A 288,358-nucleotide genomic window follows, 5' to 3' on the forward strand; every position below is an offset into this window, starting at 1 on the left:
TCAGGAACAGGTGCTAAAAGATAACTGAGTGTTTTCTTTGGGTACATGTTTCAAGGATAAAAAGAGCAGCGTTCAACTCTACGCATGGGCAACAAAACCGAGGCATGAGTTAAAATGTCAAACTGAGTTTTTAAAAAGATCAAAAGTAAAATAGAGGATTCATCCTGGAGTATTTAAAGTGACTCATGGACACTGTGAGCTGCAGGTCTGGAGTAAAAGAGATCCCACCTTGATGTCGCCAAGTGTTCTGTGATTTTGTGATCCAAATCCCCCTTTAGACATCTGAAACATGGCTCATCTCCTCCATCAGATCAGCAGAACAGGTTATGTTGGCCCTGGGGGTGGATTTTTGTTCTCATCAAGTTTCTTATTCCCTGTTTTTTGTCCTGTTGTGGGAGCAGTTGCCAGGTCTCCACTCTCATTCTGTAACTGGAAGCCCTGAGGAGCAGCCTGAGCAGGATCCACTCTATTTCCTTTGCTGAAGTGCTAAGCCAGCCCTGTCCAGCTGCTCTCCTTGCCCTGGTGGGCAGCACAGCCAGGACTGCTGCTGTCCCCACACGGCCTCTGTCAGGGTGATCAGCACACAGAGGATCCACCAAGGAGCAGCCAGGACGGATTCCCTGATGCTGTATTTGGGAGAACACACCTTTACAGAGGAATGTGTGCCAGACCTGCACTGGGGCGTGTGGGCTGATATATGAGTGCACACAGTCATCTTCCTGCTCCTCAAAAGTCCATATTCCACAGTTACCTGTGGAAAAAAACATATAAAGCTGTTCCACAGGACAGAAAAGTTATCTGTTATTGCTCTGACAAGCTCTATATTGAAGACAATGGGAAAAGAACCAGAAATGGCAGAACTAAGACCAGAACTAAGTCCTGTGCAGGGTTTACAGGCCACCAGCTGAGACTGGCAGAGCACAAAGTATTTCCAAAAACACAGGGAAGCTGCCTTTTCATTAGCTTTGGGGGGTAAAGTTCTGAGGCTGCTGTGCCTGGTCAGAAGACTGATCCTGGTTGGCTTCCACCCAGTGAAAACCTTTTATTGTATCTGTGCTATTACCAGAAACAAAACCAGTAAAAAGAATTTTAGGATGTAATTTTTTTTTTCCTGATCTGAGTGTCTTGGGGTTTAATTCTTAACTGCTGTGTGACCCTTGGCATGGTCAAGTCAGCTTTACAAAAGATTTCATGTGTTAAAGAAAATAATGTCTTTGGTGGTTCACAGGAAGGCTTGCAGAATAAAAAAAAACCAAACCAAACCAAAACAAACCACACACAACCCGCACCCCCCCCCCCAAAAAAAAACAAAACCAAAACCCCAACAACAACATTGGACCGCTTATTTCCCTATTTATTTAACTTCTACACATATTTTTAAAAATTCTTCCAACTGTTCAACCATCTCTGTGAGTCTTATTCCCTCTCCCTAATGTAGAAAATCAGTCTGAAAGGCAGAAAAGGCACAATGCAGTCCAAGCTTAACTACAATGTGAAGTTTGCAAGCTGGGACCAAGCTGGGATCAAGCTGGGATCAAGCTGGGATCAAGCTGGCACAAAAGTTGTGGTTGAGTGAGGACTGAGCTGCTCCTGTGGGGTACCTGAGGCATTTTTGAACTTCTAGTCCCTAATAGTTTGCCAAAATGGATGGACTATATCAGCAGAACAAGTTTTCTTCCTAATGTTTGTTATTTTTTTCCCCCTCTCATCCTTCAGAAATGCTGTCAGAATTAACTTTGTTGCTGGTATTTCGGGACGTCTGCATCTGATTCCAGGAGGATTCAGAATGATTGGAAAACACTGAAATGAACAATGAAATGTTATTTTAATGAAAAAGAAGACTCTTGAGTAGAAGTTAGAGTCTTATTTTATTTTATTTTTTCATTAATTTGAACCAAGGTTCTCCCAGCCTTAGATCTCAACCGACATCTTTATCCTAACCAGGAAACCTGTCCCAGTAGATCCCCACTTTAGCAATGCTTCTTACCTAAAATCTGCCCGAAGTGGAGGAAAAGTGATTGCATCTGTTTGGGTTTCCTTTTTCTCAGTCGATTTTGTTTTGCTCTTTTTGTTTACACAGGCTAATGACAAATTAAAGGGATAAACCAAAGGCCTTGCTGGAACAGCTGTAAACTCCAAGCAGGAAGTCATTCAGAGCCTCCAAAAGCTGGCTGTGCAATGCTGGAGGAGTTAATGACCAAGAACCGAATCCTCGGTTGGAGCAGACTGGCAGAGCTGGGTTGAAATCCGTGAGTTCCACTGATTTACAGCAGTTCCGAGTGTGGCCTGAAGTGTCTCGCTGCTCTGCTTTGTTTGCGTTTTGAAGTGATCTCTGCTGGTTCCTTAATGGTTTTGTCTCCTGTTGCTGCATTCGTGGGATGCCAGGAGCAGAGCGGGTCTCCAGCAGGCGCAGATGGCGGAGCACGGAAAAGCGCTCGCTCGGTTTCCTGGGAAAAGCTTTTTCTAAGACCTTCGGAACAGCACCGAGGCTATTCCTATCCCTGCAAAGGTTTCTGTGGGCTGGCAGCTGGTGCTGCCAGAAGATCGGGGATCTGAGGTTCCTCCGTGATCTTCGAAACTTTGAGCCGCTCCGAAATTAAACTTGAGTTTAATTTTGGAGCGGCTCGAAGATAATCTTGTGTTTTAGAGGATGCTTAGATCGCCCTTCTGACACTACAGAGAATCAAATGCTGGAAAAAATAGCCCAGGAAGGTCGTGGAATCGTGAGAGTTCAAAGGCCAGACTGGAGGACATCCTTTGGTGGAGTGGGGTTGACTTGAAACACTATTTGTGTTCTTCTGTGGCACTACAATTCCTAAAACTAAAATTAGCCCAGCTCGAAAGAGTCCTAAATTTACCAAGAAGAAGAGGGAATAAGCAATGAGCTCTTCATTTACTCTTGGGCAGAGGCAGTGCTTTATCAACCAGCCAAACCAAGAGTTTCTCCTGCTGACCACATCACCCCATGTTTACAGCAGCATCTGGATCTCCTCCAGTCTTCTGAGGGAAAAATTGTCAGCAGTGGCAGAAAATGTTTTTTTTAACACTTTTTATAAACGAGTTTTAGAGGAGGACACATGAGCATTCAGCTCTGGTATTGCCTGAAAATTAAAGACTTAAAAATTGGAGGAAACAGCCTTGCTGCAATTAAGCACAGGCAAAATTGCCCACAGTTACTTGCAGCTACTGAACTGGAGGCCACTCTCTGAAAGCCAGGCTATCAGAGGGAGCAGCTACTTCCAATTACATCCTACTGGAGGGGACTTCTAAGCTGCCAAGATTTCATGGAGGAAAGCCATTAAAAAAAACCCCAAAACATGATAAACTTCTCCCCCTGGAAAGAAAAGTAGAAAAAAAAAAACAACCCACAAAAATTGCTTTATTAAAGTCTAAACATTTCTTGGAAACGTTCCAAGTGCACAAATATTTCCATAAGGAAGATTTATGTGATCCAAAGACAAATTTCAAAAAGCAGGAGAGGAAGAGAGACAAACAAATGAACAAACAAAGTGACAGAGGCTGCTTTGGAAAGCGTGTGGTTGGGGAATAGAGCTGGGGTGAGGAGAACAAGGCTGAATCTCCAGAGCCCAGTGAAGGTGAAAATGGGGATCCCTCACCCAAAATAACCCTGGACAATGCTGAAAGGTATCAGCTTTGCTCCATTTTGGATGAAAAATGTAACTATACTCTGTATTTCATCCTTCCTCCCCAGCTAGGAAAAATTATCTGTCTGCTCTGTCTGTTAATTGGATTTGATGATCTCAGAGGTTTTTCCAACCTAAATAATTCTATGATTCTACTCTCATACCCTGTTCTCCAGATAGGGCAGCACCCCAATCTGTGTTATCCGACGTGTCTGGGGTGTCACAGCCCAGCTGTCAGAGAGATGGAATGGATTGCCATGACCTCAGACATCTCCCTTGACATGTAGATAACCAGAGGAACCCAGATATCCTCCCCTCTCCAGGGGGAAGGTGGACTGAGTGCCTTGCTGAAGCCTTTGGGATTTAAAATCTGTCAGATCAGGAGAGTGACTAGCTGAGATGTGGCACCTGGATGCGGAAAAGAGGGCATGCACCTGTAAAAAAACAGGAATTTTTCTTTTTAAAAATTTGCTAATTCAAGGAGGGCAAGAAGACAAAATTCCCAGGGTGTTATGTTGTGGAGCATGGATGGAATTTGCTGGAATTGGGTTCAAAGAGAGCTTTGGTATCAAAAATAGAAGGTCTGCATGGTTATGTTGTAAAAGATGATAGCAAGAAGGGTAGGAAGCAAGGAGCCCATGGGGAGATAAAAGAGAAGTCTTTGCAACAGATTGCTTTGTACAACTTGTTCTGAGTTTTTCCCCCGAATTATTGGTTCACACTGCCCTTAACATTTAGATTTTCATCTGTTTGCTTCTTCTTGTGAGAGGAAAACTATGTTAGGCATCTCATAAATGCTTACATGGAGATGTTTCCCATCTGCTTGCAGATGCACCATGCCTGCTTTCTGCAGGGACCTGGCACTTCTCAACATTTAAATGAAACTGAACCCGCTCCATTTGCTGGATGGGCACAATCCAAGGAGCAAAAATGAACATTTCTCAGCGCTGATGATTCTGTTACAGCGCACCGAGCCCTGAAAATATCTCCAAACATCCGCTGCAGGTTGCTTTCTTGAGGAAGAACCCCTTCAATTAAGGCCGGGAATTAAGACAGACAAAACCATTCAAGACGCACACTCTCATTTCTACTTCGTGCACAAACGGGATTACGACTTCCATTTCCTTGGCCACCTTCCAGCTAGCTCTCCTCCTTCAGTGTGCGACATATCCATCTCCTTCTGGTCATGCAGCAGCACAGAACTTTTCCGTGCACTGTTCAGCGTGGGCTGCCTCCATCCCGGGGCGGTTTCACTCCAGCAGACGGTGGGCAGCCCCTGCCTGCTGCCTTCCCTGGGACTCTGCTCTTTGCTGCCCGGGGTTAGTCACTGCTTTTGGCACGCTCCGAGACGCTCAGATGTGCAGGGCTCTGCTCTACCCTCTCCTCCGCAGGCAACCCAGCCAAAAATCCAGCAGCGCCATCCAAACCCTCCAAAGCTTCCCGGTTTGCTGCTCTCACGGATCTCATCTGTCTCCTTGCCTTTGGATCCGCCTGCCTCGCAGAGGTTTGTGCATTTTGCAGACAGCGTGGGGGCGGAGGGCGGGGGTGGCAGGGAAGATGAAGAGCTCGGTGATATACTGAGTATATAGAACAGTGTATAATGTACTGAGTGATGCAACAGCCAGAGAACTAAGTGGATGCTGCTGCCTTTTGATTTACTGCCTGCAAATGGCTTATCTCCTTCTGAAATACTGTTAATTTAATAGACAAACATCCCAGGATAAAGGCTCGCCAGAGACGCAGCTGATGGGATAAACATCGAGAGATTAAAGACCTGTGGGCAAAGTGTATAATTCTGTTATTAAAATCCCAAAGTGCTCCCTTAAAATTAGACCCTAGTAAAGGAAGAGGAGTGGAAAAACCTATGCTTAAAAGGGGGAGTGATTGTGTTGAGCACTTCAAAATCATTTGCTAAGCAAAGTTAAAAAGGATAATAGCATCAAGCTTGGTCTTCTGCTTGTTTTCCTCCTGCTGTCCCTAACTATCAAAGTGGTATCAAGGAAACATACTTATTAGCCACGTGTTGAGAACATTTTCCAGAGGCAGCCAGAGAGCCATCAGTGACAGCATTTCTATGACCTCCTAATTGCACCCCACACAATGTGTGGCTGTTAGGCCCAGGAGGCAGCTGCATTTGCAAAGTGAGTCCCAAGACATTATTTCCCAGCTCAGGAGCGAGCCTGGCGTGTGAATGGTGCCCTTTAGGGCTCATTTTTGGCGTGATTGCAGCCAGGATCAGGCACACAGCGCACTCGCTGCTGCCCAGGCTCTGGCACAGGTGGTACCACTCTGTGCTGTGCTTTGAGGCCACATAAATGGATTTGTCACCACCAAACTGCGCAGCTGGTTGAAGCTGAGTCCTAGGGATCCCAATCCTCTGGAAAATCCCAGGATGAACAAGTCCAGCCCTTAATTTGTCGTAAAACATCAGCTGCTTTCACCAGATCCCCTAAACAAAGATCCAAAGTGGTTGGCTTGGGGTTCCCCAGCACTGAACTCCCTCTCTGAACGATTCCCGTGACCCCAGAGCACCTCTGCTGATGTGCAGGCCATGGAGTCATTCCTGGACGAGATTCAGTGCCGACCTGGGAGGGGAAACCCTCGAGCAGCTGCAGTGACAACCAGGAGGTGTTGGAGGAGCAGCACCGCAAATCAAGAGAGGTTTTGTCACATCCCTAAAGGGACACTGCTGCTGTGGTGGCCAAGGCACAGAGCCTGAGGGGAGCCAAAGGCGAGGAGAGCCAGAGCACCTGGCTCTGCTCCTGCCCGAGGGCCAGGGGCTCTGGCTGCCGCCCTTGGAGGAGCACCCTGTGGGTACAGGGTGCCAGCAGCTGATGGAGATTGAGCTGCTTGTGGCTCTGGTCAGTGGAGTTGGGTACAGGAGAGCGTTTTGACAGGAGGTGTCTCTGGATACAGCTGCTGCTTAGCTGGGTCCTTACTCTGCAGGAATTGTGAATGCCCTGGTTAAAATTTGGAATTTTTCTTTCAGCACGTATGCAAGGTTTTGAACGTTTTCCCCCCAAAACTCCAATATTTTCCCATGACTTATGATGTTAAAATTCTGAAGCAAATAGCATTTTATAGACCTCTCTTCCCACAATGCACACACTTGTTTGTTTTTGTTGTTTGGGTATTTTGTGTATGATGATTATCATATACAGTAAGGGCAAGAAAAATCTATGAGACTGAAAGAAATCAGATCTCTTATTATCACAATCTAAATGGCTGCCTTCAACTGAAATTTTTACTTAAATCGGTGTTTGTTACTGTAGCACATTTTGATTTTAAGAAATGGGTGTTTTCCAGCAGGAGAACATCCCATCAAGATGCCAGCCACTTCTGTGCTCCATGGAAATGAAGCTTTCTGTGCATTGGCATCCTGTGTTTGATTCCCTGGGTGTGCAATTACTTAGGAGCTCCAACAGAATCGACTTCTTCATGAAACTTGTGAGAACTTAATATTTCTGAGGCTGTAAATCTCTGTATCACATTCGATTACAAGTGGTCGATCAGTACAGAAGTTTATGGGTAGGACTGTGTGGTGGGGTAGATGGATAAAGGAATTCTCACTCCTCTGTACATTCACAGAGCACGATTTTGTTAGGCAATCTGGCCAACAGTGCAACTTCTAAAGGTCAATTCAGCTTTCACTCCACTCAGGGTGAGTTTCATGCAAGGACATTGTGCCAGGACGTTGTGCAAGACACAGCCAGGGCAGGAATCCCTCCAGACTCATCTTTTGGAGCAGCATCAGGAAGAGAACCCCCAGATTAACACTTGCCAGTGACAGATTACTCCGAAATCAACCGATTGTGACAAAATGCACTGTACTCTGCATTAGTCACATACCACTGATAGCAATATTAGAGTCCATAAACATGCTTTTAATAGTCAAATACTCTTTAATGCGTGCCGAGTCTCCCAGTAAGTGGAAATTAAATGGACAATTTAGTGTATCATCTCCATGCACAGGCTCGGGAGCATTTCTCCAGCAGATAAACACTGTCAGCAAAGCTGCTGTTGATCAGAGAACTACAGCTGCCAGATGTTAAAGGTTTTGGTGTTTGAATGTCCTGTCCCAAAGAAAAAGGTTGACATTCGCTACTGTACTTGCTTGTATTCTGGAGTGAGAAGAAAGGAATTCCAGATCTATTCTGAAGGCAAGGAGGGCTGGTGGGTAAAGGAGAGGACCTGAAAGGCCTAAAGATCCCTGTTTCCAGGCCTGGTTTTGGTCAGCAGGCTGGTTCATCTGATCTTTTTTCTCCCATCCTTGTCTTCTGAGCAGCACCTTACACACCTCCACATCTGCAGGATACACCAGCAGCCCACTCAGGTACCAGCCCTGGCAATAAAACCGAATTCCAGCAAGGGGAAAAGCAATGTATTTGACTTTTCTTGGCATGACTCTGTCCATCAGTAGTGGTATCACCCCTCTCACCTCAGGAGAGAAGGTTTCCATGTGTTCGTTCTCATAACTTGTACCAGTCCTGCAAAGAAACACATAAAAAGTAATAAAAATTATTAAATTAATTTGGCATGTGAGACAGAGCACCTGTTAACTCTCTTGTACCACTCTGCATTTGCAGAGGAGGTTGTTAAGAAAACAAATTTGTTTTTTGAATTGTAGACTGAATGAATTTAAACCGGAGTCCTTGAACACAGTCATAGAGCCTGGTTGTGCTTTTTTTGTTTAAAGACCAAGAAAAGAGTCTCTCTTCACAAGAAAGTGTTTTAAGTACAATGAGCTCCCTGCAATTCTGAAGTTCTCTCAGGCTCTAGCACATTGCAAAAATGCTGTTAAATTCACATACTCACACGGTGTTGAAGACAGAATGCTTGGTGTACCTGTTCATATTGAAATAAATCAGGGGGAAAAATTGTAGGTGGGGAAGGAAATGAAAAATAGATCCAGACAAAGTGCCAAGAATGCCCTTGGACAGACTCCATCCGCATCTGGATTCCTGCTTCTGGAGTGGTTGGGATGGACATTTAAAGCTAAATCAAATTAAGGGCCTTTGGCAGGTCTCCCGTATTAATGGAATTTCAGTTCCCAGTCCCTTCCTTTTTTATCTGTGCTGTGATCTCAGTGTATTAGCAAAGCTAGAACTTCCAATGGGAAAAAAAAAATCCGCAAAAGAATTCCTGCAGACACAGTGAGCAAGGCATTCTCCTCTGAGGAGAATATTTACAACCCCAAATCAAAATAACTGACTTGAACCATAAAACTCCCCAACTCAAGCTTCACCTTCAGCCCTGCAAATGCTAAAGGTGGCACATGATGCATTTCCCACTCTTTGACTTTCAGAAAATCCATTTAAGATTCTTTGAATAAATGTCCAAAGAGAGGGCACGGGAGCAACCATTAAATCCTTGTGCACTCTGGTGGCACCTGCACAGGGGGACAATTTTAGCCCAGGCCTTATCAGAGCAGATGATTAAATCCTTCTGATAACCTGCTCTCCAATAAACTCACAAGAGCCTTCCCTCTGTTTGTTCAGACTCTTTTACGCAAATCCTCGGTTTATCCATAAAATCACAATGATGAGCTGGAGTTAAAACAAAAAAATTGAATTTTTGTGCCTCCCTTCTTAATATTTCAGTTTGTCCCTCTGCACAGGCTTGCAGAGGAGCCATAAATCTGGCCTGTCACTGTTATGATTATTAGTGGTTAGACCTGATGAATATTGATATGTGGCAAGCGCTCTTTCGACATTAAATACATTTGCCAATTTTCCTCCTCCAAACTCCACCCGTTAATGCTTCATCCAATATGAATCAATATTGGTTTAATAATTAACATGTTTAAACATTTTTTAATGTATATTTCATGATGAGAAGATCTATGTTTATTTTATGATGATAAAATATTTAGAGCCCAGGGAATTTTACTGTGCTGTCATCGCGGCATTCATCGGGCCCTTTTCACTCTGCCTGAGGGGGCATCTCTGTCTCCTCTCAGCACAGCCCAGGCTGAAATGGTTCCAACTCCTCCTGCAGAAGGGCTGTTTATGGGCTCTGAAGATATCTGAAATATGTGGTGGGGCTGGAAGGGAAGGACAGCAGCGTGGTTGGAGGGACAGCTCCCACCGTCAGCCCCAAAGAGCCATGGAGGAGGACGGGGATCTGACCTGGAGAGACTTGGAACACATTCGGCTTCAAAAGCAGTTCAGATTCCTGGAAAACAGGCTCAAAAGTCAGGAAGGGAAGAGAGAGACTCGCTGCATAAGTGGGCACTCTTCCTCTTGAGAGCAGAGTTCAGCTTCCCAGGGCTGTTTCTGTACTGGGAAAAGCAAAGTTAAAACAAGTTTCCTGAGTGGGAAGCTTTGGTGGGAGTTAAAAACCTCTCTGAATTAGTGGAGGGGTTATTCTTCAGTGCTTGTGGAGCATGCACAGGGTCTTGGAATCCTGACAGAGAAAAAAAGCACCTGTAGGGTGGAAAAGGCTTAAGAAACAGAGATTTTGGGGATTTTGGTTGGCCTAGGAGGGGTCTGGCTCCTCAGATCCCACAGGACCTCACCACCACCTCGTTTTGCAGAGGACAAATGCAAAGAGCACAGGCTGCAGGGCCATGCCAGTGGCATTCAGGGGATGTTTTGACTTTGCACTGGCTCTTACACAAGGGTGAATTCTGCTCCAGCTGCCCAGGATCACCAGGGAATCAGAGATAATGAAGAAAATGGGCTCTGAATTCACTAAAATCTAGGTGAAGGTTTTCTGCAAGACCATGATTAATGCAATAAGGATGATTATGTTTATTTCCATTTATTTGTTCAGAATAATCCAACTGGTCACAGCCCAGTGGCTCCTGATGTTCCCCTCCTGGGCAGCAGAACAGACACCTTGTAGTGCATCAGATCTGATCAGGCAGAGCCCTCTCGCAGATGGGCTGCAGGAGTGCTGCAGCAGGGCTGCTGATTGCAGGAAAACACTTTCCTTGCAAGATTTGCTGTGGAACACGTTTATTCCAGAAATTGATTTAAAAATGAAGGGAAAAAAAAAAAAAAAAAAAGAAGAACGTATCAAAGTCATGATGTCTCCTGGGAAGAGATTTCCCTGTCAAGGTGTGTTTGCTTGATAGCACATCCAGAAGGTAGAAATGTAATGTGGTTTCACACTTTGCTTTTTGAACCCATGTAAACTTCTGGCATTCACAAAAAAAGTAGAGTTTTACAGCTTAGCCATGCATTTTGTGAAGCTGTTAGACACTTCATGGAAGGAAAAAAAAAAAAAAATCCATCAAGGGCATTAAACTGCAAGATAACACCTCTGACTCTGACAGTCCCTGAGCTGCTGAGCACTGGAGGCTAAGAAAGACAGGGAGAGAAATAGTGCCACGTGCTCACCCTGTTTGCACAGCCTTTTCTAATGGAGGCTTTTGGCCAGTATTGAACTTCTAATTCTGGATTAGGTGGATTTTTCCTTTCATCTGACCAAACTTCTTTTATTCTTATGAAATGAAACATGAAACAGAGCTGGAGGAAGGCCAGCTGGGGTGATGCTCCCTAAAATGGTCTTGTTGTGTGATCTGAGCTTAAGAACCTTTCTGAAAAAGACGGAGGAGAAGATGACTGCTTGCACATCCTGTTTGACATCAGGGAACTTCCTGCGAGATTTACAAAATAAATACATTTAAAAGATTAAAAAAAAAATAAAATAGAATACCACCTCAAATCCCTAACAGTTTCCAAACGTTTTATTTAACTTCATTGTGATTATTTTCCACAGCTCTGGTTAGGAGTAGCAATTATACTAATCCTTCTCCTTCAGGTTACTAATCCTAGTAAAGTAACCTGTTGCTTGGAAGATTGTAGGTTGTTAGGGATCTCCCTAAGAATATTTATTCGTGCTTGGGGAGCGCATTCCTAATGCACTGTTCATTTAGGCTGAAACTCACCCCTAGAAGGGAGGCTGTGCTCAAAGCCAAGGTATCACTTAATTCACACTTAAACCCTTCAGATCAGAAGATAATACGAAATCCAATGGAAAACTCCACTTGTGTGATTTGGAGACCTCAGCAGAGAAATCAGTGGGGCTATGGGTGAGAAAGGGAAGATCGCTGGAATTAAAATCACTTCCTCTGAATCTGATGAATCCGAGCCAGCGTGAGAGAGGCGAGACAGAAGATGTCCTCATAGTTATATGAGCTGGGATATTTATGCTCCAGACCTGAGTGCATGGCGTAAATCGGATGAGACAAGTAAATTGCACCCAATGAGCAGTGAAAGCAGGCAGCAGCATCCATGTGGAATCTCAATTTACACCGCAGCTGGGGTCTGGAGGAGCTGCAGTGACAGAGCAGGGCTCTGAACTACTGTCTGCTTTTCCTTCTCTCTTTTTTTCCTCCCAGCTCCAGAGCTGTGGACTGTCAACCACTCGCCCAGGGCCCGCAAATCCCCATCCACATCTGAGGCTGGCTTCCACACCCTGCTAACAGCCTTGGAAAGATTTACACGGGCCGTGCTCTGACATGGCTTGCTGTCATTTCCATGTTAATACTCTGCTGTTCAGCAGCCAGTAACCTTTGTCCTTGTGAAATGCTCCCGTGGCTTTGTCACCGCAGAGTGCCTGGCCCAGCCAAGCAGAGTCACAGCCCAGCACAAATGGTGAGCTCTTCCCCGGCTTTTCCTTTTTAACCTCCTGGCAAAAAAATATAAAAATCTAATTCCGGCCGCTCTGAGCTCTTCACACTTGGCTGAGTTCCTGCTCCTTGCAGACCCCTCCAGCACCTCTTTCCCAGGAGATGTGTGCCCTGCTGCTGGGTTCTCTGGGGATGGAGCCAGGAATGGGCTCGTGGGGATGAGGGCAGACACTGTGGGATGGTCAATCTGCACACTGAGGATGGGGTTTGAGCAACCTGGTCCAGTGGAAAGTGGCCCTGCCCACGGTAGTGGTGTGGGAACGAGATGATCTTTAGGGTCCCTCCCAACCCAAACTGTTGAGTGATTCTGTGGTTCTGTGATTCGTCTCCTCTTACTTTCAGCAGCTCAAGCACAGCTCTCCTCAGCGCAGCCAGCTGTCTGAACTCCCACTGGAACTGGGAAAGAGAAACAACCAATTCCACAGCACAATCCATCTGACTTGCTTTAGACGTCTGCCTCAGAAAGAGATGAATTGAACCCTGGAAGTGACAGGTTCTGCGCTTTGATCACGAGGGGAGGCTCTCCAGCCTGCAGGGACGCAGACCTGCGAGCTCCACATACCTGTACGGAGCCAGAAAAATCCCAGGGCACATTCCCTGGTGTAGCCCAGGGACCCTCCAGCCTGGGGTGTGGAGCAGCAGCCACTGTTGCCCCCTCCCCATCTCCTGCACCCTAAGAAGTGTGAGGTCCCAGCTCACTGTGCCTCATTGCTCTTGACCGCGGTGGTTTGCTGTGACAGATATTCTGATCTGTCCCTGCATAAATCTCTTCTGAAAAGCTGTCAGGACACGTAAGAAAGAAAGATGGAGCTCCTTCTTGCAAAGTGCTGACAGAGAGTTGCCTGTACAACAGCAGGGCTCAGTGCATGAGCCAGCCACTTCTCTTTCCCCACCTCTTCTCCCCTTCCTCATCTCTTCCCGCCCCCAGCTGAAGCACAAGAATGCTTTGTATTTTCACATTTTAGTTCATCAATAAAATGCCTTTTCCCCCCCTTCTTGTCATATTTAAATCATGCTTGATTCAATTCTGTTCCTGGCAGGTGCTTGTTTATTTTCTCAGATCCCTGACTGCAAAGATATTGTTGCTCATGGACATATTTCCAGGGGAGGTTTTATTCAGTGGCAGCAGATGTCTTCCTCTGGAAAGTACTGGTGCAGTTATTGAGGGCAAACTGTCCTTGGCTTAGGAGGTATTTTAGACCAGTTCTCTACACCCTGCTCTTCAAACCTGTCCCCAGCTGGTTCCACTCCCAGATTCTGCTGCAGCTCTTCCCAGCAGTCCCAGGTGACCAGCTCACTGACCCCTTCACCAGAGCTGCCTGGCATCTGACAGCACACTCCTAAAGAAAGAAACAGGAGAAGCACAAAAAGGGACAAAATATTTAAAAAAATATTCTTCCTTGTGAGGGTGCTGAGGCCCTGGCACAGGGTGCCCAGAGCAGCTGTGGCTGCCCCTGGATCCCTGGCAGTGCCCAAGGCCAGGTTGGACACTGGGGCTTGGAGCAGCTTGGGACAGTGGGAGGTGTCCCTGCCATGGCAGGGGCTGGTCCTGGGTGGGATTAAGGTCCCTCCTAACCCAAGCCATTCTATAATTCCATGATTTGATGAAATATATGAACATCGACCACGCACACACAGCGTGGAGACACGCAAGAAGGGGGGAGACATGCACAGAATCACAGAATTATAGAATAATGTACCTGCTAGTACACACACCTACACACACACCGACGTGTAAATGCAGGGAGAGACAGTACATGAGCAACCAGACTGTAATTATTTACTGCCAAGTGATCTGCAAAGATCCACAGCACCCAGAGAGCCTCACCTGTGCAGGCACAAGCTCCTTCCCCTGGAGCTTTGTGCTGTGCACTCTCCAGGAGTGAATGTTCCTGCTCTGCCTCCCAGATCTATCACATTCCAGGGCTTTATCCAGACCACTTCAATGAGGTTTCAAAGGTTTCTGTGCATGTTTCAATCAGTTCAGGCATGTCAGACAAGTAAGTGCTGTGGAGGTACCTGCAAATTACACCATCTGGCTGCTTCAGTGAGCCAGACGAGAGGCAGACTGCGGGCAGAGGGAGAATCCAGACCTTAGTGGAACGAGGGGAACATAAACCCAGCCATTTGCAGAGGAGGAACATTTAAAAATCACTCCAAATAATCCTGCAGTAAAGGTTTACCCATTTTATTAAGCAAATCTAATAAGTGGGACAGAATTTTCTTTGGCATGAACTCAGTTCACTGGAAGATTGTTTCCAGCTTTGAGTTATGCCAGAGAATTTCCTGTTTGGCAGAATCTGCAGATTCCCAGGTCTGGGCCTCTCGGGGTAAGAAATACTTCACGATGGGATGGCAGTGGGCTCAGTTCAACTGATATAAATAGATAACCCCACAGGTAGATAACAGGCAGCTGAGCCTTTTTCCCCCAGACCCATCTAAAAAGTGTATGGGTTAATTTTTGTGCATGAGTCTGCATGAAACAATGACATTTGCAGCTAAAGAATGAGCTGGGCATGCTTTTTGTCTTGTGTAGAGCAGTTCTAGTTCTCATTAAAAATAAACCCCCTCACCTTTGCAAGGTGGCTTTAAATCAGAACTGGAGGATTATTATGGGGGGAAGGGGTATTTTCAGGGGAAAGAAATTATTTTCACACAAAGTAGACTTTTACTTTCAGACAGTTTAAAAAGAGCAGGGGAAAAAAAAAAAAACAACAGTTTCCTGGCAGAAAAATAAAACTAGTTCAGCTGGCTCAGACTGGATTCTCAGACTGGAATGGGTGGATAACACTGACTGGGAACAGGGGTCAGGGTTAGGACTGAGGGACAGGAAGAGCTGGTGTCACCACGTTGCCAATTGTACCCAATCAGGAGGCAGATCAAAGGTTCTCCTCTGTTGTCATGCTGATCCACCCATTCCTGATGCCTTTTTGGACTACCTGAAAACAGAGGCCAGACAAAATTAAGAGAATAGAAAGCAGGTCTATTTATAGAAGAGCCTTCAGGTACATTTCTGGCAGATGAAGCCCCCCAGAGGCTGCACCCAAAATGCATGACTGGTCATGGGTTTGCACACTTTGATAAATTTGGTCCATTTGCATATTGGGGTTAATCTTCCAATTACAGGTTCAGGTAATGAAGTCATTTACCCCAAATTTGCTCCCCCAACTCGCTTTTGTTTACATTTCCTAGGGCCTGAGGCAGTGAGGTGTCCTTGATCCCCAGCCTGGAGAGGAATTGTTGCGTGTGACCAAAATGGGGAAGCAGCAGCTCACACTGTGTGTGGAGTTTGGAGTTCTACACTAAAGAACTGCAGGATTACAAATAGATGAAAAATATAAAAGCTAAAATCTTAAGGCATCATTTCCCTCAGCAGAAAGCTCCTAGTGGGAAGAGCAAGGAGTGGGAATAACAGTGTTTGTTTGTTGAAAGGGAAGCGTGTTCCTGTTGACTTAGCCTCCATTAAATATCTCTCATTATTGCCCAGGGTGAGCTGCTGGCGCTGTCACCCTGCTGCCAGCTGGAAAAGGAAGGGAAGGAAAGCAGGGCAGGAGAGCCTGGGTGTCCATCCCTCTTCCCAAACCTCATCCCTGAGCTTGTCCCGATCTGAAGGAGCGGAGCTGAGCTGGGAGGTGCCGGGAGCCCCGTGGCTGAGCCATAAATCTCACTCAGTCAGAGGAGAAGATTGATGCTCCCAGCCTGGGAACGACGCCCGTGGCATTCGCGCACGCACTCCGACACGCACGCACATTCCCGCCCGGCAAAACCCAGCAGCTCTGCCAGAACCGAGACTGAGGAGAAGGTGCAGTCCCAGGGACAGCTAAATTGCTTTCATGACTTTCCAGCGGCATTTGGAAGACAAATTGGGGGCTTGTGTTTTAAATGTATCCCGAATTTGCATTTTGATTGGCTAACAGGCCACGCAGATTCCGCGGTAAAGTACTGATCTGTCAAAGGCATCTGACAGTTTTCAACAATTGCTGAAATGGCTTTAAAACAGACCTGGGAGAGCTGGGGAGAGGGAAAAAAAAAAAAAATCAAAAATTCTCTGCCTGATGAGTGAGTTCTTTCATCTGCTAAAAGCTCTCCAAGCCCACAAGCCTGAGGCTGACTTTAAATAAAGCAAATGGAGAAGTATCTTCTAGACAGGGAGATGATGAAGCTCTCCAGCAGTTGTTCTCCTTTTCAGTCCCTCTGTCCCTCTCTCTCTTACATCCATTTACCTTTGCTCACTCCCTCCTTCCAGAAAAAGTCCTGTCCAGGCCCGTGCTGGGTGCCCTCGCTTCTCATGGCAGTCAGAGATGAGTCTCACACCCTGCATCTCACGGGACTGAACTTCAGGATGGTCCTGTAACCACAGGGACATGGGATCTTGTCCAGCTGTGAGTGGTGTGGGTAGTTTAAGGTTATTTCTGTAATAATAAAGGGAATTGTCCACTCATGGTATCTTCAAATGAGCCACAGGGGATTTTGCCACTGGGTTGCTGCTCAGACACAACCTGTCTTTGGATCCAGCGAAGAAACGAGATATTTCCTAAGGACACGTCCTAGGGAGGAATGAGCAGCCCTGAAATAGCACTTGGCAGTGAGAGATGGAGTCAGTTACATTTACAAGAATGATGGATACTGAAAACTGGAGTTTCAAGCTACCAAGGCTCCAAAATGTTTCTGATTCCAGAGATTTAAAGATTTCACCCGCTCCTTTATCATGTGAAAGAAGTGAGCTCATCCTTGGGTGCCTTTGAATGGATCAGCCCGCTGACCTCAGCAGAGCCTTTGGGCCATCCCCACACCGAGTGACATAATAATGATGGATAAGCGTCATTTACCATTTTGGGGGAGAGGCAGAGAAAAACATCGATGTTTCCCAGGCCTGTCCCAAACTGTGGAGCCCAGCTCTGCACCGACCTGCCTCCTTTCCCAGAGCAGGGAGCAGCTTCTCAACCCTACAGCACATTCCTGTCCCTGCCCCGCAGCTCAGCCCTAATATCCCAGCACTTGTATCCTTTTGACCTCCTCAGCATTGCACAAGCAGCCCACGAGCCTGTTCCTCCTTCTGCTTCAGCTCAGCTACAGCAGCATCAGCCTTAGGCAAAACTCGGCTGTGAAGAAATGATTTCGCCTTGAGGCTGCAAACCTTTGGAGACAGACGTGTAGGCTCTGCAAACCTCCAAAAGACACATTAACCTGCTTGGTTTGCTTCTGCTTCTCTGAGGGGAGCTGACCTTGGCTGGACAACAGGTGCCCAGCCAGCCTCTCTACCACTCCTCTTTTCAGCAGGGCGGAGAAGGGGGGAAAATGAGATGGAAAAAGTAAAGGCAGTTTAATTAAACAAAATCAAATGCCCCAAGCAGCAGCAAAGAAAAAGAAAAGAATTATTCTTTACTTTCCATCAGCAGGAAGTAGGGGTTCAATAAATATAGAGGATTCCCTGGAAGGCAACTATCATAGCAAATGCTTTTTCTAGGCTTTTATTGCTGAGCAGACATCATATGATATGGACTATCCATTTGGTCAGTTGTCCTGGCTGTGATCCCTCCCAAAATTTTGCCCATCCCCAGCCTGCTGCTGAGGGGGAAATGCTGGAGACACTGCCTTGGTGCTCAGCAGAGCCCACACACTGATGTGTTACCAGCACATTCCAGTTACAATACACAGCCCAGCTCTGTGAGGGCTGCTGTGGGGAAAATGAACCCCATATCTCAGCCAAACCCCACACACTCTTACTCATTTCGGGTGGACTGCACTCCCCCTGCATGGTTCCCAGCACAAATCCTCCTGGGTGCTGCTGTGTGTCGTGAAGTGATGTCTAAAGTCATCATCACACGGTGGCATGTGGAAAGAGGGCTGGCACTGAGCCCGTGTGGGCTGGCAAAGATCAGTGGTGCCCCTGGGTTAGCCATGATGAGGTAGCTGGCTGCAGGACATCCCAGGGTGTGAACTGCAGGCCAGAGGACAGCACACTGTTGGTAGCATGGTGTGATCCCAATGCTGCAGGACTCGGGCCCTCTGTGGTCGTGTGTGTAGTGAACATTCCTTTTGTGCTTGTTCCAGGAGAGATATCCCAGGATAAGGAGATAAAGGAGCCTGGTAGGGGCTCCATCCCAGAGCAGATATCCCTGAAGCAGCTGATTCCAGCCCAGCTCTGCACGATGATGTGTTCCTTTCCCAGCTTGTGTAAGCCTGCCATGAGCAATGGCTGATGAATCTCTGCACCACTTGTCTTTGGGCAAATCACCCCAATCATCCGCTTCTGCACACAGCTCTGGCCTCTCTGCAGCTGTCTGGGCAGCTCTGCCCCTCTCCTTTTCAATCAGCAGTCCTGTTTCCCTTATTCACTCCTTCCTCTGGTGTTCTTTGCCATCTAACCGAGACATAATTAGGAATTTGCTCATCTGTTTAATCCCTAGCTAAGGCCATTGCAGTTGTATTCTTGAGAGAGGAAGGTATTTTTCTCACTGCTTTTCCCCTTTCCCCAGGCTTTCCTCCAGAAGGATTTTCCTTTGACCTCCGCTAATGAAATGATCCAGATCAGTAACTGGGAAAAGCAGCCTCAGGACAAAGTTCAAGCCTTTTTCTTCTCAACAGACTCTCTGTGGCCGTTCCTATTCAGCATTTAACTGGTATTTATTATTAATTTCCCATCTCTGTCAGAGATGGATGACCTTGGGGCTCGTAGATGTTTTCCACTTGGGAGCAAACTGGACATCTCCATGGGTTAAACACAGAGACAAGGAGAAGGTTGGCAGGAGAGGACAATGTGACTCACGTGTACAACTCAACAATTACAACTGGACTGTTCTTTTCTTGTTCTTTCCCCTTCTCCCCCCGTGCCTTGGTATGGTCATTGGTAGCAATTTGTGTCCTGGCATCCTGGACTCCCAGGTTCCACAAATCCATCCATTACCACCACCCCCACCCCAGAAACTTATCCCATCAAATCACCAGCATATAAACTGTATTTCAGATATGTTACATGAGCACTGATTGCAAATCTGAAGACATTTCCATTTTGCCTGAGGCCAAGTTTTTTAATTTAAAAAAAAGAGAGTCCCGTCAAGGGTCTGTGCAAAGGCTCTTTAGATATTCCAACCAGCAGAGTTTATTTAAAAATTCAATAAGGCAATTTTCATGGCAGCAAGGAAATAGAAGCAGTGCTGGTGTCTGCACACCCAGTGAAGAGGAAGAGGCAGCCAGGATTTCATCTCCCCGATCCACTCAAGCCAGTCTTTGCTGCTGCCTCATTCTAACAGCCAAAATCTGAGGAACCCTTCCTACTTGACAATTACATTTTCTCCAACCACAGGACAAGGATTAGGGAGTGAGGAGCAGGAATGGCCTTTTTAGAACAATCCCATTAGCTAACACAGATCAGATGTTATCATACCTGTTTCTGGACTTCACGAGGCTGGACAGAACATACCCTCCTCTCTCAAGGATCCTGGGGTTTCCCCTGAGGCACCTGAGCAGATGGGGAAGGGTCCTTTGTCTGGTGAGGGAGGGTGTTAGCAAGGTCCCAGTGACACAGCCGCTCTCAAGAGCAGAGCTCCACTCACGGTAGAACGTAGCAGAAGACAGAACCCCCAAATGGTGAATTCTTCCCACAGTGACTGCATCCTCCATCCCCTGCGAATGCTGAGAGAGCAAGAAGGAGCTAGCAGCTGCCCCAGCCCAATTCTTGGGTATCTCTGTCTGAGAAACCCCAGATAAAAAGAGTGCAGCACAACTCCCTCCATCAGATAAGAGGAGTGCAGCCCACCACCCTCCCCTCCTGAGCTGGGCCACTTCTTTTGTCTCTCCTACCTACCAGGTTTTTATTGTCTCCTAGCCACATATATGGGAAATAAACCTGCCTGAGACAAAAAAGAAGAGGAAGAATCCTAAACCCCAGCAGAAAGAGAGGGGTTAACTTTGCATAGACATAGCCCTGGGAAGGGGACAGAAGGTAAGCAGGGTGCATATCAGAAGTGGTTACTCTCTGCTTTCTGCAAACCATAAGGGCTCCTTGGGAAGCAGAGACAAAATTGAATTGCTCTTTGTAGACCAGAGGTGAAAAAACATCCTTGGCTGCTCTAGACCAGCACAAAGGCATTTCCTGCTGCCTTATGGCCATTGCTATCTTCCAATCTGTCCTCAGCCAGGGACAGATAACCATGCCGTCCCCTTTCCTTGGCATGACATCAGGACACAGCTAGGCCCAGACTTGGGAGGTTTGGAAGGTTTCCATCTCATGGAGAAAAGGATCAGCCAGGAATCATCAGTACTTAGAGAACAGAGAGTTCTGTCAGCCATCCATTCCCTGGAAACCTCAGCCCCCAGACTCACCCCACCCCAGGGGCAGAGGCACCTCTGTGACTTCCCCCACCTTCAGCATTCAGGTCCCAGCTCCCTGCCAGAGGAGCCAAAGGACTTTCTGAGCCTGCTGCTAAGGAGATCATTAAGGCAAACACATGAACCTTTCCAGTCAGAAGGATGAGGTGGGGTTTTAATTAAGGCAATTATACTCAGCTGGATGGGCTATTTGCAGAGCCATTTAAAGTCTCTAGGAGGGTTTAAAGGCAGTAGTACTGATAGAGCACAGGAAATCTACTGTTTGTGTGGACTGCTGGACTGGGGCTGCCAGCACTGCTGGTGCCCTGCTTGAGGAACCTGAGACTGCATTGAAGAGTCAGATGATGCTTTGCCGGTGGCAAAGTCAAGAATGTCCATTCTAGGGAGGGCACGGCTCTCTCAGGTCAGCAGAGGGAGTTTTCAGAGCGTCAGCACCTTTTTCCTCTCAAAAGAGGACAAAAACTTGTAACTTCAGAAATGTGAGGGCAGTAATTTGTGGGGAGTGGCCAGTATCTTTGTCAGGTGGGCTGGCATTTTGTGTTTGAGTGATTTGGGTTGGGTTTTTTTTTTTTTCCCCTTAAAGTCTTACAGTGCAGTAATTTACAATTTCTATATGAAAAACCATTACAAGTTGAAATTGGGAATTTGGCACTTTGATAGTGTCACACTTCTGACGATTCAAAACTTGTGAATTGTAGAAGGGTCAGAGCTGACCCCAGCCTGCAAGAAGCTGGGATTTTTGATAATCCAACACTTTCATGTACAACCTTCCACGCAAATTTTCCAAACAGCCTTGATTGCATCCACTTAATCCTCTTTTTCACTCTTCCTGACCAAAAATTACACCTATCACCCCTTGCTAGGAGCCTGTGCTGCTCTTCCTTTGTAGCAGCTTTGGGGAGCTCTGGGGGTCCCCCAATGCTCATTCACTTCATTGTTTCCTCCACCTCAGCGAGACACAGCAGATCAATGTGACTTTCACTTCACCCCTTCTCATTTGGTGCTGCCTCTCATTTTGTTCTCCTTTTAATACCATCTTTATTGCCAGGCTGTTCTAATGCTGCTGTTTATTTATGGCTATTACTGAGATGATGCTTTAATTGTCGGATCAGCGCCTCCAGTCCATTTTTTTTGTTGTTTTTTTTTTTTTTTTTTGCTGTGCCGCATGCATGCAGCACACACACACGCACAATTAGGAGCAACAATGGTGCTGTTCCAAATGAACCCTTGTGCAGCTCTTTGTGATTTTACCCCGTCTCGGAAAGGACAGCCTTTGAGTCTGTTTACTGTTCTTTCTGCACTGAGCATTTTGCTTTGTAGATCTGGAAAAAGGAAATTCAATTAGAGGAGTATTCAGGATGGTTTTTATATATATTTTCTACCAATTAGCATTTCATTAAGGCAGTTAAATTGCATTTGCCAGAGACAGACACAACCCATTGCAGAGCATTATTTTAAGATCCCATTTCTTTTTTTTTTTTTTTCCTCTTGCAGGCTGAAAATGAAATCAGGGAATGATTGATTAATTATTAATTCATTACTGGTGATTGGGTTGAAGCTGGTCAGAAGGGGAAAGTGCTAAGACACAATCTTGGTTTATGTCTTCAGATAACTTTGCAGGAGTTACCAGTGGTGGACAGAAGTCCCAAAGCCAAGTGGAGATGCTGGGGTGCCTTGGGTGCTTGGTACCCTCTGTTTTGGAGGACTGCAAAGATCATCCAGCTCCAATCCCCCTGCCATGGGCAGGGAGAAACCTTTCACTGAGAACCTGTGGGTTCTAGTGGGAGGTGTCCCTACCTTTGGCAGGGGGGTTGGTGTTTGGTGATTTTTTAGTTCCATTTCAACCCAGCCCAGTCTGCCATTCTCTGATTTCCTCATCCTGACCTCCCCGCAGGGTGGAGGAGGTTGATAAGCACTGGTGATACCTCATCAGTGTCACTCCAAAAATCTTCTGGGCAAGAACCATCCTCCTGCTTGGCTATTCCCCCTCCTCGTTGTGCCGCAGCTGATCAGGGGGATGAGCAGCTGCTGCTGGTGACAGAGGGCACAGAGCCCACGTGTGGCACAGCCTGCTGGCTCTCCCCAGCTCTCCAGGCTGCACCTTGGCCTGGCTCTAGAAGGTTCAGCTCAGCTTTCCTTTTGATTCCCGCCTGCTCCGAAGGCTCCTCTCCATCACTCCCGCTGTTTGCAGTGTGGCTTTGTCTCTTCATTGCTCTCAAGGTCACCATTGATCAGATTGTGTGCACTTTACATCTGCAGCCTTGGACGGGCAGAGAGAGGAATTGATTGCAGTCAATTCAGCTGCAGATTGAACCGTATTGACTTGTCCCCTATTCACGCAGGCGAGGAGCTTTGGTACCTTTTAATTACCACGGCCCTGCCCTGCATCAGTGGGATGCATGGGGGTGTGAATGGGCATGTGGGGGGATTATAGGGCCTGGAGGAAATCTTCGTAGGGCTGATGCAGGGATATTTTTATGTCAGGACCACAGGAGAACTAGTGCTGGGGAAATCCCAGGGACAGAAAATCGTCCTTCCTCTGCCCACAGTGATTCTTCTGGAGGAGTCTGTTACTGGAAGTGATTTATTTTCCATAGTGGGAGCCAACCATTCCCAAGAGAGGGGCACTGCTGAAGGAACAGCAGCCACAGGTGAGGGTGCTGCTCCTTTGAGCACTCTTGGCCAGGCAGGCAGATGCTCAGCTGGCAGAGGTCACACTGGAGAAACATTTTACCTCCCCTGTCCCTGAGTACAAAGAGGTGCTGCCACAAGCTCCCGCTAATCTCTGGATGAGCCCCTCTCCTCTTGAGCAAAGTTCTTTGCCCAAATCCTGACTCCTCTTGTGCGGGAGGACGAGGTGTTTTGGTGACCTTTGCCTCCGTCCAGGGATCAGAGGAGGCTGGGGGGAGTTCGGCTGGTCCTTGTGGAACACAAGCTGTCCATGATTGATTTCCATGGAGCAGCCCAGGCTCCCCAGCCTGGATTCTGCTGCTAGCTCTGCCCATGGGCTCCAGGCTCTGCACAGTAATTCCCTGCTATCACAGAAAGTGCAGTTGGCATTTCTGAAAGGTGTGGGATTGGCATCTTTAGAAGACTGAAATCCTCTGTTTGTCTGCTGAATTGATGCCAGTAGTACCAGCACTGGGAGTGAGGGAAGAGAAGCGATTCCAGCAGGGCTGGTGAATAACAGCTTTCTTAGCAAATTGAAAAGTAGAAAAAAAAAAATGCAACCAGAACAACAAAATGACTTCTATTTAGGGTCAGGGAAAGTATTGCACTTATTTTTTTTTTTACCATTGGAACTATTTTGAGTAAGACAACAACATTAAAGGGATTGTCAAAAGAGAGTAATTTTCAAACAACGGCTAAAATCAACTTTTTAAAGACAAGTGGAGAAAAGAAAGGGATTTTGTTAATTTTTATTTTTTTACTTCTTGCTTCCCTTTTCCACTGTCTCTACAAAGGGATCAGAAATTCTCTGCAGCGTTCTGATGTGACCAAATGCTTCATTTACTCTCCTCCCTAGGACTGATGTCCAACACACTTTTCCTATCTCCAGGATTAAAGCCCAGACACGGCTCTTTTTGTGAGGATGCTGACCCCAGGCTGGGTTTGTGCAATTCCTGCCCAGTCACGGGAAACTGAACTGCGACAAGCAATTAATTTTTACATGAACTATGAAAACACCATCAGCTGGTGACAAACACAGGCCACAGCTTCCCTCTGAAGCCAGAGTGATGATCTGTAGGACCCTTTCCTAGCCTTCATCGTGAAATCTGGGTTTTGGGGTTTTTCTGCCTGATTGGGTAGGGAGTAGTGTACATTCTGACTTTGTAGGCTCAGATGAAATAGGGAAAGGGGCTTCTCCTTTTCATTTACCTGACAAGGATAACAATCCTTTATTTTAACCTTGCAAGCAGGCAAAGGTACTTAGGTGAGATATTGAACGTGTAAGTATGTGACTGTGGTTTTAGTCCCTGCTTTCCAAATGGTGTTTGTATGGAAGCCATCTCTTGTCTTAACAAAAATCCCAAATCCTCTGGACAAAATATAAATGGGCTCAGCTTTCCAGCTTCCATGCTGCGGAGATGGGATTGTCATTGTTTGCAGACCAAAGCTATCTCTAGACTGTTGTAACCCAAATTTCAGGCTAACAGAGACCAGCTTTCAATCACAAAGCCCTTCCTCCTGCCCTTGCAGAGACCCTTCCTCTCTTCTTTGCAGCGTCCCAAAGGGGAGAAGTGAATTCCAGCAGTTTACAACTCCCAGGGAGAGAGAATGTGCTGTGCTAATCTCCCCCAGTTTCTCGCTGTTGAAATAAATTCTTCCCATGTTAGTAAGGCTCCCCCGAGGCCTCGGCAGAACAGGTGCTCACTTGACCCGAGTGTCACCTGCACCTCATATATCACATCAGCCCCAGGGCGGGGAAAACGCAGCCAAGGCTCCCTCCCCACAGACTCCCAGGGGAGGTCTGGCTCAGCACAACCACAGATGGAGCCCGGGCTGTGTGCTGGGAGCTGCAGGGAACGCTCCTCTCCCGAGAGATGGGGTTTGCATATTGTGCCACTTGGCCGGGCTGCGTGCCGCCTGCCTGCCTCCAGTGATGGATGGCTCCTCAGGATGCTCCAAGGGCTTGCACGAGGCTCCTGGTTGTCCAGTGTGATGTTTGAGGTGAGGCATCGGTACCGAACATCCTTCTACCAGGTGGCTGTGCACTGATTTTTGGAGAAGACCTCTGGATTCTCATGGCGTTAGGCTGCAGAACTGATGCTGCTGGTCCGGGCCATGGAGATGAGCAGCTTCCCGTGGCTTTGGTGAATCAGTGTTTTCTTGTGCAGCTTTCTCAGAAGTGGAAGGAAGTCAAAAACTGCATGCTTCTCTCCCTGGAAATGTCCAAGGCCGGGTTGGACAGGGCTTGGAGTCACCTGGGATGTGGAAGGTGTCCCTGCCCATGGCAGGCAGTGCAATGAGATGAGCTTTAAGGTCCCTTCCAATCCAAACCATTCTGCGATTCTAGTTCAAAAAATTTTCTTCAGGGAGTGTGTTCCTTCCTGCAAAAACTTCCTCTGTCTTGTCCCACGGGAGCTATAAGGTGTAAAAGTAGCCTGGATGATGATGAATCTGGAGAAAAACCACCCAGCAAAGGAAAACCAGGCCTGAGATGTGATTCTGGAGCTGTGGGGGGAATATTGTGATGAAAACTGTGGGGAACATCCTCTGTCCGTGTGGTCCTGGCTGCCCACCACTGGTAACTGGAGCTGGGTTTAAAGAAAAGTAAATCCTGCCTCTTCCACAGAAGTTCTTGGGGACAGAGATGCCATAAAAAGGAGTTAGGGGAGGTTATCTCAGTGTTAATCAACAGGGGAGGGTAGAAGTGAGAGAGATGTAATTTTATCTGGATAATGTCAAGACCCACATTGCATCATTCCTACAGTTTTCCCAAAGTTGCCCAGCCAGGTTGTGTGATGATGGCTGAAAACATAGTTGACATTCCAAGTTTGCTCACTACGACCCAAACTCAGGAGCACACGTACTTAAGGCTCTCATTTTTGTCCATACCTAATTATGCTGCTAATTATTTGGCAGGTAATTAATTATTTTGCTAATTATTTAGACTCTGTATGCAACTGGTCATTCCAAATGATGTACAACATGGGTTGATTTCACACTTCATGCCGTGTTTATCCCAAAGTCAAAAGGGTTTATATTTTTTATTCACGATCAGAGGCACAATAGTGGAACACTTGTTTGACACAAGGATCCTGGGAATTTCAGCTGGAATTTCTAAGGGGCACGCTCTCATTGTGCCCCATTCCAGGCTGTGTGAGGCTGAATGGTCCCGTTTTGCTGAATGCAACGTTGCATGAAAACCTGCATGCGCTTTTTATGAGCCCCTAATTGCAAGTGTTTGTGAGCTGCCATCCAACACGGAAACAGGTTCAGCAGGGCCTTATTGAAGTGACCAATTCTGCCTGGTATTGATCAGCTCGTGAACATTCCCCAGCATCTGTTAGCATGGGAGTCTGGATTGTGATCCTGATGGATTTGCACAGCAAAGATGCTTCAGAAAATTAAAATCTATTCATGGAATACTCTGGCAGCAGCAAAAGGAGTTTATATATGGCTTATAAATTCTTCACTGAGCTCTGAGAATAACTGAGCGCTTGCAGGAAAAAGGATTGGGGATGCTCACACAGGAACATGAGTGAAGAGGAATCACTGCATTTATTTGGGATGAAATGGTGAACATAAGAAGCAGATAAGAAATACACCGGTGCTTTCAAAAGGCTTCAGGATGGTTTTTCTGAGTGGCTGTTGGCAATTTACTTCTCTGCCTCTCTTCCCAAGTCGTGGCTGATGTGGATACTCAATTCAAGGATGGATGTCCAGTGGGGTGGGGGGGAAAAAGGGGAAGGACAGAAAAGGGACGTAGCTTTGGATCTATGCCATGTGATGGTGCACACTGAGGCACTGGAGAAGGGAGCACAGCCGGCTCCAGAGCACGGGTTGAAAAGCTACAGAAAAATAATTTTCCATAACTCTTATTTCATTCCCATTACTAAGGCACAGGAAAAACAACCTCCTCTGTTGTGGAACTAAAAATCTGTGTGTGTTTTTTTCCCTTGGAGCAGCCTTGCAAACTTTTCCTGAGGGCCACCTGTCAGGCTCCTCTCTGGAGCCACCGGAGGCAGGCTCAGTATTGATATTATTTATTTCTCCCATTGCTGTAACCAATTAAACAAAAGCTTACTCAGTCCATAAAGAGCAACAGCCTGGGGAGCGTGGGAGGGAGAGGCATTCCAAACAGGCATTTTATCTCTGACACACACTCCTGGGCAGGGGATTGAAGGTCAACGCATACACATCATCCTGGGCTGATTGCAGTGCTGACAGCCGCTCACTTGGTTTTATGAAATTATCAATTGATCTGTGATTGCGGAATCTAATCAAGGCTTGGAAAATACGGGCGGGTGGAGGAGCCAGTTGGGCTGGATTGTTCTCCTACCTCTGCTTCTGTGGGAGGGGCTCTCCAGGAACCCTGGGACGGGGGTTAATGCACAACCTTTGCTATCAGCTGCCTTCTTTACAGGTCACCTTTTGTGGTGGTTTTCTTTTGCTCACTCGCTACTGAAATGACATAAAACTGTGACCGTATTCACGTGGTGAAGACGCTCACTGGGGTTTGGCTCTGGCTGAAAGGTTTGCATATCACAAAAGAAGTGTCTGGCAACGTTTTGAAGTAATTAAAGATCACTGGATATTGGTAACTCCTATCCCCAAGAAAACAGTGTTTGCTGGAGTCTGATGAGGGAGGCAGAGAGAAGGACGGGACATGAGCAAGGGAAAAATCTAAGAATTTGTATTACTTGACAAAGGACAGAAAGTGCAAGGTTTAACACAAGTCATCCTTACAAAATATGGAAAGAAGGATTTCATCAGTGATGTGCACTGATATAATTCTAAGTGAGTTATTATAAATCTGATAATACCAATTGCTTGCAGAAAAAGACCCATATCCAGGTGCCATATTTAATTATAATTAAATTATAATTTCATCTTCCAGCTACCTACTTTAGGAATCAAGTTCTCATGGCAGGAGAAAAAAAATAGAAAATATCTTTTGTGACCATTCCAAAGGAGCAGAAAATAGAAGTCAAAATATCCTTTTGTAAGTTAACTTTGTATTTTACACAAAACACTTTGCACAGAATACAGAGAAAAAAAAAAGCTGCAGTTTTTTAGTGCTTTAACCTAGCAGAACTGAGCAACGTGTGTGGTATAAATTCATGGGCGTTTTTCCTGGAGCTTTCCCTTCTCAAGGCTGGACAGACCTGCTATATCACCATCCCCTTTTTAGCAGGATATAGTATTTTCTAGCCATCCATACTCTTTTCTAATCTAAATGCACAGAATTTTCCTTTCACCTCCTTTGCTCTACCGAGAGTGCAGCAGTCAGACGTTGGGATCAGCATTGACCAACCATTAATTAAAATAATGGCAAGGATGTTATTTCTACACTTTTGTAAGCATTCCTGCATGCCTCAGCCCTCCAAAGCTGGGGAGCTTGACAGGATCCAGCACTCCAGGTGGGGAGATATTGATATTTTTTCCTGCTCTGAATAACCTTCAGAAGGTAGAAAAAATATCCATTAAAGCCTTTGGAACATTCTCCATGTTTTTATAGCAACCAATGGAATTACTCCAGTGAAACATCAGGGAAAAAAATGCCATTAAGTGCAATAGGAGAGAAATTCAGAATTCTTGCTAAGATCAGGGCTCTGTTGTACCAGAAGATGTTCAGACAGATAAGTAAAGACATATTTGGTCTGAGCAGCTTCGTGTCTGAAAGACAAGAAGAGCTTTTGGAATCTAGAATGTCCTAAAATGAAGAGTCTGTTCTTAAGAGTAACAAAGCAACAATAATGACTGAAGAGTGCAAGAGTTTTACAGTCAATAACAAAGGAATTTGGAGCAGTGGAGTGTGCTGTGCTCTCTCTTTTGCTAAGTAAGACATAGATTGTTTTTTCTGCTGTGTAAGGAGCTATGAACTGACTTTTTTTTTTTTTTTTTAACCTCCAAATGAAGGAAGCAAGAGAACAGCTGTATTTTTTAAATCCTCCCTCTTCATTTCCAGGCCCATGTATCTACTCAGATGGCAGCAGAGAGGTGGGATGGGGTTATCCCTGACTTGGCTGAGGTGGCTCCAGCCAGCACACGCATTTCCTTTCCATGCACCTTTTAAAATGTTTTACTGTTTAATAAAACAAAGTCAAACTGCAAGGGAACAAAATGATTTTCATAAACATTGCTGCGGGCATAGGGGCCCTTTAGATAATAGAACTTTTATCTCTGTTTTTGAATCTTCAACCTGCCCTAAATGCACACAATAACAGTAAGTCATTCCCAACTTGCACATTTCCCAGAATTACTGTATTAAACAACTGTGTTAAACAGGTGGGGAGGGAAGGTATATCTTGTTTTATTACCCCTGCACAGAGGAGCTGATTGGGAGGAGCTGGCCTTGCTGTCAGGGGTGGAAAGGATCTGAGCCTGTGGAGGTCAGCTCGGACACTCATCATTTACACTCAAAGTCACCGTCCTGTGCTCACACAAAACTGCAGGTGCAGGGTGGGAATAAGTGGTGATTTTTGGGGAGCTACAGTGGGGGAAGGGGCTTTTTATTTTAAGGCTAGAGATTTATACTAATAGGCTGCGAGAAAAACTGGGGAGTGCTGGGGATGAGGTTTCACTCTTGCCCAGAAATGCTAAGAGAAATCCTCCTTCAGCAGTCTCTGCACAAACCTGTAGTGTTAGTGACTAAGGTCAGGCTTTGGCTAAAGCTGAAATGGCTCTTTATCATCACAGCTGAGTCACAGAACCGGAGAGCACTGTGTGAGGAGGATGTGTGAGGATGGAGGTGCAGCTGTCCTCAGGGCCCCTCCTTGTCCTGGCCAAGTCCCCTCTGTACGAGGTTGTGTGCAGGGGAAGGGGCTGTGACTGCAGATATGGGTGTGCTCCGGGGGTAAAACATGGACATTCCTCGATGCCAGCCCCTGCTGGGGCTTTGTGCAGGGAGCTGGGACAGAGCCAGGCTGCAGTCCCGCTGCAGCAGAGACCCCACAGGTGACACAAGGACCCAAACTGGAGTCCCAGCCTCTGATCTCCTGCACGTCTCAAGGGGCCAGACTGAAAGTTTCTTTGTTTTCAAAGTAAGTAGAATCCTGTGGTTGAGAAGTGTTATTGAAGCAAAAACTTTCTCTGTGTAATCTTTGGGGTCAAAATATTGATATTTTTAAATAAAATCCCATTCCGTCAGGGAGTACACATCCCTCTCTGTCCTGCAGATATCAGTCTGTGTTTAGAGGTCCTGCTGAGGACGAACATCACATACTGGGAATATTTCCTGCTGCTCTGAGAACTCGTTAGTAAAATTTTGGACAATAATTTTTAATTCTTCCTTTTCCCTTAAAATGTAAAATTTTTGCTAGCAGACCCTCAAAGAAGGAAAGTAAAAAAAAAAAAAAACCCAAAAAAAACCAACCAACAAACAAAAAAGCCCCACCAAAACCAAAAAAAACCACCACTGTCAGAGCTGAGGTGAAGCAAATTGAACAAGCAGCCATCTCCAGGGCCTCTTCCAGGCTCCCTTTTTACAGAAAGCCATGATAGTTAATTCTTCACTTATTTCTGGTGATATGAAGCCACGGGCTTTGAGGTACTATGGACTGAAAACTTCCATTAGAAGAAGGTTGATCCAAGGGTTAGGAAACAGGGGCGATATTTTGAAAGCAGCAGTGGAATTTGCTGTCTGGACACATCTTTTCAATGTTACTTTACAGATAAGTGCCCTCAGTCTGTCAGGTTCTCATCTATAAAAATGATAAGAATATTTCCACCTTATCCTAAATGTGTTAGGAAGTCAATCTACAAGATTGAGGCTTTCTGTCTGCGTGAGCACATATATCTACCTGCAGTGCCTCCTCCCTTTCCACAGAGGCATTACTTCGTCCTTCCAGCAGGTTCCCTGACTGCAAGAGGCACAAGTGTTGGCTTTTCCCTGAACCTTCTTTTTTGATTTGCTGTGCAAAATAACATCCTAAAGATGACCCAAAGCTCTGCCACCAGACATCAGTTCATGGTGCCCTCTCTGGCTGAGGCACTGCCTGGGTGAATCTGACTGTGAATAAGATCAAAGGAGGAGTTTGCCTGTCCACGTTGTCTGGATCAGGTGGTGCACAGTGTACCAATGTGGGTCACACATCCTTTGGCTGTATTTATTAATTATGGTTATCTATTACATCAGAAGTAATATATTATATTTAATACATTAGTTGATTAAAATGTGAGCATTATCTGTGTATTAATGTGATTAATTAATTATCTGACTATTCGTTATCAATGATAATTATTACTTGGATCTGAAGAACAATAATATATTTTGGCCCAAACAAAGGTGCTTTCCTCTTTTATTCTAGAACAAGCTGATATTTATTCCTACATGGAGAACACAAAACCTGAGATAGCAGAACGGGGCTGGGAAAGCGAAAATCTATTCCAGTGATCCGTGGGGCAATTCTGATTAATTCTCTGACAGGTCTTGCTTGAGTTTCCCTTCCTGCTGAAGTAATACAGAAACAACATCTCGTAAGAGTGCAGCTAAATTTATGTTTAATTGCCTCCAGAACAGAGGTGTTTGGAGGTGCACAAAGAAAAGTGTGCATCTCTGCACATTCTGAGAGCCTGGAAGAGGCTGTAATAAGATACTTTGCCCAGTCAGAGGATTTGAAAGCATCTCACCTTCAGCATCAGGGTCAGACCAACCCCATGTCCTACATGGTGCTCCTGTGCCAGCTGAAGGAAACACCTCACCCTGTCACCCAAGGGACCCTCGGGGTGCTGTGGAGATATCAGCAGGCTCACACCATGTTTGGAGTTATCTTTTGCACAATTAACCCCTTATCATGTTGTTGGTGAACGCACCAATCAGGGATTTTGTCTGTGATTAGAAACCCACTCGAAATCAATGGCATTCTTTCCTTTCAGCAAGCAGAATTTGAGTGCAGGAGCTTGTGAGACTGCCCGGGCCGCTCTGGATGAAAGGCACAGCACTGAAATGCAATTCAGAAGAAGTTCCTTCTTCTACGCATTCCTATTTACAGGAATATACGTGCCTCCACCTACTTCAGCACACTGAAAGGAATCTGCTGCAAGAAAAAAGCTTATCAAAGCCCGAGCACATCACAATCAGCCTTCTGTGGAGATGCAAAACCTTACTGAGCAGCAGCAACGCGAATCAAACCCAACAGAGGAAGACAGAGACTCATTAAAAGGATTTATAACAAATCAGTTATCAGACGTTTCAAGAATAAACTTGTTAGAATAAACCTGTTAAAGAAATCCTCAGCAAAGCTAATTAGGTCGGTGTTGCAGGGACACAATGGCTCCCTTCTTCCACACAAGACTTAATGGCAGCATAAGCCTGTTAAAGGCATACACTAAATATACAATAAGCCAGCTATTTATAGGATACCTCAGTCAGTTCATCCTCCAAACCTGACCTACCTACAGATTGGCCCTGGTGAGAGAGCTCTCCTGGGCTCCAAATGCTTATTGAAAACCCAAAACCTCGTTGTTTGTGAGAGAGACATCCAGGGATGTGCCTCTGTTCCCAGACAAAGGGACTGGTGATGGCTGTGGAAGAGCGACATGATTGAGGGGTTTTTGTTTTCCTTTCTCTCCGTGTCGTACTCAAGGCACAGATTAACCAACAGAACCTATTCTCGGAGCGTTAATGACAATATTGATTGAGTATTGGTGAAGCAGCAAGGAAAGAAAGGGGATAAAAATAATTACTTTGCCCCTATAGAGTGGTTTTTGTCAACACATGTAGAGATGGATGATTTGGAGATTAAAGACGTTTAACAGAGGTCTGGCACTGTGTTTTTTTTCAAGTTCTGCCTCTGGTTTTGTGTGAAACAGGTTCTTTCTACATCCCTCTCATGAACAACAGGGTCAGTACAGCTTCCTCTCACCTGTTGCCATACCAAGGTGTGTGAGGCAAACCTTAGAACTTCCCTCAGGATGATCTGCAGAGCCCAGAGAGGCCTTGGTAGAGCATGTTAGAATTCCCTTGGTGGTTTAGTACTGCTGGTATGGAAAACTGCAAACCATGGTGCTCTCAGTTGTACCACTGCCCATAAATACCTCAATACATGGCTGCCTTCGTGCCTTCGTGCTGTGTAGGCAAAAAAACTGCGTGGGCAACTGCAGTGAGGTCAGTCTGGCTTCCAGGTGGAAGTTACACAAGCAGAAATGATCCTGACAAGACTATTAGATCTGTATTTTATGACTTGTGTTACACAGAGGCAAGGAGGAGTGAGGAGGGGTAAAGCGACTCCCTTGGGAATAGGTGTCTGTCAGCAGCAGCAGAGCGAAAAATAGATCCCAGGTGTCCAAGTTGGTCCTGAACATTTCATAAAACAGATCACTCCCTCCAGAGCTGAGCTGGGTGATTTTCCTCAGGAATCCCTGGAAGAGTTAAATGCTGACTGGCTGGGAGGGAATGGGTCTATAACTAACAGGGAAAGAAATGCTTATTCCTGGAGAAGGTGTCACAAGCATAAGAAGAGCTTGAAAACAAGAATTGAGCGCGACAAAAAGAAACACTTGACAGCCACAGCCCTTTCAGTTGCCTTGAGTGTCTGTGAGCAGAATTCACTGCTGGCATCCAAAAAATAGTGTCAGCTGCAGAGACTGAGCCCAGGGTATGAATCTATGGAACAGCACTGGGACACTGGGCGTGACAATGCTCTCGAGGGGACATCGGGGCTGGTGCAGAGCTGCCACAGGAAAATGGGCACCCAGAGGGGAAAACAGAGCAAAATAAGAACCTCTAGGATTCCCCAGATTGAATCTCTAATGTTTAACCCACAGAGAATGAAGTGATTGGTAGGGAAATCTGAAACCTGCTGGTACCAGGGCATGTCTGGGCAGCAGGATTGAGGCAAAGTTCCTCGTCAGGAATATCCCCATTTCCATGGAAAGGCAGCAGCTGAGTTCAGGGCTGCCCAGGGAGAGGTGTGCACACACAGAGTATGTAGCAGTCTTTGCTTTGGGAAGCATCCAAGTAAAATAAATGAACTGGAGTTTTTATGCTCGCTCTTTAACATGCTGCTTGGGAAACAGTGCCGTAAAAGCTGCATCTAAACAGCTGTGTTTCACACAAGGATCTTGGTCCTAGACACCTGGGTAGGGTACACACACCACGGCTCCTTCTTGGTTTACCTGACCGTGTTTCTGTAAATAGATTCCTGATTATTTTGATTTGTCCTTTCCTGCTCTGACCACTAACCAGAATAGCCCGAGGGGCTGTGTTTATGCAGAGTTTTTGTGAAGCACTTTCAACATAGTTCCTGAAAATCGATGGCATCACTTTGTCTTAACCAGATAAAAAGTCCCTATTGTAGGTGAGAAATAATACTGCTCAAGGCGTGTGCTTACTGTGAGGTAACAACAGCTCCACTTCGGGTGCTGGAATGCACCAGCCATCAACCTGGTGACTCACTGCATACCTGAGGCAAAATGCAGTTATCTCACAGCAGCAGCAGGCTCTAGGACATGGCATTCCTCACCGATTCAGATTTTCTCCCAAATAAATAACAAATAATACCCAGCAGTGAAAAAAGTAAAATTTAATTTTTATTCCGCCCCCTATGTTCAATACTTGCCAGGTGTGTTGGTCCAAAGATAATGGTGATGGTCTGTTCTGACCTGGACCTCTGGTGTTGAAAAAAGTGCATTTAGGTTGCATGAATCTGTTGGAACAGGCTGGGCTCCCTGTCCTGGAGATTTGGACCCTTAGGCTTCAGGAAACAGAGATTCCCTGCTGTGTTGTGAGGCAGAGAGCCAGGTGAATTGGCTGGTATTTATAATCCAGGGAGAAAAAGACAAAGCCGCCCCTCCCAGAGGCTGAAAACAGCCTGGACAGTTAGAATGGATCAGATCAATTGAGCAGACACAGAGTGGGATGTGTGCTTGTGGCATGATTTGGATTTCTGTGCTAACATCCAGTGTAGGACCCCAGCACAGCCCTGCTGGACAGGGAAATCAGAGCAGAAGCACTGACCCTCTCATCTCATCACAATTACCTTGGACTCTGGATGACAGTGGCTCTTCTGCAACTCTTTTAGTCAAGCTAAACCCTCTTTTTCTCATGCCTGCTTCATAATATCCACGCCTCTTGCTTTGCCATCTCCTTTGCAGTGAATTTTCTGGGGGCTCCGTGAGATATGAAACAGTTACAAGAACACAGATATGCTGGAGTGAGGAATAAGGAAAAAAAAAAAAAATATCCATGGAATACTCTAGTCCCTGCATTTGACTGCACATGGGTTTCATCTGCCTTTTTTTTTTTTTTTTTTTTTTTTTTTTGAGCGGCCTGAAGTGCCGAGTGATTGCAGAGAGAGGCAGAGTGAGGCTTGAAGCCTTCTGTGCAGCTCATGACGGGCTGGGAGTCACAAGTAGTTCCCTTTTGAAAGTCATAGTCCAAGTTCAGAAGGAAACTAAACCGCAGGTGGTGAATACTGATGACTTGTGCTTGGTCCCACACAATAGCAACAATAGTGAATATGAAAGACTGCTAATAAAGAATATGGATTTGTGCCTAAATGGGAAAATCAGCAGATATAGGTTCATTTACTTGCTCTTCCATGCACCAGAGCAAGCTCTAAAGGAGAGTGTTCAAATCCTCTGTCTTCATCCTTCTAGAATTTAGGAATTCATCTAAGCACTGATTTGCTTCCCTTTAGAGTCAACACAGAGAGAGACAATTTCAGAAGGAAATTCAAGCCATGTCAAAGACACTGTCTAAGATAACAGGAAGATTACCCCTGTAGAGTTAAAATTACCACTTTCTGTTAACTGCAGAGAATGTTTAGACGAATACCTGAAACCAAATGTCTGGCCTGTTCTAATTTCCCACCAATCCAACAGATCAAATCATTAATTTGTATCCTCTAGTCTTGGCCAGGAACTGTCATATCAATGGTAGTCGGGAAACAGTCTTGGGAGCTGGGAAACAACCAATTCCCACTGCTCTTTCTGCCCACTGTGTTTTCCTATATTTGGTTCAGAGTGGTTGCTGCCTTATTTTAAACTTCAATGAAAGACAAATCACTATTACTTCTTTCTCACAAGACATCTGCTAAGAAACAGACCAGCAGGACAAAATACTAAAAAAGCTAATTAGAAAGCTGGATCTCGGGAAATTGAAAATCTCACTCTGCATCCCCAGAAGCTCATGGTGCTGAGCACAAGAGTCCTGAAAGATGAGTGCCCAGGACAGCTAGAGTTTGATTCTGAAGTTATGGCATTTCTGCCTTTGTTAGTTTGAACCTGGAAAAGGATTTATCTAAACAGATATATCTGGGATCTGTTAATTTAGGAACAATGCAAAGATGGGGAAGCACCTATTTGGAAAGATTCTGAGTGAGGTCAGACTTTTTAAGGTGTCTTAGAATTGCACTGAGGATGATGATTCAGTTTAATGCAGGGGAACTAGATATCAGAAATGCCTTTTAGGAAAAAAAAAAAAAACAAACCCCCAAACATTTCCCAGATGCTTCTTCCCACTCTGTTGTGGGAAAAGAAGACAATTTGTCTTGGCCAGGGAACCCAGATTTCCCCTGACACTGTTGAAGACTCAGCTTAAACCTTTAATTCTGCATTTGGGGGTGATGAAAACGGGCTCTGTTTGCTCCTTGCCTCTTGGCCCGATCCTTGAGCCCACTCACAGCCTTCTTGCTGCCATCCATTAGAACAGCCTGGTAGCTGGCCACAGAGCTCTTTGTGTCACCCATCCTGTCCGAGGAACACGGAGACACTCATCCAGGAGTTCAGGGACACCAGCAGCGGATGAATCCGGTTGGTGCATGGGATATCTCTGCAGCCAGCACAAAGCACAGTCTGAGTAAGATCACTGCTTGCTGTGATATTGTTTGCAGAGGAGAAAGAGGAAATACATTTCACAAGAGACTGGGATAACACCAGAATATCAATACAGTGCTCACAAAGCAAGTTTAATCCATTTTTAGCCTGTAATAAACAATGAAGTCTGTGAAACCTCGACAAGAATACATTGTGCATCCTCAAGGAGGACAGCACAACAGGATATGTGGGAAAGAAAAGTTTGCCAGTAGCATGAGAAGAACACAGAGAGGAGTCTGAATATCTTCAGCAGCTCATGGGACTCTGGAGTGAGTTTTGCTGTAGAATCACAAACAGAGATGAGGAATTCGCTGTGTGCAGCGGGCACACACAGCCCCTTTTGCAGGAGCTAATAATGGCACTTTGTGCTGGCCTGTTTGGGGGAGAGTGAGTTTCCCTTATAGCTGCTCATTGGATCCTGTTGTAGGTCTGTGACCAAACATTTGTTGTTAACACACTGACGATTCTGATAATGAACATCTTGCTCAGCAATGAAAAGGGGGAAAAGAAGATTTCGGTGAGATTAGTCATCTTTTGTCTGAGATCCAGCTGGGTATTGCTGTGGGACATGATGAGCACTTACCTTTGTCTCACTTCTTTTGTTTTCTTTTAGTCATCTGCTACTGCTTCAATTTTCACCTTTTTTTTTTTTTTTTTTTTTTTTTTTTTTTCCTCTTGGCCACCAAGTTTTCTTGTTTTTATTTGCCCTTTTCTCTTCCCCCAGATCCCTGGAGTTCGGGCTGGGGGGCAGTGAGGGTGTTGAGCTGAGAGCTGGGGTTAACCCTCACCCACAGCACAGCTGGAACGCACCGTGCAAACCTCTGTCCACCATTGTGACAGCTGCTAAGGATCGACATGGACACTTCTCTGCTTTCCAGGTCTCTCAGTTCTGTGTAATTTCTTCCTAAACTTCTGATAAAGACTCCAAATTACTGTTTCCCCATCCTCATCACTACCATAATTTTTTGTTTGCCCAGTGCATGCAAATTTCTCTCTCTTTTCACCCTGTCTGTTGTTAATTTCTGTTCTCCTTCATATCCTCTCCTGATAGACTGGTTTCTGTTTTCATCACGGGGAAAATATTACAGTTTAAAGAAGTCCAAACATCGCTTTTAAGACATCTGTGGAAAGAAGGGTGAAAAAAGTGAGGATTGGATGTGCTAAAATTTTTAAAAGCTCAAAAAAAAAAAAAAAAATCCTTACTGGAAGAAGAAATAGAAATCCTTGTTCAATGGAGCTTTGCTGATTTGGGGTGAAGATCAAGGCTTTGTTCATTGTAGGGAGAAGGTGAGTTGAAATACTCAAGACTAAAAAGAAGAGACCACTGAAAAGAGAAAGCTACTGAAGTGAAATAATTTTGTTTTTAAAAGCGGCATCCAGAAACCTTATCTTTGACACATAAGAACAGACACATAGCCAAATATGCTGTAACCTGCTTAGGTTTCCAAAGCAGCAAATTAAACCAGTGGACTATGCAGTGAGTGTCCATTCAGATGAGCAAAGCTCACTGAACACAACAATACTGTAAGAGAACATGTTGAATACTCAATGCACCAAATAATCTGCTTTCGATACTGAGACAGTCACAGCTTCAGGAAACGAGGCAGCAAACAGTGTATGTGTGATTTGAGGGGGGAGACAGGGAAAACATTCTGGACAGGAAAATTATAAGCAAAACTACTCTTTTTGTGTTGTGTTATGTTTTCCTCTAATTGTATTTTTTTATTATATTGATAGAAAAATCTTATTTCCCAGCAGGACACCTGCCTCAGGAGTTGGTTGACTTTGACTTTCTGGATGGAGGTGTTACTTCGTAGAGAGATTTTATCACAGAATTAGACAATCATGGAATACCCTGAGTTGGAAGGGACCCACCAGGATCATCCAGTGCAGCTCCTGGCCCTGCACAGACACCTCAACAATCCCACCCTGTCCTTGTGAGCATTGTCCAAGCACTCCTGGAGCTCTGGCAGCCTCGGGGCCGTGCCCATTCCCTGGGGAGCCTGGGAAGTGCCCAGAACCCTCTGGGGGAAGAACCTTTTCCTGATAGCCAACCCTCCACTGACACAACTCCAACCCCTGGGTGATTAAATGTTCCCTGGGTCTGTGAGACCTTTGGGTGCCTGAAGAATATAATCTCACTTGTTTTCTGTCTCTCCCTCTTCCCAGAAATACAAAATATCATTGTGAGTGGTACCAAATCCTGCTAGACTAAATCACAGAAGCCTGCTCAGGTGTAGGGAGGAAGGACACCAGGAACTGTTGCATGGGTTGAGCTGGCAAACCCCGCGTGGCTGCACTGCAGGTTCATGGAGCCTTTGCTTTAATTTCAAACAGCCTCGTGTAGGACACAAGGGTTCCTCTTCTGTTTCTGGTAAATGCCAAGAGCATCAATGAAAAACCACACTGATGATAACCCCAAGCACCATTTATTTGTTTAAACAAGGGGTTTGACCTTGTTTATGTGTTCTGTGTGAGACCCACCCCTGAATTTTCCCTGCCGTGGAGTTTTCTCGGCTGCCTTGCACCAAGAGGATCTGTGAGAATAATTTCAGTATTTATTTCAGCCAGTGTGACAGAATCCAAGGTGGCTCACCAGGAAGTGTGCTTTGTGGCTGAACAGTCACTTGGAAAAGTGATTTGGAAACAGTCACTTGGAAAATCGGGAGATTTGGGTACCCTGTAACTGAGATAAGCTAAGGCTCAGCCCTGTCGGAGCAGCTTGGAGTTTAACAAAACAGCTTCTAATTCTGCTTAGGAAAGATTTGCAGAAGATTTAGCTTAAGACAATGTTCTGTAGCCACAGGGGATGGATGAGAGAAGGACAGAGTGTCCTTGCAGGCCAGAGAAGGGCTTGTCCTTGCAGGAGGGAGGGCGTCTCCCATTGCTCTCCTTGCCCCACATACCCCACACGAGGTCACTGATGTTCTTCCCTCTGTCAGCCCAGCCCAGCCCAGCCCAGCCCGGGGCAGTGTTTGGAAACCTAGAGGTCCCTGTCTGGAATCCTCAGGTCACAGCGTTGTTAAGCTCTCCCCTCCTCTCCTGCTGAGGTTTATCCGGGTGGGTCATGTCCTTGAGTCAGCCCCATCTCCACTGCTCACCCCAGGCCATCCCCAAGCCCAGCGGTGGGATTTTCACCCGGCGGGCACAGACGGGCTGGGAGCGCAGCCGGCTGCCTACAGAGTTAGTTTGGCTCCGTTCTGCTTGGCTCACCTCAGCTCAGCTCGGCCCGGCTCATCCCAGCCCGGCTCAGCTCAGCTCGGCTCAGCTCGGCCCGGCTCATCCCAGCCCGGCTCAGCTCCGCTCAGCTCGGCTCGGCCCGGCTCATCCCAGCCCGGCTCATCCCAGCCCGGCTCAGCTCCGCTCGGCTCGGCTCGGCCCGGCTCATCCCAGCCCGGCTCAGCTCAGCTCAGCTCGGCTCGGCCCGGCTCATCCCAGCCCGGCTCAGCTCAGCTCGGCTCAGCTCGGCCCGGCTCATCCCAGCCCGGCTCAGCTCAGCTCAGCTCGGCTCAGCTCGGCTCGGCTCGGCTCAGCTCAGCTCAGCTCGGCCCGGCTCATCCCAGCCCGGCTCAGCTCATCCCAGCCCGGCTCAGCTCATCCCAGCCCGGCTCAGCTCAGCTCGGCTCAGCTCGGCCCGGCTCAGCCCAGCCCAGCCCGGCTCAGCTCAGCTCAGCTCGGCTCGGCTCGGCTCGGCTCGGCTCAGCTCAGCTCAGCTCAGCTCGGCTCAGCTCAGCCCAGCCCGGCTCAGCTCAGCTCAGCTCAGCTCAGCTCAGCTCAGCTCGGCTCGGCTCAGCTCAGCCCAGCCCGGCTCAGCCCAGCTCAGCTCGGCTCAGCCCAGCCCAGCCCGGCTCAGCTCAGCTCAGCTCAGCTCAGCTCAGCTCAGCTCAGCTCAGCTCAGCTCGGCTCGGCTCAGCTCAGCCCAGCTCGGCTCAGCTCAGCTCAGCCCAGCCCGGCTCAGCTCAGCTCAGCCCAGCCCGGCTCCCCGGCACGGCCGGCGCTGTCCGCGGTGCTGAACCGCGCCCGCCCGGGGATGGGAGCGGCTCGGGCCCGGCCCCGCTCCCTCGGAGAGGTGCGATCCCCTCGGTGGGATCCCCCATCCTGCTCTCCCATCAGCTCCCGGCTCGGCCGAACCAGCCGGGCGCTGTCCGGGCCCGGGAGGAGAAAATCGAAGGCATTGGGGGTGGGGAGGAAAAAAAAAAAAGAAAAAAAAAAAAATTAAACCGATGAGGTCTTCCTGCAATGGCAACCGGCCCCGCTGCAGCCTCCTCCCCAAACCCCCTCGGATCCCCCCTCGGCAGAGAAGTTTCAGCCCCATCCCGCGGCCCTTCCCGCTCTCACCCTCCCTTCCCACGGCCCAGACTCCGTCTGGCCGGAGCTTAAGTCCCTCCTTTTTGGCCCCGGCCCCTCCCCTTCTCTAATTATGTACGAAACACTTCTTAGAATAAAATGGTCAAGCTGAGGCTCCGCCCTGCTCTCCTCTTCCCCATTCATCCTCTCCAGCCCGCTCCAAGCCCCTCCCTCGGTGGCAAGCCCAGCCTCTCGCTTCCCTCCTGGAGCTCTTTTCATTTTTATTTCTAACCCCCTCTCCATTCTCCCTGCTGCCTCTGCTCTTTCCCCCGATGGCTACGAACTGAGCAGCAGAAGAGAGGGGGGGCACAGGAAGGGGGGGAAAAAAAGCAAGAAAAAGGAAGAAGGAGAGAAGCGGATTTTCTTTTTTTCCTATATATATTTTTTTTTATTATTTTTTTTCCTTGCCTCTGCCCTTAATGCCCGCGATCTGGATCAAGGAAGGGGATTTTCTGTCTGAGCATGAAAAGGACTGCTAGAGCCCCAGGATTTTCACGCCTGCAGCATCAGCCCCGCACCCAGTATGCGAGCTGGACAGAGAAGCTCTCCCACAAGTTCCTACCGAGCCGAATAAAAGCCGCGGGCGAGCCGATCTCCGCCACAGAGGGACATTAGCATCAGGTAAGGCGAGCGCTGCGCTGCGGCTGCGGCGCTGCCCCTGCCCGGGGCCGGCTCCCCCGTCCTGCCGCGCGTTGTGTAACGCGGCCGCGGCCCCCCCTGCCTGCACCCCCGCCCTGGGCAGCGCGCAGTCACCGGGGGGATGGACGGACGGGTCCCGCAGCTCCGCTAGCCCTTCTGCCTGCGTGCTGCCGGGCGAGGGGCCGAGGTTCGCGCACTGGGAGCGCTGGTTTTAACTGGGGCGGCCCCAGCGGTGGATGGCCGGAGATTGGGGGTTCAGCCCCGGCTCCGGCGCTGGGGGTGGGAGGCGGCCGGGATCCATCTGTATTCCGGAGTATCCGTCCATCCCGGAGCAGGGGGGGACCGTCCCCAAAGGAGATGGTGTCATCTCCACTTAATCCGCTGCTCCGCTTTCGCAAGTGACAAGCGAATCGCGGAGGAAAAGGAAAGTCTGTCGCCTCGAATCCCACACTGGGCTGATTGCCTCGACTTCCAGCGGGGATGGGAGACGGCGGCAGAGCCGGGGGAGGGTAGGCATGGCGGGGAGCTGCACCCCGCCGTGCTGGAGATGGGCTTCCTCCGCGTTCGTTTCCCCTTTCGGGGCTGCTTGCGAGGCTGGTGTGGAGCATAACTTTGCCTTTTTCCAGTCCTTGGGGAATGGCGGGACGGAGGGCATCTCCGTGCCATTGCATCATCCCCGGGGTCCAGCGCAGCCTGGTCTAGAGCCCCAGAGACGATCTGGGGAGAGGAGGGGGTTTATAGGTGTGTGTGTGTGTGTGTTTTGGCTTTGGAGAGTTCCCCCGTGCTGGTACCTGAGGGTGGGGAAGGGGAGGAGGTGCCACTTCTCGGATGCAGTCTCCTCTTCATGGAGGGAACCCAGCAGCAGAGGAAAGGCTGGCAGAATTGGTGTTTGAATTTAGCCGTGTGACTGACATCTGCACTAGGCAGGACAGCAGGGTCCCTCATGCTTTACTCTGGCTGCTCATCTGGCTGCATAACAATAATTTCTTAATGGCAGGAAATCTGCTTCCCCGGGAGTTGTAGAGAAGTATTTGGGAGACAGCGAGAGGAGGAGGGAGCGAGTAAAGAGGAGATGTGGCTTTGGCGTAAGGAACATGAAGGGTTTTTGCAAAAGGTTCCTTATAAAGGAAGAATATCGATCAGCTTGTGAGTAGCAGACAGCCAGCCCTGGACTCTCCCTCCCACACACCCCAGACAAGCCGCCGTGCTCTCCCTGGAGCATGTACACGCCAAGCACACCCAGCACACGCTGTGGAGCCCAGAGCCCACCCCGTGCTCAGACACAGCCCCTCGGGCTCGCTCTGCCGTGGATGCAAACACCTCTCCAAGCTCTGCGGCCCCGCAGCTCCCGCACGCTCAGCCGCACAGGTGGGATCCACACACCCTGGAACGTGCAGGGATAGCTGCATTGATGCCCTTACTGTGTAAATCCAACCTTCAGAAGTTCATACCAGCACACACATGCTGTCTTCTTTGCAGGGCTCGCAGTAGGTGGTTTGCTCCTCTGGTGTAGCTTTCTCTCTTGTAGTTGGCTCCAGGCATTGATTTGGGGTTTGTCTGACTCCAAAGCCCTTTGCAAGTCAGCAGAAAAGCTTCTACATTTGGTGTGTCTACGTCTGTTTTATGGCTCTTTGCAGATTCCCAGGACTAGGGAATGATTTCACTACTGGAAAGGCAGACGAGCAGCAGACAGGGAAGCAGGGAAATGGCTGGGGGAGCGCTGGCAGTTCCATACTCGTCATTCCTTCTCTGATCACGAGCTGGAGTCTGGGAGTGTGGGAAGAGCTCTGCTGGAGTTACATAGCTTTTTAATGTGTGTGAGTGTGCGTGAGCACTCTCTATGGCTAAAACACATCGACGGCTAAAACCCACAGTGTGAGGCTGCGCTTCTGTCCTACCCTGCTTCAGGGAAAAACCCTCCCATCCTCAGGGGACAGATCCTCCCTTTGCATGCCCCCTTGATCAGGAATGACCGAGTGGGCACAGGGGAGATGATGTCACTGGTGTTAGAGGTGTTTAACACCCCCCTCTGACCTTCCTCCTCTTCCCCTCTTTCCATAGGGCCTAGTGAGGAGACAAGCCTCCAAGAGCAGGAATATAATGAGGCTGACTAAAATCCGTGTTAAAACTTTGGAGAGGAGGAACATACGGTGAATTGGCTGGTTTTAGGTAAAATGTGTCCCAAAAGAAACGGCGTTGAATGTGTCTCTGTTCCCTCCTAACCACCACTGTTTACTACACTGGAAGTATGTGCAAGGCGGATGCTAAACACTACGTGGGAATGGGTCTGCCAGCAGACAATAGTCACTGTTTGTGTGACAGAAATAGTTCAAAGCCAAATCTTCCGGTCTTTGCTCAGGCAGGAGCCCCAGCACCTTCTCCAGGTGCAGTGCTGGGGAGAGCACAGCAGGAACTGACTCCAGAGCCGGGGATCCGCACCCAGCTCCCTGCCCACCTCCAGGAATGGATGTGGATTTCTAGATTTTATCCAGGAATTGGCATTTGAAGCTGATGCAGAGATGTTGAGAAAGCAAGAAAAAATGTTTGGGGAGGGGAGGGTGTGTGGGAAAAATCGAAGAACGTAAATGAGAGTGAAGAACCCCTCTGAGCACCGTGAGGCATGGTGTTCAGAGGTGGGAAAACAGGGACGGACCCCCCGGGAAGGGAACACACCCTGAGCCCCGCTCAGCCCAGTTCAACCCCGCTCAGACCAAGACAGCCCTGCACAGCCCAACTCAGCCCAGCACAGCGCAGTACAGCCCAGCTCAGCCCAGCGCAGCGCAGTACAGCCCAACTCAGCCCAGCACAGCACAGTACAGCCCAGCTCAGCCCAGCCCCGCTCAGCCCCGCTCAGCTCTGCTGTTCCCTGCTCAGCCCCGCTCAGCCCAGCACAGCCCAGCACAGCCCAGCCCAGCACAGCACAGCCCAGCACAGCCCAGTACAGCACAGCCCAGCACAGCACAGCCCAGCACAGCCCAGTACAGCTCCGTTGTTCCCAGCTCAGCCCCGTTCAGCCCCGCTGTTCCCCGCACAGCCCCGCTATTCCCCGCTCAGTCCCGCTCAGCCCTGTTCAGCCCCGCACAGCCCCGCTGTTCCCCGCACAGCCCCACTGTTCCCTGCACAGCCTCACTCAGCCCCGCACAGGCCGGCTGTTCCCCGCACAGCCCTGCACAGCCTCGCTCAGCCCCGCACAGCCCTGCACAGCCTCGCTCAGCCTCGCTCAGCCCCGCTGTTCCCCGCTGTTCCCCGCACAGCCCTGCACAGCCTCGCTCAGCCCCGCTCAGCCCCGCACAGCCCGGCTGTTCCCCGCTGTTCCCCGCTCAGCCCGGCTGTGCCTGCCCGGCGGGCGGGCGGTTCCTCCGGGCCCCAGGAGGGGGCGCTGTGGCTCCACGCAGCACCGGGCGCGGAGCAGCGCGGAGCGGAGCGGGACTGCCCGCACCCCTGCCCGCATCATCGCTGCGCTTCATCCCTGCGCTTCACCCCTTCACTTCATCCCTGCGCTTCATCCCTGAGCTTCATCCCTGCGCTTCATCCCTGCGCTTCATCCCTGCGCTTCATCCCTGCGCTTCATCCCTGAGCTTCATCCCTGCACTCCATCCCTGCACATCATCCCTGCGCTTCATCCCTGTGCTTCATCCCTGCACATCATCCCTTCACTCCATCCCTGCACTTCATCCCTGCACTCCATCCCTGCGCTTCATCCCTGCGCTCCATCCCTGCACTTCATCCCTGCGCTTCATCCCTGAGCTTCATCCCTGCACATCCTCCCTGCCCGCATTCCCCGGCAGCATCCCCTGCCCGTACCCCTGCCCGCATCATCCCTTCCGCTGCATCCCTGCCCGCATCCCTGCTCGCGTCCTCCCTGCCCGCATTCCCCGGCAGCATCCCCTGCCCGCATCCCTGCCCGGATCCCTTCCCGCATCCCTCCCCGCATGCCTTCCCGCATCCTTGCCGGCATCCCCCGCCCCCTCCGCAGCCGCGGATGAGGCGGAGGGGCCGGGGCTGGGCGCTCGGTGCCGGCGGGGCTCTGCTCCTGGAGCCCAGGTGCGGCCGGATGGGTGCGGGCAGCGTCCTCCCGCTACGGAGCCGCGGGGCGAGCGGAGCCTGCGGGGAGCCGGCCCGGTGCGTGCAGGGATCGTTCACCCGGTGATGAAATGCAGCTACTTCTGGGACAGAGCCCAGCAGCTTTTCCGTGCCAGCAAATACTACAGGGGAAGTGAAAAATCGCTTCATGCATTGGAAGTGCAGAGATGAACTTAGTGAGGCAGAATATAAATTACCCGGACCGAGGGAGCTTGTGCCCAGTTGCTTGATTTACACCATCCTGCTTGCAAAAGTATCATGAGATTTTTAACAACCATAAGGACCTTGGCCCATTTCCTTCCAGGCTGCACGGAGCAGCTTTTCAGAAAGGGAGAATATCCACACACACACACACACACACACACACACATATCTGGCTTCTAAACAGATCCAGGGACTGGAGTCTGGTGCTGTGGTTTTCCCTCTTCCCTGGAAGATGGCTGCCAGAGCAGGGAGTTAGGGAATGGTGCTGGGCTGAGTCAGGGCAAAACATCTCCTCCCAGCAATGTGTGGTACTCCAGAGTGTTCTTGGATGCCAGGAAAGGTTTTCCCCTGCTTGCTGTGCCTCTGCATGGCCACGTCCAGCTGATGTGCTGGGCCTGGAGCACGTCTGGCCGGGGCTGCAGCGGGCTTGTGGCTGCAGGTGGGGTGGGAAAGGGAAATGTTATCAAGGAGAGGAACTTGGGGAAGCAAACTGGGTATATCTACTAGGTACGTTTGTCTGGAGAGAGGATGGGCAGGGATGGACCAGACAAATGAGGTGACATTCCCAAGGTTTGGAGTGGGCACAGGGCAGCTATTTCTGGCTTGATGAGCTAAGCTGAGTGGTGCCAGTGAAGGAAAAGTCCTGACTAGTGGGAGGGAGGAACGGGAGAAGGAGCAGAAATCAGAAGAGCAGCTGATTTAGACTGAGCTGAAGGCTACTGAAGGACTTAAGTTTATTTAAGGGATGCTGGATCACATCCCCGGTGGAGGTGGCATAAACTGGGTATATGAACATGTCATTTTGGAAAGAAGACAAGAGTCAGGCCCAGGATTCCCCTGAGCCCGGGCTGGGGAGTTTAACACAACATTTACAGCCCCCTGCTCAGGGAGCTGTTTTCCTGCAGCCCTGAGGCAGGACCTGCAAGCAGCTTCACAGGAGAAAAACGCTTATTTATCTTTGCTATTTGTTCTTCTGGAGTCATGTGTTCTACATCCATTTTCTTGTTGCCTGCACGGTGCAGCTGGCAGAGCCCAGCTCTGCACGGGGCCGCTGCTGTGTCCGCTGCGGCGCTGGCAGAGCGGGACCCGCGGTGGCACCAGGGGTGGTGGCACGTTTCTGGGTGTTGGCATAGCATTCCCCAGGGCTTGAACTCACACATGTGATTCCTGGCTCCTGTTCCAGGAAAAACAACCAGTTGCACTGCTGATGGATCACCTCTCTTCCAGTGGCAATAGGAATAACAGTAAGCCATAGGGGAGTGAATAATCTAGAGAGGGTCACTGGCAGAGGAGGATGGAGTGAATTGCCTCTGCCAGACACAGGCTGTTGTTCACTGATGGAAATGCTGGGCAGAGGGAGGCACTGACGTGCCAGAAGCACCAATGCAGCTTTGCAGCCCCAGAACAATTCTGTTTGTGTGTGTGTTAGCAGTGGGCACCATTCAGGGCAGTGTTTCCATCACAGAGACATCTTCCCTCCCAGAGAGTCACAAATTACAGCAAAGCCAGCTCAGAGCTGACACACCAAGCTTGCAAACCACGCTATGAGAGGTTCCCACACATAAGAGAAGCTCCAGAAAGCCAACAAAACCCCAACAATTTGCTCCAGGACTTTTGGTTGGAAATCAAAAGAGGATACAGGAGTAGAGGGAGCTCTCACTCCCATCTGTTCTCTGTACTCCCAATTTGCAGTAGAGTGGCTTTGGGTCCTGCAGTCTTTTCAAGCCTGGGACCTGTCTCATTGCTATCCTGATAGGAAGTACGTCCTTTACCCTGGTATTTAGAGAAGGTACATCCTGAAGCTTTACGACAGGTCTTCTTACAGCCTGGACCTTTATATCTTTGCATGTTACAGCTGGAATATGTTGTACAGCGAGTTCCTGTGAAAAGCTCGCAGGCTCTTGCTGTAAATCATCGCAGCCTGTCGAAGCCAGGGCTGTTAACTGGCTCTGTGGTGAGTGAGGATCTCTTTCTTAGGCTTTGATTTAGAGTGTGATTTAGAACCTGGCCTGTGCTCTGGACTCCGCTGTGTCCATCATGGTTTTGGATGCAGTTTTGGCCGGAAGTCCTGAGTCGGCACAACCGATCCCATTTAGCCATTTCTTTACCCTGCCCGAGCTGCGTGTGTGGCTGTCAGATACATTGCTAACACTGGAGACCCCTGTGGTAATTTATCCTTGCAGCTCTGCGTGCTGACTTGCTAAGCAGGGTGGAAGACAGGGAGGGTGAGCTTTAAAGCCATCGCTTCGTGCAGGCAGCACGTTCCAGGTGAGGCTGTGGGAAGAAAAATAAAAAAAAAAAACGAGTTTATGGAAAATTACAAAGCATCTAAAACTATCCAGGGAAGAACAAACAGAAATGAGCTGTGACCCCAGGGAGGAGGCTGGGGATTCAGAGCAGGCAGGAGGAGCAGGATGAGCAGGTGTGGATCCTTAGCTGGACTTCTGGGATGAGTGGAGCAGACCCCAGCAGGGCAGGACGCGGGTGCAGGAGCAGCCGGGCTGCTCTTGGCGCCTGGCTGCTCTTCAGGCAGGTACAGATGGTGAGCGGGTGAGCAGAGCCCTCAGACATATGCTGGGGTACAAATGTGGCTCTGGGTCCCTCCTGGCTCAGATCACCTCCCTGCCCAGAGCAGGAATGTTATTCCAGCCATTTCCCACCCTGCTCTGTGCTGAGGGAGGTTTGCAGTAGAAGTCAAAGGTGTGTGTCCAGGGAGCAGCGAGAGCTTAGGAGGGACCAGCTGAGACTGAAGAATCCCTAAGAAATACTGAGAAAGTCAAAGGGAAGAACTAACAAAGACAGCACAGTGTTTGTGCTAAAACTGTGAACAGAGAGAAGAAAGCAGCAACAAGGATCCCTATAACATAGCCTTAAGATGAGCAGCTATTTCTAGAATTGCTTATTGTCATGTTGTCCAAATTCGGAGTTGCTTCTGCAAAACAACTCCAGGCTTTGCTGTTTTATGCTGGAGAATGCTGATAATGTGTTTATCTGCCATTTTCACTCTCCTGGAAGAGAACTGTAGAGTATTTGAGAATGATGGACCCAGTGAATAGATAAATCTGGTCAACCAGTTGGGATTTTCCCACAATATTTACCTAAAGTAACCAAAGAGCGGAAATTTGAGTTGTAGAAATATTTAGATAAAACCCTTTCTGTGCAATTAGAGGTACGTGTGCATCAATCCTTTTATTTGCTTCTTGGGGGAAAGCGCTAAGGTGAGAAGACTGATAGGAACTGGAAGTGTTGCTCAGGGAATTCGCTGGAGGATGAGGGATGAAGGAGAGATATATTTTGCTGATGAAGCTGGATTGGGCCTTGTTAAGCCTGGAAGAAACTGAGAAGTGCTCTAACCACAGCAACAGGACACTAAAGGGATCAGGAAGACATGGATGAGCGCTGTCACTCCTGGGATAACCTTTCAGCTGTGTGGGGATGTGCAAAGTCAGTGGCTGTCTGAGGACTATTTGCAGTGCCAGATGGAATATCCTGTGTGTGACTATTTCTTTATTGATTCCTCTCGTGTTTTGTGTTTTCATAACATGCTGCAGTAATGGACTAAGCTACGAGTCATCTCTGGAAGTATTTTTTGGGGGGAAGGGTTTAGATCTAGTACCACATAATTTCCTTGGGTGTTTCCCAGCTTTCTATGGGAAAGAAAAGGGGTGAATAAGCATATCCCAGTTCTCTGCCCTCTTTGTGACTGGATAGATGGCAAAATCACTCTCGTCTCAAAGGCCCTGCTGCAGCAGGATGTGTCACTGAGTGCTCAGATATTGCTCAAAGTTTCTAAAATACAGATTTTTTTTTCACACCTGGGGTCAATTGTCACCAACCCAGATCAATCAGAACCACAAAGAGCCTGATCCCGCAATTGGAATCACACAGATAAATTTTTAATTACAGCCCCATGGACATAATGAAACTGATTTCCAAGACCAAAGCCTAAGCAACAGCAAATCCACAGACGCGCTGAGTGCAGAGTGAATCATGTTTATGGTCCATCAGTGTTCAGCTTCTTTGTTCCAAAATGCTGGTCAGGAAGGCAGAAGAAATATTCCCCGGGATATTATAAAGACTAACATATCATCAGAGGGAGAATCAATGGAGATTGATGGCAAATTAGATGGACGCTTGAGACATTAAAAGGAAGGATGGAAAATAGAAGTGATATTATAATTGAACCATATTAATACATTTTAAATTGCTTTACAAATATTAACAAGTTAAATAAGAGAAGCCTGGAAATAATAGTTCATCTAGTCTGGGAAACCTGGGAGTGAGGAGGGACACTCGGGTTCGAGTACAAAGGTATATGAAGGTTAAAATGAAAAGTGATCAGAAGTATTTTAACACTTTGATGATAGAAGAACAAGGGGGACACATCAAAATTAAAGGGCAGAACTTTTAAAGCAAATTAAAAGGAAATAGTTCTTTCTTCAGTGCATAGTGAAGGCACACAATTCCCTGCTGCAGGATGTCTCTGAGATGAAAGTCCGGATGGATTTGAACTGTAAAAGGCTACATAACTTTGTAGCAATTAATAGCATTTGCAGCCCTGCAATCTGGGACAATGGTAATCAGGTCTCAGGCTTCAAAGCCAAGGATGACCATCTTCTGGGGTCAGAAAGGACATTTTCTCTGTGCATAAAAAGAACATAATATGGTTGGCCAGGTAATGCGAGTGCCTATGGTCGATCCCGCTGGAAGCTAAGTCAGCAAGAGATTAGCAAATAGCTTCTGTGGGTGCTGGATTAAGGTATTATAAAAAGGTTTTCATCAATGCCAGACAGAGTATCAATCCAGCAATCTCTTCTTCTGTATCAACTCCCACAAAAATGATTTCAGTGATTAGAGCAGATATTGAAGTAGGACATAAAACGGGTGGTTACAGGCGGCAGCAGTGACCCCGAGCTGCACAGCTCCGTTTCCTCTATCAGCACCAGCATCTGAGGGATGGCGCAGAGCTGGGATGAGCCTGGAGTCTCCCAGCTCCAGCTCCTGCAGGGACACAAGCTCCCTGTGCCCTGCCTGGACAGAGGAGGAGGAGAAGAAACAGGGAATGCTGTCACCTCTGCTCAGCACCAGAGGAAATGCAGCACGAGGCTCGGAGGACAATTCAAATCCTGTCAGTAGAAGCATTTCAGTTTGAGATTTTGCCTTGACAGATTTTGAAAGTAGTTGGCAGCAAGGTAGCAGAACATTATAGAAACCAGGAGCTTAAATACTGTCATGGGATATGGAGAACATTTGGAAAGTCAGCCTCCAAGGCGTTTGTAAGATGTCACCTTAAAGGATCTGCCCAAGCTGACCCAGGGAGGCTGTGACAGAGATTAAGTGGGTGCATGAAGCCCTGAGATTTAACAGAGCAGCTTGGTATGAGTGAGAGGGTGGACAGAGATCAGCTATGGAGCTGTGTCCTCTCCCCATATTTCCCCCACAGTCCCATCCCCCTGAGGGCCCCGGGGTGACTCCTCCTGTCTGCACAGTCCTGCCTCCTGCCCAGGGTCACCCAGCATCAGCGTGCTGCTGGGATGGAGGAGGAATGTGCCTTTCCCCATAACTCTCCTCTCCCATCAGCCATCCTCTTCCTCTTGCTGCAGACAGAGGTTGGGTGGAGAAAGAGGCTGGTAAGGACAGACAGGGAAATTCAGCTTCAGCAGGGGACACTTGCCCAGGGCCACTTCTGCAGTGGCCATGAGCATCTCTAGGTGAACAGGGAAGGAGCAGCTCTCCCATGGCCCGGCAATAACGCAGTGCTTCCTGCAGAAAGGTGGGAAGGGAGGGCAGCTGCTGGCTGTGAGGAAAACACATCAGTAGATGGGATAAAGTCCTGACGGCAGTGTGACTGGGAGGAGGGAGCAGGGAGCTGGCTGGTGGGAACACAGAGTTCACTGGTGGGGCAGGTGTCAATGCTCAGACAAATTGCCACATCAGGACAAACAATTCCTTTGTTTCCTGGATGGCAACGAAGAGAGGGATGTGAGTGGCAGGTGCAAATCTGCCGGTGAGGTGTTGTGGAGGTGTGATGATTACTGTGCTCATGGCCTGGGTTGGGAAGGATGGACCAAGGAGTTTTTGTTCTGCAAAATTCACCAGAAAGATGCATGGGGGAAAAAAAAAAAAAAAAAAAAAAAAAAAAAAAAGCTATAAGGTAGGACTGCAATTTACCTGCATTATTGGAAGATTGATTTCTGATGAAAGGAACAGAGAAAGGAGGGGAATAAAATTTTATGGATTGCAAGAATGGGGATCAGAGGTCTAAAATGGCAGCTGTTAGTCGTCTTGAAGGATTGGTTCTAATGGGACTGCAGAAACCAGTGCAAGCTTCTGATTCCCAGCCATCTGCATTTAGAAAGGAGAGGGAGGCCAGCAGGCCGGCCTCGGTGAAATTCTGCTGGATTTCCCCCGAGAATCAGGATTGTCCCTGCATTTCAAGTACCTGAAAGCCTTAAAACACTGACAAGGCTGAAAGGTGAGGTGAGGGTCGAAAGCAAGAACGGCTGACAGGAATAAGTAGATTGTAGTCTAGGCTGGATAATTCAGGGATCTGTAATAAAACTGCCCAGTGACAGATAGTGAATAAAAGACTACAGGTATATTATGGTTTACGGAGCACAGGACAGATGTGTCTCTAAGGAGGATGAGATAAGGAGAGGAAGGCAGCAGCGGAATGTTTTGGGATGCAGCAGCACTGCGTGAATAGAGCAGCACTGGAGCGAGATAGTTCAATCATGGTGCTGTCACTGACATGTTACAGATGACCTTGAGCAGGTCACTTAGGCTGGGAGCTTTGCAGAGGAGCTTTTTAAATGCGTGTGTTTCCATGCACAGGAGCTGAACCCTTTCAGTACACTGGCTCTGAGCCTCCAACTTGCACAGAGGACAGGAACTACCCAGGGGAACTTGGATCCAAGTTTGGCATGAGGAAAAATCTGGATTTTTTTAAAGAATTCAGCAACCCCTGTCCCCAGGAAATACAATCCCCCAAAGACTGGTATTCGGCTGTGCTGGCTCTTTATATTTCCAGTGCTGGGCAAAGGCAGTGCTGGTTTGCCTCTCTCTCCCCTCCAGTAAAATGGCTCCTTCAGAAATCTGGCCTGAATTAATTTCTCTCCTCAGTGCCTAAGATCACTGGCAGAGCTGGCCTTTTACAGGAATAGATAAGGGAAGAACACGCTAATTGCATCTGTTTGCCTCCCTTGCAGACAGAAATGAGGATTTTACATACACAAAACATAAAATGAAGTTTGCAAGTGCACACACACACACACACACAGTGTGTTGTGCTTTAAGGATGCTGAATCAAGGCTGCTGTTTCATATTAATCTTTTTACCAACTTCAGCATTTGCAGTAAATAGCAATTAATGATAAAGCTGCTTGCATTAAAGAGAGGAGCAGAAGAGGCTGATAGATCCTTCCTACCAGTGCGTCCTCCTGCAGCGCTTCTCATTACTTTGTTAACTTTGAAGACAGAGATTTTTCTCTGTGGCTGCACTATGTTTTTTTCCCCTCACTGCTGCTCCTCTGAGGCAGCTCTTCTGTAAAACCTTGACACAGAGTGAAGCGCAGTCCCCAAACCCTCGTGTGTCACAGCACAGGGCCACGCCTTTGATGCTGGGGCATGACCCTCCCTCGGGTGCTGGGGCAGCGGTGGGTGGAAGGGCTGGGGACAAACACACTCTGCTGCTCTGGTCTCCAGACCTCCGTCAGTAACATTTGGACTGGGGGAACAGGAAATCAACAGGAGAGCTAGCTGAGACACGCTCCGGATTTTATTTTTAGGTGTTAAGTTGAAAATTCCAAGCACTTGATTCCCAGCTCAATAATGCAGTATTTTTGTGTTCAGAGACCCAGGATGCATTTTCCGTGCCTCACATGCAGAGTGTTCACGCATGCAGCACGTGCTGGGACAGTGCTGCAGGGGGATTTGTGCTTGCTCGTATTGCCCAACACTGATGTTAGTAAAACAAAATATACCCAGAACCAGGTTACTTTTGAGGGGAAGCTTGTTTCTTTCTGGAGAAACTCCAAGAGCAAACTAATACAGGGAGCTGAGATCTTTGGCTACATGGAAACATCCAGAGACATTTAGATGCTCAATTCCTACACACATACCTAATTTTCTTTAAATTCTCTGAACGCAGGAAGCTGAGCAGGTGCTGCTTTCCTAAATACCTGCAGGACCACGAGTGCTGTGAGCAGGGTCCTGTGGGGTCCTGAAGGCAGGCACAAAACTGGGCACAGACGCTGCTTGAGGAGCAGGATCCCAGGAACAGGCTGTTCCCATCCCTGCGTGCCCGTGTCTCATTCGAGTGCTCTTCAGGGGTTTGAGTCAGGGATGGCTGATGGAGGGAGCTCTGCTGCTTTTTCTTTGGTTGAATGTCACAGGCACTTGGACAACACACGCTCCAATTTTCTGTCGGGGCTTTGTGCCCGTTTGGTTTGTGGTGATTATTTAAAAAAAAAAAAAAAAAAAAAAAAAAAAAAAAAAAAAATTAAAAAAAAAAGAGAGAGAGAGAGAAAGGAGAGCCAGGAGAAGTGAAAAAGAAGAATTCAGAGAAATAGAGGATGAAAAGGGATGGTGTCACTGTCTTAAAATATACCAGCAGCATATGGCAATTTCTAATGGAAAAAGTAAATTCACTCTCAGATTATTTCCTGGGAACTTTTCACTCATTTTTTGATACAGGGCTTTGCTCATCTATTTTTGGTATAAATCTAATTATTTCATTTTAAACTCTCTGATGAATGCAGGTTTAGACTAGAAGACAGCAAAGGACTCTGAAAGTCGTCAGCTTAAGGAACTCACAGCAACTCAGCTTTTCTGCGATCCCTCATGTTGTTACGAAGATCTGGCAGACAGTTATTGAAATTCCTGGTAGGAATAGGTGAATTATGACTTTTTTTTTTTTAGTTCTGGAAGAAAAAATGAAGGGAAAAAATTACTTTTAGGTATTTAAATATAATTAGTCTGGTGGGGGAAGAATGAAAAGATTTTATACTTGAGACTAAAAGGAAAAGAAAATCACTTCACAACTTAAATTTTGCATAAATGAATAATTATTTTTTTCCATAACCACATTATTTCACTTTTGGTCGGTTTTGTTTTTTTTAACATTTCCTTCTAGATCCACTTCGTAAACATCTCATCATAAAGCATTTACGTTAAGAAACAATGCAGTCATGTACTTTGATTATTTTAATTTTTTCCCATCCCACTTTTTGACAGTAACTATCTAATGAATTCCATCTGAATTAATAAACATTGACAGACAATCCCCAAGCACTTTCCTGAGCCTAATTTTAGGACGTGTTAAAAACAACGTCTCGCATCCTTTACTGCCTATGATTGCAGTTTCCTTTATGCTGCACACAGTTAAAGACAATTCCTACCTCAAATAACAGATACTCAAAGGCTCCGGAGTGATGGGAGATAAAAGGAGAAAGTAAAAAGATCTGTCTGAAGTCTAAGTAAATCAGGAGCAGAGCCGTATAGACAGGAGTATGGTCTTGACTCCATTCCCTGCTTTCTCACCAGCCTGGGGATTAATTATAAATCTCTTTCTCACCCATTAGATTTTTCTCGTACTCCTTCTACTCCTGCACTTTCTCATTCACACCTTCAAGTCTTTGCTACTCTTCCTTTAATCCAACTTCCCTGACTCTCCAGTTTTTGCACACTTTCCTCTCTTCTCGTCTGCTCCTCCAGGAGAAGATTGCTAACGAAGTGGCAAGTGTTAATAACATGTCTCGGCTGTGCCTGCTGCCGTGCAGAAAGGAGGAGCAAGGTGGGTGAAGGAAAGCTGCAAAGGAGGAGGAAGGGGATGATCTGAGCTGGTTTCAGACTCTGGAAGAAGGTGCAGGAAGGCAGAGGAAGCCCCTGCAGGCTCAGAAACCTCCTTGGCATGGGAGCAGAGTCTGAGCTCAATGTCTCAGGAGGAGAGCAGCAACATATCTGCAAGGTGGGGCTTGTCTCCTCAGGGACTCAGGGGACAGGCAAAGCCCTCCAGGACTGGGAGATGTGTAAGGAGAAGCAGCAGAGCCCTGCCCCGTGCTGTGACAGGGGCTCAGACGAGACCATCCTGCGCTGGATTGCTGTGGCTGGGTTTGTGCACAGGGACTTGTGGCTCTGGAGTGCCATCAGCTGTGGATGTGCACATTCAGTGACACAGGGGTGACAGAGCTGGCAGGGGTTCCACTGGGGTTCCATCTGCTCTGGGCCACAGGGCCCCACCTGAGCCTGGGATGTCACCGCACCTCCTGCCAGCTTCCTCCAGCCCTGCAGGATCCCCTGGTAGTCGCTGCTGTGTGCTCACGGGGGAAATCTGGGCAGAACCTCTGGGTTTAGGAGACTGAAATGTTTAAGAGGACCCCCTCTGTTTTGGGCTGGCAGCTGCAGCTTCCTGAGGAGCACAGGACAAGCCCACAACAGCTGGTGGGGACAAACTGTGTCGGTCCTATGGGAACAAAGATGTTGTCTAGTCTGCAGGAGGAGGGACAAAACAGAGGTGTAAATTAGAGGGAAGGTTCCTTGAGCTGCTTTGGTCTCAGAATATTATTCCAGGAATAAAATGTCCAAGAATAGCTGTCTGTCATTGTAAACAGTCACATAAGCCATGATAGATAACTTCAGGCTATGTGTTCATGAGAACAGCAGACTCTAAACACTCTTCTTTCTTTGGAAACTCCTTCCCAACACCTTTGATTTTACAGGGATAAGCCAGCTATATTCCTGTTCTGCATTTAATTTAACACTCATACCAAATTATGTATCCAGCCGGCTATTTATTATCTAATTCGATGTCTGCAGTTGAGGAAAGACTATTTATCCTTTCCCACAGCAGTGTCTCTTTCTCTGGCAGCTCTGACTAGCTGCTAGGTGCCCTGGGGAATGTCAAGGCAGAATTTATTAGTCATGACCAGCCATGGAGGTGCTTTTCAGATTTGGATTTGGCCAGCTGATTGCACAGGATCTTTCTGGGAGTCAGGCTGTTGAAGACACAAATGTGATGCTTGCTCTGGATTGCTTTCAAAGTCACTTTGGGAAGCTGCAGGGGCGTGCAGGATCCATCCAGGGTGAGGAATTCTAGCAGTAGAATGCATGCAGGCTGATGGAGGGGAGCTGCTGGCTCCCTTTGGCAGGACACCATGCCAGGGAAACTTTAAAGCACCACTCAGCATGTCCTGTCCTTCCCCCAGCCCGTAAAGGTGTGAATCTCTCAGCATTCCCATGGAAGCCTTGAAGGCATTCATTCTGAACGCCTCCCTTGGAGCAGGAGGAGCTGTGATGGCACCTGGCACTTGCCAAACTGGAAGTCACCCCTCGGCCTGCCCACGAGCCATGGCAGCGCCAGCCAACTGCACAGGTTGTGCTGAAGCTGCAGTGTTTGTTGTACAAATAGCCCTCAGTTCTTCCAGAGCTTCCTGCCTCCCTTTGTAGAGCCTGGCTGAGCATGTGCCCTTCTTCCTGGTCAGTGATTTCCTCCTGGCACTGAGGAAAGGACAAGTGTCCACGCCAATTCCTTGGGATCTGTCAGCAGCCCTCAGAGCCTCTGGTGATGAAGGGCTAACGGTTTGCAGCGTCTGGCATGGATGGGCAATGTCTCCCTGCAGGAGCATTCCTCCTTTCCGAAAGACACTCCACAGTGTAACTTGGAGCAATGAAGCCTTTCCCTCAAGGACTCTTCCAGGGGGTGATTCCGTGCTCAGTTGTTCTGTTGCTGTCGCAGGGATGGGGCTCCAGTACTACAGATGTGCTGGTGACAAAGGGATAAGGTCAACTTTCAAGTAAATCATCCACAGTTTTCAAAATCGATCATCCTCAAACCTCCTTCCCTGCCTTTGACTTGTTCCATTGTTGCCTAACACAGAGACAAATTGAGGCACTTTGCTCCTTCCCCACCCCAGAGATGAGGCCACACGCACAGAAACGTCAGCTGGGATGGGATGGAGCCGTTTGCGGGGCGGGGAGGTGGAAACGTCGGCTTTTAATGGAAGTCTCAGACTCCAGCGGTGCTCACTATTAGCCAAGAGCTGTAATCCATAGTGACAGGCCAGCTGGAGCACGAGGACACTTCCAGGCAGATCTGCATTCAGAGGTGCACTCCCCGCAGCTGCGCGGGGGAATTCAGATTTCCTAGCGTGGAGCCTGGCGCTCCAGGTGTGTCCCATCCAGAGGAAGAGCAGACAGAAAAGCCCCTCTTCCACCGTAAATGAATCTCCAAAAGTTGGGGATGCTTCTTTTTATCACACTGCACGAACACAGCTCTCCCTGGGAGAGGTGGTGAGGACTGAGCCTTCCTTAGGAAGGAGCAGCCCTTATTGGGACTGCCTTTAACGCTGAGGAGAGAGAGGAGAGGGAAGGAGAATGGTCCTGCCTGGCCATGCTCTGCTCTGTCTGCACCACCACCTGCCTCGGGGGCTTCCTGCCTCTCTCCACGGTTAAAATGGGCTCTGTGTCCTCCAACCACCCAGCCTGCCTCCATCTCTGATCAAACCTGTGTCTGCACTGGGCCCCTCGGCGACGTTTTCCTCCCTGAAACAATGGAGTTGCCTTGTTGCAGGCTCAGCTCCGTGGTGCTGCTGTTCTCGCCCTCCCTTTTGCCTCTTGCTTTGCCCTTCTTTTCAATCCACTTTTCCCACCACCTACACAGATGTGGCAGCAGAAATTCACAGGGAGCGATTCCCCTCTGCTACGTGCAGGGGAGCAGAAATGTGGTCTCAGACAAGAAAAAAAAAAAAAAAAAAAAAAAATCAGGTAGACTTCCGAGAAGGAGGTGGAATATATCTTTTAAAAGTCCGTAAGTGGTTTGGAAGACAGAGGTCCCAGGAGGTCAATGGTATTCAGACTTTAAAATCCCTGATGCTCATGAAAACATTGCATACAAGTTCCACTCTGGGAAAATCAGCATTTTCTTCTTCTTCTTCTTTTTTTTTTTTTTTTTTTTCTTTCTTTTCTTTAACAAGTGGAGGAGATGGTTTTCTGGTGTGCAGAGGGGAGAGGAGCTGCACTTTGCTGTCATTGAGCTGCTTGGAAAAGGGACAATTTCCTTGCGAAACTCTTGCCTTTTGATATATGGTTGGTTTTTCTTAAACTTCAATGTGAAGGAGAACCACGGTCCCACAAGGCTCTTATGACCTAAAAATTTAAAAGCAATAATAATTTGAGATCATTGATATCTTCTGTTCCTGTGGTACTGAAGCACTAAGATGCTGTGGGAAATCTTTTGCATTGTATGATAATATATAAAATAAACAGCACCATTATTTTATGCAATGTATAATGGATTCTAAACATATATCAATACAATACACAAAATGTAAAAATGTCAAAACAAATTAATTGAAACAACACGAAAGTAATGTGTTTATTTCCTCAAAATTAAACATTTCAATTTGAGTGAAATGAAGAGAGAAAATCCAAATGATTTGTTTTGACACTTTAAACGTGAAAAAAGTTTGTCAAAATTGACATGTTCCCATGCAACGTTTCGATCTGGAGGGAACTGCGTTTTCCTGCGAAAAACTGTTCTGTCAAAATTTTTTGACCAGCTCTACATACAGTCTTTCTAAACAGACAAGCATCACAGCCAAGACTCTCAAACGCTCCAGGTGGTCCGGAGATGGATTAAGCACAGAGCAGAACAGTCTCAGAGAAGGAAATAAATAAAGCTCACAGCTAGAGGTGGCCTCAAACAGGGTAACAAAGGGCTGCAAATGTTTGAGGTGCTCAGACTTGAGTGGTGTTGAACTTTAATCCCAGAAAGGACTGAATGCCTTCAGTTTTTAAAATTTTTTAGCATCTCTGTGCTGCAGAACTGGTGCACTGATTGGGAGAGGGTGTTTGTGATGCCAGTGCAGATCCTCAATATCCTCTGGGATTTTCTAGTTCTTGGCTTTGGTTGGAGTCTAGCTGGTACCAGCCTTCTGTGCTTGACAGATTAATACTGGTAAGGATGAGATGGCTTTATTTTCCACACATCCTTCTGTCCCAGTGGAAATCCCAGGCTTAGGGCTCAGGGAATAGGTGGAAATGCAGTGCTGCAGATAGATTGGCTCTGGGATTCAGGGCTTCTGAGAACAGCTTTGGGTAGGAGTTCTCCCACCTTCATGATACACAGATTTTAAATCTTCTCATTATATAAATGCAGTTCCAGGTTAATGTGAGTTTCTAATTTAATATGCTGTTCCAAATTAAGAGTTAATATGGTATTTGATTATCTTTTTGCAATGAGATCCAACCCAAGGCTCATTGACTTCAATAGACTTTCCAGGAGAACCTGCAATGGCAGAGCTTGCACACCAGGTTTCTGACTTCTGCTGCAGAAGCTGCCCATGGAATGCTGTTATTTGGGGCTAATACTCATTCTAGCTCACATTTCCAGCCTGAGTTAAGTGCAGTGCATCTAACTTCTCCTCTCTGGGGTGGCAGGGCTGCAGAAGGGGCTGACCCTGGGTGTTTTCAGCCTCAGAGCAGCGCCCTGCATACCTAAAGCAGTGATTTGTGTGGCTTACCTCTAAGTCATCCCCCAGGGAGCTGCAGGGGTGTGGAGCCCCCATCAGGGACCAGCTGTGCTCACCCTGGCCCTACCTGCAGCTTCCAGAGTGCCCTGGCGGGGCTCTGAGACAGCGGCTGCAGGAGCCAGGGGGGCTAAATGCACGGAGAGCTTTATGGCCCCTGCAAATTCCTGATCCACTTATCCGGAGGGATAAGGATGGTGGAGCTGCCCAAGGCTGGAATTTGCATCTGCCAGCTCAGAGTCCCTTTTCTCTGCCCCCTTCAGCTGCCCCTGATGCTCTTGGCTCCATCCAGCTGAGTGGTGGCGAAATAACGGTGCCCAGAGAGAGGAAGCTCCAGTGGTGCTCTTCATCCTGGCAGGCAGGCTGGAATTATCCAAGCAGCAGGAGCTGTACCAAGGGAAGGAATGGCCTGTGGATTTCAACCCCTTCTGCTCCTCCAGTAAGAGTGGAGGAACACTATGACCCGGTCAAAGGCTAAGCTCCTTTTACAGGGAACAAGATAAATGGGAAGATAAACCATTTGCAAGGATTAGGCAACCTCAGCTTCTTTTACTGAAAGAAGCAGTGGTGGTTTGCATTTCCCAAGCCCTGTGGAGTGGGATCACTCCATGTGGGGCTTAGGTGACAAAGTATCTTCCCAGGAATGGACTTCAGAACAGAAATACTGCACAGACTGTCGGCTGTGGGGTATGAGTTGACTTTCTTGGATTGAATCTTACATTATTTCTCTCCAGAGGACGTTGGCATCACTTTTTTTCAGCCTCTCAGCTTACAGGTCCCAATTATTGCAATGGAATGTGTTAGAAAGGCAAGACTGGCACCAGAATGGAACAGTGGTGAAAGCAAAAGCCAGGATTTCTGGACTCTGGCACAGGCCTCATTAAACTGAGCATTCAGATTACTTTTTCCTAATTTTCCAGTAAAAATTGCAGGGAATAGGATGATTTTTGTTCAGTTTATTGTGTCTGGTTCGCAGGTGTTTCTTTTTTCCAAACTTCAAGGAAAGTATTAAATGAATTTAGATATTTCATCTTGTGCATAAATTACAAAATCTATTTCAGCTCAGTCAAAACACACAGCTTAAGAAAACACTTGATTTTGATTTTGAATGTATGTTACTCAACATGTAATGAAAAACAAAACACAATCTTGAACCGATCTCTTCCAAACGGAACACTCGACACATTCTGTTCCAAAGAAAAGCTGACTTTATCAAAACGCCTTTTTCTTCTCCCCCACTTTAAATCCACAAATTTCTACAAAGTGTTTTGCCTCTGATGAATTGGCATTTTCCTGACGTGAAATGAGCAATCCAAAATAATTCTGAGCAGCTCTGTGGCAAGCCCCAGCTAATTCTGGAATAGTAGCATGAAGGTGCGTAGGAAGGGTACTGCGAGGAGAGGTAGCACTGAGCTGAGACGTAAGAGATCTGGGTTGAATTCCTGAAACAGTTACAAAATGATCTGGGACAAGACATTAATCTACCCCGTGTCTCAATTCCCATCCTGCTGAATGGAAAAAAGCAGCGTTTCCCCATCTCCTAAAGCTACTGCAAGGATAAAAATCTATTAATGCTTGTAAGATTACTGGACTTTGATATGAGGTGTATAAATATGGAGGAAGACAGAAGATAGAGCTGCATTTTTGTGTAACTTAGGAAGAAATTATGGGGAATTCGACTAGCTAGGACAACACTTTCATAATAGTAAGAATAATTTCAAGTTCAGGGCAGTGCTTAATAGAAATCACTGCTCAGCACCTGTCTTTTTTTTTTTTTTTTTTTTTTTAATAAGCAGCTCAGAAAAGTGCAATTTATCATTATTATTATTATCATCTATATTCATTCTATCTCTGCCACTTCACAAATGAGAGGAGTTCCTCACAAACATCGACAAAAGCGAGCTCATTATCCAGTCTCCCTATTTTTAACTCTCATTTGTGACAATAGCTATCAGACTCTTGCCAACAGTTGGGCTGCTGGTGTGCTGACACCGCTGCTCCGCGGCCCGCTGAGCGGGATTAGCTCACTGTTCCCTTGCCTTCCCCCATCTGTCCCCGGCCATCTGCTGTCCTTGCTCTCCTAAATAGACTGTGAGCTTTTTGGGGCATGGACCGCCTCGCTGGATGCTCTCCGTGCAGCGCCCACTGTTCCAGTCTGGGATTCAGCAGGATTGGCTTCAGAATCACAGAGCTGTGGAATGTCTTGAGTGGGGAGGGACTCACAAGGATCAGAGCCCAGTTCATGCCCAGGATACCCCACCAATCCCACCCTGGGCATCCCTGGCAGCTCCTGGAGCTCTGGCAGCCTCGGGGCCGTGCCCATTCCCTGGGGAGCCTGGGCAGTGCCCAGCACCTTCTGGATGAGGAACCTCTCCCTGATCTCCAGCCTAATCCTGGCCCAGCTCCAGCTGTTCCCTCCCATCCCATCACTGTTCACAGAGAGAAGAGATCAGTGCCTCCCCTCCCACCTCCCCTTCTGAGGAACATGAATACCACAACTTCTCCTGAGTCCTCTCTTCTCCAGTCTGGACAAACCTCAGCATGTTCTCCTATGGTTTCTCCTCTAGACCTTCACCATCTTCACAACCTTGTGACACTTCACCACAAACCTTTGCATGTGTGTGTGTGCGTGAGCAGAAATTCCTTTTAGTTATTTTCCCAATCTGTGGAGTGCTGTGAGAAGGATTTCCTTTCCACACAGAGCCCAGACCCCAGTGCCTGTGGAGCCTGAATTCAGAGCAGTGACCTCGGCACCTTGGCCAGTAGATTTATGATCAGGGTTTTTGGGGTTTGACTCCCTCTGTCCAGCACCACCTGATGTTGTGACTTGGTGGAGTCACCTGCTACTCTTGCTTGGTTTGAAGCCGCTTCTCATCCTCCTCATCATCACACCAGAGTTTATAATTAGCTGAAGTGTGGGGACAAACGAGCTGAGAGCAGGTACGGAGCTGTTACCATCGCCATTCTCGCCTCCTTACAGGCAGGGAGTAATTGGAGTTTCTGCACAGAAACTGCTCCCTTTAGGCTGCTGGTTGAGCTGCATTAATAAAAGAGGGTTTGTGGGGTGGTTTTGGTTCACTGAATATTCTGACAGGTTGTAAACAAAGTGTTGATAAACCAAAAAGAAGAAAAAAAATCTTTTCTCCTAGAAGTCATTTGGGGTCAAAAGTAATATTTTTATCACTGTTTCATCTTAAGGGGGTGGAAAGAGAAATCAAAAGGAGAAAAAGCTCCAGTAGTTTCAAACAGAGATTTGGAAACCTTTCCCCTTGGAGCTCTCACAACCCAAACACTGACATGTCCCAATCATTATCTTTTTCAGCATCAGCAATTTGGCAAGAGCAAAGTGAATTTGTGGACTCTGTTGGTATTTTTGGAGAAGTTTTTCTCATATTCTCTCCTTGCCTTTACTCACCCAAAAAATATTTCAGCTGATGAATATCCCGCAGGTCTAACCACTCATGCATATTTAAAAACTGGAGTGGTTAAAGAATAATGCAAATTAAGACACTGATCAGAGCAGGATTACTGAGATTTGGGGAGGGATTAGCCAATCACTGCCTGAAATAATGAAATCCCCCTTCCCTAAAGAAATAGCTTAACAACCATTTGGGATTTTACGACGTTGTATGCCACAGTCACCCAGAGAGTCAGAGCCACTGCTGAGTTGCAGCTCCAGCCCTGACTCAGTCAGATATCAGTGTCTGCAGTCTGAGCTATAAAGACATCTAGGTCAGAAGTGCCCAAATTCTTTTTTTCCCGGAGCTCAGGTTTATCCACAGCAGTTCATATGTCTTAAACTCTGACAGATTGGCTTCCCTTTCCATCCACACTGCCTGTATTCCTCTGGCCCTGGCAGAGGAAAGGTGTCCCCAGCTTGGGTTGCTGGGCAGGGTTTCCAAAGGACAAGCAGGGCTGCTCCTGGGTGTCGTCTTGCCAATATTTTCATGGTCCATCTCTCATTTAGGGTCAGGACAGAAATATTACTGCTCCACAAGTTAAATCCTAAAGGTGTGGGGTAGCAAGCAGCTGTCCAGGAGTCTGAGGGCACAAACTCAAAGCAGATATAGCTGAATAAAATCCAGAGTAGCGCATCCCGTACTTAAAATTAAGGGTACACTTAATCTGTTCACTGAAATGAGGTCAGACATTCGTCACTTTCCAGGGTTGAGCTCTAAACTAACATAAGCTGTTTCATCTCTCCCCTGACACTTCAGTCTCTTACTAATTTATCAGCATCCTAAAGCCGTGTGTGAAGTTGCTGAAGAGCAGAAGTGTTTGAGATACAAATAGCAATTGTTAGCCTCTTCCCTCTGGTAAATGGCAGAAGGCAGAAACCTCTCCCAACCTGCCAAGAACCAAATGTGGGACACAAGGAAGAATTATTGGTGCGTGAAGCTTAAAGAGATAGGGGACTCCTTCCTGTGCTGCAAATAATGTGTTCAGCAATTTCTCTTTCCTGCATCTGCATTTCTGATGGAAATAGTTCACAACAACGAGCACGGAAAAACAGAAGGGATGTGTGTGACATCAACTGGGACCTAATAGAAGGGATAAATGAAAGGTACAGGGGTTAGGGGAAAGGGAGAAAATCCCAGGAGGCAGAGGAGTGTTCACAGCAAGCGATGGAGAGCCAGAGCACCTGCATCCTGTCTGCCCACTTACAGCAGGGAGCTGGGGCTGCACAGCCTCCCTTGGATGAAACAGACCTTGCAATATAATTCTGTGCAAAATCTATCACTCTGAGCTCTCCCACTGTATAAAAATTACCTTTTAAGTGGCTAAGTAGACATCCAGCTCTATTCTTTTCTTCTTATTTCAAGAAACAATGGGAGTAACAGCACTTGCCTGCCTTACTAGAGTGCTGAGAGCTTTAATTAATGTCTCTAATTCAATTTGAACTCCTTGGATAAAAGGCACTGCCTTGTGACAGCAAAGGTATTGCCAAAAATAGAATATAATTAACACACAGATATCAATCACAAAGAAATTAAGTGTACATTCAAATACAACTTGCACTTTACAGAAAATACTTGCCTATTTTTCCTCCAAGAATCCTGAAGGCTCATAAGATAGGGAACATTTAATGTTCCAGGCTGAACTGGTATTAGAAAAAGGGCTTCTTAAGCCACCCAACAAACTCCAAGGGGCTTTAAGGGGATCTCCATGTGCTCTGGGGGATGTGCTCCATGCTGGATGGTGCTGGAAAATGACTGTACCATGACTCAGAGTCAGCACATCCAGCATTTTCTTCTCCCACTGCTTGTTTGCTGTGATCTGGAGCCGTGTCCTGGCTCACCCACGGATCATGTTTATTAACAGATGTGATGATTGCATGATGGTGTTTGTTGGCACAAGCCAGAAGGACCCAGCTCTCTCACTGCTCTGCTCCTCCTGGAAATGGGCTTGATGGCCGGATTTTGTTAACTGCTGCACTGCAGAGCTTGCTGAAATGGTTGCCATCCACTGTAGGACAGAAACACCTCCGGAGTCAGGTGGGCAGCAGGTTTGTGTTTTGGGAGGTGCTACAGCCCAATTCTGGCCTCTCCATCAAGTTCATGGTCTAAATGATCACACAAATACCATTGTGACCCCGTGCTGATAATTGGAAAGTGAGGCCAAGGCCCCACGTGTAAGGGCACTTCCCAAGGTCATAGGGGGAGTTTGGTGCAGAGCTGGGTGAAACACTGGGTTCTTGGGTCACAGCTCAGTGTCTGGCTCCCCCAAGTCCTTTTTAGTCCACAGATTGCTTCTGTGCCAGGTTCAGCTCTTAGTTAGCCTTGGGTCTCCCACCCAAGGGCTCTAGACTTGGAGGCATCCCCTCCCTGCTTCTTCCCTGGTTCCTTTTGCCAAATCCACAGAATGTATTTTACATCAGTGGAGCCCCACAAAGACACCTGAAAAATTAATTTCAGATTAGAGCTTGTTAGGAGGTAGATTGAATGCACCTCACAATATTGTCTTAGAAAAAGATAATCCCACTTTACTGAGCTTTATAGGTTCCACGGAGACCAGCCCTGTGGAGTGGATTAATCTTTAATGTGAAACAACATCTCTACAGCAGCTACAGGGGGGAAAAAGATACTACTAAAAAATTAAAGTTGATGGTGTGATAGTAGTCTGGACCCAGTTGTGCTCCACCATCCTCCATTGCCTTGGGCACCGTTCCCTGCTCTCAGAACTGATCCAGGCAGCTTCCAGGCTGGAGATGTGATCATTTCTTCAGTGGTCTCAAGGCATGCTCTCCCCATTTCTTACCTCCTGGATAAGAATTTCACAGCCCCAATCATCCTGACTCCAACTGTTCCCCAAAGGAAAGGAAGAGAGGATGAAGAGTTGTGTGTGGGGAGTTAGGGACTATCTCCTCTCTTTCACAAGCTGATATTTCCCCAATGTATGATATTCACACGTAGGAGGACACACTGGGATTTCTCTGGGGCCCATTTTGTTTGGCTCTTCTCGTATTTCAGTTCTCACTTGTTCTGTGCTGGAAACCGTAGGGGGGCTGTCCCCCACTTGGGTACATAAGAGCTCCTTCCTCTCTCTGCAACAGAAATCCAATAGACAGTGAAATATTTAAAGGAAAACCGATCCAGGCTGGCAGATGAGGGGAATAGCTGTGGGTGACTTTAATGAACAGACAGCCAAGGGAGCTGGGACAACACGTACAGAGCAGCTGAGTGTTATCTGCAAATATGGCAAATATGCTGAGTTTGCTGCTGCTCACCCTGATGGGACAAGAGCAGCCAGGCAGGGAAGGAGCCTGGTTGAGAAGAGTAGAAATACACTTCTGAACTGGAATTTGGAGATCTGAGGGTAAGATGTGGCTGGGAGCATTCCCTGGTAATTACCTTGGGCTCATGAGTGAGTGGAAGCAGGGATTTTCCGTGGCCCACTTGGAAAGTGTTCTGCTGCCCCCAGTGCAGGGCTGGAAACTGCCCTGTTTTGTAGGGAAAGGTGGAACCAGTCTGTGTGTGATGTGAGGGACCAAGCACTGAGAACTGCCCTGGTTAGGGGTGAAACAGGAGTCAGTGGTGAAGGCTGACGTTAAAAACGTGTCTCCAGAGAAGGAACAACCTCCTCAATCGAGGGCTGCAGGTACCACCAGGTTTAATAAGAGTAATATTCCACCCGCAATTAGAAAGAAGTTTATACGAGGCCAGCAGAAAAATCAAACATTGGCTGACTTTCCCATACTTGATTTATTTCTTTTTTTTCCCCCATTTCTTCCTGTAACGCAACAGCTGAGTGTCATCTTTAACCAGACTTACACGGCTCGGTTCTGTCGAGTGCTGCTGAGCTCGCTGCAGCTCCTCCAACACATGCTGTGCACACGTGCAGGCTCCCACACTCTCAGGCGCACAGACCGGGCTCCTGAGCTCCAGCCCACCTGCACAGCAGCCTCACGCACTCACTGCCATGGGATGCAGCCCTGCCCTGCTCCAGGGAAAGCTCCTGGAGCAGAGGAGATGGCCCTGCTGGTCTGTGCTCTGCTGCTCGCCCCAGCCGAGGCTCACACACAGTGCTGTGACACTCGCACACCTCTAGCACAGCTCTCCTGCACTCTTAGCAAAGTCTTTTCTTTCTGGGAATTGCAAACTTTTAGAGTGCTTGTAGAGGACTCAGGCTCAAAAGCAGAAGGTTTTCTGGAGATGTGCAAAGAAGCCTGCCGTGAAACCTCACTGTGGCAAAGCTCTGAGTAGCCTCATTTCTCCTGCTTTAAAAAGTGTCTGCAGCCTCTGTGCACTGTATTTTACAGAAACAGGTGGGCATCACCTGTGCTGAGGACAGCTTGTGCTCCCAGAGTCAAGGAGCCTTAGGATCACTGCCAGCCCACGGTGCTGCCATGCCCTCCACAAAACCCAGGAGGCAGGAGGAGGAACCAGTTGTGAACGTGGACGGGACTTTTTCCAAGCAGCTTCCAGGGGCCAGGAGCACAGCCCAAGAGGCCGAGCTGCTGCAGGTTGTGCTGTGGAAGCAGGAGGGGACCATGCTGGGTGCGGGGTGACAGCTCAGCAGGGCCCTCACCTGCCGCCTGGGGCACGGTGCCAGCAGCCTGGCTGCGCAGGAGGGTGAGCTAGGGGCTGGGAATGGGAGGCAGGAGAGCAGGGCTCTCGTCCAGCTGTATCCATGGCTTGCTGTGTAACCTTTTCCAAGGCACCTTACCCCCTGATTCCCTTCCCACTCATCATATGTCTTGTCACGTGCCTGGAGAGGAGCTGGCTCGGCACAGGGCTGTCCCCAGCCTTGCTTTGCCTCTCTCCCACCGTGGCAGGGAAAGCGTGCCCTGCTGCAGGTGCTGGGAAGGCTCTCCCTCGCTGAATGTGCACGTTCAGAGTGTCACCCTGCAGAGCCTTGATCTTGGCAAGAGCCTCGAGGTCCCACCCTAACAGAAACATCGACAGACCCCATCCCCTGCACCACACACACCTCCCCAGCAGGAAGGCAGGGTGAGGACGTTTTTCTGTGCCAGAGTTTGGCAGGATTTCACAGCTGTGTGTGTGTCTGTGTGCCTGCGTGTCCGCGTGTGCTCGTCGCCAAAGCCTGGGTAATTATTTTGTTTTAGTTCCTTTTTTTGGCAGCACTTGAAAGTAAGAGCTGGGTCTTTATAGATCGCTCAGGTTGCGCAGGGTATGGATTACAGATCATCAGAGAGACATGAAAGCAGAAGACACGTTTCTCTGGCAGAGCATTAAAGGGACAATAAAGGGGTAATTGTAGCCTAGGGTGCAGCCACCCCCTGAGCCCGGCCTTCACTCGCCTTTGCAGCACTGTGCAGAACTTCATGAGGGGAATGATGGAGGAGCTGGGGTGAGGATGTCTCAGGTCAGGGCCTGGTTATTTCAAAGGTGATATATGCTCAGGAGGTTAAAGGCACCACTTAAACACATGAATAAAACACTGCCAAATACTCTAAGCTGCAACACAGGCTAACTGAAGTCTTTTACAACTTGATTTTTTTGTGTCTGTTTTCACCCTGAGAGAAGGTTGTCAAAGGATCAGAGCATTTTTAATCTCTCTTTCTCTCCTTCCTCCCTTTCCTCCCCTCCATTTCTCTTTCTCTCCTTCCTCCTATCCCCTCTGTTTTCCAACAGGACTCCACAGAATGGAGCAAGAATGAGAGGAAAAAGGCAGACAGAAAAGCATGAACTGGAGGCTTGTTGAGTTCCTCTACCTCCTGTTTATATGGGACCATATACTCATACAGCCCTCCCACCAGGACCCAGCTGCTACCAACCAACATGTCTCCAAGGAGTTTGATTGGCTTATTTCAGACAGGGGGCCTTTCCACCACTCACGGAGCTACTTATCCTTTGTGGAAAGACATCGTCAAGGATTTACAACCAGATATAAAATATACAGGTATGTCGTGTTCCCGCGGCTCGGAGCGGTGTTTAGGTGTGGGAGCTCTGCCAGTTCCCCTGGGCTCCGGGCTGGCAGTCAATGGGAGATGCACCATTGTCCCTGTTCCACCTGGAAATGCTGCTTTGGTTCCCCTTGGCCCTCGGCTGGCGATGTAAATTGCTTCAAAGGCTGGGGTGGAGTGCTCTGAGAGCGAGATGAAGGCGCTGCAGTGCCATGGCAATGTGCACAGCGCAGAGAGAGATGAAAAGGAGCTGAGGGGGTGGGTGTTCTTCATTTGTGGTGACAGACAGTTCACAGGCAGGTTCCCAAGCAGCTTTTTGGAATCAATGGAGCTCTGGACAGCCCAAGCCTCTGCACCAAACTGGTACATGTGAGCTGCCAATAGCTGCAGGTTCACATAAAGATGTCACCACGCACGTCAGCGTGACAGTTCTCACACTGCTGTGTAGGAGCCTTGGCTCTGTGCTGCCTGCCACACATCTCTGAGGATTTATCTCTGTGTATAAGTTGGACTTGGCCCCAGAACTGTGATCTTGGTTTAAAAAACTGCGGAGATTTAAAAAAAAAAAAAAAAAAACAACAAACCTACAGAGAATAGGCAGAATTTGGATTTCCTTTTGCCTTCTAGGTTTTTAAGCCTTAGTTGTAGCTTATTTCAAACTCTTCTTGCCAGCTGTGCAACCTAGAACCACACTTTTTCCTCTTCATTTCAATCTGAAAAGCTGGGGTGCTCACATGAACGTCCTATTAAAGCAGCAAGCACTTTGGGATGAAGGGGAATAAGCCAGCAAGTGTCAGGAGATTTGTGCTGAAACCCAAAGAGACTGAAAAACTCTCCCAGCCATGTGTGCATTTACATAATTATATGGCCCTGTTGTGCTTCAGAAAGACACTTGCAAACACAGCCATGCAAAGTGGTGGGCAGGGAAGTGCTGGTGAGCAGCCCATGGCACCGTGCACGTGGAGACGTGGGCATGGGGGAGAAGGAATCACAGGAATCACAGGAATCACAGGAATCACCTGAGTGCAGGGAGTGCTGTCCAATGGGCACGGAGCCAGAGGCAGAGTAACAGAGATGTGAGAGGCATCAGCTCTGTGTGGGGAAGAAAAATGAGTTGTTCTTGTCCTGCAGCCTCCAGGGAGTGCAGCACCCCTCCCCTTGCAGCAGCAAGGGCAGGGTAAAAATATTGTCCTGGCTTGTCCTTTCTGAGACAGCTCAGGGGCAAGAACAGCCCCAAAAACTAAAAGCTGTGCTGTCTTGCTTCCACTGGCACTGTCTGTGCACAGGGCACAGAGAGAATGCCTTTTCCCAAAAGCCTTTTTCCCTGGCCGTGCTCTGCCCGGCTGCCCTGCCTGCCAACACACACAGTGACCCAGCCCGCAGATCCCTGCCCTGCTCCTCGCCCCTGGCACTGGCTCTGCCCTTTGCTAAAGAGCTGTGCAGCCCAGGATGCCACCACGGAGTCTGCAGGGGCTGGGGGGACAGAGCCACGCGATGGATGTGTTCAGACATATCTACGAACTGTCACTGTGGGTCAGGCCACGGATCCATCAAGCCTGGGATCCTGTCTCTGAGCATCACGGAGAAACGGGTCTGGAAGGACCTTGAGAGGTCATTTAATCTGTGCCTCTTCCCCAAGGCAGGCTCAGACATACCTGTGTCACGTCTGACAGAGGTTTGTGGGGAACCTGGAAGGTCTCCTGTGATGGAGGATTCACACCCTGTGCTTTGGCTTTGCCTCCTCCACTTTTACAAAGGAGCCAGAATCTTGTGAAGCCTGTGATTTGTTGTTTTATCTGTCAGGGGTAAGGAAAAAATTCCCCTCTGGTTTGTAGGAAACTGATACAAATTTGAGGTCTTACCTCAGTTCAGGATGAACTTTAGGTATTGGAAGTGGAAAGAGATCTGTTTTCTCTGTTTGTCTGTTTTCTCTGTTTCTGCTGTTGCTAAACCATTTATGAGAGACACGTGGAGCAGGTGGAGAGCACACCACCATTCTTCCAGCATGGGAGAAAAGAGGCATCAGCATTCTGTGCGCATGGGAGGGGTCTGAGAGGGGTCTTGCAGATAATGACCATGCTGGAGAAGTCACCACTCCCAAAAGAAACTGGAGATAAGGCAAAACCCAGTGGGAGTAGTTAGGGAGAGAGTTTAGAGAGGGCTGCAAGGGCATCCAGGGCATCTCGTGGCCAAACACCACACACTGAGCAGGAGGAGGGGGCTGAGTGCTTGGGGAACTCCAGCCATGTGTGTGGGGGTTGGAAACACAGGTCTGGGACAAACCTGCTCCCCCCATGGTGGGCTGAGGAGAAGGGGAAAGCCTCACGTGCCTCAGCAGAGCACATGGAATGATCAGCTGGGAGCCTGGCTGGGTGCTGGAGGGCTGTTTGGTTTTAATATCTGGCCCTGTTGGCAGAACTGGTCACTTAAAAACCGAGCCCATGCGTTTTTGAAGGGATGTCAGGCTCAGTCTGGCTGTGGAGCATTAGTGGAGCCGCAGCCAATTCTCTCAGTTAAGAGCTAGACTGTGCACACGTTCTCCAAAACATTCCGTTTTACTGAGACCCACAGGGGTAAAATCTCATTTTGTGGGCTCCTTAAATTGACTTCGAGAATCTGTAAAGCTGCTGGGATTTTGTCAACTGTTTAATTCCAACATAGGAGCTTCTCTCCTACCAAAAATGCCTCTCAATTGCTCTTTGCACTAGACTAGCCCAAGGGAGGCACATATCCTGCATTAAGGATATCACTCCTTTCCTTAGAAAAGCAGCTGATATGGAGCATGGCAATTTTCTGTGCAATCTTCTCCTTTGGTGCCCCTTTCCTCCCATACTTTTTTAGGTTGGCTGGATTTTGGTTTGTTGCTCTGTCAGGCTGTTGCTTGGGGCACTTGTGATTTTGCAGAGTGAGGTTTGGCCTGAGCCCTGCTCTTCTCCCAGGGCCGATGGCAGCAGATCTCAAACCAGCCACGGCAACCGAGGGTTTGGAGTGGAGGTGAAATCAGGCCAGAGGACTTCATCCTTAATTGAAACACTTTTGGCTGTTTAGTGATTTCCCTGCTGTCCTGCTGTGTGGGAACACGGACCCATCACATTAGGGCCGTGTCATTTACACAGGAAAACCACCAAGGCAGAGACACTGGTGGTGTTAAGAGTGGCATAAGGCAAAATGCAGAATTTTCTCCTTTCTGCAAGTGATGCTAAAAAGGAAGCAACATAAAATCATGGAGGAATCCTCCTTCCATCACTACTGAAGTCCAGAGCTCGTCAGCAGCAAGCACAGAGCCTGTTGCAGTGAGCAGGGCTATTTTATATTCTGCATTAGCAGAATTGCTGTAGAACCTCAGAGCCGATGATATCTTTCATAGGAAGCCAGGATCCAGGTCTGGCATCCTAGCATGGAAAGACAGTTCACTGTTACAACTTCCAAAATCTTCCTCCTTCCATGCATTTCATTTCGGTGGATTTTGGGTCTCCTTCCTGTCAAACTTGGATCACTGCTTTTCCTGGTGCCCTCAGTCAAGGCTCACACCTTGCACGTGGCATTAGGAGGAAGGCAAGCAAAGGGGGAGATGTTTTATATTAAATCATGGACAGTAGGAGTGGATACAATTGCATTAGGGAAGCACATTAGTCAGCATTGATTCATACTAATAAGGCTGGTTTAGGGGGGCCTCTGGCAGGAAAATGCTGCTTTGATCATTATCTGTGCACGCTGGTGCTAATGCAGATAGGATGGCAGATGCTGAGAGTGGTTTGTGGGATGTCTGAATATTCATTATCACCGTCCTTGTTGTTATTCCTAGTCATGAGAGCCTTGGGTGCGAGGTACTGCAGGAAGGCTGGAAAACAGATGAAGCTCAGCTTGGCTTTGGGACTGGGGTCCTGCTCAGACCAGAAAACATCCCCGTTACCACTGAACAGTTAACAGCCTCAGCCCACTGCTTTGAAGTATGTTGTCGTGTTGTCCTTTTTTTTCTCTTCTTCTCTCAGAAGTTATTTAGCTACGAGGCAAAGCGAAAAGAGGGCTGAGCACTGGAATACTCCATGCAAATTGCCAGGCAGAGGCACTGACAGAGGAATTTCCCTGATGATGCTGCTCAGTTGAAGCCATTTCTAGAAAAAACAAAAAACAACAAAACAAAACAAAAAACCAAAACCAGGCAAAACCCCCCATGAAAACAAACAAACAAAAAAAACCCCCAACCCCCCCCAAAAAACAACATCAAAAAATCTTTTCTTAAAAGAAAAACATAAAAGAGGCCTGGCTGTTCAGTGTCAGAGGTGGGAGGCAAAGAAGGGCCTCAGAGGGGCTGCCACTGGCAGTTCTATGGAAAACAGGAGCAGGACACAGTGCCTTGGGAAGAGGAGCCCACAGGTAGAGTGGCAGAGCGTTGACGCAGGCAGGATCTGGATTTTTGCCCCAGGCTGGCGGTGTGGCTGGGGGTGAGCTCATTTCTTCGCGCCTCAATTCCCTCCCCACCGCCCGAGAAGGGGAGATGAGGAGATGGCAGCACTTGCCTGCTCTGCATTGCTGGGCAGACTTAATTAAAAGCTGCAAGATGTTTGGACATAAGGGACAGCAGCAATATAAAATGGATGATCACACGGGGCTGCAAGTGGAATGTGCATGTGCAAGAAGAAATGCGTATTTTCCGTGCGTGGGAGTTTAATTCCATTTTCTGAAATGACAGTGGGGACGGGGAAATCTGCCTCCCTGTGTAAGAGAGCAGGGAAGCCCTGGGGTATAAAAAGGAGATCTGCCCGCATTTTAACTTCTCCTGCAGTGGGACCAGTTAGAGGCTGCCTAATTTCATGAAACCTGCAAATAGAGAATCCTTCTGAGACCTCTGTCAGGTCTGCTTAAAATACACCAGCATTTGTAGGGGAGGTGACACCAAAGCAGCCAGTCCTGCCCTGTCCCTCCCTCTGCAGAGTGACAGGACACGGCCAATTGCTCACATACACTTGGCACAGCAAGGTCCCAGATAGATAAAAAGGAAAAGGAGCTTGTGGGACAGGAAAGGTTGGGAATAACTGGCTGCACGAGCTGGACAGAAATTGGTTGGAATGCTGTCTGGGGAAAAAAAAAGCTGATTTTTTTCCCCCTTGTCCCAAAATGTTTCTTCAGGAGAACAGTGAAGGTCTAGGACAAATCAGTGGAGAGGTGAGAGGTGTCTCCATCCTTGGTGGCTTCCAAGGCTTGGCTGGACAAAGCCTCAGCTGATGTGCTCAAGAGCTGGTCCTGCTTCAAGTGGGAGGTTGGGTTAGGGACCCCCAGGGCCCCATCTAACCAACATTTCCGTTACTTCCCTGTTTCTCCAATTCAGAGTGGACACTAAACTGTGTGCTCATAAAGGGATTTGCGCTGGTGAATGCCTTCAGCCACACTGGAGATTTTTATTTAGTCCTAGCAAACCCACAAATCTCGCTCCCTAAATGTGTCACTCCCTCGGCGAAGAGGAAGAGAAGGATCCTGAAGCCAGGATCTTTGCTGTGCATGTAGCACGGGTTACAACAGACTTAGAAATGCATATGCTGTTCTGCTGCTTGAATTTTCCCTTAGAGGAAAAAAAAAAAAAAAATGAAGGAGGAAAAAAGATTGGTCTCACAAAACTGCCTCACAAAACTTTCAAAGTTTTATGGCACCGCAAATTAAAAAAAAATGAGCCAGATTCTCTGTGACATAAAGAAGTGAAACTGTTGACTTCAAGGTAAATTCACCAATTTATTGGCTGGAGGATGTGTTGCAGCACATGCAGCGCTGCCCCGTGCCCACAGCTGCAGCAGGGTTTGTGCGGCTGCCTGCCCTGGCTGGGAGGACAAGGAGCTTTTGTTATTCCTGAGCAAAAGCAAAACGTGACTCTTACATCAGGCACTGGGCTTGGCCGAGCTGGTTACTGATTGTGAGGGTTTTATGGCTGGTTTTATATCAGAATCACAGATCACAGAATTGTTTTGGCTGGAAAAGACTTCCAAGGTCGAGTTCAGCCTGTGCCCCATCCCCACCTTGTCACCAGCCCAGAGCACTGAGTGCCACATCCAGGAATTCCTTGGACACCTGCAGGGATGGGCACTCCAAACCTCCCTGGGCAGCCCCTGGCAAGGCCTGAGCATCCTTTCCATAAAAAAATTCTTCCTGATGTCCAATCTACACCTCCCCTGGCACAGCTTGAGGTCATTTCCTCTTGTCACTCCTGTCAGGGAGTCAGAGAGAGCAAGAAGGACCCTCCTGAAACTCATTTTCTCCAGGCTAAAATTTTCTCCACCCTACAGAAGTTTGGCTTTTCCTGGCTGGAATTTCCAGGCAGATTTTGTGCAAACCTGTGATTTCAAGAGCTGAGGAACTGACCTGGCAGAAAAGCAGTGTGACAGGTAAAAAACCAACCAACCAACCAACCAACCAAAAAAACCAAAAAAACCCAACCAACCAACCAAATGTAAAACCCTAAAAAAAAAAAAAAAAAAAAAAAAAAAAAAAAAAAAAAAAAAAAAAAAAAAAAAAAAAAAAAAAAAAATTAAAAAAAAAAACCCCAAAAAACAAGGGAAAAAAAAAGTTAATTTTTAACTAGATCACTTTCTGGTCTCATTCAATCTGTGGTCAGGGAATAGCAAAGGGGCAGGATTGTGCAGATGGAGGCAGGAGGGTGACAAAGGGGACTGATGAGGCTGCTGTCTCCACCAGCAAGGTGCACTGAAGTTCTTTTAAAGTGTTTGTGATGTTGTTCTGGTTGTGCTAAGTTCTGGCAGTGACAAAATCTATTAGAGCTGCTTCCATCATCTTTTCAGGCCATTCTTCTCTCCATTCCTCATTGACTGTTTTTGCTGTCTCTTTATTGCATTGAATTTAATCTGCTGGTCACTAGAGCAGTACAAATAATTGATTTTGTGGTTCATTGGTTGTACAGAACAAAAATAACATTAAAAATGGGTTGATATGGAATGGGTGTTTGTTCAACTTTTCAGGAAAAAGAAAAAACTAAAACATTTCATTTCAGGCTCAGTGAAAGTTTTGAGCCTTGCTGTTTATTTTCACTTTATTAATGCAGTGATTTTATTTTTTTTTTTTTCCAATTTTTAAGGTGATAAAGTTCATCTCAAGACAAGAAGTCAAGTAGTGCCACTTCAAAAATGTCAAAAGAGGAACATTTTGATTTTGAGTGCATTGTATTTAGCTGTTTGCTCTTCAGTTTGAATTTGCACAGAGTTTTTATTACCTTGAGTTAGGGAAGGACAGAAAAAAGGAAAAAAAAGAAACAAAAAGGCTGCCTGTCCTTATTCACTCTGTGACTTTGAAATCTTGAAATTCCCTAGGGTCTGGTTTTGATTTTCCCTAAGTTCAGCATCTTAGGATAAAAAAAAACCAACCCAGTAATAATTTCCCCAGCACAGTTGGGAAAAGGAGTGAGAGCCAAGGCGAGCAGCAGGGATGCAGCTGTGCCTGGGAAGGCTCGTGGTGCTTCCCAAAACCGGGCTGGGTGCTGGGGCCCGGCTGCTGTGAGTGACAACTTCACACCGTGGCTGCGCTCACAGATCCTCTCTCGCACACCCTGGCGGGTTTTCAGCCCTGTTCCACTTGAGTGGATGTCTGAGGCATCCAAGAAAGCACCGTGAAGGTTCTTCTCACACAGCATTAAGGTGATGCTTAGCTCAGGTACGAATTGATGGGCACTGCTGGGCCTTTTAATCTTTGCTTGGGATTTTTTGGTCCCGCTGAAGTTCTGCTGACAAGGTTTTCTCATTAGGGTTTTATGTGTTTAAAGGGGACATCAACTCTTTTGTTTTCCAGTCAGAGGCAAGGCTTTTTTAGGAGAGACAGCGCAGCATTGAAGGACAGAGGGAGCTGAGATGAAAGGAGGTTCTTTTCTCCATGTGAGATGAGCAACAGAAATCCATGCAGGCAAAAATACAGACTCTCCCTAGTTTATATTATGCCTGTAAATGAGTGATGTGCATTGGTTTGTAATCAGTAAATACCGTGTAAATAAATGTGTGTAAACCAAAACCTGAAATCCATTTCCATAGTGCATGTAAACAATGAAGCCTCCTAGCGTTGTCTTCAATGTAAACGCTCACCTAAAAATGACATTACCACACGTTTATGCAACTTTACGAAAGCCACGATTTACATTCCTGTCTCAGCATCTCTAAAAGCAGCTGGCAAACAGGAGCCATGCAGCCATGGGCACAAACCGGACAATTCCATCTCGCAGCACCTCCTTCAGCCCCAGCCGTCGTTCTTCACGCGGTGCAGGGGCTGCTGCTGTTACACCCCCCCATAATGCAACGCCCTGCATATGTGCAGCTTCTCACGCATTTGCATAAGCAGAATAAAGGCAGCACTAGGGGCTGGCAGGGAATGGCTGGGGCTGAGCTGTGCAGAGCTTTGTCCTGGGGGGTGTCTGAGCAGGCACTGAGCTTGGCCCTGCCCAGGCTGGAGGAGCAGCTGCTCTGGCTGCCTTTGGGTTCGGATGGTGACGGCTTGGGAACATCCCTGGCAGCTGCAGGGCCGGACAGAAGGACACACCTCTCCTTCTCTCTCATATTCCTGAGTGCAAGAGGAAGGATAAGTGGCAGCAGCCTTTGATATGCCTGGAGCTGCTGAAATATGGGAGCAGAAAATCTGTCCAGGCTCGGGGAAGGGCAGCCGTGCATCCAAAGGCAGCAGCACACGCCCAGAGCACGGGGATGGGTGGAGGCAAAGCAGTTAAGATCAGTTCACACTGTGATAGGGCTCCTGTGGTCAGAACATGCCAGTTCCTCTGGAGAGAAGCACTCCTGTGAGCTGTGTGCCTGGAAAGGCAGATCAGTGCCTGCCCTGCTGATCCGGGGAAGCTCTTATCTGCATTGCCCGAGCGCTAGCACAGATCTCCGGAGCTGCATCTTGCAGCAGGAAAATTCCCCTTCTCCATCCATAATGAAATATTTTGATCCTCCTCCCAGTGAATCCCAGAAGCAGCACAGAAATATTTCAGTCACTGAACCTTTCCAAAGAGATCTGCATCCTGCTGTGCTTGGACAAGGATGTCCACATCCTGTCCCGTTGGAGACCTCCTGCATGGTGGGGGACTGCTCCTCTCCGCATGTCAAGCGGAGGCTGTGCCCAGCAGGGCTGCTCCCAGCATGCTGTGACAGCAATGACTCTGCACATTCATCTCCGATTCCTCCAGAGCAGCAGACTATGGTCCAGTGGCTTGGGAACATATTTTAAAGGCTAACAAGGCAAAGAAAATCTTTCACTCTCTTGATTTAAATTAAAAAAAAAAAAAAAAAATTAGCTGTTTTTTAATTTTTTAAATAATCTTATTAATTCTGTTTTCAAAGCAGGCAGATGCTTATTCCAGCAGAGAAGCTGTTACATTAAAATAAAAAAGTCATCCTGTTAGATAGAATAATTTTGTTCTGACACAAGTAGCACTGGGAGAAGGCATTATAGGTTTATTTATTTATTTATTTCTAGATCCTTCCAATGTTTCCCTTGGGTTCCAGAAAGGATATTTTTCCCCTTCCTTTTTTGCTGACTGCTACCCAGCAGGCTCTGTAAATGGAACAAGACGTGTCCCACCAGGGCAGGCAGAGCCATCCAGGCAGCTTTCCTGGGCTCGGCTGCGGAGGGCAGGTACAGAGCCCAAGGACACAGAGAAACCCTGGGATCAGCTCTGCCTGCAGCAGGGTTTGGGTCAGCCCTTTGTGCCAGGATCTCCTCTGCAGGCAGCAGGATATCAAACATCCCTGTGCACAGCCAGCGCTTCCTTTGTGCCGCTGCCCACGTGTGCCCGGGGCAGGAGCTGACACAGCATCCAGGTGTCCTGGCACAGCCCAGCTTCCCTCAGGAGAGCCCTGGGCAGGTGAGACCTGCTCTGCTGCAAGGTACGGGGATGATGGAGGCAGCATTTTCTTCCAGGGGTGTGCACCAGGGCTCTGTTTGCTGGTGGCCAAGCCTGGGAGCTCTTGTGACCAAACCCATTCCACACCTGCAGCTCTTCACCCTTCCAGCACTGGCGTGGTGGCCACAAAGTATTTACAGGAAGCTGCCATGAGGTTTCCTTCACCGTGGAATTACTTTTTTTTTTCCTGGTCAAATACATCCCATCAAGTGAAAACCATGGAGAGAGGGAGGAGAGGAGGTGGGTAGGGATGGTGTTTACACCCACTCAGCTCTCTGGGCTGAGGCACTGCAGTGCAGGCTGCTGGCAGCTGCTGCCTCCCCCTCCTCCTCCTCCTCTTCCTCCTCCTCTTTCTCCCTCGCTGCCAGACTCCTTGCAGCTGCCTGGCTCTGGAGCCACTGTTCCAAGAGGACGGAGATGCTCCCCGTCCCCACGCTCTGCGGCGTGGGAAAGGCTCTGACCTGCTCCAGCACCTGCCTGAGAGGGAGCTGTGAGGTCTGGCAGTGGCAGCTGCCAGCAGGGCCAGGCTGGGGCTTCCAGAGGGACGGGATCCTCTAAAGGATCTGTGATGCTTCTAAATCAAAGTCCCGCAGACAACACAGAGCACTAAATGCCTGCCTGGGGATCTGCTCCTACAGTCATGTGACGACATCAGAATTTAAGCTTTAATTAAGAGATGAGTGTAGGCAGGGAGGGAAGAGTCTCTAGTCCTTATGGCTACAAAAGAAAGCTTGGAAACATGACCTGAGTGCAACCAACATCTGCTTTAATGTGCAGATGGCTCCCAGCAGAGGGGTGAGCAGCCAGGAGAGGAAGCTGTTCCATCAAATTCTCAATCAGGTCAAGCCAGCCTGTGCTTCTGCTTGCAATGAAAGAGCTTTTTTGGAGACAGAGTCCAGAAAAGCTGTGCTATGATAGAATAAATAGAATTTTGGAAGCCTGGAAAGGCTTGGGTTGGAAGGGACCTTAAAGATCATCCGGTCCAGACACCCTGCTGTGGGCAGGAATGCCACCCATGGGATCAGGTTGTTCAGGGCTGTCCTGCAGCTTTTCAGGGTTTGTCACCACACTGACACAGCCCCAGGTCAGGAAGAACATCTGGAGGTGTGAGAGCTGCCTAACTGAACATGCCAGTGGTGCACAGCACTTTTTAGGCAGCAGCATGGGAATTCTCTGCTCTGGGATTGAGGCAGAGTTCCTTCACCCCGATTGCAGGGATGCCTTTAATGTCCCCTTGTAGCAACACCTGCTGACCCCAAACCCCACGCTGTGCTTTCCCCTGCCATCAGTTTCAGTAAGGGTAGGGCACAACCAGGCATTTTAGAGGCCAGTTAAGGAGAAACCTCTGGGTACTCTCCATCTCCCAGGGATACACAAGGCTTGTCGAAGGAGAACCCCGTTTGGTGGCTGTGCTCTCACCAGGGTCTGGAGGCTCCAAAATGCCTGATATTGCAGCAACCTCTCATTCCCCTGAGGGATTGTCATGGAAAAGCCACTGGAAGCGTTCCCCTGTTACTTACAGCTGGGACCAGTCTCTGCGCTCTGACTCAGTGAAGCGTCCTGACACTTGGAGCTTGTCATTTCTGCAGTAAAAGTGCCTCTTTGCAAGCTGCAAGCACAGGCTTCATGGGCTGGTAGTGACTGGCAGCTCTGCTGGAGCATGGGCTGGGTTTGAGCGCTGATTTGAGATGTGAACGTCACGGAGCACTCGGGGCATTCACGTTGGATGGGGATGCACTGAGCAGTGAGGGGCACTCCCACCCCATGGAAACCTGCTGGTGGAAGAAGCTGTGTTATGTCAGGAGAGCAAAGCTGTTTTATTGCCTGTGCATCCCTGAAAAATTGCTTTCATTATCCATACATCCCTGAAAGGTGTTTTCATTGTCCATGCACCCCCAAAAGGTGTTTTCATAGCCCACGTACCCCCACCCATCCTCACTTTGCTTTCCCTCCCCTTTCTCTCATTCTCTCATCCTTTTCAGCAAAGACAAACCTGCCCAGCGAGTATTCAGCATTAAACATTTCAGTGTTAGCTTCCAGCTCTTGAGTGGAAACCCCAGAAAGAACATTACTTTTATCTCCCCTCCCAATGGCTGGGGCTGTCCCTGGGGAGTGCAGGTGCACAGCCAGGGTTAGGCTAATCAGAGAGCTTGGTACACAGGGAAAAGCGTGTGTTGCATGGGTAAGAGCGAGCAGGAAATATAGAAATAAGAAGTTTTTTAGCTTGGTCTCTGATTAAAGTGGGATGAATAGTCCCACACTCCTTGTTCTCCTTGTTTTCCTTCCCCTGTTTTCCTCCCCTTCTCCCCCATTCATGTGCAGACTGTGAGAGTGTCAGATTCCCCCCTCCCACCCATAAAAGACTCCTCTCTGTTCCTTGGGAGTATTTGATATTTGGAGTCTGTGCTGTACTGTTCAGCCGTGAGTGTTGCCAAGTCACATGATGAACTGTATCTCAAGACTATTTAATGTCTCTTCAAAGCCCACACTTTCAGAGTCCTGTGATTATGTAAATGTCTCAACTCAATTTTTAAAGTAAGTTTACGGCCCTCATAATTGCAGAGCAAAACTTGATAATACGACTCCTACATACTCAGAAAGCAGAAGGCAAAAAAATAAAAAGAAGGAAAAAAAAACCCCCTAAAGTTTATCAGATTTTAAAAGTCTCATGAATTTTAAAACCAATCTCTTAATTCTTTTTTTGAGCTTGACTCATGATTTTCAAACTGTCACCAGTGTGGCTGTAGGGATTGTAAGGCTGGTTTGTTATCTTATTAGGTAACTTACATAAAATATCCAAGCCCGTGGAGACTCAGAGATGGAGTATTGCATTTCAGCTCTCATCTGCAGACAGTGGTGTCTTTTCTTCTGTGGAGTTGCCGAGGATCTTCTCTTAATCCAGGTCTCCAGTCACTACTGCAGCATAAATATTTCCCCAAATTATATTAATGTTAATCATGTGAATGAGAATAGCCATAATATTGATCTTCATAATACTTTGGTTATTAAATTTGAGTTTGAAGGTAGTTTTGTGGTGTGATTCATAACAGCAAATCTCCTCAGCATGCATAAGCAGGGAGAGCAGGCCACAGAGCAATAGCACTGCAAACCCGGAGAGAAATATATTCCAGAATCTTCCATCCTACCACACAATTGCACAGGGAACACACACTTGTGGCTGAGTTAGCAGTGCCACAAGTGAAGTTTTGCTAATTGATGATCTCAGATGAACTGGATTGACCTGAAAGGAGAAAAAAAGCCTTTGAATGTTGAAATGAATAGTTCCAATATTTCTGTGGGTATAGACACTACTCTTTATTGATCACAGAATCACAGATTGCTTTGGGTTGGAAGGGATCTTAAAAAAACAAAACCAAACCAAACCAAACCAAACCAACCCAACAGTTCCACCCCCCTGCCATGGGCAGGGACACCTTCCACTGGCCCAGGCTGCTCCAAGCTCCATCCACCCTGGCCTTGGACACTTGCAGGCACGTGGCATCCCCAGCAACACTCCTGGGGTGTTTGCAGACACAAAAGCAGGGATGCTGGTGTGATAAGATGAAGAGGGATCACTGCTGGTACTTGCCTTCCCCACACTCAGGTTTACTCAGGCTGTGTCATTTGTCTGGGAGCCACTCACACTAAAGGGTGAGGCGGTGCCAGAACAAACAGGGCTCTGCTGGTCACCCAGAAATGGCTCTGTGCGCACAGAACCACTGATGTTTGAGGTGCACACAGCTGCTGAGGGGTCTGCAGCATCTTGCACAGCCAACAGTGGATTAAATGAAATCTGAGAATGCTTCCCTGTGAAATGACTCTGTAATAAGGGACAGAAATTACCAGTTCCTCCAGCACGTTAAAAAAGAGGAACCAAGAGTGTGCAAGAGGCTGAATGCCACTATATAATAAGCTTACAGGATAATTGCCAACTGTACTTGGACTTAATTTTCTCCTGCAGAAGAGTCATAAAAATAAGTTTATTGTTTTCACTCCAGGGAACTGAGATATTTGGATCAGGTCTTTAAAAAAGACAGTACTTTATCTCCCCCTCGAACATATCAGCTCTGTTGGTGACCATCTCCTGCACGATTGTGAGCGAGCATCCGATGGAAAAGATTTTCTATGCACAGTGGCAGTCTGTGAGCTGGCACAGAAGCATCTCAGCTCCCTGTCAAGGTCTCGCTAGTGTTTGCAACACTGAAGTAGGATTTTCACTCGTAGTGGTAGGGATTGTGCACTGAAAGTGGAGCAGAACTGACAAAATTCCACAAGGGTAGAGGACAACAAATAATGAAATGGAAAGGTCTTTGTATTTTAGATGCAATAAAATTGTCTCAGTGAGGTAGAAGAGCATTTTCTCCGCAGTAAAGTTTTGTCAAAATGCTTTATTTTGTTAGCAGTAGAGTGTTTCAGGCTGATGAATGGGTTCAACATATTTTTGATATCCTAGCCTCTCTGGTCACCAGTGACTATGGTGAGAGCGAGAGATCTAAGAAGTGAGCTATTTTGACAAAATTTTGTCTAGTGAAAACACTACAAGCCGTTCCAGATTCTTCCGACGTGGAACAGAGCCAGGATTCTGCAGGCCTGAAAGTAGCTGCTAAAAGGAATCCTCTCCTGGGCAGCTCCAGCCACCGCTGAAGCTGGAGCTCTCCCAAACGTGAGCGATTTAAGCTTTGTCTGGAGACGCAGAGCTGGAGCCCTTACCAATTACAGATGAGTTATCCTCAGGTGCCACGGGGAGAGTGCACGGGGACTGAGGAGTAAAGGATTAGCCAGCGCACACAGAAATACTGAGCAACTCACTGCTACCTCCTATTGTGCTCGTGCCAGTGGAAACCCTTCTCAGAACGGCATATTTTATTCAATTTTTAAGAGCTCTCAATTTTTCATTTAGGAAGGGAAGCTGGAACAGCCTCTGATCCGTAATCAATCAGCCCGCCCTCACAGGAAAGCTCCGAGGAAGAGCTCTTGCTCTTTGGTCCTTTATCTTCTGTGAGAACTCACAGAAATTGTATTTCTGAATGGGATTGAGAGTGAAGGAGAGGGAAAAGCAGAGCCAGGGCAATCCTCGACTAAATCTCACAGACCTCCGTCCTGTAGTAAATATCCTGTAGTAACCAACACTAGGGACAGTATCCCAATCAACATTTCTCCAGTCAGAATGTTTCCAATAGGCTTGGCCCAGACTTATAAAAGGTATTTAAGCACATTGTGTGAGTAAATAGCTGCCTAAGTACCACATTCCTGTAGATTTTAGGGGGCATTACAAAATCAGGAATTTTTAGATAGGATCTGCTGCAATCTGAAATGAGGCCGTCTATAACATAAGACATGAATTTATTCTCCCTGGTAATAAATCACTAGAAATACACAATGATAAAAGGAGTAATAACAGACACGGCTCATCCAGGGATCTCAAAGCTCTCTGCAGCCATTAGAGTTCTTTAGGATAGTGGAGGAAAAGGCTGGGCTTTGTTTGCTTGTTTGGAATGAATAAATTAATCATTAGTAAAATATTATGCAGTTCGTCAGATATATTATTCACTAGCTATTTGTCAAAATAACAACCCAGTCATATATCATCAGAACTAAACATTTATAATATGTGTATATCTAGTCCTGAGATGATTTATTCACACTTACGGTATTTTAGTTTTTGACCAGTTAAAGCCCCATTCCCTTGGAAGTGGAAGGTTGGGAGCTCTTGGTGAACTTGGACCATTTCTTTTTGCTGGGGTTTTGTTCGGGACCTGACAAAAGCAGAATACTGCACCTGGGTTTTCTTTTGGCACTGCCTCAATAGACCAGCCTTAACTCTGATTATCCTAGCCAATGCTAGGTCTACCTCAGGTAGGAAAATCCATCCACTGACTCAAAATCACACCGTGGTGTGAGCCCTCTGTGTCCTTGCAGGACAGTGTCTGACCCCAACACCCATCCCTTCTGAGATATCTCAACCGTTTCGTGTCTCCCCCCATCCCAGCTGCTGCACAAGAGGGTTTAGGGCTCCCAGCCTCCTGCTCCATGTGATAAAATCCCACAATTTCAGAAATACTGGGGGAGAACAGAGCAGTCTTTCACCAGGTCCCTCCCAGCTCCCTCTCCTGTGCCAGTGAGCTGGACTCCTTCCAGGAGTGCCTCAGCGGAGCGGAGCTACGTGACTGACACTCCCCAACTCCCCTTGTCATTCGTGACCAGCATCCCAGAAGGTTGCAGCTCCTTCCAGGCCTTTATTGGAGTCAAACATTGCGGCCTCTCCCCTGGGTTTTATTAGGGAAGCTGCTGCCAAATCACCCAGCTCCCTCCTACTCGATAAAAAATGTTTATAACCCAGTAAATTTTAACATATCAGCAGCTTGTTATGGAGGGAAAAGGTCACCGGGAGAGAAAGGGGAAAAAAAAAAAGTTACCCTTCAATTGGAAATGCTGGCTGGGTACAGATGAAGGAGTCAGCACCAGGAAAATATCTTTTGATATGATAAAGTCTCATAATAGAAAATGTTGCAGCAATACAGGCCTCGTTTCTTCAGATAAATATTTAATATAGATCACTAAAGATTAATCGAGTACAGAAAAGTGTCTCTCCTATGGTTGGTGTAAAGAAAACATCTTCTCGTTAATTTATTATGGAGCCTGAAATGAGAAAAATCCTATGGAGAGAAATGCAGGGTACGGTTTCCATAGAGAAGCAGAGCACCACACCAGAATTTATTTAGTGTGTGGGCAGAAGACTTCCCAGAGCCAGCTGCAGCGTGGCGTTTGCGTGATAAAAAATCCCAGTGTAGGAAGAAGCCTCACAGAGACGCTCGTTGTGTCCTGCTGCTCTGAATCCTGCACATCCCAGAGCTTCCTGAAACGGTGAGACCTGAGGAGCTGTGGGCATTCCAGAGCCGGCAGAAGGACCTGTGCCATGGCAGGTGTGACATCCCAGCTGCTGGCTCGGGAAAGGGCATCCAGGGCTTTTGGAGCAGGGTGGTGTCCCCAGCTCAAGGTGAGCAGAGCAGCCTGGAGCTCCCTGCTTTAGCCAGGATTCCTGATAACCGTGTCACTTGGTGACTGCAAGGTGCTGGGGCATTCCACAGTACTGGGCAGTCAGGAATTTGGGGTGCTGCTGGGGGATTCCCATCTCCCACAGTGCTGGGACATGTCTGCTCCTCTGTGATGGGTAAAGGACAGGAGCCCTCTGCTTTCTCCCACCATCATCCCAAACATTTGGCGGCATTAAATAGGACAGAGACAGAGAATAAATCATAAATAGCAGCAGATACAGTGTGAGGGGGAAAATGAGAGTCACAGGCAAGAGAGGAGAGATAAAAGATCCAATTTCAGCTGAGACTGAAATGGAACAAAGAGTCAATGAGATGGAGAGATACACGGGGGTGGTTCCAGATCGCCAGCTCCACTGACATGGAGCCTCTGGCACCACCAGCATCTTGTGATGAACTTGTGACCTCTTGTTTTTAGCTGGAGTGAGCAGGAAAATCCAGCAGACCTGTCCATGCTCAGGAAATAGAGGAAAGCATATTCCAGAGAGCAGAAACAGCTCTGGAGGGAAGGAGGCTGGAATATTTTTTCACCTCTCCAAAAAGCCCATGTCACCACATCCAGTTGTTTCTCCAGAGGTAAAACTTTCCTTTTCCCCTTGTTCTTTCTCTGTGGACACCTTCCCTGTTTAGGGGACGTTTTTGCCAAGCAGTTGGCAAAATATGAGTCTGCATGTTTAGCTCTCCCCAGCAGCGGGGCCGAGGGGAGGGAGGTTGAATGCCACCAGTCACACCCTCTGTGCACGGCTGGGAGGTGTGCAGGGAATGGAGCTGGGAGATACATGGCAAAGCCATGGCCAGAGGGATGGTCTTACCTCCATTTCTGTGCCATATGCAACTCCTGGGATGTCTTCTTGCTGAACTCTCAGGGCACCATGAAATCCTAAACCTCTGGGACCACTGCTCTCCTTGCGGTCTGCATCTCTCAAGTCCTGACTGCTCCCAGAACTCAGGGAACAACCAAAATCCTAAATAATCATTTTCTCTGGTTCTATCACAGGCTGTTGGACTCCATACAGCAGCTCTAAGCTGGGACTATCTAGGAGAAAGACCAACAGATTTTTAATAGCTTTGGGGACGGTTGTAATCATTCAACATGAAAGTATTCTGCATTTAGAGCATTTATCTGTGCCATGTGGCATGGGTCTGGCCAGGAGAATTGGCACTGCTAATTATTAACAGTTATCCCACCCATCCCACCCCCAGGAGAAGCCATGGCTGACCAAGGGGCTCTTGTTTTGTCCCCTGCAAGCGCCACGACTGCGCTGCAGCTCCGTCCCTGTCACCTTGCTCTCCGGCTCTGCCTGTCGTGCTCCTCACTCCCGCCGCAGCGAGCCACAGATATAATCTATGGAACACAAATATGGTTTTATAATCAGTTTTCTATGCAGCCGGGATAAAATGCCAAACAGAATCAGAAAACAATCAGTCAGCGAAACTCGGCCCCGGCGATGAGCGCAGGCTGGGCACGGTCCAGTGCCCAGGAAGATTGAGGCTTTAAACGCAGGCACCACCTGCCCTTCCAGAGACAGGGATCGGTGGGGCAAGGAGAGACGGGCAGGGGAGGTGGGAACACCCAGCGCATCTCCTGTTGGGAATAAATTACACCAGGAGCAGTACCAGAGCTGCACAAAGCCTCCTCGGTACGGGGTCGCTTCTCCCGGTGTGTGGAGATGGGATTCGGCAGGAGCTGGGCTTTGGCGGGGGCAGAGGAAGGAGCAGGGACAGGCAGGGCTGCTGCAGGGACAGATCTTAGTGAGATGAACGTGCGCTTGTTGTGGAGGCCTCTGGGTGCTGCTCTTGCACAGAGCCGGATAATTCATTCCTCCCACCGTTTGAGGAGCCTCCCTGCCCTCCATTAGGTTCTCAGCTCGGGGATGAGTTTGTATCAGGTTCTGTGCCCTGCCAAAGGATCTGGTGTGTAGGACCCTGTGTCTGTCCTGCTCTGCACACTGCAGGAACTGGGGGAGAGGGAAACGGAAAGGAAGGCTGGGAATCATGAGGAGGGGAAGGAACTGCGACAAAAAGCAGGAGAAAGGAGAAAGCTGGACACCTCAGTGTGAAGTGCCGAAACACATCCCACCAGCTGGAGCATCACTCACTACTCCGGGGGTTTATCCCAGTCCAGAGAGGGCAGAACTGTATCCCAAGGATAATGACCTAGCCCCGGGCAAGGAAGCAGCTGTTCTCCTGTCCCCCTTCCTCCTGGCACTTGCTCAGGCACTGGGGATTGTGAGGTTTTCAGTCAGTAGGAGACGAGGTCAGGACCCGCTCTCTACCAGACTGCAAAGATACGGCTTTTTATTTTCTGTTCCTCCGGTATTTGTAAGGGTTGGGGGATTCACATTAGCTTTTTTCCTGTCTTCTTTAAGCACTCCAGGCTTGAGTCATATAATTGTATAACTCACAACTTCCATTTAAAAAATAAGAATGGGCTGCCTTTTAGGATTGTGGAGGAAAGCCAGAAAATACAAACCTTTAAATCTCAAAACACAGAAGGCAAATAAAAAGCATTGCAGATATTGTTGTTTTGCTCAATAGATAAATATATACATATGCATATGTTTCTGAATTCTGGGGTTCAGTTCATTCTTTGGGAGCAGAGGCTCAGATGTGCAATAGCACATAATCCCTAACTCAGGTGTGTGTGTATCTTGAATTAGGTGCTGATAGTTTAATTTTGCCCAATCCTCCCCTCCTGAAATAGCCACGAGGGGAGGTTTTTCATGGAATGCTGGAATAGTTTGGGTTGGAAGAGCCCTTAAAGATGACCCAGTCCCAATCCTCTGCCACAGGCAGGGACACCTTGGCATCTCTCCTCGGCTTTTCTGCAGCATCTGATGTCCTCAGACTGGATTTTCATCCTCAGAAGGATCCTGTATTTTAACTCAACACAAACCAAGAAGTTTGCCATGAAAGAGAGCAGCACAGGAGAGAGGGGAAGAACCAACCCTCCAGGAGTTCCCACCTGGACTCAGCAAAGGGTTCCCCCACCACTCCTGGGAGATGACAAGTGCCAGGGGTGTGCATCTGATCCCTCACCTTTGGTATGGGCCAGCTCCACCACCCTCCCTGTGGCATCACTCCAGCTCACTCCACTGCTTGCCCATGGCTCCTGTGTCCTCCATAAAGGGCTGGGATTTGGGAATCCATGCAGTGGGGATTTTTAATAGCCATATTTCTGACAGGATGTAGGGAAATGGGCTCAATTTGCACCAGGGGATGTTTTAGGTATTAGGAATTATGGAACAGCAGGCGTTGGAGAGGCTGCTCAGGAAAAGTGATGGAGTTACTGTCCCTGGAAGGGTTCAAAAACTGTGTGGATATGGCACTTAAGGACATGGTTTAATGGTGAATGTGGCCCCACCACATTGCTGGTCGGCTGTTGGACTGGATGATCTTGGAGGTCTTTACCAAATTTAATGACTGAGTGATTCTGGCCCTGTTTCTGTTCTCTGTAGCTGATGTGGGGTTGTGTTTGCACATCATCAGCACCCTGGGTCAGGTGTGGAGGCAGAGAGGAACTGAGCCCTGGGCAGGCAGAACTTCAGCCATGACCCCACCATCTACTTCGGTCCTTGCTGCTGAAATACTTTGTCCTGTCTCTAAACCTGTGTGGATTTTCTTCATGGTTGTGCTATATTCTGGATCTCTTCCTTAGAAAAGTTGTTCGTCTCCTGCTGCTTTAGCTTCTCCATCTACAGCGACACATTTGTTTAAAGGTGCTTTGAGATCCACATATCAAAGTCACAAATAACAGCTAAAGAAAACATGACTCATGACGGGGAAATTGCCAAGCATGTGCCTGAATAACCAAGTGCCTCAGAGCTTCACAAACAGATCCCAGGAAACAAAAGCATTTGCATTCACAAGTCCCTGTTCACTGGCTAGGACAGGACAAAAATAAAGCTTTTTCTTTATGAAGTGTTGCATAAAAAGCATAGTTATCTTTTCATTGCAGGCCACTTTGCAGCATGCAAAGAGATTGCCTTTCTTCATGAGTTTGTGAATTTTTATTTTATTGCAGTCTTTTTATTTCCTCCATCAAAACATGCCTGAGATTGAAATGGCATGACTAGGAATGAAAATTAAATACATCAAAACTGATTTTTGTAGAAATGAGATTTTGGAGCAACCAGGGAATATTCAAGGCTTTCTCACAGCTTGTGTTCAGTTTTTTTGCTAAAGAGGGATGTAGTCTGAGGAAATGGGTCACCTTTTTCCTAGAGAAAATTTCTTCAGTTTTACTGTAATTCTGAAATGTCATAGGCTTTTGGGGACGATTTTTTTCCCCTTTTTTAATCTCGAGTAAAGCCCAAATGCCTCTGATTATGTATGACTCGAATTTTGCTGCAGCTATACTCTGCAGCCTAACTTTTTTTTAGCCCTTAACCTCTTATCTTATGCTATTTGCTAGTAATTTCAGACCCAGTCACCATCTGAATCCTATCCTGAGAGGGGGCATCCTCTGCATACAGCCACTGTGGATATTCCTGCTTGCTGGATGCCACTGCTTGAAGGGCAACCCTTGGCCAGTGGCCTGAGTGGAACAGCACAGCTTGGGGAGCAAAGGGATGTGGAACCCCAGCTCTGAGGGGGAAGGCACAGAACTGAGTGTCCCAAAGAACCCTGAGGAGGAACCGCTGTTTTCTCCTGGAGCAACTTGGAGGAAACAATGTTCCAACACTGTGGAAATTAAATGCAAGGATAAAAGCGGGAGGGAAGTGTGGCTTTGTTTTACTATTTTAACATGGTTTTTGCTCACTTGCTACATCCTGCCTCTGCCACGTGCTCCCTGAAGTTTCCTGCAAGACGCCTTGCAATGGCTGAGATGATGGAGGGTAGGAGTCCTTATCCCACCCCCTGTGCCATTGTGTGGCTGGTGGCCCCCTGTTGGACCTGGGCATGCCTTTGCCAGCAGGCAGTGCTTAGCCTGCCAGTCCTGTTGCATCCCTGCAAGTTGTCCTCCCTGCAGATCCTCCTCGTGCAGCCGGGAGCACACCCTTCCATCCGAAGGGTGGCAGGGAAGGGGCCGGACCCTCCTCGCTTCGCTTCATCTGGACAAAACCCCCCTCAGCTGCCCTGCAGCCAAGGATCCCTGGTGGGAACAGGTGACTTTGCCAACTGGTTGCCTTCAGGCATCCCAGCCACCCACCAGCTCCTGCCTGGAGTGCTCAGTGGTGTCTCCATTAGCTGAGGATGACTCAGGGCCATGGGGTGGGCGACAGGGACGGTTTCCCATCACTGCCTGCTCTGCCCACCAGCCTGGCAGCTGTGCCCAAATGGCTCTGCCAGGATCGCCTGGAGGGCTCAGCTGGGTAGGGGAGGCAGGAGCAGCTTTGTATTTAAACATCATTTTCTGTTCTTTCTGTTCTTTCCCCGCCTCCCTCTTAAATCAGTGAATTTGAGCCTTTGCCAAGTGAGGAGCACAACTGACCAGAGGAGGGGTGATGGCTCCATTTTCTAACAGCAGCTCAAGTTTTGAAACATGGTTGCATGCTGTGTTGGAGGAAATTTGGTGGGTTTTTTTTTCTTTTTTTTGAGAAAAAAGGGCAATCAAGGCTAAATTTCTGATATTACTTTCCCAGTATTGACAAATGCTGTGCTTAAGCTGCCGGCAGTGCAGCAGCCAGGTACCCTTGCCTGCAACGTGAGGAATTAAGGTTCAAGGAGACATTTCTCAGTTTTTTCATCTGAGCAAACTGTGAATCATGATAGGTACAGAGCAAAGTTTGGGGCTGCGGTGTCGCAGGCTGAGGTTATCAGCTTGCTACAGCTAAAATTAGGAAAAAAGCCTGTGGTCCACACACATCTCTATCTTCAGGAAATGAAGCAAGTGCAATTTAATGAAATGATTTGTTCCAAACTGTGTTCTTGTTACAGCCTTTGATTGGTGCCATTGTGCTCCCGGGAGCACTGGCAGGCTCTGAATCCCCACGGTGAATTTTGGGGCAGGGTAGGCACCTCTTGCTGACAGGGTCCATGGGGTAACAAGGGCTCACCAGGACTCAGCCAGCCACCCCTGGGTGATTTATCTGCTCTATAAATTAAACTCTCCCTGCCTGTCTTCCATTGCAAACTTGGTTACAAAAGATTTAAATATTCTCATGTACTACTTAGCCACAAGAGGAGAGACTTCATCAAAGGTGTAATCCTCTAATCTACTGGAGTCCCAATAAACACATCAGTGTGAAAAAGGTCTAATCCGTTGGGTGTTTCTTTGTGGATTTTTTTTTTTTTTTAGGTTAGTTTTGCGTGTTGTGTTTGGTTTTTAGGGTTTGTTTGTTTTGTTTGGCTCTTTCTCTATTTTGTTGGCTTTATTTATAGTTTTTTTTCTTGTTCCTCTTCCCCAAAGCAATTGCTACAGCATGAGACTGTGTGGTTTGGGGCATTTTTTTCCTGTCTATGCCACATGTTCCTATAATTTGTCTCAGCATCCTGTGTCTTGGCTCCCCTTCCAACCTGTGGTTGGCTGATGTCCGCCCTCATCCCCCTGGATTAGGATTGTGTGCAAAGGAGTGTCCAAGAAGGGAATTGAAAAATGTGTGGAGAAGAGAACCTACAATCATGCCAGCTACCCCAGCTTTCCTCAAAAACACCTGAAACTCCTTAAGTGACTCAGATGTTTCCATCCATTGCTTCAAAAGCGCTGTTCTTTGAAAGCTTCTTCTTGACAGCTCCTTGACACTCCAGGATCAGCTTGATTCTGAATTCTGGGTCAAACTTCTAGAAAGAGAAATCCAGGAGAACGTGCTATGAAAAATAATACCTATGTCATTGTGTTGGTAACCAGAGAACTCAAAATGCCTCATTCACAGATGAGATTCTCTAGGCTGTGTCAGGTATTTTAGTGGGAGAACTGTTCCTGCTGCCTGTCCCGTGATTTTTACCCTAATTCACAGTGAAGAACTGGATGTCTCTGTGTTGTCCATCTCAGTGGACCCTGCGACCTGTTGGAACAGCTTCCCCAGTAGTTTTCATGAGTCTGGGTGAGCTTTCAGGGAGAAAACAGCAGCAGAGCAGAAGGTTTGCTGTTATTAATAATGTTTGTTGAGCTGCCACGGCGCGAACAGCACTGGGAGCTCTTGGAGAGATGTCACTCCCGCTTCCAGCAGCTCCCATCAACCTGATGGAAATTGCAGTGGCTCAGAAGTGCCGTCAGCCCAGCGTGGGAAGAGCTGAGATGGTGTTAGCAGCACGGGAACCACTCACCAGCGCGTCTGTGGGGTGGCCAAGGCTGGCGGAGGCTGCTGGTGGGAAGGGTCTCTGCAGCGCTCGAGGTGTGGGATTTTTGCAAGGAAATCTGCACAAATAACGTTGCAGGGAGAGCTGGGGGAGTAAATGTCCACAGGCTGTTTGCACTGGAACTGGTGGGTGAGAGGGAAAGGCGTTGCAGCAGCTGGCTCTGGTGGGATATGGGAGCAGATCCACAGAGGACTGATGAAGGCAGCTGTGTTGAAGAAGTTCAGAAGTTACTGTGTGTTACTGAGGATGCAGAAATCCATGACCTGGAGGTGATCCTAAGCAGGTGAAGGGGTAGAAACCTACTCTGCCGAGTTTTCATGTGTTTGGATTTGAAGCCAGGGTTAAGAATTGCAGCCACATCCTGGCCATGATTGCTTTTAATAATAAACAAAATTAATAATGGTCAAATTTGATGACCTATCTTTTAACTTGTTCTTACCAATGCTGAATCACTCTGCTTTGAGTCTCTAATAATAAATTTATTTCAGCTTTTTTCTAAACAAATGCATCTTTTTGGTGCACAACAATTCCAGGTTGCTTCCAAATGCAATCCTACCGTAAGAGAGAGCACAAGACTTGGAATCACGTTTGTCTGACTGGATTTTAATTCAGTGCTGGAACAACATGTTTACCAAGGGGCTTTCAAGGTCACATGAAATTCCTCTAAATTTGAAATAATTTTATTTCATTTTGATTCTTGCAATTGTCATGTTGTTCTGGACCTCTTTTTTACCTCCCCCCCCAAAAAAAAAAAAACAACAAAAATCAGCCCAATACAAACCAAACAAAACCTTAGAGTTGCCAACTCAACTAAATTAATATATTTAAGAAAATGATTAGAGAGATGAAACCCAAACACTAGAGCAGGCTGAACTGCTTGCCCACAAAAGGGGGAGTGTTTGAGGTTTCAGATCCCTCAGCCAACACCAAGCACACGGCCAAAGGAGAGACCAAGGGGAAAAGCAACACGAGATTCCTCCTTTGTCCTTTGGAGCCAGGTGAAGGAGGAAGCAGTCCAGCAGCATTGCTTAATTTCTGCCACAGGACTCTGCTGAACAATTCAAACTCTGGTTGTTCTCCCCTTGGTTCAGTCCTGTCCAGGTAAACGCCCTTACAGCAATAAAGCTGCTGCAGACAGCACAGCATTTATCAATAGATCAATAGTCAGTTTATTTACCTCATTCACCCGCCAGCTGTCATAAGTGAGCCTGTCTGCTTGCCTGGTTGTTATGCAAAATGCTGGTGGACTTTTAGCTTAAGTGATTTCTTTTTCATAAGCAATTTCTACAATACCCCTCCAAAGTTATTTATTTATTTATTTATTTATGGCAGAGTTTCAGCCTCTGTCTAATTTGGAACTAGTTTAAATCTACAGACTGGGGGTTTTTAAAATAAATTAGGGGGGATGAGTGCCAAACCCTCACAGGAAACTAATTCTTGCGGGTCCTTTGAAAAGCTCAGCTTTGAAGAGTGACTTCTTCACGCTGGCCTAGATAGGGAAGAGGCCAAGCTGCAGAGGAAAGTGCTGAAGGAATATTGCAGTGCTCAGCCTGGGGCTGTCTGGCATTTTGAGGGCACAGACTGGAAATGAAACATCAGTGACCCCACCATAATCGCAGATGCCCCGCACAGGCTCGTAGAAAGCCTGATCTGGCAGAACGAGATAAGCATTACAGTGTTGTCGTGCTCACTCCCTGTCCCTTGGCATTGTTTGAATGCTCCTCACAGGAACCTGGAGGAGCCCTCATCCTGAGGGCTGGAGATAACCAGGACTTTGTGCAGACAGTGGCTGGGACAATCGAGCTGAAAAAAAAAGAAATACAAAGCAAAACAAAACCCCCAAACCAACAGCTCTGTTGTAGGAGCATCTGGAGGGATTCTGGAAGATTTAGGGCTAACACAGAACTTGTTTCTCACCCAGACAAGGCCTAAAATCTGTCTGGTTTTGTTCACACTCATTCTGACAGCTACTAATATTTGTCTGCAGCACACGCAGACATGTCCAAAAATGTCTTTCTTAATGATGTTGAAGTGCTTGAAGGAAAACAGGGGCAGAGACACCAAAATCCCAGGGAACATCCCTCTGACATCAGGGAGTCCTGATGACATCACAGTCAATTATGTGGGCAATATGCCAAGGAGAGGGCATGAAATAATGTTTGTGTCCTGCTGTTACTGAAGAGTGTGTTGGAGGCTCATCACCTTTGGGAGCAGCTGATGACTTTCAAGATAAATTTTATTTAAAAAGAGCCATTGAGCAGAAAGGAGCTGGTGCCCTTGCCCAGCTCCCAGGGAGAGCTGGGGCTGCTCCTGTTTGAGTGTGCACTTGGTGGGACGCTCTGGTTGCCCTGAAGGACTTACATCCAGCACCAGCAGGGGCTGGGCTGTTCTACTTAGGCTTTGTTCTGTGCCTCTCTCCTCCTCTGCTATTAATTTTCCTTTTAAATCTGTGTCTGTCCTGATCATTATTTAATGCATTTAATTTCTTTTTTTGTTTCAAGCAGCAGCCCCCAAGGTCTGTGCTGAACTTGTTTCCTCACTTACATGCTTTGATAGTCTTGGACATTTGGGGAATTTGATTTGCTCTGATGGCCCCTCTCCCTCAGCCCTCCCTGGGTGGAGATGCTCCTGCCCTTGGATCCTGCTGTCCTTTCTGGTGGTGCAGAGTGGGGTCTGCATGCTGTACCTGTTCCAGTCTCTTGACTTTTCCTCCCTCTTCAGTAGTTTTTTTTTCCCCCCGTTTTTCTGTTTCCCTGGAGGGGTCACAGTGCTAATGAGCACTGAGACATTCCTAGTGGCTCCTTGTGACACGCTGGCCTTGATGGGAGCTCATTAATGCAGGCTTGAAGGGGTAGTGTTTTCTCATCCTCAGCCGTATTTAAATAAAGCTAAAGCGTGTCTCCTTGCTGTTGCAGGGAGGAAAGGCTTCAATATGTGCATTTCCCTCCCTGAGGCAGTGCTTCACCCCTCATCCCTCTCACCTCCCTTCCCCCTTTCAGCTCTTAAAGAAGCTCCTCTGTATTTTCTGTACTGCCCAGGAAGGTATTTCCTGGCACACCCCAAATTCCTTCGGGATCTCAGTCCCACCAAGGGCCCCTCTGCCACTACTCAGACCTTGGGTCAGAGTTTCTCCTCATCCCATCCCTGCCTCAGGAATACGGACCCTTCCTCCTCCTTGATAAGAGGTTTCTCATCTTCCCAAAGCCATTCAAAGGTTCCCTGCTGGCAGAAGTCCAGGTCCTTGCTTGACATTTCCCCTGAGGTCAGAAAACTCTGTACCAACCCCAGCTGTCCCATGGGGTGCCCCCTAATCCTGGTCGAGCCTTTGTAACCTCTTCACCTGGCAAAGAAGTGATGCACAGGGCAATGTTCCTCTTTTGGAAATGCCTCGGTGGCTGTAGGCTCACCTCCACAGGTGTCCCAGGTGGTGGCACAGACACTGTGGTGCCGCTGGAGGCTCAGGGAAGTAAGGAGTGAAAGGCAGCCCAGGATGGTTTTGTGAGGAAAGGTTTCAGCGCCCTTTTGCACCCATTATCCACTGATCCAAGGCCTTGGAAAATCCTCCCATGGTTCACAGGTGGGAGGATTCAGCAGTGACAAACAGACAAGAGTACTGTCCACCTCACCCGGCACCCTGAATTCATGTTGGCTGATTTTCTGCTTCTGCAGAAAATGCAATTAAATCTAGAGTTGAAAGCTAATAGAGAACCTGTTCTTGGAGGTGTTTCTTCAGCAGCTTCAGGAGTTTCAGGCTGGAACATTCCCTAAGGCTGGATCTATGCTGTTCCTTGCAAATAGAATTTTATTTTTTTATGACCTCAATATTTCTAAATTATTTCAGTAGCCATACCTATTAATGTTAAGTCTGTTTTCCAAAACTGTACCATAATCTTGGCCTCAGGTGCACCTTGCAGCAGAGGGTTCTGCAGGTTGCATGGAAGATTGTTGGCATTAAAGGTTTGCTTTCCATGTAAAATATTGGAATTCAGCGAGCCACGTTTAAAATGTATTTTTTGGACATTAAAAAGGAAGCTTGACAAGGCCATATCATTTGCTTGGCCATTGAGGTTGGAGCAGATGACCCCACTGGTGTTCTTTTCCCAACTTAACCTTTCTTTGATTCCAATCCCAATGAATCAACAGCACACAAAGATATAAACCAGCCAAATGCTATGTAGAACCTATAAAAAAAGCTTGAAAAATGTCACTAAGTAAATTCAAATAATGCATAACTTAGAGGGAACTGGAGCTGGTTCATGGATATTCTATGAGCAGAAGATAAACATCTAAGTTAGTTGCATAAATTATTCATCATAACATATTTGCTCAGCTTTTCTTGTCAGCTGGGAAAGCCACACTTCCAAGCATAGGCAGAGCAGAGCAGAACTGGGCTTTCACCTCCCTGATGTGCCCTGGGGAGGGGTCAATAACGATTGGGTGGGAAAAGTCTCCTCCACCACCATGCCTTAGATCTGCTCAGGGCTCATCTGCTGCAGGAGTGGGGGCTGGGGTTGGCCCTTGGCAGCAGGAAAGGCTGAAGATATGGCAGCGATTTCTCTGCTTTTGCCTCCTGCCAGTGGTGTCAAAAGGTGATGTTGGAGTTGATGTAAGAAATGAAGCCGCTTTCCCTTTGGACACATTGTTTATCAAAATGTCATTCTCCTTTCCTGCCTCCTCCTGCCTTCACTGCCCATCGCTTCCCAGTTTGCCCTGTCCATCTCCACACCCTGAATGGAGGCACTCCCAGGGTCTGGGATCATGGAATCATGGGATCATGGAGTGGTTTGAGGGAAGGGACCCTAAAGCCCATCTCTTCCCACCCCCTGCCATGGGCAGGGACAGCTTCCACTCTCCCAAGGTGCTCCAAGCCCCAATGTCCAACCTGGCCTTGGACACTGCCAGGGATCCAGGGGCAGCCACAGCTTCCCTGAAGGAGAACAGGGAGCAATACTTGACCAACTCCACATTTCAACTCCATGGGCTTTGCTGCTAAATTATCTATTGCAAAGCAGCAAAACCTAACTCTCTGCACTTTACTGGGAACGTGAAATGTTCCCTCAGCCCTTTCTGAAAACATGCTGGCTCTGGAGCGCTCCGGTCCCTCCTGACTTTATGGATACTGCAGGAAGCAGGAATCTGAATGTGTGCTGGGGTTTTACAGGAAGCAGTAATCGTCTCTTCGGAGAGGAAGCACAGATGGCATTCTTCCTATGCTTGCTAGTTATGATCTTTCTGACGGGAACATGGGCATGGCTGTTTATTATAAAACCTTGCCTGTCTTTGAGCATCCAGCTCTGCCTCTTCCCATGCAGTGCAACTGCTGAAGGGACCATTCCTTCCTCAAAGGGGTTTTCCTTCTGTAGCAGGATCTGGGATTGAAACACTAGTCTGGAACGATTAGACAAACCTCTTTGTAGTGTCAGAGAGAAATTATTTGTCTTCAAAGTTTTATCTATCATTAAAATCAACTTTTACACAACTCTGAGACAACAGAGAATACCCTCTGCTCCATAAAGGCAATACACTGGTGATGTATTTCTTATCTGCAGACACTTGGGAGCCAATGATCTGTTTCAGTCACTCTTTGTGTTAAGAACCTGTTGTATGGGGGGCTTTTTGCCTTTTGACTAAGGTTTTTCTAGAAAACATGGACATTTCTTCAGATTGTAAGGTTTGACACTATTGACTCTTCTAACATACATGAGAGGTGTGTTTTGTTTTGGCGTTTTCACTTGGCTTGTGAAAGCAAGGAACTACAGAGGGGGCATTAACTCAAGTGTAAGTAGGTATTTTGAAGTAAATAGCCGGCACTTTGCTGTTTTGGTGAATGTAACAGCTGTCAGGCAGTGTGGAGTGTTGTGAAGGGGCACAATCAAATAAATACCTGCATAATGACATTAAATCAAATAACCTAACACACACACAGAGTGGACTGGGTATAGAATCAACCTGGGCAGAAAAGATCTGTTTTTTGATCCTGGCTTTGCAGCTGACTCTCCTGAATCTCCCTGTGTGCCAGGGCCTCTGCCAGCCAGGAGGGGTTGTTGTGCTGGGTGGACACCCTGTGATGGGAAGTGCTGCCTCAGGGCCAGGGGTTGCCATTCCTGGTTTGCACTGGGTGTTATGGATTATTCCACACCAGCCACAGCGACAGGTTTGAGCCCAGGATCCTGCTGGGAATGCCAAGTCTGCCTGAAGGTTTCCAGTTGGCCTTTGCTGGGTTGCAGTTTGAGCTGGGTGCCTGCAGAGAGGACCCCTGTCCCAGTTCACTGCTCAGAATTATCCCTGTGCCAGCTAATCACCCAATCCTCAAATTCAACCCCAAATCCTTAATTCTGATCAGTGTTCCCTTAAATTCTTCTTGTTTTCACCAGTCACTGGGCTGGCCTCCTTCTGAAGTTACTTCATTCTCTTGGAAAAGTCTCCTTGGTCCTCATCTTCATTCCACTCGTATCTGCTGAATTCAGCTTGTTCCTTGTTAGCAGCATTAATTTTCTCAAACAAGTTTACTCTTGGTCAGCTCTTGCACGTGAGGGCTTCCTCAGCTTTACCTGCTACTGCTGAGCCACACTGATGCTAAACAAGCATTCCCAGAGAACACCGTTATTAAATTTCTTAAATTAAACACTGGGATAAAGTTAATTTTTTTTCCATAGAGGCTGACATGGGGCTGTGTTTTGGATTTTGCTGGAAGCAGTGCTGATAACACAGGCGTGTTGCTGAGCAGAGTTTACACAGGTCAGGGCTTTTCTGCCTCTCATCCCACCCCAGCAGTGACAAGGTTGGGATGCACAAGGAGCTGCAGGGGGGACAAACCCTGGAGAGCTGACCCCAGCTGACCCCAGGGATATCCCACACCACAGCACATCATGCTCAGCCTGCAGAGCTGAGGAAGGAGGAAAGGGGGATGTGCAGTGAGGAAATTTGTCTTTCTCTGTTCAGTCCTGGAGATGGCTGAACTCCAGACTGTGATGGGAAGTGGGGAATGAATTCTTGTTTTGCTTTGCTTGCCCGTGCAGCTTTTGCTTTATGTGCTAAACTGTTCATCTCAGCTCATGAGTTCTCTCACTTTCACCCTTCTGCCTCTCTTCCTCTCTAGGAGGAGTGAGTGGCTGCATGAAGCTGAGTTGCCACCTGGGATTAAACCACAGCACTTATAATCTAAATAAAATGTTTGTCTTAAGCCAAAGTTACAGGAGAAGGAGAAGGGAAAGTGACAGAAAAGTCTGTGAGCTGATGGTCTGGAAGAAAACTTAAGATAGAGCAGGTGCATTGTAGGAAAATGGGTATAAATAACATCCTCTCCTTTAAGGAAGGCTTTACTCAATATTTTTTGAAAGACATTAATAGGTTTCTCATTTTTCAGGTGCTCAGCTGGTGATGTTTCAGAGGCCTGATTTTTAGATTGCAGGTGTGCAAGCTTTTCTCTAGGCATTTCCCTGTGTCATTTCAAAATGGATACCTGCAATACAGAACTGCTTTTGCAAACATTAACTTTATTTTTTTTTCCCAGTTGCTCTCAGTTTAAAAGCATGGATTTGAGAACCACTTTGGTTTTCTTTTTTTCTTTTTTTCTAAACCATGAACGAAACCTCCGCTTTCATCCTGGACTCTGCTTATACCTGAATCCATCCTTTTACACGGTTTATCTCAAAAATTGTTTTCCAAAATGCTCTTTTGTCGTACTCATGGTGCTGAAAGACGAAAATGTTTGGAGAAAATGTATTTTCTTCAGCTTTGCTTTACGAAAGTGTGCTAGGAAGACTTGTGGGCAGCAGGGATATAGCAATGATCAGTTTGGGCTAGATCTGTCGTCTCTACAATTTGCTGACAAAGACCAGAATTTGCTGATTTTTGGAGAAGTGCAAGACCCCAAAGTGTGGGAGGCTGAAAGGAGCAGCCTGCTTTTGTTTTAGGGAAGAGCAGCTCTCTGACAGGCGCCTCCAATGACTCCAAGGGCGCCTCCTCGCCAGCCTGATCCTTGTAGGGTACGCTTATTGTGCAGTAACGTCTCGATTTTCCTCTTCTCCTCCCCTTCCCCAGTGTGTGTATCCATGTGGGGGTGTCCAACAGGATTGGCCCCTTCCCCACCCTCCTTTCCCCCTCCTGGTGACTCTCCGTGCCCCTCCAGACCGGGAGCCTCACCCGTGTTGTGTTCCTGTGTTGCGGCACAGGGAGTTTGCCCGTTGGAAGGTGAGGAACACAGCCATCGAGAGGAGGGACCTGCTCCACAACCCACTGCCCCTGATGCCCGAGTTCCAGAGGAGCATCCGCCTGCTGGGCAGGAGACCCACCACGCAGCAGTTCATCGACACCATCATCAAAAAGTACGGCACACACCTGCTCATCTCTGCCACCCTGGGAGGTAGGTGGCACCCCGGGCTGGCTGCTGCTGAGGGGGGCTCTGGGGAGCTGGGGAGGGCACAGGGCGGTGCTGGAAATGTGTCCAGTTTGGCACGGAATCCCTGGAGTGAGTCCAGCAGGGGCGAGGGCAGCCGTGAGGGGAGCGGGATGTCTGTTCCGAGGGAGCTGGGGCTGCTCAGCCTCGAGAAGAGATGGCTGAGAGGAGACCTCATTAATGAGTGTAATTATCTGGAGGGGGGTGCCTAGAGTGTGAACCAGGCTCATCTTGGTGGTGCCAGCCACAAGGAGAAGAGGAACGGGCAGAAACGGATGCCCGGGAAGTTCCAGCTGAACGTGAGGGAGAATTTCTTGGGAGCTCTGGAACAGATTGCCCAGAAAGGGTGTGGAGCCTCCCTCAGAAGACATTCCAGAGCCAGCTGGATGCAGTCCTGTGCCCTGTGCTCTGGAGTGACCCTGCTAGAGCAGGGAGGCTGGACCAAATCCCCCGCTGTCGTCCTTTCCAGGGAGGGCACAGGCCAGGCTGCAGCTCCCCCTCCCAGAGCCCGTCTGTGTCCCCAGAGCCTCTGCAAATGCTTGCAGAGTGCGAGGAGGGAGCTGTGGCCCTGTGCTGCCCTGACCACTGTGGAGTCAGGAGAAACACGTCCCTCAGCTGGGCGATTGTCCTGCCAGCCCTGCACCACCGCCCTCAGCTTCGCAACAGAACCCCTTCATCCCTCTTTTCACAGGATGGAAACAAATGCAGGGGGAAAAAAAAAACCCATCCTTTCTTGCTGGAACTGGAGGAATTCTAAAGAGCTCCAGGAAAAGGGGGTTCAAGGAGTTGGGCAGGGAGCGTGAGCAGAGGGGAAGAGATGGCCAGAAGGCTGAATGCATTAACATGGAGCAGACTTCTGGAGAAACAGCGGTTCAGTGAAATTCAAAATGTGTATGCAAGGGCTGCAGAGAGCTCTGTGTGTGCACAGAATGTGTCAGGGATGACATCAGAGACAGCCCTGAAGGGCCACAAACTCCTGAGCAGGCGCTGCTGGTGGTGCTGCAGGAACATTCCGAGTAGCTACTGCTGAGCAGTGGAGGGGTGAAAATCAGCAGCTCCTATTGATATTTACTCCTGGCTCTTTTTCCTCTTCTCTGTTATCTTCACGGTTCTTTTCCCCCTTTGGGGTGTGCCTTTCTTTCATTGAAGTGCTTTTCTTCCAAGAACAACTAACTCTGAGGAGGGTTCTGCAGTGGTAAAGGCTGAGTTTTACTTCAGAATTTGTCGTTGCCTCTTCTAATGTGCCTCACCTCCAGCCTTGTCTCACTGCCGTGTTTGTAGCCAACTTTGAGGAATTTCTGGCCATCTGTCTGTTCCCAGAGCGCTCTGCAGACACTGGGATGAGATTAGATGTGTGCATATGATTCATGCACAGATTAGGTGGCAGGTAAATTGGCACACTTCCCCTGAAGTCAAATAGCCTCTGGTGTGGTGATGTCTTTCAAGGATCCCTGGGCTGCTCTTCCAGTCCCGGCACCCAAACAAGTCCATTCCATCAGCAAGAAATGTGAGAGGAAGGAGGTTTCTAAGCATTGAAGAGCACAAGTGACTGCTTTCTTCAGGCCTTAATGAAGTCTGGGTAAAGATAAACTGCTTTTTTATGGAGGAATTCGCTTTTCAGGACCGTATTTTGCAGCCAAGTAAAGTGAGATTTTTTAAATTTTTTTTTTTCTTTTTTTTTGGTGGGTTTACTTTCTTTTCCATTGACATTCCTCTTATTCTTGCCGCTCACATCCGTGGAAATTCAAACCAAGAAAGACCTTTGATGGTAAAATATATTTTTAATTTTGCCTGGGTGAGGTTGTAAATTATTCACAGGGGCTTGTTTCTTCTCCTGGTTTTACAACACAACAACTTTAAATATGCAGAGACTCGTAATGAGAACTGATATTGGAGGGGAGAGCTGAACGCCCCACCAGCCCCGAGCATGGTAGGGAGAAAAAAGAGGATTTATCTCGGCAATGGCAGTCCCAGGGAAAATGTAGCTGGAGCTGGGCATGCATTATGCACGGAGGATGCGCTCTAATCGCGGTCTGTGGGCTAAACAAGAGCTCTGGGACAGAAAAGCAGACGTGTCCTGGCACTGGGGCTCTCCCAGGACCTGGCGTCTCCTCAGCAGAGCTCCGAGCAGTGCTGCCCTGCATTAGGGTTGTTTGTAGCTCTGGTGTCTGAGGAGGTGGCAGACGAGTGACAAACGCACAGGGAATTGTCTGGCTTTGAGACGCCAGCTGCTGCACGGCGCCCGGGACGGTGGGACACGGAGCAGCACCTGAGCACGGCGATTTTCACACCTGGCCACAGGAGGAACAGCTCTGCTGCCTTCCAACCTACACAGCAGGCAGGTCCCCTGGGAGCCCAGTGAAAACCCAGCTCTGCTCCAATTCTGACAATGGCGCTGGTGCAGGGTCACTTTGAGGCCGTCCAGGCTCTGGGATGGAGTGCACAGAGCTGAGAGCCAATTTTCAGGAAAATCCCTCAAGGAAAAACAACTTTGAACATATCATTTACTTAATAAAGGAGAAATTAAGACTTAATAATGCAGCAAAATTCTGTTAACCTCTCCTGATCCAAGAGCTGCTTTCCCATGTGACCCCTCCGTGGGGATGCTGTGCTTTTCCAGCTCTGCACAGAGCAGAAAATGACAGCAAAAACACAAAAATGGGTTTCCAGCAGCAGTGTCCCTGCTCAGCACCCCGCAATCCTGGGGACAGCTCTGGTCCTTCAGGAAAAAGCAGCATCGTTCATGGACTTCAATTCTCTGTTATTCTGCGTTATTCTCTGGCATGTTTTATGGGGAAATCACTCATCCCCAGTGCCCCAGAGCACAGATTTCTCTTCTCTGCTGTGTTTCTCAGTGCCTGGTTTGTGTTTTGGAGGGACCAAATCCAACAGGAGATGTGGTGATCTGACACCAGTGCTGCTGCCTGATGTGATTCCACCCAGGTTCCTGCCTGCCCTCTGGCCAAGGCATTCCAGCTTCAGCATTCCTCTGGTGAAAATGGACTAGGTTGGAATGAAAAAAAGTCCTGATTTTTGTGCCTTGGCTATTAATATGAGTCATGGTATTTTTCCAGGAAAAGTTGGTTTTTTTCCCAGTTATTGGTGCAATTGGTGGCTGTGAATCACAGCTAAGGGGAGAATTGTCCCAGATCTTCCTTCTCCTGCCACAGCCATACGAAGTGAAGCATCCATTCGCATTTCTCTCTGCTGCATCTCCTTGCAGTTAAATGCTTCTGTTGCAGGAGAGATCCAGAACTTCTGGCTCAAATTTTCCCAATGATCCAGCCTCCTCAGCCGCAAATGAGTCGACTCATGAAAACTGACAAAGTTCCTTCAAATCCCCCTGAAAAAATACAAAGAGATGATCCCTGAAAATGCATTGAGAGTGGTCAGTGCAGTGACCACTGTTCCCCACACTAATCACAGATATTTGATTACCTGTGCCTTGCTGGCTGTTTGTTGTATTCCCCTCTCGTGTCTCATTGGATACAGGGGGTTAAATCCTCTGGAAGATGGATTGACTTTGTTTGTGTGGACAGAGCCCGATGTGGCAGAGCCTTGATCCCTGCCAAGGTCTCCTCACAAGCTCAGCACATAAAAATAGTAATGGTGATAAAGGAAATCAAAGCTGGTTACTTTCCAGGGAAAGGTTTTTTTTTTTTTTGTGAGAGGTAGCAATGGCATTGGTAGAAGGCTAGTCTGTTATTTTGAACAAATTATTAAAGACAAAGTTTTTCATGCCTGACTTCTCCACTTGGGTCCTGCAAAGCTAATTTAAAGATTTCAACTGATCAATTATTTTGATGAAAAGTACCTTCTTTCCACCAAAAAAAAAAAAAAAAAAAAAATTCAATTTTTCATCTCAAAGCCAAAGGCTGAATACTCAACACAACTATTGCTTGAAAAACTGAAATCTAATAAAAATTTGATTTTCAGCCAGAATATTTTCAGTTTGTTTTCAGGCATTTGGCTTTCAGATGAAAGCTGGAAAATTTCCAGGGAAAGTGAGGGGGTGAGCTTACTGGGATTTTGGGTTATTTTTTTCATATATGCAATAAAAGAAATAATTTGGATGCATCAAACTATTTCAGCTAATAAGAATTTTAAAGAAAAGTAACTCCTTGTTCTCTTAAAAAAAAATTATGCAAAGATGATGAAGAGTGAAATGCTTTCTGGCCTCGAAAGTGGTGGTACATACTTTTTGGACCATGCTATCTCTGCCAGAGGCAGTGTATTCATCAGTGGTTCATCTATCAAATCAGAACAAGCACCATTCGTCTCATTAAGAGAGTTATGTAGAAATGGCACATTCCTCCCCCCGTTGTGTCTTCTCTTCATTTACTAAAATCCAAGTTTCATGTGTTAAGGATGACATTCCACCTTTTCAGACCTCTGACAGTGGCAGCCTTATGCTAAGAATGAGCTGGATTTTAACGTGCCTCACCCAGCACAAATTGAAATATTAGGTAAATATTCCTTCTCAGCTTCGTGTCCTTTTCAGATATTTTTCACTACATTCAGGTCTCTGCTGTCATTTATCAGTTCTTAACTGATAAACTCCCAGATTATCTGTGGTTACCATTTCAAACTCACCTGCTTTAGTCCCTTATCTTGTGTGGTATTCTCACTCTCTACTTATATTCCCTGAATGAGACTCTGGGAGAGGAAAGAAGGCAGCAAGGGTGCTTAGTTCAAGTTAACTTCCTTATTTGTTCTTTCCTCTGATTAATTCTCTTTACCCATCCCTTTTCCCCTCCCTTTTTGCAAGGCCACTGGAAGCTGCAGAGGCCCAACTAACATTTGTTTGTGCGCTGTACCTACCCACACACTGTATTCCATCTGCAATCATCATCTAGTCCTGCTAGAAATCAGGTCAGACAGAGACTTGCACCAAGTGGGATCTTCTCCTGTCAGGTGTGCATCGTTCTAGAGGCACTGCCCACAGAGGGAATGTTCCTCCAGGGGGACAGATGGGCTGAGTCCTCTGCAGCAGTTGTGGCAGAGCTCTGCTGCCTAAAAAATGTCCAGAATGTTGTCTGCTCAATTCAGTGCAGCTGCTTTACTTGTCTGGTGGACGTGGCTTTGCTGTCTGAATAGAGGAGGGGGCTCCTGTATATCCCCTGGTGAGGAAGGGTGGATTCCTCCAAGAGTTCTTGAGATGTGGGACTTCTCTTTCTTTCGGTGCAGTGGATGGCACCATTTGCTCCTGTTAAGTTGGCCCTGCTTGGCAGCCTGAAATCTCCTTTTCTCTCTGCTGCAGGAGAGGAGGCCTTGACCATGTACATGGACAAAAGCCGCCTCGACAGAAAGTCAGGAAACGCCACCCAGAGCGTTGAAGCTTTGCACCAGCTCGCCTCCTCCTACTTTGTAGACCGTGATGGCACCATGAGGAGACTCCATGAGATCCAGATCTCTACCGGAGCAATCAAGGTACCACATACTGCCTTAGGAAGAGGAAAAGGATTGTCTGCCTTGTATGGATTCTCTAGGGATTTGGGGCAGGGCTTTGCCAGCCTGATGTCTCCTTTGATCACAAGTTGTTTTGTTCCCAGGGTTAGTTTTTCTCTTATTCGACTGAAGAATTGATTTCCCCAGGGACACTAATGTCTGGAAAGAGGTGGGCAGGCAGCGTGGTGGTTGTGTAGGATAGGAGACTTTCATTCAGTGTGACAGTGACTTCTGGAAGGGACAGAGGGAGCTGAGGACCCAGATCAGTGATGGAGGTTGGAAGGGAAAGGCAGGTCTGTAAAATGAACAACCCTGTCACACCTAGGAGTATTTGTCTCCTGGGGGTGTAAGGCTGCAAAACATCTCTCGGCTGAATTTGCTACAAGAAAAGGTGAAAAACTCAGTGTGGCATTACTGAGGCATCTGGAATGAAACGGACTGAGAGACAGCTTGGGGGTTGCAGCAGGAAGGAAGGGAAGCTGCTCAGAGAATACAAAATAGGGAAAATGGCTCTTCAAAGGCTGCCTTCTCTGAAAGCAATCATCCTGCACTGGGCAGGGATTTTATTGTTGCTCAGTTCACTCCAGGGAAGGTGATGTGGATGGAGCCGTCATTGTTAGCCATTTCTGAAAGGTTTCAGCTCTCGTTATTGTTCTGTGCTGTCTCATGGCTGAGTCTGTTCCCTTCTGGAAATTGTATTGAGATATTGAAACAGTGACAGCAGATAATCACCCATGGTGAATTCCAGAAGGGCAGCTTCCCTCCATGGCTGGAAACCAACAGCAGCAGCACTTCAGGTCATCTGTGCCTGCTTGCACCCTCAGCACAGGGCTGGTGTCCACATCTTTGTGAGAGCACCAGGCATCACTGTGGGCTGGCAGTCCGTCTCTGCTTCTTGCTGTCCAATAAAAGAAGCCAGGGAATAATTCCTCTACAGGCTTCTGAATGTTCTCCAGTAGAGATCCTCTGTGAGAAACATCGATCTGCAGGATCCCATTGCCAAGCCCAGGATAACCTGAGGAACCCTAAAGAAAGCAGCCACACAATTAATTCTGATTTTTCAGCTTGTGACTGCACCAAACATCAGCAGTGTCTGCGCAGGGTGGGGCGTTTTTTCCCAACTGGGGAAGATGTGTTTTGGGTTGTATCAGCTGGTGACAAGGAGCCCTTGAATTAAAAGGTTTTAAAAGCCTGGGGAAGGTGTGGTGCTGCGGACAAAGGGAACATTCTCTCTTTTCACCACCCTCTGTAGGTAACAGAAACTCGGACCGGCCCCCTGGGCTGTAACAGCTACGACAATCTGGACTCTGTGAGTTCTGTCCTTCTGCAAAGCACTGAGAGCAAACTCCACCTGCAAGGTAGGGCCCAGGAACCAGGGAGGGGGTGGAAATGGGAGAGGGGTGCCCTTTTCCTGAGCCTTTCCCCTCTTCTCTTTGCTGTGATTCTGGAAGTTCCCTGAAGCTTCTGGTGGCTTCACATGAGGCTGAGCTGAGCAGAGCCAGGGCTGACCTCAGTGAAGTGTCTGAGTGCCCTCTGCCACTGAATTTTGATGGACTTCTGTGTATGATACACATACCAACATTAAAAAAAAAATGAAAGTGACCTCTTCCATCAGAATTGAAGGAGAATTCTGCCCACGTCTCTCCGTGCCTCCCGATCTGCTGGTTTGTGTAAGAGGTTTGCAGATCAGCTTTCGAGACTCTCTAATGACCATAATCTTTGGGAAAAGTCACAGAGGTTTTATTTGGATGCTAGAAGCCATGGCTTCAGTCCCAAATGGGGAGCGAGTCCAGAAGTCAACAGATAGAGGTCATGGCTGAATTAATAAATAAATACATGCTGGTTAGCAAGAAGTCAACTTCAGTAGAAGGAGGAAATTCACTGGGCATGTAATTTACGAAGGTTATTCCCAAGTTTTTGACAAAATAAGGAAATGTGGGATTTAATTGCTCATTTGCCCAGATGGTTTTATTTCTTGAATCCTTGTACTTGCACAAATTTTAATTTTTCAGATGAATGGGCTACATTACATCTTCTGCTTTGAGTATAATTTGGCAAGTGCTGTTTTAATCTTTGGTTTCACAGAAACTGGGTTTCATTTACCAAGTAATGTTGTGGATATAATATTATTGTTGTTATTATTTGCCTTTAAAAATAATAGGCAGGTTGTTTTCACTATGCTGGTGATTATCCAAATCACTGAGTTCTGGTTCTTACCTAATTAACAATAAGCAGTTTGGGGTTTTTTTTACACCGTGATGATAGCTGCTGGTAGTGAAAACCCAAGGATGACATATGAGATAAGTGGGGGAGCAGCTAAATCAGCAGGCAGCTCGGGTTATAGGCAGACTAGACTAGGGGGTAAATCAATAGACCTCTATTGGTTATCTGATCCTACGAGAGAGGAGATAAACCAAGGGAGGGGAAGGAGGTGGAGGAACAGGGAAAAATTAGGAGAGAGGGGATGAGGCTGTGATCTCTGATGGGAGCAGACAGAGGACCTTGGGGGTCAACCACAGGTGGGATTCATGGAGCTCCATGGCTGAACCCAGTGCAGGGAGAGGCTGGAGCCAAGGCAAAGGAGACAGCGAGGGAAGGGAGGAAGGCAGGAGCTCTTCCTAACAGAACAAAATGACCTTTAAAGCTCCACCTGAGTTTTCTACCTAATCTGGAGTGTGGTTCTTGGGATAATTACCCAGGATCCTTCCTCTGCTCCGAGAAGCCTCATTAGGAATTAGTCACAGGGCTGCAGCAGGTAATGGATCGTGACCAAGTCTCCTCTGATCTGATTAGCTGCTGAGCATGAGCTGCTGACAGAAATCCATGTTCCTGCCTTCGTGTCACTCCAGCTCTGAGCTTGGCTCAATAAAAGAGCAGCTTCTTCGTGACAGGGAGAATCTCTCTGTCTGAACTTGGTGCTGCCCAGCCCTGGGAGCTGGGCTTTCAAAGCTGTGCCTCTCAGGAGAGACAGTGGGTGGAACGTGGCACTGATTGCCCAGCTCTGGTTGATGAAGCGGTGATCAGCCAAAGGTTGGACTTGACGATTTTGGTGGTCTTTTCCAACCTAAGTGATTCTGTGAACCCACGGAGGGTTTGGGTGGGCTGATTTTGGAGGAAGACTGTGCAGGGTGGTTACTGGGACAAAAAAGAATCACTAATTTATAAACCAGTGTCCCTGTGGGCCCAGCATGCATGTCATGCACTGGGGTATATGTGTACATGTATCTACACAATATTTATCACAGAAGGCTCAGAGGGAAGTAGCAGTCAGAAGCCCAGAAATGTGAGGATTGAATTAGAACCTTCAGAAAAACTAAAATACATAACACAGAGGGACTCCCTTTTCCCCAGCTCTCCCTGGAGCAGGATCCCTGTGGTGATGCAGGGTAGGATGCCAGCAGCTCTACAGCAACCTGTTGGGAAAGGGGACTTCGTGCTCCCTGGACAAGTGTCCTGGGCAGAAATTGGAATATTTGACTGAAAAAAGCACAACACTTTGAAAAATTACAGGAAATCCGAATTTCAGAGGCATGTCTTGTTGTATCAATGCTGTTCTTGACAGTATATGTCAATATTGGAGCACAGCACTATTTCAGTGAGGTGCAATCCTTCTGTTCTAAACCGTGCAACAGTAAACAGGAAATGTTGCATATCAGGTCATTTGCCACATCAAATATGGTCATATATTATAGTACTATACACAATGCATGTAACATACAATACTTTTACACCATTAAATAGATTATGTTTCAATATTTTATGTTATATCGTTATATATGTGTAAATACCCTTATACATTATACATATATAACTACATAGAGAGATATATACCTACGTAGTATATATGATAGCATAACATTAGAATTTACATTACAATTACTATCCTTTTTCCAGGATGGGCAGAACAGTAATGGCAAGACAAAACATTTCAGCTTTTCCGTGCAGTGAAATGAGGGAGTATGAAAAAAATACATTTAGAAAGTCAAAAGTGCTTTCAGAGTCAACACGCTCTCACAAAATGCTTCAATGGAACTGCATTTTCAACAGAGAACTCTTCTGTGAAAAATGTTTCAAATAGCTCTAATTTAGAGCTGGGGAAATTTACCTCTTTTAATGCAGGAAGCCTTTTATATACAGTCTAAAGCCAAACATCTCTCTCTAATAGTTTTTCTGGGTGAATTAAGGACATGTTCCCTTGTCAGATACTTCATATTCTGCCTGTAGTTATCTAAGATAAACCTATATCAAATTTGCGCTGCTCTTCATTTTTAAGGAGGAACTCCATGCTTTACAAAGTGGCAGAATTCCTCCTCTGATCAATAATTTACCTTCGATATGAAGATATTCAAGTCAGCAGTAAACTTACCTTGTGCATCTCTTATCAGCTGCTGTCAGGGATGAGCCCATTCCTTGTGCCCCCTGGCTTGGGGGAGGGATTCTCCCTGTGGAAATGGTCCAATATCCCAGTTTTTAAGACCAGCTTGCCCCTCTTCTTGGCTGCTGACATGAGGTTGTTTCATCAGTAGACAACAGTGAAAGACTGAAAATATATATATATATATATATATATATTTTTTTTTTTTTTGAATGTTTGCATTATCCAGATAAATTTTCTTAGAGCACAACACGGCATTTGGGATATTTTATTAGGGCTGTGGCTGGCAGCAGGGCTTTCCCAGCTAGCACAAGCTGCCCACTGGAGCTGTTATATCCCTCGGGATTACGGCTTTCCTGCCTTACAGGTAGCAACTGAACACCCAGAGCAGTGGTCTCAAAAGATTGATGCCACCTGTGCTTTACTGACAGCCATAACAAACTGAATTCCAGCAATATTTATGTTCTGCCTGTGGGATAGGACTACACATGAAAGAGAGGATGCCAGGACTGGGTGAGGCGCTGCTGCTGGCACAGCGCTTGTAAAATCTCTTGCTGGGATCTGATCACAGAGATGCTCAAAGCTAAAGCAGAAAAAGTTCACATGAATCTACCCTTTTCTGGGGATGATGAGAAATCTGTGAATATTTATGTGTGTGTATATATATTAAAAAAAAAGTACTTCTGTAGAAACAGGCACAGCTTTATTTCAGTAACACCGATTTCTTCCACAAGGAAATTCCTGGCTGGAAGATGTGAGTCACATGTAATCCCAACATGATTTGAGAGTCAGGGGGTTGTGTTTGGAGTGTGCTCACTGGTGCTCCAGTGAGTGGCTGGATTTGGGGGTCACTTGTGCAAACAAAGCCCTGAGTGTGTGCTTCTTGTCAAATGCTTCAGGTAACTGCTGGGTTCCAGCAAAACTGCTTTCCTGATGAAGTTAAGTATTTATATAAGTGCTTTGTTGAGTTGGTGCTAAGTGCACAGAGGTCTGATTGCCCCTTAAACATGATATTATTTCTTGTAAGAGGAGGTTTTCCTGGAAATATATATTTTTTTTTCTCAGAAACCACAAATTCTATGGGCAAAAAGCGAGTATCCATGTGAAGCACTGCAGTGTTAAAACATGTTGGGGTTTGGAGATTACAGGGTATTAATGTTTCTGCATCTGCTGGAATGCACTATGTCCCTTACAGTGGGAGGTGCTTTCCCTGAAACTCCAGTTGCTATTTTCACCCCAATTCCCTCCAGGAAAAAATAAAATCAAAATATCCAAAGTCAGGATCATTTGTAGCTGGGCCCAAACAGCTTGTTGTGCTTTATCCAAGTTAAAATTCAAAAAGAAACTATGGAGAACTTGAGAGCCTGAGGTAATTTGATCATATTCAAAGAGCCAGAGCAGGTCGCTCCTCCATGAAGCAGAGTGGAAAATGTATTCCTGGGACTTGGACCATGAATGAAGAGTCAGTGCACATCAAGAAGTCCAGCTCTGCTCTCATGTGGGCTTGAAAGCTCAGTGAGTACAGCTGCCTTGAGGCTCTCCAGTCCTCTTTGTGGATCAGTTCCCTGAGAGCACTGCGCTTTCATTCCACCCTGAAGGAGAGTTTGGGATCCTGGCAGGTGGGACCATCACTAATATCAGTGTGAGGATTTGACAAGGGACCATCCCTCTGCAGTGGTTGTTTCAGATAAATCACAGAATCCCAGATTCTGAGATTGGAAGGGACCTTAAAGGTCATCCTATTCCACCACCCCTCTGCCCTGGACAGGGACATTTTCCACTGTCCCAGGCTGCTCCAAGCCCTGTCCAGCCTGGACTTGGACACTTCCAGGGATCCAGGAGCAGCCACAGCTGCTCTGGGCACCCTGTGCCAGGGCCTCAACACCCTCATAGAGAAGGATTTCTTCCTAATGTTAAATCTAAACCTACTCTTTCAGTTTAAAGTCACTCCCCCTTGTGTCTATCATTATAATCCCTGGAAGAGGCTGAGCTTCAGGACTTCCTGAAGACAGCAGGAAGAAATCTGAGGTTCTGAGAAAAGACCAAAGGGACCTCAGAATGGTGATCCTCTGCAGGCCAGTTTTGAGACGTGCAGCAGGGATGCTGCACTGGTCAGCTCTTAGTGCATTCCTTCCTGTCCCCAACAGCAGTGCAGGAAAGGCAGCAGGAACTGTGCAGAAACAGTCTCTGAATGCCAGGCTGGAAATCCCTCCCTGTGCAAGTGTCACAAATAAATCCCCAGCTGCAGGGGGCTCCAAGCTCAGCCTGCCTGGAGGCTGCCAATGGGGCCAGGCAGAGGGGCAGCTTGCTGCCACCAGGCATGGTGCTCACCCAGAGCAGGGAGAGCAAACAGGGCTCCCAGTGCCCTCCTCAGCCCCCTGAGCCCCCAGCCCTTTCCTTCCAGAGGGACCTCATTAAGGCGGAGGTGCTTGTCCGGATCCAAAAGGAAAAGGGTGATGGGTGTCCGGGGGTCACCACCTGGTGTTTGTCTCTCGTCTGAGGTGAGACAACCCATCAGAGATGGGCCTGCACTCCTGAAAGGGGTCACAACCCTTTTTGCCACTCCTGCACACTCTCATCCTCTGAATTATTGCCCGGTTTCCATTCCACTCCAGCGAGCTGTCAGGCACGGATCTGTTAATTCAGCGCGGCAGAAACACAAACAGATGGGTAATTGACCCATGTGCCTTCATCACACCGGAGTTCAGTGCTGCCCTTCAGGCCACAAACTTCTCTGGCTGCCACTCCAAAGTCCCTGCCCTTTTCCAAGCGGGAAGGACCGCTCGGAGTCACCGTCCTCTGCCTTGTGCACCGCAGACACCGACAGGGGCTGGCAGGCAGGACACGGCGGGTAGAAGCAACCAGCTGTGAGTCCTCAGGGAGGGCTGCAGGGAGCCTGGAGGAGGGCAGGATGGAGAACCACGTACGCTGTGCACTGTCCTTACACCCTCTGGAACCCCAGCAAGGGTGCGCTCGCACTGCTGCCTGCACAGACGGAGGGACACACAAACACTGGCCGTGGAGAAAGGGACAAGGGGATAGATCTCCCCGCTAATGTAAGTCTGCCAAGCAACACTGAAATCATCGGCGCTAAGTCCATTTGCACTTTTATAGGATTTGGCAGGTAGCCCTCCTAGCAGGGAGCAAGCTGTGAAGGCTCAGGTACCCAGCTCCTGTATTTATGCTGTGGGAGCTGGGCACTTAACTCTGCAAGGGTCTTTTATAAACCCCCTCTCGTGTTATTTTCCTTTCTTCTGTTTTCTGTTCGTTCTTATTTTCCCTTTCAGAGTGTATTTTCCTTTCTTCTGTGGTACCAAGCCCATCTGGTGTCTCTCAAAACAGGTCAGAGCAGCACAATGCTCATTGCTTCTGAACCAGGGCTTGTTCAGGAGACAAAAAGCGACACACCTGGGAATAAGGGAGGCTTTGCATTCAGGACCTTTCTACTGTGCTGGGATCTGAGAATGGGATGAGCAGGTGTTGGGGAAGGGGAGGTTTCTTGTCACCCTTCTCCCACAGAGAAGATGGGCTCTGTTCTCAGCTAAATCACTGCTTGCCCTGGAGGGTTGCAGTTTGTACCTTCCTTATTCACAACAGCTTTTAATTCTTCACCATAACTTTCCCAAACTCTTAATGAAACCAGTTTTGAAAAGAGGAACAAATAGCAGAAATGACTTTTTTATTTACTTTTTTTCCCCTCCCATAACCCGGCTGTTCTCTCTGCAGGTCTCCAGATCATCTTCCCTCAATATTTACAAGAGAAGTTTGTCCAGTCTGCCTTGAGTTACATCATGTGCAATGGGGAGGGCGAGTACATCTGCCGGGACAGCCAGTGCGGCTGTCAGTGCTCCGAGGAGTTCCCCCAGTGCAACTGCCCCATCACTGACATCCAGATCATGGAGTACACCCTGGCAAACATGGCCAAGACCTGGACAGAAGCCTATAAAGATCTGGAGAATTCAGGTAACTGAGCAAGACTCACTTTTTCAATTCGTGGCAGGTCGTGTCAGGTAAAAATCTTTTATTCCCTCAGTACAGTGCTCTAATTTGGCTGAAAAATATAGGATATTGAACCCAAACCCAAGATCTTACCCTTGAGGGAGTACCCTTTTCTCATCTATTAAACACACAGATGGGAACACACAGCACATATGGAATTATGCGTACAGGGATATTTTCCATGGAAGTATATGTTTGGTTAAAAATCTGATTTTTTCATACCAAACCTTCTCCAAACCTCTCTTTTAATAGTTCTATGGAGAAACTGCCGCAATATGAATGATGCAGAAATTGCCTTTTAGATTTGCACGAATGCGTTATTCTGCTTTGGTGAAAGCAATTCAGGGGGAGAAGAACACACAGGCCAGGTGACTCCTCCTTCGAGGCAGGGAGAAGGGAAAATGACCCCTCTGTCCTGCAGGGCAATGTCTGCTGCTGGGAACATTTCTCTTTCCCACTTTCTCCCCAGGTGAGGCTGGGGGTGTCAGCAGAGTTTGTTCCGTGTTGATGCTGGTAGTGGGAGTAGTTTACCCATAGTAGGTGTGTTGTACTCACAGGATACACACTCCTGAGGGCTTGAGGTAGGAAAGAGCAACACTTTCAGTGAATGCTATCCTTTAGCAAGTGGCCTGCCCGCCCTGAAACCACACAGGCACCGAGCAGAACCTCATAAGGAACTTGTCCTTGTGCTGACTCTCATCTTTCTGTCCCAACCAGCCACTTTCTGATACATTTTCTTCGATGATTATTGTCACAACTGCCCAGACGTCCATGTCAGGAAGGAAAACTGTGAGAAAAGGACCATCTAGCTCAATTCAAGAAGAATCTTTCATAAGTTTTCTTTCTTTCTTTCTTCATGTTGAAAGTCACCTTAATCCCTTTAAAGGCTGAAATGCAGAAGCCTCTGATGTTTCCTTGAAGGGTTGTTGAGGATTTGCTTCATACTTCAAGACGTGGCCCCTGCTGGTGTTTGTGCTGCTGCACAGACCCTTATGTGCCACTCATGCTGTCACCCTGGTGCTCAGCTGAGCAGCCAGAGTGGGATTAATGGCCTGAGACTAATGACCATCTTGACCAGATCTCCCCACATACCCTGGGGAGCCTCAGGGCTGGGCAGTTCCAGGAGCAGGTCACCAGCTAACGAAGTCAGATGTCTTCTGTGAGCTTCCACGGGATCGTGGATGGGGTGGGTAACACCAGGGCAAAGCAGAAATGTGGATTTCAGGAGCTTTTGCCAGCTCAGTGCCACACAAGTTTACAAGGATTACTGGCAGTGGCTGCCAGCACACCTCTGCCACTGGTTATGCGTCACCAGTTGTTAGTTCTGGCACAGGATCATCACATTAGGTGCTCAAGAGCCACAGGCTGGCTCTCATCAAACCCTTCCCTGGATCTAACCCAGGTACTGAGAAGGTGGGAGCCCTGTGGAGAGGGGAGTTCCAGTCCCACATTCTGTCCTTGCTGCGCTCCAGCCAAGCACAGGCCGGGGTAGATAATTGTATTCAGGCTCCCTCCCCTCGAGATTTGAATGGGGGAAGGTGTTTTTCATTTGCCATGTTAAAGTGACATATTGCAGTGCAATTTCTGCCATATTCCACCCAGGGCTGGAGGCTTCTCAGGGCTAGATGGAGTGATTATCTTTATGTCTAAAGCTGTTGCATCTGATTCATCACTTTGATGCATCATGCGTGAACTTATCCTTTGAGATGGAAGTTGCTATCACAAAAGGCTGCAGTATTAGTGTTTTGCTTCTTTGTTTTAATAAATATTCCCAATAACTAGAGGATTTTCTTCATTATGAACAGCAGAGGAGAAATCTCCGATGACATCTGAAGGCTTTTCCAATAAAGTGGACTGAAAGGCTCAGGAGTGCTCTGAAAGCAAATACCATTTTGCACAGGAAGCTACTGCAAGTCCAAAACATTTGTATTCTGCTTCTGGTCTGTGTTGGATCCTCTGTTAATTTGAAAAAAATCCTGCAGGGCGAATCAAGAGTTGCTGTGATTTGGAATAGTATCTTCAAAGTCAAGGAGGCTGCAGTGAACTGGAGCTGCTTTGAATCAGCTCAGGAGATTTTTAGCCCTGTGCTTCACTGCTTGTGGGTAAATTGAGAAAAAATAACACTGCCTTATTCTTGGCATTTTAGAATGGGTGGTCAAAAAAGTTCTGTGATTGTGGATTAAAACAACCCCAACTTTTAATTAAGTAATTTGGTGGAGTTTTATTTGTTAGCTTGTTTGTTATTCAAGACTACTGCTTTCTGATGTAAATGGGATTTTTTATTTTGCTTTAAACACTGGCAAAAGGGAAAATTGACTCCGTGAAAGAGACGTCTGACCTGACAATTCCCTGTGGTGCGGCTTGTGATGCTGAGTCATTGCCGAGGGACTGCCTCAGGGATGGGGTGACTCGGCAGAAAGAGGGGCCAGGCTGCACCACGGGAGGTGTAGTTCCAGCCATCAGCAAGGTTTGCTGTGCAGAGGAGTGAAACAACAACAAATGCAAACAGGCTTGTTAATTAATGGGAAAATCTCAGGGTGAAGAATGAACTATTCCCAGAAACAGGGAATATCCCCATCCATATCGCTGGTTTCCAGGCAGAGTTTTAAATATAAATAATGAAGACTATGTTGGTTTTAAAGTACCTTTTTTTTTTTTTTTTTTTTTCCTCTCTTCATCACCCTAGTTTTAAACAACCCCGTCCAGCTTTTATTTTGCCAGATTTGCTGCTCATTTGTTTTTCCCCCAACGTTGCACTGCGGTAGCAAAATGTGCACACTGCACCGAAATTCCTGCCTTGCCCGTCTCGATGAAAAATGTAGCACATTCATCATCAGAGGGAAAAGAGCCTGGGCTCCTGCACAAAAAGGCTTTTGAGGAAATTGATTTATAAGGGGCGGGAAGCAAATGCAAGGCTTTTACTGCTGAAAGGTACCCGGAGTAATCAGCATGGTCAACAGAAGCAATTATACGTGAGGGTGGTTTCAGAGGCCCAGGAAAAGCACAGAGCTGGGCTTGGAGAGGAGAAGGGCACTGGAAGCAGCATGAAGAACAGAGTAAAAAACTGAGAGATGACTTAAAAAAAAATCTCTTGGTTATCTTTGGGGGAGAGAGGAGACAAGCAGATGTCCCACGGATGTTGGTAGCGCAGTGATGATGATTATTTTTAGGAGGAGCTCGGTTACAGCATGTGATGAGTAGGATGTGAACATCCATTTACCATCCATGTCAGGATGGGACTGACTAATGTTCAGATAGCCCTTGTTAGGCAGCTAAGCATGAACTGCAAGTTGATGAATAACAGGAAATCTGTTATGCAAATATCTTTAACTTTGTAGTATAGGATGTAAATTGTCTGGTCTGATTTTCTCCACTAATTCTAAGGATTAGTTGTTTTTTATTTCAAAAGATGTCAGCTTGTAGAAGTTCTTTTCCTTCTGAAAATAGGATGAAGGAATTTAAAAAAAAAACCAAAAGCCAAAAAAGGATTGGGAAAGGATCAGAAAAAATGTAGATAATGTAGAGGAAAAGATGGCTGTACTTCTTGTTGACTTGTTTGGGAAGTTTATGGCAGGGTCCTAGTCCAGCCTCCCTCTAGAAGCAGGACCACAGCCAGCTCTAGGTCAGGTCAGCCTTGCTTTTGTCTAGCAGAGTCCAAAATGAGAGATTTTTATACATCTCTGATCATGTTCCAGCACTGCATTGCCTCCAAGTGACAAAGGTTTTCAGTAAATCATTTTAATTTCTCAAGCTGCAAACTGCATATTGCTCCTTGTCATGTAGCAACTGTCTCTCAAAAGAGGAGTTTTGTTCCTATCTGTGAGTACCTTTTGAGCAGCTGCTGCTGTAATTAAATATCCTTGGCCTCCTCTTTACCAAGTGAAGTCAGCTCCCCAGACCTGACTCTGCAGAACTTGTGCTCAGGCCCTGGGGCACCTCGGTGCCCCTCAGCTCTGCCCTCCCAGTCTCTGCTCATCCCTTCTGGGTGGGCGCCCCAGCTGTAGCAGTGCCAAGAAAAGGTGAATATCAACGCCCCCATCCAGCTGGATTCAGCCCAGTTTTTTTTCCAGTTTTTTTCCAGTGAGAACAGGATGTCGACCCACCTCAGCCCCCAGGACCTTCCTCAGCTGATTGTGCCCAACCCCTGACACGTGGGGTTTTTCTCTCCTCGTACAAACCATTGCTCTTGTGGTTATTGCATTTTGTGGAGTTCTTGTTGTCCCATTCATTGCATTTGTCAAGGTCTCACTGTGTCAAATATGGTTTTCTAGCATCCAAAACAGAGTTATTTCCCCCTGAGAAAGTTGGAACCATCTGTTTTTTTCCCACCTGAGGATGTCCCAGCCAGGTAATCAGAGTCTGAGCAAACCACGCTTCTCAGGTAGGAAGGGCTGATCATGAACAGAAACAGTATCAGAATTTCTGATTGTGATGAAAAAAAACCCAAACCCTCAAACAAGCTGTGCATAACAGTGGGGTTTTCTTCATTATCAAACAAAATAAAATGGAAATAAAGTGATCAAAAAGCAACAAACACAACAAACAGCAACATTGAACAATATATTTTTCGATCAATTGGATTTGTTCCCTTTGGCTAAAATTGACACCTTTTGTTCTCATCTGAGTCCTGCAAACTATTTTATTTTATTTTCCTCATTACAAAATGCAACTCATTTAACTTCAAATGGAGTTAAATGAGAGGTAAGAATCAGAATGCTCTTCTTAAAAAATGCGAAAGCAGGACATTTTAACAGCATCCAAACCTTTCCTCTGGGGAATTTTTAAAGCTTTGTTTTTCCCCCTTTCTTTTTAATTACACAGCAAAATGCTTTGCCTTCAACAACAAACAGCACTTCAGGAGCAGCTGAAAAACAATGTAAATGAGGACTCTTAAACTGACAATGATTACAACTCCCAGCTTTTTGTTTATAATCCTTAGACTATAACCTCATGTTCCAGGGAATTTCTCTCTCTTTTTTTTTTTTTTTTTTTTTTTTTTTCCCTCCACCCTGTGCACTTTAACTGTGTTGTTTCACCTCGATATTCACGATAGCGTTGTTTTTTTTCCATGTGGGAGCAGCAACAGCCATGGAATTAGTGGCTTCCTGGGGCAGAGTGACAGAGCAGTGAGTTAATGGACATCACCTTCCCCTGGCAGAGCTGATGGCCTCGTCCTTCACTGCTCCTTCTCCACCCTGCTAATGAAAACCTTTGTAACTCTGTCACAGCCCCGAAACCTCCGTATTCCTCCCCGTTTCTTGTGTGTGTTCCAGATGAGTTTAAATCCTTCATGAAAAGGCTACCTAGCAACCACTTCCTGACCATTGGGAGCATCCACCAGCACTGGGGGAACGACTGGGACCTGCAGAACCGCTACAAGCTGCTGCAGAGCTCGCTGGAAGCCCAGCGCCAGAAGATCCAGCGCACCGCCCGCAAACTCTTTGGCCTCAGTGTCCGGTGTCGGCACAATCCTAACCACCAGCTGCCTAGGGAAAGGTACCTCCATCCTTCCTCGGGCATGGGGCAGCCGGGCTGGGGGCTGCTGGAGCTCAGCTTGGGTTTGGGTCTAATCCCAACAGGCTGTGTTTGGAGCTGGGGTGTGTTGGCACGGGCGTCTGGGGGAAGCGGTAAAACCTGGGAGCGGGTTAAAATTCCTGGAGGTGTAGGTAACTGCTGTCCCATTCCTGACTACACTCACATCCCTCCTGTGCGGTTTTACCCGCCCAGGGGAAGGGCATCACTGACTCATTACGATCTTCAAGAATATGTTTAGTCCGTTCTGCAGGCTAAGCTGCTTTTTTGTGGTTTTCCCTCAAGATCCACAGCCAAGCTTTCAGCCTCCACTTGCTGTCAAAAGAGACTTGTGGAGCACAAGGTGCTTCAGCCCGTTTTTGGATTGTGCTCCTCAATATCTCCAGAGTGAAAGGAGAAGCTTTAGTTTCACTTGGAATACATCACATTTTTGCTGTGAGATGCAGCGTGAACCTGTAAAACCTCACTGAGCAGAAGCCTTGCAAGGTTGTTACAGGTGGAGAGAGCAGATTTTCCATTACTGCTACAGCAACTATTGATATCTAATAATCCCCTCCTGCTGGCTCCTTTCAGCCCTCACCTGTAGCTGAGTTTGCTTCAAGTCATTTTTGGAGACTTGCATTTCTGGATTTTAATAAACATCTCTTGCTGTGTAGTTCTACATTGTCTGGACTGAAGCAGTACTGAAAACCTTGGGGGAAAAAGAAAAAATAAAAAGTGTTTGAGTGCCTTATCTTCCATACTTCTCTTGGAAGGGTCAGGCCAAGTTATTAGTTGAGGAGAAACTGTTTGTCCATTCCCTTCATTACCTAAATATTTGTTTTCAAGACAAACCTGACAGATTGACTACTGTCTACTGCTCTCATCCTGTTCCCTGGCTGCTGAACAGGCTGACTTTTCATTTCATCTCTGTGCAGCTCAGAAAACTCTTCCAGGGCTTAACACCTCTTTAATTACCAAGAAATCTCATGTTTCTAGACAAAGATTTGATGGACTTACTAGGGATGAGGAGAAATAGCTATTAAATGTAAGAGATTATGAAATAAAGTCTTTGGAGAGCTTCCTAAACCTGGCCCATCCCTGCCAAGTGGCTGAGCTGTTCTGACCAGGCTGAGTGCTGGAGGAGCCACAGGCATGTCCAGGGTGGAGTTTTGAGTTGTGCCACAGCAACAACAGCAACAACAAAGTGAAGCAGCAGCAGCGAGGAAATCTCCATCCAACCACATTGCTCCAAAACATTCAGACAAATACGTCTTCAGCATTTATCATCTATTTAAAAAACCCAGCCAAGCAGAAAGGGAGCCTCCAACTACTACAATGAAATGTGGGGGAAGGAGGGTGGAATGGATGATGGCAGATGGGTTTTTAACTGACTGATGTGCTTGATTTGTTTAAGTCAACATCAGCAGGCAAATTATCATTTCTTTTCTTGTTTGTCACTCTGCATCTGCAGCTAGGCAGGGGAGCAGTGTGGTAGGAGCTCTGTAGTGGAAGAGGTGCAACCCATCCTTCTCCTCACAGAGCTGGGAAATACTCTCATTTTCCAATTGTTGCTGTACAGAACGACAGAGGCTTATCAGGCACGCCAGTGGCTTTGAAAGGATGGCATGGTTCTATTAGGAGCAAGCCTCTCTCACTTTAATACACATAATTGTAAGCCTGCATTACACATTCAAAGGCAATGTAAAAAAAAAAAAAAAAAAAGAGATTGCTGTTGATTATCCTCAGGGAAAGGAAGAGGTGGTGTTTCCAAAAGGAAGATAAGAAAGGAAGAGTAGGGATTTTGGCAATTAGGCTGATTCTCCATGACCCTTTGCAATGGCTAAGGAGACAGAAATATCTCTATCTATCTATCTATCTATCTATCTATCTATCTATCTATCTATCTATCTATCTATCTATCCATCTATTTTTCTATCTATCTATCTATCTATCTATCTATCTATCTATCTATCTATTTATCTATATATCTAATCTATAAATCTATAAATATATAAATCCACAAATCTATATATCTATTTTATCTATAGAAATATAGATAAAGATACAGATATATAGAAATATAGATAAATATATAGGTATATAGATATATAGATATGTAGGTACCGATATATTTGGTCTGTAATTCTTTTGTCAAAACCCAGAAAAGCTTGCACGTTTAAAACAGAGGCAAGTCTGTTGGTTTAAAAAGGAGACCACTCCTCAGTTAATAAAACTTCAATGTCAAATGATCACCTGCAGTTTCATTTTAAAGCACTGGATGTAAAATAGAAATAACATCCAATGGAGAGAGGGGTTATACATGTTCTGGCCTTCAGCCAAAATACATCTCACAGCTGCAGAGAATAAAAATAGCATTTTTTACTTCACTGTTCTGTACAGAAAACCCAAAAGTACCCCCAGAGCAGCTAGTGCTGGTTGGAAAGTGAAAAGTGAGTTTGCAAAGGAGATTTTTTAAGTACCTGCCTTTTTTTCCTTGCAAATAAAAAACCCCAAAAATCTGTTTGGCTCCCTGCTCCCAGCATTGCAATGGAACCACATGTCCACTGAGCAGCAGTCAGAAAACGCTGCAAAGCAATTCTCACGCAGAGCTTGGCCTGCATGCTGTATTTATTTTCACTTTAGAATCATGGACTCATTGAGGTTGGAAAAGACCTCCAAGATCATTGAGTCCAACCTGTGCTTGATCCCCATCTTGTCACCCCGACCAGAGCAGTGGTTCCACATCCAGGCGTTCCTTGGACACCTCCAGGGGTGGGGATTCCCACCACCTCCCCAGAGATATTTTAAATGAAAACCAATCGCTGCTCTGGTACTGGTTTTCAGCTGTTAAACAGTGGATCTTTCCAGTATCCCCCTGCTCTGACACCCCTTAGGTGCAATGCCATGAGCCTGAGCCATCAAAGGGGTGTTTTAAAAAGTTACCTCCTGTCAGCTGAAGGGCTTTGGCTGGTCCTGTGTATATTCTTAACCCGTCCCAGTTGCAAGAAAAAATGAGGTAATTTATATCACTTTACTTCTCTCTCACTCTCTCACACTTCCCATTGTCATGTTTGTAGTCGATGCCCAGCTCTGCCCTGGATTCTGCATTTTTATTTAATTACATCCTTTATTGCTGCCATCAGCAGATGGTGGGTAGTCTCCTGTTTCATTTTCTTCTTGGTTTGTTTAGCCCTACTTGTGTTTTTGCTGAAAGCTAAGACATACACACACACACATAACAAAAACCAACCTCCCTTCCATCCTCCACAAAATTCATCTGGGGAACAGGAATTTTACTGGTGCACATTGCAAGATAATCAGCTGAGGCTTCTTTCCCACTTTGTTCTGCTGGCTGTTAGTATAAAGAAGGACAGAACTATCCAGTGATTTTTTTCCTAAGACAGAACACACCCAAAATGGGCAGAATGTGGTCACCTGGCTCTAAATTTTACTGTGTCGACTGCTATGGCAGTCCTCGGCCCAGGAACTCGGGGACATTTTACACCTAAAACCTTTGTAAAGCATCAATCCAGCACTGCACAAATCCAGGTGCATTCGACTGGCTCTCCAAACAGGAAGCACAAGGCTTCAGATGGGTGAAAACATATTTGTATTGCTGAAAAGTGAGCAAAAATTCACCTGTGAGCAGGAGGCAGCCTCAGCCCCCTGGGATGGTTTGGAAATGTTTGTTGCTGTCAGCTTGTGGCTGTGTTTTGCAGCCACACTGTGCTGTGCTGTTCCCTCCCCTCCGAGGCAGAGCTGTCCCAGGAATTAGGAGGAGCCCTGTGCACATTTCCGAGGGACCAGGGCTCTGTCACTGTCTCCCTCTGCAGCAGATATTTATGGAGGTCACTGCCTGGCTCCCAAGCTCCCCAGCCAGCCTTGTCCTTTCTGCCAGCAGAAGAGCTCCTCTTGGCTGGGAACAGGGGACAGGCCCTGGCAGCCCTGTACCACAGGAAAAAAGTGAAAATTGTCTGTTCCCACATCCAACACTTCAGAATTTTTCTTCTAATGCCCTTCCTTTTTTCCTCACCCTGTTTTCCTCTTCTTTTTACTCCTTTTCTTCCTGCTTTTCCTTCCCACCTGTTCTCTTTCAGTTGTTGCTGTTGCAGCTTTTCTCTTTCTCCACCCTGTGTTCTCTTTCTCCACCCTGTGTTCTCTTTCTCCACTCCTTCCCACTGTGTTTCTCTCTCATTTTTCCTTTTACCTGCACATTTTCCTCTCTTTCTTTCCCAACCTTTCTGCTTCTGCTCCTTGATTATTTCTTTCCTTCCAGCGCTTTCCTCTGTTTCACACTCTCATCCCTCCGCTCGCTCCCTCCCCCTAATCATTTTGCTGTTCTTTGCTGCTGTATCATTTAATGCCTTCTTTGATACAGCCTACAGCTTAATGATTATTCGGAGGTCAGGCGATGCAGGTGCCATGAATTTCACTAATCCAGCTCTGAGAGCCTCTGTCCATAATCACTCCTCTCGTTCTACAGGGGCTGAATCCTAATTTGTCATTAGCCAGTCCTCTCACTGCAGCACTACCAAGAACTTTTTGCCCAGAGGAGACAATGAAGTATTCATTAGCCGGGGGGAGGCGGAGGGGAGGGAGCAGCGGCTGCACAGAGGGTTCTGCTGAGAGCTGCTGAGAAAGGAGTCGCTGTGCCCAGCTTTCCTGGGGCAGTGGGAAGGGGGAAAAGGGGGAAAACAAGGCAACATGGCAAGTGGGTTGTGCAAAAAGTGAATGTGGGTTGCAGTGTCATTTTCTAGGAGTCGTTCCAGGGCTGTAGGATGTGGGGTTGAAGGTGCTGATCCAGCAGCTGTGGGAGTGGTGGGGCTCAGGGGTGGGTGAGTGGGGCTGATTTTAAGGGGGAGACTCCAAGAGGCGGATTATTAGCAGCAGTCTTTGGGTTTTTTTTTAAGGAGGAATAGTTTTAGCAGCTTTTTCTCTGAGCATCCTGGCTTCCACCCTCTTTTCTACTGTTCTGAGCTCTGCACCACAGGCAGAGGTTGCTGCTTGCTTTTCCTTGCCCTGTTATGGGTCTGATTTTAGAGGGTAGGGCCACTTGCCAATGACCTGAAGAGCAGTTTTCTCCTGCTAGCCTGGGAGTTCTGCTGCCCTTGTGATGTCTGATCACCCCACAGCCTCTGGCATGGCTTTATCAGCTCCATTCCCATGTCACCGGCACTGCTGGGATCCTTGGCAGGACACAGTGCCTGTCTCAGCTCCTAGTGCAGAGAGAGAGCTCAGATGAGCATTTCTAACTGGTAGAAATTTCTTAGAAGGCTTTTGCTCATCACCAAAGGAGTAAACAGCAGATGAAAGATTCAGTCTAGAAATAGACTGGAACAGCTCCCAGATGCCACGGCAGGGCATCGATGTTCCGACAGCTCTGCCTCAGACACATCCCTGAAAACACTGTAGCTCCAGCAAGATGCCAACCCCGAGTCCCTGTGGGGCCTCAGAGTGCTAATTCTTCCTTCTCCCCACCCGCAGGACGATACAGGAATGGCTTACCCGAGTCCAGTCCCTGCTCTACTGCAACGAGAACGGGTTCTGGGGGACCTTTCTGGAAAGCCAACGGAGCTGCGTTTGCCACGGTGGCACCAGCCTGTGCCAGCGCCCCATCCCCTGCATCATTGGGGGCAACAACAGCTGTGCCATGTGCAGCCTTGCCAACATCTCCCTCTGCGGCTCGTGCAACAAGGGCTATAAGCTTTACCGAGGCCGCTGCGAGCCCCAGAACGTGGACTCGGAGCGGAGCGAGCAGTTCATCAGCTTTGAGACTGACTTGGACTTCCAGGACCTGGAGCTGAAGTACCTGCTGCAGAAGATGGACTCTCGCCTGTACGTGCACACCACTTTCATCAGCAACGAGATCCGCCTGGACACCTTCTTCGACCCGCGGTGGCGCAAGCGCATGTCCCTCACCTTGAAGAGCAACAAGAACCGGATGGACTTCATCCACATGGTGATCGGGATCTCCATGCGCATCTGCCAGATGCGCAACAGCAGCCTGGACCCCATGTTCTTTGTCTACGTCAACCCGTTCAGCGGGAGCCACTCGGAGGGCTGGAACATGCCTTTCGGGGAGTACGGCTACCCGCGCTGGGAGAAAATGCGCCTCCAAAACAGCCAGTGCTACAACTGGACCCTGCTGCTGGGCAACCGGTGGAAAACCTTTTTTGAGACCGTCCACATCTACCTACGCAGCCGGACTCGGCTGCCCTCCCTCCTGCGCAACGAGACTGGCCAAGGGCCCGTGGACCTTTCCGACCCCACCAAGCGCCAGTTCTACATCAAGATCTCAGACGTGCAGGTCTACGGCTACAGCCTGCGCTTCAACGCTGACCTCCTGCGCAGCGCGGTGCAGCAGGTCAACCAGTCCTACACGCAGGGCGGGCAGTTCTACTCCTCCTCCTCCGTCATGCTCTTGCTGCTGGATATTCGGGACCGAATCAACCGCCTGGCGCCTCCGGTGGCCCCGGGGAAGCCCCAGCTGGATCTGTTCTCTTGTATGCTCAAGCACCGCCTGAAGCTCACCAACAGCGAGATCATCCGAGTGAATCACGCCCTGGACCTGTACAACACCGAGATCCTCAAACAGTCCGACCAGATGACAGCCAAACTCTGCTAACCCTGGACTTAGCAATGGACACCTTGGTGATCGATCCTTTTGCTGTATTAAAAAAAAAAATAAAAGAAAAAAAAGAAATAAAACAAACAAACAAACAAAAAAAAGAAAAAAAAGAAAGAGAAAGAGGAAAAAAACGTAAAAAGGAAGAAGGAGAAGTGGGGGGAAAGGAAAGAAAAGGGGAATAATAAGATTTGTAAAATGTAATTAATATACAAAAGAGGAAAAACAAAAAAAGAGGAAATTCTTCATTTGTTGAAAACTAAACCCGTTCTAGCAGCTGTATAAAACTGTCAGGCATGTTTGTTATTTCTATAATCCGTCATAAAAGGGTAACACCGTACTCTCTCTTGACCTTGGGGGTGTTGCTTGCAAGTCCTCAGGGGCAGCAGAGGAAATAAAGGCAGGAGCAGAGAGAGGGGCAAACTTCTGTACTGAACTGTCAAGTTTTCTGCTATGCAGGTGCCAAGACAAAGAAACATACAAAAAAAAAAAAAAATCAAAACAAACAAACAAACAAACAAACAAAGAGTTATATGTAAATGTAAAAGAGCTACCATTATTCCTATAGTGGGAGTAAATGGTTAAAGATAAAAGATATTTCTTCTGTTGAGATTTATGCCAGCTTTATGTTGAGTTATTCCCACAGCCTGTGCTGAGCTTTGCAGGAGGACAGGAGGGGATAGCAGCTCTTGGGGTGTAAAACTGATGCCTCCTTGGTGAGACCACACAGAAAAGGTGGAGGGTGGGTGCAGGGCTCAGGGATCCTCACTTTGGGATTTCCATCTTGGAAGACATTTCACCAGAGGCAGAGGCTCAGCAGATGCTGGGAAAAGGGATGTGTCTGGTTGTTCAGCTTGACCTGCAGTTTGTGCCCTGCACTGGGCTGGTGCTGCTTTCAGTGATGCCAGAGGAGGAGCAGCACCTGTAAATCTTCACTCACTCGTCTTTCAGGCCCTTCTACACGGTCCCTAAAGCAGAGAAAGCCCAAATCATAAAGGCAAAGCTGAGTTTGTCTTTCTGCCTCAGGTGCTGAGTTTGCCAGTAGCACTGGGTAACCCTCATCACCCCTAAAAACTAAAGCACAATGCAAGGGAATACATTTCCAAGGAAACCTGGAGATACTGAAGGGTACATAGGTCATTTTTATCCACTGGGAAAGGAAAAAAAAAAAAATCCTTTTTACTTTCTTATGTTTCTGTGGCTGTGAATAATATCCTTGTCTCACTTACACTTTGTCCACAAAAAAAAAAAAAAAAAAAAAAAAAAAAAAAAAAAAAAAAAAAAAAAAAAAAAAAAAAATCAAATATATGAGAACATTTTATTAAAATAATTAAAATATACGCAAATTTAGTAAAAGGGAGGGGTGGGAGGGAAGAGCACAACAACCAAACCTATCCTGAATTTGCAAGGATAAAGCCAAATTAAAAAGAACTGAGTAATCAAAGAAAGAAAGAAAGAAAAAAAACAACCTAAAATAACCAAAGGGTAGATAAAATCTTTTGGAATGTGTGTGGACATGTGTTTGGATTTAAACTAAAAAATAGGATGTTGAATGGAGTGTGTGAATGAAGGATCAGCTGAGCTGGGTGATGAAGCCTGAACACTGTGGGAGGTGAGTAGTGAGGTGTTTCTCTTAATTTCACTGGGTTTTTTTAGTTGAAGTTGATTGAGAAGTGCTAGTGAGAGACTGGAATTCCTGCCCTCCAGAAAGGGAGAAATAAATATCTGATCCTGATGGCTTCCAGAGCTGGAGGAGCATCCTGTGGAAAACAGGTCTGAGCAAGGGGCACAGTCCTGATCCAAAGACCAAGATTCGGGCTTGGCTCAAGATTTAACGTGTTGATTCAAATGATTGACATGTTTGAGTCAACAAAATAGTCTTGTAGGAGTTTTGACTTTATTTGAAGGCTTTGGCTGCGATTTTGAGAGTAACATCAGTTCTGGAAAGATTTGAATGCATTGAGGTGTTGGTCATGTGACACCAGGGACTTGGGCAATTAAGGCTGGTTTCAGTTTAATTCATATGATTTAGGTTGTTCTCATCCAAATTTCCTGAGAAGGAACTGGATGCCTTCAGGAAAATATACATTCACTGACCTCTCCTGCTGAGCTACCAATTGAGGGCATAAGAGAATCACTTTGGGCAATCAGTTAAACCCCAAAAAGGGGGATTAGTCACAAAAGTCTGTGTATCCAAGAAAGGGTATCGGAAGAAGAGCTGGGTGAATTAAACAGCAAGGACATTTTCAGGGACATTCCTTCAGTAGCAGCTTTTTTCTCCTCCCTTGCATCAAGATCTCTCTCTCCCCTGGTCAGTCCACACAAGAGGCTTCAGGTAGCCCATTTTTCCCAGTGTTTGTTTTTCATTTGCTTGGTCTTTGCTTTGTGTAGCAGAAAATCATATTAGACCTCAGCGTTCCGAGAGTGTTCTTTATAGATGTGACATTTCTGCCTCAGCTTTCCGATAAGAGAACATTTGGCAGCAGTCGTATGCATGGAGGTGAGTTTTAAGCAAATAGTAGAGAGTATTCATGGGAAATGAATGTCAAATTTGTAATTATCAGTAGAAATAATGTTCCTGACAGTTACATCCATCTAAGCAGGGAATAGAAATGTACTGTTTAAATTACATGTATGACCCAAAGAGCTGACACTTGAAAGAGCTATGGTTATAGCTCTAAAAATACTGACTGCTGCTTCTGAGCAGCCTGAGCTGCAGCCTGCATGCAATGACGGGATTTGCTCATGGCTGGGAATAGTGGCCGTGCCAACACGGGGTGAAATTAATTCGATCAATTCTTTCCTTTGAGATAAGAATCCAGGTCTAAAGAGTAGAAGCCAAAGAAGCTGCAATTAAACCTCAGATCTCAGGGGTAACTAGCAGCACATTACCTAAATCTCTCCTGGTGTTTGTGGCACTGGTAGGGATCAAATCAATGGCCCTCATGTATCTTTAATGATGCCTTGGGATGAGCATCCCCCAGCATTTACTGCCTCCAGCAAGGGGGGAAACTCCACGGACCTTAGGAACTGTTTTGGGTGCCAACATAACGTTAAATCCTGGCTGGGCCACCCAGAGCCAAGTGGATGGAGTGGAGCTGAGAGAGGCACGTGGGGTAACACTGCCACTGCAGCTGGGAAAGGGCAAGCTGGAGCGTGAGCAGAGGGAAGGGGTTTTGGCATACACCTGCTGTCAGCATATGGAACTCACCTTGGGAGTGCACCTGGATACGATGGCGCATCAACACCACAAAGTGAAGCCACGTTCCAACATGGCTACATAAAATTTTGTGAAGGAATGCAGCAAAAATATCATGAATAAACTCCCATGTCCTCCAGGGTAGGGAAGATGAAATTATTTGGCAGCTCAACCACCATTTTGGGCTCACTGAGTGAATGGACAAAATCCCAAACAAGCCAATCAAATGTGGATGATTGCTTTTGATGCTAGGAGATAAATTAAACAGGGCACATGCTCTGCTTCTACTGCTCAGTCCCTAAAACCTTCCCCAGGTAAGGAGCAGTCTGTGACAACAAGGTCCAGAAACATCCCCCAGGTTTGGTTTAGGGATTTTGTTCTGCAGGCAATAGGAGATGTGGAGGCATCTGACATCTGTCTCAGCAAGAGAAAGAACTTCAGATCCCCCAGAGATGCCACACCAGTGCTGCAGCGGGGTTAATGGGCTCCTGAGGAAATGATGGTCATAAAAATGTGTTTGACAAGACAATGACTGGAACGGAGAGTAATTAACAGAGCAGAATTGGGTGCGGCTTAGAGAACCCCTTCACCATAAAACCCGACCCACTAACCTGCATGAGCAGTGGGTACTGTGGCAGAGTTTAATGATAAAAGGGATGTTCATGCTGTCAAGTCAGAGTGGCCATTCTCGGACTGTATGAGAACAAAACCCAGCTTCCTTCCCTGGCATGAGAAGGAGTTAGGGAGCAATCCCTCAGATTGTCCAGCTCAGCTAATAGAGAGATGCTCCTGCCAATTCAGGACAGATATTTGTCCCTTGTCATTAAATTAGGGACTACATGAAAGCCGGAGCTTCCAAATAACCCAGAGAAAAAATAAAAGCCAATGCCACGTGTCCCGAAGCCAAAGCATGGAAAAAGCAGCACGTAGGGCAGAATCCTGCTTCCCTTCAGATGCAGAAGAATTCTGGGACCATTTTCCTCCAGTCACATGATAGAAATTCATTGGGAGCTTCCTAAGAAATCTGCTCCTTTTAAATTATTCAAATTTAGACTCACCAGCCGGTGTGGCAGAAAGCAAAAGACGTCAGCAAGGCTTATTAACATGCTGATGGTATGGCTGTGAGTGTGCAGAATGTCCATTTGGATCAGGGCTAAGAGCACAGCGTGAAGTTGCCATGGAAACGTGGGGAGGCCATTAATTAGCTATCACATGGAATCATCAGGAAGAATCTGGACCTCAGCAGCTTTGGGCTCCTCAGAGGCAAAGGGCACAGCCTCAGAGACCCCCCCAGCCCAGTCAGGCCCAGTGACCCCTGCACAGCTCCAAGAACAACCACATTCTGGAGCTGAAATGTCCTCTTGAAGGGAGGAGAAGTAGGTGGACAAGGACGGGGAGGGGGTAACAAGCACAGAAATAAATAAAGGATGGAGAGAATTTCCCCTTTTCCTTGCCCCTTCCCTACCCAGGAAGCCTGGCTGCTCTTGCATAGAAGAACACAAGAGATCTGTTGCTTTTTGAGCTGACAAGGCTTATGCCAGTGACCTCGAAGAAGCTGAGAGCAGCCCAAAGGCCCTGGCAAATCCAGTTAATGGAGTTTGCATCTTCTTGGGTGCAGCTGGGATGAGGGAACTCCAACGCTCCCTAGAGCCATCCTGCTCCCTAAAGCCATCTCAGGCCACGCTAAACCAGGAATCCCTTTCCCCAAAGTGAAACATGGGCAAGTAAGAGAGGCTTCTTGGCCATTTGCCCAGCCTCCCTTCAGAGCCAGAATCCTGTAAGCAAGCTGTGATGGACTTCAGCTGCCACGGATGGGATGTTCTTTTTAGCTCTTTAGCCCACTTGCTAAAACCTGGCTCAGGAGGACATTTGGCAGATGGTGCCTCCTGCACAGGGGTGTAGCAAGATCCCCAGCCTGGCTGCTCAGTCCCAGTGCTGCAGGGGATACTGCCAATCCCCGCTCTGTGATCTCTCTCCTAAAGCACTCTCCTGGAGGACTTTACCCTCCTTGAGAGGAAGAAATGGCACAAGGAGGAGGTGCTGCAAGTCTGAGAGCAGAGGCAGAGGAGGATGGTCTGTGGTGTGCGTTCTGGGGAGGGGCTGAAGGGAGACACGGCAGACAAGGTGTAAGGAGGTCATGGGGGAGACACTTCCATGTTCTTTCTACCTTGGAAGATTTGAAATCATAGATTAACCCTGTTGGAGCCAGTCAGATTACATTTCTTGCCCAAGAATGCACATATCAATTATCTCACCCTCACAATTTTTTTGACTTAATCTAAATCTTCTCCTAATGCCACCAGAATTATTATTCATCAGTGAATTAAATAAATATGGAAATCAGTGAGGATTAAAGTACTATATAAAAGCACTGTGGGACACTTCAGTCCTTCCTCCTGAATTTTTAACTGGAACAAGATGGGTGCTTTGTACAAATACATGGTTAACCAAAGCTTCCTTTAGTGTAACAAGAAAAAAAGGCAAATTATCCAAGTCTCTGCCCCCTGGATATTAAAGACATCTCCAGGAACAGCCCCAGCTACTGTTCCACATCTTTGTGTCCCCATCCTGAGCATTTATCTGTAGATCTGTGCAATCTCCAGGTGGCTCCTGTCCAACTCCAGCACTTGCTTATAAGCCAGAAAGGAAATTTGACCTTGTGTAGAGCCCTTTAAAAAAACAGGCCATGGGTTCCTCCCCAGGAGAACTACAAAAGGTATAGCTGGAAAAAATCACCACAGCAGCAGAATTTGTGGAGGAGTGAGATCTGGTGAGGTGACCCTGAAGAGATACAGGCAGGCACAAAAGAAATGGGAATACTGACCTCAGTGCTCAGGGAGCACTCCTTTCACTCCCCCAGCTCATCTTGTCTCTCATCACCTCCTCATTTCAGTGATGGAGAAAGCCAGCCCATTCGATATTTATACTTATATATATATATGTATAAAACACAACATAATGCAAGCACAGCTTAAAATAATATTTTAATGCTGAAAAAGTCAAATAAATCAGACTGAACCAAAAAACAACAACAAAAAAAGTGCAAAATTAAATGGGAAAAGCACACCAACTCATTTTGTTTATTAGGGATGTTTTTTGCCAGTGATAAATCACTGTGAGATACCTTAATTTTTAACTACTACACAAGAGCTTCCAGTAGAAAACATCCAACTGAATATTTTTGGCTGAAATTTTAGGTATAAAAAAATAGTTTAAAGTCAAGGTTTCTTGACTGACAAATGTGGGAGGGGGTTTTGCTTTTTGAGAATCTGAGTTAGCCCTGTGTTTTATTGCTGTCAGTCATGTTGTCTAGAACATACATTTGTCTAAATAGGAAAGAGAAGTTCAGCAGGGGTGATTTTCCAAGATGCTCACACATCTCCTCAAACAGGGTGTGCCAAGGGGAGCTGAAGGTCAGGAGTTCTCAAAGCTGCTGCCAGGAACAGAGGAAAGAACGCCTGGATTATGGTGGTACTGAATTCAAGTGAGGGAGCCAAGAGACTGACTGTGACATCAGAGGGACAGAAACACAATTACACCCTCTGTGTTTCCATATGCAGGTTTTTGTGAAGTTCTGATGTGTGTATATTATCGATCTCCTAACTTATTAACAGACATCTATTAATTTATCTGTTAATTCAGTGTATGTCCAGGAATAAACACAACGAGACTTGGATGGTCACAGAGCCCTCAAAATGTAGATTAATAGATAAATTAATAGAGGTAAATGAATAAAAGATTAAGGTTGCCACTTACACAGACATGATCAGTTTAGGTCCGCTCTGATTTTATAGGTGGGGAAAAGAAACCCAAAATGGGCAGAGAGTGACTTGGTTACGGCAAAGCCTGCGCAGAATGTGACCAGAGCCTCTCTGGAGTCTCAGGCCTAAGCCTGACCTTTGGAGATGAAGATACGTGAAGATGAAGATGAGGAGAATGTCAGAGTGGGAATGGTTATTGCAGATGAGCTTTATTTCCACAGCCAGTTCCTGGTGTCTGACTGCCCCACTCTGTCACACTGGCAGTGACAGTGACCTGGAGGAAGTTGTACCATGCTGTGCTGACAGGATGTGGGCTTTGTTTCAGACGTCTGACATCCCAAACGCTCAGGTCCAGCCTGAAAGAACAATCTTCACCTGGTTTTGGGGTAAAGTGATCCCCATAACAGAAATTTCCTGGAGATGAAGCAATCCTTATTTCAGCCTCTTTTATGGAGCTGGCTCCTTGACCCCGTTCAGCATCTCCCTCTTTGTGGGGTTGTGCTGTAGTTTAGGAATGAATCTTGTTCTGCCATGTGGTGACAGGATCCTATTCTACAAATGTCAGGCATCTAAGGGTTGGAATCTGGCTTTCAAACTTCCCTAAGACATTTAGACTCAGGGTTCTGTTAAGATTCATTTCAGAATGAGAAAGAAAACCTGGATATTGCCTGAGTTGGATTTAGACACTAATTCTGACCTTTTGTGTTTTTACAAGCTACTCAATTAAGGTAGATCACTCCTGCCTCACTCCAGGATACCTGTGAACTATCTCCAGACTTTCATTGCCTCTTGATATGAAAATCTAATCATGTTCATTGCTCAAAATCAACTCTGGTTGAGGACTAATGCAACCTTAGCTCAGCTTAAGCAAGCAGCTTGTTCAGGAAATGTAGATAAGAAACCCTGGTGGGTTGCTTTGAAAGTCAATAGACTTGGACTTAGGAGGATTAGGGAAGGGCTCAGTCCTGCAAGGTGCTGAGCACGATGGGTTGCAGCACTGAAGGTCTGAATGAGTGTGGCAGATGCATGAAAGAAAGGGACTGCTCAAACCCCTGAGTTAATGCCCGTATATTATTTTGGTTGGAATTCAGAGTTCTCAATAACTGATAACATGCAGGGAGAATCCCAGATCTCAGGGCTGTAAAGCCCCCAGAGTCCCAAGATCAAAAACCCAACTTGCCAGCCCGAATCCCTTTGTTCATCTCAGCAGCTGCTGGGTGAGGTGAGCCTGGGCAGCGGTGATGGAAGGGGCACAGAGCCTTCCAGCCCAAGATGAACCATCACAGTGCACCCAGCAGCCAGCCCGGAGCACAGCACATGCCCAAATGAGCGCTGATTGCATCACTGCTTAATGAGAATTAATATCTCTGATGTAACACTGAGGGACCTCAGTCGCACACCAAGACCCCAGAGGAGCTGGCATTTTACTGAGATGTAAGAAAAAGGAGATCTGGTGTCACAAAATCTCTCAGAAGAGCACTAATTAAGAGGAAGATGAATGTGGCACCATCTGAAGTTCTCAGCGGGTTTTCGAGGGTCAGTCCCATAAACTTTCACCAGTCCTTCATCTGTTTTTTGGGGTGGTTTTTGCTGCCCCTGGAAATGTTGGACAGGAGCCATTGCTTTTACCATTTCAGTATAATTCCATTCAGAAAGTGTTTTTATACCCCTCTGATATCTTTATAGAGTGAGCAGCATTTCCTTCAGGTCAGCATTACTTGCACATTTATTACAGGATCCAGTTAATAAAAAAAGGCCAACAAACTCAGAACAAGAAATAACATAAAAGCCAACCAGATGACACAGACAGAACAAACTCATGCTCTAAAAAGGATTTGTTTAAACCAAGAAAGAGGGCAGAAGTAAATGTTGAAAGAGTTGCCCATGGTCACAGATTTAGGCAGTGACAGAGGGAAAGGAAGGAAAACCTAAAAACTGATCTCTTGCAGACAGCTCTGGTTGTACCAATCCCATGTCTGTGCTTTTCAAAGCCTGTACCTAAAGGAGCAAAAGTTAACTGGGAAAATTAGGCTTTGTTGCCAGCGTGAAGGGAGCTGAGGAGCCAAAACCACATCCTCTGTGTGACTAGTTGTGGAAGAGCTCACCCGTTGTGGAATAGCTCCAATTTATTTGAAAGATCAGGCATTGGCCAGAGGCAAGGTGTTCCAGACCAGGGTACCCAGCTGTTCTAATGGCCCTGGCATATTCTAACTTTCTGTGCTCTCCTGTAAAACAATAATGCCATTTCTGCCATCGTTATGCATCACAAATCAATCTGGCTGCTCATGAACAGCTCTGACCTGAATCTGTCACTTTACAGCAACCTCTTGTAGGATTCCAGGTTTACTGCCATATAAGTGCTCTATTAGACATGGAAGGCTGCAATAAGCTGATTAAGAAACCTTTCTTTTCCTTTTTTCTTTTTTTTTTTTTCTTTAAAAGACTTTTTTTTTTTTCTTTAAAAGACTTAACATATACTTTTCTGTCATCAGATAAGTACAAAATAAACCTGAAGCTTCACCCAAAATACATTATGCAAAGAAATCTGTCACTATAAAAAGCCTGAACCACGCAGGACTCCCTGTACCAACTCCTCTCTGCACCGCCTTGGCTGCATATGAGGGAGTCCTGTTGTGGCAACTGTTAATTCTTTAAAAGCCTTGAGTCAAACCATCCTTTCTGTGATTCAGCTGCTGCAAGACACATTTTCTCCCTAGAAAAGCAGCTTTCTGGAACAATAGTTTCATTCCAAGAAGGGAAGTTCTAAAGTTAAATGGAAAGCAGCACTCTCAAAGTTTTGGGTAAAAAGCAACCTTCCATCTTATTTCAGCTCAGGAATCTCAGGACAGCCTTCTTGAAGGGAAGCTTTGGTGAATGATTTAAGTGGCAAGGGCTTCTCTGCTGGGTTTTGATTACTTCACTCCAGATGAGACAGAGCCAGCCAAATGCTAAACTGGAAATGAAGTGTTTCAATAATTTCCCATTACAAATGTCAACAAAAATGATATTGTGCTGAACTTGCATTTCTGGGAGAGAAAACTGTTCAGCTGGGGAAAAATGAATTGGTCAGCTCCGTTAGCAGAGAGTGAGTGGAGAAGTGAAGTTCATCCCATCTGGGCTAATGGGGTGTGAAAATTTGGCCTCGCTGAGCACATGCAGACCTTTCTTAGTGCCCCTGAGAGCCTTGGGGGAAGGAGTGATCCTTGATTGCTCTGTCTGCTGTCTGCGCAGCTGGAATGTGCTGCTCCAGACAGGGATAGAGGGTGTAAACCCCGTGGGGTTGCTCTCTGTATTTCCAGCTCTCACCCTGACGATCAGGCAGTCTGCAAGAGCTGCTCTCCATCAGACATTTCCATGGCTAGTGCTCCGGAGAGGCAATTAGCCATGAGGGCAATACATCACTCCTCAGCCGAACTGGCTCTTCCCTTGGGCTCCCACTGCTCTAGAAAAGGACTTTGTGTGTGTATTTTTTCACCTCAGTGGAGGTAGCAGGGTTGTGTCCCAGCACACCGGACACATCTCGGGGTTGGCTTGTTGTGGCGGGAAGGAAGGGGCAGAGTCTGTTCTGATAGCGGGGAAGAACTGTCCTGGATAGAGAGAACCAACCCTGGCAGACATATGGGTATCCAAACCAGACCTAGCAGCAACAGTTCCTGCAAACTGCAGCAGTGTGGAACTCGGAGGGGCCAAGGTCCAAAAGGAGCTGGATGCTGTGTGGGATGTGGTGGCTCTGGGTGTAGGACCTGGGACAGGGTGGTGGCACACACGGCCAAGCAGAACGGTGTTTTTGCAAAACAGAAGACAGCACTGTGAGGACCATCTACAATATTTTGAAGCACGACTCGACAAGTTGGAGCCCAACTTGAAAGGCAGAGAAGGTATTCTGAGTGTGACATTAGAGCCATTGATGGTGGCAGGGTTTTGCAGTGTGTGCTCTGCAATCAGGGGACAAAAGCCCCGGATATTTCTGGTAATCAAAGCCCCTCTTTCAAATCGGTTATTGAGTTTTTCCTCTTGTTGCAATCACTGCCCAGCACAAGCTGAATTACAGTGTTCTTTATTAACCAGCGCTGCTTGCTTCACCTTAATTAGTGCAGACCACTGGAGTTAAGGTGAATGAGGTGAACATTAGATGCAGTTTCATCATTGATGTTGAAAAGACAACCAAACCTCAACTCTTCTCCCTGTGAGTACCTGCCTTGCCTTTGTGAGATGATCAATAGCCCTTCCACTGGAGGGGGTGGGCAAAGCACCTTTCAGAACTGAAAATTGTGCAGGATCCAAGTGTTTTCTAATAAAATCTTTCAAAACCTTCACAAAATTTCTACTGAAGGCCAGATTTCCTGGGACACCTATAATTATTCAGAACATAAGAGAGAAGAGATGAGAGTTATGGGCCTGTTTCACCTAAAGAGGCCCAATTCAAACAAGGGACCAGAAATACCAGGACATGGATAATAAAAGGAGAGTGGGGGGGGGGGGGGAAAAAAAAATAAAAAAAATATATATATATATATATATATATATATATAAAAATATATGAAATATAAAATATAAATATAAATAATAATAAAAGAACAAGGATCGATATCTTGAAGGAAAAAAACCAAAAAAACAACAACATTTAATTTTATACAAACCATAAAGTGTACACACATTCTGTGATTTCCCAGAGGTCTCCTAGCTAATTCTATTTTCCTGTAAAACCCACTTCTTCACACACCACATCCCCAGCTCCTGTCTTTGCAATACAAATGTACATCCAGACTGCAGGACACCCCGAGAGATTTATTCCCATGGTGCTGCTCTTCCTCTTCCTTCTTTTTCATGTTTCAAAGTCAAATATCTATCTTTTGGCATCTTCTGTGCTTTACTTTGATCCCTGAGAGAGAGAAAACTCCTTTTCCTTGCCCTCACTCTGGAAAACCACGAAGGCAGAGGCAGCGTGGCTGTCAGTGAAGTGGCCAGCAGGATGCAGGAAGACAATCAAATTCACACAGCAGATGGGAAGCTCCAAAATTATTGTTTTCCCCAAACTATGTCAACATATTGACACATTCAAAAGCTTGGCATCCTGGCAGAAAAAATGCTAATTCAGGTTGAGGAAGACACTGGGACATCTTCCTTACCTTTGAAAAGATCTGTTTTAAATTCACAGCTCACACGTTGTGGCACAGCGTGGTTTATGCTGAATTATTTTGAAAATCTACCCCTGCCTAAAAGAGTAGAGAGCCAAAAAAAGTGTTTTATACACAGTGTAGTTAGTGCACCCCAGGCTTTTGTCTGCAGCTTTCGAGAGGAATGTCTGTGTCAGGCTTGTCCTAAGTTTATCCTGATCCAAAACTGTTTTTCTACAGCTAAATTTGCCTGGCCTGCTGTCCAGACTGTGAAAAATGATGGTATTGATCCCATCTCCTTGCTGGCAAGGTGTGACGTGGATAATTGGTGATGCTGTGTGGCAGAGTGTGCAAAAAGAAAATTAAAAATTCAGTGATGTCCCCTTCTCGCACCCCTGGCCAACACACCCAGGCCCCGCAGCAGCTCTGCCTGCAGAGGGGACGTTGGTGGCACAGGGCTCTGGTGGAGGCGCTGCTCCTGCCCCATGTCACACTCCTGTCCCTGATGTTCCAGCCAAAGTTGTGTCCTCCTGGCCCCAGGGAAGTCAGCCTCTGGTTTCTTCTCCAACTTGCTGGCCTGGGGAAGCTCAGCTTGTCATCCTTCCACCTCCTGTGATGGGGAGAGGAGAAAAAAGAAAAGGATGAAAAACAAATAAAAGAGGAGGAAAAACACCCACTTAGCGACAACTGGAGGTCTCCTCAAATGTCCATACAAGCACCAGACTTCCTGAGGTGCCTCAGTGAGACCAGCAAGGACTGGAAATGGGAGCAAAAGAAGCCAGGGAGGTGGGTCTGAGCCAGGCTGCAGCCGCTGATTTGAGCTGCGCTTATCACTCTGTGGAGTTCAGGGAGCTTTCAGGTGATTGCTCTAAAAATACCTTATCTGCAATGGTTAAAAATAATTTCCCCCTTTCTATTTATTGACCTCCCTCTTTACTTTTATGACCTCCCATTCCCAAACATCTTCCAAGGATTTAAAAATAACAACCTGCCTTTCTTCCTCCCCACCTAATTTGATTAACGTACACAGCTCTGTTTAATTGGGTGCGTGTGGGAAATGAAGACCTGGAACAGGAACATTGCATCACTGGTCTGACCTCCCAGAGGGGTGAACAACACTCCCTGCACGCTGTCCCTGGGTAATTCAGTGAATTCTGGGTGATTCAAATACGAACTGCTGTCCTCTGAGCTGCCGCTCTTTCGGTCTGAGGAAGAGGGTGCCAAGGCAAAGGGAGGGGAGAGCAGAGAGAGCAGCAAACCGCAGTCACTTGCTTTGAACATGGATTAACGGCTGTACTTTATTCCAGGTGCAGCTCTTCCTGGCTGTGCCATCTCTCGCTGTGTGCACGGCCCAATGCCTCCACAGAATGGGTCAGGCTGGAAGGGACCACACTGGAGTCACCTGGCCCAACCTCCCTGCTCAAGCAGGGTCGTCCTGGAGGTCTTCTCAGACCCGGTTTAATTGTTGCCTCTCATGCCGTGAAGTGGCGTTTACTTCTCTGTGTTGATCTTCTGACAGAAACAGGAAGAAATCTTGAGCTCCTCAGAGAGGATGAATTCCACAACGCTGCCACTTCAGGCTGAATTATCTCTTTAAGGCACCAGAGGTTTCTTTAGGCATGGAGTTACATAAGGGAGAGGGCTGTGCCTGTGGGAGCCCTCAGGTGCAGGCACAGAAGGAAGGGCTGTACAGGATGTGTGTCCTGGCTGGATCTGGAAGGCCAATTCAGAGTTAAACTGCTCAGCCTTTGCTAGAGAAGGGGCATTATCTAGCAAGAAATAGTATCAAACACAGGGGGAAAAGAGTCCAGCAGAATGGATACAGATGCACTTCATTTAATTTAGTACTTTCCTGCTCCTCACTCCGTGATCGGGGACGCAGAGAACAGCAGCCACTTCGTGCTGCAAGCACAGCTTTTTATAAGGACTTTGCAGTACCTTCTGCCCTATTAACACTTGCTGTATTCTACTCCCAGGCTTAATTATTCATCTTATACCCAAAAGTGCAGCGATGATTAAACTGAAGAGCAGTTAGGCATTTTCAGATTGAAGTAATGCTGCAGCGGTGGAGAGACGCGTGTTTCAAGGGTATGAGTTTGTCCCTCTCTCCGTGCCCAGATCCCCTCTCCACTGAGCTCTGCCTCTGTGCTCCTCCTCTGCTCAGCCTTTAAAGCACCTCTCTTTGTTCCCCTTTCTCCCCTCATCTCACAATTACGTCTTTTAGCTCTCTCATGCCGTTACCTTTCCCCTCTGTTGATTTGCCTCTGCAGCTGAATTTCCTCTCTTGCTCTCTCTGCAGGCTTGGATCAAAGCCCATTGAAAACAACTGAAATTTTCTTACTGACTGTTGGGAGATAATGCTGAAAGAAGGAAACGTTAAGAATAACAAAACTGAACCGCAGTTTTCTGTCTATGGATTAGGGATGGGTCAAGTGACTTTCTGTTTCCAATAGGCTTTAATTTCTCTGACTCCATGAAACTTGAGCAAACCATTTCAGCACCACTTTTGAAGGGCAGAGATGTGCAGATTCCAGGAGAAAGCACAAAACGGTCCTTTGAAGTGCCATCAACTGAGAAGGAAGTCTTCTCACCTCGCTCTAAATCGTGAAAATAATTTGAGACAAATTCTGGTGACACTGAAGATGGCTAACTTCTGCCACCACCAAGTCAGGCTTTCAGTTTAACTAGTTATTTAAGCCAGAAAGAGACTGTTACCTTTGGAGAATGACTCATCCCACCCACTCCAGACACTGTACATTAGGAGAGGTGACTCATGCTCTGGAGATTCCTCCCATTCTCCTCACAGCCTCTACAAGAGGGCTGGATCACTTGCTCAGACATTTAAACTTTTACAGGACTAAAGCTGGGTAAAATGAATCCTCCCTTAGCCGAAGAAACCCAGCTATTTCTGTGCTTCACAATAAGCACCGTGATGGACACCAGAGCACTGCTGCTCTGTGACCCTGCACGCGGAGCTGCAGGATGGATCTCCTGTCTTTCCTAACTAGGTCTGAAGTAATGGATGCCCAACAGGCAGGCAGCTCAGGTTCAAGCCAAATCCTCCTGGGAGACAGCAGGAATTCCTTCTGTGCTTCCTCCTACGAAGTAGCAGGCGAACACTCAGCGTCCAGCTCGATTTCAAAAACCTCCTCCCTCTCTTTTGCTGCCCCATTGGACATCGCACCCCGTGGTGCCTTCATTTCACTGAGCTTCTTGTCCTTTGTCACCTCATTCTATGCTGATGGCTCTAACAGGTTTGGCTTAACGTCCCTGACTTAACCAGGACATCCCAAGGTCCTGGGGCAGGTGGGAGCAGGGTGCAGGGCTCGGTTTGTGTCCCAAATGTTCCTGCAGCCGGGCTGTGGTCACACTCCCTGTCTCTGAGCGCAAGGATCCAGTCCAGCACTTCAGACAAACACTGGAGCACAGCCAGTCCTCTGGTGAGAGAGCATGAGAGCAGTGTCCAGACCTTCCATTTCCAGAAAAACACATGATGGGAACAAAGTTAGGACTTGCTCCTGCTCTCTCTTGTTCACAGTTTCTCCCGTGCATTTCTGTTGAGGGCTGCAGCAGTATATGCATTTATAGAACTGACCCGAAGACAAATGCACACAAGCTTTTCTTGCCTTCCCAGTGCTATCTTGGAGGCAAGGCTCCAGTCTTTAACCATATGACACGGCAAGATAAGCCTTACAATAAAAAGCAAACAATGCAAGGCCAGCCCTGGGCGTCCGAGCAGCGATCTCTGTTTGTTCAGCATTTTCCCAGGAGGTTGTGGGAGACACCTGTGAGTGAGGCTGAATGCAGACAGTCAACTTTGCTGAGGCAAAGAGCACAGCATTCTGGGTTATTAAACCATTCGTCTTCCAGCCCTGGGGAAAAGGAGTTTGCCACAGAAAGTCACAAGTGGGCTGAGGTTGTGTATCCCCAGCCTGTTTCTCCCCATTCCGCTGCGTCCCCCGGCGTGGCACGGTTGGGAAGGGAGCAGGGACTGGGAGAGGCAAAGGAAGGATGTGCCTGACAGTTTTCAAAACTGTCTCTGGCTCTTGTCTGCCTTGTCTCCTGATCTCCCCTCAACAGTGTTTTTTCATTGTTCATGATAGGTTGAGGTTTTCTGGTTTTTTTTTTCAATGCAGACTTAAAAGAAGAGTTAATACTGTCAAAAAATTCACTTTTGGAGTAAACTATATTCTCCATGGCATGATAATACAATATGCTGTTAAATTCTTTCACTCAGGAGGGAATAAAGGATATTTGAGCATAAATGCATTATCCACAATCCACAATAGCACAGCCTATACCCCTGTGGATAATGCTATTAGTGCTACATTTCAAATTAAAAAGCATATGCTCTTCTTTCGAAAACAAGGGACTGCTGCCCACTGCCTTCACTTGACTAAGAACAAAAGCTTTTAAAGTGATAAAACAGCATTCATTTGATAAAGACAGCCATCTGTATCTGATTTAGATAAGTGTTGATATTTAGAGACAAATTGCTGTTTTGGGAAAATTAAATACAAGTGGGAAGGTTGTGTCTGCTGTCCCCAGCAGCACTAACCCAAATCCTGACACTAAACCTCGACCTTGAACTGCAAGTCTTGTGCGAGAGCGCTTTAAATCATTTTCTTAAACCCCTTCAAATAAACATGTTCCCAAACTCACCCTCTGCCTTCCCAACTTATCAGTCTGGATTAGTTAAAGTGGGCTGCTTATTAAGGTTTTTTTTTTAATGTCTTCAGAATAATTTGGAAAGACACCAAGCTCTTAATGTACCAGATTCTCATAATGCAATGTGATATTAACAAACATCAAACTCCATCAATGATCTGTGCAGCAGGCACCCTTAGAGCATGTAATTAAGATAACAGGAGATAACATCAGCCACGAAAAAAAGAGAGCGGAGGAGGGAACACAAATGGAGTTTTTCTGAGGAGGCTGAATTGAGCCTGACCCTGTGAGGTCAGGACATAGCAGCAATATGGGAACACTGAAAATGGTGTTGTGATAGTGCACCAAGCTGAGATGGGCACCGTGATCATCCGCTGAAGCACAGCAAGCAGCCCAGCCAGGGTAGAAAATGAATATTCACACACACACGTGTCCTCCTGAAAATGGTTGTGCAGGCTCTTGAGGAAAAGACCTCAAGTGTTATAACCTTTCCTTGATTTTTAAATCGGTGATGAATGTAACAAAGACAACAGGAGCCACCTGTTAGTGCTTTTATCAGACCTTACAGGCTGTGCAGAGAGGGTCGGCATTATAAACTCTATACAGGGTTATCTCCACTGCTTTATTTCCTCTGCCACTCTGCTGGCCGCACCCAAAGGTGAATGTGCGTACGGAGGGGTTGAGCCGGAGGGCAGGGCAGTGCTGGAAAAACACAGTGAAACCAAATGCAGTGCTATTATCACTTTGTGCTGCCAAGAATCACCCAGAATCCCCCATCTGCTGGGCTATTTCTGCTCGCTCTAGGAGAGAAGTGGGAACAGTACTTTCTTTCCAAAATGTTCCCATAGGCTTGGAGAAATGTTTGTGGCTGTGCACACCTCCTAATCGCTTTTCTCTGGTAGATGGCTGGATATTTTTGTGCTGGAAAGTGTGGAGGTATGTGCTGTTCCTTTCCCTAGCATAACTGAATACATCCACACGCAACTGAACATTTATATTTAGCTGTTTAAAAAAAAAAAAAAAAAAAAAAAAAAAAAAATTAAAAATCCCAGCATATCATGATAACAAGTTTATTTCCAACCAGAAGCTTCCATCCATTTGGGCAAAACTCACTGCATTTCAAGGCAGTAAGAGACAAGGCCAAATGCGTATTTTAAATAACATCAGAGAAGAGAGTTTACACGGCATATTTCAGATGCATAAGTCCAGGCTAATAAACCCCCTTTCCCTACGCAGAACCCCCAGTGTCAGGCAGAAAAGTAAACCAATTTGTCACTGCTGCTGCCTGGTGCCAGGATAAAAGTGTGTGCTATTCCCATCCCTTTGCCAGAGGTCACTGGATGCAGTGCCTCGAAGCCTGCCTGATGGAAAACAAATGAGTGCAAACGTTACAAATTGAACAGAAGGAGCTCTGCCGTGGCTGGGGGAAAGGCAGGGGGATGATATCTTTGGGGGAAGGGGGAGGAAAAGAGCTGTGCATGGTTCATGTGGCACAAGAGTGCTGTAATCACTGCGCAGGGGGACGGCTGCTTCCAAGGACAAATGGATAATACGTGTTTTGCTGGGGCGATGGTGAGATAGTGAGGAGCTTTGAATGCACTGATACAGCAATTAAGTGAACTCCTGTCCTTGGGCTGCTGCTGAGGTTTCTTAAAAGTGCAGTTTTACACAGCACTTCAAGTCTTTTCGCAGCAGCAGCGGGGATGCACAGGAAATGTGCTCCTGTGTGTGCTGGCAACGGCAGGACATCTGTCCAGGGACACCATTCCCTCCTCCAGGGATACAGTCAGGGACCACAGAAGACGTTCTCTAATCTAACCTGCCCCTTCAGAGGGTTAGTCTGGATAATAGGAAGAAATTCTTCCCTAAGAGGGTGGTGAGGCCCTGGCACAGGGTGTCCAGAGAAGCTGTGGCTGCCCCTGGATCCCTGGCAGTGCCCAAGGCCAGGTTGGATGGAGCTTGGAGCAACCTGGGATAGTGGAAGGTGTCCCTGCCATGGCAGGGGTTGGGAATGAGATGATCTCTGAGGTTTCTTCCAACCCAAAACATTGTGTGATTCTGGGATGCGCAGGGGAAGATGGAGCGAGACCTCGATGCTGATCCCATGTCAAATACAGAGATGCTTTTCAGCAAGAAAAACCATGAATGTTTCTACCCTGGAGCTGCTGCCTGTAGGATAAATTAATCCAAAAAAACATGCAACTGGGCTTGTTTTCCTGTGCAGTTTGGGCAAATTTGTTTTATGGTTTTATTGAACTAGATCCTTCTTTTTATATCCCGAAATGCACAGGGATGAGTCCAGCACTGTCTGTTTCAACCAGCAGTGCATGCACAGCAGATCTCTGACAGTCTCCAGAGGAACAACAGCACAACAGATGCCATTTTGGCTGACCACAGAAACTGGGAAAAGAGCCCTGCTGCAAAGCTGGAAGTCTTACAAAGCCTAACAGCAGGTCCTACAAAGCCAGTGTCGTTCTCCTACCAGAAAGGGATGGGCACACGTGGACACAGCTGTGGGCTGGCGAGCACTGGGCTGGGAGAGCTTTTCTGTCCAGGCTGGTGCTTCCCCACTGAGTCACTGTCCGTCAGCATCACCCCCAGAGAAGTGACACTGAACCTGGGCACTGCACTGATTAACTTCTAGCCACAAGTTTATCAGGCTAATTTTGCTTTGTGAATTCTTTCTAATTTACTCGACTCATTTTGCCTTTCGGTGAGTTATCCTCCTACAAGGGGAAAATTCTTTGCATTTCTTTGCCAAACATTTTATCGTGGATTTTTTTTTTTTTTTTTTTTTCCTGTGCCATAACTTGGTGGAACTCTAAGGTTCTGCAGGTTGCCTTTTTTGTTCTGTTTGTAGTCCATCCAGCACTTTGACTGGGGGCACACTGTCCCTCTGGGAGATACAGCTATCTATCTATATATATAGATATATATATATTAAAAAAATAGGGATTACATTGTTATTACTCTGTATCCCATGCTCATGTTGTGCTGGTCGGTTCTGACACAACCCAGAGCTCCCATGCTGAGTATCAGCCACCTGATTTCATACGCATTTCTCCATCAAAGCAGGTTGTTAGGGCTAAAGCTGAGAAACAAAGTCAAGTTCCTTCTAATTCCCCAGCAGTCACTTCCAAGCTCAGGAAAAGGAGGTTCAGCCACTGAGCAAACAATAGCTGTATTAATTAGGCTGCTCTATCTGGAAAGTATTTTGAGGTATTTTCTCATTGTTATTTTGTTCCCTTTTGTGGAACGCCCGTGCCTCCTGACCCCACCTGACACTCTCACCACCATCCCTGCTCTTTCAAGGTATCTTTTATTGCCAGACAAAGGGAGAAATATCTATTTGAATGTGGCACCAGATAGGCCATTGCTAACGTCTCTACAATAGAAAAAGGCCCTGCAGAACAAAGCCATCCTTGGTATTATCAGGAAGGGAGGTGAGGGCGGAGAGGACTGAGGTGTTGTCACACGTGTCAAGGATCAAAGGTTGCCAGCCTTGGCTTTGGCCACACTAGGGCGATTCTCAGCTGGTGTAAACTAAAGTACCTTCCACGAAACAAAAAATGCTGAACTATGTCTGCTATTCCCCATGATTTCATTGGAATTTCAGGGAACATGTGGGGGAAAGAGCCCTCAAAGGTCACAGCACCCAGTCCCTGCTATCTTGGGCAACTGTTCCACGCAAGCCCACTCGAGAGCTGATCCAGCTTCATCATAAAACCCATCAGGCTGCTGCCTGCCACCCACTCCTCTTGCTGAAGGCTGTCCCAGAGCTTCCCTCCTCTGCTGGCTGCAAACCTTCCAGCTTTCAACCAGAATTTATTACGTGGAATCCATCCCGGCTCACTTTCTGAACGCACAATTTTAATCCAGCTTGGGGAGGAAGCAGAGGATGGTGGGGCTTCTTTGCACTCCTTTTGTTGCACAAATCTGGGAGAACATTCCCCTGGTGTGGGGAGCCCACTGCGTGGGCGAAAGGTGGGGCTCAGCTTTCAGTTCCTGCATTTCCTCCTCTATTTGCAGGTAATTCACTGCACTATTGAGCTCTCTGCTATTTCACTGCAGCCTTTCCTTCACAAATCACCTATTTCTTTTGTAGGCAGAGCTGTTTCCTCATAGCATCTCAACACAATTAGCTGCAAGGAGACAATATCTGTGCCAGTTTGTCCAAAATCCAAGATTTACCACAAGCAGTTCACTCACCAGGGGGGCACAGGATCACCAGGCCAAACCTGAGCATGGTTAAATGCTGTCAGCTCCAATGTGAGGAGAAAGGTGGGTTCCTTCTGCCTCATGCCCCTGAGTGTGTTACAACCCTTTAACGTGCAGAACGAATCACACTTTATTAATCCAGATTCATTTAACTATGATATTTCATAACGGGTGCACCTTAATTTTGACCATCTGGGAACATGGGATGACTTTAAACACCATCAGGAGCTTAAAAGTCCTCTCAGCCTTAGCAGGTTAAAGCCTGATCCCCCAAGACAACCTGGGCTCGGCTCCTCCTGAGGACACTGTGGTTATGTTTAGTCAAGAAGGATTCAAATCTTGGACACACATTGCTTTTCTCTCTGCAGAGAAATAAACCATTTTCCACCAGCATTTTCACCTTGCTGAATGTGGAAAATATCAAAGGAAATGTGCTTTCTATATGTAAAAAAAAAATCAGCTCAACAAAAAAGATTTCTCCAGAGGGATGTGATGAGGAGGGGGAATTCACTGCTGGACTTCCATTTGTCTGCAGAAATTATACCTTTGTTTTTGCTAGTTTTTTAGGACTAAAATGACAGTGATTAAGAGATTAATTTAGTAAACTTAATGCTTCTTCCTTTCAGGCACACTCTCCCTGGAGGAGTTAAATTGGAAATCCAAGGAGGCTTCTGAGGGTGGGGAGCTCAGAGGAGGTGTGGAGAACATATTTCAGCAGCTCCTGAGGTGGCAGGTAGTGATTTCAAGTGAGGAAGCAGGAGAAGGTTAGAGTTGCTGATCAACCCTGGCAGGCTTCCAGCTCTCAGGGCCCAGGAATGGATGGAACCACAGACCAAATTCTGCTAAAAGAAGAAAACTTTAAGAAGAAAAGAAGAAACTCTTCCCTGTGAGGGTGCTGAGGCCCTGGCACAGGGTGCCCAGAGAAGCTGTGGCTGCCCCTGGATCCCTGGCAGTGTCCAAGGCCAGGCTGGATGGGGCTTGGAGCACCCTGGGATAGTGGGAGGTGAAAGAGAAAAGCCTCTAAATCACAGCCCCAAAGCATTAACTCACAAACTGGACCCAGCAGCTGCAGGAGGAAGAAGTACAAACCCCTTTTGCTATACTTTTTCTCGTTTCTTTGTCATCCTCAGACTAATTCTTCATTTGTTTTCTTCTTTTTCCCTTCTCTCTTTTCTCCTTCCCATAAAGATTTCTTCTTCCAACTCTACCTCCCGCAGCACAATTTCATATCAACACCATCTAATCCTCCTACTCTGCTGTCTAACCTTTTTCTGTCCTGGTCTGGCACGGCAAATCCCATTCTCCTGCCGTGCTCTTACTTTCACTCTTTATTCTTAAGCCAGTTCCAGTCCTTACTCCTCCTGCTCACCTCTCATAGATTTTCTCTGCCTGGCTTCAAGGCTGTCCCACCCCTGGGCTCCAGGGACAAGGGATGCAGCAGCTGGCACCAGGAGTTTGAGCCTGGACGCAGGTGATGCTGCCTGGCTGTGCTCTTTGGGAGCCCTGCAAAGTGAGACCACTTAACCAGCACAGAAGAGCACACCTGCCCCTAACAGGCTTTGAAAATTGACTTCAGATCCGTGAAATGGGTCAATGAAAACACGAAATGAAACTGATGTCAGAGGTTGTCATTATTTGACAATAAATCGCTTCCTGAGCTCGGGTTTCTCTCTCAGCTGGGAGGCCCGTGGCTCTCGGCCAAGGAAATGGGCCCTGCAGCTGAGAGAAATGAGTTGACAGCACAGGGGACAAGAGCCAACAGGGCCACCAGCTGCCTCCACCATGCAGGTGACCCTGCCCAAGGTGTCCATCATTAAGCCAGGCAGAGATGTCATAATATATTTGTATTTAATTATTTTATTACTGATGGCGGTATTTTAGATTATAAAATGATATCAGAGCAAGGGGTGTACATAATAACTCGCAACAAAAAAGCAACACTGCCGGAACATTTCCCCTTATAGGTTTATTTTGTCAAGTATTGTTCCACATTTACATTTTCCCCTCTTAAACTAAGAAATAGATCCTCCCTCTGCATTGTGAGCAGCACCTTTTGAAGACGAGAAAGAAAGAGTGGGAATAAAACAGGAAAACATAAAATAAACCCTGGAGCCCATGCCTCTGCTGCCATGTAGGAGGGGGTTTCAAAGGGAAGAATTTGTGATTTGGATTTCTGAGCAGCAATGCAGAGCAGCCGCACCTCTGACTCCTTCCTGCTGGAGATGCTGAGGCTGTGCTCCCGATGCTGGTGGTGACCGAAGACTTGGGAATAAACCAGAGAACAGCACCCCAAACCCCTTCAGCTACTGAGTCACAGCAATTGTGCAAGTCAGTCCATGACTTGAATCAGGGCTGTCTCAACCTGGCTCCCCTCCACACCCCTCCACATCCCCTGAAGGTGCCAAATCCTGCTCCAGTGTGGAAGCTGCCTCAAGCTGCGCTGTCACCCGCCAAAGGGACCTGCTGCTGTGGCAGACAGCTGGATGTCATTAATGCTTTTCCTACAGCACTCTGCAGAGGGGCAGAGCAGAGCCTGGGGGGACTCCTGCAGCAGACCCAGGTGCCCCAGGATGGGTTTTGCCAGGAGAAAAGGGATTTGACCAACATCTCAGGGCCCAGCCTGGCTGCAGCGCCCCAAAAGCTGTACCCATAGCGTGTGACACCGGGATTTTGTTCTGCTGCAGCCCCCTACAGCTGCAGATGGCACTTGCTGTGTCACCTCCCCGCTAGACTGCGGTCTGAGGGCATTTCTGTTGCTTCCAAGCTTGATTATGGACTACAGTGGGGGAATCAGGGCTAGCTTTAATTTTGCCATAGCTCAGTGAACCTTCATCTTCTCAGACAGTGACATGGTGAATTTCCACCTCCCAGCTTTGTCACTGCCAAGGACCACTGGCTTTACTCTGCCCCATGAAAAGTCCTCAGTCAGCACAGGAAGGTGAACTCAACTCTCTGGTTTTAATTTGGATGAGAAATTAATTGCAATAAGATCCCTATCACCACAAGCAACCCCCTACAGCTCGGAGATATTTGAGTGAGAGAGGTGCTGAACAAGGGGAAAATATAATAACAGGGGCCTGGCTGGATGCTCTGCATACGCTCACCCCACAAGTGTTTATTAAAGGTGATTACCTGAGGGGGTTTGGAATCTACCTTTGACTCACAGAGAAAATAACATTGAAAGCTTTGATGAGAGTGGCCTGAGCCTCCAAATTTCTGGATCTGTATGAGTTTTTGAACTCCTGAGGAGTTAATATATCCAGGTGAGTGAGGGGACAACTAACCTATGCATATCAACCACCCATGCCCCCAGAGCTGGACCTCCAGGAGATGATGTGGGTCACAGAGTATCCCTTTCACACTCCTTGGACTCCTCCAAGCCCTTCTGCAGCCCCATTTCCAAGGGGGACACAGCAGCAGCAGATGGGGGTGTGCTCTGGGATGGATGTGCCCTCCACCATCTCCTCCTGCCCCTGGGGGAGCAGGGCTGACGCCTCTCACCCTGTCCTTGTCCAGCATGGTGCCCAGCACTCAGTATTTTGGAAAACAGATGATTTCTGCAATCCAGGGCCGGGGTTTGTCCCACAACATCAGTGCCAAGTTTAAAGACACATCATTTGAAATTGGGGCCATTGAAAGTGGCTTTGTCTCACACAGGGACCCTCTTGTGGCTGCTTCCTTCTCAATCAGTGAATCGCCCTAATCCGAGTCTCTTCTTAATGCAAGATATCACCATATCCATTTTCCCTGGACGTTTGCAGTCCCATTTCTGCTGCCTTTGCTTGAATTCCTGGCTGCCAGGACCTCTCCTAACTTGTGGAGGCGTGTGCTGTCACAAGGTTTGTCATTTTTCCTTGTGCACCTTTGCTCTTATACAACGAGATCCAGGCTGTATTTGAAGTCTTCACCAAACTTTATATAAATATCAAAAAACCCAGGGAGTTATATCTGAAATAATCTGTGTAAACATTTTCTGAAAGTACGCTCTCCAGTCACAAATATACCGCAGCTAACAAATATGATCTCCCTCGGGCTTGAGGAAGTGACAAAAGTTCTGTATTTTAAACTTCAGGAGTTTTTCCATTCTGACCTAGGTAATTTCAAAAGTGTAAAGGGTAAAAATCTCCACCTATGGACAATATGGAGGATGAAGGATTGGAGCAGGGGGATCGGCTGAAGAACACAAGGGTCCTGAAAACATCCAAGCTGAAGAGATGCTTTCCCCCTCTCCATTATTTTGTCATCCTTCATGGTCTGAGATGAAAAGAAATTGCAAAATTGTTTCACAGTTTAATTCAAAATTGGGAAGTTACATAACCAGAGCCGTAATGAGAGCAGTGCCTGGACACACAAGGACAAGAACCTCCTGGGCCTGACATGCTGAGAACACAACCAGGCCAGCTCATGCAGAAGCAGGACAGAGGGAGGGCCCTCGCCAGCTGTTCCCCACACAAACCTGGTGCAGTTTACAGGTGCTGTAAATGAAGCAAAGCCAACGTGACAGTCACAGCTGCATTGGCTCCCTTGCTGAGCTCTGTCTCCTGACCGAGCGCAGACATCAGCATCCTTCCCCTGTCTGAAAGCCCCTCAGCAGCCCAGCTCAAGCCTGGTCTCTTTTTGCTTTCCAGCCTCTTGCAAAACTCACAGCTCTGCCCATTTGGGGTGACCTTTGCTGGCAGTAGCAGCCTACAGCTTCTGCTGACCCTGGGAGATGGATTCTCCTTTCCAATCCTGTTTTTCTTCTCTTCTGCTGCACAGCTCCTTCAATGTCAAGCAGGAAAAAATGGATCAGGTGGAAATGCGGGGAAATGAACTCACAGGTTATTGTGATGGAAATACTTCAATTTCATTCAACTTCATCATTAAGCCCCTTTCAGAATCTGTGGTGTCTGGGGCTCCTCCTTGCAGAGAGGAACCCACTGTTCCCAGGGTCAGCTTCCAAGTTCACCAAGTGAAAAGCAAGGGAGTGGGAAAGTGTACTAATTTGGAGGCAAACCAGTGGGAGATCCTGAGTCAGAATTACAATTTAATAGGAAAATTGAGCTAAAGGCAGTAATAAAGAAACACAGGCTTAAACTGACAGAGTTGGGATACAGCCTGACACCCTGATGGTCCGGGGGCTGGTAGCAGTCCAGTTAAATGGTGGCAGAAATCCTGCTGGAGTGATGGATGTGATTCTGTCAAAGTGATCCTGTAGAAGGGTCGGGTCATCCTCTGAAGGTCCAGGGGTGGTTATGCAGCTCTTGTCCTCTGGGAATCCAGTAGAAAAGGCTGCTCAGGTGTTCCAAACCTCAGTTTTATCTAGGTAGGAAGGGTCCTCCCTCTGGGTGGAACATCTCCCAGTGGGATGATGGAATTTTATCGGTCATGCAGTGAGCCTCCATGGCCCATTCACAGCAGTTATCCCCCAGAGTTATCCAGGATGTGTCGTGGAGGAGATAAGGAACACTGCCCTGCCTGCTTTAACAGCTTATGAACATGCTGACAGAATCCATTCTTTTGGGTACGCCTTACATTGTAAGCTAAGACAGAAAGTCAAGCTTTGCCTGCTGACTTCTCCTCCCTGGGTGTCCACAGAACGTTAACAACCCTTCCAGTGGCAAGATGTATTTCTCCCTTCTTCCTATCCCTTCTCCAAACCCCTTCCATTGTCTCCTCCATACAGCTTTCTGTTCCCTGCCAAAATTCTTGTACAGGACCTTCAAGCTCATTCCCGCTGGATATCACTTCATTGAGGGGGACCCCTTGCTCCCAGCTGCTGACATGCTGATCCCAGGATATCAGTGGCCTATTTAAATAGATTTATTTCTCCATCCTCCCCTGCTGCAGTGGGGAAGTTCTCTGTAGTCCTGTGGCTGTCCGATGTTACCCTGGTTTTTCTGAGTTTCTTTATTAGCCTTTTGATTTTCATAAATGGAGTCAGATCTTTTAGTTACTGTAGAATATTAGAGCAGTTTTCTACCTTTCCCACAGATGTAATATAAACAAATTCTTTGTTTTTCATTCTCTGTCCTTTGTTTGCATATTTCTAACCTGAAAACAATTGTAACTGACAATTCGCCTGACCACTGAGGCTGAGGGGTGGAAACCCCAAAAAGCCAATCTTCTGCTAGACCCACAAATGTATAAAAAAATAAAAAATAAACAAAGGGGTCTCTTCTCTCCGCTCTTTCAGCTGGGAGCTGGATCAGAAGAACCTCTGCGAAAATCTCTTGTCTGCGTGTGATTGCTTTGTGTGTCTTGGTGACAGTCCTTCCCTTTGGTGGAGGCTGCCTTGGTCTCGGAGCAGTGAGCGGATGATCCGTGTCCCTGAGTATGACCCTCGGTGAGACTGAAGCTCCCCAGGGACACAGGGGATGCACAACCTTGGAGAGGGAAACACAAAACCAAAGTGACAAACTGCATTTGGGACAACCACAGGAGTGGCTCAGAGGTGGATGCTGATGGCAATAACCATCAGTACAACCCCATCTATGCCAATTACATTTCCATGCTTCCCTGCTTCTCCCTGACCCTACAAAGCCGGCACATGTCCCCTGAGTTCCCAGCCCGGCAGCCCTTGATGATGGGCTGCTGATCCCATGAACTGCAGAGCTCCTGAGTCCTTTCTCAGGCCCTTCCAAACACATCCCTTGGCTCTGGATGATGAAGGGAGCTTCTCACACATCTCTCAGTTGCCTGGTTACCAGGTTAAGGCTGGTGACAAGTGCTGGGTGACAGTTTGCTTAACACTGCTTCCTCCACGACCTGGGATCCAGCCCTCTCCCTTCCCAGCCTCCTATGGTGTCAAGTCTTCAGATGCTCTTGTTCACACTCTCTTTTTGGTAACTTAACTCCTGAATCCTCTGTTCAGTCTGGTCTGTCCTGTAATCTCCAGCGTCCTGCAATTGAATTATCTCCTCCCAGACAAACTTCCCCAGGATCTCTCAAAAAAATTCTGATTAAATGTCTCCATTCTCAAGTAGTCTGTTGCAGGAAAGATCAATACTTTTTCTCTCTTCCTGCACTAGAAAGGAGATAAATCCATATATCATTGATCCTGTACTTTATAAACCCCGAGCCTTGAGAAGTCTATCTTGACACGTTCACTTGTGACCTCATACAATAGGATACAGTCTCACTGTTGCAACTGTGTGATAAAGGAATAATGTTAATAATAATGCACAGAACCACCAACATCTCCTTTCATCACTCATATGCAGACGATGCCCTTTAAAACAAGGCCACCTCTCCTTCCTTTATTTATAGAGTTGGGTACAATGTGGATGCTCCATGTTCCCGTAACACAAATAAGACATGGAGGAGTGACAGGACAAGGAGGGATGGTGTTAAACTGGCAGGGAGGAGGTTTGGATTCAATATTAGGAAGAAATCCTTCCCTGTGAGTGTGGTGAGGCTCTTGTACAGGGTGCCCAGAGAAGCTGTGGCTGCCCCTGGATCTCTGGAAGTGTCCAAGGCCAGGCTGGACAGGGCTTGGAGCAGCCTGGGATATTGGGAATTATCCCTGCCCATAGGACTTTAAGATCCCTTTCAACCAAAATTTTGCCATGATTCTATAAAATAATAGATACCTTGAAACCCAGATTTCCTTTTATCTCTAAAATTTAGAAGGGTTTTCAAATTCCTTAATTTCTTTCTGTGTTTTTGTCTTTTGTAACACTATTGGAGATGCTGAATGAGTGCAGCTGCTTTTCCACCTCCAGAACTCCTTCTCAGAGAAGACAACTCCAACCATTAAATTCTGCCCCTCTCCTGGCCCAGTGAGATCCTGCCTCCAACACTTCAGAGCATCTTCCTCTAAATGAGACATCCATCACCTCAGAGCCAAAATCAGGCTACAAATGGGTGGGCTGCTGCAGAGAGGTGTCTCAGGCACTGCGAGAGAGGCATTCGTCCAGCTGCAACCAGAGTGACCAAACACCTTCTATTCTTCCCCTGCTGAAACCCAGAGCTTTTGGATGAATCTGAGCTTAACTATTTATAATTGACCTTTGCACAAAAGAACATGAAATTTTTATAGCCTAAATCCTCATTTATTAACTTTACTGGAGTGTAAAATATTGCTGTTTGCTATAAATTTGTACCAGGACAAACAATATATATGCTAATTAGTGGCTGTGCAGCCTTTTGGGGGCGTCTGTGCTCACCAGTCCTTTCCACCAGGCCACAGAGAAGAATGGAACAGACAAACTACAATTGAGAGGTTTGAGGCTGTCTGTTCAAACAGTGGAGTCTGAAGAGGTGAATTAACGGTGTTTGTTATGATGAGTCCATTTCCTTTTCATTTCCTTTATAAATTAGCCCAGGTGCCATGCTGTGCCCCTGAGAGAGCCCATCAGAGGCAACCTGCTGAGATGCACCTGCAAACCCATCACTCTGGAGTTCTTCCATCACTCCTTACTCAGCTTTCCCCTTCCTTTGCCTTCCTTCACCCACCCATTCATCTTCACTCTGTCTCCTCCATCTTCACTTTGTCCTTTTAGACTTATCCTTATTTTCATTTTTGCATTACTTTGGTTTTTTTGGTTTTTTTTTTTGCCTGTCCCTCTTTTCCTATTTCCCCCTTTTTCCCCCACTTGCCTTCACATTGTCTCCTCCTTGGTTTTCCTCATCAAACATTATCCTACTACAGCTTTGAGGATCATATTGTTATTTCATAAACTTTGGATCATCCAAGGCCACATATCTGTAAAGCTCATCAAAACTCAACATGAAATAGAACCATGGAGGGAAGGAAATAGAAAGTGAGATGTGTTCAGTTTCCCATGGCTGAAGCAGCTATTTCATGGTTCGTTGGCTTTTGGTGCCAAAAAATAAGGTGGTGGGGATAATAAAAGGAGCCTGTTGGAAACACTGCAGATTTTCCAGGACCTGCAGCTGCATCTGATTTCCTGTTTCTGGGTGTGCCACAGGAATATCAGCAAATACAGGCTGGAAAAAGGAGTGGCAACTGGCTAGGAATGAATATGGACACTCACAACAGTGGCCCAGGGATGGGGAAATGGGAGACAGAAGCTTTTTTAGGGCTGAGTGGTCGCAGGATTCCGACATAGATCTGAAATTATGCTCCTCAAAATCCATCCTTCCTTTTCTCCTGTTTCCTTCACCTCTCCAGTTCACTGTCTGCAGGGTGCAACAGGACACCCAAAGGAGGAGGGAGCATCCAAAGTTGTAACAAAGCTCAGCCGTCTCTGGGAACAGCACAAATCAGAGGGGCTGTGACCAAGGAAGATCCAGATGTAATAAACCCAATAAAAATGTGTGCATATTTCCCCTGGAGACAGATTCTGGATGCTGGTTTTCACAGAATTTAGACTGTGCAAGGAATCAAATTGAGTTCATTGAATTGTGGGAAATTGCTAGGGATTTTCCATCAAAATATTTGCAAAGTGGTAGTTGGTTTCTATTAAAAAAAAAAAAAAAAAAAAAAAATCAGCTGAAAAATACCAGTGTCACAGAAATTGTTTTAACATTTCCTTTGAAGTAGGCAGGTACAAACCGTACTCTGAAGACCGTGGGAGAGAGTAGTGTGCTGCAAAATATCATTCTCATGAGCCAAAATGACATATATGGAGGATTTTAACTTAATTTTTTTTTTTTTCTTGCAGCAAAATTGCATTTCTGTTCAACTTTTTCTGCTATCAGTCTTGTGGATATATTGAAATATCTTAGTGGGGCGAAATTTGGTGTGTGAATCAGGTCTGTGGTTTGGTATAAATGTTAAATAAGAACATTTCCTTAGACCCATAAGTTTTCTGCTTACTAGAGAGTACTATAAACCCTGCTGCGAAGCTGTCCTTGGGTGTTTGTAAAGGTAAATAAACAACAAAATACTTCATTTACAGAATGTTTGTGTAGAAAAAAAATGAAATCTCTTCATCAATCTCTTTCAGTTTACACATATTGAAGTAAAAATTTTCCTGTAATGATTTTTGTATTCTTATTTTCTTCCATTAATTTTAACAAACTTTAAATTAACACAGTGATGCACCAGAAGCTTCAGGGTTTTTAATTCTAACAGAAATGCTGCTGAAATCACAGCTTTTGCTTCTTTCTCATTTAAAGACAGGCTTTTAGCCCTAAAGCATAAGGCTGAGTTAAAGGAGAAAATTATTTCAGTGAGTAGGATATGGGGTTTGGGGTTGAAATCTGTATTGCTATTATTGATATTTTGAAGTGCAGGTGTCCCTTCCATAGCTCAGTTCACCCATAGAAGGTAGGATGGGACACACCTCAGGCAGAGACAATTTTGGGTGGGTTTTCTTTCAGCGTCAGTCGTTTGGGAGGTGTGTGCTGGGTAGTGTGACAGGGACGAGGGACAATCCATCTCCAGGGGCTCTACTGCCAAGGCTCCAAGCAGCCCACAGGGAGGGAGCAGAGCGGTCCAACACCCACTGCCTTCAGAGATTATGTTTTAAATTGCTGGTCATGAGAAAAATTATGGGCCAAATTGTCTGCTGATGTAGCTCATCTCAACTCCAGCAGAGTTATAGCAGGAGAGATGTCGGCTGTAGCCAGATCGTGCCCAGCTTTCCGTGTTCAAACAGCATGAGAATGGCTAAAAAATGCATTAGGTTTTCACAAGCGTGTTTTGAATTCTCATTTATGTGTCTTGTCTATTTTAAATCTTTGGTATATGCTGGGATTTTTGGTGGGGAGCTCTGGGTTTGGTTTGTTGTTTTTTGTGTTTCTTCTTTTTTTTTCCCAGCTGCATATACAGGAAAAAAAAAAAAAAAAATAAGCAGTGCATGCTTTCCTGACCAAAAAGAGAAAGAACAGTATTCGTTAGTATACATCGTTAAGATCAGGGGGTTTATATGAAAAATCAAAGCAAGCTGGAGCCATTGGGCAGTGGTGGGAAGGAGGAGACGTCTGGGTTTGCTGTGGGCAGGGCAGTGGCGTGGATGCACATTCCTGTTAATGTCACGGATACTCTTTCCAGTTTCCTCTCAGAACTCTGGTTTCTGTGAAAGCAACCTGGAGATCTCTGTGCTCACAGAACAGTTTGGGCTTGAAGGGACTCCAAAGATCATGTAATTCCAAGCCCCTTGCCATGGATGATCTTATTGGCACTTCTTTTCGCAGCCTCAGCAGGGAGCTGAATTGTTAATGACCCAAATTATCACCCTCAAGAATTGCGCTGGCCCAAATCACAGATGTGGCCCTGGCAACTTCAGTCCCTTCATTGTGCCATTGACTTGGTCTTAGCTGCTACATTAAATTCATCAATAAAGAATTCAAAAGATCTTCCTTCCATCCTTTTTATTGTCATAGAGGATCTGCATTATTCACACGTCTGGACACTTAAGCATAACCTGAGTTTTATCATCACTTTCATTCCATTTTTGTAAGGCAAACAATATATAAGTGAAGGCATCATCATAAAAATATTGACCCTGTTCATACCTGGCATAAAATGCTATTGATTTCAGTGGGGTTGTGGGATTTGTTCTATCCAACAAAGTACCTGCAAACCCTCCTTACTCGTGCCTTACACAACCACGGTGCAGCAGCAAAGCCATCAGGACATCTTCCTGTGCTGGGGAAGCTGCTGATACAAACCTTTCCCCAGCTTTATGCAACTCTCCTGCTTCACCTCTTCCTGGGGTGACACGCAGGAGCCAGGGGAGAGTTGGGTGCAGTGAACATGAGGATGTGGACAGGCTCCTCAGCCCAACTCCTGCTTCCACACAGCTCTGCCACGCTCACTCCCTGCACCTGAGGCAGATGCATGTCTGCCAAATGCTTTCTCACTTGCTTTCAGCTGCAGAAAGTGGCCCTTAAATGTGGTTTTATCCCCAGTGAAATTAATAATGGCTAAGATTGGAGCAGCTCAGGAAGCCTCTGAGCTGGACAGCATTTCTGGATCACGTTCAGCACCGGACAGGCCTGGTGACAGTGCCTAGGTCTGAGTGCTGTGGGTGAAGGCACTGCTTGCCTTGACTTGTCCCACACAATGGCTTTCCTGCCACTGCTAATATTTGAACAAGGTGTTTGCCGATTATGTTAATAGGAACAAGACCCCTGGAGCCCCAGGAAAAGGCTGAGAGAGCCCAAAGCTGAAGAGATGCTGCTGCTCTGGCTGCTCTGCACACATTCCTGCTGCAAGGCATGGATAAGGCAGAGTTTTCTGTCAGATCCCCATCTCTGTGGACAAGAACCAGCAGGAATGATGCTCCTCTTTTCAAAGGACATTGTGTTTCCAGCTCCTTTTCACTTCAGACCTGGAATTTCCTCTCCCTGGGAAAGCAGGGAGAGCTTGAGAGCACTGCTGCCCTTTCAGCCTCAGAGCACGTGCATCCACCTCCACATGCACATCCTGACACTGGAAATTGGCACAGACCCTCTCCCTGCTGTTCTTGCGCAGCACAAAACACTGCACAGCTGGTTTCATGGCATTTAAAACTCCCATTTGGAGCCACCCAGGAGCTCAGGCCCGCCATTACAGATGTGCTCATAAAGCTGTCATCATTAATTGCCACACACTGCCACCACAGTGCCCAGGTCTCATCTCCAGGAAGGGGAAGGCCACTCTCACCTGGGCTCCATCACACATCTATAGATGTTGTTAACATCATCTTTAATCCCTCAGGCAGCACTCCTGGCTTCTTCAAAGTACCAGAAAATCCTCCTGCTACACCAGAGTTCATGGTCTCCCTGCTCTCGTTTCAGGTCCAAACTCACATCCATCTCCAGCCATTTCCTAAGCTATGCCCAAGCAGCTTCCATTTGTTTCCTTCTGAAGCTGTTCAAAAATTGTGGGTTTAAAAGTTCACCTCCAACCTGGCCATTACAGGCTTTGCTTCCACTTAGAAGAAACTGTGAGCAGCAGGAGCAGAGAGGGGCAAGTGAGAGTCCACAGAAGGAGTAAACAAATTAAATGCCAGCAGAGCTCTGAGAGGTATTTTCAAGCCCAAATAAAAAACACATCTTGCCCTTTCTGTTTAGATAAGAAATAGGTGGTTATTGTTTTCTTTTGTTTTGTTCTCTTTTTTCCATTTTTCCCCTCTCCTTTTTAATGACTCACCCTTAAGGAGCTCAGTAAGGTGATTGTGGAGATGGAGGCGAAATTTCACCAAAGTGACAAACTAAAATGAAGACAGTACCAAGATCTGGCAGGCTGTCCCTGTCCATGGCATTGCTTCTCCCTCAAATGAATTCTTCTTGCCAGTGTTTCCCCTTGGCTGTCCTCCTCTCCCAGGCTCTCTTCTCTCCATAAATCAATCTTGCATCTCTGTGCTTTGGTCCTACATCCTTTACCCTTCTTCTCTGCCTCAGGCCAATGCTTCTGGTTTTCACAACGGTCTCTGTGCAGATTTTTATCCTTCAAAATCCCCTGTTGCAGTCCTTCTCTCAGTTCCTGAGATGCCCCACTCCTTCCCTGCCCTATTCATATTTATCAGCAACATCATGGATTTGGCAGTTTTGCCTTTGCATCAAGGCCTTTCGGAGATTCCCTCTGACTGCTCGTTTCATCCCATAATTCTATTTTCTGTCATTTTATAGTTTCTTCCGTGTTGTCATCTCAGACAGGCTGCCCTTGCCCTTCAGTCCACGCTCCTCCCTCCGTGAGCTGCCCCTCACAGCTCTTTCAGCCCTTTTATCCATTCAGACTCAGTCTTTTCTATATTCCAGAATAACACCAGCTTGAAGACACTCTTCTGCTTCAGGCTCCACTGCTTTGCTGGTATTACATGCACCATCACGCCATGCTTTTCTCTCTGGAGCTCACTAAAGGCATCTCCTGGGTGACCTCAGGCTCAGCTCTGCTCTCCAGTGCTGGGTTTTGAAATCCCAGCGCATGCATAAGGGAATTCCTTCCCTCACACTGTCTGTCTCCCAGTGGCCCGCTCCTGAAGCATGAGATTAGGGGAAATGGGAGGTATAAAACCTCACCTGGAAGGGAGATGTAAACAAATCCCAGCCCCAGTGAGGACATGACTGGAATTCCCAGTGAGCACCAGCTGGACAGGGAGCACTTCACCTCTGCCAAAGGGCAGGAGTCAGGCAAGAGCCCAGAGGAGGATTGCAGGGAAACACAGTTAGATACCTGGGCAGGTCCATACAGACATCTGGATGCATTGATAGATACAGAGCCATAAAAAATATTTATAGATTCTCTCCCTTTCTTCCACTGCACTGCATCAGTTCTAGTTTTAGCTGGGCTCCAAGAACAGCAGCACATCTGCAGCCAGATCTGTAACCAGACCTCAGGAGCCCAAGTGGCAGTGGGTTAAAGTCTACATATGCCTCAGGAGACCTTGTTTTCAGCCTTATTTTCTGTATGTCTTTAAACACCTGCAAGGTGCTGCTGTACAGAAGGGTGTTTCTATAGACCCCACTTTAAATGACCCCTATGAAAGTCTGCAGTGAGAGTAATTCAGACCGGTGCCACACTGGGAGCAGCTTGTTTGGGAGCAGGAGAAATGGAAGGACATCAGGCTTTCCCGAAGGTTTAATTTGGAAGTAGTCTGAACAAACCATGATTTATGCTTCTTCATCAGGGCATTTCATCCAGGGGTAGATAACTTGTCACAACTTTCTTACTTTGAGTTTCGCCGTAGCCATTTGCAACCCAGAGAAGGAAGGGTTATATCCCCTCTCCCTCCTTATGGAAGAAATTAAACAATGAAACAAGCTGGTCACCATGTCATGCTCTGCAGCCAAAGGAAACTTTGCATTCTCTTGCTGCTGGGAGCAGCTGGGCAGTGCGGTGAATGAGTGGGCTCATCACTGCATCCTTCAGAGCCTTGCAGATGTCTGAGAACCTTCTCAAGAGCCCAGTGAAACATTTAAAAGTGAAGCCGCGGCATTTTCTTCTGGAGCTGCTGTTCCACCTGCAGTCACTCGTGGGAGGTAGAAGCCCTCTCTGGCTGTGCTCCCTCAGGCTGGAGTCCTCAGGGAGCCTCCACAAACACCACTCACAGGACACAGCCTAATGAGCCAGGCAACACCTCAGGAATGGGGCAGGAGGGTCCTGCACAGCCAGGACACAGCCCTGTCCCACTGCCACTGTCCCAAGGGTTGGTCACTCCACACCTGCCCCTCGGGGAGCTCTCCGGGCTGGACACCAGCAGGAATTTCTCTTCCCTCAAAGCATCCCGTTACTGAGCTGAGCAGAGGCAGTTTGGGGATGTTTTTCACTCAAGGAGCAGCTGAAGGGGTTTCCCTGCCCAGCTCTGCTGCTCAGGCTGTCACTTTGGCCCCTCGGTTTTCACTCACTGCCCACCACAGACCGCTCTGCCCATCTCCTCCCAGCACTGACTCTGCCAGGTCTCAGCACCAGAGAGTTCTGAAAAACCAGACTGGGCGTCTCACCAGACATCTGAGATGCCTGCCATTAAAAACACCCGCTAATTAAATTTCCCTCTGGATTTATTATCTACTACTGCATGACAGGCATCTTCAAGAGCCTCTCCTGACCTCCTCCCAGCCAGCAACCAAAACAGACGTCTTTCTTACAAGGACTGGAATCTTGGGTTTTCCTTTGCACAGGGACAGAAGAGGAGGGAGAGGAGGAGGGGAAAAAGTTTAAATTAAAAGAAATATAAATCCTGGAGCCTTGCATGCCACTAACCATAGCAACAGCATCTCAACACTGCAATCTCCATCCTCCCTGTGCCGCTCCCCAGGGAACAGATCCCTCATAGTGCAGCTCAGAGATCATGGATGTGCCTCTTCATTATTGAGGCTGCTTCTGACTTTGGAGGGAATTCCATGATATCCCTTGCTATTCTGAAAAATCCCAGCCCTTGGGGTCATGCTACTTTGTATGAATCAAATCAAGCTTTCCCATTCTGTATTTTAAATACATTAATATTTTATTTGTTTTAAAGAAGATTCTTAGAGGCCTGCAATTTTCAAAGATAAGTAAGGCAATTTAACCTGAGACAGAGCAGAAATTTAGGGAAACCATACTTATTTACTAATCTTTTTGCATAAAATATCATTTTCCTCATAATGAACTCTTAATTTTTTGTGAATCTACCATTTTTTTTGGAAGCTGGAAGTGCTACTACCAGTTGTGACAAGTTCAACTTACCACCGTAAATAATAGCTGCAATAACAAAGATTAATTCATAAGATGGGATCACAGCCCATAAAATGGGCTCATCCAAGACACCACCCAGAGCTCCTGGATCTCTGGGAATGAATCTGAGGATTCTTAAGGGGGTTCCATGCTCAAGGTTGTCATCTGCAGACAGGGCATGTATGATTAAGGCTGGCAATTTCAGCAGTCCTGGAGAGAGCAGCAGAGATCCAGTGACATCCAGCCACATTTCACTCTCTGGTAATGATTAATTATCCCCTTAAAAGTAGGTTTCACCTGCTGGCTTTGTGTCCCCAGGAAGCTGCTGTGTGAGGTCTGTTCCTGTGCATGTTGTCATGCTCTAATCCTAAACAAACCTTCAGGTCAATGGTAACATCCATCAAATGACCACACAACGTGAAAATCCATTGCAGGGTGCATTGTTTCTTTAGCACTGCTGTTGAATAAATTAACCAGGTAGCACAGCGGTAACCTTGGGATAAATTATTAGGTGGTTTTATTTTCTATTTGGGGGAAAAAAAAAAAGAAAAAGAAAAGATGACACTGTTTTATCATATTTATAATAAAAGTCATTGACATAATAAAACACTGCCATCACATCAGTATTCATTTCTGCAAATAGAGCTCTGACGTTTTATAATATTAACATGTGCTATAAATGTCACTGATATATTAAGATTTTCAGTCTATCTAACCAAAAATATAGAGAGATGACTGAAGAAGAGATGACTAATTCTGAAAGATTAAAGAGAACATTTTCCCATGCAATTAAATAATCTGCTGGTGATTGTGAGCTGAGGGTAGCACACAAAAGTCCGATTCTGCGATTGTAATTTTTACCACCAGCACAGAATGGCCTGGAGCCCTGAGCAGCTGTGAATGGCGTCAGAGGATGGCTGCACCTGCTGGGGCGGTTTGGACAGCTCAGGACCCTGGGAAGGGTCCTTGGGCATCTCCTTGCAGTGGCACAGACTGGATGAGTGTTGCAGCTGGAGCAGGGTGGTTTGGAGTGCCGTGACCTTCCTCGGAAGCGTCCTGAAAAGGACGTCCTGGTGGCACAGGCACATCCAAGCCTCTGGAGTGATTTAGCTCTTTTGTGAAGGGCAATCCTGTTTGGGTGACACAGAGGAATGAGATGGAGCCTTCTCGTGGAGTTCTCCAGGAGCTTTCTTCCCCGAAGGGATCTGGGGAGAGAAAACCAGAGAGCTGGGAAGGGCAGGGACTTATATACGGGGGAGGCAGGGGGCGGGGTTACACAGTTTGGCCAGTCAGGTTAGGGATTGAGAAATGGACCAATCAGGGGAAGGATTGAACATGGACCAATCAACTGGGGCAAAAAGGAGAAAGGAAGGAAAGAGCCAATGGGGGTACAACTAATTAACATAGTAACAACAAAGCCTTATGGGGGAACACATTTTGTCACCAGGCAGGACAGAGCAGCCTCCTGAGTTTCTTCCCTAGGAGGACTTGCCGCGACCCTGAAACCTGGGGGCTGCTTTTTCTTTAGGGGAGAGTGTCTTCACCCCAGTCAGGATCCACAGCTTCCTGAGGTTTAACTATCTCTAAACCTCCATAGTTGAGGGCTGGAGATCTTCCTCCCATCCCTTGGCTTGTCCTCCTGGAAAAAATGCCTGGGCTTTGTCCTTCACAGGAACAGCTCCAGGGAGGTGAGCCATGAACGGCAAGTTTGCAGTTCCTGGGAATGCCAGGGAATGCCAGCCTGTGGCATGAGCTGCTCCTCTGGCAGTGAGGAGGAGTCCAGCTCACCAACAGGAGCAGGAGTGGAATGTGACAGGGACAGCCAGGGCCAGGACACTGCACCTACTGCAGCAAAACCCGAGAGATGGGTGTCAACAAGGCTCTCTCTGCTTAAAATCATCTAATCTTTAACATTAGGAGCCCCAGTTAATGACTGAGAGACAGTGGGCACGGAACAAAGCAGCCCTCTGGCACCATGACTGATTTTTCCTAAGAAAATCTTCCCGAAGTTCCTGAGTCCCATCAAGCTTTCATGGAACTTACAGATTCTCTCAGGCCTTAGGCTTACAAAAAAAGCTCTGTGCTAACTAAACAAGTCTATGTTTCAAACGCAGAACATTCTGGGAGGAAATCCTGAATAAATTAAATAACAATAACAATAATCGTAATAATAGTAATAAGAATAATAACAACAACAACAATAATAATAATAATAATACAAAACAACAACAACAACAACAACTTAATAATTATGAACTCATTTATTCTTTGAGTTTGAAGGTACCACATAATCCAGTCTGAGAATTTAATCCCGTGATTTTTGTCCCACTGTTTTTATCAGAAGGTGTTTGTGTTTTGAACAAGGTCAACACAGAATTTTTACACCAGCACAGTTTATGGCTCAGTTACAGGGACTTTTCCTCTTTTAACCAACAGTTAAAGCAGTGCAGCACCTGAAATACACGCCCTGGCAACTGACATGTCAGTATTAATTATTTTTCCTCCCCCATGGAAATTACATCTATTTCTACAATACGTAGTTTCCCTAAAAAGCTTACTGCAAAAGGGTAGGAGAAAAGAAGCAAACTGTAAATCATTTTTATGCATCTATATCTATGGATATATCTGCATAACCATATCTATGTTCCTATCAATCCTTCTTAACCTTCTCTTTTCCACTGAGATGCTGACATCTTCAAAATGTTTTTATCAGCTCCCCAAATGAATATCACAGACATTGCCAAATTTCAGTTCACAGGAGAGAAAACGTGTGTACTTTATTTTATTCATTTATATTCAGGGAAACAGTGCTGGTGTAATTATGCCTGCATAGCTAGAGGGGTAGGGAAGGCCTAAATAAATGTATTCCTAGACAATTGGAGTAACGAGTTTTAATTAGTTTTGCAGCTTCTTCTAGCTCTGTTTTGCAGCTCCTGGTCTTTGACTGGGAGCAGGCAATGGGAACTAAACCCAATAATCAAGTTACACACACACCTTGTTGACCTTCAGCAGTGACATCCTTAGTTACTGGAGACTGGAGCATTTGTTTAAGGATAATTTGATCATGGAAGTCCTCCTGGGGTTCCTGCTGGTACATGACTTGAGAGGGGTCTGGCAGGGGTTATTTGTGTCACTTGTCAGGGTTTCCTCTCCCGGGAGTCCCAATTACAGCCGTGGCAGGGAGGTATAAATTTAAATCTTCAGGCTCCACATTCTCTGCAGATGAACTCATTGGTACCCACAAGAACTGTTCCCATTATAAAATATCACGTAAAACGACAGAGACCTTGGATGGCTGAGAGCAGGAGAAACAATAAACATCCCACAGAGAGGAAATGAATTTCTTCTCCCCCCTCCTGCCTTTCCTTTTTTCTCCAAAATATAATAACGGGGAGTGTTTGGACTGCAGGGGCTGCTGGGGCCACGGGCGAGAGGAGGAGGGAAGGAGAAGCAAAGGCAGCAGAAATGGAGATTTTGTACTTACTAAAGCAAGTTATTTTTCAGCCTGCACGCAGCTCGGAAGTTCACCACTGAATTATTAAGTGTGGCAGGCTTAGAATCTGCTTCAGCAAATAAAAGCTATATTTCTTTGGGAAAGCAGGGGAGCCCAAAACTTGGGACTGTGGGAAAGCAGAGCAACTCCAGTGTATGGAGCGGAGCCAGAACCTTGACATCATCCCCAGGAGGAGATCCGTGGCCCAGAGTACTTCACTTTGTCACTGTCCTTCCCCCACTGTGGGCTGCTTGTCTCCTGCCTCAGCCTGTGGGGAAGAAGGGATCATCTTGGAGCTGGCAGCAGGAGAAGCAGACGGAATAGATCGGAGGAACCGGACTCATGTGAAGACTCCTCCTCCAAAGAAAAGATCAGGATTAATGCACTGATAAGGGTAGAAAAACAAGGTGATGTAGCTAATCTCGCACTTATCTAGGTGTTGCCAAAAAAAAAAAAAAAAAACCCTTTTACAAACAGAGAACGCACAAACATGCACATTCCTGTCCAAATGATGTGAGGGGCAGAAATGCCACCTCCTCGCCCTTATCCACACACTGCACCTGGTTAAACCAGCCACTGCATAATAACAGGCCCTGCTGACCCCTACAGATCCCTCTGTTCATTCTTTGACTGCAGGTGCAATTCTTCCCATGGCTGACCTGGCAGCAGAGCATCTCAAGGTTTTGGTGTGGTTACACCACTGGAATGAGGAGAAAGCTCTGCGCCGCTCTCGCAGCTGAGCTGCAGGCTCAGGCCAGCATCACTGAGAAGATGGTGTTTGATTCACACTGTGAAGATTCCTCTTCCTCCTGAAGTGCTGAAGACTTAATTATGTTTTTAGATGATAGCTTAGATCCAGGAGCAGGAGCTGCATTGTACAAACAAGGGAGCTGACTCAAGCAGACACCCGAGACAGCCCAGCCCAGCCCCCTGGCAGCGATGATTGCTTCCCCTGCAAGATTAAAAAGTGAAGCAACATGAAGGGTTAGAGTGTTTCACAATGAATTCTGATTTATCAAACATGATTAGTGGGTTATGAATATGGATGTGATTTCTAAAACCAAAGGAAAGTTTGTGTGGTTCATCCTTCTTTAAAAGATTAATTTAAACTCAAGAAGCTGTAAGAGCCACACAAGCAGATTGTGTGAAAGTCAAGAAATACAGGAGAGGAGTGAGGGAGGAGAAGATTTGGAAAAATCAGGTGAGTTTTAGCAGATGAACAGTGTCCAGGGATTTACTGGAATCTTGTACAATTAAATACAGTTTTAGAAGAGAACAGAGTTGTCTAAAACCTGTTTTGACATTCGCTACTAACCCTTGTTCTTTAATTTACTCCCAGATACCAGAAGCTCAGATTTGAGGGAGGGAATTCTATCTCAGCCATGCTATTTGTCTTTTCTCCTTTTTCTCCCAGACACAGCCCTCAAGGTGTGGCATCAGTTCCCATCTGCAGGAGCCACAGTGGAGGTGCTTTATCAGGGACTTCCCAGAGGCCAGCAATCTTCCAGCTGCCTAAACGGGCCCTAGAGCTGTGTTACAGCAGAAAAGGGGCATCAAGGAGCAATTAGGGGCCAAGAAGAGGCCCAGGGTGGTTCTAGCAGAGCTGCCTGGAAGTGAAAAGATGCTGTTTTCCTAGCGTGGAGCTCAGAGCGAAGAGTAAAGTTTCTCACTGAAGGCTGATGATAACAGCAAAAGCATTTGAGAGCTGCCTGCAAACCCACCACGTCCTGGACACTGCAGAGTTGACTGTGGCTGAGGCCAAAATTCCAGAATGAGTCTTGTCCTCAGAGCAGCACAATCACAGCCAGTGCCCACGTTCTGTGCTGTGGACAGGAATGGAGAGCTGCTCCTCTGTGCGAGGACCTCATCCTTCCAAGCAATATCCCATTTTCCAGGATGGGCTCTGGCAAAGCAGACAAGGTCTCTGCTCATCTCCATGGTATCCGAGTGTCTCATTTATTATAGAAACAAACAACTCATTTCAGAGACAAGTTAAGGTTGCTAAGTGACAACAATGTATTTACTTATCACATCATTTGCAAAGCCCTCACACTTAAAAACAGGGAAATGAATGATTAAGGACTCCTGAAACCCTATGCTACCCACATAATAAATATATGTTTTTAAGCAGAGTACAAAGAAGTGTACTTTTTATTTTGACAAAACAACCTCATGCTTAACCTGTGAATTGTTTTCCTTTTTTTTCCTCTTTTATGTGGCATTTTTATTTTGTTGAATATGGTTTACAAACATTTTATTTTAAAGACTATTTTAGGTGGCAAATACCATTAGTTAGTTGGAGTATTTCTAAGTACCATTACTGTTAAGTGATACTGAATTTGCAGTAAGTGAGGATGTGCCCATTTTTATACTAAAAAAAAAAAAAAAAAAAGTATTTCCATAATATTGTTTGTCTTCAAATCAACATTCATTTGGTAGGAGATGTGTTTCACATTTTTTAAAAAGGGTTTGTTTTCTGTTTAAATTCAAGAAGTGATGACAGAAAATTATCTCTCTTGGGTCAGAATTAAGATTGTGGAGGAATCTTACGACACGTTTCGCTGCCTTTGACAAAATAACTTAGGTGAAACACAAGTTCATCTAAAGCCAAGAAGAACTTTGACATTGCCTTTGGATGGGTCAGGATTTCACCCTTTATATGCTTTAGGTAGGGAATAAAAGATGAATGATGCTGTTAATTATTTATCCCTGGCTTTCAAGCACTTGTGTTTTGTACCTAATATGATAGGGCTGAGGAAGCAACGCTGGTACTTCATTGTAACTTGTTGAGGGCAAAATCTGCTGTTTCAGGATTCCCAAGATCACTCAGGTGTTTATTTCTGCCTTTCTGTTTTTTATTTTTGTGTGGATAAATTGAAATCCAGGGTTCTGCCTTCATTTATAGCTTAGAAAAGTGTGAACCTACCCTGCTGAAGGAACCTCCCCTGTGCTGGGAGCTTGGACCCGGATGGGTTAAACTCAAGTTTTGGCCAACACTTGTTGAGCTGATAATCACAGGAACCCAAAATCTTCTTCTTGCACTGCCTCTGAAATTGCTGAGGATGAGATTGCCATCAGGGCCATGGGTAAGTCTGGGCCAGTGAAACTTTTCATGCCTCTCCCTGAGCCACGCTGTGTTTGAGATTTCCAAGCAGTCAGGATGTAAAGGAGAGGGCAGATTTTCAAAATCACCCCCCTTCCCTCATCCCTGCAATTACAGCACTGGCAAGGAGAGTTTTGAAAGGATTCAGTGCTCATTGAGCTGTGCTCTCTTGAAAAATGTGACCACTTGCTTGGAGGTCTAAATGGGAGCTGGGTAATGTCACTTTGGTTGCTGGAAGAATTAGTCAATGACAAAAGGGCAATCACAGCAGCTCTTCTCCATTAGCTTCATCTTTCCTCCAACAATATCAATTATGGAAGCTCTAGCCCAAGGTTTCAAATAACAGCTATTTCTCTACAATGTTATTATATTTTGCACATAAAAATGCCTTTTGCATGAACCACTGTCAAGGTCCAATCTGATCTATTTATTTGTATTTACAAGGCACTTATCTTCTGGAGCACCTAAGAGCTCCACATGAATTAATAGACAACAGTCCTCCCAGTACCACTGAAAAATCTCCTGGACTAAAATCCTCCCCCTTGGATCCCAGGGAAAATGAAAAGTGCTATTAAGAGCACAGCCATGAAGAGATCAAGACAAACATCACGAGACAAGAGCTGCTGCCGAAATTCTTGCAGGTAACAGTGGATTTTACACCAGCTAGGATTTGCACTGCTGTTTGCATCACCTGTGTCGAGGTAGGACCTGGCCTCCTCTTGGTGTCACCTTCTCAACGTGGGTTGTGTCCCCCCAGGCCAAGAGTTTCTTGACAGAGATCCTGGGTTCCCAGTGGGGTTTCCATAGCAGAGAAAGGAATTCTCATTTCAAACCTGCCCTACAGCTCCCCCAAATCTGCTCCACAGCTCCGAAGTGCCCACGGTGCAAACGTGGGGTGAGTGTGGGGCAGCCAAGTGACGCCTTCCCTTACAAGAGAAAAAACCTGGAAATTCTCCCCGAGGAAACCACTAACTTTTCACTGCATCTGGGACTGGGAGATAGAAAAGGGAGTGCAGGAAAACCCACGGCCCTGTGCTCGGGGAGGGCAGACAGCAGTTCTGGACTCGGCACGACTGAAGGCTCGCTCTGGGTTTGCTCAGCCCTGCCCTGATTCAGGAGGCTCAGTCTCCAAACAAACAAGGATTTAACTGAAGCATAACTAAAGCCAGCACCCACATATTCCCCTTCCTCCTTCCAAAGGATTTGTCTAGTTTGTATTTTTAGGATTAGATTTGCCTCTGATGAGTAGTTATGGCACAGAATGGGGACAGACGTGTCTTCTTGTTCAACAGCGCCTTATCCTTTTCACTCTCTACCACAGGCAGAATTTTCCAGCCAGCAAGGGGCCCAATGCCCTTTTCTCCTGAATTCTGCCTCTGGACTGCATGATATTGTCGGACAAGAGTGAAAGAAAAATGGGAAGAAAAGACCAGCCTTTAACACAGCAGTATATAGATATATTTTTAACACTAAACCAGAATAAATTTCCAGCTCTCCCTTTCCTTCATCCTTAATTTCCCTAAATGAGACACTTTCTGTGATGAATTCTCCCCAGGCAAAATAAAACCAGGTTTTCTTCTGATTTTGGCTGCCTGGGTTAGGCCCAAACTGCTTGACAAGGCCCATACATCTCAGGGCAGGCAGGAGTAATGGGGGAACTGGGAAGAGGGGGAGCTGGACAGCACAACAGGAAAATTAAATTCTGCATATAGAAAGGAGAAAATGGATGGATTTTGGTGAGGGAGAGATAAGGACGTTTCAGCTGCCAGATTCCTCATGAGAAGTGGTGTTGTGTGGGAGAGAGGAATGGCTTAACAAGAGGTGGAAGGAAAAGATGTTATAATAACGCCCAGGCTGAGCTCTCCGTGCTGGAAACGCAGGTATCCAACCCCAGCTGAACGTGGAGCAAGTTCTCAGCTGCGGGAGAAGGCCCTGCTCAGAGCAGCTGTCACTGCAAGCTCCTAATTGGAAACAATTTGGATTCTGTCTCAAACCACAAAGCCCTGAATGAGGCAGTGCAGCCTCCATCAGGAAGCATCTGCTGCCAGCTCCAGCGGAATGTGTTCAGCCCCCAGCACTCTCTCCAGCCGCCAGCTGGCCGGAGGTGCCCTCCCATCCCCAGCACCCTGGGCAGCTGAGGGTGCAGGGAGAGCCCAGGGAGAGGCAGGAAGAGGGAAACAGCCCCGGGGTGCCAGGGAGAGCCATGGCAGGAGGGTGGGCAGGGTTTAGAGGAGGATGGAGGGAGGGAGAGATGGAGAAACAGCCCCATTCCAGAGCACCACCGACAGTGGCTGTTCCAGCATCACATGCCATGAAGGGACCTGGGAAAGACTGCTGGAATGAGTGATTTTTGCTGATTATGTTCATGGCTCCTCTGTGCCTCTCATATGTGTGTGTAAAATTAAGCTGGGGTTCATTCATTTACTTCTGGTTTTGTGTGATGAAGAGGAATGGAAAAAGGAGCGACAGTAGTAAAGAGAAAAAGAGCAGCTGAGCCTTTTGAAGGTTTTTTTGGTGGGGTGGGGAACCAGGAACAAGTGACAATTGAAGATGTTTGTAGCAGGAAGGGGTGAGTGCCCACTGAGCCAGGTGGGCGAGAGGCAGTGAAATATTTGTGTGGAATGACAGGAATCCTGAGAGGGCTGGGGCAGAAGATCACCCTGGGATCGTGGATTTGCTGGATTGGCTGCGTGTGCCACATTCATCCCTCAAGGGTTACAGCTCCACACCGCCAGCCACATCCCGCTCCCTTCCTGCCTCTTTGTGCCTCTCAGATGGAAAGCTGCTGGCCAGCTGGGCTCCCCTGCTCCCTGGGAGCTCTCCCACCACAAAACAGGCAGAGCCAGCTGGAAAACGAAAGGTGGCATGGGAGCCCACCAGGCAAATGTGAGTTTGCAAAGCCTTCAGTGGCCAGGGCAGCAGAAGGAAATCCTTCCAGGCTGTGTTTTGTGAACAAGCAGGGGATGAGTGATGCTTTGGAAACCCAGGCTCCTGCACAGACATCACCCTGTAGGGAAGAGGCTGAGAAGGAATCAAGTGATTACTACAAAATGTGCTGTGCACAGTGCTCTGCAGTACTTTCCCCTCTGCATGCTCCGGGCTTCCTTCCTTCCATCCATCCACCAAAGTACTGAAGTCCTATAAATGGGGATTGCAGACAACATATGAAGTAATTTTTACAGCTGAAAAGAAGTACAGAGTTAACAGATTCTTTTAAAGTGCATTCATCTAACCTGGGTGCCTTGGAGCCATTTTTGCTCCAGAATTGCACTCGGGGGTTTTTTGTCCTGGAGCTTGGGAGACTAAAGACACCACGGAGAAGTCTGATATCTCTTGCTAGCAGATTGGACCAAATTGACGGGGTGCTCTATGCCTGGGGCAGATGCTGCAGTGAAGATGTAAAACACTTGGGAAAACCTGATTCCCCTCTCTGTGATATCTGCATGACGCTGGGCTGGGAGGTGGAGGAAAGGGGGACTTTGCTGGCATTTCTTTGGTTGAACAGGGTTTAATAAGCAGTGAGATATTCCAGCCTTCCAGCCTGTGTCTCAATTAGCTGAGCAGGTTGCCTGCCTGTCTTGTAGCGTGTGAAGTTCAGCACTTAACAAACACAAAAGTGATTTGTTTTCCAAGCCCCTTGAGGACACCAGCTTACTCTTCTCTCAGCTTCAGAGGAGAGCAAGGGGGATGGAGAGCCTTTGCTTTCCTCACAGGCACACCAGCACTTTTCCCGGCACTTCATACCCCTGATGAGACCAAGCCTGCCTTGTCCTTAGCACTGTGTCTAAGAGATCATCCCTGTCCTGAAATGGTTCCTCAGCATGGAACAGGTGAGATGGGAAAAGGAAAGCCAGGACCAGCAGAAGCTGCCTTCACAAGGGGGACTGGAAATGTGTTCCCTGAAGCACAGGATGGGTTTTAAGCCCTCAAGGACCACTGTCTCTTAGGCTGTCAAGATTTACTCACAGCAACACTGCAGGATTCCCCTGCCCAGGGGTGGTGCTGACTGTCAGAGGGTGGGATAAGAAGATCAATTTACTGTGTCTTGTGGATACTTATATGCAAAACTCACTATTTTTTTTTTTCCCCCCCTACGGAGATGTAGTCATTAAAAAAAAAAAAAAAAAAAAAAAAAAAAAAAAAAAAAAAAAGAAGTTCTCATCAGCTTCCCAAGTAAATATTAAACCAACTGCAAAATTTGGGTTCACAGGGGAGGGGAGAAAATTAGTGAGTACCCCAAGTGCAAAATGGCAACAAGGCACCTTTGGGGGAAAACTCTCTTCTCTAAAACACAGTTGCTGTTTTAGAGAAGGGAAACAGGAACCCTGGGGACATTTGGGGCTAATTTATGGGTGCAGGGGAAAGCAATTTACAGCTCTGTACCTGAACCCTCTCCTGATCCATCCAATGGCAAACTGGCAGCTTGAGGTTGTTTATTTATGCTCGTGAGAACGCATCTTTTCCTGACTACAGCAGAATTCAGGCCAATGTACATCGAGTACCTCTATTTCCTTTTCTTTTCTTCCTCTGAATCCTAATTCAATCACCAGTTCATGCAGTTCAGGGTACTGCTTTCCGTTCCAGACCTCTGTTCTATAGATCACACTAATCCTACCCATAAATTAGTTCATTTAACGAACATCAAGCACAAAACAAACAGCGTGATGGTGTCCTTACCTGGCCATAATCCTGAATCAATACCATTTCATTCTTCTGTCTAAATCAACCCTGATGATCTGCACCACATTTAAAGCGCTAATGGTCCATGGTTAAGTGCTTTAAAGATGGGATCTTGATGGGGGATTGGGGCATTTTCTGCCCGTGTGTGTGAGATTACCAGCATTCCAACAGCTCTCCCACACCACAGACCATGTGTGGCCTGCAAGTCCACACATCGTTTGGAAACTGAGCTTTTCTGTCCTTGCTAATAAAAGCTGAAGAGGGAAACGAGCTTAGGAAAAGCCTGAGACAAATCTTTGTAACTATAGCTGGGTGTAATGTCACAGGTCAATTTTTTTTGTTTGCTGTAAAAGTAATTTCAGGGTGTGGGAAGATTTTCACAGATTTGTTTTGACTCCCTCAAAAAGCTAATCTGGAAACATGAGCAAATAAGACAGGTAAGATCCCATTTTGGCATTTTAGAAATGAAGAGTCTCTTCAAAAGAAAACAGGGTTTTTCTGATATCCAAATTGTATTTGTCTTGAGCTTAAGGATTCCCAAGGATGAAAATAACTTTATGCTTAATGGAAAACAAAAATTTCCAGCTGAGCTGAAGAGAAATTCTGCTTCCCTTCTGTTTTCAGACGGAGTGACTAGGGAGGCCGGGAAATGAATAATCTCCATTGGTTTGGGTGAATACTCAGCATTTGTTTTACCCCTTTGTTTTGCCCAGGAAAGCACAGGAGCAGCTTTGCAGTGACACATCCTAAAGGATGCCACGCTGCAAGGAACTGAGGAGTTTTGAGGCTCGAGGTTCTGTTCTTTTCTCCTTTATCCCTCCGCAAACACACTGAAAACCAGCTTTATAAATCAATCAGACACCAAGGAGAGGAGTTTCTGCCGAGGCACACATGCCTCATTCCTGGGGACAAGGCCTCGGTGCTTGCGGTTCCGTCTGGGTGTGACTCGTCCCCAGCAGGGATGTGGCAGGGAAATCACTTTCCATTTGGGAAGACACTCAGTTAACCACACTGACAGGAGTGTGAGGACAGAGCTGGCGGCCCTGAGCCACTTGTTAGTCAAAGAAGGTTCCAGAATGCTGCAGTTCTGTTACGAGCATCAGCAGAGGCAACAAAGGACTGGCAAGTCCTGGGGGCAGAGCGGAGCCCAGGTGGTCATTCCCAGGACTCTTTGGGATTTCACCCCTCAGACACTTTCTGAGGAGGGAAATTACAAAGTGGGAAGATATATTTTTGTGCAGGCAAAATATTTCCTTCCTCCCCCGCTGCCTGGTCTTGTTCTCTAGGAAAATTAAATGTAACAAGAGGAGTTCAATTTTAACGAGGTCTGGCGATCGGTTACGCAAAATTTTAAGCAAAATTGTGGTCACTTGCATTGTCCATAATTATTTCTCTTTGCTACCAATCAAACTGTAAAGACAGCTGCTATACTCCCCCTCCTAAATAATAATAATAGTAATAATAGTAATAGTAATATTAATATTAATAGTAATAATAGTAGGAATAGGAATAGGAATAGGAATAGGAATAGTAATAGCAATAGCAATAGCAATAGTAATAGTAATAGTAATAGTAATAGTAATAGTAATAGTAATAGTAATAGTAACAGAAAGTAAATAAAGGATGGTGTTTTTCACCACAGCTTTCTACCAACACTTCCCTGTTAATTTTAAGAAGTGCCAGAGCAGGAAAAAGTGATGTGAGACTGACACATGAAGTGTCCTGTGCTCAGGAGATAGGAACAACACCGGATTTTATTATTCTTAGAGTCTTTTAGACCAATGGACCCATCCCAAGATTCCTGGAAAGCATCCAACACCCTCAGCACAACTTGATGCAACATTCCCCAGCTGCATGCAGTTATGGATGGGCTCCAGCCATAAGAAAAGCCCAGGCTCCATAGCCAGGGAATAAACTGGTAAAACGATTAAAAAACCCAAGAAGAAGCTGACATGCAAATCTGTGCTGAGCCATTGGTTATTTGGACTGCCTGTGCCTGTCAACCCACCAGGAAAAAGATGATATTGTGGGAAATTGCAGTAGACACCTCAAGCAGAGTTTTCCTAAGCAAAAATAAATGCATAACGGGGAAGGAAGCCCAGGCTGAGCCACGATGGGTTGTAGCAAACTGCTGGCAGCGATCCTGCACAATGGATAAAACAGGGCAATGCATGGGAGCAAAAGCACCTTGCTTTGATGTGTTCCCAGAGGAAGGTGGAAGGAAAACCTCAGCCTTGCATCATCATTTCAGAGTCCTCAGCTGGACTTGGTCTGACCAAGGTGGAACACAGTCGATTCTGATTTCTCATCCTTTCCTTCAGGCTCAGGGACACCCCTGACTCCACTGCTCCCTAGCAATGGGTCTCTTGGATATTTGGAGATGGTTTCTGGATACCCCTTCTTGAAAAATTTCTCAGGTTGGAGGCAGAGATGTGGGAAGGAGCATAAAGGGCTCTGACTCTATTCCGCTGTTACCCACCCTGATTAATTTTCCAGCTAATGACTCTCCAGACATGTTGATGTATGGAGCTCTGTCGGTGACAAAAAAATTGAACTTTTACTAATTAAGTAGAACATCTTCATAGGGTGAAAGGTTTTGCTAACGAAAGTAACTCACAAAGAATTATGTTGGCTGGAGACTGCTGCCGAGATCCGACAGGGAAGGGAGGGAGAGCAGCATAAACTATTCACTGCAGCTACCAGGCCAGGATTTCAGTCCCAGGTTGTCTCTGCAGACACTCAGTGCCACATCTCCTGGGCTCCAGCCCTGCCTCAGAGGCACCAGGCTGACACCCTGTGCTGCATCCCTGACTGATGGACGGATGCAGCCTGTGCCCAGCACCAGCCCTGTGTGCTGTGCCGGCAGGCTGTGTGTGAGGACACACAGGATGGCACGAGCTTCACAGGGACCCAAGGATGGGATTTTTCTGTGTTCCCTTCCCGTGGGTGCCACTGGTGCCACACGCTGGGTGCAGGGCACAACTCCCTCACCTGGGCAAGAGAACAACCTCAAACGCAGATCAGGATGAGTTAGAACATGACCTTCACAGCAGTGACCCGCTGAGGACTTCACATCTTACCTTCTGCCTCTGTGCTGGGCACTGGTGGGGCCACACCTCGGGTGCTGTGTCCAATTCTGGGCCCCTTGTGACCAGAAAGACCTTGAGGAGCTGGAGCGTGTCCAGGGAAGGGAATGGAGCTGGGGAAGGGGCTGGAGCACCAGGAGCAGCTGAGGGAGCTGGGAAAGGGGCTCAGCCTGGAGAAAAAGAGGCTCAGGGGGGAACTCCTGGCTCTGCACAACTCCCTGACAGGAGGGGGTGTTGGGCTCTGAACAAGAAAAAAAACAATGGGGAACAGCCTCAGGCTGCGCCAGGAGAGGTTTTGGTGGGAGAGCTGCAGGAATTTCTTTAAGGAAAGGGATCCTGCCAGAAGAACACATCCCAGCCAAATCATAGAGGAGGGAACTCTGCTCTGCTCTTACAGAAAGGTGAAGGGTAAAACACCAAACTGGTTTTTCCTCCCCAGCAATCTCTGGAAAAGGGCTCCTGAAATGAGTCAGTGGTGATTTCCACCTGAAGATACTCCATGAGTCCTGGAGTCCCTCCCTTTTCCAACCAACTTCTCACTTGCTGCAACCCGTTCCTTTGTAATTGTATTTCTGCCTTTTCACAGAGAGATTTGTGGTGTTTTTTACATTAAAATATCAAACCCTGTCATTAAATATTTATTTTTCTTAGCTACTTGTAAAGGCAGGAGGAAACAGGGGAAAAAACTGTCAGAAAGGAGCACAGTATTCACATTTTTTGAAGAGACTGTTTATGGTTATGTTGCCTGAGGGACCTGCAAAGACAGAATCACGGAGGCCAATGTGTTAGCTTTTCCTCCTTGCACTCTCTTCCCCTTTCCAGTGGCCTTTTTCTATTCTAGGATTCAGCTTGTTGTGCTCAATTCTACCCCTTCCGTCCCCTGGGTAAATCAAAATTAACTCCATTCCATTCATTGATGCAGCCAAAGACAGAGGTTCTCAGCTGGATGGAGATATGGGATTGACCCCACCTGTGTGCCCCTGGACAGCCCTCCTGTGACTGTCCCTTCTTCTCCTCTCCTGTGGTGGAAACCAAGAGCAGCTCTGCTACAGGTACGAAATAAAACGGCGTAAATGACACTAATAAAAATGACATAAAAAGTGTTGACACCTGTGTCAAGCCCGAGGTCTGCACTGTCTGCACAATCTGCTTCAGCTGCACGTGAAGGAAACATGGATGGATCTGGGGAAAGATGACAGGAATTATCTCCAGAGGTAGCAGGTGACTAAAGTTAGACAACACTTCCTAGGAGGGACCTGCAATGGGCTCTCTGATAACACCAAGTGTTATCTTGATCTCTGATAGTACCAGGAACCATCCAAGAGGCTGCTGTGACTGTAGCTGGGAATATTTTCATAAATTTGCCCCTTACCATGGCTGTAAGGATTTACCCTGTAAATCTGATTTCTTCTATCCACAATAGCTCCTTCTTCCACAGACCTCCTGCACGACCAGGCTGAGAGCTGCAGGCAAATTGCTGCTCTTTAACCCAAAGAAGATTTTTACAATGAGGGTGGGGGGCCCCTGGGTGCCCAGAGAAGCTGTGGCTGCCCCTGGATCCCTGGAAGTGTCCAAGGCCAGGCTGGACAGGGCTTGGAGCAGCCTGGGATAGTGGGAGGTGTCTGGGTGACTTTTAAACGTCCCTTCCAAGCATTTCCAGGATTCCGTGGTTCCAAGACCTTTGTGTGATGGCACTGTGCAAGCAGCACAGGCAGACACAACGTTCCAGGAGCCCTGGCCACAGAACAATTACATTTCCACTCTCAAAGGGGTTTGGTCTCCATCACAGAAAAAAGAACATTTGGCTGTGTTTCCTCACTTCTCTCCCAGACACATTCTCCAGTGTCGAGCCCTCCATTTCTGGGGTGTGTAACAGCTTCCTGACAGCAGCCTGCTCTGTGCTCACACACATCCCTGGACATGCTGGATTTGCTGTCACCTGATTTTCAAGGCTTTTCATTTTAATCTGCAGGTGACAGCACCAAGAGAGCCAAGTGATTATGGCCACAAAACTCCAATAACCCAACAGTCTGTGAAACAGCTGCTCAGCACCAGGAGCAAGCACAGATCTACTGGAGCCTGTTCTGCAGGAATTCAGGAGACAGCCTGGCTGTGGATTAAAGAGCAGGACTGGAGCCCCTGCCTGCTTCACCTATCCCAGGGCACCTGTGCGTGAATGGCAGGGAAATTTTCCTGATGAGGAGCCGGAACAAAAGCAGCAGCACCAATATCAGACATTTTGCATTCAGCATCCCAGAATTCAGGCCTTTGGAATTTGGGATTTGCATTCACAGAGGCCATTCAATGAAAAGGAAGACAACTCACGTGCAGGATGCTGGTGTGGAGGCTGTTGAAGGTTCCATCTCCAATATTCCATCTTTTTTTCTGTGTTACCTGGTTAAAATAATTTCTTTCTTATTGAAAAATATAGCACTTGTTGCTGACATATGTTAAATGGTGATCAGAGCAGAAATTGAAAGGGAAGGAGCTGAAAAGTGATCCCCAAAATCAGCTCAGCTGCAGGAGACAAAAAAGTCCATTCACAGGCGTGAGATTTTTTTGTCCAGCCTTGAAAGCTGCAGCAGTGCCAGAGCAAGGGCTGTGCTGAGTGTGGGATGTAGAGAAAGCACTCCAGGAAAGGGAGACCTGCGGCAGAGGCGGGATTATTTGGGTTTTCTACCCCATCAAGTGCCCTTTTTCCTCTCTATCACTCCCTAAAAGGGTTTAAAATATGTATTTTGCCTTCAGAAAATTATTCATATCCTGGTAATTTTTTAAAATTGCATTCCCACTGAGACATGACTGTATTTTTTGTGGACAAAAATTAAATACTTCACCCCCAAGCCCAGAGACCTCAGTTTCAAAAGATTTCTTTTTTCTTTTCTTTCTTTTCTTTTCTTTTCTTTTCTTTTCTTTCTTTTCTTTTCTTTCTTTTCTTTTCTTTTCTTTTCTTTTCTTTTCTTTTCTTTTCTTTTCTTTTCTTTTCTTTTCTTTTCTTTTCTTTTCTTTTCTTTTCTTTTCCTCTTTCTCTCTTTTCTCAGTTTTGTCACAAAACAAATGAGCACAGAAATGACAAAGCCAAGCAGGCACTCCCCAACACATTTCATAATAATAATTAAATGAATTGTTTTGAGCTGCTCAGCTCTCTGATGTGTTTCAGGTGGTTTTCTTTCCCTTGTCTGTCTGGGAAGACTCTGCCAGGTGCTGGCCCAGGTACAGGGGAACAGAAAAAGGAAGATTTCCTTGAGACATTCATAAGATCCACACCGTGTATGACTCAGCACCGCATGTCAAAATTTGGCCCATATCAAGAGGAACACAAAAGGCTGATCACAATGAGCAATAATCCAAAAATATGCCGGCAAGAGGCGAGTACTGTGGATTTCAGAGCAGGGCATGACAATTAGAGCTGTGCAAGATGGTCACAGGGACAAAAATAGATCCCATTCCAAGTGGAAGGTGCCTTTGAAATGTGGGATTTGCATTTTTTTTGTGTGCATGCTTTCAACTCAGAAACAGCGCTTTTGTTCAATAGAATGGGCAAAGTGTGAGAATAAACCCAAATATTATTTATTTTAACAACAATAAAAATCTGGAAGAAACCCAGGGGTATCATTTGTGCAAGATTTAACACAAAGGATTTTACTTTGTTTTGTTTTCCTTTAACAAACCTGTTTCTAATTCTAATCACTGTAAGAGGAGTACTGTCACCCTTTCAGCAGTCAAATACATCTTAGATGAAGAGGATGCTCTGAGATTCAGGAACCCATATGCATGTTCTTGATCTCCACTGACTTCTGGGGGAATTAGATGTTCTCATTTTTTTAGAGGTAGTTAAGTACCTAGTGGCACTCTCACATGCACTTCAGAGCCTGGCAGCTGTACACATAATTCTTTACATGTTTCTCTGTCTCTTTCTGCACCACAGGTGATGGGATGGCAGGATTTCCTCAACTGCCATGAAAAAGACAGTGAAATCCTTAGACAGTGCACACAGGGTTTAAAGACGGGTATAACCAGCAGCTTTGAAAGACCTTGGTTCAAAAAATAAATTAAAAAATTTAAAATTCCCTGCTTTTCACTCATTACTATCCAATCTCTTGGCTTTGTCCCACTGGCACTTGTGCAGAGAGGGAAAGAAGAGCTCCTCGGAACAGGATGTCCACCCAAAGCAGTTCAAAGACTTCATTTGCATTTCTCATTATTAATATTTCAGTCTGGATTATCAAGATGCTTCCTGCAGCTCCTATTTTCACTCTTCCAGCCCCATTCCTAGTACTGAAGCTCTTTTGAAGCCATAAGTCTCTGCCCTGCTGGGATGGCCCCAGAGGCTCAGCACATCAGCAGTTCTCCCTCTGCTTTCTCTCCCTGGAAGGGCAGGAAATTTCCTTCCCAGTGGCTCCGAGGAATCGCCCTGGTTGTTGGCAAAGTCCCACCCTGGATGCTGCAGTCCTTGCTCCTTCCTTCAACCCTCCAGCACTTTCCAGGTTCTGCCTCAAATAAAAAAATATATCTTCATGCTCCTGTGTTTATTCTGTTACCTGCCTCTAACAGCATTTTCCAAGGTCTTTTAGGTGGCTGATGCACCATTAGGATACACAGCTGATGCCTGAAATTCTAGCATTTTCCACGTTTTGTAAAACAGCTCATTACCAAAGGGTGCTCCTGTGCTGACATTTCTCTTGTGAGTTCTTCTCCTGCTTCCCCCCAGACCTTCAGAAAAGTCTCAATTCCTTTTGGTGCTTTAATACCTCTCACTCCTTGGTTCTTTTCTGCATGGAGGGGGTGAAACAGAACTTGCTCATAAGTGAAAAAGAAACGTGTTCCCATTGCTCTTGAGACCACTCCGCTCGTGCTACACCTTTTTACTGAACTCTGCCAGCCCAGTGATCTCTCCAGTCTCAGGTACAAATTAGATACAGAAATTCTTAAATCCCAGGAGAGCAGTGAGGAAGGATGAACAGACAAATCTGAAAGGTGACAACATCCATCACTTGTCAATCTTTCTGGGGCCCACATATTCCCTCACCTCTCATAAAAAAAAAAAAATCCCTTCCAGAGTTTGGATTTGATTCCACCCATGGGAATGTGTGGGTAGGATGGGTCTGGGTCTGAACAAGATGAACAGCTCTGCTCCCCCTCCTCTCCCCTTTGGCTCTTCTCATGCTCTGACATTTCTTTGGAGAAATGGGGTCATTCTGGAGTATTTTGGAAAAAAGCAGCTGCCACATTTCACAGCTGAAGGGAAGCTCTGGCCAGGGCGAACTTCAGTGGTGACAGATTTTTAAAGAGGCACGAGGTCATTACTGAAAATTTGGCCACATGTGCCAAGGTCAGCCCAAGAGAGCTCAGAGTGATGAACAAACCTGACCTGGGTGTTAATTGACGAGGCCTGCAAACCCATCCCCTTCTAAAATAAGTTTTCAGGCCAATCAAAGGGTAATGGTGCCAGGTTCCAAAGCTTGTCCCGCTCTCTGCAGCCATGCCCGCCTTGCCAGCTCTAAAACTTCCCCAGAGCTCTGGACAAGAGATGAGAGAGGAGAGAAAAGGTTGAATAGAGCCCATGGGGCATCACTGATCAGCCCAGAGCTGCCTTTTGCCCACACCTCCTTCCCATTTTCTCCTCCCCATTTCCCATGGAAAATGCTCAAAAAGCAATGTGCTGACCACCCTAATGTAGATGAAGGAGAGTATTCCCAAACTGCCACCTGCAAGGATCCTTGCATTTCATTTGGTATGATTACATCTCATCCACTGTGTCAGAGATGCTGCAGACAAGCTCAATCCCATCCCATGCACAATGGAAAAGCAGCCCAGAGAGCTGCTTTGGGAAATACTTGTCCCATGTATGCTCTTTGAGAGCATCTGCAGTGACAATTTCTACAAAACACCCCTGACCTGAACAGTCCCTGACCACCACTCCACCTTCTCTCTGTCTCTCCATAGCCCATCCACAGACAGACACATATTTTAACACCTTTTAAAATCTTTTTTGGGTGGCAAATTTCATGAGACAAGCAGAGGTGGTTGGGGCTCAAATATGAGATAAGAGAAATGTCAGTGCCTATTTTTTACCTCTGCCTCAGACAAAACACATGCCTCAGAGTGGCCATTCACACTTGTGATGGTTTTTTTTCCCTTCAGCTGTTTTTGTAGCACTTTGGGAATGCTTAGGTAAAAAGGTGAATTGTCATCACTTTCTACATTTCCAACCTCATCAATGAACCACTTGGACCTCAGGAAGTTCAGCTTTTCAATTTCCATTTCTGTGCAACCCTTGAGCAGTTCCCAGTACCAGGAAGCTCAGATGACCCAGCAGACCTCTCATTGTAACATCATCTCTGATTTAATTGTCCGTTCTGAGAAACTCTGTCCCAAAGGATCTCCAGCATTTCAACCACCAGACTCTCCGGGCCAAGGAGCAGTACTTAAATTCTAGAAGTGGGATGGGAATTATGGGCTGTTTTTTGAAGTAATGAAAAGTATCCATGGATATAGTGAAAGGTAGAGCTGGAGTTAATCTGAGTTTGCCTTGAACTGAGTTATCCAGAACAAACCCAAAGATAAAACCACATTTGCCTCTGAGCCACCACAGTTCTTCTCCCTCTTCCCTTCTCTCTTCCAACTTGACAGAATGGCAGAAAACCAAGATCGAGGAGAAACAAGCCACCACCACCAAACCTCACTTCAGCAAAAGCCAGCCCGGGAAGTTTGTTGCGCTGTCAGCAGGAAAAGCAACATCAAGCTTTGAAAAATTAATATGATGCTCACTTGCTGTCTAGTTCCTCCTCTGCTTGTCAATAATTCTGTTCATTCCACGAATATTAAACCTGTTTGCCAGAGCCCTTAATGTGACAAGAAGCTGATGCCTGAAAGAACGATTACTTTCAACTACACGTCATATTTAATTTATTACATAACCTGGTGTTATTGCTTTTATTGATGAACTGTACAGCGTAAAATGATTATTTGTTAAAGATTTCTCTGTAGTAAAGGAAAAAAGGGAAAAAAAAAAATTGAAGAAGAAAAAGAGAAAAATCTTTACTGCTCCAGAAAGCTGCTTGTAAATGCTTTTCTGAAAAGATTCAGGACTGGGAGTTACTGTTATTACCTGATTTTTGGCTCTTTGCACTGCAGAGCAGATCCACCTTCCTCCATCACTTAATTCAATCCCTCACTGACACAGGGACAAGCAGCAGAGGAGCAGAGTGAAGCTTTTCCTGATGGGATGATGTATGTTGACCTCTTCCCTGCTCTGTGCCATTAAATCCAGGTACTTTGTTTGGGCAGGAAAATCTAAATCCCACATCTAAGCTCGAGCTGTGTTTTCTCCCTTGTTTGTCTCTAGTGTGGTAAGAGCTTATTGGTCTCTGCCTTTGACACCCAGGGACTGCCGTGGCCCAGCTCTGACACAAATGTTCTTCTGATGTTGCACGTGGGCAAAATGAGAGATGAGATCCCTGCCTTGAAGAAACATTTAGCCTCATTTGGGAAGGCAGGGACTAGTGGAGTTTGGTTTGTGCATATGAGGAGCAAAGGAGCAGAGATACATCAGAATTAGGGCTCATATGGCAACCTAATTTCAATAAAGACACCATTTCTTTGGCTTCCAAGCTGTCCCGTGGAGTGGTTGGTATTTTTATGGATGCTAAAGGAAGCAGCTGTCTTGGGTGACTACTGTGGATGCTGATGGTTGAATCACTGGATCATCCCCACCGTCAATTGGTTATTTTAGGACTCCAGTTCAGAGGCAAAAATGACAATGTGAGAAATGTCTCATTTGGGCAAGTCAGCACTGAGAGGTTGTGGTCCTGCTCCAACACTTCTGCTCCTGAAGACAGGACACTGAATAACCCTCTAGAAATTCCACTGAACCTCTCTGGATCTTGGTTTCCTAATTCTAAACCCTCAGACTGAGAATATCCTAAACAAATCTGATCATGGCAGGAGACTGCAGAGGAGCCAAGAGGTTCCCAGCAGAGTGTCCCAGCAGAGTATTTTAGTCCTGACACCATCCTCTTCCAAAAATACATGGCTTTAATTTGTTACGTGGGCGTGAAGCTCACTCTATACAGAAACGGATAAAAACTTCAAACAACAAAGGAAATGCACTACTCAGTCTCAAATTTTAAAAATTAATTATCTGCCAATTCCTGAAATCATGATATTAGCTGGAGTTTTATCTCTGGTTTCACTCAGGTAGCAACACAGCGTTTTGAACAGAAGGAATTTTGAAGTCTGCAAACTAAACAGAGATGTCCCTCCTGATTAAAAGGTGCTCTGCATTTCCATAATGCACTGGGAGAAACTCAGTCTCAGAAGGGTTCTTGGGATGGTTTGATACTGAAACAGATGTAATGAAGATTTCAACCTGCTGCTGAGAGATGTTTCTCTGGCAAATTGGTTAGAAAAAAATAACTAGTGATGGCCCTGATACGAGATGCAAGAATTAAGAAATAACAACGCCTGGCTTTGGATGCATTTCTACTCAGGGCTGAATGCAAATACCAGTTGAGGATCTCATTGCTTGGGCTTTTCTAAAATAAATTTTTCCCTGTTGAGATTTTATTCAAGACTTGGACCTCATGCTGCAGCTTCTCTGTTGACCAGGAACTTCTTAGAGGCTCGGATTCCATCCAGCTCTCTGAGTCCAAAAAACGGAAGTGAAAAATGAGACAACTTTCTTTGCAGTGTTTTGACCCAGGCTCTATTTCCCTGGGTGGAAGCAAATTTCAGGGGTAAAAAACCCCCAGAAATACAAACCTCAATGGTCTGTGTTTCCCAGAAAGACTCAAGTAATAGGAATGATTCAACTTTGCTGCTTCACTGCCTCCCTGACCCCTGCCATTCTCTGCCTTCCAGACGCCAGCAAGATCTTAACCAGGATTCTGGGAAACACGAGAGAGCTGCAGCCTCTGAGCACATAAAAGGAATAGAACAGGGAAAAGAAAAGAGGGGGAAAGCAAGCTAGAATAAAGCAGGTAAGCCAAAAAAAAAAAAAAAAAAAAAAAAAAAAAAAAAAAAAAAGGCAAGCTAAAGACCTGATAAGATTTTTAGGTGGCCCTGGGAATTTTTCACATCCCCAAAGCATTGGTGTTCGAGTAAGAATCCTCCTTCTCTGTCCTGTGAGCACAATTTTGCTGCCTTCCCTTTCCCTGGCTCCATTCTCTCTTTCTCTTTTCCCTTCCATTGCTCTTTAATAGCAGAAATGAGGCCTCCTGCCTACTGAGCCATGCAGACCACCTCAGTGGATGCTCCCCAGCCAGCTTTGCCAAGCAAGCTTTGGACTGTGACTGGTTTTTCCCCAAATCACTGCTCCTCCTGGCAGCCAGCCAGTCCCTGCCACACTCCTGCCTGTGCACAAACGCAGGTCCCTGCCTGGCACAGCCATTCATCTTCTGAAGGACAAGAAAGATGCCTCACTGACACCTGTTTTTCTTTTCTCACCCCCCCCATCCCTCATTCCAGCCATCCAAACAGAACTCTCAGGTAATGAAAAAGAAAGCAGATATGGGAGACACAGTAATTTTTTGGTTTTGTTTTCAAAATTCTCCCTTATCGCTGAGGAATTTACTCCAGAGTTGGTTTCTCAATCCCTCTTTTATTCCTTCTCTGGTGACTTGCTCCGTGCTGGGGATGCAGCCCTGACCTCCAGCAGCAGAACTTTCAACTTTCACTCTGCTGCCAGCACCGTCCCTCAGCGCTTTGCAACTCATTGAAAACCCATTAATTCTGTCTGTGCCCTACCAGATTCAAACTTTTATTCAAGTAACATTTCAAATATCAGCCGCTTCGCCTCAATATCTTTCTTCAATAACATTTCTCCCAGCTCCGCACTCACACTCCTCTCCCCTGGGCACTTCCCTTTTCTCTGAGTGTTGTTGATTCTTCAAGAGCACACACTCTCCACTCCTTCTTTCTGCTGATGCTCTCCACTGCATCTTGCTCCCTTCTACCTCATCTCCTCTTTCTCTTGCCCTAATTCTATTCCTGTGAGGAGGAGCTGCAGCTCTTTTCTACATTCCCCAGCCCCAAATTTCAGCCCCAGCAGAGATTTGCTGTTACCAGAGACATCCCACTTGGGAAAGAACCTACCCAGCTGCTTGTTCATCCAAACAGCAAAATTTGCTGGGCCAGGGATGTAGAAACACAAAAATCTTTCTGAGTAACCCTGAAGACCCATCCCAGTGGTTCAACCAAGACATCCCTGTTTCCTCTGGACTGAGTTCTGATCTCTTAGGGCCAGATTTTAGCTCCAGAGAATAGGGAGGCTGTGAGGTGTTTCACACCCCAGCAGCCTCGCTCACAGGCCTGAGCTATGACTCCACAGCCTCTGTCACAAGGCTTTTGTGGGTGGTAGCTTGTTTTTGTATCCATCAGTGAGCCCCAGAAGTTATGGATGCAGCACGGAGACCGTGACTCAGCGCATCCTCCTCTTCCTCAGCCAACACCTTCCAGATTTGGAACAGCAGAGCTTGGATGTAGGTTCAGTGTCAGTAGGCATTGGCTTGTGTAGGAGACAAAAAGGGATGACAAACACTTGATGCCATTAGAAACTCTCTTCTGACATCACTGAGGACCTTCAGCCTCTGCCCAGAGGCAGAAATTATCCTGGAGTTTGTCATAGTTTCTCCTTTCTGTGTTAACACTTGTCAAAGTGCTCTTTTTAACTTGTCCACTCCCTCAATCCTTCTCCCCTCTCGTGCTGCTAATCTGTGTCCCTGGGGTTCAGGAGGCTGGGGCAGTGCTGGGGACAGCCAGGCTTCATCCAGGCACACAGGGCAGAAGCCAGACAGAGGCAGAGGTGTGGGCAGGTAGAAATGGTGATAGCCCATAATAACCATCTCTGCAAACACACAGGAAATCTGTGTTTACCCAGGGAAAGACAGCTGGGAAATGGGTTGGGAGAAACCAAACACCGCAGGGATGGAAGGGGCAGATCGGGGTGAGATTGTCCCCTTCTTGCAGGTCCCTGCCAGCAGGGGATGGGGAGCACCCTCAGGACAACGGCTGGGTGGGACAGGGACATCTCGAGCCACCCTGAGGAGCTGGTCTGGGGACCTGAGCACTGCCAAACCCGGGGGACTCTAAAGCTGCTGCTGAAGAGATGGCTCTCAGCTCTCACTCTGAGACAGCAACAGCCATGAACCCCCAGCCTGGCAGCACAGCAGACCTCTGGCTTCATCCATGTGCTCAGGATGCTCTTACCCCTCCTGGGCTCAGAGCTCACCCCACACTGATTCCCAGCTGATGCTCCTCCAGCCAAAGCACCACAACTTGCACTCCCTGCCAATTCCACACATTTTAGGGTGTGGTGCAGCCAAGCATTAACACACAGCCAATTTTTTTTTTTTTTTCCCTGGGTGACTGAGGCAAGGGAGTTTGGTGGGGCAGAATTGTCTTAACGTGGTCTGAAATATTCAAGAGGAACAGATGCAAATCTCTGCATATATTTCCTTCAGTGCATTTGGGGAGAGGTTGCCCACAGAGAGAAGGAATGCTCCATATGGATTTCCACCTGTGCAAGGTGGAATGGACTCAGCTGAGTAGTTTGCAATACATAATTAATCAGAGGAGTTTCTCTTCTATTTTTGCTCATGGTTTCCTCAGATTGTTGTGGTTTTGTTGTTTTTTTTTTTTCCACAACCCTTCATTATTCAAGCATAGTTGGGGATTTTACATACATACATACATACATATATATATGTACAGATAACATCTCTAAAGATTTCTCTGAGATGTTTTTGTTGGTCTCAGTGTTTCAGTTGTAATGGGTGAGTTGAATCGTGTGTCCCTGGTCTTATTATTCACAATAGGAGGACGTTGCAATAACCACTGAATAGCCTTGCACATTAATTTTGGAATTCACCGTTCATCTGGAAAAAATCAGTGGGATGAATGTTTATTGCTGTTGTTGTTATTACTGTTTATTTTATAATGGCAGGAGGAGCTCCATTGTCCCTGGTCTCCTGGTGGACACCGAGGGGTGCAAGACAACTGAAGGAACTTCATTATGTATTTGGAGGATGCATTTCTACAAACGGTACCATTATATTCTTTCTGTCTGATATTTTTTCCTGAACTGAATACTTAATTCTTCTTCAAGGACCAGCTTTAGCATATGCAGGGCCCTGTGTGAAATCAGCTCAGCATAATCACAGAGGAAAATTATATGGAGGGGAGTATTGGAGGCTGAAATTATGAAAACTATATATAAAAAAATCCAGAACCCATGCTGACTCCTTTCTGCTTTCAGCCATTAATCTAGACCTGGGCGAGCAGTACAAATAAAGAGAAAATTAGTTGGATTTGCACCATTACAAAGTAATCTTAAAATAATTTATTTTACAATTTCCTAATCATTCCATCATTAGTAGCTCAGTCCACAGCCCAGTTGTGCGATGTGCTTTCACATGGGTTTGAAATTTAAAGCAGGTAGAAGGACCTTTCACACTAAAACTGCTTCCAGAGGCTGGTGATGGCCTAAAGTGAGGTGTTTTAGGGGGAAGGATAGCATCCTTAAACCTATTTTACCTTGTCTCTCTCTTCTCAGCAAAAAGACACAGGAAAATCTTTCTCTGTGTTTCCCCTAAAGCCAAGCCCTCTGATTTAGACCATTTTTGGACCAGGGGCTAAAATGCTGTCACTGCTCAAAGCAATGGCAAAACTCAGAAAAGTCAATCTCTGAACGATGTTTATATTTTTGAAAGAAAAAAAAAAAAAAAAGAAAAAAGAGGAAGGGAAGGCAGAAGCACTACCTGTGATGTCCAAGAATAAAGAACCTGCCGACTGGAAATAAAGCCCCCTTTAAAGGAAAGCTGGAGCCCCCAGAATCTAAAGGCATCCTGCTTAATTAGGCTCTTCTGCAAAACACAGGCAACAAATGCTGTTGTGAGGCAGCTCCTGGGGTTTATTTCCTTGTTTATTTGTCTGCTTGTTTCTGAGCAGCCAAAGAAAACTTCTCCAGGGACCTGTTTGATTCCTCTCTGGACCTGTTTGATTCCTCTCTGCAGTCTGGGCTGGAATATTGATCCTAGAGAAGAGATGGGTGTTTTGTGTCTGTGTGCTGGAGAAGAGATGTGAGTTTTGTGTATGCAAGCTTTGTGTCTGTGAGGATGTGCACGCTTGCAGGAATGCAGAAATCATGAGAAGGGCTTGGAATTCACCTGACAGCCCCAGAATTCAACTGACAGCCCCATCCCCTCCCCACAGCACCTCTTCCCCTCCCTTCTCCAAGCCCAAGCTCAGAGAAAGTCATGTATTGCCATTGCTTCAAAACCCAGCTCTAATTTTCTGGCTAATGAAAGACGTATTGACAAAAGTTGACATTAAGCGGAACTAATTGCACTGTAACTGCTGAATAACTAAGAAATAACTACCCTGTAATTTATGGTGCAGCATGGACTCCGTGCAGCAGCTTTCAGAGCTGCTCTGTCTGTGCTGAGCTCACTGGTGTGTGAGCTGCAGAACGTTTCCCCTGCCAGGAGGATCCTCTGGATGTGAAACCGCTGCAAACACACTTGGCCACGATCAGAGCACAAACCCAGCTGGGCCTCCCACAGCCCTCCAGAGCAATAGGATACTGACTGCTCCCATTTTATTCCTGGTTTTCATTCAAAGCCCTAATCCCATCTGGGATGCCCTCTCTCTCACAGGGAGCCCATGGCACCTCCTGCATCAGCTGCCCATCGTGGACACCAAGGGCTGGGATATACAAAAGGGCTGCTCTGGGGTCTGCTTTGCTCCTTGTTATAATTGTGGCACCAAACTCATTCCTCTACTCAAATAATTTGTTGAAGGAGGCATTAACCGTGAGCTGGGAGCAGGGGAAGGCAAGGTTCCTTGTTTTCACAAGGAGGATGGGGTGTTCCAAGGGACGACTGGAATCTCTCTCATACATCACTGTCATGCTGCAATATCAGCATCCAGCTCAGAAGATTATGTGCCCTGTTCCATCTGATTGAACTCAGAATTTCTTAGACTTCATCATTAAAGCTGATGAGAAAACAGGCATTTGCTCTCCGGAGAAATCTGGCAATGAAACTTTTGTTTATGTCTCAGATAGGACCAAATCAGGAAATACGGGGTTGAAATATTTCTGTTCAGAAGTCTCTTGGGGTGATTTTATGATGATACTTTATTCCCTAATCATCTGCTTTATGCCCAGAAATATCTGCTGTAGCTTTCAGGTGGACTCGGGGTGGCACAGGGAGGTTTGGGCTCCTGCATGGCTTGGTTCAAACCCTCCCTCACCATGTGCTTCAATCCCTTTCTCACCTCGGTGTGCTCTGGGCAGCGCTCACCGGGCTCTTACAATATTCCTTTTGTTGGATTAGTTTTTGCTTGCTTAGGCAAGAAGACTTTTTTCTTTCCCCACCTTTTTCCCTGAACTCCAGCAGAGATCCTTCACTTGTTTTTCTGTTGTTGCTTTGGCTTTGGTTTTTTTTTTTTCCCTTGAACTGTTTCAGCTTGGACTTTGGGGGTTTATTCCCTTCCACGCTTCAGAGCCTCCGTGGGCTGCACTGGACAATCCAGGCCCCAGGATCCAGCAAAGGATTGGACAAAAAAAAAAAAAAAATTGCCTTTTCCAGCAAAGGAAAGGACACCCAAACCCACCAGCTTCACCTGCCATGAAGAGGAGACTAATGCCATAAATGTTCCCATCTATTCTGCTCCTCCCCTTCCCTGAGACAAAGGGGGGCAGTTGCCATCTCTGCCTCCTGGCCACACAGCCTCGTAGGGCATGGGGGTTAAAGTATTGAAATTTCAATATCTAGCATTTATTCAATCCTTATCTCTGCCTTTCAGGCACCCTTTTTTTTCACTGTTGTTTTTTTGCTTCACTGTCGCCCATTGGTATTCATTTCTCTCATTGGCAAACAGGTTTATCGGAGCCCTTCTCTTTAGAGGAAACCCTCATTCCGGGGTGTTTTTTCCTAAAATTTGTCTCCAAACCAAGACAAGAAGTCATGCCACCACCTCCTGGAGTGCTTCATTTTGATACTATTGAAACACAGATTAGTACTGCAATACTGGATGGGATATGGATATGTAAGAGAATAACATTAAGATTCTAATATAAAAGTGAAAACAAATGGGAAATGGAGCAGGAAAAAGTTGAAATAATAAAAAATTTAAAATCCATTCTGATTTCAAAGTGATTCAATATTTTGCCTTTGAAATGTCATTGGAATTAGAGGACTCCAATGAAGCATTCACAATTTTACCTATTACCTAAAGAACAGTGTTTTCCCAGGGGAGAAATGTTCTGTAGACCAATTTACAACTGAGTGCAAATCACAGAATTTTTAGCCAGGAAACTCTTCAGTGCAGAAGGCAGAACTTTGTGTTTTGGTGGTACAGCTCCAAGCACAGCAGTACAGATCTCCAGGCACCCCTTCCACTGCGAGCACAAATAATAGAGCTGTTGGTCAAGAGATTTGCTGATGAACCCCAGAGGAAGTTACAGTGTGCATAAGAAAACCAGAGAATTTGGAGGTAATGAGAGAAGGGAGAGAGAAAAATCACTCTGTGTTGGAGACAGGAAGACAGGCAGAGAAAAGAGAGTGAGATTGCAAAGATAGACAGGTGGGGAGAAAGAGAGAGAGGTGCAATTCAGCTCCTGCTCCTGCCTGATTCGTTCCACCTCCATTATCATGAACCAGAACAACTCATTCTTCTTTTTTACCAGAAAGCGTAATAATGTTCCACAGGTGAAGGAGTTATCTCAGCTTTTCTCTTCTCCAGCAAAGCTAACACTCAGTACATGAAATAAAGGTTATCTTGAAAAATAGACGCTGCAACTCGCATACAAAGGAACCCTTTCCTGTGACAAGGGAGTCTTTTCTGAAGGGGTCTGTTAGGTTTTGTGCTCAGAAGAAAAAGGGGAAGAAAATGGAATCGACTGCTTAGTCCCCCTGCCAGGTCGCCAAATTGACTTTTGAACAGGAGCTGGAAGACTCTTTCCCATGGCATGAAGAGAAGGTTAGCCCCAGGGGATGGCAAGGATGGGGATGAAGAGGACGGCAATGCTGCTGGCCATGCAGGGGATTAAGGCAAAACTCACCTTTCACTTTTCTCCCAGATCCATGAGGTCAGGCATGGTCTGAAAGGCAAAGCCCCCGTGTGCAGAGTCAAATGCTCAATAAGGGGAAGGAAAAGGCAGATCTCACATGGGCTGTGTGTCAGGATGACTGAAGCACAGCACACAGCTGACCATGCTGAGGGTGGCAGGTGCACAGCCTGTGTGCTCAGCATCCCTATGTGCTCAGCACCTCTGTGTGCTCAGGATCTCTGTGGGTTCAGCACCTCTGTGTGCTCAGGATATCTGTGTGCTCAGCACCTCTGTGTGCTCAGGATCTCTGTGTGCTCAGCATCCCTGTGTGCTCAGCACCTCTGTGTGCTCAGGATCTCTGTGTGCTCAACATTCCCTGTGTGTTCAGCATCTCGGTGTGCTCAGGATCTGTGTGCTCAGCATCTCTGTGTGCTCAGGATCTGTGTGCTCAGCATCCCTGTGCCACTCCTCCACGTGTCTCCCACTGCTCCCTGCCCCTGGCATCCAGCCTGGCAGGGCCATGCCTGCAGAGGTGGGAGTCTTCTCTGCCATTACTGAAACAACCACACAATGTGTGTTTTGGTACAATCCCTGTGAGCTGAACCCGGGCACCTTTTAAAACAAACCCTAACAGGGTCTGCAAAGAGAGATCATTTAAATCCTCATTTAAATGACTAAATGAAAGACCTGGCTGTAGTTTTTCATGAAAGGCCGGTGTGGACTACTACACTTTGCCTCGTGCCCTGAAGATCACTCAATACCACACTAAGCCGTGCAAAGGCTTCCACAGGACACGGCTCGGGGGTGGCTCCTCTGAAGCGTCGCTGTGATGATGAGGATGAAGAGGGACAGCTTCTGGGCATCATCACCAGGGATCTCAGGTGTGCATTTAGTATTCAGCAGGAATAGATCTGGATGTGCTCATCCCTAATTTCCTTGCAACAGCTGCCTGTCACTTTTATGTTCTTGGGTACCTACAAGAGCCCTTACAGAAGGGATGTATTTATTTTACTAGCAGCTCCTGTCACTGTGATCAGCGCTTGGGTGAAATATGGATTTTTATTCTCACTGAATGTTGTTTTCTTTTTAAATAATTGACAATAATTTTGTGAAGCTCCAGAAGTTTGCCTCTCCTTACATCAAACTGTTGGAAGTGTCTGAGCAGCTCTAATGTTCACTGAAACCCTTGAAATGTTGACATAACTCAGAGTGATATCACACGCCTTGGGCTCACTTGTGCAACTTAGCCAGTCAAATATTCCCTTGTTTTGAAGGCACTGGACACCAGTGTGGATGCTGGTGACACACTGCCATTCTGGGATTAGGAAATGAGGCTCTTTTAAAATCCTTCCTTCCACCTCTCTGAGGATCTCTTCCCATTGTCTGCAGTGAGCCACGGTTCAAAGACTGTCAGAGCACATAAACATGACACAGTAACTGAGAACATCAAAGAGTATTATGTTTTCCATACATAAAGAGTGACAAGCTGCCTAGCACTTTTTATTAAAAATTCAGAAAAAAAACAATTCAAGAAAAATCAAAGCAGTCTCCTAGAGAGAGTCAGACACCACGCGTTTGTTACATGCTCTTATCTTTTTTGCCTTGCAAAGTGTCCTTTAAACTCTGCTCCTAAAAATATATGTATCTAAAATCCTATTTTCAGCAGTTTTGTTGTTGTCTATAGAGGAAAGGAAAGGTATGTAAGTGTAAGGGGGAGTCAGCTTCTGGAATGGAAACCTCAGCCATTCTAGGAAGCAAAGCTGGAAGGAGTCCTTGGAGACAGCAAAGTCCATCACCACAGCCACCAACTGTGGTTAAAACCCTCAAATTTGGATTTACGAACTCAATTCTGGTGCTATAAAGAGATTATCCAGGCACTCTGGAGAAAAGAAAGGAGAGGTGTAAGGACAAAAGACATGAGAACCTCTAAGTGGCAAAATTAGTGAATCAGTGGCATGTAAAACCAACGTGAGGCAAAGAGGAAAATCTGTTGGAGGAAAGTAGGTGGATTTTGAAGAGCAGAGGCAGAAGAGAACAGAGGCAGCTGATCCTCTGCCATGGAAGACCATGGCATGAGCTGGGTACCCTTTGAAAAAATGATAGAAATACTAAAGGAAACGTTTAGTGTCAAAGAACTGAAAATCATTGGGGAAAAAAAAAAAAAAGGCAAAAAACAAACAGGCAAAAAAAAGAGGAAATAATTGAATTTTGAAAATCTTTAGATATTTCAAAACTTTCTTAAAAGATTTCTAAGTGTTTTGTACTAAGCTTTTCTTTGTTTCGCATCAGCATTTTCACTTTAAAAAGCAGCTTAAAGTAAAACTAGGTGAAGAGGTTAAATAACCTTGAGAAGAGACCTTCAGATCTTAAGCAAATGCAGTGCTCCAGATTAAACATGGGCTTGCACTTTTCTTTAAATTCTTTCTTTTCCTTTCATTCCCCTTTCAAATATATTTTCAAACTCTAAATGATTTGAAGTGCATTTTGTCCTTTGACACTTTCCTTTAGCTTCTTTTGCAAATACACATTTTAAAAAATGTTCTTAACTTAGTTCTTATCACTGATAACTGCTGGAAAAAATACAGAGAACCAGCTGTTGTTCGTACGGCGTTTGAGAGGGCTTCAATAACACTGGCAACAAAATGGCCAAAGCGCCTGGGGAAGACTCAAGGACAAATTCCTACATGAGCTTCCACTGGAGTACTGAAAGTGGCTCATCACACTCCTCAATTCCCTCCCTTCCCTGCACATCCTCCCTCCCAATCCCTTAAATGCCAACACATTTAATAGCTGCTGCCCCTCTAGGAAGGAAACCAAGCCCTGGGTAAGGTTTCTGTGCTCAGAATGACCACCTGGCGATGGCCTCGAGCTTACTCCTTGTGCAGCTTGTTCACAGAATCCAGAGATTATTGGGTTTGCTCATCCTTTGTGCCCTCTGAGCTGTGCCTGGAAAATCAGAGCCTTCTGGGGAGCAACCAAAGCCTGTGCAGAGAACATCCCCAGCTAATCCAAACCAGAGGCAACTGAACTGTGATTGGACTTGCTTCGATTCTTATTTTTATTTTTGCTCTTCAGGGGATGGCGCTCTCTCTGTTCCTATTTACAAGCCAGGGGTTATTTGAAGCAGGTTATTTATTTATTTATGCACTTCTATTATCACAAGAACCAAATTGCAACCTTCGAGAGAGGGAAAAAAAAAAAAAGAAAAAAATGTTTGTGAAGGGCAGTGGCGGGGGGGGGGGGGGAGCCAACAAATTAAAGTCAGAGAAAGGGGGCTACATCTTTATCAAAAGACAACATCAAATTAATTTCTGTCTGGTCTCAGGAACTCATGTAAAATTTATAGGCTGTTTGTTAATTTTGCCGTAGCGCCGGCAGCGCGGGGTGTTTGCGATGCAGGGGAAGGGCTGGGCTGGGAAAAGGGGGAGGCAGGGGAGAAGCACGGCAGCCTCGGCCGGGCTGCCAGGGACCCGTGCGTGGAATGACCTTCCCCAGCTCAGCCGGGGTGTGAGTGGGAAGGCAGCAGGATGGATGGCCTTGGACGGGCGCTGCTCGCTCCCTTCGCCAGGCTGCTTAAAATTCCAGCGGCGCGCTGGGCTCTCGGTGCGCGGCCGCCCCTTGAGCGCTCCCGCCCCACGCCGCAGCCCAGCCGCCAGCCGCCAGCTCACAGCGCACGGGGAATTCGGCTTGTACCAACGCACCTCCTGTGCCCCTTCCCCACCCTCGTCTCCCGTCTCTCTTTACTTTTTGCTGGGTTCCGGAGCGGGTCCCTGGAAGTGCCTGAGGCATTTGCGCCTTTTCCGTTATCTCAGCAGGGCAAGGGGCCGCAGGCTAAGGCAGCTGCAAAAAAAACCCAGAGGGGTCTCCCCAGTGACTTAACTGAGGTGAGAGAGCACGCTCCCCACCATTGCTTTGCGATGGCAAGGTCATTTTTATTTTGTTCTCCAAAAATCTCTGCTGGAATTTGGGATTTGCAGTTTTCAGGAGCTTTTTCTGGCTTTAAAACCCCGCCTTTCTCCTGGAACCACGTGGTGCCACAGGGAGCATCAGTGCAGGGATCACCAGTAGTGAATTCTGATTCCTGACTCAGAAATGCTTCCAGAAACACTGAGAGATATTCAAGGGTCCCACTGTCATGTGTGGCTGGTAACTTAGCACAGGTCAGTAGTTCCCCAGCAATGTTTACAAATGGAAGCCTAACACCACATTAGCAGCAAAAAAATAAACAAACAGAACTGCTGGAATCAGGTGAATTTCATTTTCATTTCAAACTTTCCAGCTCTCAAAGAAACCTCAGGCATCTGGGTCTTCATTTTAAAAACATAAGCTGGCACTTCTGCAGAACTTCCCAGCTGAATGAGAATGCATCGCTTTAAAACAGACCTCTAGCACTGAGTTAAAGACTCCCACTTGCCCTGTCAGCTGTCCCAACATTTTAAAAGCCTTGCTGAGCAGGTGTGGGATTTGTTTTTTTCTTTCCTTTTCTCCCTCCTTTTTTCAGTTTCAGAGTGTGTAACCTCAGCTACCAGCCCAAGATGCTGACCAGTCCCATAACCTGATTCCCATTTTCCCATTTATTTCCCAGCTAGAAAACAGGTGAGCAGGTCCTGTCCTACAGATGTACTGGAAATAACCAAACCAACAGAAGACTGAGATTAGATTAATATAGAAAAGAATATTCTAGAGCATATTAAGGAATCACCCACTGCTCTCCACTAGACCAGAGATTTTATATTAAGGAAAAGAAAGGGAAGGAATATGCCAGTGTGGGGTTTAGCGTGGTCCTTCCTCCATTCCTTCCTGCCAGGAGTGGTGTGTCCTCATCCTCACAGAGCCTGGGGAGGGGAGGAAGAGCATTCCTGCCAGCCAGGGGCGATTTTTTCCCTCCACAGCCAGGGAGAAGAACGCTGTGCTTCATAAACACACTTCAAAGATGCCACACTATTAAAAATACATGGACATCATGTGGATCTAAGCTAAATACATATGGCCTTTGATTGCTTGGCATTTCCAATTCGTACAGGAACATTACGGCCATGCATTATTGATGATCACAAGCATTTCACTGCCTCAGACTAAGGACGCCTCTTCCCCTTCTCCCTTCCTCGCATGCAGCACCCTTCGCTGGAGAGCGAGCAGTTCAATTAAGCGGTGATTAAGTGCGCACACACGCCTGGCTGTCACCGATTTAGCTCAGGAAACGCCACGCTGAGCACGGCGCGGTGGGAGCGGGGCCCCGCCGGCAGGGAAGTGTCCCCTCCGGCTGGCCCAGCTGCTCCCCACCGCTGCCAGCACATCTGGCCAGCTGTGCGCGCCCGCAGGGGGCCCTGGCACAGCCCGAGCTGCTCCCCAGCCCCAGGCAGGTACACGACACTCCGCGGGGGAGAGCAGGGATGGGGAGCTGGGAAAGAGAGCCTTTGGTTCAGCGTGGGAGGGTTTGGGAGGGAGATGAGTGGTCCTCAGTCGCTGGGTTTAAAACCGGTAACAGCCTGAAAGTGAGGATTTACTGAGATGCAGCAGCTGGGATACTCGTACATGGAATGGAGGGATAGAAAACAGTGCTGAAACCTGCAGAGCCTGATCTGTGCTCTCTGGAGGCCTGGCTGTGATTGTTTCTGGAAAAAGAGCAAGCAGCCAACCTTCTCCTGGTGCACTGATTCCCCCTTCTTTCGGAAAGGATGGGCTGGGCACAGGCTGCTGGCTCAGCCTGGGAGGGGAGCAATGAACAAACATTCCCTGGCTCAGCCCAGGGATTGGAACCCTGGGGTTGGAACCTCTGTCCCTGTGGGACATCCTCGGCTGGGCTCTCCCACACCACACACCTGGGAAAAATCACATCCCTCCTTTCTATTCCACTCTGGGAAGTTCAGTCATTTCCCTGCTCTCTCCCTGAGCACTCTGCTCACTCCCTGCTGTCCCCCTTCCTGGCCAAAAGCACAGCTGGCCCCTGAGTGCTGGATGTCCCCTTCTCACTGGACACGTCACCCTGATCATTTTCCTGTCACCACTTGCCCCCTGGCTCCTCTGGGGAAATTCTACACAAGTGCTCGTGTCTCTCTGTCGTTTTAGGACAGACTAAAACTCACTGACTCAGTCATACTCCTCCTTTCATTCTTTTAAAAAGGAATTATCCAGGAGCAAGAATTTGGGAGGAGGAGAAGATTTGGGGGTTGGGGGGGTGGGGAGGAAATCATTACAGTTGAGAAACAGCTCTTGAAACTTATTAGCTCATGACTCATCTCTCTGAAAGGAGCTAATACCTTAATTTCATATTTCTCTGCTCAAATGGAGACCAAAGCATAAACTGAAATGAAACTTTACACTAATGGCTTCTTAATTACACCCATCTAAAAGCAATTACCTGAGGTTTAACAGATACAAAGTTAGGGTTGACACGGTCAGCAGAAGGGAATGGTGCAGCAGCGTCTGGGAAGAGATGGGCTGTGGGAAAGCGGAGCTGGAAGATCCCAAGGCCAGGCTGCCTCTGCTGCCTCCTCTCCTCCCCCTGATGCTGCAGCCCAGCCCTGCAGCGGTGCAATCTCCCTCTGAGGGTGTGTGCAGCACCGGGCAGGTACCCACAGTCAGGGATACTCCTCAGGAATGCTCTTGCTTTTGCAGTACTGGGATAAAAATTCGTAGCATAAAACTCCAGCGTGGAGGACTTGGCAAGTGTGGTGCCAGTAATATTTCCCTCCAGGAAGCCACATCCCAGCTCCTGTCTGGAAATGCTTCTTCCTTCCACCTCTTCACCTGCAAGAGGAGAACCATTCCTACCCGTCCCAGGGTGCATTTTAAGAATTTCTTAATACTTAGTGAAGGTTTTGAAATTATCCACACTATGTTACCACAGGAGACCAAGGTGGTGTTATTACAAGTACTATTATTACTACTACTGTGAGTAGATTTCAGCGATGTTTTGCTCACAGTTTAATGATTTAGCACTAATAAAGGGACTTCAGCAAAGCTGTGGAGTTCAGGCCAGCACAGCAGTGTAGGTTTCCTGCACAATATCTGGGAGGAATTAGCTTCCAGGAGTGGGATTGAGAACAGGCAGTACGTGGTGCTGGGAGCCATGTGAGCTGGGAAGTCATGGAGGTGGATTTGAACCCCAATTCTCTCGAGAGCTTTACTCCCAGCTGCAAGGAAACAGCTCCCTCCAATCTCAAAAGAGATCTTGCACTGGTTGGTGGCTTTGTGAGGAAAAACAAATTTTGGGAGGAAGCGCCACTGCTTGAAGGACTCCCCAAGCCTGCCCAGACCCACCTCGTTCTGTGGAGCCTTGCACCATATCGCACCACTGAAGGAGATAACACAATTATTGGCTAATTAGAGTCATCAGAAAGCGTTCTGCAATGGCAGGCATTTAATTGACTTCCCCATTAACAGATAATGATCAGGCTCTGCCTCCTGCCAGGACGACCCCCGCTCCTCTCCCCCCCTGAGACGAGTGGTTGACCTGAAAATGAAACGGCACAGCTGTCCTGAGTTCATTCATGGCTAACACAGCCCTCCAGTTTGGCCAGGGGGGCAACAAACTGACTGAGAGAAGGGAAAGAGAAGGAAAAGAGAAGGAAAAGAGAAGGTTCCTCTTTGCCTGCCCAGGCCAGGCTCTGACAGAGCAGGGCTGGCACAGTGGTAGTGAAGTTGCACAGCCCCATCCTTCTCCTGCCAGCTCAAAGCCCTCCCCAGTGCCAGCCCAGGATCCTTCTTGCTTTCTTTCCCACCAGTCTGTTGAATAAAGTAGTTTAGAGAACACAAATCCAATTTCACAGCTTCTTTCAGGGTGCCAAACACCTGGTGTTTCCTTGCCCTGGAAACTAAAGCTGAACATTTCCATCATATTTCACAAGACACGACTGGGCTGAACGCTCTTGTTTTGGAAGAAAGGGGTTGAATTCTCTTTTTGAGCTCATTTCTCTGCAGTCAGGTGTGATTTGCTGGCCTCACCAAGGCCATTGTGTACCCTCCTGCTGGAAACTTGAAACAACTCGCTGCTTGGTGCCTTGGCGTTGTGGGATCTTCTCGTGAGAAACATTTAACCCACATGCTGGGCTCTCATTTGGGTACTGAGCACTTGGGAAAAAAGGCAGAAGCTCCTGTATCTAGGCATAAATTCTGGCTTTAAATGCCCTTGTGATCCATCAAATGAATAAATTTTTCCAGAGGCAGCAGGAAGAAAGCCAAGTTTCCTTTCTGTCCTGTAGCCGGGTAACCTGGATTCCCCACCAGGGTCTCAGAAAGGCCCCAATTCCTCTTGGCTTTGGAGCAGTGCTGGGGCAGGAGGCAGCAGGTTCATTACAGAAATGGCAGCTGGGAATTGCTGGGGTCCTGCAAAGGTCAAGAGCAGCACCAGTTTCAGACTCTTTTCTCTTCCAGCTTCACCAGTCGAGGTGCAGTTTCATTACTCCTTCCTACTGCATAAAATGTGCTTGAAAGTCCAATTTATGAAAAAGTTGTTTGGGAAGGACTGGCAGACAGAGAAAAAGAAACTTGGTTTCCTTAGGAACCAATTTAAACTGAATTTCTGCTAGGTGTGTGGTGCCATCTTCAAGAGTCCAGGGGTTTCTACATCTGCAGTTTTCCTTCACTGTGGGGAAGATGAGTCGTCCTCACTCGCTGGGTTTAAAACCAGAAACAACCTGAAGGCGAGGATTTACTGAGATGCAGCAGCTGGGATACTCGTGCATGGGATGAAGGGATAGAAATCATTGCTGAAATCTGCAGATCCTGATCTGTGCTCTCTGGAGGCCTGGCCGTGATTGTTTCTGGAAAAAGAGCAAGCAGCCAACCTTCTCCTGGTGCACTGACTCCCCTTCCTTTCAGAAACTTACCTGAACTCCGTTCCGAGGGCTGTAAATGCCGATTTGAAACGTGAGCTGGAAGGCTCGGTGGGAAGGTGCTGGTTGCTGTGAATTCCAGGAGTGAGCGTGTCCCTAGGAGCAGGCAGGAGGGAGGCGATGCGGGCGTGCAGCCAGCGCTCCAAACCGGCACCAACGGGGCGCTCCGGACGTGCCCACACTGCACAACGCACCCCGCTGCAAATCAGGGATGTCGGAGCTGTGCTGGCCACAGGACATCACAGGAACACAAAAAGACAGTCTTGGCAAAGAAACCCAGAGGTCTGTCACGAAAAAAAGATGCAGAGGTCTACATTTCTGCGTTCACTGCCCGCTGCGTTCGCTGGGGTCTTTTTTCTTGTTGAGAGCTCAGATCCAACACATCCGGGGGGCCTGGCTGCTCCCTGACAGCCTGGCACAAACACCCAGTGGTGGGAAGGGAGAGAACATGAAGGATTGCCATGATCTGGTTTTTTTAATTCCTTTTTCCAGGCAAGCGGATAAAGGTAGAAATCACCCCAAACTCTGTCTCTCCTAAACGCAGGTCAGCAGAGACGTGACCAATGAAAGCAAAAAGGCCCCGTTAAGCACCAAAGAAAAAGGGAAGCACTGACCAAACTGCATTTCTCTGGCAAATTATTTTCCTGTCTAGACTGGTTGTCAGATGTTGTTTTGTTGTTCTGTATGCCCAGAGGCCAGGCCAAAGCTGGGATCCCCACGTACAGGCAGCTTTGTTTAATGAGAGACAATCCTTGCCCCCAGGGAGCTGTAATCAAAACAGGCAGGACAAACAAATGAAATAAAGTCGCCGTCTTCATCCTGCGAGCGCCGATGGAAACAGGACCCCAAAGAGATTAAGTGGTTTGCCTGAGGCCACCCAGAAAACCTGTGGCAATGCCAAGCTAAAAAAACAAACAAAAAAAACCCCATACAGTCTCAGAATCCTAATACCAGTCTTTGAGACAAACCTGGCTATGTCTCCCTGTTTCCAGGAGAATCCAGAGAGATCCCATTTAAGGCACTGCTGCACTCCTGCAGCTGCATTTCATCCTGGAAAAATCCAGCTTCTCCATCCTTCCAGGACCTACAGATGCTTTATTGCCTCCCTGGAGTGGGCTGGGAGGAGACGATGGAGAGGGGCGGAGGGAGGAAGAGTCGCCAGCCTTTCTGATGCTGGAATGTAAATAGTGCTTTGCAAAAGAGCTATTTATCAGTGAAATTACAGAATCCGTTTGAAGATTCCCCGGGAGGACGCGCTAAAAAGATGGCTTGTGTGGAACTTAACGAGAGGTTTCCTGCAACACGCCTGGGCTTCGTGTAGGCAGGAGCACTTTGCTGGGAATTAAATCCGCGCTGGAAATGTTAATAAATGCAGACACATGTTCTCGTTTGTAGGACGCGCTGTGCCTCCTTTATTTATTTCCTTCATTTCATTCTTCTGGATGTAGCTGCGATGCCACCCCCCCTTTCGCCTGACACCTCCCCGGGGGAAGAGTTCTTGTTTCTCTTCTTCCCATCCCTGGGCAGCCCCTGAAGCTCATTGTGCTGCCGCCCAGCCTCCAGCCAGCAGCACAAAGGGACCTGCAGGGGACTGGATGGGCTCATTTCTTTCGCTTCTGGGCAGACAGCAGCTTCCACCCAGCACCGAAACAGAGAGCGAGGCTCCAGAGCAGCTGAGGCAAAACTGTTCTTCTGATGGAGGCTGTGGAAAGGATTCCCAGACCTGCTCTGCTAGCAGAGGGATGGAAGGGGACCAGGAATGGTTTGCAGAGGTATCCACCTGGACTGGCTCTCCTGTCTCATGGCTGAGGATCCAGGTCCATCCTATCTGGAGCGGCTGAGATGTCTCTGCTCTCTGGAATAAACAGAAGGTACTCTACAGCACAAAAAAATGTTTTAAAATAAAGTCAATTTTCTTCCTCAGGGGAAGAAAACCTAAAAAGAGTCATCATGACATCATGTCCTCATCTTTACAATGACTCAGGACAGCATGGTGGCCTTTCTGCTCCTTCAGATGAACCCTGGAATGACCTGAAGGCAGCACTAGAAGGTGGCCTGTCCCTCACATTTCTAGGAGGTGAACACATCCCAGTGACTTCATCCAAATGCTTTATCTTTATTTCCCCCATTTTCCTTCAGGCAGCTCCCCAGGAAAGAGTTTGGCTGCTTTCTAGAACAGAGTAGGTGCTCAAAGCTCTGCAGATCTCTGCTGAGGTGCTCAGCTTCCTTGAAAAGCAGATATTTCTGTTTGAGATCCCAAATCAAGCATTCATTTCCCTTCGTAGGAAAATTTAAGTACAACTGGATCAAAGACACATTTAAGAGAAATAAGATGTAGAAATTATGCCTTCATTTCTCCACAGCAGCCTGCCAGGTGTCCCTTGTCCCCCCCTCGACAGCAGAGCATGGAGTAAAAGCTGCAGGAGCCTCACCCTGGCCCTTCCCTAGGTGAGGTTTAGTACCTGCCTGTTCAACCACCCCCTCCTCTGTAACTGCAGCTGGTTGATCTTCCCCCACAGACTGCTAATTTGCTCAGCCCCTTCCCTCTCAATTCCGTATTAATTGCCTTGTCTAGATAGTTGATACACTCTTTCTCCCTTTCCTCCCACACAGCCCGGAGTACTTCAGCATCCCCTTCCTCACTTCTCAGGGTGTCTCCAGGCAAACCCTCTCCCATCAATGGTGCAACTGCCCTCCAGCTCCACCAGGCTTCAGTTTGAAGCAGGTTTCTCCTCCTCCTGTTTTCTCTGCTCCTCTTTGTTGGCCGTATTTATTACAGGGGAGGCAAGAGATGAATTAACCAGGCCCTTGTGTCTGTCTGAGGGCAGCTGAGCCAGACTCGTGGGCCCAGTAAAATCCAGGAAAACCAATGATTGAAACTCAGCCTTGGCTCTAATCTTTTTTTTTCAGTTCATATTATTCTCCCTTCCTGTAATTTAATTTACAATATAATTTCATATTCTTTCTCTAAAGCAGAACTTCTCTCTTTATATGTACATATATTTTTTTATCCTGCCAGGTTGGATTTGCGTCTGATTTTATTTTATTTTGTTAAACAAGGAGGCTGAAGTCACTTTATTTCTTTGGATAGAGCAGGAGGATAAATCATTGTTGGAGATGTGCTGAGGCACCTTTCCAAAATGTGGATCTTAGGAGCGGATGGAAGAAAATGCTTTAACCAGGCATTTTGACACCTGAGTGAGGGATTGTCCTTTAAATACTGGGTGTATTATATCCACTGAAGTATATTACAGCACATTAAGTATTGATTCTTTGTTCTTTCTGGAGCTGGGAGAAATATTTACAGGTGTATGAAGCTGCTGGAGAGGTCAGAGACCTTTGTTACTTTATTAACCAGTTCTTTCTAACGAGATTCCAGTTCCCAGCTGGGAATCAGAGCCCACAAAGCACAAACCAGCAGCAGTAACAGTGACCACAAAGCACTGCAGGCAGATGCTGAACAAGGAGTCCTGTACCCCCTCCCAAAAAGTTTTTCCTTGCACTTCCTGGTGTTTTCACAGCCCAGGTAAATTTTGCAAGGAAAAGAGCTGTGAAGTCAGTAGGTGTGGGATGGATCAATAGTGGCAGGAATGAGGCACCCTCCTATTGAGCACAACATCAAACAAACCTCCAACTAAATAAAAGATCTACTTTTTCTGTATATTATGTTCTCTCTCTTTGCCTAAAGCTTTGCAATATCTGTTTAGTGCTCAAAATTCGGTTTAATTCCCACCAAAAAGAAAGAAATTAAAAGAATTTCTAGTTTTTAAAAACAACAGAGAAGAATCATGACACTTTCAAAGCAACTTCAAACCATTTCAAACAATATGGTTCTTGGGAAAAAGAACCAAGATCTCTTTTGTGTAAACAGTGAAATATCTACATTAGGAAAAAAATTCATATCATTCAGAGCAATAATATTTTTTTTCTTCTCCAGTGTTCTAGAGAGTTCTTTGATGAAACATTTACACTCCAAATTGGGTTGAAAGCTTTAAGCATTAGAAATTTTCTCCAACTTTTGTTTGTAGACAAATTCACTTGCTGCTTGCCAATTTGCATCCCAACTGCTGTAATCCGTCTTGGAATATAAGAGAAATGTGTTTCTCTGCCTGTCAAGGGAAGGGCGGTTGCATTTAATATCTGGATCATATTTCAATATCCAGATGGCCCCTTGGCCATCTTGCCTGGCCACAATAAAGCAGCTCCATTTCTGAGACCGTGTCATTTCTGACATCTTTGTGCAAGAGGTCTGCAGCACCCACAAACTTTCCCACCAGGTTTTATTTGATGGGCCTTGCTTCAGGTCCTCGCATTAAACCCCAAATGGGAGTTATTATCCTGCCAAGTGGTTTCCATCTCTGTTCCACCATGGAGACAATTGATTCATCTCAGGCCAAGGCAGTGTGACAGGTATATCCATCCATTCAAGGACAATTCCCAGGTAGGATGGGCTGCTAAATGAATGCACCAGATTGCAGCTGACACCCATAATGCTGATTTCCCCCTCTCCTTATAATCATAATGGGATCTCAACAATAGAGATGGATTTGCTAATTTCCATCTCCTCTCTCCTTTAATCACTGTCAGGCATAAATTAATTTCTCCTTAAAGAGCTTTCAGGTTGAGATGCTGTCATTGCACGGTCTACTTAAAGGTCCTAAATCAGGGTAATCCCAGAACGTTTCCTGCCCCATCCGAGCTTCCAGAGCACGGAAATGTGCGTCATCCCAGCAACAGCACAGGCCTTTTTCTTGGGGTAGGGGAAAGGAGGAAGAAAGTCGAATTCTTAGTGTGGGACATCGAAAAGCAAGGTGAGAACTGTGTTACAAATCTAGGTGTCCTGCAGGCCTGCACTGACCCCAGCTCTGTCAAACAACGAACCTGAAAGTGCAGTGTTGTCGCTGAATCCATTGGAGATGGGGAGAGGAGCCTGTCCAGAGGAAGCTCAGCCCCTGCAGGGCCTAAATGGCCCCCTAGGAGAGTTTGTCTCTCTTTACTGCTCTGGGATTGGCTGTGCTTTTTCCATCTGGTGGTTTATCAGGTGGATATTTCCCTGCAGGTATTTGCAGTGCGCCTGAAAACCAACACAGACTGAGAGAAAGCAGGAAGCTTCTAACAAAACCAGAAGGAGTAAAATCATTAAGCAAAGATATAATTTTCCCTAAAAAAAAAAAAAAAAAGAAAATAAAAAATTGCTGGTGAATAAATTATCATTCCTTTTCATTAAAAATTCAGTGGAGATGAAACTGTGTGTGGTGATAATGAGCAAATGTTTGTATTTGCAGAGAAGTGTAACTGCATGGATGGAAAGTTATTGATTTAGCCCCAGCTTTCATGCATTTTGTGCAGCCCTTTGGATGGATGTCTGTCCAGCTGGCTGCACAGCTAGCAGAGGAAGACTTGTTACATCCTGAAAAATGGCTGCAACACATTAAAAATTATTTCCAGGGAAATTTTAACTATTTTTTTACAATACCCTATAGAGTTACTCCTTAAGAGAAGAACTCTAAAGACAGCATCCATATCATCCTCTCTGACCCCCAAGTTTTCAAACCACTGAAAATATAGGAGGGGGGGAAAAAAGCTCACAAACCTCTATTCAGTGTTTCAGTTTGTCTGAAAGTTACCTTTCCTCAGCAGAAGTACTGACGGAATGAAAATTCCTTTCAGACATCTTAGTTTAGTCATTTTTTGGCTTCTCATAACATAAAGGAAGTCTAAGGGACAGTTTAAGAGTAAATAACCTGACTGGAATTTGTGGGAAAGCAGAAATGTCCAGGATTATTTTCTTTATTCCTCCCCCCATTCCATCCCGTTGGTGCTCCATGTGTCTCCTTCAGAAGACCTGCTTTTTTCCAGCCCACACATTCTTGGTTTTCTATCTATCCTCTGCATTCCTAGTCCTTTCCTTTCCCTTTTTTGCTTGCCCATCCTTTCCTTCTCCATCAGTGGGTCACCACAGAGTCTCCCATGGTCCGGGCTGCCCCCAGGGAATCACTCAGGCTGGAAAAGGCCTCCAAGACCACTGAGTGACCCTTGTGCCCAGCCCAGGGCACTGAGTGCCACATCCAGGCCTTCCTTGGACACCTCCAGGGATGGGGACTCCAGAGCTCCCTGGGCAGCCCTTGCCATGGCCTGAGCATCCTTTCAGTGCAGAAATTCCTCCTGGCATCCAACCTGAACCTCCCCTGGCACAGCCTGAGGCTGTTCCCTCTCCTCCTGTCAGATGTGAGGACAGTGACCCTGATGCCTTGGGAAGGCTGACTGAAACAGAGACTGGACAGAGCTGGAGAATAAAGCAGATATTTATTGAAAGGCCTTTAGGGTGCACCTTGGGCAGGACAAGAGCCTGGACAGGGCTGCACGCAAGGTGGACTCAGAATGGTCACAAAATGGACAAACGGTCACGAGATCTTACATTTCTATAAGTTTTGGTCCATTTGCACGTTGGGGTTTAATTGTCCAATTCCAGCTCCAGGCTGTGAGCTCCCATCCTTCTCGTTCCTCCCTCCAGCCACCGTTGTTTGTGCTTTTGGGCTGAAAGTTGTCCTTGGTGTGAAGCAGGGAAAGGATTTATTTTGAATCTCTGCTGTGTGCAGAGAGCTGAGTGACCCCGAGTGTGAGCTCAGAGCTGCACCCTGGGCAGCACAGAGTCTGAAATACATCAAAGATGAAACTTAAGGCATCGACCCAGTCTCCCATCCCTGACCGATGCCACTTCCCTCTCCTTTTCCCACCAGTGTTGTCTCCCAGAGTTTCCAAACACCACCATCTCCAGGCTCCCGGCAGCCAGCTGGCTCTTTTCCAAACGAGGCGCTGAATGGCAAACGCAGAGACACACTGGGATAAAATGAGCTCCTCTTATTGATTTTTCCAAACCAATATGGCACTGACGCTGCCTCTTTGTGCCATTTCCCTCCTCTGCCAGGAGGCATTCGCACCTCTTCCATCATTTTAATTAGACATTACACCTGACACAAATGCTGAGTTGATTAACCTAAAAGGAGCTGAATGGGTTGTGGGATCGTTAACACGGGGCCCCTGACACCCCATAACTCACTCCAACGTGTGCTGTTGCACAAACTCACGGCTTCTCCAGCTCGCCCGCCGAAGCCACAACGCGAAGTAATGGCACCTACAGAGAGCTTTTTACGAGGCTGTCTCACATAATAATGCTATAAAAGCCAGATTTAAAAGACAGATTGCCCTGGACTCCACAGACTTCACTTTTTAATGTTTACATAAATGCACCTTTTCCGCCGTGTTTTCAGGTAACGGCCCTTCCCAAGCCATGGAATTCAAGGCAACAATTCAGCTTTGCCTTCCGCAAAAAGCTGCTCTCATCAGGAAGCAGAGTGCTCTTGTGGGTTTTTCCTGTTGCTGGGATGGAGGGCAGGAGGCAGGGAGCAATCCAAAACCACTCATTTGCCACAACCATGCACCCCCCATGAATTCCTGGTTTGTAGGAAACTCTCTGGTGTGAGCAGAATCCATCCAGCCTCAATGTGCCCTTGTTACACCACACTGAAGGAGAAACATTAAGTTTTGGTGTCCCCAGGGTTGTTGCCAGATGAACTATTTTCCTGATCAAATGCATTTTCCAGCTCACACTTGAATTTGCCCAGGACTGGAATAAGCCATTACATCAGCCGCTGGCTGACGCTGCCCAAGTACAGCTGAAACAGCTCAGCCTGGAGTAGAGGAACCATAAATTGCACAAATTTCCCTTCGTGCCTGAGTAGAGCAGCTCAGGCTGCTCCAGTGCCAGGTTCCTGGGTCAGCTGTGCCATTTGGTGGCACATGAAGCTTAGCTATGGGTGCAGCGTTACCCAGGGTTTACCTGCCCTCATCAGGGCAATCAGACTCCCTCAATCAGACCCCACTTTTGGGAACAGCAAGAGGACAGTTGATCCTTCTTCGCCAGCAACAAAAGGACGAGGGCTGAGAGATCATGAATGCATCTGCCTAACTTTGTTGGAGGGGGAATACAAAAAAAAAATGACTTGGTACGGCTTAATTGGTCTGGGATGAGGAGATATTCCTCATTCAGCAGGCAGGACTCCATGGAGATTGAGGAATTGCTGGAGATGTATGAGTCCTGATGAGATCCCCTGTTAGTTAGTTGGCAGCACTGATTTTGCCGTGCCTTCCTCTTCCACTTGTTTGTTTAGCTTTGCCCTGCATTAAAAACCTGTCAAGCCTGCAAACAAGACAATGTTTTTTGATTAGGCTGCTCAACTGACAATAAAGCAGAGCTGGGAGAATTGCTTGCTCTTCTAAAGCAGAGAGAAGTTGTGTGATTCTATTAGGATACAGCCAAGCTACGTCCTGAGAAAAGGAACTTTCTGGATTGATTGGAGATGGCCCCAATGCTGCCTTGAGCATCACCTGAAGCCCAAAGCTTCCCATCATCCCTGTAGCTCACACAGGCTCAGGGAAGAGCTCTGGAGCCTCACAAAGGTGTCTCTGTCTCCACTGGGACCAGTCAGAGCCGTGGATCTCCTGAAGTCCAGCCCTAACACCAAACCCTGCACTCATGCAGAGACAGCAGTCCCAAGGCAGCCAGGGTTGTGCCAATCTTTTGAGGCTTGTTGCGTTTTGGAAATAGAACAGCTTGGTTTGTGCCTGTGAAAACATTGCTGACAGCCCAAACTTGGACATCAGCCTGCAAGGTAAGGTTAGCTGCTGCTGTAAGCCTGGGGGTGCAAGGATGAGGCATTATCAGGATCCCCTCATTGTCTCTCTGGTATTAAAGTTCCTTTGCAGGACCATTTTGCACAAGACTCCACCCACTAAGCAGTGGAGAGACGGGCAGAAGGTGACAATCTGCTGCTGCTTTCATATCACTGGCTTGTCCTCAGTTGGAAGGGACTCACAAGGACCATCAACTCCAGCTCCTGGCTCTGCACAGAGCACCCCCAAGAGTCACCACAGGCTTTTTCAAGGTCTGTCCCATTCCTGGTGAGGAGGCAATGAATCACACCTTTTGAAAACGCCTCCTCCCACATTTCCTTGCAGCCCAGCCGTGTGGAGGGAGAGGGAGAGGGCAGCCACAGCTGGGCTGAGGAGCAGCTTTCCTTTGAATTGCTGCTCTGCAGCACGAAGGCAGCTGTCCTGCCAAGCTGAACGAGCACAAGTGCAAAACAGTGACTGCAAACACATCTGTGCTGGTGTCAGACACGGGAAGATGTTGCTGGTGTAGGATGACAGTGTGGCTCAACCCTCTTCCCACTGAGGGTGACAGAGCTACCTCCTCCAGGCATCAGGAGATGAAAGAGAAACTGCTCTGCAGCCTGGGGACAGCTCAGGCTGTGAATTCCGGCAGGGCTCAGCTGTACCCAGCTTCACTCCCTGCATTCCCACCAAAGCAGAGCCCTCTGAGCAAATGGGGAAGTTGAGGGATGGTCATGAGCCTGTCAAAATGCTGGGACAGAGACACACCCCTGTGACATGGGAGGGATGGGAGGGGTTGAGGGATAACCAGACATAAAATTGCTTTTGCCCAAGGTTCCTTGTGTCAGTTTGCACGAGTGTGCAACGCAGGACAGCAACCAAACTCCAACAAAGGATTGCTTGTCCTGCAGGGCTCCTGATTTTATCTTTTCTGAACGAGAGAAGAGCGTGTAATTGACCACACATCCCTTGTTCAGGCCAGGTAATTTGTTTCATGGAGAACAGCTCCATCTTTCTGCTCTCTCCTCCACCGAGCCTGCTGCAAAAAGCCTCCTTCTTCCCCCTATTTGCATAAGTGATGATGCAGCCATCCTAATTATCGAGGGAATCCACTGCTCCCCCCTTCCAGCACCTCCCCCCTTTGCTGCTGCTCTTTCCCTGCTACGGGTTTTGCTGGCAGATGGAACTGGAGCCTCCTCAGCCCACTGGCTCTTCCTTGAAGAAGAACAAAGTGACAGCCCTGCAGGCAGCCGAGCCACGGCAGCGTGACTAATCCACGTCGGGAGCATCCCAAAGGCCAGTGTCAAGGTTGTGCTCCCACAGCTTTGCTGGGGGAAAAAGGGTGCTGAGCATGGGCCGGAGGGGCTGCATTGTCCCCTCATGGGGATCAAGTGTGTCCCCCACACTGCTGAGATCTGCAAGCTGCCCCCCAAGGCCCCCCAAGGGTCAGGGAGATCTGGAGCATCCGGTTTGGGGGGTAACCAGCGAGGAGATGAGCCAGCTCATACATATGGAAGGATGACCTTACCAGCTCCACTCAGCGCTCTGCACATCAGATGTGATTTGCAATCAGCCATGGCCACGCTTGTCTCCCTTTCCCCCCCAAGTCCTGTTCTTGCAGCACTGTTTACATATGGTTTTACCCATGTTTTTTGATTTATCTGTCCTACTTCTCTGCCCCTAACCATTACCTCAGCAAATTAGCATTTGCCCATTATGCCCTTTCAGCCAGACATTTCTGGCTTTGTTTGTGTTAGGATTGGGTCTTCCACGCAGAAGAAGGTGTATTTTTTAATGTTATTTATCTGCCTGTGACAAAGTAGGAGGCAAAGTCCTGACTGCAAATCTGCAGCCATAGCAAGTCCTGTTTAGCACAGTCCAGTCTGTACATAGCTCATTTTTTATGTGCATGGCATCAGATGGGCTACCCATGTGATCCTCTTCTGCTGTGTGCCTGGAAAGGCTCCAAAGAGCTGATGAACCAATTGGAATCGCAGACAAGAGTTTAGTTATAGTCCCTGGGGGGAAATGAGGCCTGTGTGGAAGGAAGTAGGACAGGGGAGATGAAAATAGTCTATCAGGAAAGCAAGCCAAAAACCTGCCAAGCTCCTCCACCACGCAAACGCAAGGCAGCCTTCTCCCATACTCCAAACCATGAGCTCCTGCATCCCACAGCCATCAGCTGAGCTGTCAGTACACTCAGCACTTCCAGGACATCCATTTCGGGTCCCAGAGCTGCAAATCATGACAGCCAATTTTGGGGGTGTGCAGCAGAACGGGGGAGGACAGCAACCAGATCCATGTCAGCAAGGATAGAGCGAGCTCCTCCTCCTCCTCTGTGCTGGGCAAGGCTCTGGGATCCCACTGGGGGATCTTGGTTCTGCTGGGAAGGGGCACCAAGAGAGCACGTCCATCAGCTCCTCTGACAGCAATCTTCTGTAGATGGACATTGCTGGGCAGAAGTCCAGGGCTGATCTGAGTCTAGATAATGCTTTAAGGCTATAGCAGCTCACACCTCGCCTTCTTTAGAGCCCTGGCTCCTGGATCTGAGCTCAGGAGTCACCCTCTGTTCTACCTTCTTGTTAGAGATCTGTTCTGTCATTTTCTACTTGCTCACTTCCTCCTCCCAGCCAGCATCTCAGTTGGATCTGACACACTCCATCTGCAAATATCCCAATCCAGCCTCCCCAGAGCGGCCGCATAAACACTCACAGCTCCAGCCAGGGAAAAGGCAAAATCCCTCCTGCAGTTGGATTCCACAAGAGCCTTTCACCAGGCTCTCATGCCCCGAACTCTGGCCAGATGGCCTCACCACACGGCGTCCCACCACATTTTGTACATAGCAAAGCTGCCAATTACCTCTTCCTTCCCCGCTTTGAAATCATCCCTCTCTCCACAACATGCTCTTTCAGTTGTCCCGTTTTCCACATTCCAGGTTGGCAATTAGAATCTGCAACCTCTGAGCTTCTCTGCAAACTGATGAGCTGCTAAAAATACAGCCCCTGCAGGCACCCATTCAACTTCTATTTCTGTATTTTTTATTATTTATTTTTTTACTTTTTTTTTTTTTTTTTTTTTAAACCAATTTGAGATGAACAAAGCACTTCAACAAAGGGAAGGAGAAAACGCTGTGATTGTGAAGATGGATTGCTGCCACTTACTTTGTTCATTTTAATTACACAAAGTCATCACTTAGTGGGAAGCCTCGGGATAGGAAAAGGGAGCACAAGGAAGTTACCATATCCCACCTCCTTATTTCACTATGCTTCATTTTAAAGCCTTCCCAACGTCCTGGCAACAATACCTGAATTAGCACTTTCTTACTTTTAAATCTTTCCATACATTACTCACCTGCTGTGTCTTCAGCCTGGAAAGCCCAAACAGCCCCAGTCCTCCTGGTAAAAATCACAGTGGACCAGCAGGAACAGCCTCCTCCCAACCAACCACACCCTCATCCCTCTATAGGAGGCTAGAGAGTTTGTTTAAAAACTTCTCTTAACCAGTCCTCTCGTGCCACCTCCTAAACTGGCTCCAACTGGGACGTGAGATTGGAAATCAAGATCCTTCAGGAAAATTAAGAGGTTTAAGGAGAAAAGTTCCAGCTGGCTCCTGGGTAAGGGCAAGACCCAGGTCTGCCTCCTTTTCCCTTTGCTATTAACTCACTTTGCCACCTGGGGCAAATAATATTCCCGTTACTGACTCCCCGATGGCTGACTAAGGATCACTCAATTCCCCTGAAGCTATTCAGCCCAGCATCCCTGCTTGGCTGATGCCAGGTGTTCTGGAGGATTTTCTGACCCCAAAGCTGGGCTGTCCCAGGAGGTTGTGCTCCTGGTCAGCACAGGCAGGAGTGGAGTGTTCCCCGCCCAGCCTCAGGGACCCATTTCGCTCTTACCCAGGGGTTTGCAGAGGCTGAGGACAGTCACTGCCCTCCCTGTCCTACAGTGACAGCTGAGGAATGGCAGTGTGCCATTTTCTGAGCAGAGACCCAGGAAAACCACTGTCCTGCTGGACACAGAGGCTTCCCACCGGGACAGACCTTCCACCAGTGGCACTTCAGCTGCTCTCTGGGCCTTTTCTGATTCTCTGAACCACTCAGGCTCAGCTCAGAGGGTGAGGACAGCTCCTTTCCGCAGCAGAGCATTTATGCAGACAGCACTTTCGAGGATTGTTTCTGATGCTGGAATTCCCAAATCCATGACCTCTCCTTTACCTTGATGTGTCTGCAACAGAGTGCCTGGTTTCGGGGGGCTGAAGGGGGTTCTGCCCCTACTCCCCTTTAACCGTGAAACACCACCATTCCTCAGATAAATTCTCTCACTTTTGTTTCCCACATCTGCCCAAAATGTTTCTGGTGGGCCAAAACAACTTCACCGTCTTTGCCCAAGCTTTCAGCTCCATCTTTGCCTTCTTAAAATTTGGGCTTTCCCCAAAGGGCTGATTTTTTTGTAACCTTGCAGATCCCGTTAATTTGCACCCAAGGGTTATTTGTAAACACTCTCTGGGTTACTGCTGCCAGTTCGCAGCTTTAGCATTGAGTGATTTTGGTTTTCACCCCAGGATTTCTCTGCCCATTTTCTGAGTAGTTGAGGCTGTGTTTAGATCGTCTCTCCTCACACACCATTTGCCACCTTGTTCTAAGTTTAAGGTAGATTTTTCCCTGTGAAATTTTATCTCCAGTAAGCTGTTGCCTTTCTTCTTTAACTCGAGGGTTTACAGGTGTTAACTGGGTGTCCTTCCCCCTCCATGGCCTGGGATTTCCATTTCCATTTGCTCCACTGCTTCTGGCATCACTGTGAGCTTCCCCAAAGCCACTAGCTGGTCCTTATATTGTTTTTTTCCACATTCCTCTCTGTTGTTTTATATATACTCTGAACATTTTGTTCCCAAGTTTGTTCCCACACTTCCTTGTTAACCCCTTTTTTTGGATTGTGTTCAGTAGATAAGACTTTAACTTCTGTTGTTGCTATTTGCCTTAAAATATTTACAGCATTTCTTACGAGTTTGTTTTTCCTTTCCTCTTCAATTTTGCATTTACCTTCCTAAGTAATTTTTTTAAAATAATTCCACTCATTTTTCCTTCTTTTTTTTTCTTGCACAGGTAGAATTAGATTTGGACAAGAGTCCAAATTTCTATTTCTAACAGAGCTTTTGAAATTTTGATTCAAAGCAAATCTGATTCCTGAAGGTATGCCAAAGTTTTGAAACTCCTTGCAAAACGACTTCAGGAGAGCAAGCTTTTAAACAACCCAAGCAATTTGTTTGGAAAACACTGAAAGTAAATTGACCTTGGAGGCAAACAAATATAAAAATTGTCACCATCATGAAAGTTGATCCACTTGGTTGTTAAAAATAATACCAAGAATGATAGAGCTCTAAATTTTAAAATAACGTTGTTAGGGATGAAGGTTGCGGAGAAGAGGTGGATGTGACAGGATCCAGTAAGATAACACTGCAGGGAGACGAGAAACACTCAGTGTGGGCAAACAGAGGATTGTAACTAAGTAATAAGTATATTTGCTGCTTCAACAACAATAATTTTCAAAAGCTGAGAAAGATTACAAGCAAAATTGATTAGGGAAAAAACTGTAGGCAGAGAAAATGCTGATTGCAAATTGGTGATTCTGCAAGAAAAGTTTATTAGAAAGTCAAAACCTAAACACTACAATTTCATATGAAATAAGAATGCAAGTTTAGCTGGAATCCACGCCTTGCTCTGTTTCAAAAGAAAAAAAGCAGTGGAAAATCTCTATTCAAACACAAGGATTACACATGAAAATTCAAAGTGGGAAATGGAAAACTTGCACCAAGACCCTTTGAGGAATTAGCTGAAATCCATTTTGGTCTGCTGACTTTAGTGTCTAATGTCTGGTCTTTACTTACACAACTGCAGCACTGCCCTCACTATCCAGAGGCATCCCATCCACAGAGATGTCCCTGCTTTTCACCTGAATGGCTCCTCTGAACCTGTCCTGGTGTGAAGTGAGCAGTTACTAGGGAGCAGTGGGAAGAAATAGAAGTTGGACTCCATGATCTGAGAGGTCTTTTCCAACCTAGTTAATTCTGTAGTTAATTCTGTGAAATTAACCCCTGGAAAAAGAGATGGAAACTCTTCGTACCCAGGGAACAGACCAGCCCCATGAGAACAAGGCTGTCTCCCTGTGACTTGCTGAAACTTCTCCCTGGCTGACACGGAAGAGCTGAGATCCTGGGGATCTGTACCCAAAACCAGCCCCCCAAATGGAGCAGTTGCAGCTCTGTCACACAGCAGATGTGGGAAAAGCTCTCTTTGTGCCAAGCAACCACAGAACGACTGAAAGGAGGAGTTAAGGGCCATTCATTCATTCATTCATTCAGTTACTCTGTGTGATGGACCTTAGACAAGGATCTATATCCCAGTTTTGGCATCTCTGCCTCGATTTCCCTGCCTGCACTAAGGAGAATACCACTGACCTCCAATGCAAAATGCTCCTTCCCACGACTGTCCCTCGGTAGTTTTTAAAGTTGTGCACAGGTTTGTCTTTTCCCTCCTACTCCTTAGAGCTGGCAGCAGCATTTTGTGTTGTTCCTCATCACCCAGAGCTATTATTAACACCCTTCTGGAGACATGAAATGTATCTACACGCACCTCTGGTAATTAGACTAAAAATCCTACCAGTGCTGATGCAGCTCTTGCTGAATATATTAGGAGTAAAGCCAGCTCCGAAAAGTTTTTCAGAACCCGATAATCACACCTGAGATGGGAATTAGCAGATTTTTTGCTGCACAGAAGGTGAGCAGGGAAAGGTGGGAGTGAGGAGCACAGTGTGAGGACTCAGCCTGGCTCCCTGTGTGGCTGTGGCCGTCACAGATGCCCAGTGTCCCCTCGCCAGCACAGCCAGCCTGGCTCTGGCACAGCTGAGCTGCTCTGCAGGACCACGGGCACGTCCTTGCTGCGAGCAGCCTGCTGTCACGGGCAGTGCCTGCTCTGCCCACACCTGCAGCTGCCTCTGCTGGGAAATAAAGTCTGAAAAGAGCCACATCCCCTCCACGGCTCCCAAAACCATGTGTGAGCCTTCCTGGCAGGTTAACTTTGCTTTCCCCAGCTCTCAAATTCAGGGGAGGGGGGTCAAGCCTTGTATATTTGGAGGGGGGAGACTCAGAGCTGCCTCTGCGCCTCTCTTTTGTGGCACATCACCCTTGCCTCTCCCCAGGTGTCTCCGACGTAGCTGTTCTCAGAGCTGTGGGGTCAGGGTGGGATTCAGACAGTGGGACTGAGCTGCTGGGAGGGACACCCCATGTCCCTTGCTCACAGCTCTGCGTCCCTTTTCTTGCATTCTCCCCCTGTGCAGGTCTGGGTTGGAGGTGAGGAACAGGTGAGCAGGGAGAAATACTCGGGGAGGAAAATGTGGGAAGTGGCTGTGGTGATCCCCTTTTCCTGTGCCACCCATCAGAGCGTCGTGGGGGTGCCAGTGAGTGATGCTTTGGGGATCTCTGAATGCTCCCCCTTCCCCCAGAGCCCCCCGGGCAGGCCAGGATCCTTGGGAGGGAGGCTGTGTGGAGGAAAATGACCTCTGTAAGTGAAGAGCAGCACTTCACTGCTCTTCAATCCTTCTGCTGATGCCAGTTCACAGCCTGCAGCAGAGTCCAGAATACACCTAAAAATAAAACAACACCTGGGCCCTCTGCTGCTGCAGGGAACAGGCAGGGCTTGCAATCAGTGGCGTTGGGGAGTGCAGGGCAGCAGGCAGAGAGGGTCAGCCCTCAGTCCTCTGCTCCTGGCACTCATTGCAAACATGTCAGGATCTCCTCCAGAGCGCGTCTCCCTGCTGCTCCAGCAGACACGTCATTCTGGTGTGGAATGACACACAGAGAGAGGAAGGTCTTGTTGTTCCTGGGAGAATGATGTTTTACTCAGTGGCGGGGCATTTCTGGTGTCTTCTGGGTGCATGTTCTCTAGGAGCAGTGTCACAGGAACAGCTAACAGCCAGGCTCCAGAGTGCCATGGGATACACCTCCCACCCCAGAGGGACTGGGACGTGTGCTCTGATTGACACCTCAGACAAGGGCCTCCCAAATTTGGGGTCACGATGCTCAGTGCTGCACGGCACTCATGAGGGTTTCTCTCATGCTCTCTGTCATGTCACGGCTCTGAGGCAGGAATCAGGTTGGAAAGCAACTTTAGTGAGAAAGTAATGATAATGGTAATGATAATCAGCATTAGCAAGGACTTAGTGATTGTGGGGCTGAGTGAGAGGGGAAAGGGGATCAGGGAGACTTCCTTGTACCAAAAAACCTCTTCATGGCAACAGCAGTGAGCATCATATTCTCTGAAAATGGGAGAAACTGGGAAGGGGAGAAGGGGGAAAAAGGATAAAGGAAGAAATGGAGAAAGAAAGAAGGGGAGAGGAGGGGAAGGAGAGAAAGGGAGAAGTGGAGAAAGAGAGAAGGGGAGAAAGGGAAATTTACCCAAAGTCAGTAGGAATTTTTTTCCATCTCCAGTGGGTCACTGTGTACACCAAAGCAAGCAAATGCCCACAAAGTTTATACTGAGGAAATCAATTTCTTGGAAGCCAAGGCTGAACTAAACAATGATGTAGCAGGTTGATCAGCTGCCTAGACACTACTAGACTGAGAGTCTGTTAGGTCTGTTTGAGGCTATATTTTTACAAGTTCATGTGAAATCAGATTTCTAAGACCTCTGAAATATCGTTTGCTAAAACATCCATGTGAAAGGGAATAAAATATTTTGTTTCAAAAGATCACATAATAATGGGGAGAAGAGAAATGCAAAGGTTGTCTGATCTGCTACTGCAATTCTGATAAAAAATTCAGCGCTGGGTGATTCAGAAGAAGGTTTAACATACCTGCTCATCAGCTCAGATCTAACACATCTAATTGTGCATTTCTTCCCATGGGAGGTCATTTTTGCTTAACCCTGTCTGATAATTAGATTATGTTGTACAGATTTAGTCATTATAAATTTCAACCTGCATAATGTTTGGCTGGACACAGCTCTCAATGAGGTTGCAAACTCTTTGATTCCCCCTAAAATATTCATTTCAGTAATATCCTGTGACAATAAATTCCACAGGTTCAGCTCATCACATACATGGAAGGTTTTCCCATGCTGCCTACACCATCTATACCTTGTCACCCTCATTTCCTTATGCTGTGTGAAATCCTGCCAGGTTTTTGGGGCTGGGTTTCTCCAAAGCGGAGTGTTGTTGTAGGCTAAGATAATCACCTTCTTCACAGTACCACCCATCATTAGGGGCTTCTCTTTCAGATAAACATCCCAGGAGAAATGCAGGAAGCTTGTTCTCTGTTCACACTGAGCAGTAAATATGTTGTTCATCACAGCTGGGAAATGGGTGAAAGAACAAAAATAGATGGAGAAGCTCAAATACAAGGAGAATGTGGTGTCACTGTGGAAGCCAGGGTGAAAGGATGGAGCTCATCTGCTCAGGTCCCTGTCAGTCACACCATGGGTGACAAAGCAATGTTTAACCTGATTTCAGCCAATATGCAGCAATGTTTATAATAAGCAGCTGCCAGAGGAGCAGAGGGACAGACAGGACAACAGACAGGAGGGACACACAGGAGGAGGAAGGAAGCAGGAGAAACAGACTGAGCTGAGGGTGAACTCTGATCTAAATCAGCCTCCCTGAGCTACCTGCGCTGCCATGGGCACAAAAATGCTTGAGAACATCCCAAGTGAGGAATTCCAGACCCTGGAGATCCCACAGCTAGGTGACACCCAGACACACCTCAGGGCAAAGGTGGGAACAGCAGATGGTGCAGCCCTGTGGCTCTAGGCAGGAATGGAAAGGCTTGAGGAGCTGTAGAAAATACATGAAGGGAATGTCATGAGCACCAGCAGCTGCCTCTGTTCCTTCAGATGTGCTCAGGCTGGTTCCCTCTGCTGCACACCCCTCACCTGACCCCCCTTCCAGGAGCACTCTGCCTCTTCCTCAGTCACTTTCAAGCCCGGTGCTTTGGGCTCAAATGCTTCATCTCTGCTCCAGCTTTTCCCCACCTTCCCTGGCAAGTACCTCCTGATCTCAGCCATTCCACACCATCCTCCATCCTCTCTCCTTTCCAGGGCCCTCTCTGAGCTCCAGCACTGAAGATCCAACCGGCGTCCCTGGACTTTCAGAGTAAATCCAGTCTCTGCTCCCTGCCTTGCCCCTCTCCAGTGCACACTCTGGAACAGGCAATGACTGCTTTCCCCATCAGCTACTTCTCTGCTACACACTTTTCTCTTCATTTCCTCCTCCCCTCAGGATATTGCTGCTGGGTGAAGTTTCCCATTAAACTAGCCACTCTTGTAGAAAGGGGGGCTGACATGATTAATGCCATTCAGTGAGGAAGGCAGAAGTGCAGCCAGGGAACAAGGAGACAGGCACATTCCCAGCAGCCACTCATTAGTAATTGCCCCAAAGTGGGAGCAGGGCACAGGATGGACACAGTTTTTCCAGCTCTGTCTTGTGCTGGATGCAAACTTTTGAGGGCCAAGAAGGAAGAGAAGCTTCCTTCTCTCTGCTTCACTTTTCATTTAACCAAGCAGTGCTGCCTTGGGCACAGGTAAAATGGAAGAAGTGATCCTCCCAAGCCTGTCTTGGTGGCAGTGTGGAATCCACAATTCAAGCTTCAGATTGGGCTCAAGGGAGGTCAGATTAATTTCTGGTCTTTTTAGGTTTCAGCAGTTTTATGTTTCCTCTTCAACCTGTTCCTTCCTGCTCTCTGCCATTTGCAGCAGGTCCTCTGTGAGCAGCTCAGCTGACAAAACCATTCCCTGAGATGTTCTTCACTAACCTGGAAAAGCCCAAGAGAGGCCATCCCCTTATCCTGACTCCAAACTTCCATCATTTGGGACAAAGCGCTTGGATGGCAGCCCCCAGCTAACACTCAGCTGATTGTAACTCCCCTTGTAGTCACGGGAGAGGACAAAATTCTCTCCACGTTATGAAAAGCAGGAATTTGGCTTGTGTGAGCTGGAGGTGTCTGTTTCCCTCAGCTGACGACCAGAGGAGGTTGTGGTGATTGACTCTGGCCTTTGCAAACTTCCCCCACCACCAGCACACTGTGATCAAGATCCTACATCTTCCCGTAATAGTTTGCTCTAAGCACCCTGAATATTTAAATAAGCAAATCAATGATTAAGTAACGAAAAAAGGGAAATCTAGCTTTTAAATTGGATTTATTTCATTCAGCTTCCAGCCATTGATTCTCCTTATGCCTTTTCCAGACTGAAGACCATTTCAGAACCCAGGATCTTCTCCCTTTGCAAGTACTTGTAAAGAATTCCAACAGCTTCCAAGTAAACCTCCTTCCCCAGTTGGTGCTTTTAAAATACTTTACAAATCATTAATGAGAAATGTATTAAAAGAGCACTTCTGACACTGCTCTCTGGGTAAAACTTCAGGAATACTCTTGTTGGGGTTTGTTTATTTGCTTTTCCAGGTTACCCAAAGTCCATAAGAGCAGCAGTTATCCAGTTTCAGATGTGTAAATGCTCTTAATGTCAAATGAAATTAGCACCAGAAAGAGCCAGGGGCCTGGGAATTGCTTCAACAAAAGTCAATCCATTATGTTCATCCACACTTTTATCAATCAAAACCTCACTCTCAAAGAGCAAAACTAATTCTCTTTGAAAAGATATTTTTCTATCAAATCATGTTGACAACGCTGGTTTCTCCTTCTAGCCTCTGATTCTTTATCAGTTGTCATCAGATTACATGGCCCCATTATTTGATCTGACTGATAACACGATACCTATTACACAGCTACAACCTTCTGGCCTCTTTGAAAAATAATGTTATTACGTGAAGTTCACACAATTACCTATCACGCTGTGAGGTTTATTAGAAACTATAGTCAGAGGAAGTTCAGCTAATTCCTCAAAGGGCCTTGGTGCAAGTTTTCCATTTGCCATCTTGAATTTTCCAGTGTAATCCTTGTGTGTGGATGTAGATTTTCCATCCTTCTTTTGCTTTGTAACAGAGCAAGGCTTGGATTCCAGCCAATGTTTTGTTCTTTTTTCATATGAAATTGTGGTGTTTGGGGTTTTGGCGCTCTAATAAACTCCTCTTGCAGAATCACCAATTTGCAATCAACATTTTCTCTGCCTACAGTTTCTCTTCTAATCAGTTTTTCTTGTAGTTTTTCGTAACTTTTGAAAATTATTGCTTTTGAGACAGCAAACGTACTTATTACTAGTCACAATCCTCTGTTTGCCCATATTGAGTGTTTCTAGACTATGCAAACATCTGATAAGTGAAGAATAGGGAAAATTGTCCAGAAAGTTCTTGCAACTCATTAAAGGAAAAAAAAAGAGAGAGAGAGATATTTCTTAGTAAATGGATTTTAGAGCTGGAAGGGAGGAACATTTGAGGCTCTGATTTTGTGCCTTTGGAAGAAAGCTGTTTAGGCTGCATGTGAGCAGTGCTGATGGAGAATCCCTCGCTGCTCTCTGCACCATCCCTGAGCTTTGCTGAAGTTCACTCCCTGCTTCAGCAAGGCTCAGTTACTACCTGAGACACTGGGATGTTCCTCCACCAAAATGTTGCCCTAATTTTGCTCCCTTGGTTAAAAGCTACTCTGTGCTGGCTCCCCTTGTAGGCAACAGAGAGAAATGTGGACTTGCTGTTGCCTGTGTTCTAACTAGATCTTTTAATAATATCTGAAGTGAAGCAACTTGAATGTTACTTAGGTTTCTTCCTCGATCTAACTGCATGCCAGAATCCTGGTTTCTGTGTTATCAATTACATCCAGCCTGTATCTTCCAGTTCCAGTTCCAGTTCCAGTTCCAGTTCCAGTTCCAGTTCCAGTTCCAGTTCCAGTTCCAGTTCCAGTTCCCTCACTTTCTCCTGTAGTTTTTCCCTACAGGGTGTGATTCAGCCACTGAATCTCAGGCCTGCCAGTTAAAAAAAAAAAAACATTTTCCTTCCTCTCTGAACTTCTTGCTTTGTTAACCAGCATGAGGACCTAGATCACTGATGAACTAATTTTTGATAGTTACTGAAACATTTGCCCAATCTCTATGAGTTTCTTCCCAGTAACCTGAATTGGGGTCCAAGCCCTGGTCCCCACCCTTTTGTTCCTTTTCAACTCCTCCACTTTTTCCTTCCTTTCAGCACCTCTGAGTTGACATCCAGCCTACTTTGGGAAGACTGAAACTCTGTGACCATCCTGCCCGTTCCTCCTTTCTTATGCAAATTACTTTTGTCTGGATCAGGATGTGGCCTGACAGATACACGACTCAGACATGGAGATGAAAAGAAATCGTTATCAGAACTGTGCTCCTGACTTAGATAAATAAGCATTGGGCATGATTCGCCACTCATTAAAGTGTCTCCCTCAGGAGGTGGCTGACAGTTCATTAAGTAAGATGAAATATTATTATTTAAGCTCAAGACTGATCAGGCTGGGTGGAAACTCAGTCTACTGTATTCATGATTTCATGCAATGACAAGCAACTTCTGCAAAACATTCCTCTGAAGTGGCTGACCCACGAGGACATTTAGATCCTGCTGTAATTTATCTAACAGGGTAAATTGTGTCATTTAAGTGTCAGAGCTCTGCGCTCAGGCCTTGCATTCCAAATATTCATCCCCGCTCCCAAAGAAGTTCGGTACAGTGTGTATTCACCAATCTAATCATGATCCAAGTCCCAGGCTCAAGATATGTATATTTCCAGTGCCTCCATCCCAATAATCACATTTTCCAGGCCCTTTTGTCCCTGCTCTGGTCAGTATGAACTGCCCCACAGTCTCTGTGCAAAGCAGGACTCAGTAGTTACTGGCAGCACGGTGGGCAAACTGCCCATCCTTATTTATCTTCCTTCATTTCACACCTCAAATTCAGCTTTTCAGGTTCCTCTCCTCAGAGGCGCTGTACCTGATCCAGGGTCATTCATCTTCAGGACAAGTGTCTATTGATCAGCTGTTATCCAATTTACAGCAGCCATGTAATACAACATGAACTCCGGGGGCTCAAGAGGGAATTCAGCGTGGGACCAAGAGCTGCACCTTCTGCAAACCCTGCAGTGCAAGCGCAGCAGGGACAGATGCTGCTGCTTTACAGCCCAACCCCAACTCCAAACACAGTAAGGGCAACAAGATCTCTGCCAGGAAAAATAATAATGATAAAAACCAGTCCCGTCCCCTTCTGCAAGGAGGTGTGAACATTCCTGGCCGCGTTTTGACAGAAATAAAGAAAAAAAAAAAAGAATCCATGCCCAACCGACTTTACAGGGAGAGTCCATTAATGTCTCCTAAACACTCTGCCATACGCAAGGCTTACGCTTTTTTCTTTTCTGTCAGCCCTGAACACAAAGAGCAAATATCTTCTTTTGGGAAGAGTGACCTTTACAGTGCACCAAGAGGAGAGAAAGAGGCAGAAGAGAGGCAGAGCCCTGTGAGAGAGGAGCCACACAAAGCCTGCCCTGGCTCTCCAGGCTTGGCTGGACTGGCCCACGGAGGGTTCTTGTCTCCAAAGAGAGCAGAGCTCTTGAGAACAGAGCTGCATGCACACCACTGACAGCACAACAGCTGCCTGGGTACTTTCAATAGACCCATTATTCCTTGGAAATGTCCATTTCTTGGAAATCAGAGCCATTTGCGGGAAAGGATCCGTTTTAATAAATCCTTTCCAGTTTATTTTTAAAAGTGAATTAACATAGTTTTTAAGTTCTCTCTTAATTTTTCCCCAGATTGAAACAAATTCTCTTGTAGCATTCCCAATAATGAAAACTAAGTTGAAATGCCAAAATGGCCAAAAAGGACAAAAGGAAACTCCACAGAAATGTTTCTATTGTTGCCCTAACCAGAATGTAGCTTTGTAAAATCTCGGGTTTCTGTCTGGATATTTTCCCTGGGACATACAGACCTTTTTCAAGCAGCTCCATGTCATGCTGTTTCTTGTAGTAATTTTGTAGGACATGAACACTGATATTAAGGGTAAAGTAACTCTATTTTGCACCTTCCTCTGATTTCCTTTTCCCACTTTGATGTTCACCTCCTACTAGAACATTTTCCCTGATCCCATTCTTGGGTTGAATGCAACCTGATTCACATCTCAGGCCAATTACTGTGACATTGTCAGAACTAAACCAGTTTACACCACCTGAGCAATATGATTATTTAGTGGTATCAGTTCTCTCCTTCCTCCTTCAAGATCTCTGCCACAGGCTTTGAAGGGAAGCTGACTCCTTTCCTCCCCCTTGGAAAAAAACCAAACATAAACAACTTCATCAACTTCTATATTTGTTAAAAATCAGAAAAAAAGAAGAAAAAAATATTAAATCAGAGATGAAAATTTGTAGATTTCCTTTATTTTATTCATTATTCTAAAGAAGGGAACCATATTCCTTCTGGACCACATTCTCCCACCTCACCACATTTTTCAGGAGCAAAACCACTTTGTCAGAGCTTCCCACCCTGGCTGTGCTTCCCTGCACTGCAGCCCCATTTCCTACTCCAGACCCATTCCAGGAACTGCCCTGAGGGCTGGGCTGACCACCCTGAAAAGAAATATATATAAACTGATTGACCTGAGCCCCTCCATGGAGCTGCAGCGACTCATCCACAGCAGGAGCAGTGTGGAAAAAGGGAACAAGTGGCTGGAGAAAGGTGAATTACACTCAATCTGCCTTTGCTGCCAGGGAAATTGTAATGCAGAGCCATCCTTTCCTTGTCTTTCTTTTTTCTTGTTCACCTCTGGGCAAGGACCGTGTTTATAAAAACACAAATAATTGGCATCTGTTAGAAACATAAACAAAAACAAAAATGACAATTAGGGGAAATGAGAAGGTGGATTAGAATTTTCTGCCTAGACCTGCTCTCATTCCGGATTCAGCAGCAGGCTCGGGGATCTGGCTTCAGTTTTGTTTGTGCATTTGTTTGTTCAGATTTTTTTTTTTTTTTTTTTTTTGTGTGTGTGTTTTGTTTCATTTCACCTAATAAATACAGACCTAGATATGAATGATGTGAATCTTCACAAATTTCAGGATATAACTTCGGCCATTTGATCTACAACCCATCTGAACTCAAAACCGAGAAAAGATTTTTTTTTCCCCTTGTAATAGCTATGTTAAAAACTCAACAAAACCCACCCTAAACTCGAATTCATAGTGCTGTTCTTCTACCTCTTTAAAATACAGGGCTGCAAATTCATCTGATTTGAGGCCTAATGTGGGACGAGATTCACACACAGTGATAATATCTTCTATTAAAGCAACGGATATTGTTAGAAAGGACTCCAGCACTCTTCATTTTCTTCAAGCCTCTCACCATTCTATGCAACATCTTTGGCATGTACACAAACCCAGAGTCTCTCAACCCCCAGTGGGTCCTACAGGCACAAATCCATTATCACAATATCCTAAACACAGGGAAAAAAATTGTCAGGGGTAGCAAGGAAGGAGGTTTTTTATTTGTCTTTCTGTCATGGACTTCAAATTGAATCTGTCAGACAATATCCAGATTATCTGCTCAGCATGAAAACAAAGAATCACTTTTTTTTTTTTTTTTTCTTTTTTGATGAAAGCCGAGGTGTGTACTAATGTCTTGAGGGCTGAGAGCGTTTCAGACATTTATTACCATAAATTAGCCCTAAAATGCTGGAAGCTGGCAGCCCTGCGGTTCTCTGATCTCCTTTCCCTGGTCTGCAGAACAAACACAGATGTGGACACTTTGTGCTGCCCCAGCCTGGGTCGGTTTGTGCTGGTGGATGTCTGGATGCGATATCTCAAGAGGAGGCTTCACTTGTTTGTCTGCACATTGATCTGTGCCCGAGTGAGAATTAACTCAAACACCACCTTCTTATCAAGTGAAGATATTGAAGTCTGACGTGCTGATATAAGTGTTCCGAGTGGGAGCTTTGGCCGTGTGGGGCATGGTGGGCAGTGAGGAAGATGTGGGCAGTGAGGAAGATGTGGGCAGTGAGGAAGATGTGTCCAGTGCTGGGGCTTGAACCCTTCAGTGGAAGGCACCGACTTTTCCTTGGGCATTTCAGCCACACACTTTTCCACTGTCCCAAGGTTGTTCCAAGCCATATCCAACCTCGGACACTTCCAGGGATCCAGGGGCAGCCACAGCTTCTCTGGGCACCCTGTGCCAGGGCCTCACCACCCTCACAGGGAAGGGTTTGCAATTTAAATCCAGACTAAGAAACGTTGCAGCACTTTACATCCACCCTTTTTCCTGCTGCAAAAGCCTTGTGAGAGGAGAGGGCAGGCACCAGCCATTGTGCCTGATGGTCCTGGGTGTTTGTGTGCCAGCAGCCAGCCTGGATGATCCCCCACACCGCTGGGAACCACGCATTAAAGGTACATTGCCATCCTCTCCTCTGCGTGGGCACCCTCAGAGCTCTCCAGCCCCTGTCACCCATCGGGATGTATTATATCTGTACTCACTAATTTCACAGCCCGTAAATTACAGGCACACCCTGCCTATCTTCATCTCATTAGAGAAGGTTAATTTAAGCAGACAATCAACAAAAATACAGAAAACTAGTTTGGAAAGAGGATTTTGCTGTGTCTCTGACAGACAATGAATTCACAACCCCAACATCTGCCACCGTTAGAGAGAAAATGCTGGAGGAAAAAAAAAGGAAAAAAAAAAGAAAGGAACTCATTGCTATTTCCTCTGATGAATGGTGAATTTCCAATTAGCATTTTAATTACTCAAGCCAGACTTTCAGCTGGTTTGATGATCACAAGAAATTCCACCAGCAACAAGTCATCTTGGTTTGTCAACATGTGCTGGGGTAATGCAGAACACACTTACAGGGGTTGGCCTGTGAGACTGTTTCTCTTCTGGAAAAATCCTACACCATTAATAGTTCTTCAGTATTTATTTATAGTTTTACATAGTTTTTTTATAGTCTGTATAGTTTTACACTTTTGTACAGCCCAAGAAAAACCTACAAGACTGTTGCACCTGAGGCCTTTGGTACAAATGGTATAGATTTATTTTCTGGCAGATCCTACAGCAAATCCATCAATAGGACCCCAAACATCTGAACCTGTGTCACCTGCCTGAGCAAATCCTTCAGCAAATCCATCCCACATCATTTCAGACACCTTTGTGTGTCCTTCACCTGAGCTAATCCTTCAGCAAACCTGTCCCTGGGGACTGATGGATGGGCTCCTCCCTGCAGCAGGTCTGGTGGTGATAACTCCGCCACCTTTCTGTTTGTGCCACCAAATACACCAAAAAAGAGCAGGGCATTTTTTAAAGTTCCTGTGCAGTGTAAGGAGTTTCTGTGTCCTCTGGGGAAGGAGAATGAGCAGGGATGTGGTTATCCTTGCAGGTGAGGGGCACAGCTTTGACTGCCCTAAACTTTGCACTCCGTTTCTGCACCACAGTAACACCAGCGGGTTTGGCATGGGACAGAGCCCTGGCACAAAAAGCTGGGTTTTCCAGAAGGTCAAGGATGTCATTGCTCACAGAGATGCTGACACAGGCTGCTCCTGTGATTCCAGGCACTGGCTTGGACACCTCGTGCTTTTCCTTGAGGGGAAAAGGCAGCAGGGGGAAAGGTGTGCTCAGCTTTGAGCCCACAGCTCGGTGAAGATCCACAAACTTATCAATGAACTGACGTCAGCAAAGATCAATACAATCATACAAGTACTCAGAAAGGTCTTAGTCTTAGCTTTAGGACTTAAAACAGTTGATCTGGGGATTTGGATTATTCCAATCCCTTGATTTGAACAGATCTGGAATTGATCAAGGTGAGGATGGGCTCTTTGGGCCCTTGTAGATCATTGTTGTTCATTTTTATTGTCTGCCCACTTCAGGCTTTTTTTTTTTTTTTTTTTTTTTTTTTTTTTTTTTTTTTTTCCCCTCCCATTTTGCTTAGCTGATGTTGGGTTTTTTCCTGTGAAGACTTCCTTTTCTCTCCATTTTTTGTGTGATTTCTCATCCTCTCTGGATGTCCATCATAGAGCAGCCTTCTGTGGTGTAAAGCTACCTGCACATCCTTGGTGTATATCCATCATCTCTGAAAATACCACCTTCTCTCCCTAGCAGTAATAATAAAATATCAGGACCAAATCTGTTTACTTGAGAAAAAAATTACACACAGGAGGCAATCATTTATTCAGAGCAAAGAAAACCAAAACAACCAAGCCAGCAGTGCCCGTTTCATTCAGTGGACAAATGAGAGGTTTTTAAGTTCTTGGCAGCCTGATGGATAAAGGTACCTTGTCAGAAGGTCCCTCTAGATTGAGTTGCGAGCAAAAGAGAGGAAAAGCTTTGGAAGAAAAGCAGATTTGTGGTGACAGAATGAGCAGATCTGACTCAGGGCTCTGGTTTCTGTGGTGCAGCTGTCCAAGGTGCTGCCAAGTGTGTGCCCAGACACCAACACTGGACGGACACTGGACCTCTTTCCTTTTCTTTTTCAAAGTGGTCTTGTCAAGTCAATCCTTCACTGCAGTTTTTCTTGCTTGCCACGTCCCATCCTTTCATCCTCAGTGAGGCTGAGCAGACTCATTCCCTTCTTGCAGTACATTATTTATGCATTTATGTTATTTTTCCCTCAGAGGTCCAAAGGTGGACATGGCTCTGTCACTTGGAGAAGCTCCTCGAGGACCAGGAGCAGAGCCGAGTAAATCCCACAGGGAACCACATCATGCCCAGTGAAATGAGGAGGGGAAAAAAAAAAAAAAAAGAAATTATCTCTCCCTCCCCTTTCTGTCCCTGAAGCCTCACATCCTCTACATCCTGTTTTTCCCTTTCCTCCTTGAAATTCCAGCCCTTGCCCCATCCCTCTCCAACTCACAGCAGTCTGGTAGAATTTCACCAATGCAGGCAAGTGGAACACTTCTCTTCCAATCCCTGAACGAGGCCAGGGCACAGAGGAGTTTATTATATCATAAATTAGAACATGAAAAGCTAATACATTTTATACATTTGTCAGAGAGGGAGAGAGAAGGAGGAGGAAAAACCTTTGCTGCCAGGTTCCTTGTAGCAAAGCTGTCACGCTGGAGAGAGGCTGCTGGAATGGAAGCATTTACAGACAGACAGAGAGAGCTCTGGTGCAGAATAACAAAGCTCCTGCTGGAAGCTCCAGGGCTGTGGCAGGAAGCAGGATAGAGTTCTCAAACCAAACCACAGCCCACCATGAGCGCCTCACCTCTTCTTGTGTGGGGATAAAATGACGGGGAGGCTGTCTGTGGCTGCTGGGGGCTCGGGGTGGCTGAGGAATCAGGGGGTGCTGGTGGTGTTCCTGTTGTGCCTCTGAAGTGGCCTGGTGCTGCTTTGCAGAACAAAAAGGGGGTAAAGCATATCCAGAGATGGGCAAGAGAGCTGGGGAAGGGGCTGGAGCACCAGGAGGGGCTGAGGGAGCTGGGAAGGGGGCTCAGCCTGGAGAAAAGGAGGCTCAGGGGGAAATTCTGGCTCTGCACAACTCCTGACAGGAGGGGACAGCCAGGGGGGTCGGGCTCTGCTCCCAGGGAACAGGGACAGGAGGAGAGGGAATGGCCGCAGGCTGGGCCAGGGTGGACAGCAGCAGGAATTTCTTCACTGAAAGGATTTTCAGGCATTGGAACAGGCTGCTCAGGCAGGCAGTGGGATCACCATCCCTGGAAGAGTTTAAAAAGCATGTGGATGTGGCACTTTGGGATATGGTGATGTTAACAGTTGGACTCAGTGACAGGTCTTTTCCAACCTTAATGATTCAATGTTTCTAAGTCAGATCCCAGTAGACTAAATCAGAGGAATTTTCTGGGAAATCTGTTCTACCTGCCAGGCACACATCCCTGTGGCTTTCTTGCTCTGTGCTCATTCCAGGTGGATTGTCCCATTTTAATTGAGCTTTTGCTCAGTCCCACTGCACCTCCAGTCCCTATGACATTCCATTTCTGCTGCCTGGCAGATCCAGTGACAATGGGCTTCATATCTCCTTCCACAATCCAAAACTCAAGGCAGGGAGGCGTTTCCCAGACATCATCTCCCTTGAAACAGTCAACAAGTCAGACTTAATTAAGACAAAGAACAGCAAAAAAGCAATAATAATTAAAACTTATAGTTGCCTGCACAGACAGGAAAGCAAAAGGAGCTCATGCTGGCAGGAGCGTGGTGTCTGAGGCTGGCATTCCCCACAGCCAGGTCATTTATCCACAAGGATGAAGCATGGGAGATGGCAGTGGTGGTGCCCTGCAAGAGTTAAGCTGAAATTACCCCCAAAATATGTTTCTCCAGGCTGAACTGCCCCTCAGGCAGCTGCTGAACTGGTGAGGGAAAGGCAGGAGTTGTTGCTTTTGTTATTTCAGCCTTGAGCACGCCCAGGCCTCAGGGCACAGCTGGAGGCACAGCTGGAGGCATAGCTGGAGGCAGACCTGTGAGACTGTTGCTTTTGGGAGCATTTATCCCTGGGGGGTAGAGGTGCACTGGGACACAGCAGTGGTAGAAGGAATGGTGGAGGACTGGCCGAGGACACCCATCTAATCTGCCGGTGTGCTGACACCACTGAGAGCAGCACAGCAAGAGGGACAGGGTACAGCAGTGCTTCCTCTGGACGCTCCTCCAGCCCCTGGAGAGCTGCATGGCAGTGGCTCCCTGAGTGGCTGTCACCTGTGGTCCTTCCTGGGTCCTGTTCCATTGGCTCCTGCCAAGGCTTGGGTGTCACAACACTCAGTTCTCAGCTCTGTGCCGCTGCCACCCAGGTCTCTTTGCCCAAAGCAGTCCCCTTTTCGCAGAAGAATTTTGCTTTCTCCACCCTTCAAACTCTCTCCTTTGCTCCTCTTCCCCAGCCCCTTTTCTCCATGTGGGAGAACGACCATTGGCAGTCCTGAAATATGGAGCAGACACCAAAACACAGAGCTCACAAGAGCAGGGGAGATCCATGGCTCAGATCCATCTCTCTCCAGAGCTTTGCTTGGCCCCTGGTGTTCTGTCCACCTTCCTTGCCAGGGTGGCTTTTCAGGCACTCAAAAAACCTGCCAGACAAAACACTCTAGATTTATTCCACTCTCTTCCTCTCTCTTTTTAGAAACTTTTAATTAGTCCCCAACTCAGCACCATTATTAGTATTTGTTATTAAGTATTAAAACTGCTCACCCTCAGCTCCTTCTCCCTCTGCTTCCCTCTTCCAGCTCTTTGTTTTAATTGTTATATTTTTTCATCAGTGATCAGCCAAGCTTCCCTAATGATCTAGGCTCATTTAAAGGGTTTATAACTCCGGCACAAAACTCCAATAAAAAAGCGGCAGCCTTGCTGGGAACCTCCTGGGGCTACTCAGCAGCCAGGAACACAAACTCATTTAACACTTGCCTGTTCCCCCCTTTTCTTAGTCACCATCACCCGTTCTGTCAAAATATCTTCCTCTGCACGCACAGAAACCCTTCATTTTTCCTTTTCCGCATCTTTCCCTCTCAATTCTTTCTCCCTACGGATCGAGACAGGAGAACTGGAAAAATCCTTGATTAGGCATGTGGTGGAGTTAACAACAAATAGACCAAACCCACTGTTCCTCCCAGCCTTTTCCCTGCCGATGCTGCATTCCTGTCTCCTCTCAAGAGGAAGAATATAAAGAGTTGTAGTGAGGCTGAGGAGAGAAATGATCAGGCTGTATTTCTCCTGAAGTATATTTAGCAGTTACAAGTTGCCCCTCTAGAGAACTTAAAAGCCTTTTACAAATCTGCAAGTTGGCGCTGCCTTTCCCTCCTTGCTCCTCTCCCTTTGCGAGAGGTGTAGATTTACACACCGTAGACAAAGGGTTGCTTGGCAAACTCTCAGAGCCTTGGCCCAGCTTCCTGTCGAGTACAGATGTTGCTTCCAAACCTGTCTTTAGCCTTGTGCACAGCCAGCAGGAAATTCGTGGGGATCCAGGCAGGAGGAGGAGCGCAAGCTGTTCTCCAGGAGCAGAGGCTGTGACCTAGACTCAGGTAGGCTCTAATGTGACCTACTGGGCTTCTTGCCCATGGCCTTGGGCCATTAGCCAGGGTGAGAGGCAAGCCAGGAGAATGCCTTTCCTACAGCGACCTCCTTGTACCGAGCTTTTTGAGGGTAGCCTCACCAAAGCTATTCCATCTCTCTGTCTACACACAAAACCCTTCTGGAGTGAGGAGGAAAGAGGGGAGTGTGGGGGGGGGGTAAAAAGGAAATGAGTAGAGCAAGGCACAGGGTGGATTTATGTCACCTGTCTTTAGCCATCTGCCGTGTGGGTACTTCCATCTGAGCTGTCACTCCCGGCCTCTCCCTGGAAGTGCCATAGGGAAAGTAAACACTCTTAACACCCTGGTTACCCTACCCTTGTGAACCAATGGAATATTGACCTTTTTACGTTGGAATAAAGACCCCCAGTTCTTCCAGCTGATGTACTTCCCAAAGCCATCCATTTCAAAATTACGGCGCAAACGATGCCATTGAATGGTTCTGCTTTGAAGTCACTGTTGCTCCCAGGATAACATCACACCCGCAATGACCACGGGAGTCACAATTGCATTGATACACTTCACAAGCAGCCTTTTGTTCTCACTTGAAAGGAGCTCAACTGAAAGGCCCAGCAATGTGTTCAGTCATCTTCAAAAAAGCTGGAATCATTTGGTGGGAATAAACAGAGCTCCTCAGTCAGTCATTTGAAAAGGACAGCTTCCCAAGGAACGTCAGCACTGTCCTCCCTTGTCTGGCTGCTGGGCTCCTCTGGGAGATGATTTCTGGAGCTGGTTGAGCTGCTTTGACACCTACTTATCATCAGCAGTTTGAGTTTTGGGGAGAGAGAGAAATAGCAAAAGGAAGCAAATCAACCCATTGAAATATTTCATGGAAAGTGGGAAAAAAATCGTAAGGTTTTGGGGTATTCAGTAGTGTTGGGTTTTCAACTTGGGCTGAAAGTTCAGCACTCTAAGTAGGGTCTGTGGGGGATGCCTGCAATTAGAGACCTGCTTAGTGATACAGAGCTGTCTTCTCCTTGTTTCCAGCTGCTACATTTAATTAAAAGAAAGCTAAACAATCCATTACATTAAATTACTTTCTGCACATTACTTTCCCACGTAGACAACCGAAATGGTTGCCACAGGGATATTATCTGACCGCAGGCTGGAAAGGAGATAAACCATTCTCAAAATTATTCTGTTGCTTGAAATATCACCCCAATGACCCGGTCAGGAGTTATTCCTGACTGTGTGAGGGCCTACGAATCTGGTGGGGATCCACCAGGACTGTGAGGGGCATTAATGGACTGTAATCCCAGCCTCATCTTGCTTATTCCTGCGTGATGTCACAAGATGATGAGGATGCCAACTCACTCAAATGTTGTGGCAAACAAAAGGACTTCTTTCATGTTTCTTCTCTCTACTCTTTGTCACTTTCACCGTGGAATCTGCAGTAAATCAAACCATACCATGAGTTGGTTGCTACCTCAGCTGCTTCTTCAGAGTTTCTAATCAGTACCCAACAGTCCCTATACCCTGTTTCGCCTTCCAGCTTTAACAGTCCTTTGATATTAGAAGTCAGGTATGCCAAGGATATCTTGAAATATCTCATGGAAAGAGAATTTGTAGGAAAACTCTTGTCCCAGTGGGAATCTTGTTTTCCTTTCAATTCTTCTTCAAAGAAGGGTAAAAAATGTTTGGAATCCTCCTCAGTAACCCATTAGGCCACAGAGCAGACTTTGCCTCCTGGAGAGGAATTCCCCAGGAACACAGCCTGAGCCCAGACTGTAGCAGGGAAGGAGACGCTGGTTAAAGCCCAGCTCCTGTGAGCTGCCACCCAGCCCCTGCCTCACCACTCTGCCATTTTAAAAACATTCAGGTCCTACAGCAGACCCCAAAGCATGACCAGCTGGAGGCAAAACCAACCTGGACTGGCTTCAGGAGGAGAACTGAACAAAACCCACATCCTGGCTCGACTCTGCTGCCTTTGTTACAGCTCTGCCCTTATTTTCTGCACTCCACACCACTTTCCCTCTGAGATAATTGTTGCCAAGTGGCTATTTGGAACATGGTTGAGTGCAGATTGTTAAAGGAGAGACAGGCTTCTGCTTCTGTCTTGCTGACTGTTTTTGCTTTATTCCCCATCTCAGACGAAAACATTCCGAGGGTATCTGTTTACTGTTTGTGCACAATGTGTTATGGGAGGAAATGGTCTCCTCCTCCCTCATTTTACAGCATTTGCACCTCATCCTGGGGTGACCTCCCAGCAGCAGCACAGACCTTTATGACCACACAGCTCCAGCACTGTGACTCTCTCCCCGAGCCAGCCTTCCAGAATGGGAATGCCATCAGCTTTGGGTTTGGGCACACAGTGGGAAATGTGTTCAGTGGCTGGACGCAGAGTGACAGCCTCACTCTGTCTCACATTTGCCCTATTTGGAGCCTGTAAACTGCTGGACTGGGTTTGCACTTACAAACATCCTCTTAACCCAAGCAGCATTAGCTGAGACCTTCAGCAGCCTCATCCAGACAAGCATCTTACTCAAAAACCTTGGCAATTATCCCATCCTCTCTCTGCCCCCGAGGTCACGGGGCATATGAGACAAGAATCACAGATCCTGGTGCTGGCCATGAGAGAGGAGGCTTTATGGAAGAAGGAAGAAGGAAGCTCAGGCTGTGTCCACTTTATCATGGTCCTAGTAAATACCAAGCCTTTGATTTTAAAACAAAAAACATTGCCAGTTATCCACCCCCTGGGATGCATCCTGCTCCCCTCCATTTGTGTCCTCATGCAAGGAAGTTATTCCTGCAGCTTTATGCAGTGAAGAAAACCACATCTCATGCTGGGGATTTCTCCTTCACAAAAGACCCAGAAGCCAACCCAAAAGGCAGTAGGTCAAACACATTAACAACTAATTTGTATTATATGTATTATATTTCCTCTCTGACTGTCTTTAATTCTCCCCTGGCAGCATCAGCTATTCACCCTCAAAGCTTTCAGCCTCTTCTGAAATTTCAGTGGTCATCTCACAGGCTGTATTTGAGTCTGCGGGTCCCCATCAGCACTGGGCAAAGATGGAGTGAAAAGAATGATGTTTTTCAAGCCCTGCAGTCAGGTCCTCAATGTTCCCAGCATCTGACTCTTGCCTGCAGAGGTGTGAATCAAATTCTGGTTTCCCATGTGGTCACGCCAGATGGTTGGCTCAAAACCCATCATTTCTTTACAGCAAAACTCACTAGACACAGACAGTAACCATAAGATATGTTGGAAACTCGAATCTCGAATAATTCAGACTGCCGACACCCATGCAAAAGATCCTTCACCCTACTCCTTTTGTCAGCTCTTCAAGAATGATTTCTCTGCTGAAAACGTCCTGAAACATTTCGAGGCAGTGACAAAAATACATTCTTACAGTCAGCCTGCATCCTCTCATTCTGAAAGGTCTTGCTGTTACTTCTGAACTTTGATTGTCGAATTACATCCAAGGATCATGTCACATGCCCCAAAAGGCAGCACTGCTCCCAAGGAATGCTTGGAAGCAGCTGTGCAGGACAGCAGATCACATTCCAATATTACTTCATTGTCTGCTCTCCACTGCAGAGGGTTCTGGAGTTTGTTGGGGGCGGACCCTCCAACCACATCACACCGTGCCTTCTACAAAAGAATTGGGGATGCTGAGCAAGTCCCTGCCCGGGTGAAATTGTGAAGGGAGCACTGGAGGGAGCATTATTCAGTAAAGCAAATAAAAATCTCGGAAGGTGACTGTGTTGAAAACAATCTTATGCTTGGGAAATCTGGCTCTGTGTGCTTAGTGACCACAAGAGGTCAGGGCATCAGTTTTCCATTGCATTTTAAAAGCAACATCTCGAAGAGCCTGGAGCTAGGATACTATTTCAGCTGAGACGGTTCAGTTCAGAAATTCCATCTTTAAACATTCCTTAACAGGGGTTACCACAGGAGCAACAGCCCTTCTTTTCTTTGCACTTGAGTCTGTCGGGGTAATAATCAGGTTTGTCTTTCTTTATGTTCCAGGTCTTGCTCCACACTTTGAGTGTTTACAGAAATATTATATTTTACGCTAAAAGCCACAGTCAACACCTCCATTTTCTTGGCACAACCAGGCTTCCTTCATTAGGAATAAACCATGCTGGTGACAAAGCTGTCCCAGGTGTGACCTCAGGTGTGTACAGTTTCCTCCTGCAGAAGCTTTTAAGCATCAAAAGCCTTCTTTTTCTCCCTTCCAAATCCACTTTTCCAGCATGAGTAAAAGTCAGTCTATGAAATAGCAAATGCATTACACATTTCAACTCCAAATTAAGACTATTTCTGCAAATGCAGTTCTGCATCTATGAGAGGTCTATGTCAGGGAGGCAGAGGAAAAAGGAGCTGTGTAAAATAGTAACACATTCTTTATATATATATATATATATAAATATAAATATAAATATAAAACTGTAAAAACTGTATACACACTTGCTCTCTGAGAACCATTTTCCATGGCACCTCTTTTTACTAATGTAGTTTTTCTAGAGAGTGTCCTGCCCAGGCACTAGCTGGGCTTGACCCAGTTTGGTGTTTAAAAACAGACAGGATGGCTGCCTGGGATATTAGAAGATGAATTTTTCATGTGCAGCCTTGTTTCCCTGCAAAGTCCAGCCTCAGTCCCCTCTCTGTCTGCAGCACGTCCCCTTTAGCAGGTCCTGCTTTGTGAAATTGCATTTCTTTGTTTACTCTGCGTGATGCCAAGAAATGCCTTTCTTCCCCCTCTTCTTTTCTTTTCTTTATTTTTGAAGTGAAAGTTATTAAGCTACTTCTGGCATAATACCTCTAAATGCCGAGTTCGTGAGAGGGAATTTTAACTTGGTTAATCTGACACAAATGAAAAACTATTCAAGGCTTGAGATGACTGGAAAGTTTAGTGTCATGGCTTTTTCAGGAAAAAAAAAAGGTTCTCAGCAAAATTTCATTTGAACACTTGACGTTATTTATTTCCTCTAAAATGTTTGGCATGGTTTAAAGACACAGGAAAAACTGAACTAATGGTTCTGCTCATTTCTGGGGGGCACATGGGGCAGAGAGAAGGGCAGAGGGGATGGAGAGTGTTCTCCTTACTGATGTGGGACAGTGGGTAACTGCTCCCACTGCGAGCTGGATCCTGCAGGCTTGCTCAGGGCTGAAATGGAAATGTCACTCCCTTAAAAGTGAAATTGCAACTGCCATCATTTCTGGGACTATTATCAGCAGAGGAAAATGGGAAGGAGAGGCTCACTGTGATACAGAGACCTCATATGTCTGAGATCATTCCTTTCCCTGTTCAAAGACATTACATCCAAACTAAAGACGTCTTGGGATGCTCCTCACCCAAAAGCTTTTCCATTTTTTATTTGCATGTCTGGGATCAAAAAGAAACAGAATCTGCCAGAGTTAAGCTATGCCAGTGCTCAGAGGCGGGGGCCCCAGGACAGTGTTCAGTGTGGATTAACTTCCATGTCCAGGGAGACAACCCTCTGGAGATCTGAGGACCATTTTCAGAGCTATGCTGTGAACTGGTGGAGTCCCAGCATCTTTTCCTCCTTGAAGGAGTGGAAAAGAAGTGGGGTGTGTGTTTGAGTGCCGCTTTCACTCCTGAGCAGTAGCTGGGATAAATGGGCTGAAGCTTCCCTCTACTTTTTGCTCCAATAGCCATGTATCAGGTTTTCCACAGCTGAGCTGAAACCCATGATTCATAATCAGTTTCATTTGCGAAATGTTCTTCTAATTGATCAGACGGAGACCAATTTCAGTGTGGGAAACTGAACCCTGAGAAAATTAATTACCCGCCAGGCTAAACCCATTTCCTTTGGCCCAAGTACAGCTTATTGTATGTTACTGAGAGATGACTGGCTGTCGAGAGAAAGGCAATGCTATAATTCTTTCTAGGACACGCTACATTGGAAGCAGATAAAGTGCTGCTGGCTGAGGGCACTGGGTATTCAGAGTGGGGATGTGGCACAGGGAAAGGGGGAAAGGGACAGTAAATACATGGCAAAAGGCTCAGAGAGAGTACAGATAAGAGAAAGGAGAAAATACACCCATTTTAAAATCCCAGATTTGCCCAGGGATTAGTCACCACAGAGTTTGCCTTTGGGGACAAGGGGCTTTAGCATTTCCTGTGCCTGCTTGGTGCTCATTTTACACCTGTGAGATATGGAGGGATGTCACAGACCCTGGGCAAAAGACACAGGCAGAGAGAGATTTTTTTTTTTTTTTTTTTTTTTTTTTTTTTTTCTGTGATGCTCCGGTAATGAGGGTAGTGAACTTAGCAAGGCTCCACAGCCTCGGGGCAGGAAAGGCTTAGAATAAATGCTGTAACTGAGCAGAAAGCATCAGGGAGTAAAAGCAGGCTCTCCTTCCTCCTTTAGGCAGAGGAGATGTGGAAGATCCAGGGGCTCACAGGTGGCTCCACAGGAATGTGAATGAGGGTGCAGCCCATCCCTGCTCCCAGCGTGGGAATTGCTGCTCTTGCCATCCCCTGCTCTTCCACGGGCTCCTGGCACTAGGATCCCAAACTCAAAGCCCTCCAAGACAGGAGGCGTCACAGATTTTTTAATTAAAGCCAATTGGGTAATGAAAGTAGCAGGAGTATGTTCCCACTCTACGAACGGATAAATTAAAGCTCCCAGCAAAGACGGCAGACATGGAGTCTGGGAGGGGAACAGATTTTAGATGGAAATTCTAACGGCTGCCATCTTCAAGCTAATGACACCCTGCCCACACAGTCCTACCATCTTCCAGGGTAGAAAAATAACCGCAGAGGGAACATGGAACTCCTTCTTTTTAGGCTGTGGCTTCAGCAGTGAAAAAATATTAGTGCTACAGGATACCCAGGCAGCAATCCCCTGACGGTAAGAGCCAGCTACTCTCCAGCTGCTCCAGGTTAATAGAAATACTTCCCTGGCTAGACCCCAGCGCAAAACAAAATAGGATTTACAGCCAGAGTAAAGCTAATCAAAGAAAAAGGACAAAGGTTTATCAGCAGCCAGAACTTTTCAGAAGCAAAGAACTTAGTGATGTCTGGGTCAACAATGTTCTCGTGCTTCAGAGAGCCCTGGATGCAGATTGCTTAGGGAATACCTTGACTTGATGGAAAGTTTTAACCCTTTGACTTTTGAAAGGACTTGGTCTTGGTGTATTTATTGGAAAACCTCAAATTCAAACAAAATAATCTCTGTGTTGCTGCCAGCCTTTTATCAGCCTCTGTGTGGCGGTGCTCAGGAGCTCTGTGTAAATGCGACGTACTTAAGAAACAAAGGTTAAGTGGAATGACCTCTTCAAATGCAGATGTCATGCGTCTTTAAAGCCCTAGGGCTGAAGGATCACAAAGCTGGGTTAAGGCTCCTACTCCGTTTTCCTTCTCTATCCACCTTTTTCTTGCTCCAAGAAAGAGGATGGCACAATTGAGAGTCAGGCTCAGTGAGGTTCTCAGGGGAAAACACAATTCTACTGTAATTCCTTATGGTACACTGCGGAATTTTCTTTTTTTAAGGCAGGATGTTCCTTCCTACATACCCTGCATCAGGGACCTCTGTTCCCAAAATCTGGAGTGCTCCAGGGCTCCATCTCCCTAACGGGTCAACTGGGAGGGAAATACCCTTCTATGGAAGAGGGAGGGAAACCTGGGAGCAGGGAAGAGGTGCGGGAATCAACGCGTAACAGGGAAAATTGAAAACAGTGCCCACTGAATTAATGATATTGAGATAATTGCTATTCTGTTTAGGACCTCTTATTTTGGCAGTGACACAGCCAAGGTGTAATACAGCTGGAAATCAAAATGGATGGAAGTTAATCCATCGAGGTTTATGGCTACTGTTAGCTCCTGATGGATCCTGATAGTCTGCTAAGCAAACACCTCACTGCCTGCCTCTTAAACCAGAGTTCACAGCTCCTCCAATCTCTTGCAGCAGGAATACTTTTATTAACCCTCTTAGTGTGTTCGAGTCAACCCTCCTCCTGGGGGAAAAGCTGGAGCTCTCTGAAGTGAAACAATTTTGAAGGGGCAAATTCCATTTACATCACGACTGTGAGCCAATATTTTTACAGCAACTATGCAAGTACAAAACCACTCAAAAAAGTGTTGGTGAGTTAAGTCAATTTAGCGTTTCCCACCCATCAACTGAGCTACTATTACAGAGATAGTCCTCTCTTATCCCTTAGCTCTTGGACAAACTGCAAAGCTTGTACATTTTGCTTGGCTCCAACTTTTTTTTTCCATGTCTCTCTGCTCCTCCACTTTTCTATTTTTCCATAGGAAAAGAAAAATAAGAAAAAAAAAAATTAAAAGACAAAAGCTATTTTCTAAGTACTCATTAATTTTAACACCCAGAAAAGATTGATAAAAGATCAACATGCATTTATTAAACAGAAATTCAGGAGAGCAGTGGGAGGTGGACAGTGGCTCTCCTGGAGAATGGTGCTGGTCCAAGTGCAGCTCACCTGGCCATTCATTCAGTGCCCACTGAGGGGGAAAGGAGATGAGATATTACTCCATTATAGTCTTGAATGTATAATTCATACAATGCCAATGAAATAATGATAAATGACTGAATTGTTCACAAAGGCCATTCTTCACACTTTAGCCTATTAAAAAAAAAAAAATCTTTTATTCCTCTCTTATAAACTTTCTGTTAATGACTCCCCTCCTTGCCTCTGCTTCCCTTGCAGCCACTTGGCAGAGGTGTTCTGAAGAAGCACAAAGAGAGTTGTTGGAGAAGACATGAAGAATTGAACATGAAGATATTGGGATCTTTTATTTAGAGAGGGTGGTCAGGCCCTGGCACACGGTGCCCAGAGAAGCTGTGGCTGCCCCTGCATCCCTGGCAGCGTCCAAGGCCAAGCTGGAGCAACCTGGGATAGTGGAAGTTGTCCCTGCCCATGGTGGAATGAGATGATTTTTGAAATCCCTTCCAAAGTGTTCTGTGATTCCGAATCTCCCTCTCTGTCTGTGTCTCCATGGACATCCCATCATATACCCAAGTATGAGTGTGTGTAGGAGCCAGATCACTTTATACACATCCCTCTGCCATCTGATCTGGTTCAGACAACCTCTGGCCACGGTCTCCTCAAGAGATGTGTCTGCCTTTCAGTTTCCTCCCCTGTTCTGTGAACAAGGAAGGGTAACAGCATATTCCAAGTCAATTCTTGGTTTCTTTGGTCATTTTTTTTTTTTTTTTTGCCCTCTGTGAGACAACAGCAGCAGCTGACAAACACAAGGTCCTTGTATGTGTACTCTAAGAGTTTCGAGTACACAAAACCAAACCACAGCGCTCCGAATCCTTGGGCTGGATGGGAAAGCTTCCATGCTCCCCTGCTGCTCACTCACCTGGCCCTGCCTGGTGTTCTTTATCCCTGAGAAAGGTGAGCCACAGATGAGAAACTGCTGAAACAGGAGCTGGTAAAGGAATGGCACCTCGAAGAGCCCCAGCTCTCTGGTGAGATGGATCGGGAGCGGTGCAAGTATCAGTCATCCCTCGCTCCGAGCTGCTGTACTCCGGTAATCAAAAGCGGGGGGAAAACTTGTAAAGATCGTAGCACACAGATGGGTGGACAGTGAGATAGATCATAAGCAAAAATAACAGTTTAAAATTGCATTTCTGTTTGTGACCTGGTTTTCCCAAGTCCGGAGTGCTCGGTCCAGTGGCACATGCTGTGGGGGCAGCCCTCTGGAGAATTAGTCCAGAGGCAGTATCTGCACTTACAGGCCTATTTTTGCAAATTTTTCTTATGTATATTTGAAAAGGTGAGAAAGCACGGACCGAGGATGTTTTCTAAAGGTCGAACCTTTCTTTTTGCAGCAGCTTTCCCACTCTGCTTGCTTTTATTTCCCGGTACTCCCTAAGGACGGATTGAAACTCCACAGCTCCGAGCACATCCTTTGTCCTGCTTAATCATTGTTAACAGCCAAAAAGATGAGATAATGGCGACCCATCTTGGGGACTCCAAGATCCTGATTGTTCAGAAAGGTCACAGAAAAGCCACGTTTCTAATCTTTGCAAAAGAAGAGATTAGCAGGCAGCCTTGCTGAGATGTTTAAGGAGGGGGAAGGAAAAGAAGAAGAAAAGTGTTAGAAAGCTCTTTGGGTTTGACTTGGATACAAGGACTAGGGACCCTGAAACAAAGCCATGGCATCGCAAAGGAATCAGGGAAAAAAAATAAAAAAATCCTCTGTAAAATACACTGGCACCATGAGGAGCAACTGGGAAAAAGTGTGAAAAGACACAAGCTTTGGGGAAAGAATATTCAGTGTAAGATGAGTCAGGGTGCTCTTTATTCCTCCAGCATTCGAGGTTGCTGGCCTTCACCTCTGATTCCTACAGGAGACTGGCACCGGAGCTGTTGTGGCTGAAAACAGGAATGGGACAGATGGAAAGGCTGGATGGGATTTGTCCCCCATTTTGTACTGTACAAATTGAAGCTGACAGACAAGACCCAAGGAGTTCTCCAGGCTTCCTGGAGCCCGTGGAGGAATCATCACCCACAGCAGCCAATTCCACCCATAATAAGAGAAGTGGCCAGTGAAGAGGGAAGAGATGCCTCAGCTCTGGAGGAGCTCACCTGTCTTTGGTTAAAGAAAAAGAAAATCAAACCGGATGAATTCAGAATGGAGAGCTAATCTCTCCTCTCCTGAGTCAGAAAAATCCCATCCAGGAGCCTCTGAGAAATCTTTTATAGCTGGAGCAGATTCTGGGAGCACACAGGGTTCCTGCCCCGTGCTCTCATCCCATGTTATGTGTTATGGAAGGACTGGAAAATGTAGAAGCAGAGCTAAGCATGAAAGGCTGTGTCAGACAGCACATGATCACCCTGTTCAGCTCCATTTTGTCTGCATTTCATCCAAATGATTAAGGAATATGTTAGGGATTGTGATTCCTCTCCCAGTTTTGAGGACGTTCTGGCAGCAGATGAGAGAAGCATTTGGGGCCAAAGACTTAAAAAATTCAGGCCCAGATTTCAAGCTTCTGAGGTTTGAAGTTATTTTATGCTGGAAGGTTGGCTTGGACACATCTTTAGTAGTTGCTAGAATCAGGCAGAATCTCCAAAGATTTGGAAGTATTCCTAGTGCAAGAAATTACCAATTTCCATATTTTTGTTGCTCTTGATGTTTTTGACACCCAGGAACAAACGATCTTCATTTAAATGAGATGAGAAAAGTATCTCCTGCAAATTATGCCATTTCTTTTCCCCATTATGTTTTTCTGCATTTTCTGGCAGTGCCGTTGCAAAACCAATAGCGAACGGTCAAGTGGAACTGCAAAGACAATAACTTTAATGGAAAGAAATTGGGAACTGGAAGATGACACATATTGCATTAGGGGGGAAAAAAAAGTGAAATAATATTTAATTTCCTTTGTCATAAATAATATGTCCGCCCACATTACAAACACATCAAATATGACAGGAAAAATAGGCAGTGACATGAGAAAACATCATTATTTCTTCATTAAATGTTTTATACATTTATAAGGGGGGTGAAATTAAAAAAAAACACCCTGACAAGCAAAAATATAACAGCTGAAGGGCCATTAAAGAAATGAATTAGGACTCTAGAAGTGTGCAGACGTGGAAACCAAAGAGGAAAGAGGAAAAAAATATGTCATAGGAAAAACTTTGACTGTTGTTAGATTCCAGTTCCTTTTGAGAAAGGATGTGGTGCTGTTGTTGGGGGCTCTGGACATTGGGCACTCCTTGGTGGGGACTGAGTGGTCCCATCAGGGCTCGTTTTGAGGTCAAAGAAAGGGATTTGCTCTGCCAAGTATTTTTGTGTACTTGTGGTTGGGCAAAGAGGGTTTGTGCACAACACCTTGCAGAGTGCATCAGGCTGAACACAAAAGTAGAGGCACTGGAAGTTTGATGTTGGTTTTGCAGGAAGCTGCTGGAAATTTGGGAAGGTCATAGGGGTTGTGGGTGTAAATTTATGTGTAGGGTTGGGGCCCAGCAAGGGAATGCCAGGAGCCTTGCGGGTCCAGCTGAGCTGCCCTATTTGCAAAATGGATTTACATTCTGTGAATATCACTTAATCATCTTCCTGGATTTCCGTGTCTTGTGCGCAGTACTGTTCACCCTCTGTGGACCCCAGAAGTACCAACAGTGGGTCAGGGAGGGCAAAAAAGGCTCCAAATGACCTTTAGGGAAAAGGGGATAAACACTCCTGCATGTCGTTTCTTCACTACGCTCATGGCCAGTGCCTCTGTGAGAGCTCAACACTGAGGCTCTAATTGTTTGTGTCTCTCTAATGATCCATGCTCTCCATCCCTCTCCAGCCCCGGTGACCAGGACACATCCATTCAGAGGAACATTACCCCTGTCAGTTCTGCTCCGAGACACTCGGCATCGCTCACCGACGAGAAGTCAAGGTCACGACACCCCCCGAAGCAGCAGGCACAGCCTCATCTCCTCTGCTCTCTGCGCTGCTGAGGAGCTCCGTGCTCACCCCCGCACTAATGGCACCAGCGCCGCTCCCCTCCAGATTGCTTAACAGATGCTCCTGATAAATTCCCGAGCAGCTGAAATTCCGCGGGAAATGGAGCGCGGCCGCCTGGCTGCTGCTGAGGGATGGGAGACACTCACAAGGTCTTTGGGATGGGTTTCACTCGAGCAAAGGTGTTTGGCCCTGTCAGCAGGATAGAAGGGTCTGGAGTCGGGGAATGGGATGGCCCTGAGCAGTAGGAATTTGGTGATGCATGATCATCTCCCAGGTTGCAGGCAAAGGTGGGGTCTGCTCAAGGAAACATCCTGGGCTGTGCCAGGTTAGAGGGCTCCCGGCTGCATCTGTGCAAGTGATGAATTCACTGGTAGCCAGCAAACAGAATTTACAGTTTGAATAAATACACACAGTGCGTGTGTGTGTATACATATATTTACATGTGTTTGTTTATATTTGAGTTCCACTGTCCTCAAATAGCTATCTAATGTATTAGAGAAGACAAAGTGTAAACAATTTATTTGGGGGACAAATTTGCTCCAGTCTTTTTTAGCTGCACAGCCAGAGAGGTATTCCAGGTGTTGTCTCTGCCAATATTTAGCAGTCCCAAGTCATGAATGGATTGAAGTATTGAAATTTTTTCTCCCTTTTGACTTGCAAAAGACAACCCTGCAAAATGCAATGTCGCTGTGAAATGTGTATTTCATCAAGAGAAAGGTTTTGTTTACAATAACATCCTCTCACAGAGCTTCTGCAGTCCCCAGAAACAGCATTCAAGATTCAAAGGGTCGAGCACTGGAAAATCTAACCCTGATGTCCCCATAGCCCCATTTTGTCTCTTCCTACTACATGTGGTCCATATCTACACCTTCAGTATTCCTTTGCAGCACAGGAGATTTTTACTGAGTATAAGGATAGGAATGAGGAAAGGGAAGAAGGGAAGAAGGATGGTGGGTATTTTGAGAAGGGAAAGAATGACCTGCTGGGGTGGTAGTTGGAGTTAATAAAGTGAACTTGCATTTCTACAGGAAATTCTTCTTCTGAATGGGAAGCAGCAGCCTAAGTTCTCAAACCTTGCCACAGAAGAGAAATTGTGTTAAAAGAAAAAGATCACACGGAGACATCAAAATGCCATAATGTGTGGCTCTGTATGCCATTACAAGCAATTTAAAATTAATGCCAAATGTAATGTAAGATCCATACAAATTAAGTTGGAAAAAAATGTGAAAACCAAGTGTTTTCCTGTTCTCAAAACAAAGCTTTTTGTCATTACCAAAATGAAGTCAAAACAATTTAACTGTTCTTCATCAAACATTTCATTTCAATTGAGCTGGTTCTGTGAAACCTTGTAAGAAGCACCTTTAGCTTCCAACAGCAAACTGCTCAAGTTTATAACAGTCAAACAAGGGGGAACAAGTAGTTCTAAAAAACATGAGTAAAAGGTGACAGGAACTGCAGTTCTCTTGGTCTGCACTGCGTCATTGATAATTGCCTTTGTATCGGAGACTCTAAAAGCCACAGAGTGTGTGTTCTAACCCATGGAAGGAATATCTTCGAATAAGATCCCTGACTGGAAATTGCTCCTGCTAATCCCTTTCAGCTCAGCCCTGTTCCTCCTGCTCCTGTGAAGCCCTGCAGAAGGGTTCCAAACGCAGGCTGGTGCAGCTCTCGGGTGGCACGGAGCGCTGCCAAGTCCCTCAGGGCAGCAGAGCACCTCCCCTGCCCCTGGGGATGCCCTTGTGCAGGGCCCTGCTGAGCTCTCGGCGCTGCCTCTGCCAGGAGAATGTGGCAGAGTTGTCCCTGCTTTGTTTGTGTTTGTGACTTTGCCTTTTAAACAGTCTTTATCTCAACCCACGGGTTACTTTGCTTTTACCTTCCAGTTCTCTCCCCATCCTGCCAAGGGAGAGTGTGAGGCTGGTTTGCTGGCTGTGGCTAAACCACGGCAGTAACTCGCACTAAAATCCTTCATCCTAAAACTCACAGGAGTACACTCAAGGCTGCAGTCATGTGTCAGAGTCAGCCTTTTGGGTCCATGGACTGCACTCTTCTGGGAACTGAGCCATTAAGTATGGATTTAAGTGCTTTGCTTTAGGCTCTTTATTTAATTTGGGTTTGTTGCACAATTTCCCAGCACTTATGGCGCTGCCCAGGAGAAGGTGATGTGCCTGAGCCCCTGGTGGCTGCTCTCAGCAGTCCCCCTTCACAAACTCCACACTCATTTCTGCAGCCACTGGAGCTCCTCTGCACCCCAAGTCCCTCCTTCCCCCTCTTTCCACGTTCCTCTTCCTCCATGGGCTCTTTCCTGCCCATCCTACGGAGGAGGGTGGAGCTGCCACTGTCCAGAGCTGAGATTTCTGCTGCTTGGCCAGGGTCGTGGAGGTTTTTCTTTTCATTAACCTTTTAGTGCCAACAGCCTCTGCATACCAGGAGCTCCATCATGACTCCCAGAGCACAGCAGGCTGGGTGCACGCAGATTACCACGACCCATCAAACAGCACAAATGAGAAACAGGCAGCTGAGCACAGGCAGTGAGGAGAGCCGTGTTAATATAATCAAGAAAACAGAGCAAATGCAACAGGGGAAATAATTAACAAAAAATACATCGGCAGCTTCCTGCCATTGGAGATGCAGGTGGGAAATGGGAGCTTCCCAAGAGTGGAATCTTCCACCCAGGGACTGACTGCTTAAATACCAAGTTGCGCCTTCCCAATTTCTGCAGCTGCTTCTTGTACTTCACAGAGCCTCCCACAGAAATCAGCAAACGGGTTTGCAGGCAGAAAGTTGTCCCTGAGCACAACACTTCGATGTTTAGGGGCTGAATGGGACTGTGTCCACCCTGAAACCTCATGGCTTTGATGGTAGTCTTGGGTGGGTTTTATGTCCAGGACATCATCTCCCCTCAGCAGGACCATCTCTCCACGTTTTGGTTGAAAGCAGTAATAGCATACCAACGTGAAGGGAGGCAAAGAGAAAAGGGATAAAAGAAAAATGTGTGTCAAATAAAATAGAAAGGAAGATTTTAGGAGAAAAGAGAGAGAGAGAGAGAGAAGCGCTGCAGGCAACAGAAGGAGAGTGAAGGAGAAAAATGGGGAAGTGGGAGGACAGAATGAAATGCTGAGACACAAAAATAAACAAATGCATGAATACAAAGTGAAAAAGCCAGATCTGGGTTTTCCATTCATATGTGCTGGTACAGCTCCATCAATCCCTTGTGAGAGTCCAGTTCCCTGACTTAGGATCATAGAAACATTTAGGCTGAAAAAGACTTCTGAGACCATCAAGTCCAACCATTCCTCTAGCACTGCAAGAGCCACACTAAATGTCCCCAAATGCCACATTTACACACCTTTTAAATCCCTCCAGGCATGCTGACTCCACCACAGCCCTGGGCAACCCGTTCTAGTGCTTGACAACCCTTTAGGCAATGAATTTTTTCCAAATGTCTTTCCTAAAGCTCCTTTTATCGAGCTTTATGGATTTCATAGAGCTTTATGGATTGGCAGCACCTCAGCCTGTGGCTCAGGCCCTGTGGGCTGCAGTCCAGGTGAGGATACATCATACACAGCACCATTCCTTCCTAGAGCACAATCTCTTTACTGCTCCCAATTCCCCAGACTATTTGCTAAATAAGATTGACAGGAATTTCTGTTCTTGTCAGCAGGATTCCCATTCCCATCACCTCTCCAGACCATCAAGGACCATAGCCATGATTTCAGTGTCTGTCCATGCCCACTGAATTATTTGTCAGACCAATCTAAAGTGATCTTCTAACTTGCTTTGCACATCCCACTCCTATTAACTCTCCCTTACACCCTTTAACCATGGCTGAGTTTTTAAAAACTCCCTTCAAAAAAAGTTGTTCAGCTTCTCAAGGAATCTTTATTTTCCTGAGAAACAGGTGAATGAAACTCTAATACAGCCATTCTAAAAATCAAATTAAGTGGTCAAACCCTCCTTGTTTTTGCATAGACCTTAGTCCAGGCCTTCATTTGATCCATGAAATTAATAATTTCTTGGGTTTAGCACTATCAGGCAACGTTTTTTTCCCTGGATATTAACCTTTAGGAGATATCATGGAGAGGAGATGCAGCAGGGCATGCAATGAAGAGTATTAAGGAAGGAGAGCCTGCTTTCTAAGGTATCATTCCTGCTCTGTATTTGTTCCTGAGGCCTCATGAATAGCATCCCTCTTCCTTGTGTGTAGCTCCCAAACTTCTGAATTCTGCATGACTCACTGCCCCAAGCAGCAATGAATTGTCTGCCACGTTGCTGCTTCTGGGGTATTATTAACAGAATATTGAGAATCTCATTCCTGATCTCCCTCAAAACCGCTTGGTAAATGGATTCAGCTCAGGGAAAGGATGAAAATAATGTGTGCAATAAAAAGGCCCCCCAAAAATGGAGGAGGAGAAAAAAAAAAGAGATAAATGAAAGAAAAAGATAGGATTTTCAGGGAGTCCTGACTGATCTCCACTTCATTATTGAAAGATTGGACTATTAAAGGGATACAGGAGGCCTGAAGGAATTGTGGGATCATTTGTGCAAATGGTAATTCTAGTATTCAGTCTATCATATCCATAAACATAATGTGGCTGGGACTGACATGAGTGATAGCAAATCCCCTTCCCAGGAGGCTCCGTGCCACTTTGATGCAATGCCTGAGAACATACAAAGCTGGGAAGAGAGAGATGCTCCCTCCCTCCCTCCTGTGCTTGCTCTCCATTGAGCTGATGGGTGAAGCCACTCTGATTAGAGCAGATTTGTGGAATTAAATGGAGGAGTCGCAGCAGTGACAAAGAAGCTGTTCCAATTCTGGAAAAGCTCCTCTCGCTCTTGTACTTACCCGCTCACACAGCCGAACATGCAAAATCTGCTCAGTAAATAGAGATGTGTTACTCTGGCTCCACACACCACTCTGCTCAAGTGCTAATCCCGAGGGAAATGCCTGCCAGACACTTCCCCCGCTCTACAGATGTGCTGCTTGTGCTCTCACACTCTCCTAGGTGGAGGAATCCACATCCTGACACTGAGACATGGCTCTCCTGTCCTGTGTGAGCTTGGACGAGCAGTGCCAGCTGGGATTTGTAACTGTGCCCAGCAAGGATGAGCACCCTAATCCCACTGACCTCAATCTCAATCCTTTTGTAAACACCAAGCATCCCTTCCCTGCTCTGTGTTCTTAAAACCCTCGACAGAATCTGCTGCGTGAAGTTATGGTGGATAAATTGATGTTAACCACTCTCTGGGACAGAAATGAACGGACAGAACCAACTCCCTGTTAGAGTAAAGTGATCAAATCTTCCCTGCGCTGTCTCCACTGACCCTTGCTGCAAGTGTGGCTGGGAAGAAGAACCCTGGAAGGTCTTGACCCCCGTCCCACAGGCCAGGACGAGCCCACAAACCTGCAGAAACGTGGAATGCTTGCCTGTGTTTCCCGAGTCCAGGACTATTGGATTTCTCAAAGAGCCAGGTGTAATAAGCTCTGTGAAGGTTCAATACCGCTGAGGGTGTCCAGCACCTTACAGAAAATGGCTTAAATAATTTTGCGAGATGACACTGTTGAGTGTGTCTTGAAAAAGAAAAAAAGGTTTTAAAAAAGAAGAAAATTATACAAAAACAAAAAACAAAGCCAAACACAGCATAGGGGCAGGTCCCACACACCTTCTACAACACCCTGAGAATGCTCTGAGAAGCCTCATGCTCTCTCTGAAGTATTGGACATTTTTGGTAGGGTTTTTTGGCAAACAGCCCAATAGAGAATAGTTACTGATAAGTAAACAGACCTATCAGTGTTTTTGTCTTGGCACTGAGCCAATTACTGTCAGGAGAGCAAAGAAACTTCTAATGTTCTTCCCTTAAAAGGTTTTGGGGTGAGCCTTAACCCTTTCCCTATATGGAAACACCTCTTGGGGTATAGAGTTCTTTACTACACAAGACTAAGACGCAGCAAAGACCAGATCTACGCTGGACACTGCCAACATTAAACCAGCTCTTACTCATGGGCTGCCAAAGACAAATGTGTTTCGTGGAGCTGAGTGAAATTACTCCTGGGATTTGCATTTGCAGAGTCCAACTGCTACACTGGCACACTCTCAGCAGAGTAACGAGATTAACAAGCCTAAAAAAAGGCAAAATGGGGTGCTGTGCCACCCAGAGAGAAGAACTGAGTGCACACAGACCCCATCAGCAGCGTTGTGGATTCACTTTAAATGCACTAGAACACCAGTTACTAAAATCTAGTCCTATAGGGGAATAGCCTTGAATTTAGAAAACAATCTTGTTCTCTGTCTGACCCATACAAATGAGGCTTTCACACAATTTCTGCATTGAGATAAATAAACACACATTTTCCCAGCTTTCTAAAGGCAAAGGGCAGAAATTTGTACTTTATATTCTTTCATTCTGGAAAAAAACCCCAGATTTTTAAATGTCACAACACAATGTATTTATTCATATATAATCAAATTTCTTGGAATCTTATTTGTGCAGAATTTTTGAGTAATTTCTTTTCGAAGAAGGTGGCAACATTGCATCAAACCCCGTGGCAGGTTCTGTGTTTGGTTCACTGGATGAGCCTCAGTGAATTGTTCAAAAATTGAAGGGATTGGGGGATTTTTTGAGTTTATTTGAGAAGAGGACCCAAATAATGTTCTTTGCTCACTGATAAACTTTTGATTACGTGATGTTCCAGGTTCACATTTCACCTTGGTGTCATATTAACATCATAAAAAAGTACCAAAAGTATAGTCCATTGCCCTGCAAGAGAACTTCATTCTCGTTTTTTCAGGCAGCATCAACCTTGATTTTTCTATTAGTTCAGTTTGGAAACTCACCCTGCAATGGAAAACAAAAACAAAAAAAAAAAAAAAGAGAAAGGAAACAAACAAGCATCTTCTCTTTCATGAGTCAAGAAACAACAACCAGTTAAAAGGAAACATTTTCTTTGTTCAAGTGAACTTGACTGCAGCTCCTAAGGGACAGATCTGTGAACAGGCAAAGATGTTCCTCATGTCCCAGGTTCCCACAGCATCAGCGGAGTTGCAGACCTTGTTCCTCTGTACTTCTTTCTCCCTGTCTCTTTAGAAAGTTTATGACTTCCAAAGACCTATCTGTGTGTCCTGGGATGTGATTTAAAATACAAACCCATTAAAAAGTGACAAATGATCTTCATACCTCAGGTCTCCCTGCATGTGGTATTTCTAATGAGATTCAGGGCTTCCTAGAGCAAGAGTAGTAAAATACTTACAATTCTTGCCCCAGACATTCAGAGATGGCCAAAGACATCAACCCCTGATCTAAGCTGATCCACAAATGATTACAATTTGCTGTTTGCTGTCAACAACAGCTTGTGGCTTCATCAGAGACCAGCTACTGCAGGTGACCTACAATGGGATTCGGATAGATGACTACTGTAGGGAAAAGTCTGAGGAGAAATATTTATTTCCATAAAAAGATCAATAGAAAAATCAGCAGTTCTTTTCCAGTCCCCTCCTTTCTTGAATCCTCCATCCCCCTCTTCCTTCCTCAGCTTGGTCAGGAAATTGCTGTACAACAAAAATCCACAGGCAGCTTCAGCTCCTTCCCCTCTCTTTTGACCTTTTCACAGTTCTAAGGATTATTTAATGAGCTTAGAAAAATAATGCATCAGTTAATGGCAGAATCCCTGGAAGGGCAGCATTATTGAGATTCCCTTTCCTCCTCCTCACCCTCACTGGAGGCCCCATCACCCTCAAACTTCCACTTGCTGCTTTCTTCCTTGCGTGCTTTAAAATGCTTTCAAATTAACACCACTTTATAAAATGGAGAAAGAGATCAGTGAGAGGCCTGGAAAGGAACATTTTAATGTTTTGCTGTAAAAAAAAAACATAGTCAGAGAGGCTTGATCTGGTTAGGCTTGAGAGAATGAAATGTAATTTCTTTAGCATCAGGAGACAGACACACTAATATATCCCCAAAAAGATGTCACTGTCCATTGTGATAGGATCACCCACAGCCAAAAATTGGTACCACTTCACCCCTGCTATAAACAGCTCAGCAACCCAGGTAAAATTAAGGAAATTTGCTGTAGTAAATCTAGACTCCATTTCTAGAAGCTGGAAGTCAATAATTCTGCTCTTTCTCCGACAGAGACAAAACCTATCACCCACAGGCACTCTGAACAGCCCATCCTTCTTGCCAAAATGAAACCTCCCATGATTTCCTGTGACACCTGAGCCCACGTCATAATTCAATGCGGAATCCAGAGACTCCACACAGTTGGGTTAAAGTATCTGTGGCAGGCTAACCCTCCTTTTGAAATGTTTTTGGGCCTTAAATGTGAGAAAAGGCTGGCTGTGAAGGTGCCTCACGTGACATCAGCACGGAGGAACTTTGCAAAATCTGATCTACACCAGATCTGAGCCTTCAAAATTGTGCACTAGCTCTTGCAGGTAATCTATAATATTGTGCAGGCACTCCCTATATTATCCTTAAAATAATCATCCTTCATCTAAGGATTAATTGGGGCTTTCCATTTGCAGAGTCACCCACCATTCTTTAGGGATCCGAGGAACCAGGAGAGGATATGAACCACCTTAGACCTCAGGTCAGGGCGAGGAGAGACACCTCTGAGCTGATTCAACACTCCCAAGATCTGAGTCACACCTGGAGGAGGCTCTTCACATTAATTAAAGGGTGTCTTTTAGTGTGATGAATCCCAAGGGTAAACACCTTCATTTAGTGTCTGTAGTTTGACGGGAAGAATCTCAGCTTTTCTCTCTCCTGGACAGGCTTTGCTCTCTCTTCTGACTTTGACTTGCCTGTTTATATTTTTCAGCTTGTATTTAACCGTGGCTTGTTGACATTCATTTCTTCTTGTGTCAATGTTACCCTTGAGTTTAACAAATCATCTTCTTCTCTGGCATTTTGAATCCTTCTGTTCATCTTTTTCACATACCCCTCAACACTCTCTGCTTAGAAACAGCAGTTGTTTACTTGTCTTAAAAATTCCAGTCTTTGCCTCTCCATCCTCTTGATTATCCCATCAGTCCTTCTCTGTACCCATCCGTACCTGGATTAGTCTCCATTAGGCACAGATGTCTGGAGCAGTACCTGGCACCACAGATGAGTGTGTACCAGGCTCTAATACAAAAATATTTCCATTTCTCTTGCTTTATTAGACACACATTGCCCAAGGCATCTCAGAATTCACCTTTTCTGCAGTTCCATCGCATCCTGATCCCTCAGCACACCCTTCTGAGCTTGTCTAACATCTCCAGGTATTTCTCAGGCTCATAGACTTTGTTTTTCCTACACAGATTTCTCAGGTCACTTGTCCAATGTTCATTAGGACTCCAGCATGAACAAATTCCACCCAGTTTATGCCAGCTTTTCCAGCACCATTCATCCCTGGTGATTTCCATTATTGATGAAAATGTCAAGCTGGATCAGCCAAGACTGTTGCTTGAAGAATTTCACTACTAAACACCCTCACAGAAATATTTCCCTTCCTGGAGAAATTCTCTTTTTGTGACACTCTTCTGATCAGATTTAACTTAACTTTACCTACCTCTGCCTTAGTGAGAATTTCTCATACTGCACGTCTCAAATGTTTCTGGCTTATTTGGATGGAGATCTAAATTACACCAAATAGATAGAAATTAACTTCTCAAAGCAAGATACCACATTGTTCTTTCCTGATCTTTTCTCAGAAAAGGTGTTGTGATCCATCTGACACTGTTTCAGTGATTCTGCCATTCCAAGTTGGTTTTGCAAAATACAGAGGTCATACTAATGGACTTGCAAATGCCTTGGTCATTTTTTTTTCCCTAAAATACCTGTGCTTTCAATTCTTGTATCAAATAATACCAACCTGCTACTGCACCAACACTCTGTAAAAGAGCTTTTTCAGAAATCAGAAACAAAAGCAGTTTGTTCCCCTCATTATCATCACATCAAGAAGTTTGAATTTTACTTTTACCTCAGCTGGAGCAATTTAAATGTTCATAAACTCTTTCCAATTCACACCCCTCCTTGCCACGTTGTTATCAACATCCTCAGTGAATTTGAAAGAAAATTATTCATTTTGTTTTGAGGACAAATGCAAATCACTCTCTAACTTGGTCCCATTCTTCCTGCATGGTGTCAATGCTTCTTGTCTTATTATAAACGCCTTATTACTATGGGTAAGGAATTTCTACTGTTTGTTTTAATTTCCTCTACAAAGGATCTCCTTCACGAGGAAATTAAAACCTTGACATTTTACAAGTCTCACTTTATCTCCCCAGCTCATCTGAGATGTTGCTCTCACTGCTGATCAGTCCCTTTCTTTATAGATTTACTTGTCACCCAAGTGGGTATCTGGAAAACTTTGATTTTTCCTTTGTCGCAGGACATTTCTCCTTTTGACTTTCTAAATGCACCTTGTTGTCTGATGGCTTTAATCTAGAGAATTGCACAAGACATTCTGTTTTATCCTAGAATCTCCAGCCATTTCCCTTGTGTCAATGTAATCAGTTACATTCAGAAATGTTAATAGAATCATTTCTAGAGTTAGAATAATCTTATTCCTCAGAAAATCGAGGGGAGGGAAAATAATAATAATTAAAAAAGAGTTACTCATTCTAATCAGAAATTCAGGTGCTGCTCAGGGTGTTGAGTGCAGCTGGAGGGATTTCGCCACAGGTCAGGTTAATCCAAAACCCATGATTTTGAATATCAAGATCAGATTTGCTCCTATAAAGTGAGAGCAAGCAGAAGTACATTCATTCATTCATTCATGAATTACATAAATTTACCCAAAATAAATTTGTAACATGTGGAGCAAAGATTTTTTTTTTTCCCCTAGTGTTCTGTACAGACATGAATCTCACTTTAGTAGGTAAAGCCATTTCTTGCTTCTTGGTCTTAAACTGAAATACACTTCTAAGAACTAGATTTAAATGTGGTTATTAGATGGGAAAAAATCTGGGATCCACACTAGATTTTAATTCAGAACTTATGGATCTGAAATGCTGTTATTTTATACACTTTAAACATGGTTTAGAGGCAGCCCACTGCCCCATAACCCACTTCACTTCACCCTCCAGGACCTCCTTTATTTTGGGACACAGGTTGGACAGAGCAGCAACTTTACCACTCAGCCCCCCTCATTTTCATGTTTTCTGGGTTTCCCTGTTGAATTCTTGCAGTGGACATGTAGAATATGCCTCATTCTCCACAACCCCCCTCTTTTTATGCACCCATCCACACATCTGCTGCACGCACGGAGCTGTGCCGTGAAGGGCACGCACTGTAAGGACTGGCAGCTGAGCTACCTGGGGGTTCCTGCTCCTCGAATTACTCTGCTATGGAATTCTCATCTGCAGTCTGCAAAGGGGAAACGACAGAGAGAAAAGAAACAGCTTTTCCCTGTCCACACTTTCTGAGGAGTCTGTCGTGCTAAGTACTGGCCTGTCTCCTCTCGTTTGTGTTAACAGTGTCTAAATCACTCTTTCGACTCACTGCCTTCCACAGGAGGAGCTGAGGCAGCAGCACAAATGGATCCTTAAGTACAAGGAGCTAGAGTAAGCTATTTCCACGTATACTTGGAGGTAAACATAACAAAAAAACCCCCCAAAAACCCCAAACCCAACAAAAACGCAAACAAACAAAAAAGTACCTTTAGCTTCAAGTTTCCTTATGTCATTTCCATTAGTGCGAGCCTAGAAACAAACCCAGCCGTTTCTTCTGGTGTTAATTTATCTCAAAAGAGTTTTTAAGCCGGTCTCAATCCAAATATCAGAAAATAATAACCTGGAGAGAAAGTTTTTCCCGCCCACCAGTGACCAGTTGACGTGGGGGTGTCTCAGCTGCACCTCTGAGGGGTTCCTTGCTGTGATCTCAGAATGAGCTGCATGAAGCTCGAAGCACGATGGAGGAGATCAAAGCCTGAACTTCTCTAGTGTTTGTCTGGCCCTCAAGGTGTTTGTGTCAGGAGCCAGAGCTCAGATGCAGCCGTGGTTGCCCCCACTTTTATCCCAATCAGTCCATCGGTGTGAGGAGGAAAAGTTGTGTCACCCAGGGCTGTTAATACAAATTTCCTTCACCTACTTCACATTAACAAGGGAAAAGGAAGCCATGAATGGGTCAGCAGTGGAGATTTGGGGCTTTAATCCGGCCACTAATTCTACCCAGCTCAATAACAAGGCAAAGCAAAGGCATTCCTTGGCTCTCACAGCCTCGGGTTCCGTGTGGGGCTTCTCTCTCTGTGCCTGTTGCCGCTGGAAGCTCCCACTTTGCAGTGATAGCCACCAAAAAGGAGACCAAGGCTGCCTACAGGTGCTCTTGCTAAAATTACTTTCATTTAGAACTATTTATCAGCATTTTCACACCATTTTTCAGCCACTCTCCTCGGCAGCTCTGTGCAACGTCCCTCCAAGCCATGGCCTGATAAAATATAATGCAAGAGGCAGGAAAATTCAATTACATCAGGCTGACTGTGCCAGTCCCAGCTTTTTGCTGGGCTTCAAAGGGGAAGGGATAACAGGGAGACAGATTTTGTAGGCACATGTGTGCAGTTATTTCTGCTGCTGATCTCTCGGAGGCAAAGTGATTGCTAAGTTTGCCCAAGACAGAGAGAATTGAACTCCTGAAGTTGAAACTTCATTTCAGTCCCACCCGAGCTCACTTTTGAGGACTCCCATTAGGCAAATTTCACCCTTAAACTCAGCTGAAAGTGTCCAGAGATTAAATTTAAAACAGTTCTTTGATTTGAGGTTGGAAGGGTTTAAAATATCTTTAGTCAGAGCACCAGGGCAAGTAGGGAAATGGGCACATCTTGCCTGTCATTACACCCAGGTGAGTAAAAGTTGTGAAAGTCACAAGTTCTCTCTGCATGTGTGAAATTAATACCAGAAAGCTGAAGACCAGAGAGAAGAAATATTTAGTATTATATCAGCAATTTGCATTGACTGGATTGGATCAGCCCTCCAGCCATACACTCAGCCATAACCCTTACAAACTGGCAGGGCTCTCACTTCCTTACCATGGCATGCCAGGTACACAGGTTACTGTGCTGAAATTCCAGGGCAAAGCTGTGGTCTGGGTGTAGTTTCCAAAACCTGCAGCGTCTCTCTGGTGGTACTTTCCTAATTCAAGACCTTCAGTGTACAGCAAGTTAAAAGATGTCTATTTTATGACACTCCTTTCAAACCCAGTGCAGAGCAGTCCTGTGGCACTCTTCAAACTGTGTTTTCTGAATATATATATGTACTCATACATACAGTTCTCCTGCCGCCCCGTCCCTTCAGTAATTATTTTTGTTCCAGCAAAATCAGAACAAGCAGAGCAGCTACAAATATCTCAGAAGCTTTAGAGAGCAGGCAGCAGCCCACACACCAAGCTGCTTGAAGAGGAAAAGGCTGAGATGATGAGGCTGAGATGCATTTTCCCCACAGAGAGCTGGAGCCGGGTGCAGTGAGGCTCCGTGTCCCTGTTGTGAATTCCAGCACCCACGGACCTGTGGGCACAGCACTGGGCACAGCAGAGTCCAACCCCACCTTGCTGGAGTGGCTCCATGGGGGAAGATAGGGAAAGGGACCCGTGGGCAAATGACATTTGGCTTCCAGGGCATGAAAAGTGGGAGCTGCCAGCATTTCCTGCATGAGGTTCAGGGTAATGCTGAGAGCATCCCTTGCTTCTGCTGCCGTGGGACCAGACAGGCAGGAGCCTGGAGATCCGTGTCCAAAGGGGTGTTTCAGCATCGTGTCCGAGGAGATGTTGCACGTTAGAGCAATGGACCCTTTGGCACTGATACAGATGGGAAGAAAGACCTGTTGGAGCAGGTCCAGAGGGGACCACAAAGATTATTGGAAGGCTGGAGCAGCTCCTATGGAGAAAGGCTGGGAGAGGGGTGATTGTTTACCCTGGGGAACAGAAGGCTCTGGAGAGACTTTATAGCACCTTTCAGTAGTGACAGACAGGACAAGGAGAGATGGCTTCACACTGAGACACAGGGTGGGTAAAATTTGGATATTAGGAAGAAATTTTTTCCTATGTGGGCAGTGAGGCCCTGGCACAGGGTGCCCAGAGAAGCTGTGGCTGCCCCTGGCTCCCTGGAAGTGTCCAAGGCCAGGCTGCACAGGGCTTGGAGCAGCCTGGGACAGTGGAAGGTGTCCTTGCCATGACAGGGGGTGGAAAGAGATGAGCTCTAAAGTCCCTTCCAACCCAAACAATTTTAAAATTCTATAATTCTGTAATAGCCCAGCTGCATTCCCAGGAGGAGCCTCCTTAGCTGAGCCGTGTGCTCTGTGCCTCTGCCTTACAGCCAAACAGCAGCCCAGCCTCTCTGACTGTGAAACATCTGGAACAACCTCTGATGTCTTCTGCCAGGAGCTCCCCCAGCCGAGCTGCACATGCTGCTGCTTAATTCTAACTGCACCTCCCTGAAGTGCAAAGTCTTGTTACTACTATCCATTACCCTGGATAAATTTTGGAAGAGCAGCTCACACAACACCATGCTCCGGGATGCAGACGTGGTCAGCCTCAGATCCTTCTGAATTTTTAGGCAGGAGAACTGCTCTTTGAGTCCGTGGTGATACAAGAATTAACTCAGCCTCAGCTACAGAAATTCAAGGACGCTGAGAGGTTGCTGCATTACCTACTTGTGACAAGGCTTAAGCACCTGCTTAATTTTAGTCTGGTTCTCAGAATTTGCACAAAAGCCCTTTCATCAGGGGCATTTTCCTGCCCTGAATGTCAAAGCATGAGCAGCTACATAAAATCGGTGTCAGGAACAGAAGAGAACCCTCTGTGGGGAGAAAAGTTTTGGAAAAGCAGATGTAAAGGAAAAGCATCAGGATTACCCTGATGCTAATATTCCACTTTGGAAAGCCAATTTATTATATCTACGGAATTAAATATTCTGTTATGGGAAAGCAGTTGTTTGAATAAATGTGTGTGAGGGAAAACACACAGACATACAAACTCTCACACATGAGATATTGATTCAAACTGTATTTATGATTCCTCAGACCTTTAAGAAATTGATTTTAGACTATTCTCCCTTTTTCTGTCTCACTCCAGCTGAAAATCAAAGCTCAGTGGAGGATCTCTTAAAGAATTTTTTTTCCTGATACAGGAATAAAGAAAAATTTAAAAAAAGACTTTTTTTTTCCCCCCCTAAAGTTTGTGTGGATAGGAAAAAAAGGCTCCAAAAACCTGTGGATTTCGTGTTCAATATTCAATTTTCAAAGACATAGAAATCTTAGATATGACATTTAAAAATAAACAAACAAACAAACACAGCTCCACTTCTTTCTTTCCTTTTAAAGTATCATTTATTTTCAGTAAGTTGGGACAACTACTTGATTTTGCAATTCTCTTTCTCCCTCACCTAAGTATTCCTTGGAATTTAGTGTTCTCATTAAGACTTTTTCTTTTTTTTTTTTTCCCAAAAGACTCACAGAAACTAAAAGTTACAAAACAGCCCCTGTGCCAGCCATCTGCACTGGCACATATCTGCCAAGCTGAACGCAGCCTGAAATTCAGGCTTCGGACCTAAACAAACAATCCATCTTTATTAGGCAAAGCACTCGAGAGTTTGCTCAACTTTAAGCACCGGTTTCAATGGAAAGGCAGCAGCTTTGCTGAGTTTGAGTGTTCTGACGATACCTGTTTGTGCTTGGAAGGAGTTTGTCCTGCCAGCTGGTGTCCAGGAAGAACTGCATCAATCCCAAGGCACTACAAACTCAGCCCCTGGTGTCTGGCCACAGGAAAGTGTTCCTTGGGCATGGAAAGATGTGCCCTATGAGAATAGATTTTCAGGGATGAAGCTCTGACTTCCTCCAGCTCCTCCCATCTTCTTCCTTTTCATCCCCCCCTGTGCTTTCTGCCCACGTCAGTGTCTTTCCCATCGAGGGGATCCAGTTCATTTCATTCCAAGCACCAAGCACCAGCTAATTATAAACCAAACACAAATTAAAACCATCTTCCCATCCTCCCCTCCGAAACCCCTAATTGCCCATTACCCTGCATTGTGCTCTGACACAAAAGTAATTCTACTAAGTGGGGAGTTTTGTTGTTGTTTTTTTTCTTTCATAAAAACTGTTAATTTGCTATTAAATCTCTTGTTGAAAGACTAATAGCTTAATGAATGCATTAAACGTGCAAATTAGGGTTTTTTTACTGCATTACTTCGTGGAAGATTGAAAGGATCCCATACATCATCGTTGGCTCAGTAGGATTTAATGAGGCATTAGACCATCCTCTGTCTTGGAGGCCAGACGTATGAATGATCCCAGAATTGTGCAGGCAACGCTTGTCCCAGGTCCCTCTCCTGCTAGGGACATATATTTTCCCCTTGCCTGTTTCTTCTCCTGTCACTGCTGATGTACGTGAAATAAAAATGTAGTTTCCAGATCAGTTTTATAATGAAAAGTAGCCCATTGCTGATGACAAATGTTGTTTACAGTCACTAGAAAAGAGGGTGGAATGGCGAGTGAATATATTAGAGGAGGAGAGGATAGCTTTTATATTCATTATACTGCCATTTTGGGCCTGCGAAGACACATAACCTTTCCCTCTCTCCCTCCATCATACAGTCACTTTCAGATGTCTACATTAAAAGAAAAAGCTGCAGGCAGTGTGCTTTGCATTACCTGCTATCAATGAAGAAGACATTTTCCACCAGTCAAATAGGGCTCCTTGTGGGAATACTTTCCCCCTAAACACACTCGCTGAGGTTTTCTGGATGCTTTCCCTCCTGTGCCCCTCTCCAGGCATTTTTTTCCTGCTTGGCACAAAAGGAAACCTGCAGAGGACAACTAGGAAAAGGCAGTGCAAAATCCAGATCCTTCCCGGTCAGAAAGGAGGGTGGCATGGCTTGGAAACAGCCTCCCCAGGAAGTGGTGGAGTCACCAGCGCTGGGATTGTCCAGGAAATGAGGAGATGAGGCACTTGGTGATGTGGTTAATTGGCAAGGTGGTGTTCAGGCAAAGGTTGGACTTGAGGATCTCTTGGAGGCCTTTTCCAGCCTTAATGATTCTGTGATTACACCCTCGGAATGGTACAGGACAGCAGCAACCATCAGTGCCTACCTGAGGAGAGGGCAGCCTCTTCAGAGAGGGTTATTTGGGAGCAGTTTTAGACCTCTGGGGCCCGAGGTGGGAGTCACAAGCCTCAACTGCTCAGGAGAGAAATTTGGTAACTTGCGCTCTACAAAAAATTCCATTTGAACTGTGAAAAGCCTGGTGGGGCCTTGGTTGGACAAAGTTTGTAGAAGCTTGAAGGTTTCCAGCATGGGAGCAGGAAAAGACTGCTCTGGAGAGCAAGATTTTGAGTGTGGAGAGTTCAGATAGGAACAGATTTTGAGGAGAATCTCTCCTCTGAGGCCTGATAGACTTCTTCTGCTCAGAGAGAGGCGAAGGCAAAAGGAGGATGAAGTTTGTGGAAGAAAGAGCTTTATCTTGGCAAGAGCAAAAAAGAAATTTTATTCTGAGAAAAATCGGAGAAATTAAATTCCAGGAAAGGAAGGCAGAGTTTTAATACTTTTGGGATTCTGTCTGTTAATTAACAGAGGAAGAGGTCTGTGGAGAGGAGGCTGCAGGACAGCCATGAGCTGAGACGTGCTGGAACAAACCCAGAGTCAGACAGGCTGGCACCCATCCCACCCTCTTGTCTTTACTTGTAACTGCTCTCTGCCATGATCAAAAGGCTGTCAGATACTAATAAAGTCTTAATGCATCATCTCTCATTCACACTGACTCATGTGAGACATCCTGGGCATCCAAGTTTAGTGGGTCAGCTTCCCCGGCTCCTTCTGGAGCCAGCAAAGGATTAGCTCGTCCAGATTTGGAACAGATAAGTCAGGGTCCTGGCATGGATTCCATTTTCTTTTCTCCTAGTCTCTCTCTGCTGGTTTTACAAGGAGCTTTGGGGGTTCCAGCCACTAATATCAGACACCCAACTCGGATGTCTGAACTTTAGACAGCAAACAGCTTCACAGGACTCTGGGTTTGTTCATATCTGCAAATCCAAGTATTTCAAGCCAGCAGGGCTCCCCTGCTGCAATTAATGGCTTGAGGTTGGGCGTTGTCTAAGGGCCAGGAAGAGCCACAGGGCATGGAATTACCACTCCACCTGTATGTTCTCACCTGAGCTGGTACCCTCTGCTGGCCTGAAAGGAATCTCACAGAGGAGGCTCGGAAGGGAATCTCGGAATGGAAATGAAGCTCTGTGTGAAAGCCTGCAGGAATGTGGTCACAGTATCATCACTGGTGCTCTCCAACATCCCTGGTGTGTTTATGTGGGGTGGAACTTCCTCTGGTTTGCATTCAAGCCAAAGCAGAAGGAGGGAACTGTCAGGCAGTTTCTTTTTCAGGGATATGGTTTTTAGGGGATGGTGCAAGGACTGGAAGAACTGATGTCTGCTCAGGAAACACTCATGTTCTGCTGGGTGCTAAGGTTATGCCACATTTACTCCCAGGCCACTGATACATTCATTAATTTGTTGATTAATTGCAGGAAAGTTTCTGAGCTACACTGTAGCCAACTAAAATTTAGGGGTTTAGTCTCAGCAACACTGGAAGGTGAATCCAGAGGGTGACAAGTTTCTGTTGCAGACAGATTACTGGTCCCATCTCTGAGGATACCAGAGCTGGTGTGAGAATAACCACTGTGAGGTGTGCAATGCTGTGCACAGCCTTTGGACAGATCCTGACCAACCAGCCCAGACAAGATCTGTAACTCCCAGGTGGTTAATGAAACCCGATGGATCCCATCCCAGTGGCACTGGAGAACGCCTCCAATAATGCTCTCTATTAATTCAGAGCAGAATAATTTACGGAGTAGAACTATGCCATCAGAAGTTCAGCTAATCTTTTTGCACCTCAGAAGATATGAAACTGTTTGACGGCTTCAACAGAACTCACTGCAACTATAATTAGGAAATACTGGGTTTAAAAGCCAGTGAGTGAATGCTGATTGTTGTTCCTCAGAAATACAACTATTTCTGAGAGGAGAGAAGGCAGTCCAGTTCCCTCACAATAGAACTGTTGGAAACACACATACCCACACACAAAGAGCAGTGGAAACTCACAGTTCTTAAATTTTCAGACCTATGGAATGGGTATTCACAAACAACTCTTATATTCATGGTTAGAAATCAGAGACATTCATTTAAACCTTAAAACGCTGTGAATATATGTACCTTGTATACAGGTGAACACCAACACATGCTCTGTGGAAGAGGATGGGCCCCTGCTATTGAAAATAAACGCTCTGTGTTTGCATTGCCCATCACCAGGGCTCCCATTGTTCCCTACACACGCCACAGCAGCAGAGTACAAGGTCAGTGGTAGACTGTGCTCCCATTGTTAGCGTTTGAAGAGGGAACATTTTATCCTTCACAACAAATCTACATACAGGCTATTGAATGAAATACAATAGCCTCGCTAAATTACTTCATCCATTAGCTGGATGCCTGTAAGAAAAATAAAACAGTGTATTTTTGTACGATCCATTATGGATTGTGTGGTAAACAACGTGCGTTCGGGGGAAAAAAAAATGGTATCTGGTCCCAAAAGCAGACAGTCTTTGGTATGCAGAGGAGGTGGGAAATTTCTTTAAGTATTGTTTTGTTTTATTTTAGGAAGCCAAGATGATCTGAAATACGAGTGCTGTATATACACGAGGGAGAGTCTCGGTTCCAAGGGGTCTGTGGCTGGAGTTGGATGATCCAACACGCTCTCCTCACCTTCAGAGAGAGTGTCTGGGTGCAAACGGAGCTCAGGGCTCCCTGGAGGCTGGGACCTGGCAGGTGAGTGCCAGAGCCTGGGACCCATCCCACCAGCCCAGCCAAGGAGCAGGACAGTGGTGGGGACAGGCAGGACAGCCCAGCATCCACCTTTGGGACAGGGACTGGTGGCCCTGGGCTGGAATGGGGCTCTGGACCCATGTGGCATGTGTGGGATGAGGTCCCTACATTTGGGGATGCAAATCCCACACCTTAAAGGTTTCCCAGATCTGGAGGCGAGGCGGTGAGGGGAGCAGTAGCAGGTGAGCAGCAGCTCTGCAGTCAGTGCAAGCAGCAATCAGTGAAATGCTGATAACACACTGCCAGGTCCTGAGGGTTATATCACAGTTCCTGCACTCTCTTCACCCCAGAGCAGGCAGTGACAGCTGTCCTTGATTTTCATTCTGACCCAGTGGCTCCCAGGCACTTCTCCTAACATTTGCAGTTGTGCCCCATCAGGTAATAAGGCGAGAGCCTTGCTGTTGATGGGAAGAGGTTGAGACTGGTATTTTCCTTTCTCTTCCTTTTTTTTCCGTCCCCCTCAGACTCTTCTTCTCTCTACCTCCTCAGTATTCCTAGTCTCCCTACAAACCCAGGACTCAGCTGCCATTCTCCAAAACCTGCGATGTGCAGGTGACACTTCAAGGATGCAATCAGAAAACGTCATGGGCGATGGAGGAGCAGGAGATGCTGACACAGAGAAACCATTCTATTTTAAGCAAACCAAGTGCATGCCTACTGCCAGTTCTCAAATCAGCAGGGCTGCCTGCTCTGGAGCCATGAATCCTCCAAACCTGACTGGGGAACTTGGACTTCTTTCCCCAGCCTTTGCAAAATACATGCTGTGGGCTGGAAAGGGTGCAAGGATTTCTTCAGTGGGAATTGGGCAGCTGGATGGGCTGGAGGGGTCCAGCTGGAGCAGGAAGTGGATCTCAGCATCCATCCAGTGACACAACAGAATGGATTTATCTGGGAAGTTGGGGGCAACTCATGAATCTCTTGAAGATGTCACTGAAGTGACAGTAACTGGCTGAGAGCTCTCACATCCTCCCAACATTTCCTGTCAATAATTTCAGCACTCTCCATCATCGAGGCATTGGCTTGTGAGAAAGGCTGCCCAGAGAAGTGGTGGAATTACCCTGGAAGCGTTCAAACAATATGTGTGATGATTAGTGGACCTGGCAGTATAAGGTCCAAGGCTGGACTCAATGTTCCTAGAGGTCTTGTCCAACCTTCATGATGCTGTGATCCTAAAGTGCCACTGTGTGGGCCAAGGAGAGCCAGGACTGGGCTGGAACTGAGGTTACTCCATCCCTGCTTCTGCCATGGCTCAGCTGGAGGAGTCAGTGCTCCATATTTTGGAGCAGACAGCAGGTGATTAAAACTCCATTTATAGGAAGGAAGCCAGATCTTTGCATTATAAACATACTTATAGGTGGGGAAATCTTCCACTATCTCATATGCCCAGCGGTTACATCAAAACATGGGCGGGGACTGGCAGAGAACCTCCCTGTGACCTGTCAGTCTTTACCTTGACCTTCAGAACACCTAATCCAACAGAGTCAGCTTTCTTTTTGACTCTTTTATTTGGGATTCAGGAAGAATAGCAGGGAGAAGGTGCTTGACCTTCCAAACAATGCACTGAAGAAACTCTTCAGAGTGGAGGGAAGTCAGACCTGGCCCGCTGGAACTGGTGCTTGCTGGAGGGCAAATTGTTTGCTTTACAGCACTCAGGCATTGTATCTCCAGCTATTACGTGTCTCTCCAGGTCCTTGAAAGCCACTTTGAATTCCTAGAAAGAACAATAGGGGATGTCCTTTCGGGAAGAATGGGATAGGAAGCAACCTGGGGCACCTATCTGCATTGTCATTATTTGCATGCTGTGGGCAAGGAGACTGAAGTGAGTAAACAAAACCTGAGGGAAGGAAAACCAGAGTTATCACAACAATGCACGTTCCAAGGCCCCCAGAGGGCTTTTCTTAAGGGTAGGAGATCAATTTATGGGTAGGAGATCAAGCAGTGAGGCTGAACTTCCCTGAACATTCCAGAACACTCTGGAATGCTGTGCCCCAAATCGAGACACAAATTCCTGGGAATAAGAAATATCCAATAGTACTGAGACAGTTTCGCTGAGACTCACTTAAAACACAAAACAAGTAAAATCAGGCAAACTCCCTGTTTGTTTATCAGGCACAAAGAACACGCACAGCCCTCGGATTAGAACTTGGCACTGCCAGGCCTTCAGCTGCCCATGCCCTGCTGTAGCTGCAGCCTGCTCCAAGAACACACTGCTGGAAAACAGGGCACGGAGCGGGTGGGCAAAGACACAGCCAGGTCCCGGGGCAGGAGGCAGGGATCCCACCGGCTGCTCTTGGCTTTGGAGCTAATGAATGCGGTGAATGGAGAGTCACCAGAGCATGAAATGCACCCTTCCAACTGCAGCTGCATTAACTTTCCTTCTCCTGCCCGTGAGCCAAGCAAAGGCTGCTGGATGGAGTCTGGCTTGATTAACTTTGGCTGGCCATGGCCACCTTCTTCCCTTCCCTGAGGATCAGCAGCTTGAGCAAAGAGGAACCTCACTCTCAGCAAAATTCTTGCCATTGTGGTCATGCTGACTGAACTTTTTAAGCAAAATTTATACACAAGTCACCTCTGGCCAGCCAGCCATCCTAGTCATCCCCTCAAACACCAATTTAGGTTTTGTTAAGTGTTTCCCTTCACTTACTATCTTCCCTCTGAAAGGCTCCCATGTATCTATTAAGAAATTCACTGGGAACATCCCCCTGTCTAAATCTCATGTCTTGGGTTCAAGCCTTTGTTCAATTTCCTCTCTGTATTAACAGTTTTCTCCGTGACTTTACAGTCATGTTCATCTCTACAGCTTGTTTCAGCACCCTCAGCCCCTCTCCAGCTTCCATGAATCAAAGGAACTTGCACAGCATCACCTTCCCAAAAGGCAATTTTCTCCTGAAGCTTTTTCCACTGCCCCAGCATCATCTCCCTCTCTGTCTCTTTGGATCTATAGCTTCTGCTGCAAATTCGATTAAAGCCTCTCTGGGAGACTCATGAGCAAGTCAATACAGTGACCAATGGTAGGATGGGTTAAAGTGAGGTTTAGGGTGAGTAGATCTGTGAGGAATTGATGGGAAGGCAGGCTTTGATGCTGGGAACGTGAGGGGCACAATCCATCACTCCTCACTTAGGATGTACAGCGTAGGATCCTACTTTTAAAGTGTCTGTGCTCCCACTGCAGTCCTTAGAGAGCCAGCCAATGCCCTCCAATTGCTGGCTGCACTGGAGATCTCCATCAGGGGTAGCAGGAATTGATCAGAGAAGTCCAAGGGCCATATATCACACCCCATCCACCTGGGCATGTGATCCTGTCTGTGTGAAATGAGCTCATCTGTAAGGTCTGTACAGGCTTCTCTCTCAATTCCCCTGCAGCTGTATCTGTTCCAAAAATAACAGCTAGCTCCTCTGCATTTTGTGATTGTGCCATCTTAATCAAAACAAATTCCAGCCTCCAAACAGCAGACGTAGGAGCCCATCAATTTTATGGGAAAGGATGGACAAATACCTTTTCCAAATCATCTTTACTCCAGGTTTCAAATGGGTCCTTGATTCAATTTTGTTGCTGTGGGAACAGTCATGACGTCAGACCTGGGAGCTGTGATGTCACTGAGGAATAATCGCACGCTGCAGAAGACAGCAGGAAAAAGGAGGTAAACAAATGTGTTTATCCACAAACCCTCCTACCACGAGGAACTGGAATCTCCGATGGTAATTTACCACACGTTGCTAATGTGTTTGTTATAATGTATTTCTTAATTCTTTTTTCCTTTGATTCTGGCTGGATTGGAAGGTTCATCAGGGCTGGAACGAGCAGGGGAAGCAGATTGAGATGAGCATTACAGATCTGCCGTGCTCTGCTTTATGGTGTGTTCCCAGCGATACACAGTAAGTAAAACAAGCACTGATTGAGTCAGCTGCCTCCTGGGTGTTCATTTGCTGGAGTGTGAGGAATATTAATGCTAAGAACATCAGCGTGCACCAGGAAAGGCAGGAGGAGGCAAGCAGATTACCCCGGCTTAGGGGTTTTATACACGCGTCTGCAACTTCCAAAGACACAGGGAGGAAATATTTCCGTGGGTTTTTGTCTCTTATCTTCTTACAGTCTTACAGATTTTGGAGATGCACTGCCCTGGAGTTTTAATACTCAGAGTTTTCAGGCGGGATTGTGATTATTTTTTATTTTTTTTTTTTAAAATCCTCCTTTATGCAGGGCGGGGGGAAAAATAAAAGGGAAAAAATGCAAGCGCCGAGTTTCATCAGGATAAAGAAAAAGCAGGTTCCAAGAGAAGAAAGAAGAGATGAAAAAGAGAAGTTTGATTAAAATCCCCTCTTGTTCCGTGTGTTTGATGTAAATATCTTCACACCTTTCTCTTTTCCTTTGCAACCTCAGCAGAGGGTTCAGCCCGTCACCAGGGGATTGAGTTCCAAGCTTAGGGCTTTGTAGCTGCTGCTGCTCTTGCTGCTGTTGTCTAAAGGGATTATAAGCCTTTGTAAAGCTTGTGTTAATACCCCGGAGGGGAAAAATGAGTTTCCAAATAACCTTTGTTGTCTATCTCCTGTCTCAGGTACCCCAGGAAAGGAAAAATCAGGAAGTGTTTTGGCTTCACGAGTGGGTCATTTAAAGTTCACAAACAAGGTCTGCAGCCTCTCTGACCTGGCCTCTCCAAGTGCAGAGGTGCTCCTTGTCCTCCTGCTGCTGACACCAGCTCCTGCTAAGAATAACAATGCCCTTCTCTGTTCACCAGGAAACGTGTTCAATTTTGAACTGTTTTTTTTTTAAAAAAATTCCTGGAGAAACTGCGCTAGGTGCTTAGCTCCCAACACATCCTCTGCTTCCATTTGGGCACTTTATATTCCACACCATCTTCGGAAAATCCCAGCCCAGGATCCAACTCCACAGCTTCAGACTGACTCTGTGTCTTTTCAAACCTTTTTATTTTTTCCCTTCCTTGCTGCAGGAGGGTTGGTTTCGAGCCACGTCTCCACGCTTCCCTCCAGACGCTGTAAAGGTGCAGAGCTGTTTGGTATTCCGGCAGCGCTGGAGGCTGAGGGTCATTCAATATTCCAGTGTGAGGAGTGGGTTGCTCAGTATTCCAGGTGTGTGCCAGCACCAGCAGCCAGGACTGTGCAGCTGTGGATGGCTCAGCAGTCCTAAGGTGTGCTCCAGGTGCTTAAAGGCTCTCAGGGAGCGCTTGGGTGCTCGCCAGGGTGAGAGTCCCTCAGTGCTCACAGCTCTGTCCCTGGGAAGGGCTGAGGACAGGCAGCCATCCCATTCTCTGCTTGGAGAATCAGGGGGTCAAAGGGAAAATTATAATGGAGAGAAGAGGGAGAGAGAAGTGGGGAAGATGAGAAGGGAGAGTGATGAAAGGGCAGCACTTCAGAAAATGAGACTTCTGAGCCCCTCACCAGGTACTCTACAGGAGCCACAATTTAGGTTTAAATTAAAAGGTGAAGGCAATGCGTTCCATCTTTTCAAGGGTGACTGAAGAACCCGGAGCAAAGCTGTCCAGATACACTCATTATCACATCTTTTTGGTGTCGGTCAGTGTTAGGTTCTGTGATAAAAGATTCATCCCCACAAGCACACAGGATCCCAACAGGAGCTGAGGGGAAAGCCAAGGACCCACACAGAGAAATGCACAGAGAAATTTCTAACCCCCTAACCCGGCTCCTCATAGTGTGCCACAGCCATCAGCCCCATCCCTCAGGGGAAAAACCATCAGGAGGAAATTCTGCCATATTGGGCATGAGGAATGCATAGTTCCCCCATTAGTGTTTATTTTTGAATGACAAATATGACAATTTCACAACAAAATTGGAACACAAAATTATGACAATTTACAGATGTAATTTTTTTTGATTCACTCAAATTTTTTTTTTTTTTTCCTTACAAATCAGGGAGTAACAATTTTGCCTTCTCAGAATAAAAATCAGATTGTGCCCAGACAAAAAATGAATCTGAGTTTCTGGATAGCAGAAAATGTTTCCAACACAGTCCTTTTCATGAGGCCATCTGCTCCTTCTTTACCAGGTATGGGTTTGTAGGTGTTATGTGCCAGCTTCTACAGATGACAAGCCAGCTCTGTGTGCAGGTACTTCTGAGGATGCCTAGCACAAGGCTGAACAAATGGGCTGCCTATGGAAATTGGAGGGAAAATCTGTGTTTTGGAAAACCAAAAATAAGACTGGACTCTAATGTCTGCTCTAAAGGATGTAACTTCCCAGAGAGTGGATGTGGCCTGGAGTTAAAATGGACGCCAGTTAAAACATCACCCTGCCATCAAAAGGTGTGGATTTTTCTGTTTACATGGATGAGTAGTGGTAGGACTGGGGATAGAACTGGATGATCTTTAAGGTCCCTTCCATCCAAACCACTCCATGATTTTATGAAATCTGCTCCACAGTCCTTTCGTTTCCTTTCCTTTCCTTTCCTTTCCTTTCCTTTCCTTTCCTTTCCTTTCCTTTCCTTTCCTTTCCTTTCCTTTCCTTTCCTTTCCTTTCCTTTCCTTTCCTTTCCTTTCCTTTCCTTTCCTTTCCTTTCCTTTCCTTTCTTTCCTTTCCTTTCCTTTCCTTTCCTTTCCTTTCCTTTCCTTTCCTTTCCTTTCCTTTCCTTTCCTTTCCTTTCCTTTCCTTTCCTTTCCTATCCTCTCCTCTTCGTACGTACTTTTGTATTTCTTTCTCCATCAACCCTTGGCCTTAAAGCATGAAATCAGAGGTCTCTGGATCTGCTACACCATGAAATTATTTAGTGAACATAATGTTTATTCAAGATCCTTGATTCACTCAACCCACTCTCTAAAGGAATCTCTCCCAACATGCCCCCCAGTACTTAGCTATGAAAATTACATTCCCTTCCCCATGACTTTGTCAGTGCAGGGAACATCACAGCCTGCTTCAAAATGCTGCACTGTACTTAATGGTATTTTATGACACATTTTTCAAATCAAATTTAAAAGCATAACTGAGTGGAATTAAATTAATGCTGTCTGGTAATGTCAGCAGCACTGGAGCTGCACATGGCTGGCTTAGCTTCTAAACCTCTGGCAGCTTCCTGGGACTTATTTCTGACTGCAAGGTAAGAAGGAATGCAGTGATGGGAATTTTTTTTTTTTTAACTTTTGTCTATGGAAGGGAGTGTATGGGAGTAAATGGATGGCAGCCGAGGTTAAGGGCAGAGTTTCCTAAGTTTAGATGGAGGTATGTTCCTGGGTGAAGGAGGGAATGGAAATTTAGGATACGTATCCATGTGAGTTTTGGTGTGATGGATGCATGTACAAGAGCTCTGAGGATATCCCTGCATTACCCAGGCAGCTCTTACTGGGTCTGGCTTTGGGATGGTTCCATTTTCCCCTCACACCTGCTCACGTAGCTTGATGAAATACATCCCAGCAAACATAGCACTTATTTTGATAATGATTTAAATGGCAAATTGTTGCATCACTGAGCAGAATTCACAGTTTGTGCCTGTGTATATTTGTCTGTGTGTAGTCAGGAGAGCCTCCTAAGTAGCTTTGGAGCTGGCAAACCAAACACAGCAGTCCTAATGCAGGATGAAGGAAGAGCGTGTGCACGTGCTGGTGTGTGCAGGGCCATGGAGGCATGCAGCTCGATGCATTTTGTGTTCACAGATGTTGTACTGCTTATTCTAATAACACAGAGCCAACAAAGACATGTTTGAGATAGTATCTGCCTCACTTGTGTACATTATTTTCCTTTTTGCACTTTCTGATTTAAAAGAAGCAATTCCAGCTTTTTCCTTTTCTGCACCGTGAAAACATCTCGTAGTCATTTTAGCCAAAATAGATTACGCTTACTCCAAGACTACACAGCACAGGATGTACCTCATCAGTACCCAGAAATATTTTTTAATTCCTCAATGACTTTACATTTCCTCACCGCATTCAAAGCCATGTACTTGAACACGTTGATTGTCTGGGCCTCTTTACCTTCCACACAGGCAACACTCAAAATGTTCTTTTGAGAGAAGAGAGAGAACATTTCTACTGACACTCCTGCACTGGAATTGCACAGACCCAGGTGGCATCCAGACGAGCTCTGCTGGAGTGTTCCAGCCTCCTCTTGTCCTCACGGAACATTCAAATTGCCATGGAACTTGGGCTCACATTGTGAGGGGAGGATGGACTCTGTTTCTTCTGATTAAACAACTGCCACTCAGCCCCCAGGACAGAACTGAGCTTGTCTGAAGTAACCCTTCATGAAACATAAATAAAATGTTGCCCACAGGCTGCCCCTGGAGCCCTGGAAGCGTTTCAGGCCAGGTTGGACAGGGCTTGGAGCAACCTGGGGTGGTGGAAGGTGTCCCTGCCCATGGCAGGGGGTGGAATGAGATGATCATTAAGATCTCTTCAACCCCAAACCATTCTAGGATTTTATGATTCTATCATTAAATGACCACGGGCCCTTAGCATCTCTTTTGTTTTTTTTTACATTGAAGGCTACAAAATGTACAGTCCTCCCTCTAGAGAAGATCACAGAATCCCAGAATGGTTTGGACTGGAAGGGTCCTTAAAGCCAATCTCATTCCAAACCCCTGCCATGGGCAGGGACACCACAAGCCAATCGCTCTCTCCCACAGCTCTGCTGATAGTGGTGACCTCACCATCCCAATGCCCTGGTGATGTTCCCATTCTGACCTGTACTACAGGCTTTGGTGTCTTCTGCTACCCGAGAACACTTTGAGCGCAGATAACGCATTTGTACTGGTGTATAAAATGCCAGAGATATTTGTGCCGCTCTAGAAATAATAAAACTCTCTTGGATTTACTTGGAGATGCAGGAGTACAGAAAGAAGGGGGTGTAATAAGTCAGGGAAACAAAAATATATAAATAACCCCAAAACAACAAACCCAAAAGAGCAACAACAAATAAAGCCCAAAAGTAAATGGAAACTCATACTAAGCCTTCCTAAGTATGACAGATAATGATGAAGCCAGGGGAACTCTGAGATATCTGAGATCCAAAAAGGGAAGGGGAAAAAAAAAAAAAAAAAAAAAAAGGGCTTTTTGAAGCTTCATTGCTCATTTCCTGTGCCCTATGCAATTTAATTCACAAAGATTTGTCTTCTTTCTGGGTACCTTCCCTAAGCCTGGTTTGTGCATGGAATTTCCTCGGGATTTCCAAAGCAGCTTTTGGATTTAGGAGCACCCCAGGATTTCTCCATTTTTTCAAATGTTGAAATAAAATGGCTGCACAAGGATATTTCCCCCCTTTTTTTTTTGTCTCTCGGAACTTGACACGAGGTTGAAGCAGAATTTCATAAACTGTTCTTAGTGCACAGGGATTTACACCGCTGGAATTCTGTACGCCAGGCAGAGGGAGACTCATTTCCTTGATTTAAATGTCTAGGTGTTCAACATCTGAGGCTGATGTGGTCACACCAGGCTGCCTCTGCAGCAAACAGCTCCCCTGGAAGATGCCTCATTTCCTTCTCCAGAACAGGCTCTAATCTGGGCCAGAGGAATCTCTTGGGAGGCACCCACAGCCCCAGCCTGGAGAGAGATTGGGGTGATTATCCCAGCCCTCTCCCTGCTCCACTTCTGAAGGGAAGGGAGATGAATCCCAGCCTCAGCAGCTATTACATCCCTCAGGGTTAAGGTGCTTAAAAATGTCTCTTCTCTTTGCCAGCTTGAAAGCCTCCATCTTTCTCACCAAGAGACAATTTCATGCTCTTAAACAAAGTACTTAGGCATGAAAGCACGATTCCAGCCTGTTCCTTCTGTAGAGCTGCTTGAAGAAAAGAGCCATGTGATGTGCATTGGATTGAACTGAGGAGCTGACATTGGGATCTGGGAAATGTTCCAGTAGACTGAGCAAGAGGGCTCTGCTCAGTGCCAGCATGAAAAGATACAATTTTCATGGAGATGCATCCATTTACACTTGGTCTGCATTTGGCATGGGGAGAAGAGAAATTGCCCCTTGATCAGGGCATCTTTGACACATTGAGTTATCTCTCTCATGAGTAATGGAGTGCAGATGAGCACACCTTTGATATGTTAGAGTGGCTTCCCATAAATATTAAAGTGAAAGGAAACTTCATAGACGTATGGGGTGGAAGCACCTGCAATTCATCTCCATGTGCTGAGGCTGAGGTGGCTGCCAGCTGCTGCCTTCCCAGAGGGGTCATTAATAGCTCTCTCTGGGCTTTTTCTGCTTGCTTTTCCGCTTTTCCAAGGTCCTCATGGATTGAAGGAAAACTTTGCCTTGCTCAGTCTCAATTTTCAAGGTAGCTGAGCTCTCAGAGCTCTTTCTGCTGTGCTGGGGAAAACGTGAAATCACCATCCCTGAAGGCTTTTAAAAACAGACCAGACAAGCTCATGTCTTCAAAAGCATTGATCTTCCTGACCCTACTGGAAAGTGAAAGGGTTGACTAGAGGTCATTCAGGAACTTTCCCATTTCTGTTTACCACATTTGCTCTCACATGGCACGATCTCTGAAGAGCTATTTCTCAGCCTGTGGTCTGCACAACACCTGGACGTGGTGCATGAACTGATGGCAAGAAGCAATTGAACTGAGAAATGAAAATGCACTTCCATATGCTATCAACAAGCAAAATGGGGAGGAAACAAATTAATGAGGCTCAGAGGTTTGGCCTTATTATGTGCAGCTGTACATTAAAATTCTGATGGAACTTTCATTTTTTTTGCTTTGTTAAAACAGAAAAAAAAAAATAGTAATCCTCCATTTGAAAAGAGAAACAGTGTCCTAAAGGCTATCAAATGGATTAATAGCATAAAGCCTGAGAGGTGGTATATCCCACAAGAAGCTCAGTGAGTTTTCTGTTATTAATCACCAAATATTTGGTATATTACCAGAAGAGCCTGGTACCCTCCAGCCACTCCTTTCTGTGTTTTTTCTCGTGTCTTTTCTGCTTCAGTTTGAAGGGTGATGCAACAAGTAATCCCAAAGGAGGAAAACTGATCTTGGCAGGGTTTGCTGGTGCCATCTGAAGTAATTTTCCTCCTCTTCCCAACCCATTCTCTCGCTGATTTCTTGCCAGGCTGTTTACACACCAAAGGTTTCTGCTGCACCCCTTAAGAGAGGAGAAGGGGATGCTCATCCAGCTGTTAGATGTACCCTCTGCTAAAATCTGGAAGTCAGTAAATCACCATCAGATATTTTTCAGGAACCCAGTGGTGCTGCCCAGCTCCTCCCTGGGACAGAATGAGGGAGCCTTGCACACCAGGGTGCTCCGTTCTCTGCTGCTCCTCAATAAAACTGCAAGTGTCCTTCTATCACTGCCTCACGTTCTGTCAGCCACAAACATCTGCCTGCTGCAGAGACAGCCTGAGCATGGCTCCTGCAGCCTTGGCAACAACCAGCTGAGGGTGCTCCTCTGCTCAGGCCATGGATGGAGCTTGAGAAAACCCAGTAGTTTCAGAATCACACGCTGGTTTGAAGTGGAAAAGACTCTAAAGATCTCATTTGAGCCCCTGCCATGGGCAGGGACACCTTCCACTACCCCAGGTTGCTCCAAACCTCATCCAGCCTGGCTTTGAACACTCCCAGGGATGGGGCAGCCACAGCTTCTCTGGGCACCCTGTGCCAGTGCAGTGCCAGTTTCCTCACTATTCTTCCACATTTTCACCCATAAGAGAGAAACCAGCTCAGTCTCTTCCCCAGGAACGTGATTTCAAGTTTTGGTGCAAGACCTGGATGCACTGGGCAGATTCCTGGCTGTTCTGAGCCACTGAGCCAGTTTACATCCAGCTCAGGTGCCTGTGTTTTGTTAAATCAAAATAATTCCTTAGGAAATTAACACTAGATTTCAACATCTGTAGCAGAGTGTATGCTTACATGTCACACATGCACCTGTGCAAATGCCAATTAACCCTTATAATTAGCCAAAATTTCTCTCATTACCATTAAGATGAGAATCAAAAGCAAGATTTGCTTCCTCATTTTTCCTTCTTCTTTCTTTCAGCTCGTGATCTTTCTATCACTATGGTGGATTGTGTAATTGGCCATGTGAGGCCAAGCTTAAGGAAAATAATACACTCAAACAAAACCCTCTGAATCAAATTCCCAAGACCTCAGCACCTGAAATGCTGATTTGGTTTTCAGAAGAGTTTATTTCTTATTTAACCATCCAAAAGAAGGGTAAATTTTTGCCATTTCTCTGCCTCTAGCAATTTTACCACGATGGAGATTGTCAAGGGGAATCAATGCATAGAAAATGGGGCATTTTGGAGAAAATTTGACTCCAAGAGCCTTGAACCCTTCTGAAAACGGTGACAGAATGTGGCTATTTCATCACTGCATGAGGCTTTCCTGCCCTCCTTCATGGTTTGTAATAAATAGATATTATCTGACAAGCAACAATACTCCCCCCCATTATTTATCATTATTCATTAATCACACCTCAGTAATCATCTACATTATTTATTATTATTCATTACCTTTTGAATAAATAATAACCATGGCAGGGCTTACCATTGTGAGGAGCATGGGGAAAGACAGGATATTCATGTGTGAATACCAGACCCCCACAGACTTTATTTATGAAGAAATCTGCTGTGGGTAGGAAGAATATTGTAGCTACTATGGTTTAAGTGATGAAAAGCTTGCGAGAAGTATTACTTCTTATTATCCCAAATTATATAATTAAGGGGGGTGAGGAAGAGCCTGAAGTTATGTTGGGCACTGAACTCTTTTCCAAAACTGAAATAGGAGCAGCAAAACTTTCTTTTTGGATGTTATTATTTTATCATTGGATTGATAGGAATGGATTAGCATACATTGGTTGTTAATGCATGCACTTACAACTCCTCTGATCACAACTTACTTTTCCCTAAATCTATTTCAGTATTGTACGGAGCTGCATCGATTTTGAGGGAGGTTCTGGCAGAGAGATTTATCTCCAGGATGGCTTTCTGATCACTTCCAAAGACAGAGATTGTGATCCCAATTGAAATGGAAGTCACTTCTTAGCTTAAAGAAATGTAACAACCCTGATCTAGATGTCCATCAACAGAAAGCTTATTAAAGTTTTCTTTAAAGCTCCCCGCAAAGGATAATTCATAGCTGTCCTTTCTAGTTGATTTAAGAGCTAAAAATTTCTTACTTTAAAACAGTTCTCCTTCTTGCTGGGAGTTAAACCTCAGACTTATTGTCTTACACCCTCAGAACCCACTGAGATGTCTGCAGCCCATTACTGGACTGCACCATGGCCTCTTTCAGTCTTTTCTTATTAAGGTTTAACTACTTCAGCTTTTCTCTCAGGTCCTGGTTCCTGGAACTTCTCCCCTTCTTGCTGGCATCTCTGAATCTCTGCAGTTTGTACACCTCACCAAAGGAGTGCCCCACGCCCTCCCTCTCCAGCTGAAGCCTCCCCTGTCCCAACCAAGCAGGATGGACAACCTGCCTGGTGCTGCCTCCCAGAGATTTTCCTCTCCTCACTGTAAATTCACACTCATCCTGGGAAGTATCATAACCCCAGAGCCTTTTCCACAGTGCTCCCATCAGGGCAGTTTTTCTCCCTTTCGTGAACACAGCCATGGTTTCTCCTTCCTGAGGAGTCATTTGCACCATTGTCCTACTGAACTTCATCTTGTTGATTTCCTGCTGCTCCTCTGATGAATCAGAATCATTTTAAATTCCAGTCCTGTCTCCCAAACTGCTTGCAGTCCCTTCCAGCAAAGTGTCACTTGCGAATTTTATAGATGTGCACCTCAGTACATCATGCACACGGATAATGAAAATATTGAAGCAGTGTGGGACTCCAATCCTAATGTCCTTCCAGTTTAGAGGAGAACTATTCATGTGCGACTCCTCAGCCAATTGAGGACCCATCCTGATTCAGGACTTCCTCTAGATCATATTTTCCTTGTTTGCTTCTAAGAAAATGCAGTGGGATGATATTAAAATCAAGATACATCACAGCTGCTGCATGCTCCTCCACCACTATGGCAGGTGGCTTTTATAAAGAAGAAAACGAGATTGATATGACAGAAATTGTTCTTTGCAGCTCCATGTTGACTGCACCTTTTATTTTTATTATCCTCCAGCTGCCTATAAATTAATTAATAATTTAATCCATTATTTTTCTAGGTTAAAATGACTGGTCTGTAATTCCCTGGGGCTGCCTCTCCCCTTTCCAAATGTAGGAATTATGTTTGTCCTTCCCTGGTCCTCATGCCATTCCCAGCAACAGTTATTCCCTCTCAGAAATCCAGGAACCAATTTTAATTTGATACGCCATAAAAATTAGGACTTGCATAATTAGTTCCTTCCAGTCTGGCAGGTGCATAACTCAACTCCTCCATGTTTTCATCCATCTGCATCTGTTGCTGTATGTGCTGCAGGTTGCCATTCCTTTATGCTGTTTCCTAAGAATCACATAAATCACATCAGGTTTAAAAAGAAAAAAAAAAACCTTTGAAGAAAACACCTCAGTCCTCTGGCTGCCCATTCTGGAGTCTCTTGAACTTTTTGCTATTACATACCACGGTTAATATGCACAGGAAAATAATAATGAAAACAAAAGAGGAGTTCCATAGACAGACCCTGCTGGAGTCAGGGGGTTTGTTTTCCTCACACTGCAGGTTTGGGAGCACAGGGAATACTTTTTGATCCCCTGCACACGGAACCCAGGCCACTTTGAACCCTCTCTCCTGCAGCTGGCAGGAAGACCTTTCCCCATCCCATGGCACATGCTGATCCACATCTCTTCTGCCTGGAAGGCAAATGACACTCAAGTAAAACATTTTGGAGCTTCCTTACCGCACATTTGGCACTAATGAGCTGAGGAGTGAAGTTTGCAGCCAAAGATGAGTTTGCCAAGAGAGCCCGGGCTCTCCTTGCTGCCTGTGAATTGGTGTCTTCCCCAAGCAGACAGGAAGGGCATCCTCTCCTTAAACCATAAATCATCCCTTTAATTGGTGATCAGAGGCTGTGTGAGAGGCCTGGCAGGTGTCAGTTCATGGCTGTGTAATTGACGGCAGCCTGCTCTGCTGCATCCCTGCCCCTCGTCTCCTCAGTGTGCTGGGGAAGCGATGCAAGCCTGAAGTGTGACTTAGGACAGCAGAGGTGGGAGGAACAGGAGCATGCAGGAGTTTATCTTCCTGCAGAGCAGTGTGTGGGTGACAGCTGGGGCAGCCCGAGTTTAGAGGCACCTCAGACGTGCACTGAGGTGGTTATCAGACGTCAGAGAGGCTCCCAGCCCTGCTGCCCCAGCTCCTCGTGTCAGGCTGGAAGGAAAGGGGTGCACAGAGGAGTCCCACTACATGGACTAGAAAATGAATGGAAGAAAATTCTGGGACAAGAACTTTTATCTCCTTCTCTTGGGCTAATGCCTGCTTTAGTTCATATGTCTGATATTTTCTTAGCTTGTTCTCTTTTTTCTCTTCTCACTCACAAGGGCTGTAGGTCACGCATATCCTAAAACACAAATTGGTGTAATCACTGCTGAGAAATAGAAGGCATGTGCTTTCCTTCAGGATCGATATTCAGGCCTAAGATATTTTGGGTTTCTCATGATATCAGCCATCCAACCCCTATTTAGGTGACTAACTCCTATTTTAATCAGCAAAAGTTAAGTCCATAAATATCTTTAAAGAGCTGGTCCCCAGTGTCTTCCACCTTCAGATCCAATCACTGCTTCATCAGTCCCTGGATCCAATCAGCAGTGATTGATTTAATGATGTCAATATTCCTTTCCACTCCTCCATAATTTCCTGTCCCTGCCCTTTATGACTTACTATAGGAAGCAACCCATTATGATAATTCAGTATTCCTACAGCAGACGACTCCGCTGAAAATGAAAAGCCAAATTCTCCACAGCCCCGAAATGCATCAGGGGCTGCAGCAAAAGTGTTCAGGCTGCTATTTATTGAATTGTTTGTCTATAATGCAATGCCACAGTTTAAAAAATTAAATTAGTCTAATTATCCTATTTAAGGCGATAACTCTCCTGTTGCTACCACTCCCATAATTTTCTGCATTTCCATCTCCTAAATTATCCACTTCTAGACTTTTTTTTTCTAGCCCGAATATATCTGAAAAAAATATCCTTCGAGGTATAATTAACTTTTTCATTCAGAATCCTAATTTCCTCTCTCAGACATTTTCTGCAATGTTTAAACTATTTATTATGCAAACTTAGAGAAGTCAAAATATGAATTATGTACAAATCTAGGTACTGGAGTTCTCAGCTAATCACTGCATCTTTGTGTCTTGTGGTTGAAGGGAGCCAAAGTGAACAGAGTGGAAAACATCAGAGTCCAGATCTCAGCTTTTTTTTTTTTTTTCCTTCCTGTAAAATACATCCTTTTCCCTCCAAAATTAAATAACTTCATGTCATCCTTTTAATGATTTTATTTTTTATCCTGTGCACAGGTAGTTTCTTATCACCCAGCACTGTGTTTGCCTCCCTTCACATCACATTTCCTTCATCTCCTCTCAGCACTCTCACTGCAATGGGACATGTGAGGACTTGCAATGACTTCCTCAGGCTGGGGAAGATCACACACAGATGGTGTCTGATTCTTCTCCTTTTCCTGATTTTCCTCATTTGCTTTTAATTTGCCCTTGCATTTCTTGGCTTTCCCGGTGGGATCTCACACCGTAATTGCGAGGGTGGGGACAGAGTTGTAGATGACTTGTACTCATCAAAGGCATTTGTCTCCACTCGTCATTTGGGCTTTGGCAACGTCCAAAAGGATGCTGATGTTCTTGGTGTGCTGAGAGCTGCACAGGGCTCCAAGCCTAGACTGAGGCCTGAAAGACATTAGAGAAGAAGAGATTGTGGTCCCAAGGATTTTTGACTCTTTCTGCCAATTATTAGCACGTCAGTGGCCATCTATCTGTCCTCTAGCTTTTCAGTGCCATATTTTCCTGTGTGTCTGTTGGAACTAACATGGAATGGCATTGAGCAGAGAAACCTTTTTGCCCCCAGTGTGTGCGGCTTGAAGAAAAGGAAAGGGGAAAACAGCACGCTTCTATTTATTTTTGCATGTGGGATTTTTAGGATGCATTAGCACAGAAAATGGACAAGCTCTGTGGGGTTACATCAAGGAGAGGGTTGTGAAGTGAATGAATTGGTAGAATTGGATCTTCTGATTGTGTGAGGTTGGGATGCTCCACTGTTCTAGTTGAGAGCTGGAGCTGGATTTTCTGTAATACAAAGAGTTCTCAAAGGGATTTGTCTAAGAAAATAAGACTTACTTCCCCTAAATTTAGCAGCCAAAAGGTCAGATATTTTGTCTGACCTACCAACACAAATTCAGTCATCCCTGACTAAATAGTTATTAAAATAGGTGGGATAAGATGTCCTTCTGGAATTTTTCTGTGGGTGGAATATACATCAAAGGAGACCCGACTGTATATGAACAGAGACTGGACACCTCTGACAGCATTGATTGTCCAGAGCTTGGGAAGGGGAGGGAAATGCAACCCAGAATCATGGAAAAAAAAAATCCCTTCTCTAAGAAAATTCTGGGCCAGACTTTAAAATATCAGGCCTTCCATAGCTTTTAAGCAGAGTAAATTCAAGCCCAAATCAAGGATGTTTGTGCTTCTGGAATGAAATCTGACCAACAGATAAATACTGCCCAACGTGTGAGAAGAGGAAGGCTCCAGGTTGTTTTCTGGAAGAATCATGCTTAAAGCATGAGCTCAAACCCTGCTGAATGTACATTTTATTCCATGCCTTTGGCCACCAGCCCAGTGGACATATGGAAAAAGCTGGTAGGTGCAATTCATTAGGAAGCAGAGGACGGGACTTGTGAAAGTGGAAACCAAAATACTGAGGTTCTGTCTGTGAAGTCAGAGTAGATTTTTAGAGACTTTGGGATTTTATTCTGGATGGGGTCATAGATTTTTCCCCAGACAGACTGCTGTAGATCTGGGAAAGAGAAAAAAACCTATCAAGTGTGGTTCTGTGAGGAAGATGGTTCATGGTTCTTGCACGCTCCTGAAAGAGGAGGAAAATGCATTGTTAAATACTTTTATATGAGCTTCTATGTTGCTTCCTAATTGGCTTTGTCTCATTCCCAAAGGCCCCCAACTGCTCTTTTCCCTCAGGCACATGGGTGTGTGCATGAAGTAGAGGAACTAGTTTGGATTTTTGTTTCCTCCTCCATCCTTCTGGAAGTCAACAGCTCCAGAGGAGAAGGATTTTTGCAGCAGCTTAGCTGTACCCTCTGTGTAACCTGAATTTAACTTCCAAGTCAGGTCATGGGACTCAAACCTGCAGTTTCAGAAAACCTGGTGGGAATTACAGATTTTGTGATTTGGTCCCTTACACCATCCCATTAGTCTTGAAAGTTCAAACAAGCCTGCACCAGGGGGAGAAATAATTGCAGAAGAACTGAGCTGGAACATCAGACGGAGATTGGAAAACAATCAGAATAAGTTAAAAATACCTTTGGCAAAGACAGCTACAGGCTGATGCTTCTGAAAAGCCGAGTTCCTTTCTCATCAGGGATTCTCACTATTATTTTTATTTATTGCTTTTGACACCTGGTCTATCATATCAAGAAATCTTCTGGCTCTGCAGCCTCCTGACAGATGCAGCGTGCAGCAAATGCCTTCCCAATGCAGCTGCCTCTGTCCTAGCAACAGGCTCAGGATGCAACCAAATCCCACTGTAATCAGGGCTGGACAAGTTGAAGGATGGATAAGATGGATGCAGTGATGGCTGCTGAGAGGATGAGGCTGGAAACTGTGTCTAGGAGACTTAAAGACTGGCTGCAGCAATAAAATATGCGCAGCAAGCGGAACAGATAATGTCAGTTCAAATCTTATTTATCTCATCAGTAGGAGCTCTGCGAGTTTGTTGCTTTCCCTTTTTTTTTTTTTTGTTATTTTTTGTTCGGGATGTCTCTCATTAACCTGCTTTTCCCTGGATTTGTTTGTGCCTAACTTTGGCAGCCAGCCAGCAGAAAGCAGGGCTTTAATTTCACAAACTGTGGATTGCGTCCCAGTTATTAAACCATATTTGTTTCTCTCTTTCCAGAGTTTTGTTTCAGGCTTGTTTTTTCTATTTTTTTTCCCCTCCCCATCCCTAGCTCTTTTTTTTTTTTTTTTTTTTTAATTTATTTCTATGCTGTTTTGCCTCTCTCATTCCCACCAAGGGAAAACAGCAGAGAGATTTAACTCTTGGGATGCCCCAAACAGAACTGCCATTCCAGGTGGGCCAGATGCTGCTCTGGGAAGGGTCCTGACCAATGGGGTCCCTGACAGCCCCAGGGCTGTGACACAGCCCACGGTGACACGGTGACAGAGCTGCCTGGCGCTGAGGACGCTAGGGGAGGACTGTGCTGGTGAGCTGTGATCTGGTGGATGTTCTGGCCCATGGGGTGAGAGATACTTTGATTATGCCCTTTGGACACTTTTCAGTCAATGAGAGAGGTTTTAAGAAGCAGGAAGGACATCTATGCCCTTTCCTTTTTCTCTATAACCTGGAGTGGTTTATTTGGTCCCTCGGCCTTGACATGTGGTCAGTGAAAAAAAAAACACCAAAACTTTTTCTAGGAGAA

The 288,358-nt window shown here is 46.4% G+C and overlaps 1 protein-coding gene and 1 long non-coding RNA gene across 3 annotated transcripts; one reads left to right on the top strand and one right to left on the bottom strand.

Moving 5' to 3' along the window:
* Window positions 1–16,367: 16,367 nt before the first annotated feature.
* LOC120761763 (uncharacterized) lies at window positions 16,368–20,713 on the bottom strand. 2 transcript variants are annotated; one of them, XR_005703735.1, is made up of 3 exons: window positions 20,648–20,713; window positions 19,670–19,917; window positions 16,368–18,991 (listed from the first exon to the last, which is right to left on the bottom strand). It is a non-coding gene; the product is annotated as an uncharacterized LOC120761763 (long non-coding RNA). The 2 variants fall into 2 exon arrangements; XR_005703734.1 differs by having other exon boundaries at window positions 20,608–20,689.
* A 20,922-nt stretch (window positions 20,714–41,635) lies between these two features.
* BRINP1 (BMP/retinoic acid inducible neural specific 1) lies at window positions 41,636–129,141 on the top strand. Its single transcript, XM_040083541.2, has 8 exons — window positions 41,636–42,066; window positions 69,991–70,258; window positions 102,617–102,807; window positions 108,101–108,270; window positions 109,541–109,646; window positions 116,390–116,626; window positions 121,936–122,158; window positions 127,661–129,141. The coding sequence occupies exons 2-8, from the start codon at window positions 70,041–70,043 to the stop codon at window positions 128,799–128,801; spliced, it is 2,286 nt and encodes a 761-aa protein (XP_039939475.1). The 5' UTR covers window positions 41,636–42,066; window positions 69,991–70,040; the 3' UTR covers window positions 128,802–129,141.
* Window positions 129,142–288,358: the final 159,217 nt, after the last annotated feature.

This window comes from Hirundo rustica, chromosome 20, assembly GCF_015227805.2.
Source record: "Hirundo rustica isolate bHirRus1 chromosome 20, bHirRus1.pri.v3, whole genome shotgun sequence".
Lineage (NCBI taxonomy): Eukaryota > Metazoa > Chordata > Aves > Passeriformes > Hirundinidae > Hirundo > Hirundo rustica.

What these genes read in the sequence shown, in the direction of transcription:
- BRINP1 (XM_040083541.2), top strand. Translation starts at nt 70,041, where the DNA reads ATGAACTGGAGGCTTGTTGAGTTCCTCTACCTCCTGTTTATATGGGAC. An exon ending in ACCAGATATAAAATATACAG is followed by an intron (nt 70,259 to 102,616) that starts GTATGTCGTGTT and finishes GTTGCGGCACAG; the next exon opens with GGAGTTTGCCCGTTGGAAGG. An exon ending in CATCTCTGCCACCCTGGGAG is followed by an intron (nt 102,808 to 108,100) that starts GTAGGTGGCACC and finishes TCTCTGCTGCAG; the next exon opens with GAGAGGAGGCCTTGACCATG.